Genomic DNA, 288,358 nt, shown 5'->3' on the forward strand with positions numbered 1-288,358 from the left:
TGCATCGTGGCTATTTGCTGTTTTTGGTCCTTCCATCCCTTCCAATGGATGCTAAGTATATACAGGCTTTACTTCCTTTCTGTCTAACACATCTCGCAAGCTACTGGCTTCTATATTCCATTTCATTTATCTCCATGTGTTTCCCTTATTTTCTAAAGAAGAATGAGTATTCTTAAATAATATGGCAAACCATATTGTGCCAAGTTTGAAGGCTACCCCCACAGCAAAAAGTATTGCTCCCTGAGCATTTAGGGTGGCCCCAGGTGGTGGGAACTGCCCTTCCTTGCCTTCAAGCACAAGCCTCTCACTTCTTTACTCACTTACTCATTTCTTTACTCCAGCATAACATGCAACGTATTTTCTGTGTTTCATAACTATGTGTTTCATGATAAGGTGTGGGATTGCAAAGTCACAGAGCATATATACAACTTCAGCTTTACTAAATAATGCCAAACTGAGATCTCAAATCTTTTCTCCCCAATTCACATTCTCAATAAAATGTAAGAAACTTCCCAGGAGTTTCCTAGTGGCCTAGTGGTTAAGGACCTGGCATTGTCACTACTTTGGCATGGGCTCCATCCCTGGCCCGGGACTTCCACAGGCCACGGGCCTAGTAAAAAAAGAAAGAAAAAAAGAAACTGCCTATTGCTCCACACCCTCGTCAATATTTACATTTGATAATTTCAGACAAAACCATAGTGTTTAATAACATAAAGAGTTCCTATTTTAAAGAACAGAAGATTCAGGTCTAAATAGAATTTTAAATAAGTTTACCTATTCCTTGCCTCTTTTAAACAAATATTCATATGCTCTTATTTTATTTTAGGCATTATGCTAAAGTGTTGAGGATAAAAAATGAATCAAACCAATCTCTGCCCTCAAGGAACTTAAACTCTCTGTGGGAGATGTGTGTGTGTGAACAGAGAATTCAGGTGATGGGTGATAGGGAAGAAAATGCAAATTGTAGCAGCAACGGTGAAAGAGAGAGAGAAAATGTGACCCATGTGGGGGCAAGGGATCATAGATGATGTGTGGGTTGGGGTTTTTCATAAGCTAAGTTTGTCTTCAAATTTGTGTTTCACCTTTCAACCGCTCTCCTTGTGGTCCTGTGATGCTAACTTGAGGAGGCCAGATCTTGAAGAGGTTTATCCCCCATGATAGATAACATGGAACCACTGAAGAGTTTCAAGCCATGCAATGACATGATTGAAATTATGTTGCGAAAAGAGACCTCTCATAGCAACGTGGAGGATGACCTGGGATTGAGGCGGGCATAAATGGTACCAAGGAGACAATTTAGAAGTCTCTTGCAGTTGAGAGTCAAGATGATAGGCTTGAAGGAAGGCAGTGGTAATGAAGATGGCAAGACATTACATATGAGTGCTATTCAGGAAGTAGCACTGATAGAAGTAGGTGATTGATTAGAAGTGGAAAATAATGCAGAAGTCTAGTTTGTCTTGATACTCAAGTTTCTGCCTAATGGGGACTATTCATTCATTCAGTCAACTAATACATACCGATCACATACAATGTGCCAGGGCTTATGCGCGCCATGCAGGCTACCTAGGACTCCCATGTTACAATACTCCAGGGAGGAGTTCCTGTTATGGCTCAACGGTAACCAGTCAGACTCGTATCTGTGAGGACACAGGTTCAACCCCTGGCCTCGCTCAGTGGGTTAAGGATCTGGCGTTGTGGTGAGCTGTGGTGTAGGTCATAGATGCAACTCAGATCCCACCTTGCTGTGTCTGTGGCGTAGGGAACCCCTGGCCTGGGAACTTCCATATGCTGCAGATGTGGCCCTAAAAAGCAAAAAGAAAACAAAACAAGGCAGGAGATCCCGTCGTGGCACAGTGGTTAATGAATCTGACTAGGAACCATGAGGTTTCGAGTTCAATCCCTGGCCTTGCTCAGTGGGTTAAGGAGCCGGCGGTGCTGTGAGCTGTGATGTAGGTTGAAGACATGGCTCAGATCCCACGTTGCTGTGGCTCTGGAGTAGGCTGGCGGCTACAGCTCCGATTGGACCCCTAGCCTGGGAACCTCCATATGCAGCGGGAGCGGCCCTAGAAGAGGCTAAAAGACAAAAACAAAAACAAAAACAAAAAACAAAACAAGGCAATACTCCAGGGAATATATTCGCACGTGAATATAGTAGGAACGCTGTTCCCTAGACTTCTTCAGTGGTGTGGTTCCAGATTATTTGTGAGTCAAATATGGTCCTTATCACTATGGAATTCACAGTCCTGTGTACGTGGTACTGTGAATAAAGATGGGGAAAAAATAAGAACTGTGTACAGTGGGCCTTGGCAGCATACACGTTGTCTTATATTTCCCTTTCTGCTTGATACAATGATCTTGGTAAATTGGTAAATTGGACATACTGACCTTGACTGGTTTACGGAATGAATTTTCCGATGGAAATTTTGGTGAGGCCATAGGACAAATTGGTCTGGAGCCCTTGTTCAACGTTTTATAGGGAATTAGTTAAAAAGCTGTGCCAGTACACATGCCATTCTGCACCTCTACCCTGTTTTCTAAAATGTGCCGAGAAGAAATGTAGTTCGTATGTGGTCCTGTTGCTTTGCTCCTGCAAGAGAGTTCACAGGATACAGACCAAGTCTCCACTCCAATATAAACTTTCTGAAAGCTTTTTTTTCTTTCATTGGCTCCTATGCTCTCCAACCAAGAAGAAAAGAAAACTGAGCAATAGAGGAGTTGCTCAGGAGTGGCTCAGCAGTAATGAATCCGACTAGTATCCATGAGGACACAGGTTTGAATCCTGGCCCTGCTCAGTGGGTTAAGGATCTGGTATTGCTGTGAGCTGTGGGGTAGGTCACAGACGTGGCTCGGATCCCATGTTGCTGTGGCTGTGGTGCAGGCTGGCAGCTACAGCTCTAATTCAGCCCCTAGCCTGGACACTTCTATATGCGGTAGGTGCAGCCCTAAAAAGACAAACACACACACACACAAGAAAGAAAGAAAGAAAATTGGGCAATTGGTATTAAAACTATCAAGGCCACATAGGTTTTTCATGTAATACAGTGACTTCAAGGGTGAAGTGAATGAATTAAAACTAATTTATTCTTCTTTTCATATATGTGTGATAAAAATTACTGACAGATTGTTTAGACTTTATTTAGATATAAGCCACACCCTTTTTTTAGTGACAAATAAGTGCAAGCGCTTTTCAACTCTTTTTACTCCAGTTTTTGAAACTTTTAACATTGACAAGAACTATTCCATAGAAAATTTGGCTTTGAATGGAAATGTTTTTGCCAAATTGCTGCTGAGAGGGAAATTTTATGGTTGAGTTTATAAAAGTTTGCAAAACAAAGCAGAACATTGAAAAACTTTCAAATTTCAAGGCTGACTCTAAGATGAGTTATGATTCTTATGTATTATAATTCTAGTAAATCTCTATCAATACATTCTCAGAGTTCCTGTAGTGGCTCAGCAGAAACAAATCTGACTAGTATCCATGAGGTCAAGTGTTCAATCCCTGGCCTCGCTCAGTGGGTTAAGGATCCACCTTTGCTGAGAGCTGTGGTGTAGGTTGCAGACGCGGCTCGGATCCCCAGTTGCTGTGGCTGTGGTGTAGTCTGACAGCTACAGCTCTGATTCGAGCCCTAGCCTGGAAATCTCCAAATGCCGTGGTGTGGCCCTAAAGAGACAAATATGTATATATATTCTATACTTCAAGTTTTATCACAGATACCTTTGCGAAAAGGTATTTATTTTTGTATGAACTAATACTAACAGCATCAGAATAGCCATGATTAATTTTGAATGACAATACATTAAAAATTGGGACACCTCAACTAGTTTCCATGTTGACCAGTTATGTGACACCAAAATAACACCCTTCAGTAAGTATACACAGCAGTAAAGCAAGTTAAAAACAGAAAAAAGACTACTTCAATGAAACTACAAGATGCAGCCCATATTTTCAACAATCTTAAAGAAGAATAAGCTTTAAGAAAATCAGATGATGATCTGGAACATTTTATCAGTTTCTTTTTTACTTGACAATAATGACAAAAATGTCTCCTAGTAGGGTTTTAGATTTGTTGATTAGTCATGCACATTTAAATCTGACCTAAAGGTTGAAGTCAAAAATCCTGATTAAGACTTGTGTTGCCAGAGTTCCCGTCATGGCGCAGTGGTTAATGAATCCGACTAGGAACCATGAGGTTGTGGGTTCAATCCCTGGCCTTGCTCAGTGGGTTAAGGATCCGGTGTTGCTGTGAGCTGTGGTGTAGGTCACAGACATGGCTCGGATCCTGCGTTGCTGTAGCTCTGGTGCAGGCCGGTGGCTACAGCTCCGATTCGACCCGTAATCCTGGGAACCTCCATATGTCTTGGGAGTGGCCCTAGAAGAGGCAAAAAGACAAAAAAAAAAAAAAAAGATTTTTGTTGCCACAGGTTTGATCCCGGGCCTGGGAACTTCCACAGGCATGCCACCCCCCGCCCCCCTGCAAGACAAACAAAAAAAAATGACTTGCTGGGAAGAGTCAAGTAAAAAGTTTAATTTTAAGTCATGTAAGAAATCTCTGTTTCAGAATGCCTAAGAATCAACACGTGGTTAAGCTCAAACCCAGCCATCAAACCCGGCCATCAAAAACTATAGAAAGCTAGAGATTTTACTTGGGAAATAGAAATAAATATATTCTATGGGCAAAGATGTGAAGTAACAGAAAAGATTTGTATTGACAGAGGAAAGAATACTGGCCAAGTAAGCTTTCTTTTTTAACTGTCTTCCTTTTTTTTTCCACTCTGATGAAGGTTTCTTTCTACCACAGAGGCACCAGTAGGAATTGTCTTACAAAACTCTTGTAAAGACTTGATAATGGAATCCATTTAATTTACTAAAAGAATCTAATGAATGTAACGCCAGTGATGTCCTTAACAGAAATGAAAAATAACTGGCTCAAAGTGAACTGTGTTCGCAACATAGTTAAATAAATTTGAGGATAATTCTTCTGAAACAGAATTTTTAAATGACAAAGAAGGCACATTTTTACCCTTTTAAAATTGCATAATAAAAAGCAGATGATGTTTTATTTTTATTTTTGCCAAAGAGTGATATCCAGGTGAACCCACACAAAGAGTTACCCTTACATATTATTACTATTATTACAGTTATTACTACTGAAGGTCAAACTCCTGTTACATCTGCTATTGAAACCTCAGTTAGGTCTTAAAAGTGGAGTTCCTGTTGTGGCGCAGTGGTTAATGAATCCGACTGGGAACCATGAGGTTGCGGGTTCAATCCCTGCCCTTGCTCAGTGGGTTAAGAATCCGGCATTGCCATGAGCTGTGGTGTAGGTCGCAGACGTGGCTCGGCTTGGATCACACCTTGCTGTCGCTCTGGGGTAGGCCGGCGGCTACAGCTCTGATTAGACTCCTAGCCTGGGAGAGGCCCAAGAAACGACAAAAAAAAAAAAGATGTGTTCTTTTTTAGGAGAATATGGAATCGTTGAGATCTGTATTTACACTTATTTATTTATTTTTGCACATGGAGGTTCCCAGGCTAGGGGTCAAACTGGAGCTACCGCTGCCAGCTTATGTCACAGCCACAGCAACACTAGATCCGAGGCATGTCTGCAACCTACACCTCAACTCACGGCAATGCCAGATCCTTAACCCACTGAGGGAGTCCAGAGACTGAACCCTTGACCTCATGGTTCCTAGTTGGGTTCATTTCCACTGAGCCATGACAGGACCTCCTGTATTTACATTTAGTAATGTATTAATAAAAGGAAAGATGGTGACAAAACAGGGAGGTCAGGAATCACTCTCTACGTTCTGGATTCCCCACAGAACTCGGCCAGGATGAGGATGAAATGAACTGAGCCCCTGACCTTGAATGCACAATCTAAGGTCATTGCAAGAAATCCATTATTCAAGATAATATTTCATGCAATATTCTTAAAAATCAAATTTAATACCAAAAAAATGCATGATAAGCAAAGCATGAACATGTAAATAAAGATAAGGTTGGACCCTGCCCTTGCAGGCTTTTTGCCTCTCCCTACTACTGTTCTTGCTCTGAGAAGCTTCCATTGAACTTTCCTGCTCAGAACAAGAGGGGGTGAGTGGGATGGAATAGTGGACAAGGACAAGAAGCATGGCTTCCAGAAGCAGCTGGAACATGTTCTCTCCTGTAAATGTGTATAGAGGTAGGACTCGTGGTACCAAGGCCCTCTGGGATGCAGCAACAAGCAGCCTAGACAACTGTATTTCCCCACAACATTACAATATTCCCTTCTAGACAAGATAGTCCCTTTAATGTTCCATCCCATTTTTTTCCACTTTGATTTAGCTCTGTAGTTTCTAAAAATACTTCAAAGACCTTTAAATCTGCTCAGAAGCAACAATTAAGCAAATTTGGGAAACGGTGTGTTCTCGCTTCTTCTCATGGAAGCTCAAGATGCATACAGTGCATTAAAAGCTGGGAGAAAATTGGCAATACTAGGTCTCTTATTTTGTTTAGTCCAATGTTTTTCTGGATTGTTGTACTGTAAAAAGATAGCAGAACCTAGTCTCTGACTTCAAGTACAGTAAGGCAGCAGCATCTAATCCAGCTCCCTGCCTTTCCCAGGTGGTAGGTAGCATTTTGCTGTTCTGATCCCACGAGGTATCTATTCATCTTCCCTGATCCTGATTTTATTATTATTATTAATTTTTTTTATCAGATCTAGGCTTGGAGTAGCTCTGGAATTTTTGTGCATGATGTTATTTACCTGCATTTTAATTGGATTTCGTGGGAGATGTCAAGAGGACTCTGGGGGAAAATACTATCCCATTTTACCTCTCCTCTCTTTCCATACCTTCTTTTCTTAAGAATATATGTCTTCCGGAAGTTCCCATTGTGGCTCAGCAGTAATGAACCCTACTAGTACCCAGAAGGATGCAGGTTCGATCCCTGGCCTCGCTCAGTGGGTTGAGGATCTGGTGTTACCGTGAGTTGTGGTGTAGGTTGCTGATGCAGCTCAGATCCTGTGTTGCTGTGGCTGTGGTATAGGCTGGGAGCTGCAGCTTCAATTCAACCCCTAGACTGGGAACTTCCATATGCTGAAGGTGCAGCCCTAAAAAGCAAAAATAAAAAAAAAATAATGATATGTCCTCTAAGTATGTATTTATCATATCTATCAGGTAGAGATAAAACAAACAGACATGATGTAACATTGGAAATGCTCATCTTATAATGACCCAAAGGGTGTGACCCCAAATGGAAACCACTGTAAACAAATACATCATAGGAGCCAGGAAATTTTAAGCTCTCCTATAGCCATCTGGGAACAATGAAGAAAGAGAAACCACACAGGAACTGAAGTTTAATACAAAGAATTGTTGACTATAAAAATGGATTGGAGTAACAAAGGATTGGCTAGGAAGAGGTAAAAAGAATTGAAAAACTGTAGGAATAAGAGCATTCACTACCCTCAGGACCGAAATAGAGCAGAAGAAAGAGTCCTCCCCCATCCTCCCCCTGAGCTGAGATACAGACCTTCCTGGGGGAGCAGCACAGCCTTGACTCTGGATGGCAAAGAAGTTGCACTGGTGGAACCTGCTGGAAATCTGCCCTAGAGGGTGCTAGGGAAAGCTCTTCACAGGTAGGGGTCTTTGGAGTTCCCTTGGGGTGCATCGGGTTAAGGATCCAGTGTTGTCACTGCATAGGTTGCTGCTGGGGAGCGGGTTCGATCCCTGGCCTGGGAACTTCCACATGCCTCTGGCCATGGCCAAAAACAAAGAAGAAAGAAACCAAACAAATAAGTAGGTGTCTTGGCAGTGGTACACTGCTGCAAAACTGTGAAAAGAAACCAAACAAATAAGTAGGTGTCTTGGCAGTGGTACACTGCTACAGAACTGTGCTGGGAGAAGAAGCTGGGTGCTGCTGGTAGCTGGCTGTGCACAGCAGGAGCCCAGCACTGGAGAAAGCAACTTTGCTGCAGCAGCTAGGCCCTGGGGAAGCTGTGCGAATGTGCTTTGCAGGAGCCAGGAGCTGGAGAAGCTGCTGCTGGGTTGTAGCAACCTGCTGTGTTCAGCACCAGGGAAACAGGAAGTGAAACCCTTTCCCTCTGCAAAGTTTCTCCAATGCGACCTACTGACCAAACCAATGCCAGCTAGTAAGGAGAAATATTTAAAGGGCCCAGATGTATTTTCGCAGAGCAGATAAAAAGATGAATTTGGGGAGTTCCCGTCGTGGCGCAGTGGTTAACGAATCCGACTGGGAACCATGAGGTTGCGGGTTCGGTCCCTGCCCTTGCTCAGTGGGTTAAGGATCCGGCGTTGCTGTGAGCTGTGGTGTAGGTTGCAGACGCGGCTCGGATCCTGCGTTGCTGTGGCTCTGGCGTAGGCTGGCGGCTACAGCTCTGATTCGACCCCTAGCCTGGGAACCTCCATATGCCGCAGGAGTGGCCCAAAGAAATAGCAAAGAGACAAAAAAAAAAAGATGAATTTGGATCTGGGAGGCAATAAGGTGATAATTGGCACCCCTGGGGAAGAAACATAATCTGGAGAAAGAAAGAGTGGGGTAAAGGAACGTGATTAAAAGATCCCATCCAACAAAAAGATAAATCAGGGGAATTATTTGATGTTAATGAAGATAAAAAGAATCCTTGCTAAAAGAAGTTGATTATGGGTAGGTGAGAAAATGAAAAAGCTTTCTCTGAGAAAAGCTCAGGAAATTGTGGGGGGAAAACACTGCAGGAAGAGTTTCTGAATGTGAAATATAGGGGAACAAAACTCTTAGGATGGTGCCCTAGAACTGGCATCCCCTAGGACTGACGCTAATAGAACCAAGTTGGATTATTGCAACTCTCCTTTTTTTTCCTCTTCTATTTTTCCAACCTCTCAAAATTGGTAATTCAAATTTCTCACGCTGCACAAATGTTGATTTTGTACTTTATTATATGGACCCAAGACTATCACGCTTTACATTTCTCACCTTAGGAGTTCTTGTCGTGCCACAGTGGTTAACGAATCCGCCTAGGAACCATGAGGTTGCGGGTTCAATCCCTGCCCTTGCTCAGTGGGTTAAGGATCTGGCGTTGCTGTGAGCTGTGGTGTAGGTTGCAGATGCGGCTCGGATCCTGCGTTGCTGTGGCTCTGGCGTAGGCCGGTGGCTACAGCTCCGATTCGGCCCCTAGCCTGGGAACCTCCATATGCCGAGGGAGCGGCCTAAGAAATGGCAAAAAGAAAAATAAATAAATAAATAAATAAATAAATAAACCAAAAAATACATTTCTCACCTATTGGTGAGGCATTGGTGTAGGGAGAGGACAGAGTTCAGGCCACTACTGCAAAGTGTAGAGGGAAACTTTAGAACTCTGGACAGTGGGAGGAGAATGGGATAGCAACCTTCTGGTGCCTTGAAGCTAAATTGCAAGCACATCAATAAAGAATGGATAAATTACTACTAAGGGAAACACTTCCTTTTAGGCCATTCTTAGATGTTTCATTACAGACCTTTGCTAACTTTTACATATAATATTCCACCCCGTCTCAAAATCACTGCCACAGACATAAGGACAATGGCCAACACCAAAATACCAAAGGGCTGATTTGGGAAAATGTATTTTATTTCTCTGACTCCTGGGTAATAAATTAGATTCTTTCTAGAAATTACATTGGGTGCCTCAGGTAAAGGAGGGTGTCACTTAGTAAGTTATTTTAGTCAAACACAACTTATGCCACTCTAAGTCACCACCATTCCTGAAGTACAATTAGACAGGTGCGCCTTAAATGTGGTTTATCATATGGGGAGTGTCAGCCTCTTTTAGGACAATGCTCTTCTCTCTTATAAGTACCTGAAAATGGCCCATGGGGATGCTAACTGCAACAACAAGGAAAGGTTTATGATGCTAAGCCCTCCACTACAAACATCTCCGCTCTTGTTACAGCCTTGCAAATGATTATAGGCCCATTGACAAAGAGGAAAATCTAGCGAGCTTAAAACAAATCATACAGTATCTAACTGTATAAAAAATGCAAATGGAAAGAATATGTCAGAAAGCTTTGGGATCCCTTGAGTTATTAAGCAAACTGTCTTAAAAGTTTATAGAGGACATGTGAAAATTTTGTATACCAGAAAATTCTTGGTAAGCTCATGTATGTTTCTGGGGTGATCATCTGTAAAACAGATGGAATAAACCTATTTAAGCTTTACCTTTTTTGTTGTTGTTGTTCAGACTCCATGAAAGTGTCTTTACTCTGCTCTCATCTCTGCAGTTACTGTGCTTCCACTATTAAGAACAATGCAAGATGCCAACATACACGGAGATGTGTCAGATTTAAAGAGCTCATGAAAACCAGGGTTAAAATCATGCTTAAAGAGCTCATGAAAAAGCACCAACTCCTCATTCTTTGCTCAGGCACATCCAAAACAATTAAATGGAAAATATTAGTCTAACCGATTAACAGTTTATACAGAAAAGACTAAGTTAAATGAGGCGTTTTTCACTACTAAAGAACTAATTTGGACCTTATACACATGCCATCCTTCTATCTTCTGAAATAATTTACTTTCTGCTGTCCCATTCCAACAGGATCCTGCCCTCTTTCCTCTTTAGGATGGGGATCGGTAAACTTTTTCAGTTAAAAAAACAGATATTAAATATTTTAGGTTTTGCAGCCCATGCAATCTTTTTCACACCTACACAATTCTGCTGTTGTAAGGGAAGGTTACAGACAATACATAATCAAATGAATATAGCTGTGTTCCAATAAAACTTTGTGGACACTGAAATTTGAATCTCTATCTGATTCACGTGTCATGAATATTTCTCTTCTTAATTTTTTCCAACTATTTGAAAGTACAAAAACCGTTCTTCACTTGAGGGTTATTGCAAAAACAGGCCTCAGGCCAGATTTGGCCTATGGGCTGTAGTATGACTACTCCTGGTCTAGTAACACTGCTGCTTCTACAAGGGCTGGGCCTTTCACTCAACCACAGTCCAAAGGCAAACTCTCTAAAGATAGTCCTGCCTAAAAAGTTTTCTCATAAAATCATTCAAAACTTTAGGGAGCATCAATATGTTTAAAAAAATATTCCCATACCACCATTCAAAACCCATACCACCATTCAAAACTTTAGGGATCATCAGCATTCCCATTATGGCTCGTCGATAACGAACCCAACTAATTAGTATCTGTGAGGATGCCAGTTTGATCCCTGGCTTCACTCACTGGGTTAAGGATCTGGCATTGCCCTGAGCTGTAGTGTAGATGAGTGCAGATGAGGCTCTGATCCTGCACGGCTGTGGCTGTGGCTGTGGTGTAGGCTGGCTTCTGCAGCTCTGATTTGACCCCTGGCCTAGGAACCTCCATATGCCACAGGTGCGGCCCTAAAACGCAAAACCAAAACAAACAATCAAACAAACAAAAAAACACCACACAGAAAATCTTTAGGGATCATCAATATGCCAGTGATTTTTCACTGCAGGTCTGAAAGGTCGTCGCATGTTACTAGCTGGTTCATTGAAAACTATTTCACAACATTACAGTGGTCTTTTCCATTTTCATCAAGAAAAAACATATATAAAATAATTTAGTGGTTAGAAGATGAAATCTGAATGAAAGAAGCATGGCTTCTGGTCCCAGTTTGGGGAGTTCAGTTCTTCGACGACATAAATAACTTGACTGTTTCACATCTCATTTTCTTTGTCGGGAAAGTCAGAATCTCCAGGTGTTGTTACTCAACAGTTATATTAAACGTTAAAGGAAATGGAGGGGGAAATTTATGCCTGTATTTTCAGAAAATTGTATCTTCTTTTTTATGCCATTACATACAACAGAACAGAGGCATATGTCTGAAGAGGAATCTAGTGGGTGATTTGTTCTGAGCATTTTGGGGTAGGGAAAAAAAAAAAAAAAAATCTAAGCCCAGGAGTGAGATCATGCAAACTATAGTACAAAATCCACATATGTCAAATTTCACAGTTTTCCTCTGTGCCTACTATTACCAGGAGAGGTTCGGTTTAGGGGTCTGTAAAAATGTTTTCTTGCTTTAAGTATAATACTCTGAGCCAAGACATCATCATTTCCAGGCTCAGTCAGTTCCAGTTGAAAGTGTGAATGTTCAGCAAGAGGATATTTTTGAAAGGAGACTGAAAATCCGCTGTGCCAGATACCTGAAACGTTGTGAGGGTATTCAGTGGAAAATTTCATTTCCACGTTATAAATAACTGTAGGATATTTTAAGGGATCCAAGACTGGTAACTTCCAAGAGCTGCTTATATTAGCGGCACTGAAATGTGAAAATGGAGGGAGAATGTCCAAGGAAGGCTATAAAGCTGAATTACCGGATATGATTAATTAAAATAAATAATCCACCATTGATTAAGTCGCCCTTAAATCCCCAGTCAAAATACCCAAACCTTGAGGCTGGGGTATTTTGCTCTCCACCAAGTCAAACAAAGAACGGACAAAACAGCAATGGAGAAAAAGGAAATGCCCCCAAGACGATTACTTAAATTTAACTGCCCTAGGGTTTCTTAATTTTAAAAGGCCGTCTGGTCGCCCATATTTGAAATACTGACTGTTAGCGTCTCCACATTTCTGGGAGTTCCAGATTCTGTGGATTTCCAGGGAGAAGGACTACCCCAGAGAAGGCAGCTTGCTTGACACCTACTATGGTAGTTCCTGAATTTGTATCTCCTTTTGACCACAGAAATAACCGGCTTCCGGTAACTTCTCTCCTCCTTTGCAGCCCCTACACATTCAAAAACGCAACAAATCAGATCTTTGATAGATGGAAGTACAACGTGCCTGAAATAAAACTGTCTAGCTAAAAGGAAAAAACAAACAAAAAGACTTGTGCGTGTTGTGCATGTGTATTTATGAACGTCAGTGTGGAGATGTAGCAGAGTGTGTCTCCCAGTGCGTGTGAGTAAGTACGGTGTGGTGGCGTAAGGTAGGAAATTCACGCATGCAGTCTGGTCTCTCTTTTTTTGAACAGTAAGCCTGGCTTCCCTTCGTTAGCCTTAGCCGGCCGCATGTGGCTGGGGAAGACCCGACCCTGGTGCGCGCGGGCAGCCCGGCGGTGCCCGGGGTTAGAGCTCTCCCCTGTGACCGAAAAGATAATTAAAAATTGCACGCGCCGGAGACAGTTCATTCCTCGCTGCGCATCAAGTCCATCGGGATAAGTGGGTTCTCAGGACTCCCGGGCTCGGAGGCCAGGAGACCGGGGAGGCGGGGGAGTAGTTTGGGGAAGGGGTGTCCTAGCGGGTGATGCAGAATGCGTCACCCAGGATGGCAAGTGGCTGTGGGAAGGCCGAGGAGGCGGGAGGGGCGCGGCGAGGGGGCTCGCGTCTGCAGGGGGATTAGGGGGAGAGGCGGGAACGTGGAGAAAAAAGTGGGGAAGGGAGGTGTGGAGTTGTGAATGGGAAAAGGGAAGGTAAAAATTAAGCCCCAAAGAGGAAGGACAGAACAGTGTCCCCCGAACCCCACCCTTACCCCGCGAGGGCGCTCGCATAGATAACTCCCCCTCCGCTCCCACTATTGGAAGTCATTAGAGGGCAATCTTGGTCCCCAAGCCACGCGCCTACAGCCCTGCAAGTTCATCGTGTGCTTGAAATTGGCTCCAGAGTCCAGTACAGGCACCAGGCCCCCTTTTCCGCCCCCCCCCCCGCAAGCTCTCGAAGCTCTTTAGCCCCCCTTTAAAGGCGCAGACCCCCAAGCGCCGGCTGGGCAAGTGAAAGCAATTCTTTAAAAACCGGGAGGTAGGGTCGCGGCAGGTTCCTACCAGGGTTCGAGAGGCGTTTGCGCTGAGCAGCAAAAATTAATGGGTATGTGAATTGATTTAAATAAGATGAAGGGGCGGGGGGAGATGAGTGATGACTCAACTATCTTTCTTCCTGAATACTCTGTAGAGGAGGCATTGTAACTTTTCATTTCTTTTATAAAACCATTTATTACTGTGTGGTGTCAGCTACCGTATTAGGAATCTCTGGCAACTGAGGATTCTTCTTGCGAACACGTTTTCAAGCTTTGCGAGGTTTAAAGGAGATTGACAGCAAGTATTCTAGGAGGAGGGGAAACGGCCCTGTGCCCCCTTCTTAGGGGTGCGATACCCTCAAGCGGATTTCCCGGCTTCTGCGGGCGCCGCACATTGTTTTATTTGTTTTGAAGGCTCAGAGTTTGAGGCTGGTCGGAGACACCCACGTGCTTCTGACTCTCATCAGCGTAATGATCGCCTTAGCCAGAGTCGTGTCTATATAAACCACAAAAACCTAATCATTAGAAATCCCAGCCTCCAAAAACCACATTTTAGGTAAAACTGCCGCCTTTTTTCTGCGCTCCTTCATCCTCTCGACCACAACTTTTGGGGGGATCCAAAGTCGCTTTTTAAACCCACACTGGGAAATAAACACATAAATAAATAGCCATCGAAGCATTTTGAATATTTTATTTCGTATTTTTATTTTTTTCCTTGGGAGTGGTGGTGGTGGTGGTAGGGAAGTTAAGACATTAGACCAAGTTTTAGATGCAGAATAGGCTTATTAATAGATTGAGATTCATGGAAAACTGCTGGGGTTCCCCCCCTCCCGCAAGGGTTTTAGCAACTTATTTTAATCATCAAGCTGACAGTTTTCCAGTCCTTAAAGAAACTCATCCTTGTTCTCTAGGAACAAGTTTGAATATAGAAGAAAAAAGTGTCCGGCTACTCACAGTTTGAGTTTCTAAAAACGATTTTGACAAATGTCCCCTCCATCCCAATTTTTTTGAGTCGCTTAAGACAAAAAACACCCAAACTCTGCAAAATCTTTTTTTTTTAACCCCCCTTGGGAGCCGCTCCGGCAGAGGTGGGGGGGGGGATGGGGTGGGGGAAGGGTGAAGAGTGCTGAGAAGTCAGCACAGACGCTCAAGAATTTTCCTTCTTCCTCTCCTGAAGTTACAACGAAAAATAACGACAGGCAGATCAGCCGGCAGGCTCTCTGGCGTCTCAGCATCAACCTCCTCCGACCAAGAGGGGGTTCCTGGTTCTAGGGGGGAGGGGGGGTGAGAAGAGAGGACGCGACCAGGCGAGATCCCCCTAGACCCGGGCCGCCTCTCTCGGCTTCGGAAGCTGCACGCCGCGTCCCGGGGGCTACTTCTCGCGGCCGGCGGGCGGCGGCAGCGGCTGAGATTCGCAGGCTCGAGATCCGTTGCCTCGAGATCCGCTGCCCGCGACTTACCTCCTGGCGCCTCGAAGCGCGAGGGTCAGGGGAGCTTTGCAAAGAGCTGGAGGGAGTGGATGCGAGGAGGGAGCGGTGAGAGGGCGAGAAGAGGAGAAGGGAAAGGAAGGAGCCGAGCCGGGGAGCCGGGCTGGCAGCCGCCGCGGGAGGAATCTGAGTGTGCAGCCGGCGCGGGGGGAGCGGCAGCCGCAGCAGAGCGGCGGCGGCAGCAGCGGCGCGGGCGGGCGGGCGGCGCGGCGCGGACGCCTGCAGCTGCGTAGCTGCTCGTGGCGCGGCGCGGCGGTGGCGGGCAGCGCGCGGCGATGCTGGCTTCTGGGTTGGACTGCTGAACCCACTGGGCTCAACCGCCGGACTCGAACTGGGAGGGGGCGCCAGCGCACCCAGGACGCGGTGCCCCAAGGGACCCCACTCCAAGCTGCTGCGAAGTGAAGTCTCCCGCCTGCCCGAGCCAAACACATCCCGGTGCCCGTTCGCAGCTGCCACCCCGGGTGTTTCAAGGGCTCCAGCAAGATCTGCGCCTCCCGGGTCTTGTCACCCGCCAACCCGATTGCTCCGCACCGCCACCGCTGGCCCCCGTCAGACTCCGCCCGGCAGTCTGCTTCATCGAACTTGATTTCTCACCTCCTCAGCCCCATCACCTCCATCCCCTTTCCCCCGTCTCGCCTCCACCCCCCCAATTTCCTCCTCCTCGCCCCTCATTCCACCCTCCTCCCCCTCCCCCGGCCACTTCGCTAACTTGTGGCTGTTGTGATGCGTATTCCCGTAGATCCGAGCACCAGCCGGCGCTTCAGCCCCCCCTCCAGCAGCCTGCAGCCCGGCAAGATGAGCGACGTGAGCCCGGTGGTGGCTGCGCAACAGCAGCAGCAGCAACAACAGCAGCAGCAGCAGCAGCAGCAACAGCAGCAACAGCAGCAGCAGGAGGCAGCGGCAGCGGCGGCGGCGGCGGCGGCGGCGGCGGCAGCGGCAGCCGCCGTGCCCCGGTTGCGGCCGCCGCACGACAACCGCACCATGGTGGAGATCATCGCTGACCACCCGGCCGAACTCGTCCGCACCGACAGCCCCAACTTCCTGTGCTCTGTGCTGCCCTCGCACTGGCGTTGCAACAAGACCCTGCCCGTGGCCTTCAAGGTAAGAAGCTGCGGCCGCCCCCCCACCCCCCGCCCCCTGCCCGGCGCCGCGGGACCTGCCTGCTAGCGTTTCCGTGCCCGCGGGGGCCCGAGCCTGGACCCGAACTGCCTCCAAGGTTCCTATCTTGGTGGCTCTCACCCGAAGGAACGCCGTCTGGCCCTCTTCCTCCGCATCTGCCAGTGGGCTCCGGGCGTAGTGACCCCGTGCAGATAGATCCTTCCCTCTCCCACCTGTGCCCGCAGCCATCACCTCAACCCTGGTTCTCTTTATCCGTTCATCACCCGTGGAGCCTGCCGGCCAACATTGTGACCCACTCCTCCGAGCCGTCTTACCTCCCCCAGGAGCCCCCAGGTGCCCACTCTCCGAGCTGCCGCCCGAACTTGCTCCACCCCGCCCCCACTCCAGGGTATCGCCAGCGTTCTCCCCACGGACTCCCGCGTCCCTCTCCCCAGCATCCCTGCCCGCCCTGCGCCTCAGGCTGCCGCGCCACCCCTCCCCCGGATCCCGCGCGCTCCCACCCTTTCCCCTCCCAACCGAGCGCCCTCCGCCCGTGTCGGCGCCCCCTTCTCCCACCCGTTTGAGCCTCTGCGGTCCGGCCCCTCTCGGGCTCGGGGGCCTGTGTTCGTGGGGTGCCGGCGCCGGAGTTCGAGCCTGGGGAGGGGCTCCGAGTGCCGGCTGCCGCGGCGGCGCGTGGACCGCCGGACTGAAGTCAGAGAGGGTCCCGGGCAAACTTAGGTACCCGGGGAGCGAGTGAGGGGAGACAAGTCGGGGGCATTTTCTCCTCCTGCAGCCCCACGCTTGTTCCGGCTGCTGGGAGGAAGGCGAGGCAGGCGGGGTCGCCGCGCGCCCAGAGGCCGGGGAGTACGCGAGTCCTGGGCGCCAGACCCTCAAGTGCAAGGCGGCGCGGGCCAGGGAAGGGGGCGGGGGCTGGACGGCCTCTTCCACGGGGACCCGCTCCCCGCCTCGCCGCGCCTGGGAGGGAGAAGGGAAACCTGTGAAATGCCTTCAGCTTGCCCGCCTTGAAAACGGAGGTGACTGTGCGATTCGAGTCATCTTATTCTCACTTTTGAGGACTTGGACCCCAGAGGTCCCTCCTGCTTCTGAAAGGTCTTGTGGCGCTCGGGCCCGTGACTTGGGCGCGGAGGGAGTGACCCCTGGGTTGGAAAGCGCCCTCCGCGCGCCCCGCGGCCTCCTCCGCCCGCCCCGTTAGTTTGAGCGCGAGTGTTAGCAATTGGAGTCTCGGGCTGCGGCTCTTCCGGCAGGTTGAGGGTGTCGGGGAGTGCGTTTGGGGTCCCCCGGGGAGACCTCGCCTCCTCGCACGGCCCCCAGAGCTGCGAGCATCCCGGGTTGCTGGGGAACTGGGGTCCCGGGCCGTCCTCCCTCGCGGGACTTGGCGCCTGGGATGGAGTGGGCGGTGAGCCAGTGGGGAGAAGAGCGCTTCCAGAAAGATGCTTCAGGCCCGGTCTAGCCTCAGAACCCGCGAAGGTGGGCCTGGGTCCGCCGGGTTCTGAGATCTGTGGAGAGCAGGTTAAGCCAGGCCTTGGGGGAGGAGGGAAAAAAGGGAGCACGCGTGCCAGTTCCTCCCTTGTGGATCCAGGGGCTAAACTCCCACGGGCCACTGGCAGTTCCCAGATGTTGCTCACCACCCCCGCCCCACGCACCAATTCAGATTCCGTGTGTGGGTGGGGTGGAAAGGAAGAGGAGTCCAGGTCAATTAGAGCTGGTTATCTTGCTACGTTTGCTATCAGAACAGAAATCAGAATGAATTGTTATGGAAAGGGGATGTTGCATTCTGGGGCAAGTTTCATTTTGCAGTTGGCTCAAGAAATGTGTGTGTGTGTGTTTTAACCGTCCCATTTCTTCTTTTATGAACCACACATTTTGTAAGTTAAGGTTTTCTTCCTTGAAATATGGAGAGCTCAGAATATGTGTGAATCGTAGAAATTTGGATTTTCATATGAGATCTTGTACACCAAAGGCTCAGAATTTTGTAATTAGCCCTAGGTGAGAGTGGAAATTTGTTTCCACCTCCCTCCAAAAGAAAACCCTCTCCAAACACACACACACACACACACACACCCACACACACATGCACGCACACACACACACACACATACACACACACACACACACCTTGGATGAAAACAGCAAATAATACAAATAAATAGATAAAATGTCACAAGTCAGGATACGTAAAAATATAAGGATAGGTGCCTTCGTTTTAAAAGATACCATTTAGATGTTTGATGTTCTACAGTCTGTTTGTTCTGCTAAACATGTTTAAAGTCTAACTGTCCTGAAGTATTCTCTTATGTTTATGGTGCTGAATTGATTTTGGGCATTAGTATTTTGGGTAGAAAGTACATTTTTGGCGTAAAGATAGAGTGCAAATTAGTTTGAGCTATTTTCAGATAGTTTGAGTATCTTTAGGTTTTCTCACTACCACCCTTTTGAAATTATTTTGGAAATAAATTGCTTTCTCTGTGCTTCATCAGACTTATTGTTAATAAGAGAGTAATTTTACTTTTCACAGTAAACAAAACCATAGATAACCCATGACCATATTAAATTGAATATTTTAATTCATGTTAATTGAACGATCAGTTGAGTTAACCTAAAACCTTTCATGTTTTCCTATTCCCATACCTGGGTTTAAAAAATTCAAAGAGCGGGTGATAGCTGAGATCCACTGCTGAAAAATACGTGTAGCTATTTGGAACATCCAGATTCTGACATCAGTGTTTTGTTTTGTTTTGTTTTGTTTTCATCTGTATGTTGGGTTGTTAAAAAAAAAACCTCTTTTTACCTTACTTTGGAGATAAAAAGCCTGTGAGCCGTAGACCCTCTACATTCATGCAACATAATCAAATACATCTGCAAAGAAGTCATATGAAAAAGTCTCTGTTTTAAAAGTGGTGACAGCAATTTGGCTATCATAGTTAGAGCTATGTACCAAGCAAATTGTAGTGTTTGGGGTAGATAGCAGATAGGTAAATATATTTAAAAACACCCATACAGAACTTAATTGTTGAGAAATCTGGTATTCAAATCCATATAATATTTACTGACCCCATGTTTTATGTCTGTGACACTGAGCTCGGCAATGGAGAGAATCAGAAATGACTTTGGTAGACTGTGTTTTGATACATTAATTAAGTTAAAGAGTGCTTCAGGGTGGCATTGGCAATGTATTGTATTAAGACAGGTCATGTATTAGTGTTGTTCTGCTGATCTTGTTAAGGGATTATGCAGGAGTACTTAATTCATTTACACTCTGACGTGTAAAAGTGCAAAACCACCTAGGATACTTAAAAATACGTAAAGTTGTTTAGTAGCATTATATTTTTGACAAAGTCCTGCAGTTGTGACATGTTCAGTCCTCCCAGGTGTCAAGGAAATGGAAATAAATATTTTTAACATTTCTCTCAGGTGTATCTCACCGAAAGCTTAAAATAGTTGAGGCATACTATTAGGGGATCCCAGGCCCTTTCTGTCCTAGGTAATTGTAGTGATGAAAAAGCAATATGCAAATTCAGCTCATTAGTTAATAGTCAGGTAGAAATAGTGGAGGGAACATGTCAGCCCTGCAGCCAGTAGCACCCTTGGTAGTTAGAGGTCTGTCAGCATTTCCACCCTGAAGCCTGGTGTTCAGGGTTCATAACTCAGTTGCTTTAAATAGCTTCAAGCTGAAACACTCTGCAGAAATTTTAAGTCCAGATGTATAGTTTAAAGCTAAAAGTAGTGCAAGACTATTGCACTGTTTTAAGTTAGAGAACACTGGACTATATATTTACTAGTCTCATATGTTTTTCTGGCAACGTGAAAGGAAGAAAACACATTTTTTTAGATATAGGAGCTATTGCTCATAGTTCATTCTGTATATTTAATGATACCTCTCAGTATTTGTCATAAGTAGGGTTTCAAAATGATGGAGCAATTTCTATTTGAAAATAATTTTTTTGACATCATTGGCCATTTTTCTCTTCATAAACAAGTGTGCAGCTAATAAATACTTGACTTCATGAGGTGTATTGTTCTTGCATGTTTAATGGTCAGATTTTATGTTTGTGTCTTTTTGAACATAGTTATATAAACCTAAACAAAGAAAAACCAGTTATGAAACCTGTTAAAACTTTGCTAAACCTACTATGAATTGCTGTGCAAAATGATGTAAATCACAATAGATTTTTAAGTTGTGTGAAGACACATTTTTTTATGCCTTTAAAGTGCAATAACAATTATTTAAAGTTAAAAATGTTAGGATTGAATATATAAAAGACTTACTGGTAGGGTAATGGAAACAAATAATTTTAGATGGAAAATAAATACTCAAAAAATTTTAGAAAACTTATATTTGAAACAGGCATGGTAAGATATCGTTCATTATTTTATCCCCGTGGGCATTGCTATTTGTATTGTTTCAGAATGCCAGAATACCCACTGTTAGATGATCTAAACCAGCTTGATACATGGCTTATACATTTCTGGTTTAAACTGAAGTAAGTTCCACCAAATTTTTCTTTGACGTATATTTTAAAATTATGAACTAACATATCATATTTACCCTTTTCTCTACAATGCAATCAGGTTTTTCTAAATTCTGGGTTAGGGTAAAAAAAGTAACTAATATTTATGAAACTTTAAATAAAAGTACCGTGAGAATAAAACTTCCTTTTTGCAATTACTCCCTTATCTCTCTTTTTAGTCCAAAGAAAAAATTGATCAGGTTCTATCTTGAAAAATAATTATATTTCAGTTTTGCTGCAAGTACAATGTGCTAAGTGATACTGGTCTGTAAGAGTAATTGATTAGTTCAGACTAGACTTCTGTTCATGGAATTGTCATAGGCAATTTAAGTTTCCAGATAATAACCACAAACACAATTTTGAGGGTCTGAGTTAATTCTCCAGTGCTCCTCTTAAAGAGTAACTCAGAGATTTAGTCAAAGGGAATCTCATTAAAAAATGTCAATAGCGTTTCTAGAGTTAAATATCCTTTTAGTTTATTTTGCACAAGCTCCGTATCATGTGATTTAAATGCTAGTTAGAGTGAGGTGCGCTAAATAAAGGAACTTCTTTCTCTATTCTAAAATGTCAGGAACACAAAATTACTTCCCTCTTCCCCATGAAGTTTCTTGAATTTGTAGATTTTATATTTTGGGAGCACCTAGAAAAGTAATTGTTAAGGTTCCATCACAGAGTATTTTTTGCCATAACTGAACTTTTTGTATTAGGTAGGATGGAAACCAATTTTAATGCGTGCTACCTCCTAACTAGTTAAAGGGTGATTTTTTTTTTTTTTAAGTACTCTCTACTCCTTAAAATGCTTGGGTTTGGTACAGATGAAATGTGTAAAAATTTCTTGATTCTTTTGGTTTTCTTTTAGATAAACATAGTTGAGAATCTCTAAGGGAAATTTTTTAGCTTCAGAGTCCTACTTTAAAAAAAAAACAAAACCTCAAATGTATAATCATTTCTGATTGATACAAAGTCAAATACCATACTCCTTATCCCCCCGCCCCAGAAAAACACTAGACAGTCTGATTTGGAAGAGTGAATAGGAGAAAAAAAAAAAGCAATATATTTAGCTATTAAAATAAAAAGTCAGCCATGACAAGAAAAGTTGTCACTCTATCTTGTTAGCATTTTTTTTTCTAGGCCAAGTTGTAAGCTTAAAGAAGACTCACACAATTGTGATTGCCTATTTGTTTTGTTATTAAATGTAACATGTAGAACATACCAATATTTAATATGGCCATTATTATACTGCTTTAGCAAAGAAAAATGGATTTATGTATTTCACTCTTAGGGATTGTTTCTTTCATATTTTCTCATATTGAATCAATTTTCCCTTTCTTCTAACTAAAAAAAAAAAAATCCATTATGTTAAAAAATGCAGTAAAATAATAGTGTCCCAGACCTCTTAAAAAATCTTTATATTAGGGCAGATTTCTTCATTTTCCCCCCTGAAATTTGGCCAGCCTGGAGTGCACCCCATCTGCAGTCCTCCTATGTCTCTCAGCAACACCAAAAAACATCTCAGGACATGAAATAAAGACTATTCAGTTGAACCCTTTAAGGATGCTTAAGAGTAAAACCTATGTTTAGCACACAGCCGACTTGGAACAGAAGTTAGCCCGCTCATCTTACAAAAAGTACAGCATTATAATTATACTCTCTACTTATGTAGTATCTCCTACATTTTACAGACTTTCAAAAAATGATTTCCAATTTACATTGGAAACTATAGTTTCAGGAGATGAAGTTATTTGAGATCATAGCGGATGTGTAACAGAGGGAGGGGAAAAGGGGGGCCTCTTGATTTGGGGTGCATTAATTCTCTTCGAAACAGTACAACTTTTCTGCCTTCACTAATACACGTACTGGTTCCATATTTACTTTGACATAGAAAGCCACACAGCAGGTGTTAAAACCCAATTCACTGAGTGTAAAAAATGTCAAACATTCAGATGAATACTGGCCAACACAGTCAGTTATTTCAGTATATTTCAGTATTTTCAAATGTGCACATTTTTGGCATGGGGAATTCAAAAGTTTGAAAAGTATATCGCCTCCATCAGGAGTACGGTATTACCTATGTTCAGGAGCCACTTGAGGCGCTAGGTCAAGTTTGCAGGAAGGAAGTCATGTTCTCAAGGGATTTACCCTTGACCTGGGAGACTTCTCAGATTGAGTAGAGAAACTGTATATTCCGGGTAAAGGATAGTCAGCATGATTCTTTCTCCTCGAGGACGGAAAAAGTTGTCAGAAAACTAGTTTGGAGCAAGGGCGTATTGCGGCTGGCTGGGGATGCTGACTCAACCTTTAGCTGGTTCTCTCACAGACTCTTGGTGGTGGGACGTGATCTTCTTTATGGAGCTCCTTCATTTTTTTGTTTCAAAAGTCTTTATCAGTGCCCGGCACTGTTTTGCAAGTAGATAGGTCATGCCTTTGTGTACATTGACATGAGCATGTTTTGAGTCCTGTGGGATGCTGTGGAAGCGGTTTCTGTAATTTAAGGAAAGCTTTCAGATTTTAAACGCAATAGCAAAGTGTGAAAGAGGGAACGGAGCTGAGGAACAGCCTAAGAGAAAAGGAAGGGTGAAAAGAATATTGATGTTTTGTTTGGTGGTTACCTTGGCTCCAACAGAGGGTATCCGGGGGAAGGTTGGGGCAGGGTTCCTAGGTGGGGGAAATGCAGTCCTAAAATATAGTGATAGTGTCTGTTTCCTCACATGATAAGAAGTCTGCTTTAATGAGAGTTATGTACAAATTGTGTTGGAAGCATGGAATTAAATGCTTAGGTTGGCCTCGAGGACGTCTTGACAAAGTGTGAGGAGTAGCAGAAGCATGAGGGTAATATTTGCCAGACGGGCTAGCACACATGGGTGGTGGTGGTGGTGAATAGTGGGGCTACTGTAACTGGAGCCATGGCTTAGTCACCACAAGGGCATCTGGAAGCCGAATGATCGAGAGATGAAAATCATCTGAATGTGATAGGAGCCCGGAAGGTAGTGGAGAGAAAGGATATTGTTATCAAGGGGGCAGGGCCTTGGTAATGGATTAAGAGTAATTTTTTCTGGAGTTACCATCATGGCTCAGCAGAAACGAATCTTGACTGGCATCCATGAGGATGCAGGTTCAATCCCTGGCCTCGCTCATTGGGTTACGGATCTGGCATTGTGGTGAGCTGTGGTGTAGGTTGCAGACGAAGCTCAGATCCCACGTTGCTGTGGCTGTGGTGTAGGCCAGTGGCTACAGATCCAATTCAACTCCTAGCCTGGGAACCGCCATGTGCCTCAGGGGTGGCCCTAAAAAGACCAAAAAAAAAAAAAAAAGAATAATGTTTTTATTTTTAAATCAAAAAAAAAATTTTTTTTAATGCCTGCACTCGTATAAAAGCTCCCGGGATTGAATCTGAGCTGCAGCTTCAGTGACCCTGGATCCTTTGACCCACTGCATCAGGCTGGGGGTTGAACTTGCACCTCTGCAGCAACCCGAGCCACTGTAGTCAGATCCTTAACCCACTGCACTACGCGGGAACTCCTAAGAAGAGGGTGTTTTACATAGGACAGCAAAGGCTCTGCACCAACATCCCCGCACCAGGCTCCATGTTAATCAGAGGCACCCATTTGCAAGGGAGCCCACCCTGGTTAAAAGTGGGACACCTTGTCTTGGAGCAGTGAAAATGATGGTTAGCCTCAAAGACTGATTATTTTGGATCCTGACTTTCCCGAGTTAATCCGCTGCAGGTTAACTGTTGAAGGTTAAGGAGGTAAGGGTGTCATTCCATGATGGCAAATGAGAGCAGACCGAAGTTTGGCTAAGGGTCTATTTTCTGTCTATACTGCTTGTTTATCAGCAATCGTTTTCAGCCTGTTAGATATCTTTATTTTGTACCTGACTGTAAGCTTCTCGACGGCTTAGTGTACTCCACTGGATCTGGCTGCAGTGTGGGCATTCAGTAATTATTTGCAGCGTGATTAAAAGCTGAAGATCTTGCTCAACATAGGGAGATGAAATGTAGTTCTGGATGCCACACTGTACTTAGGCTTCCACAGAGTCAGGAACTCTAATTAGGTTTCCTCTAAATGTCTTCTCCCATAGTGCTGACCTTTTTTTGGGGCGGGGGTGGACTGTGATCTGGATCAAGACGCTCCAGGCTGCAGACAGGCAGGGCCTTAATATGTACGATGCAATCTGTAGATGAGGCATCAGCTTTCCTTCTGTGGCATAATTCCTCTGGACAGCTTAAACATGGGGATTTAATAAAAAATGTACATGTATTCTGTGAAGAATCCAGCAACAAATGAAGGAGGCTTCTGCCTGCCTTTGAAATGGGTGGACCCTAAAACGTTGGTCTGTTTGAAGTGCCATCCTACCCCATGTGCAGACGCTTCGTTCCTGTCTGCCAGTGCTGGACTCGGGCACGAAATCCAGATAAGATGCATCATGTACAGTGAAAATGTATTCTCCGTGTTTAAGCTTTTCTGATGGACCATTATTGCTGCTGTGTTTTCTGTTTTCTGTAGGTGGTAGCCCTCGGAGAGGTACCAGATGGGACTGTGGTTACTGTCATGGCGGGTAACGATGAAAATTATTCTGCCGAGCTCCGAAATGCCTCTGCTGTTATGAAAAACCAAGTAGCAAGGTTCAACGATCTGAGATTTGTGGGCCGGAGTGGACGAGGTAGGTCTCTGATTTTCTTTTTTTAATAGTATTGATAATGGAATAAACACATTAGGCTTCTCTGATGACATGTAGGCTGCTCTGTATACAAATCAGCACCTTCTACCGAATAGAATCACTGAAGGTTTTATTTAAATAGGTCCAGATGAAGTTGAGTGTGGTAGCGAGTACTCAGGCCTTTTTCATTTGTTTTATGATATTGAAAATTCAAACAGTGTTTTCAGGAAAACCAGTTCCTGATTTCACTGGATGCGAGCCTATAAGGTGGAGGGAAGAACAGTCGGAGGTTCAAGTCCTGAGTTATGAGGAGCCAAATAACTGAGTAAATTTGGTGGCAGAGGCCAAAGAAAAGGGAATGCATTGGGTCAATTTCCTGGTAATATCAATTTTGCTTTACGTTGCAGCAAAGGACAGCAAGCATAATGCCGTTCATTTATCAGATATGTTACCTCTATATGGTTTAATTACCCTGACAAGAACCTATTTAAAATTCTTAATTTTTGTTTTGTTTTGTTTTGTTTCTTTTTGACCACCTCGTGGCATGCGGAGTTCCCGAGCCAGGGATCAGATCTGAGCTGCAGTTGCGACCTATGCTGCGGCTTTGGCAACACTGGATCCTTAACCCACTGTGCCAGGCCTGGGATCGAGCTGGGTGTTGTCCCAGCTCTTCAGAGACACTGCTGATCCTGTTGCACCACAGCGGGCTCATAGTTTTTTACAAAAGGCTTTTCATTTGAATAAGTGAATAAAGTATTTCTTATATTAGAATGACTATGTAGAGTTGCCTAGGCAGATGGAAGATCAGAACTCTAAATATTTCCACATTATTTAAGAGTTTTCACCATCTGAATCCCCATTCATGTTAGGAATCCCAAAAAAGTTCATAAAACAAACAAACAAAAAATCCCTTTTAAAAGGGTTCTCCATAGCTGTCTCATAAGCGATGTTAATAATTTTTTAAAAAATTTCTCTAGGGAAACCTATATTTTGGCTTTTATTTGCTTATTCTATAGAGAGGTGTTTTTTGTTTTGGGGGGTTTTTTTGGACCCTGCCTGTGCCATGTTGTAGTTCCCGGACCAAGTATCAAACCTGTGCCACAGCAGTAACCCCAATTGCAGCAGTAACACAGCTGGATCCTTAACTTGCTGTGCCACAAGGGAACTCTGAGAGATTTTTAATGAATGACTGTTCATTAGACATTATGTTCATTTATTGATTGATGGAATTTAATATTTCTGTTTTAAGTATTTTGATAAAAGAGAGAAAACAGACCACTTTAGGGCTGGGGCAAAATAAATTATGGAGACCTATGGAATTACTTCAGCCCAGGTTTGAATTAGGAAATGAGAAGCATCAATTTTTAAACCAAGTCCAGTAATTGCTCTTTAGATTGGATTGGATGTCACATTATTACCAGTGTAAAAACTTGATAAGGGAAATTCATGCAAGGCTGTTTCCGATGAGTAGGTTTAGTTTACTTTCTAGGAACAGGGCCAAGAAGTTATACTTCTTAACTTAAAAAAAAAAAAAAACCATGGTGCATGCTAATGAGGTACTGTCACCAGAAGGTTTGATATAAAATGAGGCTTAGAGCCTCTGGTGGAATCAAAACTTAAGGGGTTATCTCTGTGCCGGGTTTAGTTCATTTTCATTAAAAGAAAAAAAAAAAAAAGGACACATCCTATCTCACTATTGACTGATTAGGTGTGAAGTGTGTGTATGTGTGTATATCCATTCTTTTTTTTTCTCAGTGATGGGGCAGGCCCACAGTACAAGTAAAATTTATCTTTTTTTTTTTCCAAATAAGAAATCAAGAAACGTTTGAACATGATGATTTACCTGTATACTCTGAATTGCCTCTTTTTCGTATAATATTACTTTGCTTTTAACTAGAGCAGTGCATGTTGGTGTTTAAAAGGCCAGGCACTATACTTCATTCTACTTTACAGATACATGCTAGTGTTTTCATTTATCTTGCTTTTGTGTTCTATAGATGCTGCCTAACGTTGCTCTGATCAATTTGAGTAGAAACTATGGCAAAGTGATAGTGTACTTTGTAAACCCTCAACATATTTATTTAAGAAACTTCAAAGGGAAACAAAGGGTGTGCACTGTTTTACTATATTGGCTTTCTGAGTTTTGGCTGGTTTCCCAAATAGCAATTTTTATATTTAAAAAAAAAAAAAAGACAGACTTAACTGCTTGCAGACTTTTCACGCATGGAAGATGAAGAAAGCTTCTTTTGATGAAGTGTAATTATGTCCAAACAGAGCTGACCCCCTCCCCCTATATTGCTTATGATCTTAACTGAAGAAAGTAGGATTTTTCCTTTGAAGCAGCCGGGACTTGGTGGAGGATCTGAAATGCTACAGTCTGCTGCCAGAGGCAGGATGGAGGAATTGGTCCAGACTTGTCTTAGAGACTTAGATGGGGGTGGCGAGGGGTGGGGGGTGGGGTTGCGGGTGGAGAGAGAAAGAAAAATTGATTTATCACTAATAACAGATTTTTGTATCATGACATCAACATTCTATGAGAGGAGACAGTAAGAAATGAAGAGGAACAATGGACAGAGAACGCTGATTAGAGATATCACTCTTTGGGGAAAAAAAAAAAAAATGGGTCGGTTCTTCAGTGGCAGGAAACCCTTTAACCTGCCTGCGTACCTGACCTGCTTTCTAACAGACTCTTTCCAGCTTCCTCTTTGATTCGCACACGTCTACATTTCTCTCAGTTTTTCAGTCTGGGTCAACACTCTGTATTTTTTTTCCCCCAGCTATTTAAATTTTCTATTTTCAGTAGCATTAAAAAATAAAAAAAAAACAAAACACCAAGTTCCTCAAATGTTGCATTTTTTTTTCACAAGCAGAAATATTAAGCTCTCAGAAACTGAAGAATACTTGTAGATTTATGAAGGAGTCACATCACCTCTTACTGTGACATTATGTGTTATCTGATGACCACAACTTTTGGAAGGGCTTGGGAATAAAAGTAGAGCTACAGTGAAACTTGGGTTAAGAGTGGTTTATTTTATTATTATTTTTTTTAATGGTCTTTTCCCTTTTTCTCCTTTATATTTTAAGCAGAAGTCTCTTTCTTCTTTTTTTTTTTTTTTTGGTCTTTTTAGGGCTGCCCCCACGGCATATGGAGGTTCCCAGGCTAGAGGTCGAATCGGAGCTGCAGCTGCTGGCCTACACCACAGCCACAATAATGCAGGGTCCCAGCTGCCTCTGCGATCTACACCACAGCTCACAGCAACGCTGGATCCTTAACCCACTGAGCGAGGCCAGGGATCGAACCTGTGTCCTCATGGATGCTAGTTCGATTTGTTTCCAATGAGCCATGGTGGGAACTCCCTTAAGCAGAAGTCTTTAAAGTGACTTTGATCCTTAAGTTTTGTTGGTGTGCTTCTTCTTTTTTGACATCAAACATGTTGCTTTTAATTTACAAGTGTTTTAAGCACCTGCTGAGTGCAGAGCTTGGTACTCTGTCCATTGAGGATACAGTCCCTGCTTATAATCTTAACTCTCCTGGCTATTTCTGACAGCCCCTCAGGTGAGGTTGGAATTGTCCTCCAATGACAGTTCCCATGTTGCTCTGAAAAGATATGACTGGAGGACATATTGCAGAACTAGTTCCTAGATGAAGCCAAAGATGCTACAATTAGTTGTCTAATGAGTGCTAGCTCCCTAAATAAGAGACTGCATTTTTATCACTTATGGAAAGTAATAAACAATGGGATTTGGAAAAGTTTTTTTATTTAATGTAAGGAAGTCATGAATACTCATATAAACATTTGACTTGGGAAATACTGATAATACTGTTTATCAGGTGAGGAACAAATTACCTAGTTGAGTGGTAGTTTCTGGAAGTTCCTTGGACATTATGTTCATGTTCCTTCTGATGGGGCAGTAAGAAGTGGAAGGAGCCTCCTTGGTTTTTGTTTGCCTTGTTAAAAGTACATCTTGATCCTTAGGGTTTGGTTTTAGAAGACTGTGGTCAGACTTAAATACTTGTTTCCTTTCCCCCAGACCCACCTCTTTTTAAAAGAAGGCTTTCGAGAAAACTGGTTCTGCTTTGAACATGTCGCTTTTGTTCATACACGAGATGTTTCTCTGAGTTTGGGAGAAGCACGATGCCTTTTAATACCCTCAGTACATTGTAAAAGTTGCAAATAGAAATATTCTCAGAACCAGTGGAGAAACATTCTTGGGCAGTATCTCCGGCAGTTTACTCAGTTATTGGGACCATTGAGATGTATACATGCTTGATTTATGAAGAGTCGTGTTGTGGGTGTCTACTGCCTTCCAAGCATCGCCCTTGAAGCCACTGTTAGAAATGCAATCCCAGCTCCAGACCATTGATTCAATCTCAAATGGCATCTTTTTATGCAGTAATGCAAATTAACTTTCTTTTCTTTTTTTTCTTTTTTTTGTCTTTTTTTGCTATTTCTTTGGGCCGCTCCAGCAGCATATGGAGGTTCCCAGGCTAGGGGTCGAATCCGAGCCATAGCCACTGGCCTACGCCAGAGCCACAGCAACGCAGGATCCGAGCCGCGTCTGCAACCTACACCACAGCTCACGGCAACGCCAGATCGTTAACCCACTGAGCAGGGGCAGGGACCGAACCCGCAACCTCATGGTTCCTAGTCGGATTCATTAACCACTGCGCCACGACGGGAACTCCTCTTTTCTTTTTTGGGCCGCATGTGTGGCCTATGGAAGCTCCCAGGCTAGGGGTCAAGTCAGAGCTACACCACAGCTCACGGCCACACTGGGTCCGTCACCCACTGAGCGGGGCCGGAAATTGAACCTTTGTCCTCATGCATACTGGTCTGGTTCATTACCTCGGAGCTGCAGCGGGAACTCCCAAATTAACTTCCAATCGAGGGATTCAGCCCTTCATCCTACCCAATCCTCCCATTGTCTTAAGGCCTTAATCTGGATCTAGTGGCTTTCTATTCAGCGTTCTAATCTCCATGTCTGTAGACTTTCAGTTTTCTGTAACTGGTTTAGAGTCCTGGCGGCTTCTGGTGAGTCTTAATGTTTCTAATAAATCCTCTATTCCCTAACCAGACAATTAAATCACTGAAATCCATGTAACATTTAATATGTAGTGGATGAAATATGATATATCAGTGATACTTTAAGAATAGATGATTTCATCATTCTGGCTGACAGACGACATTAGTAGATTTACATGTGTTTCATGGTCTGATAGAGCTGTTTGGGACACATGTGGCAATACATTACCTATTAATTTTTTAGAATGTTCTCTGACACAGTTAAAAAGAAGGGCATTAATTTTAGGGTCTGGAAGACCTGGGTTCAGGTCCTGAGTTTTAATACTTATTAGTTATGTGGTTAAATTAGTCGTGTGGTTAAATTACTAAGACACTCTGGGCTTGGGTTTCCTCATTTGTGAAATGAGGTGATAAACCCGACTGGGTAGGAGGAGTAAATGAGACAATGTGTGTGAAGTGACTGTCACTTAATGAGTTTCTCATCAATATTCACCCCCCCCATTTCTCTCTTTTCTTTCTTTTTCCTCTTGGCCAAAGTATTGTCAAAGAGTCTTAAAAACTATACATACTGAATAACAAATGATATGTGTCTTCAACATATTTTAGGCACTTATATGGTCTGGGTTGAAAAGAAAACCCATTCACTAGACCTGACAGCCAAAGACCTGTTCTGTATTAAGCCTTGTATATAACCTGTTCCACATTAAGCTATGAAAAGATGGCATTAAACTTTGCATTGCTACATATCGTTGAAGATTTGTGTTTGGATTTTATACCCTCTGTTTTCAGTAAAGGGAAAAACAATCTCTGACCAAAAAGACAAAGCCAAACACAATGAGCTTTTTAAAGCTCTGTTGCAGGAGCCGCCTGACTGAATGCTCTGGCCTGAGATTGCCGAATGTTTTATTGAGTCACTGCTTCACGCCCACCTTTTCCTGTCTTGTAACAGTTTGCAGTTTTGACTATCTGAAGTGACTAACCGTTGCAAATCTAACTGATTACAACTGTCAGTGAGTCTGGGGAGCAGCGTCTGGTATCTTCTGGAGAAAGCAAACATTCAAATCTGCTCCCAAACTCTCCCTTGTCTCCTCCCCCCGCTCCCCCGACCCCGCTCTATTCATCACCTTTAGCTCATTAATATCAAACATCAGATGTAATATTTCAATGAAGCACCCCCTCTGCTAAAAGCAAGCCTTCATATTTACATTGGGAGATGTCATGTACAGTTAGCAAAAAATAAGTCACTGTCAGGCAATTATTTCAAGATCGCTGCTAGGCAAGGATGTGTGTTGGGGGTGGGGGCAGGGAGGAGAAAAACTTTGTTCCAGAAATGATGAAATCATCACACCACAGGCACATTAAGGCCAGGACAGGAGACACTGGCTCCTGTTAAAATGATTCCCATAAGAAGCGTCCTCTTTCATCTTCTTATTGTAGTGCAGTTAAGCAAATGAAATGCTCAAGCCCTGGGAAGTAAATAGCATCATCAACAGTGATTTACTATTGTTCTCTCACGGGGTCGTGACCTCATCCTAAATAAAGACTTCTAAAATTGTCTGCTTGGATGTGTTCCTGAGGTTGGAGAAAACTGAAAGGAACGAGAACCCTCTTCAAGCATCCAGAGCTTTTGTTTTCATTACAGCTCCTGCTACTGAGCAACTCTTTTTTTGTTGGTTTTTTTTGTTTGTTTGTTTGTTTTTTTTGAATTGGAGCTTCCCCCCCTGGCCAGTTTGGCCAAGAAGATGCTGTTCTTAGTACTCAATGAGCTTGGTAACTTCCCCAAGTGGCTATCAGAGGGTTTCTCCTTAGACTAAGGAGTCCTGACTCCTGTCTTTTGCTACTGTTACCTCTTCAGAGATGCTTTTCTTTTCTTTCCTTTTTTTTTTTGTCTTTTTGCCTTTTCTAGGGCCTCTCCCGCAGCATGTGGAGGTTCCCAGGCTAGGGATCCAGTGGGAGCTGTAGCCACCGGCCTACGCCAGAGCCACAGCAACGCAGGATCCGAGCCGCCTCTGCAGCCTACACCACAGCTCACGGCCACGCCGGATCCTGAACCCACTGAGCAAGGCCAGGGATCGAACCTGCAACCTCATGGTTCCTAGGCGGATTCGTTAACCACTGCGCCATGACGGGAACTTCGAAGCTTTCTTTTTTTAGTTAAAAAAATTTTTTTTCTATTATGGTTGATTTATATTGTTCTGTCAATTTCCTCTGTACAGCAAAGTGACCCCGTCACATAGACATATATACACTGCTTTTGTCACATCATCCTCAATCAGGTTCCCTCACAAGTGACTAGATATAGTTCCCTGTGCTGTACAGCAGGATCTCTTCAGAGATGCTTAAATGCAACGTGGATAACTGGACTGTTCTTTTATCACCGATACTGTCTTTTTATATTCACTGTGGATTTTCCCTTTCTATCTGCAGGCAAGAGTTTCACCTTGACGATAACTGTCTTCACAAATCCTCCCCAAGTAGCCACCTACCACAGAGCTATTAAAGTTACCGTGGATGGACCCCGAGAGCCCAGAAGTAAGTGTTTGCCTTTCTACTGGAAATGGGGAGAGAGTTTGTGGAAGTCCCGTGAGGGATGGATTCCCCCCATAAATTCATGCGACTTTCCTGTAAATAGTTTCTTTGCCAAATTTGCTATCTGCCTATAATTTTTATGAGGGAGGATTAGGAGAACGTCACAGTGCGTAGAAAATCAGATCACACTGGTAACCTTGGCCACGAAATTGGGGAGACCCACATAACTGTGACGTTCAGCCACTGTCAAACTCTTGGCAAAAAGTTCTGCTCATCCACTGGACACAATAGACAAGGCAGAACGGGACCGTGAGAGCTGAGGCAGAAAACAATAAACTGAAAAATCCTGAGCTTAGTCAAAAAGCATTTGTGTTTGTTTCCCATGGTGGAAGAATGTGTTTTAAGTTTTTCACTCGCCCACTCAGTTCCCTTTATAAAGAGCACACTGCTTAATTACAAAGAATTTATTTGCAAATGATAACCTGCTTGATTGCCAAAGACTCTGTTGTTTGCTCGTGTTTGAGTAATCGTCACAGGTAGTTTCTTTGAGCAGACAGCATCCAACGAGGTTTAAATCCACCTTAGTTTGTCTGCCTGGACGCCCAGAAAGTTTAACCAGCATCATGGCACATGATCCATTTGGGCTAAAATGCAGTTTCCTCCTGTATTCAAATAGGCTTGCTCCCTGCCCACCCCCATTAAAAAACTGATCTGAACATACTCACCATAGAAGTATTTAAGTATATTTAGAGATGAAACATTATTTGATATCGACAACATGAAAAATTCTGAGCCAGGGGAAGCATCATACAGAACTCTGCCTTTGAGGAGTGAATACATTGGAGGCCCAGCCATTGTATTTTGAGAGTTTAATTTGGTTTGTGGTGGAGGTACAGCTGGCAGAAATATTTGTTATATAACCATACACCTGCCTAGACAGGGAGAGTAGTGTCTCTCTTCTCCTAAAAGCAAGAGCAAAAGCAAAGGGCTGGTCAAGTGGTGCCTCTACCCCAGCAGCCTGGCCTTGAGCCGTGGGAACACGCGTTGCCTTCCACTCCTCTTGCTGCTGTTTCTTCTCACGCAGGCTGACTGCTCGCCTGAACAAGGGAGGTTTCCTGCCTCAAGAGCCGGCCTTCGAGGTTTTTCTTTTCTCCCCCTGTCACGTGGATGGCGTTCTTCTAGGTTTCCCAGCGTCGGCAGTGCTGGCCCTGTCTGCTCGGTTGGAGACTGTCCTGTTAGGTGGTGGCCCTACCCATGTCTCTGGTCACCCCAAGTCGCCAGTCCTCAGGCCAGTGGTCATGCAGTCAGTGCAGGTGAATAGATGAGCACAGGGCTGTCTTGCCTGGTTTGGGGCTTTGCCTGACTTGGCTTTGCCTGCCTCTGGACTGCCATCCACCCAGGGCGGGGGGTGATGCTTCAGGATGGAACACTTTGTCTAACATTGTAGCTCTTTAGCCCCCCATGTCCCTGAAAAGGCAGGGACATCCCTTTTAGTTCTGCCTAGAGCAGGATGATTGTCTTTTACCATTTAACATGACTGAGACTTATCTTGCAAAGATGTTTCCTGCTGATCTCAGCTACTTTTCTCAGTTCTTGGAAAAACCATTAGCGTGTGCGTGTGTGTGTGTGTGTGTGTGTGTGTGTGTGTGTCCAGACGCTCATGAGGTGATCCTCCCAGTTGACGGTGGGAGAGGAAGCGGGGAAAGGTGGGTGCTGCCTCATTCTGAAAGTTATGACAAAAGTGAGGAGGTAGAGTAGCATTGGGAAAGTCACGTCTCTTTCAAGGGAGGATGGTATGACCTCCATGCCTGGAGAGTGTGGGCAGAATTCACTATTTGATGGGCTCATTGCCCTGAGAGGGAGAGAGGTTGGATGGTGCACCTGTGACCAGAGTTCAGGTTCTGGGTGCTGCGGAGGGTGGCGGGGCGGGGCGGGGCGGGGCCCGGGGGTGGGGGGGACGGACGGACACAGACACAGATATAGATCTCTCGTGGCCGGCCACGACCCTCAGCAGCCTGAGTAACATCTCTCAGGAACCCCAAACATCAGTGATGAGGTGATGTCATGTCTCACGAGGTGACCGGCCAAACTCGGGGGGTCTGGATATAAGGATGGGTCTGGTGTCCATGACCTTCTCACCCTACAGCCTGGACTCTCTGTCCTGGACTATTTTCTTCTGCCCTGCTCCTAGCCATCCTGGGCATTGAATGTTTGCTAAGTGCAGCTCCCTTCTCAGTACTCTTCTTTAATGTGGAGACTCCCAGGTGTGGAAAACGCTCAGGATTTTCAAGTTCCTGCCACGCTGAGTATCACTTGGGCTGGTTGGTGTGCATAAAACGTTAAGTGGAGGATCCTCTTGCACATGGGTTGGCACACTTTTTCCACAAAGTGCGAGAGAGTAAGTGATTTCAACGTCGTGGGCTGTAGGATCTCGGTTGCAAGGACACAGCTCTGCTGCTGTAACTCACAAGCAGCCTCACCAATTTGTGAACAAGTAGTGGGGCTGCAGGGTTTTTTTTTTTTTTTAATTTTATTACAGTTGATTTACCATGCTCTGTCAATTTCTGCTGTACAGCAAAGTGACCCAGCTATACATATCTATACATTCTTTTTCGTATTCATGTTCCATCACACATGATTAGATAGAGTTCCCTGTGCTATACAGATATAGATCTCTGTATCTCATTTCATATCCACTAATAGTTTACATCTATGAACCCCAAACTCCCAGTCCATCCCACTCCCTCCCCTCCTCCTGGGCAACCACAAGTCTGTTCTCCATGTCCATGAGTTTGTTTCTTTTCTGTACTTAGGCTCATCTGTGCCATATATTAGATTCCAGATATAAGTGATTTCACATGGTATTTGTCCTTCTCTTTCTGACTTACTTCACTTAGTTCCACCCATGCGGCTGCACATGGCATTATTTTGTTCTTCTTATGGCCGAGTAGTATTCCATTGTGTATGTGGTGGCTGCGTTTTCATAAAACTTTATTTACAAAACGGGAGCTTTGGCCCACGAGTTGTGGTTTACCAACCATTGGTCTAGATTTCCAAGTGGCTTGTTTTATGGACCATGAACAGAGGCAGGCTTTAGAAAAAGGCTTTCCTTAGAGGAGGAAAAAAAAAAAAAGACAAGGAATGCAATTGTTTTAGCATCTTCTCCCACGACGTGTCGATTCTGTAAGTAGCGACGTCACCAAAATAGTGTACATCAGTTTGTTAGTGTCATGGTTTGAAGGAGTGAACTAATTTGTACTCTTGATTCCTGTTCATGGAATTTCACTCCTTCCTCTCAAGATGGTGGTATCTACTGAAAAGGCCAGGTCTGGTGGATGAGCTCTTTAAACAAAGACAAGTCCTGGGTTAACGGGTTGGGTCTTTACTCAGCAAGAGCATGGTGAGGAAGGGTGTGGGCTTTGGGGTCAGGCTGTCTGGACTGAAAGCCCAGCTGCACTGTTCACCAGCTGTGAGGCAGTAGGCGAGGTCCCTGCCTTCTCTTTGCCTCCATCTCCTCGTCTGTTAAAGTGAGAAGAGCGACAGTAGTGTCTTCCTCATCCGTTGCTGCAGATGTTAAATGATGCATGTAAAATGCACAGCACAGTGACTGTTGTGTAGTAAACATGCATCAAGCGGGGGCTCATTACGTCGATTTCCTTGGTGTCAGAAGTTTGCTGTCGTTTTGCTTACCGTGTGCTTCCAGGAAACAGATACCATCTAGGCTCTGTTCTCTAGGGTAATATTTTTTTTTTTTTCTCGTGGATGGCTTTATTTCTGCTCAGTAGTCGATGACACTAATAAGTGTTATAAAGTGCGTTGGAGCAGGTATTCCTCCTGCCTGGGGACAGCTGTGCAGAATGGACAATCAACACGATTTGTTTGCAGCCACGTCCACAAGAGGATGCCACGGCACGAGGGTCCCCCCCCCTCGGAGGCCCCCGCTTATCAACACATCTGCCAAGACTTGCTTTTCACTCACAAGTCAGAAAGGTTTCGTCCTTCTGTGTCTTCTGTCTCTGGCAGCTGAAACTGTGCTGTCACATCACAAACAACTCCTTTTCTTCATATACACATCTGGCGTTGGCCGTTGGACTAACTTCATAAGAGCACATGATCATCACTCATTACAAGATTAAAAAGTACCCCATGGCATCATTGATGTTTTCTAACTTTGATCTTTTGCAGTTATGATTCATCTCAGTTATACAACTTCCCTTTAAAGGAACATAGCCGATGACTTATTAGCACCTTCATCTTAAGTAGCGTAAACATGAGAATAGTGCACATCTTTACAAAATGCCATTTATTCTCTTTGCCAGCTTATCAAGTGACATCATACTTAAGATCCCAAATTTGTAAGTCTTGTGTGGAGGCGAGGCGTTTTGACCTTCTGTTGGCAGGATAGCTCTGAAGAGTGTCTGTTCGCCAGCAGAAGTCAGGGGAGCAGCAGCAGCAATAGTAGTGATGCGTTTGGATACCTAACTCTTTTATTTATTTATTTTTGTCCTTTTAGGGCCGCACTCATGGCATATGGAGGTTCCCAGGCTAGGGGTCGATTTGGACAAATTGGAGCTACAGCTGCCGGCCTATACCACAGCCAGATCCGCGCCGCGTCTGCAACCTACGCACAACTCAAGGCGACACTAGATCTTTAACCCACTGAGCGAGGCCATGGTTCCTAGTCGGATTCGTTTCTGCTGCGCCACAAGGGGAAGTCCGATACTTAGCTCTTTTAAACATTAGTTTCTATTAGGCTCCTTGGTTCCATTTATGCCCTTGGTTCCAACTGCAGTCTGATTTAAAGAATTTCTCCAGGGAGGTGAAATCTGGCTTAGCAATGTTGGTTTACAATTTACAGTTTATAATTTCTTTCATTTTTTTTTGTTTGTTTTTTAGGGCTGCGCCTGTGGCATATGGAAGTTCCCAGGCTAGGATCCACTTAGAGCTACAGCTGCGAGCCTACCCCACAGCCACAGTAATGTGGGATTCGAGCCTTGTCTGTGATCTACACCACAGTTGGTGGCATCGCTGGGTCCTTAATCCACTGAGCGGGGCCAGGGATCGAACCTGTGTCCTCAGGGATACTAGTTGGGTTCTTAACCTGCTGAGCCACAATGGGAACTCCAGTTTATAATTTCTATTATAGTGGTTCTGAGTGAGGGAAGAGGATGGATGGAAAGTGTGTATTATTGGCTGTGTGGACCATGGCAACATAAGGCACCTTACACAGTCAGAAACCTTTTCATTCTCTTGCTGCTTTTTCAGTTAGCTTCTGCCATGTAACAAACCGTCCCCAAATGGAATGGCTTAAAACAACCACCACTTTATTATTTCTCATGATTCTGTGGGAGTGACTGGAGTTCCTCTAGATGGGTTTTCAGCAGTCTTTCTTGGGGTCTTTCTTGTGGCTGCTGTAAAAGGGTGGCTGGTGCTGGAACATGCCTGATGGCTTCATTCTGACGTCTGATGCCTTGGTGGGGTGGCTGGAAGGTTGGGCTCAGCTGAGATAATGGAACAGCTGGCCTTCTCTCTCTTTTATAGTCCCAGAGCCTCTCCCTTTCCATGTGGCCTCCCTGACAGAGTCTGACTTCATTTTGGGGCTCCCTCAGGTGCAAAAGTGGGAGCTTTCTGGCTTTTCTAAGGCTTCTCGAAGCTCAGAACCAGCATGGAGTTACTTCCTCTATATTCTGTTGGTTAAAGCAAGATACAGGTGCAGCCTCGATTCAAGGGGATGAAACCCCATAAAGATATGAATGATGGGGGCGGTGGTTCACTGGACCACCAACTTCCATGGGTACTTAGATGGTAAGTGTCCTACTAGGAGAAATAATTTTTTTTTTGTCTTTTTAGGTCTGCACCTGTGAAATATGGAAGTTTGCAGGCTAAGGGTTGAATTGGTACTGCAGCTGCTGGCCTGTACCGCAGCCACAGCATCGTGGGATCCAAGCCCCATCTATGACCTGTACCACAGCTCATGGCAATGCTGGATCCTTAACCCACTGAGCAAGGCCAGGGATCAAATTCAAATCCTCATGGTTCCTAGTTGGGTTCTTTACTGCTGAACCACAGCTGGAACTCCTGACATAAATGTGTGAGGTACCATCTCCCGAAACATCTCCTGACTTTTTGAATCTGGGAGACATTGCAAGTTCTACAAGGTGACTCCAAGCTTCAGTGATAGTAGCTTCACTCTGAATTGGACTGATTCGGTACATATCAGATGAATTAAGAGTGGTGTTTTATATCAGCAAGTCAGTATTTAGCCAAGCCAGATCAATGCTGAGAAAAACGTTAGATGTTTGAACATAAAGAGGTTGTTTCCCTTGCTCGGCCACATGCCAGGTCTGTAGCCGAAGAATCTTATAAATCCTCAAACGATCAAGCCTGGAGGTTTTATACTTTCTGTCACCCAGCTTACAAAATTCTTTCTTGCCAGCACGCCCGCAAACCTGATACCTAACATACATGGGTTTTGTATGCACTCTAAGTCATAGTTACTTTTGAGGAGTGACCAAAGCTGTCATCTATCTTCCTTTTTTGCTTTTTTAGGGCTGCACTCTCAGCATATGGAAGTTCCCAGGCTAGGGGTCGAATCAGAGCTATACCCATAGCCACAGCAATGTGGGATCTGAACCACATCTGCGACCTACACCATAGCTCACGGCAATGCTGGATCCCCAACCTACCGAGTAAGGCCAGGGATTGAACCTGCATCCTCATGGATACTAGTCGGATTCATTTCCCATCCGCCACAACGGGAGCTCCCTGTCGTCTGTGCTGGGATGCTACCAGTCACTGCTGACCAGCTCCCTGTCCTGACCTGGTGGGAAGGCCTGACTTTTCTTTCCCACCAGCCAGCTCTTTTCCTGCAGGCTTTGACTGCAAGGTTGCAGCTCTGCTCTGCTCGGCTTCTTTTGTGATTCCAGTAGGGCTGGCACTTAGGTGAGTGAGAGCTTATCTGGATGCACAGGGTATTGTGTGTGTGCGTGCTTATGCGTGTGCATGTTTCTGGGACTGTCACAGCACCCTGCTTCGCCCAGCTTGTCAGGCTTCCATCCTGCAGCCAAACTCTTTTCTTTCCCTGCTTGCTCTTCCTCACCTATGCCCAGTGCATGAGCACATTTGGAATTCTTCAGAGAACATTTTATTCTTCTGTATTCTTGGTGGCGCTTCTGGTGGCAGACGTTTCTCCCTTATCAATGGAAGGTAACAGACTTAATCAGAACAGAGACGCCTCCCCATGGAACCAGCTCATTTTTTTCCCCTGCTGTTCCACCCAGTTGTGAGACCGGTCTGCAGCCTGGTAAAAGCTGGTGAGAGTGACAGGCTTGGCATTTTCTCTTCCTCATTCTAGCTGGTGTCTGCAGCAGCTGGCTTTTATTCTCCACTCCTCTTCACCCTCCTTGGGTGAAGGAATAGGCTTTTGATGGTGGCTGGCCTTTGACCCTTGCTTATTTGTCAGTGGTGGATGCTTTTATAGAGCTTGGTCCCATGAGCAGGAAGATGGGGGCCACGTAAAGTGTGTTGGATGGAGGGATGGCAGAAGGATTGTTTGCAGGCTCTTTGATCCAGGCTGGACCCAGTTCTTGTGTTCGAGTTCTTGCCGTTTGTGAAGATGATTTGCAAAACCCTCGGTAAGCTTCATGCTGTACTCTTGATGCCGCAGGCATGAGTTTCAGTCTTTGGTGGGAGGCATGAGTAGAAAAGCCATGAACTTTTTTTTTTTTTAAGTGGGAAATCAATTTTTTTTATTGCACGAAAGAGTCTTTAAAATCTGTAGTGCTATACAGTTTTCAAAAGTTTCATGCATGTGATTTCACCTAATCCCATATTAACCCTTTTCTTTTTCCCTTACCCCTATATTGCCCCTCGCCCCACTAGTAACCACTCGTTTGTTCTCTCTGTGAGTCTGCTTCCTTTTTGTTTTATTCACTAGTTTGCTGAATTGTTTCAGATTCCATGTATAAGTGATATCATACGGTATTTGCCTTTCTGTCTGACTGCTTCACTTAGCAGAATGCTCTCCAAGTCCATCCGTGTTGCTGCCAAAGAGCCCTTAACTTTTTTTTTTTTTTTTGGTCTTTTTAGGGCTGCATCCGAGACCTATGGAGGTTCCCAAGCTAGGAGTCTAATCGGAGCTATAGCTGCTGGCCTACGCCACAGCCACAGCAATGCTGCAACGCTAATCCTTAACCCACTGAGCAAGGCCAGGGATCGAACCCGCAACCTCACGGTTCCTAGTCGGATTCATCAACCACTGAGCCATAACGGGAACTCAGGAGCCCTTAACTTCTTGACTTGCGGTTTCCCCCTGGTTCTTCCTTTCCTCCGAAGAGCCCAAGGCATGGATGTGATGGGTAAATGCTACGTGTGGATACTTATGCGTCAGCAAACACACGCAGCAGTTGGATGGTCATAAACATGAATCATTTGGGCCCTAGCCTACAGAACATCGTGGAAAATCTTTGGCTTAAGAGAATAAGAACAGTTCAAACAACGGTTCCTTTTTCCCCCTTTCCTGAAGGAGGATGGTGAGGGGGAGCCAGAAGCGCTGGTGGAGGTGAGTCTGCTGGCTGGTAGCATGTACTCTTGAGAAGAGCAGTTTTAAATCTCTTTTAGTCCCCCCCTTTTTTTTTTTTCTGTTGACTGACTGTCAGGAGCTGGGAAGATGGCCAAGAAGGAAATGACACATCGAGAGGCATTTTTGTGTTGTGCAACATTCTGTGGAACTGATGCAAGGCTATATGGCCTGTTTACACATTCCTCCGCTCGCAGACGGCAGGGCAGTAATTGAAGTCAGCAGCACATGGCATGCTGCAGCAAGGAGCCCGGCCTTCACATCCTTTCATGGCAAATTATCGCAGCCGTTAAAACATGCTCGCGTCCCTCCTTTGCACTCCCCGCCTGCCTCCCCAGCCCCGCATGTGCTCTCTCACTGTGTTGGACGTGGGTTTGCAAGGACTGCGGCTTGCCCAGTGAGAGCACCTTGTCCACAGACAGGGGTTGCCGTGGCTATATTGACTTGTTCCTAAATCGAGCATGGTAGGTTTTCAAGCGATGTGGGCTCTGCAGACACACAGCCTGGATCCCAGTGTGTCATCCGTTTCTGTCGAGTTGGAAGTCAGAAATCATTCATTCTTAAAAGAGGGACTTGAGAGGAAAACATACTGGGGAGGGGCTTTATTTATTTTATAAGAAAGAAGTTTTTCTTCCCAGGAGAATTCCTGGAAGATTACTGAACTACTTCTCTTTTGTTTGTACTGTAGCATTTTCTTCAGGAAGGGCTGGACCAGAGGAGACTGGGAAATACTTTAAAATAACAGAGAGAAAAAGATTCCTAATGTTGGTTTTCGGAGTCATACTTGTCCCTACCTGGCGTGTGTCAACTAAAGCTGATCTTTGGTCTTCCCATAAAATCTCAGAAGCTTGTATGTAGGCGAGTGTGGAAAATAATTGCTTGGAGTTCCTGTTGTGGCTCAGTGGAAATGAATCTGAGTAGTATCTATGAGGATGTGGGTTTGATCCCTGGCCTTGATCAGTGGGTCAGGGATCTGGCATTGCCGTGGGCTGTGGTGTAGGTAGCAGACACGGCTGGGATCCTGGGTTGCTGTGGCTGTGGCATAGGCCGGCAGTTGTAGCTCTGACTCAACCCCTAGCCCGGGAACTTCTGTATGCTGGGGGTGTGGCCCTAAAAAGCCAAAAAGAAAATAAGAGAAAAGAAAAGGATTGCTCATGTTTTTTGTGTTTTTTTGTTTGTTTGTTTGTTTGTTTTTTTTGGTCTTTTTGCTATTTCCTGGGCCGCTCCCGCAGCATATGGAGATTCCCAGGCTAGGGGTCCAATCGGAGCTGCAGCCACCGGCCTACACCAGAGCCACAGCAACGTGGGATCCGAGCCGCGTCTGCAGCCTACACCCCAGCTCACGGCAACGCCGGATCGTTATCCCACTGAGCAAGGGCAGGGACCGAACCCGCAACCTCATGGTTCCCAGTCGGATTCGTTAACCACTGCGCCACGACGGGAACTCCTGCTTATGTTTTTTGATAAGTCTTGGAAATTGAGAGAGTGCATAAAAAAGCACATCCGTTGAAAATATCAATTCAAGGTTATATGTGACAGTTAAGAGTCTGAAGGAAGTAAGCAAGTGGGAGACTGAATTTGGGCTGCAGTGCTTAGGAGCAGAGGAAGGACTGCCTGTGTCTCTCCCAGATTTCTCTGTTGCTGTGCTCTGGTGGCAAGATTCTTTGCTTATAGACAAAAGTTCATCATTAAAATCCAGGAGTACAGCTTACATCCAGACACCTCTGGAAAAGATAACTCAGACTTAAATTCATATTAAGGTAAAGAATAAGTCGGAGTTCCCTGGTGGCCTAGTGGTTAAGGGCTTAGTGCTTTCATTGCTATGGCTTGGGCTCAATCTCTGGCATGCTGGAAAAAAAAAATGTCTAGAATCCTTTATTAGGAGGAGACTTGGGGAGATAAAGGGAGACAGATCAGCCATGTCCTGGGTACAGAAGTAAATAGAGAGTCAGGCAGGCAGGCAGGGCCTTTGCCGGCCTTCAAGGCAGCCATTGCCAACTTTAAGTGCTACAGTTTTGCTGCAGGTCAGCCATAGCAGTGTGGATTCCTGATGCTGTTCAGGTCTAATGTATTCCTAAGAGGGCGGGATTCTATAATTTCAGGGTGTGAGGTTTCAGTTTTTATATTTCTGGATTTTCTCCTTTTGCAAATATTTCCCTTTTATAGAGTATTTCTTATCTAGTTTTGTTCTGGATGTTTACATCTAGTTTTGTTCTAGATGCACATATTTCCATTTTAGGAAGTAATTCTCATCTAGTTTTGTTCCAGCTTTTTTTCTCTCCTGGTTTTCAAATTATCATTCAGTTTCTTTTCTTTTATTATTGTAACTATTTTAATGTGTATATTTGCCTTAAAAAATTCATCGTAATTTCTGTTTACCTCTTGGGATGATAGAAACTTAGCATACTTTAAACTGTAGTCACTCCCTCCCCTTTTTTTTTTTGACCACAATCAAGGCATGCAGGAATTCCCAGGCCATGGCTCAAAACAACTCCACAGCAGTAGCCAGAGTCAGAGCAGCAACAATGCCTAATCCTTAACCCACTGAGCTACCAGGGAACTCCAACTTTTTTTTTTTTTTTTGAGTTAGAGAAATAAATTTATTTTATTCTATTTTTCCCCTATTTTTTATTTTTTAATTATTATTTTATTTATTTTTGCTTTTTAGGGTCACACCTCAGGCATATGGAGGTTCTCAGGCTAGGGGTCTAATTGGAGCTACAGCTGCCAACCTACAACACAGCCACAGCAACACCAGATCCGAGCTGTATCTGTGATCTACACCACAGCTCAACCCCCTGAGTGAGGCCAGGGATCGAACCTGCAACCTCACGGTTCCTAGTTGGATTCGTTTGCACTGTGCCACCATGGGAACTCCTCAGTGTTCTTGATGTGGACCCTTGGGTGGTTCCTTCAGTGAGAACCTGTTCATGGTCAACTCCGTTTTTTGTTCCTGAAAAGGCCAGCGAGCTGTGGAGTGAGAGGCGCCCCACAGAGTCTGTGTGCCCTTAGCGCCTCAGCGCTGTGCTCCTAGCCGCTCTCTGCCACTCTCCTTCACTCTCTGCCACTCTCCGGGCTGAGGCTTTCGGTGCCGTTGTCATCAGGTTAGAGGAGTCGTTAAGGAACGGAATCCAGGACAGATACACTTTTGTGGAAGGTGGATGAGGGGTATAGGGGCTCTGAAAAGTCCAGGGCCGGCAGGTGGAGAGGTAGTGGGAGGGAATTTTCCTGCAGACAGTGGGGGAGAAGGCGAAGGAAGGGGCTTAGAGGGAGAGAAAATTAAACTTCCAAAGTCACCGTTTCACCTTGGCCAGGCCCTCCGATGCTCTGGAACTTTCTATCCAAATTTATGGTAAAGAACTCCAAAATGGCACTTGACCTTCTGAGGTCATCTGGATGCTGTTCATTGAGCAGCCAGAGCAGCATTTTCTTTTTTTTCGTCTTTTTGCCTTTTCTAGGGCTGCTCCTGTGGCATATGGAGGTTCCCAGGCTAGGGGTCGAATTGGAGCTGTAGCCATTGGCCTACGCCAGAGCCACAGCAACACAGGATCTGAGCCGCATCTGCAACCTACACCAGATCCTCAACCCACTGAGCAAGGCCAGGGATCGAACCCACAACCTCATGGTTCCCAGTCGGATTCATTAACCACTGTGCCACGACGGGAACTCCAGAGCAGCATTTTTTTTAGATACTGTGTCCACACGTTTTCTCTCATATTAGGATTCAGGACCCAAAGATGCTTCCTTTACCAAAACCAAAAGATGATAAATGAATCATTGAATGAAGCAGGGAACGAAAATAGCTGTGTGGACTAGAGGAGCACGGTTTAAGAGAACCAGGAAACCGTGATCTGGGGCAGAACCATCTGTAGGCAAGGTGGCTGGTGTGACTGGGCACCTCTCATTGGAGTTCCATAGGCAGTGGCTGGTGGGGAAGAGGTCAGCTGACACTCAAGCATGCTGGTACTTTCTGCTGTTCCATGAACCCTTGGGCTGCCTATACACCCTCTGTGACCTTCTTGACACTAATTTTCATGAGCTACGACTTGGGTGAAAATGTTAGCATGCATTTTGGCTTGGCAAAACTCAGGCTGATGTAACCTGGGCTCTATGCCTCCTTGGAGGTGGCCCTGGAAATTATTAGTAGAAAAATAGGGGCCCTTCAGAGAGATGATGAAGGTATCGAAACACTGTTATCCCGGAAGCGAGGAGAAATATAGATGTGTTAAAAAAAAAAGGCTAATTGCAAAGGCTGGGTTACTAATTCTAGAGCTTTGGTTTCTGTTTCACCTCCTCACCATTCACTCTCTTCTACAAAAACAAGTTGAAATTTTTTTTTTTTTTGTATCATGAGGGCTATTTTAGAGTAGGTTAACAGCATTCATCTGTTTGGGGAGTTTGTACTTAAGATGTGGGTTCAGTGATGGTTGAGGGAATTGGAGGGTTTGGAAAGTCCTGTTTTGAGACCTCAGTGCCATCTTTGCGGCCCTAAGCAAATGGCTCAGCTTCTCTCCAGTTCAGTTTTTTCATCCTTTAAGTGGAAATAGACACGAAGACACCTTGAGAGTAGCTGGGAGTAACTCCTCAGGAATGACCATAAAGTACTTGGCACCCATGAAGGGCAACTTAATACCAAATAGTAATTATGTAGCGCCTTTTTGCCAAGGACTTCCAAAAGCTTAGACATGACCTCACTGATTCTCTTCACATTCCTCTGAGGGTGCATTCGGCATTTTACAGGTGGGTAAACTGAGGCAGGGCACTTGAAAACTCATTTGCTGCTTGTCACTCTGCAAGTCAGCAGGTGATTTATGGAGGTGGGCAAGGAGCCCAGGTCTCTTCCCGTTCGGTTTTTCACTACTCAGACTCCCCGATGCTTTGTCATTAAAGTTGTGGGCGCTCCTGGTACTGTGCCCAGGGTGCTCTTGGTTGATGTTATGAGGTCATATTACCTGAGAGGCAAGCCTGGTGATGTGGAGGCACTGCTACAGAGTAAGTCAGTCCCCAGGTATAAGGAGCGTGTGTGTGTGTGTGTGTGTGTGTGTGTGTGTGTGTGCGCGCGTGCATATATATATGCTTGTTGAATGTCTTGAATTCGTTAAAGATGAAAGTTTAGCAGAGCTGAAAACAGTTAATTTTGTGGGATGAAAACAAGTTTTGTAAGTTAACCCTAAGTAGAACTTCACTTTGAATACCTGTGAAATAAAGTTTGTATTTAAACAAAAGTTAACTTTAACATCCTCACCTAAGAGTTCCCGTTGTGGCTCAGTGGGTTAAGAACCCGAGATAGTCTCCGTGAGGTTGTGGTTCAGTCCCTGGCCTTGCTCAGTAGATTAAGATTCCAGCATTGCCATGAGCTGTGGTATAGGTTGCAGATGTGGCTTGGATCTGGCATTGCTATGGCTGTTGTGTAGGCCGGCAGCTGCAGCTCTGATTTGACCCCTAGTCTAGGAACCTCTGTGTGTTGCAGGTGCAGCTATAAAAAGGACAAAAAAGAAAAAAACCTTAAAGTAGGAAATGCAGACAAATGCATGATTGAAAAATTAGAGAATAAAAATTTTCAAAAGAAGAAAATAAAAAATGCCCATAATCACTTCTCCAGAGATTTCCACGGCCAATGTGTTGATACATCCTGGCTATTTTCCTGTGATAATTCATGCTAGCATTTTAGTGAAGGGATCAGCCATAAGGACCCACCATCAGGAAAATGATGGAATGCTCAAAAGGAAGTGAGGTTAATTGCTTTAAGGAGCAGGAGCAAGACAATAGGACTGACCCCCCTGGTTCATATCTTGGAAGAGGCAGCTGCTGTCTCTGTGATGGGGGCAGGGGAGGGCTGGCCTTGCCTGAATGATTAAGACTAGACAGATTTGGGGAGTTCCTGTTGTGGCGAAGCAGAAACGAACCCAACTAGTATCCATGAGGATGTGGGTTCGATCCCCAGCCTCCCCCAGTGGGTTAAGGATCCAGTGTTGCCGTGAGCTGTGGTGTAGGTTGCAGCTTGGATCCGGCGTTGTAGCTCTGATTCAACCCCTAGTCTGGGAGCCTCCGTATGCCACAGGTGTAGCCCTAAAAAGCAAAAAAAGCGAAAACAAAACAAGAAAAAAAGACTAGACAGATCTGAAAAGGACCCCTTCCTCCTCCCTCCAGGTCCTGCTGCTAAAAACACCACCACCATTTGTAATAGGTGACAGGGCCTTTTTAAAATGAGAATTAGAGATGTTTTTTGTTCCAGTTTTGTTGGGATAGAATGGACATACAGCACTATGTGTGCTGAAGGTGTGCAGCATAATGATTTGACTTCACCTACATCATGAAAAGACCATGCAATATGTTTCGTCAACATGCATCATCTCCTGTAGATACAAAATTAAAGAAATACAAAACAAGGCGTTCCCGTTGTGGCCCAGCTGTAACGAACCCGACTAGTAACCATGAGGATGGGGGTTCAATCCCTGGCCTTGCTCAGTGGGATTAGGATCCACCGTTGCTGCGGCTGTAGTGTAGGTTTGCAGCTACAGCCCTGATTTGACCCCTAGTCTGGGAACCTCCATATGCCACAGGCGTGGCCCTGGAAAAAAAAAAAGAAAAGAAATACAAAACAATTTTTTTCCTTTGTGATGAGAATGCCTAGGATTTCCTCGCTTTACTACTTTCGTATATAACATGTAGCAGGGTCAGTTATATTACTCACGCTGTATACTGCATCCCTAGTACTTACATACCTTATAACTGGATGTCTGTACCTTCTGCCTGCCTTTATCCCGTTCCTCCTCTGCTCAAGATATGTTTTCAAATGTAAACATTTCCATCCAGGGAGACATTTATTTACTCAAAATTATTATTATTTTGCTTACACCCACAGCATGTGGAAGTTCCCAGGCCAGAGACTGACCTCCAGCCACAGCAGCAACCTGAGCTGCTGCAGTGACAATGTTGGATCCTTTAGCTGCTGGGCCACAAGGGAACTCCTCAAAAATTATTTTTGAGTATGTACCGTTAACCAGGTACCAGGCCTACAAAGCAGAGCAGACATGACCCCACCTTTGAGGAGCCTACATTCTGTGGGCAGGACAGACAAGAAATGGGTAAATGAACCTTTCTCTACAATTGCATCTGAATTGCCCATTGGGCCAATTGCTGTCAAGGGGGCTGGTGTAGTAATAAAGACGGATGGGGCCTTGGGGACAGATAGGAACCGGTTCTGGAGTGTGCATGGGACACCTCTTGGAGGAAATACCATCAGAGCAGAGACCTGGAGGGTAGGAAGAAGTCAGCCCTTGGAGGAGTGGGGAAGAGGCTTCAAGGCAAAGGGCACAGTCCGTGTCGGAAGCTGACATCTCATTTGATAGAAGAGAGGCCGTTAGGAATGCCTTGATGGTTGGGGAAGTTGCAGAAAGAATTGACTAGAATCACATACCCCAGGGTTGCCTATTAAATAATTTTTTTTTTTTTTTTGGCTTTTGAGGGCCAAACCTGCGGCCTATGGAAGTTCCCAGGCTAGGGGTTGTATCAGAGCTACAGCTGCCAGCCTTGGGACTTGAGCCATATCTGCGACCTACACCACAGCTCACGGCAACGCCAGATCCTTAACCCACTGAGCAAGGCCAGGGATCGAACTGGTGTCCTCATGGATACTAGTCTGGTTCATAACCTGCTGAGCCACAGTGGGATCTCGCTGTTCTATAATTCTACCCATGGCGGGTGTAGTGGGATTTGAGGCGCACAGAAGGAGTCTCCTGGCCCATCTCTACTGGCCCAGCCTCTCTAGCCTGATTCTCCCCGAGCTGCCTGAGATCCTTTTTTATTTTATTTTATTATTTTTTTTTTATTACTCTGAGATCCTTTTTTGAGTTAAGGCTTTAAGGACGGGACCTTCATTCATGTGACCTGCAAAGCCTGGCATATTTTAAGATGTGTTTTGGTTAACATCTTGGTTTAAATAAGTGGATCCCATCAGATCAGATCGGCTAGGTACTCAGTGTATAACAGGATCGTTTGGGGAAAGTGGGTTGAGAAAGGCCTTGAGGAACTTTGCTGAGGAACACGGAGTGGGAGTGAGAACACGGGTTCCCAAAGAAAATGTTTTTCTTAGAGAAGGAGCGGAAGGATCAGGTTTGTACCCAAAAGAACTCAAACAAAGCCGCCGGTTACCTATTCAAGTAGATTCCATGGGTTGTGTGTATTACATGAAAGTCTTGAGGTCTCATAGGCAACGAGAAGCAATTCCAAAGGTGAGCTGGGTTTCAAAACCTAAGTGCAACATGGAAAACTTAAGAATGTTTAGCAAAGAGCATTGATGATGATTAAAGGATTGTAAAATTGAACCTATAAGTTGAAAGACTTGGGATTATTTAGCTTCAAGAAGAGGAGACTGAAAAATGACTTAATAATAGAGTTCCAAATTATGAGGAGTTATTAAGCTGTGTATGGTGACCAGCTGTTTTGTTTCTGGCACAGCCAGAGACAAAATAGGTTTTCACAGAAACATGATAGATTTAGGTGAGATTTAAAGAAGAACTTTTTTTTTAAATAAGGATTTTAATTTTTTCCATTATAGCTGGTTTACAGGATTCTATCAATGTTCTATTCTACAGCAAGGTGACCCAGTCACACATACACATATTCATTTAACGAAGAACTTTTTGACTCTTAACGATTGTTAAATAGACCGGGTGGCTGAAGGCCGAGGGTTTGACTGGAGGGCTTTTCCTTCAAATCCTTTCCGTTCTAGCGAGGCTCTGTGCATTTATGAAGTGCAACAAAGTGCCACCTTTCGGCTTTTAAAATCAAAGGCCTGATTTCTGTTTCCCATTATAATTCTGAAGCTCAGAGTCACAGAGGTTTGTAGACATAAATGATGAGGGTAATTTGTCTTGCTTCAATGGCCATTAGAATCTTTAATTGAGAAAAATATGACGAAAAAGAGGAACAGATCCGCCACATGGTCAGAAAAAAAATGTTATCGATAATCAGATGCATTATTAAGAATTTGGGGCGGCGTGAGGGAGCGACTTTTATCGTTAGAAAAACACAGGTTTATTTGACTGGTAGAGGCCAGATTCAAAAGCTAAAGTTTTATGAAGTCGATTCATTTTTCCCCGTTCCCCTCCCTACTGGGAGAAATTAAAAACATTTCCAGGTGACACCAAAGTTCATATAACCTGGAGCTGGAGAGAGGCGATCCAGAAATTCACCCTCAAGGAATTTATCGGCCCAGAGAAGGAAGGAGAGAGGAAATAGGCAGGATTTATTTCTGAAAACAGAAACCTTCATGCATTTAAAAGCTGGCAGAGCCGCGAAGAAGTTGAGCAGAGCGAATCTGCGAAAGGCTAAGGGTACATGCTGCTCCTTTCCACCGTGGAGCTCCAGCCACAGCGCAGCCCAGACCCGGCTTCCTGGGCTACCCTTTCTCAGTGAAGCCAGGCGTCGGGGTTTTTATTTTATTTTTATTTTTTAATTTTTTTGGTCTTTTTGTCTTTTTAGGGCCGCACCTGCAGCATATGGAGGTTCCCAGGCTAGGGGTCCAATGGGAGCTGTAACCGCCAGCCCACACCACAGCCACAGCAGAGCAGGATCTGAGCCGTGTCTGCGACCTACACCACAGCTCACGGCCACGCCAGATCCCCAACCCACTGAGCAAGGCCAGGGATTGAACCCGCAACCTCATGGTTCTTGGTCGGATTTGTTTCCACTGTGCCATGACCGGAACTCCGGTTGTTTTTTTTAAAACAAATTTTATTTATTTATTTATTTTTCCGCTGTACAGCCTGGGGGCCAAGGTACACACACATGTAGATATACTTTTTCCTCCCATTGTTGTGTTGCGATGTGAGTATCCAGACGTAGTTCTCAATGCTACACAGCAGGGTCTCGTTGTAAATCCATTCCAAGAGCAATAGTTTGCATCCGATAACCCCACGCTCCCGATCCCTCCCGCTCCCTCCCTCTCCCCCCAGGGCAGCCACAAGTCTATTCTCCAAGTCTATGATTTTCTTTTCTCTAGAAACGTTCATTTGTGCTGTATATTAGATTCTAGTTATAAGTGATATCATATGGTATTTATCTTTCTCTTTCTGACATTTCACTCAGTATGAGAGTCTCAAGTTCCATCCATGTTGCTGCAAATGGCATTATTTTGTTCTTTTTTATGGCTGAGTAGTATTCCATTGTGTATATACACCACATCTACCTAATCCAATTGTCTGTTGATGGACATTTGGGTTGTTTCCATGTCTTGGCTATTGTGAATAGTGCTGCAGTGAACATGCGGGTTCACGTGTCTTTTTTAAGGAAAGTTTTGTCTGGATATATGCCCAAGAGTGAGACTGCTGGGTCATATGGTAGTTCTTTTTTTTTTTTTTGTCTTTTTGCCATTTCTTGGGCCACTCCCACAGCATATGGAGGTTCCCAAGCTAGGGGTCGAATTGGAGCTGTAGCTGCCGGCCTATACCAGAGCCACAGCAACGCAGGATCCGAGCCGCGTCTGCAACCTATACCACAGCTCAGGGCAGTGCCAGATCCTTAACCCACTGAGCAAGGCCAGGGATCAAACCTGCAACCTCATGGTTCCTAGATGGATTTGTTAACCACTGAGCCACGACAGGAACTCTGGTAGTTCTATGTATAGGTTTCTAAGGTACCTCCATACAATTCTTCGTAGTGGCTGTATCAGCTTACATTCCCACCAACAGTGCAGGAGGGTTCCCTTTTCTCCACACCCCCTCCAGCGCTTGTTGTTTGTGGACTTATTAATGATGGCCATTCTGACTGGTGTGAGGTGATATCTCATGGTAGTTTTGATTTGCATTTTTCCAGTAATCAGGGATGTTGAGCATTTTTTCATGTGCTTGTTGGCCATCTGTATATCTTCCTTGGAGAATGAAAAATTCAGGTCTTTTGCCCATTTTTCTTGGATGGTTGGCTTTTTTGGTGTTGAGTTGTATAAGTTGCTTGTATATTCTAGAGATTAAGCCCTTGTCTGTTGCATCGTTTGAAACTGTTATCTCCCATCTTGTAAGTTGTCTTTTTGTTTTCTTTTTGGTTTCCTTTGCTGTGCAAAAGCTTGTCAGTTTGATTAGGTCTGGATTTTGATTTTAAAATTTATTCCTTAATCCACTCTCTGACTGGTTCGATACCTGTCTGAGCAACTTTTGTAATAATAAATGAGCACTCTGTGGGTTGTTTGCTTGAGCCTTCATGGCTCCCTGAAGCAACTGTGAAAAGCAGAGTGCACACGTGTAGTGTTCTCAGATGGGTTTGTTGTTTTGAACTAATTTTCTCTAAAGGGGAAAAAAAATAATCAAAGAGACCAAAGAGACAGACTTTGAAACAGGTGACACTACTGGGAAGAAGGCTGGGAGGGTGTGGTGCTAAGCTGGGGGAAAGGAAAAATACTCAGAAAAACACTCAGAAATATTTTTCTTTCCTCCCAAAGTAACTTGGGCTCCTGGGTTCAGGAAGCACGTGCAGACCCTGGAGCCACGGCCCTTGACCCTTCCAAGGCGTCAGTGACTATGGGAGAGCCACCCCTGGCCCACGGTTGGGTCAGAAGCCACCAGCCTCCTTTCTTTTTTGTGATTTTTTTTTAGTGGCCTTGGCACTTTGGGACTTTATATTGAGTTATTTCTGTGGTTTCTACATTTGGGTCTTCCGTACCCCTCACCCCCAGATAGTGTATTTTCAAAATTCCTTCTAAGGATTCTTAAAAGCTACAGTTGTCTCTAACCATAGGAAGATGTGACCTAAAGGGGGTCAGTGGCCCTTTTCTGTTCCTGAGGCCAAGAGATTGATTGTGGGGAGGAAAACAACTGGCAAGAGGTGTAGTTTACTCCTTTTATAAAAAGCAGTCCTCAGGAGTTCCCGTTGTGGCTCAGTGGGTTAAGAACCTGAGATAGAGTCCATGAGGATGTGGGTTCTATCCCTGGCCTTGCTCAGTGGGTTAAGGATCCGGCATTGCCACAAGCTGCAGGTGTAGTTTGCAGATGTAGCTCGGATCCCACATTGCTGTGGCTGTGGTGTAGGCAGGCAGCTGCAGCTCTGATTTGACCCCTAGCCTGGGAATTTCAATATGCCACAGGTACGCCCGTAAAAAGAAAAAGAAAAAAAAAATTGAGCCCTCTTCTGAATCCTTTGTGATAGGAAAAGTTGCTTCATGATGCATATATGGACATTTGTTCCTTGTTATTTGTGATACCTTTGAAATACTGGAACAGAAGCTGGCTCTGTTTCCCCAAGGAATGAGCTGTGAAACTGATCACATATTGGTTTATCTGAAGCAACGGGAGTCCCTTTGGTGTGTCCACAGAAACTGTTTGGTTGTCTCTTCTTCCCTGAGGACTTCACTGAAGACTCCTGAACCAACCTCTCTTTTCCTTTAGGGAAACTGTGATAGAGACAGAGTGAGAGTGTTCAGTGGTCATGGCTTCATAGAGGGTTGGCCGCATGGCCATGATCATGTCTAAAGCATTGTCAAAAGGACAGAGGTTTTTGTAAAGGTCTTTTGTAGAGGGAGCAGAAGTAGACAGTTTGGACAGCCTGTTGGTGGAAGCTTCTGTGCTTTGGTCACTTCTCAGAGTTGGGGGGGGGGGTCTGCTTCCCATGCGGGGGTCTCCTTGGGTTTTAGTAGGAACTCTCCCTTGCTGGGCCGGATCAGACATTATCAGGAAATGTGTGGGGGCCAGGGATGCAGGAGGGTGTGGATTCTATAATTAGGAAAGCATCGGTGGACCAAAATGTAGCATAGGTATGCATTTGATTATGTACAGAGTGTATTTTGTTGTTCTCCCCCTTTTCTGGCTGTGCCTGCGACATGCGGAAGTTCCAGGGATCAAACCTGTGCCACAGCCCTACCTGAGCCACAGAAGTGACGACGCTGGATCCTTAACTGCTAGGCCACCAGGGAAGTCCTATTTTGGTCCCTTTTAAATTTCTTCTGTATCGTTTCTCTATATCGTGAGCCACTGTTCCTTGGTGGAGCCAAGTAGTTGGTCTCACCCTAGTGGGACAGGTGCCCTTTCCCCCTTTGCTTTCATCCGGGTTATCCAGGAGCTGGCTGAGGATTCCGTTTGATGGTAGTGAGCCTGTCACATACTGGGCCTGGGGTGATGGATGAATAGACGTTCGTAATAGAAAAGGAAGATACAGCAGCCTCAGGCATCTGCTTTTGCTGTGGGTCCACCTTCCACCCCAAATGGCAGCTCAGGAGAAGCCCATCTGTGGTATGGAGTCCCCATTTCTTTGTTCTCTTTGGTTCAACTATAAGTCAACAAAAATTTGCAACTGAATTGGGGGAAAAAAAAAATCTGACCCTGAAGGCTGAGAGGTCGCTTTTGCAGCATGAGTTTTGCAGTGCACACTGGCCAGAGGAAGGCAGTCTGACCATCTAGATAGATGCCTCTGGTGGTTGCCACTTTGTGATGTGCCTCTAGGCCAGGCTCTTAATAGGATGAGTCAAATAGAGCTGTAAATAGAACCCTTTGTGGGGAAGGAGGGGATGCTTATGTTTGAAGGAATGGGTGGCATTTCTGGCTCATTTATATAGGCCCCCTTTCATTCTTTTCCAAATGGGAATAAATTGCACCAAAAAGTCTCTTGGACTACCCCCCCCCCCCCGGTTCCGGAGAGCTCCTGAAGGCAAACTTTAGCTGAGTTCTACTTCCCGTTCTAACCCTGGTTAGAGGAACCAATAGAACTGGTTCTATCTGGCCACTTCTTGGAATGGATTTAGATAGTTTTTAACCTCAGGAAAATCACACTAGTCTCTTGCACATTTAGTCAGGCTGTTGGATGATGCATGGTTTGTGCATGATTAAAAAGAACTGCTTTTAAAAATATTATTATTTGTATGTTAAGATCTGAGGTCTCCAGACCTCTGTGCACTTAAGGAAGCACCTGTATCAATGCAGTGAAATTCTCATGATACTTGCTTAGATCTTTTGATTCACAGTGACTTTGGTAATTAAAATAAGTGAATTTTAGGGAGAAAAGTTTATATAGCTATACACACATATATATGTCTGTCTGTCTATCTATCTGTCTTTTTTTTTTTTTTTTTGGCCATAATGTGCAGCAGCTTGATGTGGGATCTAAGTTCCCAGACCAGAAATTGAACTTGGGTGGCAACAGTGAAAGTGCTGAATCCTAACCACTAGACCACCAGGGAACTCCCTATATCTTTTATTTCTGCATTAAATGGGCACACATTCTTAGCAAGGCTGCTCTGTGTCAGAGCCTCTCAATGCTAGGTGCTGATGGAATAACTTGGAGATCTAACTTGAAAGAGCCACAGTGAAATCAGGAGTAGGGGTAGTACACAGTACTGTTTTGAACAGTTCAGGAGATAAAGTGCTTCATTCATGGGGAACTTTTTTTTGGAATTTTTTTTGGAACTTGTACGTTAATGACTAGTAAATCATACTTTATTTTCAGCTGGCCACTTCTGCATCTCCTGTGCCCTCAATGAGAACTCAGCCCTGCCATCTCCTGCTTTATTCAGTTTGTCTTGTCACTCTATTCTCTTTGCTTCCTTGTCCATCACCAGACCTGCTTCCTTCCCAGCACCTCGGAGTCTCCTTGCTCTGCACCACTCCCTTGGGCCAGACTGGGGGAGCCCATCTCTGCATCACAAAATGGGCTTCCAAATACATTTTGATTCAAAGGAAGGGGCCCAATGCTGAATGGAGTGTAGCAAAACTCATCCAATTTAAAGTGTGTGTGTGGGGAGTTCCTGTCGTGGTGCAGTGGAAATGAACCTCGCTAGTATCCATGAAGATGTGGGTTCAATCCCGGGTCTCGTGCAGTGGGTCAAGGATCCAGTGTTGCTGTTAAGTTGTGTGTGGGTCATGGACTTGGCTTGGATTCTGTGTTGCTGTGGCTGTGGTGTAGGCTGGCAGCTGTAGCTCCAATTTAACCCCTAGCCTGGGAACTTCCATGTGCTGCAGGTATGACCCTAAAAAGCAAAAAAAAAAAGACCAAAAAAAGTGTGTATGTTGGGGGGTGGTTCCTGGTGGCCTGGTGGGTTAAGGATGTAGCATTGTCACTGTTGTGGCTTGGGTTTAATCCCTGGTCCAGGAACTTCTATGTGCCTCGGGCAGGGCTAATAATAATAATAATAATAATAATAATAATAATAATAATAATAATAAAATAAAGTGTATGTGTTGGGGAGTGGGCTGAGAAGGACAAAAACTAATCTTCATTAGTTTAGAAGCTCTGTGCTGGATGCCTTATGTCCATTAACTTGGATTTTTTTGTTTGTTTTTTTGGGGGCCACTCTCGTGGCATATGGAGGCTCCCAGGCTAGGGGTCCAGTTGGAGCTACAGCTGCCAGCCTACACCACAGCCACAGCAATGCCAGATCCAAGCCGCGTCTGTGAACTATACCATAGCTCAGGGCAATGCCAGATCCTTAACCCACTGAGCAAGACCAGGGATCGAACCCACAACCTTATGGTTCCTAGTCGGATTCGTTAACCACTGTGCCATGACGGGAACTCCTAGCTTGGCTTTAACAAATGATGATGCTGAAGCCCATGGACTTGCGTTAACTGACCTACTTCCTTCGCGATAGGAAAATCGGCTGTTTTCTGACTTCTGGTCCATAGGTTTTCTGCTGCTTGATACCAAAGGTTTTGAATTTTTGTGAGTCGTGTGGGGAGGAAGCTTTATAGAAATTTCTATCAGACGTTAAGACAAACCTGATTTAGTCTCGCATCTTATTTGTGGTCATTTGCTTTGCCGCTGGTACAGGGCAAAGTGTTAAGGTCTAGGGTGCAAGGTGAGGGACCAGGATAAAGACATCTCCTGTGACAACCAGCGAGAAAACGTTGGACGCCCCCCGCCCTGGGCCCCCTGTCTTTCTTAACTTTGCTCAGCCATCTTTGCTTCTTTAGAGAAATTGGAATTACTATTAGTCAGGAGAAATGAATATTCTTACCTACTATGTGGGATTTGTTTATTTTTCCTCTTAGTCTTTAATGCCATTGTGGATAGATGTCCTGCCAAGGTAGAGGAGGCATACTTTTATTTTCGGTCGTTTCGATTATGTGGAAAATATGCTGCTTTGGTGAAAATAGAACATTTGCGGGAATAGTAACAAAAGCCTATATGATGTTCCCGGCCATCCACTGTTTCTTCTTGACATTTTAAATAACCTTTATTTTTAAGATTTAATTTTTACCTATTTTTTGGGGGGGGTGTCTTTTTTTTTTAGGGCCACACTCAGCAGCATAGGGAGGTTCCTAGGGTAGGGGTCCAATCAGAGCTGTAGCTGCTGGCCTACACCACAGCCACAGCAATGCCAGATCCAGGCTGCATCTGCAAGAGACCTACACTGCAGCTCACGGCAACGCTGGATCCTTAAGCCACTGAGCGAGGCCAGGGAGAGAACCTTCATCCTCATGGATACTAGTCAGGTTTGTTAACCGTTGAGCTACAATGGGAACTCCTAAAATTTAATTTTAAGACCTAGTTTAGTAAAAGTGAGAAGGAGGTAGAGAGATTTCCTGCAAACCTCCTGCCTCCATGTGCACAGCCTCCCCACCCGCCATCAGCATCCCCCTGAGTGGAGCACCTGTTACAGTTGATGCACCTACAGTGATTTAACAGGTCGTTATCCCCCCAAGTCCTGATTTTACATTATAGTTTACTCTTTTTTTTTGTCTTTTTGCCTTTTCTAGGGCCGCTCTTGTGGCATATGGAGGTTCCTAGGCTAGGGGTCTAATCAGAGCTGCAGCCGCAGGCCTACACCAGAGCCACAGCAACCCAGGATCCGAGCTGCATCTGCGATCTACACCATAGCTCACGGCAACGCTGGATCCTTAACCCACTGAGCAAGGCCAGGGATCAAACCCGAAACCTCATGGTTCCCAGTTGGATTCGTTAACCCCACGACGGGAACTCCTATTACAGTTTACTCTTGATGTTGTCCATTCTGTAGGTTTTCACAAATATATAATGGCATGTGTCCATCATTGTGGTTTTATAATGAGTTCACTGCTCTAAAAATCCTCTCTGCTCTGCTTACTCAACTCTGCCCACCCATCCTCAAACCTTGGAAATCCCTGATCGGTTCCCTGTCTCCATGGTTTTGCCTTTTTCATAATGTCATATAGTTGGAGTCACACAGCATGTAACCTTTTCACACTGGCTTCTTTGACTTAGTGATATGCATTTAAGATTCCTCCATATCTTTTATGGCTTGCCAGCTCATTTCTTTAACACTGGGTTTCATTGTCTGGATGTACCATGGCTTATTTATCCACTCACAATAACATTTCATTTAGCTTCTGCATAAGACAAACGTGTTGTAAACATTTCAGAAAATTCAGACAATGTCAAGAAAGTAAAAGTCACTTGAAATTCACCACTAAAGGTAACCCCAGTTACTGTTTCAATATATTTATTTTTCATGTTTTTCCTAAGTGAATGCATATATGTTTACACACTTTATTTTATAAAAGTTTGCTCATATCTTCCAAGCTGATTTTATTTTTTACTTAGTAGAAGGAATTGGGCTGTACGCTGATATTTAATCTCAAAATGGTAAATCTGTCTGGTAAAGATAACCTTTGCGAAAATCGGCTTATAAAAATTGGCATAAATGTTCCTATTCTAGTTTCTTTAAATACATAATAGGTCATGGGATTATTAGTTCCTGATAGAGTTGCCTGTCTTAGAATGTAACTTTCATTGATTTGACTTTCTCTTCCTTGCTTTTCTTCTTGTCTCTTTTCCTTTCACCTTTATTCTGCTTTTATAGGTGCTCGTGTGATGTCTGGTATGCTAAATGACCAAGAAGAGGCTATGCCTGGTGCCATAATCGTGCTTTGAGGGTATCTTGGGTCTCTTTTCAAGCCTCTTGGTGGCTTCTTCTCCATATGCTCTCCTTTGGAGTGGTCCTGTGGTCTTAGCTTAGGATGTCATGCGCCATGACATAAAAACATAAACTTTCCAAAGTTTATGTTAACTCTTTTGATTTCACAATAACTCTGCGAAGTAGGCAGATAGGTGTGGCTTTGCCGGGGGGGAAGATGCTTGGAGACTTTCAGAGACTGACTCGAGGTCACCCATCTTGATTAATATTTAAAACCAATTTAGAGCGACTCAAACCAAATGCAAGAAACGTTTCCTGCTGAGAATTGAAAGAAAAGTGCAGAAAACATGACCAGAGTCAACACAGAGGTTACTCTAACTAGAAACATTAACCAATTTTTATATGCTTTTTTTTTTTTTTTTGGCAAAAGTAAGTAGGAATCAAGGACAAGTGAAAAAAAGAAAACAACTTAAATCAGTTGATGGAGGAACATATACGTGGGAAAAGAGATTGTCTTTTCAGTTTAGCAGCTCGCGCATTGTCAGGAGTGGAAGGAAAGGTAGTGGTTCCTCTTTCCCAACAGAAAAAGGCTGCAGGGGTGGCTCAGTCAGTGGGTGGACTAGTTGTTCTCACCTGGCCCCTGTCCTTGGGAGCCTGAGTGTCTGGTGAAGGGCAAGGGGAAGGAAGATCCAATGTCAGACAGTGGCTTTTCCTATTTTTGGAGTTCTAGAAACGCCAAAGATGGGAGAAAGTAGATTCAAGCATCTTAGAAACTCCTGAACCCTAGGGAATTCCTGTTATGGCTCAGTGGGTTAAGAATCCGACTAGTATCCCTGAGGATTCAGGTTTGATCCCTAGCCTTGCTCAGTGGGTTAAAGGATATGGCGTTGCCACAAGCTGTGGTGTAGGTTGCAGGTGAGGCTCGGATCTGGTGTTGCTGTGGCTGTGGTGTAGGCCAGCAGCTGCAGCTTTGATTCAACCCTTAGCCTGAGAACTTTTGTATGCCCTAAGAAGATGAAAAAAAAAAAAAGAAAGAAAAGAAAACCCTGAAATCTAAAATATCCTCAGTTGACAAGGATATCTGGAAAAAAAAAGAGGATGCTAGTTAACATATACCTTGTGTTAAGCTGCTTAATCTACCTGGAAATGTCATTTGAATTATTATTTTTTATTCAAAGCTTGCCAAAATGAAACCCGTCTTTCTAGTGTCTGACTTCTTATGTTGGCAGGCTCTGTGCAGTAGTGATAAAGACACAGCCACCATAAGTTGGAGAGTCTGTCCCGCAGAGCCAGGTGGAAGAAATAAGCCAGCTCACTGGTTACTTGGCTCAGGGGTGCCTGTGACCGAGAGGAAGAAATAAGAGACTCAGTCAGTCACTGTGATCCAAAGCTTTGGGGTGGTTCTAAAGTTGCAGACGTTGTCCTAAAGGGCATTTTTCCCTGTTTATAAGACAAGGAAGCTCGCAGGGCTAGACTAGGACAAATACAAATAAAGACGCTCTGATTATGTGACAGATGCAATGAGGTGTTCTGGGGTAGGAAATGAAAACCAATCCAGTGCTCATCAGAGGCAATGCAGAATATTTCTTAAGTATCTTAAATTCTCCACGAAATACCTAGAGTTCATATTTCACTTTTATTTTTTTAATTTTTATTTTTTTGTCTTTTGTCTTTTTAGGGCCACACCCATGGCATATGGAGATTGCCAGGCTAGGGGTCTAATCGGAGCTACAGCTGCCGGCCTACACCACAGCAACACCGGATCCAAGCCCATCCAAGCCGCGTCTTCAACCTATACCACAGGTCATGGCAACACTGGATCCTTAACCCACTGAGCGAGGCCAGGGATCGAACCTGCAACCTCATGGTTCCTAGTCGGATTTGTTTCCGCTGCACCATGATGGGAACTCCCATTTTTATTTTTTTGTTATTATTTTTTTGGCTGCCCCCATGGCATACAAAATTCCTGGGCCAGGTATCACATCTATGCCACAGCAGTGACCGGAGCCATGACAGTGACAGTGCTGGATCCTTAACCCACTGTACCACCTGGGAGCTCTCTCATATTTCACTTCTGTAACTTTGAAACCTCATGAAGAAATACTGGGTTACTAAGGAACCAGCTGTGATAACCTCCACAAATTGTACCTTTATCTAGGGCCCAAAATGTGTTAAATGGCAAATGCAAAATGACCTTCTTCAGTTTCTCATCCTTTTTGTCGTGCACATTAAGTCAACAAAAAAATCATTTCCTTGATTATTTTTCCTCTCTGGTATAAGAAACTCCACTGAAAATACATGAATAGCAGACTGCTAATGGAATCATCTAGTAGTTAGCGCCGTGAACCTGTCACGTTTCACCTACTCGTTTTGTAAACACAACTTAACTGGGAATGAGCTGGGGCAGGACAGAGAATGGTTTTAAAGGTGATCTGGAGGGAGTTCCCGTGGTGGCTCAGCAGGTTAAGGACCCAGCGACCTCCCTGTGAGGATGCAAGTTTGTCCCTGGCCTCACTCAGTGGTTAAGGATCTGGCATTAAGCTGCAGCGTAGGTGGCAGATGCAGCTTGGATCTCGCATTGCCGTGGCTGTGGTGCAGGTGGCAGCTGTAGTTCTGATTCAGACCCTAGCCTGGGAACCTCCATGTGCCTCAGGGATGGCTGTAAAAAGAAAAAAAAAAAGTGATTTGGAAATAGTGTAGAACCTTCCAACACCCTGAACTTCCAGAGCTATTGCCCTTTTGCTAATGATTCTGATTCTCAAGTCAGTGGTGCCACTGATGCCAAACCTCAAGGTCCACGTCCATCCTGTCCACACAAACTTGCTGGCAGGGATGTGTTGCTATGGTCTTGGTTCTAAAACCTGACAGGGACCTGTGGCGTTGAACCACTGCCTCTTCCTTCCTCTCCGAATGACTCCCCTTCCCCTTTTGTATGGAACATTCTTCGGTTCTTCCTTCCTTCCTTCTTCCTTCCTTTCCTTTCCTTTCCTTTCCTTTCCTTTCCTTTCCTTTCCTTCCTTTCCTTTCCTTTCTTTTCTTTTCTTTTCTTTTCTTTTCTTTTCTTTTCTTTTTTTTTGCCTTTTTGCCTTTTCTAGGGCCGCTCCTGCGGCATGTGGAGGTTCCCAGGCTAGGGGTCTATGGGAGCTATAGCTGCCGGCCTACAACCACAGCCATAGCAACTTGGGATCTGAGCCGCGTCTGCAACCTACACCACAGCTCATGGCAACACCGGCTCCTTAACCCACTGACCAAGGCCAGGGATCAAACCCACAACCTCATGTTCCTAGTCGGATTCATTAACCACTGAGCCACAACGGGAACTCCATTCGGGTTCTTATTTCTATCCAGATTTCTTGAGTTAAAATCTCATACTCCCCTCTTTAGCCTCAAACTCTATTCTTCCTTCTTTTAGTTGAATTTATTTTAGCTTGGGTTCTTGACGTAAGGGTCTGACATATTTTTAATTATTTATATACTTTTTATTCCACATTTATTATGACCGGGAGTCTGGAGCTCAGGCTATAGAGTGAGGGGAGGGGTATTTAGAGCCACGGGATTGAAAGAAACACATTTGAAAATTGGAATTGGGAGAAGGGGCTAGTGAGGGAGACTGAGCGGGTGCGGTCAGTGAGCAGGCGGGGCCCGGACGCCTGTGGTGTCCTGGAAGCAAGGGACTCAGTTCCAGAGTAACGTCACCAGCGGTGTCAGATTCCGCTGATTGGGTTTGGCAACATGGAAACCATCGGTGATCTTGGCCAAAAGAAATGTCCAGGGAAGGACAGGTTCACAAGATGATCTGGGGAAGTTTAATAGGAGACGGGGAAAAGGACGTATTATTTTTTCTTCAAGATTATTGTATCAGCTTTATTGAGGTATAACATACATGCCGTAAAATCCACCCATTGTAAGTGTTCAATTCAGTGATATTTTAGCAAATTTTTTAAGTTGTGTAACCATCATTGCAAACCAAGATTGTTCTTTTCCCCCCTCCCTCTTTTTTTCTTTCTTTCCCTTCCTTCCTTCCTTCTTTCTTTCCCTCTCTCTCCCTCTCTCTTTCTTAATTCAACTTTTTTTACTGCACACACTTTTTTGGCCATGCTTTTGCCATGTGGAAATTCCCAAACCAGGGATTGAACCCATGCCACAGCAGCCACAACACTAGATTCTTAACCCACTGCACCACAAGGGAACTCTGTAGCTTGTTATTTTCTTCTTTCTTTTTTTGGGGGGGTGGTGGTGGAAGGACTTTAGAACGTTGACAGCCTTTGAGAGGTGATCCTTGAGGGAATTACAGGAGTGGGCAGGACCAAGGAGGAGGTGGCACAGCAGAAGGGACATTTGCACTTCGTTTGTACACACCTGGAGCCCCACTACAGACCTGTCAAGAGGGAGTGTCCTTGACAAACCCCTCTGTCCCTCAGAGCCTTGATATCATCAATGGAAAAATAAAAATCAGACCTACCTCTCATGGTGTTTGGAGCAACATGTATCATATGTGTTCTTCTTTGGCAACTGCCACATACAAGTAAAAGTCTTAACATCTTCGGTGTGTGGTAGAAATTCTAAAGAAAAGCCTGATCATTTGGAGGAAGCTGAGTCCCCAAGAAAGTGGGTGTGAATTACTGAGTGAAATGAAGACCTTCGTTAAAGGAACGGGGGAGGGGCGTTCTCTGCTGATGCAGCAGGTTAAGGATCTGGCGTGGTCACGGCAGCAACTTGGGTCGCTTTGGCGGAGCTGGTTTGATCCCCGGCCCAGGAACTTTCACATTCCGTGTGTGTGTGTGTGTGTGTGTGTGGCCAAAAAAAAAAAAAAAAAAAAGGCACCAGGAAGTGGGGTGGGGTGACCATATGTTGTGAAGAAGGAGTCAAGAGAAAGGCCGGAGGGGAGCGGAGCATGCGTGGTGATGAGCGGGGTTCCAGCTGCGGGGTGGCAGGAGGGTGGCTTTGTGGGTTTGCCGGCTGGAGGGTTGGAAGTGGAAGGTTTTGGATTTCTCCGTGATGTGGACTTTCAGGGATTGTAGCAAATTCTGCCTCTGTCTGCGGAAGAGCCGCTGTGCGGAGATGCACCTGGAGTGTTTTAGTTTGGAGGGGGAAGCAGGAGGAGCCAAAGGCAAGGAAAGGAGCAGGAGGCAGGGAACAGACGGAGGCACCAAGGCTCGAGGTCCTTCCACAGCCTGAGCACGATGAGGATCAGGGTTGGAACCTTCTTGTAGGGAGTTTACGTGCCATTAGATTCAGTCTCAACACCTCGGGGAAGGAAAGTGCAGAAGGCAGGAGTCTGCATACAGTCAGCAGGCATTTATTGAGCACCTGCTATGTGCCATTGCTGTTCTTGGCCCTCCCCTGGGCCCTGTTCCCCTCTCTGTTCTGAGCGCAGACTGCCTACCCTTGATGGCAGGAAATGTGTGGGAGGAAGCCACACTGACAAAAACTGGCTTAAGTTTCCTTTTCATTTCTTTGTTTTTTGGTTCTGTGAGGGATTATATCTTCCTGGGATTCTCTCTGTTCTTCTGCGCCTGTTAAATAGTTTGCTCCATGAATCTGTGATGTCTGTTAGGTGAATTAACCCTATTAATCTCTGGTTGCAATTTTTCAAAAAACGTGACTCGTCAGAAGGCATTAATTACTAGCCTGTAAAATGTTTCCAGGGCAGGGAGTTCCCTTCATGGCTCAGCAGTTAACAAACCCGACTAGGATCCATGTGGTTGTGGGTTCGACCCCTGGCCTCGCTCAGTGGATTAAGGATCCAGCATTGCTGTGAGCTGTGGTGTAGGTCACAGACTCGGCTTGGATCCCGTGTTGCTGTGACGGTGGCGTGGGCCGGCAGCTGCAGCTCCGATACGACCTCTAGCCTGGGAATCTCCATATGCTGCAGGTGCAGATCTAAAAATATAAATAAATAAAATAAAGGGAAGAAGAGGTTCCATTTCTGTCAGTCTGTTTTAAGGAAATTGGTTTTCATACATGAAAAGTTACTCCATGTAAGGCACCGCAGAGCTATTTATATCAGTGAAGCAACCTGTTTTCTATTTCTTTTTTTTTTGTCTTTTTGCTATTTCTTTGGGCCGCTCTCGCGGCATATGGAGGTTCCCAGGCTAGGGGTCGAATCGGAGCTGTAGCCACCGGCCTACGCCAGAGCCACAGCAACTCGGGATCCGAGCCGTGTCTGCAACCTACATCACAGCTCATGGCCAGGCCGGATCGTTAACCCACTGAGCAGGGGCAGGGACCGAACCCGCAACCTCATGGTTCCTAGTCGGATTCATTAACCACTGCGCCACGACGGGAACTTCTGTTTTCTATTTCTTATCCTGAGGGAAGTGCTGATGTGATCTTTCCCAAGGGAATATTCAGAAGAGGGTGAGGCCAGTCCATTGTCACCCATTCAGCATTAAGCTGTGGCGGGGGGTGGGTGTGTGTGTGTGTGGCTAATTCTGCCTTTGTTCTTCTTTGATATTGATGTTTTTACGAGTCTATGCATAGATGTAGGAGACCACATAGTGATGCAGTTGTGGATTTAGGTGGGAATGGACAAGATGAATAAGGGAACTTTTGAATCAGCTAAAACCTAACTTCAAGCCTGCAATAATGAGTGCTCACTAATTTGTGAACTATTGTTTTGAGTAATTCAATCAGGACCAGGGCTCTGGCTTTCATGGTTTGTGTGGTGACGCTATGCAACCATTCACAATCGAATTTTATAACCAGTATATCTGTAATTGATGTCATTAAGATGATGGACGTGGGTTTGGGTTTTAAAGCAGATGTTCAGTGGTTAAGATTAATTTCTCGCCATGGTTTTGGAGGTTGAAAGCAAAATGCGAACAGGAGTAAACCTCTCCCTTTCAGAGCAACTAACTTGAACTTGGAATGAAACGTGAGCAAGTAGGCACCAACTGCGAGTTAATTTTGGCACTGATGTCTGGAAAGCATCACCACTTAGCATGCTTTCTATGAGCCATAAGGTGATAGCGTCTCTCTGCGCTCATGGAAGGAGAGAAACAGGTTACTTGCTTAAGCCCAGACTCTGATGGACCGAGGCGGAAATCATCCCCATCTGGACCCGTGTGAAGGATGCAGTGGAACCAGCAGCTTCCCAGAGCTGCAGCCACTGTGTATCTGACCTGAAACAAGAGCGAGCGTGTCACGGCCAGATTTCCCCTCCACCAAATATTGGTTGGTGACTTTTCAACAGGAGGAATCTTTGACCGGATGGTTCTGTTCCTGGGTCACTTCTTTGTTTTTCTTTCTGGTTTTAGGAGCACAGGTAACAAAAGCCATGTTGATACCCTCTCATGTAATAAAATGCATGCCATTGCTCTCCAGTAGAAATAAAACCTTTCCATACAGAAGCAGCAGGAAAAGCCTATACAAAGAAGCCTTTCTGTCATCCTCAGGCATGTTAAAAAGTGAGTGAGTTGATTAAATAGTAAACACTAAAGGTTGGGCTCTATGCTAAACAAGCTGACATTAGGACTTTTTAAGTTCCCTTTTTATTCCAAAAGGACAGAGAGGTTTCCTTTCTAGCTGGGGAGGAAAAAAATCTTCCCTGCATTAGTCTGTATTTCATTTGGTGTAGGTTGGTCTTTTTCCTTCTGTCTTTCCAGCAGAGTTAAAGCTGATGGATTCCCGCAGCGTAAGTGTCGTAGTCGGAAACCAAAACCATCTATACAGTGATGCTCACATTTATTTAACTGCTTTTGCTCAGCACATTCATTTGTGTCTCCTCTTTTTTTTTTTTTTTTACATTTTTAAAGTATAGTTGATTTACAATGTTGTGCTAATTTCTTCTGTACGGCAGAGTGACCCAGCTGTGCATACATACGCATTCCCTTTCTCATATTATCTTCCATCACGGTCTATCCCAAGAGACTGGATCTAGTTCCCTGCACTGTATGGTAGGATTCTCATCTGACTCCTTTTCCTTTTTTCTTTCAGTTTAGTTTTCCCCCAGCAAGAAGAGGGTAGCTCAGTTTATTTGTTCTTCTCTGGCTGGATCATATTGCTTTGAGACAATACAGAGAAATACTTGGATCCAGGTCTTTACTTATTTATTTATTTGTCTTTTTAGGGCTGCAGCCACTGCATATGGAGGTTCCCAGGTTAGGGGTTGAATCGGAGCTACAGCTGCCGGCCTATGTCACAGCCACAGCAATGCGGGACCAGAGCCACATCTGCGACCTACACCCCAGCTCACAGCAGCGCCGGATCCTTAACCCACTGAGCGAGGCCAGGGATCAAATCTGTGTCCTCGTGGATCCTAGGCAGATTGGTTTCCACTGAGCCACGACGGGAATGCCCAGGTCTTTATTTTAATAAATAAATTAGTGGGAGTGTTTTGATCTTGACTCATTGGCAAAATTAGACTAACTTGACAAAGAGTTGGACTCACTATGGATCGTGTTGAAAGTTAGAAAAACGTTCTCAACCTCGGAGATAATTGGGCTCCTTGATGAACATGTATAGATTCTATCAAGGACTGTGTGTTTTATCCCCATGTACAGGTTGCCCGCTCAGTACCTGTCAGGTAGTCCTTAACGTGAACGTGCAGAGTAAATAAACAGAGTAAAGTGATTGCTAAACCCCCAAAAACCACCCTAAATGTAAACATATTTTTTTCCCCTCTTTCGTGGACTAGGATGATGTCATGAGACTAAAGTAAAATGAAATGCAAACCCTTGATGTCATTTTGAGAAGCCCTCTGAAGCTCTATCTACAGTGGCCCTTGTTTGGCAGGAGCTGCCTCCAACCAGATGATTCTGAATTTTACTTTGCTTTTAGCAGAGCTGGAAAAACCGGCCAGGACCCGTGTCTCAGCATTACCAATACTCACTTTCTTACAGGGAATGGAGGGCTTTCCTCCTTTAGAATCAGTGTGGGATTGAACAGACACATAGCCTGTTCATTCAATTGACTTTGCTCATTTTACCTTAACGAATATCCTTGTATCGTTAATGACAGCAGAGGTGGTCATTTTGATCACCGTTGGCACCTGTGTCTTAGGTGGATTTACAGGTTTTTTTTTTTTTTTTCATTTTTCTAAAGTTTTATGGGGAGTTCCCGTCTTGGCGCAGTGGTTAAGGAATCTGACTAGGAACCATGAGGTTGTGGGTTCAATCCCTGACCTCGTTCAGTGGGTTAAGGATCCGGCGTTGCCATGAACTGTGGTGTAGGTCGAAGATGTGGCTTGGATCCCTCATTGCCATGGCTCTGGCATAGGCTGGTGGCTACAGCTCCAGCTGGACCCCTAGCCTGGGAACCTCCATATGCTGCGGGAGCGGCCCCAGAAAAGACAAAAATAAAACAACAACAAAAAATAAAGTTTTATTGAAGTATAGTTGATTTATAAAGTTGTGATAATTTCTGCTTTACAACAAAGTGATTCACTTATATCTATACACACATCTATTGTCTTTTGGATTCTTTTCCCACATAGATGATCACAGAACATTGGGTAGAGTTTCCTGTGCTATATGGCAGGTAACCGTTGGCCAGTCATTCCATATACCGCAGTGTGCATATGCTGCTTCCAAACCCCTACTCCATCCCTGCCACCCTCCACTTGTCCCCTTTGATAACATAAGTTTTTCAAAGTCTGTGAGTCTGTTTCTATTCTGCGAATAAGTTTGTTTGTGTCATTTTTTTTTTTTTTGGTCTTTTTAGGGCCTCTCCCGTGGCACATGGAGGTTCCCAGGGTAGGGGTCGAATCAGAGCTGAGGCTGCCGGCCCACACCACAGCCGCAGCAACGCCAGATCCGAGCCGCATCTGCGACATACCCACAGCTCACCGCAACGCTGGATCTTTAACCCACTGAGGGAGGCCAGGAATCAAACCCATGTCCTTATGGATGATAGGTTCGCTAATCGCTGAGCAACAACGGGAACTCCCATTTGTATCCTTTTTTAAGCTTCCACATAGAAATGATCTCATATGATGTTTGGCTTTCCCTTTCCTACTTACTTCACTTATTATGATAATTTCTAGGTCCATCCATGTTGCTTCGGATGGTTTTACAGCTTTTTAAATTGTCTGGACAAGGCACCTGGGTGTGAAGCACAATCTTGTTGCACAGTGAGCTCATGACAGCCTCTCACAAACCTGGGACATTTGTCTATAAAGTGGCTGCATCACTGCTTTTGGCCACAAGAGAACTCTAAGGAGAGCCTTGCTTATAATGAGTATGTAAGATCTTTTGTGCATATAAGATGTTTATAAACCGAGGGAGATGTTTTAGAGTTTATGTGTGACACTCTTTTGTCCCTACTTTCTTTCTTTTTTTTTTCTTTTTTAATTTTTAAATTATAGCTGATTTACAATGTTCTGTCAATTTCTGCTGTATAGCAAAAAGACCCAGTCATATATATATACACACATTCTTTTTCTCATATTATCTTCCATCGTGTTCCATCACAAGTGATTGGACATAGCTTCCTGTTTTGTGCAGCAGGACCTCATTGCTTATCCATTCTAAATGTAATAGTTTGCATCTACTTCATAAACTTCATTTAGTATGAGAATCTCTAGTTCCATCCAGGTTGCTGCAAGTGGAATTATTTTGTTCTTTTTTATGGCTGAGTAGTATTCCATTGTGTAGATATACCACATTTTCTTAATCCAATCATCCATTGATCTTTCTCTTGTCCCTACTTTTGTTTCTTGTAACTCAGCCGTTGGCTCTGGGGCCTGATTCTGAAATAAGGTCACCTCTGTTGCGACACATTTACAAGCCTTGGCCAGGCCACTCCTTGTGGGCATTCTATAGCTACTCTGAGAACTCCAAGTTCCTATAGGGATCCCTGGGGATCTTAGTTCAGGGGAAAACACCTTAGCCAAAAACACCGTAGCAGCCTGGTGGGTCCCTCCCGACACCAGATTCCAGAGACCCTTCTCTCCCTGCAACCAGTGTGGGCCTGATGGGTAGGACGGTTGGGTTTCTGAGATTAGAGGAGGTCAGTGGAGGGAGTTTCTGTTGTGGCTTAGTGGGTTAAGAACCTGACGCTGTGTCCATGAGGATGCAGGTTCAATCCCTGGCCTCAACCGTTGGGTTAAGGATCTGGTGTTGCCCCAAGCTGTGACGTAGGTCACAGATGCAGATAAGATCCTGTGGCTGTGGTGTAGGCTGGCAGCTGCAGCTCTGATTCGACCCCTAGCCTGGGAATTTCCATATGCCGTGGGTGTGGCCCTAAAAAAAAGAGAGATAGAAAAAAAGAGGACAGTGAAATGGAAACAACACCTTTTTTTTTTTTTTAAATGTACAGATTTTTTTTTTTTTAACATGCTTGAACAAAAGTTTATTTTCCGTTAGAAGTGTAGAACAGAATTTTTTGGGAAAATTTGCAGAAATCCTCATTTTCCACAGAACAACTTTTAATCTATTCTTCTGAAATATTAATCTCTCATGGTTAATTATATGGTGTTTAGGGGGTTTTGCATGATGCATTTAGCAACTGATGGATATCAGTGGTCACAAGAATCTTATTCTTTAAACACTCATTTTGGTACCACACTTGGCTTAGGAATGACTAGCAAGACTGTTGATCTGAGCTGGTACAACAAACTATTCAGCTAATTAAGAAGGAGCCTGGTCTAGTTGATATGCTCACTCTCTTGCTAGCTTAGACATTTGCCTTCTGGTGTTTTTTTATTTTTTTGTTGTTTTCTTTTTAGGGCCACACCTGAGGCATATGGAGGTTCCCAGGCTAGGGGTCAAATCGGAGCTGTAGCTGCCAGCCTACGTACGCCATGGCCACAGCAATGCAGGATCGAGCTGCATCTATGATCCACGCCATGGCTCATGGCAATGCTGGATCCTTAACCCACAGAGCGGGGCCAGGGATTGAACCCGCATCCTCATGGATACTAGTTCGTTAACCACTGAGCCATGACAGGAACTCCCCTTCTGTTTTGCATCTGTAGCAGCTTTGGAAAAGCCTCTTCATCTTTCCACACCGCACTTCTGTACCTGTTAAATTGCAGCAGTAACTCTAATCTTGAGATGTTAAGAATCCCAACAACATATATAGTGTTCATGACACCCCCGTGGCTCGCTCTTGGTATGATTTCAATTTAAAGGGGAACGAGAAGGAAAGAACTTGGAATCCTCAAACCCAGTGGGTTGCTAAGCCAGGATTGGAATCCAGCACCGCCATCTGGGCCCGAGCTCCTGCCAGGCTGGGACAGGTCTTGCACAATGGTCGTGTCGTGGGTTTTCTGCTCCCCAAGCAGGATGGCCAGTCTGGCTTTTGACGCCTCTTCACTGGTGGGTGTGGTGAACCCTTCAAGTTCAGGTTAATATGACCGTGCTTTGCCGTTTGTGGACGGCACCTTGTAGGAGTGGGATGTTTATTTTTCTCCCTTGAAATCTCATGGAAAGATAAATCCTCTTTCCACGAAACAGACTTTGGTCACAATGCTTCATTTCCTGACCAGTATGGTTCGTACATGTTTGCCGCTCATCAGAGAATGTGAGCTTGTAGCAGAGGCCCCTGGTGTTCAGGTCATTTATGTGACAGCTAAGGAAATGGAAAACCAGTCCCTGCAACATTTTGTTGTGTGTCTGGTCAGATTCGCCATCCGAAAATGTCCCTTTCGTTCCTCCTCTTTTGAGCTAATATCTTATTTCTCTTCTTTGTAACCCCCAAGCTTCTTGAGAGAGTCGCTGAGTCTTGTGGCCGCCACTTCCTCACGCCCACTCGCCCTGGCCTCCTGCGGGCCGGCTTCCGCTCCCCCGGCTGGACCGACAGAGTGTCTTTTGATGGTTGCTTGCAAGGGCCCGAGCCTCCCTCTGGGCAGCCTCCCTCTCAGGCCCTGGCCTCGACCTGCCTGCGGCATGCAACCCTGTCCACTATAATGACGTCCTCCGCCCATGCTTGGCTTCTGCTGGATCCTCCTCCTTTTCCTCCTGCCCGTCTGCTCTGTTTTCTCTTTTACTTTTTTCTTTTTTTCTTTTTAACGTCCGTCCCTACGGCATATGGAAGGTCCCGGGCTGGGGGTCGAATTGGAGCCGCCTACACCACAGCTGCAGCCACACTGGAGCCGAGCCTACACCGCAGCTCAAGGCAATGCGGGATCCTTAACCCACTGAGTGAGGCCAGGGATCAAACCCACATCCTCATGTACACTGTGTTGGGCTCTGGTTTAACCCACTGAGCCACAGTGGGAACTCCCTCTTTTGCTTTATCTTTTGAACTCCTACCTCCTCCTACGAGGGGACATCACCCAGAGTGCTGACTTTGGCTTTCCTCTCTGTTCCTTCGTCTGCTCATCTAAGATGCTATCCCACGAGCCATCACTTTGGTGTGTGAGCCACCCCCAAATCTTTATCTTTCATCCTGAGCATCTTCAGTTTCCCCATCTTCCTTATCCCTAAAACTTGTGCCACAAAAGCCTTTTGACCTCTGATCTTTAAATAAAATGCCCCTCTAACAAGTATCCGCTTCCCTACCTTAACAAAGGGAACTGTAGTGACAAGCCAGGGTTACTAACTGTTCTTGTAGCCACCCATCTCTTTCTTCTTGAAGTTCTCTTTGCCCAGAGCTGCAGCTCAGTCCTCCCTAAGGCTCAGCTTTGATCATGTCACCATGAGGGCTTTCCGTTGTGTCATCTTCACGGGGCCCTGGTTGTTACCCAGTCACTTACAGCCTTCACAAAGCCACTGTCACTTGGCTGAGTCTTATCTTTATATCTTCTGTCACTTTCCTATACGCATGCACTCTGGTCCAGTAGTTCTCAGATGTATCAGAGCTAGCACTCTCTTTTGATAACAAAAACTCAATACTCCTCTAACTATTCCGAAAAGACCTCACAGGTTTTCTACGTCCATCCACATAATGATTTTTCAAAAGATCAATACAAAGCCATGTTTGCAGTGTAAAGAAGAAAATCAAGGAACTCAGTTTAAAACAGAACTGCAGTTCCTCTTGTGGCTCAGCAGGTTAAGGATCTGGCATTGTTACTGCCACATTTCGGGTTACTGCGAGGTCGATCCCTGGCCCGGGAACTTCCGCATGCCATGGATGTGGCACCCCCCCCCACCAAGTTACATTTATATAGTTTTGTATCTAAATACTTGGAGAAGAAAAGGCTGCAAAACCATCTCACATATGATGGCTACATATTGAGATTGATGCAGGTGTGTTAGTGGCTTAGCCACCAAGACATTCCTGTTGGAGATGTTCTGGAATGTTGCACGCCCTTTCCTTGACTTCTAGGTAGTTTTATTCCTAGAAAATCCAGTGTGTGAAAACTTTAGAGAAAAAAAACCCTCTTATGTTTATATTTAAGTTAGGTGGTAGGCTCAGGTAATTCTAACCAGATTTTTTTCACCTACTCGATTGCCTGATGGGTTTTCCAAAAGTCCTGAGGGGATGTGGGAAAACGACAGTTTGTAGGACCATCCCAGGCGCTGCAGGACAATCAGCATCCTTGGCCTCTGCCCACCCAAGTCCAGGTGTGCTTTTACAATCACGTGACAGTCACAGCCACCTCCTTGAATTTCTGAGGCTCCCGCAGAGGCTGGCACTCTCTGTATGGAGAACGGCTGGAGCCAGACTGTTCTCACTGTTCCCTGAACGTGCCTTGCCCTTGTCCAGTCACATATTTCTTTTCATGCTGTGCCTTTTGCTTCGAATATGCTTTTTCCAGTTCCGTCTTTTGAAACCTTACCCACCTCTCTAGCTCAAATGGTGCACACTCCATGAAGCTTTCCTTTAAGAAGGATGTCTGAGTCTAAAATCTTGCTGTACTGAGACTGCAGCACTTTACAATTCTTAAAATGTATTGCTTTGCATTAGTTATTTATGTGCAGGTATTGTCTTAGCTACCACTCTTGTAAGATCCTTGAAGATATGGACCATACGTCATGGGAGGTTATATTCTTTAGCATTTGTAGCAAAGTGCCCTATGCATAATACATACCCAATGCATATTTATTGGGTACATGAATGAATAGTTTTTCAAGAATATGTGTAGAGAAAAACAGAAGGGAAAATGGGTTTTGATTTTTAGCATTTAAAACTTACTTTTTTGTTGTTGTTGTTCTTTTCTAAGGCGGCTCCCGCAGCATTTGAAGGTTCCCAGGCTAAGGGTCTAATTGGAGCTGTAGCCACTGGCCTATGCTTGGATCTCACAGCAATGTGGGGTCCGAGCCACATCTGTGACCCACACCACAGCTCACGGCAACACCAGATCCTTAACCCACTGAACAAGGGCAGGGATTAAACCTCCAACCTCATAGTTCCTAGTCAGATTCGTTAACACTGCACCACGACAGGAACTCTCAAAACTTACTTTTTAATGATATTTACATTTTACCTTCATGTCGTAAATTCTTATCGTACAGATCAATGTCAGGAGAGCACAGAAAGGCCTGAATCTATAGGTTTGGTCTGTAAACATATTTATGGTGTGCGCTGTTGGAATTATTATTGAAGAGAAGACCATTCTGTAGCCAGAGCAAGCGTGTGGAGCCTTCTTAAAAATTAAAATTAAACCAGCCCTCGAACATGGTAGAGAAAATGTGGATAAAATGCCTCTTTTTCATTCAGTTCTGAAATGCACAGATAAAATCAACTTCTGAAGTCAATCAGGATGCTCGTGCCATTTCCCTTGTTTTCCCTCTTTGCTCAGAAACCTCAAAACCACGATGGGTAATTCCCTCGAGATCCACTTCTAACACATACGGCCTAAAGCGTCAGCCAGATTTCCAAGAACTGAATGCTTTTAACTTGTACTTGTTCTCCTCCCGCTTTGAGCATCTCTCTCCAAGGACCCGAGCTAGGAAAAGCCTGGGACTCGCTCCACACCCACCTTTCATCTCTAACTAGAAGACGCATGAAGCATTCGCGCCGTCTCTCCTGTCGTGGCTTCATTTTCTGTCATCTTAACTCCATCACCAGCCCTCCACCTCCTAACAATATCCGTATGAAAGAAATCAGACCCCTTCAACAATGAAAAACACATTTACGCTACTACACACCACCACTGCCACTGGAAAAGTAGATATTATTTTTCCTGTCAATCCAGCTGCAGCACTCTGGCAAGTTGGGGGTTTTGATGGTTGCGTTTTCATGGGTTAAATGAGTCAGGCCATAGGTGCTTATCCACAAAAGCGGGGTTACAACACTGCTCAACTCAGCACGACCAAAGCAATGCTGAGGATAATGAGCAACCTCACAGCTCCTTTGTGTGTGTGTGTGTGTGTGTGTGTGTGTGTGTGTGTATTTGAAGTAGGATGTCATTGTTTTGGAGTGGAGAGACCATGTAAAGTGATCCAGGAAAATGATACAGCCCAATGCCATGATCAATTTTCATTACTTTCTTTCCATCTCTCACCTCAGATGCATTTGAACTCGGTTCAGACCCCATCTCCATAGAAGCCTAGACTTGGGTCAAATCGGTCGGTCAGAAACCCGCTCTTCTTGTAGTTTGGGAGATGCGGTGGAGAATAAAGATGTGTCCTGCCTTTGGGCAATCTCACGTAGAGCTGGGAGGCTTAGAAACATTCGCTAGGGGAGATGAACTGCAAAGGAAAGAAGTATGTGATACATGTCAGATGAGTGAGACAGACAAGAGTCCTGCAGATTTCTGGGACCTCAATACTCAGGAAAAACATCATGGACTCTTTGAGTCCATGATTGTGCCTTGATCAGATTGTCTTTCTTCAGTGCCTGGAATACGTCTCTTGGCCACTGTAAGTATCGCTGGGGCTCGGACACTGTGTCTTCTGTAGCAGTTGGGGTCAGGCATTAAAATGTCTCACATCCAGACCTATTCCTTTTTTTTTAATTGAAAAAAAATTTAAAATTTTACTTATTTATTTATTTTAGTGGCTGCCCTCAAGGTATATGGAAGTTCCTGGGCCAGGGATCAAACCTGCACCTCTATGGCAACCCAAGCCACTGCAGTCAGACCCTTTTTTTTTTTTTTTGTCTTTTTGCCTTTTCTTGAGCCGCTCCCACGGCATATGGAGGTTCCCAGGCTAGGGGTTGAATCGGAGCTGTAGCCGCCGGCCTATGCCACAGCCACAGCAACACGGGATCCGAGCCGCGCCTGCGACCTACACCACAGCTCACGGCAATACTGGATCCTTAACCCACTGATCGAGGCCAGGGATTGAACCCACAACCTCATGGTTCCTAGTCGGATTCGTTAACCACTGAGCCATGACAGGAACTCCTGCAGTCAGACTCTTAACCTGCTGCACCACAGCAGGAACTCCTCCTGTTCCTTTTTATAATACACACATTTGAAGATGTGCCCCAAACTCTGTAGTTTTTACATCTGTTAACTCAAGACTCTGGCAGGGACGGTGGCTTCAGGAAAGGTAAAAAGCTTCCATAGAAATGAAATGGAATCCTTCGGGCTTCCTCCCTCTACCACCCAGGGACATTTTTGTAGCTTTTGTGGAGTCTCCCAATTTGAGATTTAACGAAAACTTACATAATAACAGTACAGTGATAAATAAAATGATAGAGCTTTTAGGTTTTGCCCATTGGAACCAAGGAAAATAGAAAACCATCCCAAAGCCATCGTAAGAAGGGGCTGGTCTGGCATGCTGGGTCTGGGCATGGGATTACTATACATCTTCCCATCTTTTTAGCAAAACATTCTCAACTATTAAATTGGGTAGAGTGATTCCCTCTCATTGGCTTTACCAGATTTGTTATGTCAAAAAGCGGGTCCAGGGGGTTCCCATGGTGGCTCAGTGGTAACAAACCCGACTAGGATCCATGAGGATGTGGATTCGATCCCTGGCCTCACTCAGTGGGTTAAGGATTGGCGTGGCCATGAGCTGTGGTGTAGGTTGCAGATATGGCTTGGATCTTGAATTGCTGTGGCCGTGGCCAGCAGCTGCAGCTCCAATTAGACCTCTAGCCCAGGAACTTCCATATGCTATGTGTGCAGCCCTAAAAAGCAAAAACAAACAAAAAAACCAAAAAAAGCAAGTCCATAGATAGATGTTCTGGGCTGAATTGGGTTTTCCCAAAATTCATAAGTTAAAGTCCTAGCCCCCAGAACCTCAGAGCAGGACTGTGTTTAGAGATAGGATCTTTAAAGAGATCAGACCTTTAATTCAGGTCAAGGAACTTCATATGAATGGGTCCTAATCTAGTATAACTAGTATCTTTATAAGAAAAGACAAAGAAATGACCACATGAGGTTACAGTCAGAAGGTGGCCACCTGCAAGCCAAGGAGAGAGGCATCCGAAGAAACCAAACCTGCCGTCACCTTAATCGTGATAGGCTTGTAGCTTCCCGAGCTGTGAGAAAATGAAATTTTGTTGTTTAAGCCAAAAAAAAAAAAAAGAAAAAAAGAGAGAGAGAGCCCCCAAGCTCCAAAAACCAGGTCCAGTCCAGAGGAATTCCTGACCATAGAGTAGGTATGACTTTTGAACAAAATGCTCCTGATTGGGTGATGCGTATGGATATAAATCAGAGAGTTGTTCTATTTTTAAATTCCTAAAAAGCAGGGTCTGTGTTCTGTGCAGGTATTTTTTTTTTCTCTGTAGATCTCAAGCAGTACCTATAGCCCCCCACCCAGGCATCTTCCAAGCTATTTAAATCTTTTTATTTTTATTTATTTATTTATTTATTTTTGTCTTTTTAGGGCCATACCCTAGGCATATGGAAGTTCCCAGGCTAGGGGTCGAATCAGAGCTGTAGCTGCTGGCCTACACCACAGACACAGCAATACGGGATCCAAGCTGCATCTGCGACCTACACCCCAGCTCACGGCAACGCCGGATCCTTAACCCACTGAGCAAGGCCAGGGATGGAACCGGTGTCCTCATGGATACTAGTCAGATTCGTTCCCGCTGCGCCACAATGGGAACTCCCAGAGCTATTTAAATCGAATGAAATAGGCAAGGAGGTGGTGTCCTATTCTTCCATTGAGATTGGAAGCTGGCTCCTACTGTCTGCGAACGGTTAATTTTCGAGGTTTGCCTTCCTCTTCTGTCTTGAGCTCTGACTTTTCAGTTTGAAGGACACATAACAGAGGCTGGCTTCCTTTCCTTAACAGGGCTCCATTCCTGTTTTACTGTTTTCGCCAGTGTACCGTCAAAATCAAACTTGGGTACTGCTAGTGTTTAAGAAAATAAATCTGAACAAGGAAGGTTAAATCACAGATTTTTTTTTTTAATTGAAGAAAATCCACCCCAAACCTGTTTGGCAACATAGTTCTCATGCGTGGCTAGGCCATTTCCAGTGGTTTCTATTTTTAAGACATTTCAAGATTTCCAGTGTGTTTTTTATTTAAACATTCCCCTGGATTGTTTGAGACAAAAATGCCTTCGTGTTGGCTGGTGCAAGCTCGAGATATAAAAGTCTTACTGGAAATGAAAGTGAGCAGGAGATTTCTCTGCCCGATCAGCCAGTAGATACCAGACACAGGAGTCAAAGGAGAGAAACAAAATTTAAGTCTGGGGTGTCGGCAAGGTTTCGATCTGCGGTGTAAGATGTTGGAATTTCATTTCTTCTCCCCTGAAAGAGCATCTTTAGTTTTTTTCCCGTGGTGCAGGCCACACACACAGGAGCAGGGCTGTCATCATAGAACCCAGATGCCCAGCTGTGGAAGATATTCTTTCAGCAGCATCCGTCTGTTTCTTGGCAGGACTTGTAGGCCGTGTAAAGAAAACAGTCCTGGAGCAGGCAGGCTTTGGGCCTGCCTCCTGGTCGCCACCCTGCCGATTTATCTGGTTCCTGCCCTCTGGGCTTGGACACTGATTGTCGGACAGACTGATCACCTCCCCCCCCCCCGCCCCCGCTCCCTCCCCCCCAAGAATATTTGTGATTTTGGTTTGATTGTGTCACGTTCCTGCGGACATCGACAGAAATTTTACTTTTTTTTTTTTTTTTTTGGTTCTTGCTCTGCTGATTCAAAGAGAGGTGAGTCGGTATTGGAAGGCAAAGCTCTAAGACGAGGGCAAAGAGGTGCCCCAAGTGAAAATAGAGTTTTCGGCGAAATAAAAATATAGATTTCCTGGGTTCATTTTCAAATGCCGAGGATCTTGGATCATCAGAAAGGGAGACTCTAGTGCATTTTCTGGCCAACCACTCTAATAAAATTCAGATTCAGGGGTTGCCTGGCGAGCCTCAGAGTATTCTGCTCTTAAGGGAATATTCTCAGGCTTAAAGGGTGGTCTTCTTTGAAAGCGCTATTTAATGGTTGTGTGCTTTGGTTTAAATCTTTATTTTTACAGCATTTGTGTTGTTCAGCTTTAGCACTGGAGGGAATTTTATTTTCCTATTCTTTTGATTACTTTAAGGTTAGCAGCTGAACGTTGCTAAACTTTACATCGGGGAGCGGTTTCCCATCCCTCTGCCCCCCCAGCAATCCCCTCCCCTAGTGCTCCCCTCCCCCAGTCCTCCTACCTACCAGTTGTATCTGCAGTAATTTTGCTGCAGTGCTGTTGACTTTGGGAGATGCAGTGTTTCTGGTTCTCAGGGGTGTGTGTGTGTGTGTGTGTGTGTGTGTGTGTGTATGTGTGTGTGAGTGTTTGCCCTAATATATCTGACTGATGATAATTAGTTGTTATTCGACTGGCAAGTTCATCCCCCTCATCTTTCTGGACTGACTCAGAGAATTAACTCTGTGATGGTCAGAGTAGGGGAGCCTTATGCGCAGTGACAGGTGCTAATCTTCAGGGAAATTTCCCTCGAGTTCTACCCATTAAGGGGTACAGTCCATAAAAATGGCTTAATGTCGCTTTGAAGGTGTCAGCACGCCTGCGTGGACCACACAGAATGGGTTTCCCTGAAAGCAATAGAGTGAAATTGTCTGCATAATTATTTTCCTTGGATTGAGACTCAGCAGCCCTCTTTGGGTTCAGGAAATAAACCTCTGTTAAAACCATATGGCACTATTCTCAGAAGAGATGTTATTAAAGGGCCACTTCCCTCTGAAAGTTTGAGTCAGGAGTTCTCGAAAGGAGTCACACATGTCTGAGAGCCAAGGTCAATTTTTCGTCCTGCCGCATTTGTGGTGCAAGTCAGAGGTTCCCTTGCCCTTTTTCACGGGCGCCCCTACCATCAGCAGGTACGAGGTTTGGGGACGGGGCCGGTGGAGGGACAGCTGTACAGCCGTCTCAGGTAGATATGCTTTGAACTGTTATCCGGGCCAAGGGATTTTGTTCTGCAAAGAAAAGAAAAAATGGCCCTTAATCCAGTGAAACGTTCGATTTGTCAACCCCGAAAACACACCCTAAGGTCAGGATAATTACACTCTCTCTGCCTGGATCCTTACTGCACGTTCGGCTGCCTTTGCTCTTCTTTCCCCTTGTCCAGCCTCCGACGCTTTCAGATTTTCCTCGGAACCACTTGTCACAGTGTTAGTGTGTCTTACTTTATTTTATTTATTTATTTATTTTTCCGCTGTACAGCCTGGGGACCAAGGTACACACACATGTGTACATACTTTTTCCTCCCATTGTTGTGTTGCAATGTGAGTATCCAGACATAGTTCTCAATGCTACACAGCAGGATCTCATTGTAAATCCATTCCAAGAGCAATAGTTTGCATCCGTTCACCCCAAGCTCCCGATCCCTCCCTCCAACCCCCCACCCCGGGGCAGCCACAAGTCTATTCTCCAAGTCTGTGATTTTCTTTTCGTGTTAGTGTGTCTTAGAGACAGCTCTCTTAGAGTGAAAGGTAAGGTGACTACGAGTAGGGAATATTGGGGGGAACCAGGCTGGTAAATACATTAAATAATACTCCCAGTATTTTGTATTATATGTATTTAAGTGTTTAAGGACACCATGCAGCATGTGTCCTTTACCTTGTTATGCATCATTGTGCTTGTCATCTGTCTTTTGAGGGCAGTCTTCCTGTAGTTGTTGCTGGGTAAGGAGTGTAAGTTGACATTTGTTCACGTCCGTTAGCAAGCCTGGAATATGATCAGAATCTGAAGGGCTTCATCTGATCGTTGGAGGTTAGAATGTATCCTTAAGTGTCACTCCCAGGGATCACTTCAGCGGTATTCAGTCCAACTTTTTGGTTTCTTTTTCTTTTTAGGGCCATTCCCGAGGCACATGGACGTTTCCGGGCCAGGGGTCGAACCGGAGCTGCAGCTGCAGGCCTATGCCGCAGCCACAGCAACGCTGTATCTGAGCTACATTTGCAGCTTGTGGCAAGGCTGGCTCCTTAACCCAGTGAGGGAGGCCAGGGATTGAACCTGAATCCCCATGGACACTATGTCGGGTTCTTAATCCACTGAGCCGCAATGGGAACTCTGAACTTTTTAGGTGTTTTTGTGATGATACCTGTTTTTTTGTGGTTTTATTTTTAACCAGAGAGAATGGTTATTAGCAAATAGATTTTGCCAGTCACTGGCCCATTTATTCATTCAACGAACACTCCCTGGATACCTGTGGGTACTTGAAGTAGGGCTGTGGGGATTCCGAGATGACTTAGTCATAGACATGGCCCAGAGGGCAGCTCAGTCTGATAAGGGGGATTCGTGACTGTGCCTGTGTAACAGAAAGTGACAGGAAACCAGAAAAGGCATCAGAAAGTGGCAGCTGAAGTGGCAGGGAAGTTTAGGAGTAGCTATGCTTCCTGTTTAGGGGGTGGAGGGAAGGTTTTATGGATATGAAAGCCTGTGGGCCAGATCTTGAATACCCGCAGTTAAACTTCCTGGCAGGCATTCTTGAATGTTAAATTCTAAGTGGAGGAGCTGGCGCAGCAGAAACGAATCTGACTGGCATCCATGAGGACGCAGGTTTCATCCCTGGCCTCTCTCAGTGGGTTAAGCATCCGGCGTTGCCGTGAGCTGTGGTGTAGGTCGAGGATGTGGCTAGGATTCTGTGTTGTTGTGGCTGTGGCGTAGGCCAGTAGCTACAGTTCCAATTTGACTCCTAGCCTGGGAACCTCATACGTTGCAAATGCAGCCCTAAAAAGACAAAAAAAAAAAATTCTAAGTGGATAGATGGTGACTTGCAGGAGAGTAGCACTAAATCTCTTTTATCTGTATGATCAGTGCCTCTCTTCCCCTCCACAAAAAGCACAACAACAGTAAATCCAAACCCAAACCCAAAACCCTCTTCATCTCAACCCCTTGCAGACCTGTTGGTGGAAGTTATGAGTTGGTGCCTTGGCTGAGGTGATTTTTTCGGTCTCCATGATCTTCTGTGCTTCTGCGTATTGATTCTGGGGCCTCTTCAACATTCAGGGCTAAGTTCAAAATGCTGCCTTCTTGAGCACTTCAGCAATTCTATCATTTTTCAATTCGGTCATTTTTTCTCATGTCCTCAACTAGAAAAAGAACGCCTCACTGTTCCAGTGTGATAGCGTTTTTGCCCCTTGTCCATACTCCACCGAAAGTCATTCAGGGAAACAAAGTAGACCAGGTAATGGAATTCACTTTTAACATTCACATTGGATGGGGTTTTTGGGTTTCTTTTTTTTTTGGGTTAATATTAAGGAATAAAAATTTATGTGGTGAACTGGTGCATAAAATGATGGACCAACCTAGGGCCTTATTTTGAATGAACAGGAAACAAAGCCTGTTGTGGAATCAGTAGAGGCGGTCATCATGTTTGTTTGTTTCTTTCTTTCTTTCTTTCTGTTTTTGCTTTTTAGGGCCACACCTGTGGCATATGGAAGTTCCCAGGTTAGGGGTTGAGTTGGAATTGCAACCGCCAGCCTAACGCCACAGCCACAGCAATGCAAGATCCCAGCGGAGTCTGCGACCTACACCACAGCTCACGGCAACGCCAGATCCTTGACCCACTGAGCGAGGCCAGGGATTGAACCCGCATCCTCATGGATATTAGTCGGATTGGTTTCCGCTGCACCACAGCGGAAATGCCCCATCATGTTTTTTTCAAGGCACATTCTATCCAGTTGTGATTTCCTCCATCCTATTTATTCTTGCTTCTTTTTTATTTAGGGAAGTCCTTTCAGTATTTCTTTGAGAATGGGTTTAATATTGCTGTAGTCTTTTAGCTTTTGTTTGTTGGAGAAAGTCTTTATTTCTCCTTCTATTTTAAATGATATTCTTGCTGGTAGCATAGCCTAGGGTGCACCTTTTTCCCTTTTAGAACTTTGGATATATCTTGCCACTCTCTTCTGGCCTGTAGTGTCAAAGCAGATTCTAAATTGCTCTAGAATTTATTAACCTCTGAAGTTCAGCATTCATGTAGGGAAAAGGAGAAGGTCTAGAAATCCTTAGGCCAACTTGGTGGCTCAGACTCTCTTTTTAGTGTCCTTTGATATACAGTTTTTTTTTTTTTTTTTTTAGTCTTTTTGCCATTTTCTTGGGCCACTCCCGAGGCATATGGAGGTTCCCAGGCTAGGGGTCCAATCGGAGCTGTAGCCACCGGCCTCCACTAGAGCCACAGCAACGCAGGATCCGAGCCACGTCTGTGACCTACACCACAATTCACCGCAACGCCGGATCGTTAACCCACTGAGCAAGGCCAGGGATTGAACTCGCAACCTCATAGTTCCTAGTCGGATTCGTTAACCACTGCGCCACGACGGGAACTCCTGATATATGTTTATTAGTGAAGTTTGCAGTTGTAAGTGCTGTCACTCCTACTCTTTACATTGGACCCCTGCCATAGCTCCATCCATAACAGACGGGTTCTTTTCTTTCCATCCCCGTATACATTCTTCAGGGCTTGTTACCTTCTGATTGACACTGGGGGAGAGACTGCAGAAGGGGGGTCGGGGGCAGAAGAGGGATTGCGTTTATTTTATTTTGTTTCTGTATTTCTCTTAAGCTTATTGGAGTGCAAATGGTAAGCTAAGAAGTGGTCAAATATATTGCTCTGTGGGATTCAGGAAGGATTTTTCTCAAAAGGTATGCTGGGAAAGGTGGTGAGTTTTAGAAATTTTTTTGCTGTAGCTTCATGTTTTCTTTTGCCCTTCCCCTCCCTTCTTTGACTCTGGTTTTGAAGATCCGTGTGTAATATTTAGACCAGAACACATTTTGGTTATCCTCAGACCTATGCCAATGATAGGTTCAGACTCACAGTCTGACTTGTGACTTGGCCCAGAGAGGGCTGATTGCCATGTAGTTGGGGGACTTTGAAAGTATTCCTTTTGGAGTTCCCGGGTGGCTCAGTGGGTTAAGGATCTGGCATTGTCACTGCTGTGGTGTGGGTTTGATCCCTGGCCGGGGAACTTCCACATTCCCTGGCTGTGGCCAAAAATAAAAAAATTCCTTTAAAATAACACGACTGCGTTTGAGCTCAGAAGACACCGTGCACAGTTATAAACACCGGTAAAAATATTCTTATTAAAAAGATGCCCAGGGAGGTCCCCCAGGGGTGCCGTGGGTTAAGAATCTGACTGCAGCAGCCTGGGCTTCTACAGAGGTGTGGGTTCGATTCCTGAGACGCTGCGGCTCAGATTCAAGCCCTGGCCTGGGAACTTCCATATACCATTAAAAAACAGATGCCCAGGAGGCAACTGGAAGTATGAGTCTGAAGTTTAGGAGAGGCTGGAGATGCATTTGAAGCCATAGGTGTGGATGAGGTTGCTTGAAGAATGGGTCCAGAAGGAGTGGAGGAGTTTTACCACTGCGGCTGAATGAACGTGGTGCCCTTGGCCTGGGAATAGAAAGGGAGGCTGCCCTTCTGCAGGGCTTCCTTGGGTCCCTGGAGCAGGGGTAGGGCAGCAGCTTCTGGTTTGTATCTTTCCAGGAGGAGGGCTGCCTGTTCCTTGGTCCATGGCTGCACGAGCCTCTCCCCCTCCTCTTCCTCTATCTCTTTACTGGCTCCTCTTGCTTGTTGGCACCTTAAGTGTTTGTGCTTCTTGGATTCATTTTCAGATACTCTGCTCTATTCAATTCATTACATTCATTCCCCAAGTGACCCTATCACTGTCAGCCATGGCTTCAGGTTCCCGAGACCCCTGAAAATGCATCTCCATCCTCTTCTGAATCTCAGACCATATTTCTGGTTTGCTTCCTGGGCAGCTCCACCTGAATATGTCCCACGGGTCCTTCAAACTAGTGTCCCCCACAGTATTCAGGATCCCATCCCACCTCCACTATTTTATTTTTTTTTTTGGCTGTGCCTACAGCTTGGGGAAGTTGTTGGCCTAGGGATTGAACTCATGCCTCAGCAGTGACCCAGGCTGCTGCAGTGACAATGCCGGATCCTTAACCCAATGCTCCACAGGAGAACTTCCGCCACACTCCACTTTGACCAAACTTCTCTACCCAGATAGGAACCCCTCTAGTTTTACCAGTTTGGGATGTCCCTCAATTCACCTTTTTGACCAAACCAACAACCTGAGACTCGTCTTCTCTGCCTTATTTCTTATACCTTCTTGTTCTACTGTATTGTCTGCATCTCTGTTCTGTGTCTGAAATGCTTTCCTGCATACCCATGAGCCTGGCAGTAGCTGAGTTTACACTCTCAGTGTCTGTCTCTTGGTTGATAATATTAAAATAATTCCCTAACTGCTTGCATGCCTTGAACCGCACTCCTATTTATTCATTCATTATTTTTGTGTGTATGTCTGCATCCAAGACATATGGAAGTTCCCAAGGCAGGGATTGAATCTGAACCACAGCTGTGGCAATGCTGGACCCTTTAATCCACTGCACCAGGCTGGGGCTGAACCCGCACCTCCAAAGTGACTGGAGCTGATGCGGTCAGATTCTTCTTTTTTCTTTTTAGGGACACACCCATGGCATATGGAAGTTCCCAGGCTAGGGGTCGAATCGGAGCACAGCTGGTGGCCTATACCACAGCCACAGCCATGGGGATCCGAACAGCATCTGTGACCTGTACCACAGCTCACGGCAACGTGGGATCCTTAACCCACTGAGCAAGGCCAGGGATTGAACCTGCGTCCTCATGGATGCTATTTGGGTTCTCTAATCGCTGAGCCACGAAGGGAACTCCCTGCAGTCAGATTCTTAACCCTCTGTGCCATAGTGGGAACTCCCTGCACTCCTTTTTAGATCTGTTTTTCCCTGTAAGTAAAGTGGTCCTCAGAAATTAAATCGGTCTATGGCACAGCCTCACCTAAAATACCTCAGTGGTCCCCTGTTACTTACAAGAGGAAGCCTTGATGCTGTTGCAGTGCACACAAGGCCTTTCAGCATCTGACCTGCCTGACCTCCTCCCTACCACACCCCTAGGGCTGAGCCCCAGCGACGCCAAATAGATTCACTCTCTGTTTTTTTAACCTCTGTGCCTTTGCACCCGCTGTTCCTTCTGCCTGGAATGTCTTTTTCCTTCTGCATTTGCTTGATTGGATTCTACTCATCCTTTTTTTTTAAGAGCCACACCCGAAGCATATGGAGGTTCCCAGGCTAGGCATTGAATTGGAGCTGTAACCGCTGGCCTACACCACAGCCATAGCAACGCCAGATCCGAGCCGCATCTGTGATCTACACCACAGCTCACGGCAATGCCGGATCCTTAACCCCTGAGTGAGGCCAGGGATTGAACCCACAACCTCATGATTCCTAGTTGAATTCGTTTCCACTGCGCCACGACGGGAACTCCTCCTCATCCTTTAAGGTTGCTCTTCTGCCAGCCTTTTCTGTCCGCTCTTGGCAGTTAAGCATTTGTCCGTTGGTTCCTCTTTGCCTGTTCAGACTTCACTTGTGCTGTTTGTCACATTGCTGTCATTATTTGTTTATATGGTGCCTCCCCAAGCATACCCTGAGCCCCCCAGTTTCGCATAGTTTATAGTTTCCTGATAAGTGCTTAGGAAATTTTATTTTATTTTATTTTTTTAGGAAATTTTAACTGTAATGAATATTGTATTTGCGTCATGGTTTCCCCCGTGTGGGACATTTCCTCGTCTCTTTCACTTCATCCCAATGACATCCCTGTGATGCACGTCCTTTGATCCTCATTTGACAGATGAGGAAGTTGAGTCAGAAAGAAATTGAGTCACAGAGATGACAGATTATTTGCCTACCACTCCACAACCAAGTTACTGGGAAAGCCAAGAACAGACTCCAGATTTTCGGCTCCTTATTAAGTCAGGCCCAGATTTAGATACGGGATTCTGCTTTTGAGTCAGACAGTAGCTTAGTCTTTTAATTGTGCCATTAACTGGGTGTGTGTGAAACCCGTGAGGACCGGCGAGGCCTCTGTAGCATCACTGCTTTTTAGAATTGGAAGTTAGATTGTCTGTTATCTTGCAGATGAGAAATTTCTCTACCTGAGAAGTTCACCAGCTCCGGTGAGTGGCAGAACCCGAATCTCCTGCCATTTAGTCATGTGTTATCTTTCTTACAACACGTTGGCGTCCTCAGTTCTACTGGGTAGAGTTTAACGAGTCAATCTCATGGGTTGTTAATAAGACTCATTGAGCCATTAGGCCAGTTAACTCTTGGGAAGAGCCTACTCTTGGTGCAGAAAGTAAGGGATTTCTGGGACCGTTCTCAGGGGAAGATCCCTGAAAGGGTTAGCACCCGGAAGAGAAAGAATCAAGTGGTGATGTTCTTTCAGTGGTCACCCCACTTTCCAGACTGTCTTCCTTCTCTTCCAGGGAGCTTCCTGGATTCTTGAGCATGCGCCGTTTTGAGATGAGACAAAGGCTGATGGCGTGTTCGGTGGTCAGAGGGTTTTGGGGTCGTGGGGTGAGCAGAGTACCCAGGGTGTTGGGCCTCCAGAGGACAGCATCCCCGTTGCCTGGAAAGAGACATGGCACTCACATTGGTCCTGTCCGTTCCTTCTACTGGGCTCTCCTTCTTGTCCATATAAGTGATTGCATATAATAGAGATAATGCAAATTTATAACCTTATTCAAGTTACGTGGAAAAACCAATACTTAAAAATTATTTTTATTATTTTTTGTCTTTTGTCTTTTTAGGGCCATACCCACAGCATAGGGAGGTTCTCAGGTTAGGGGTCAAATAGGAGCTGTAGCTGCTGGCCTACACCACAGCCATAGCAATGCCAGATCAGAGCCACATCTGCAACCTACACCTCAGCTCCCGGCAATGCTGGATCCTTAACCCACTGAGCAAGGCCAGGGATCAAACCCGAGTTCTCAAGGATACTAGTCGGGTTTGTTCACCACCGAGCTATGACGGGAACTCTCTTAAAGTTTTTTTTAATTGAAGTCTATAGTTTATTTACAATGTTGTGTTAGTTTCAGGTGTATAGCAAAGTGATTCAGTTATACATATATATTTTTTTCCAGTTTCTTTTCCCTTATAGGTTATTCCAAAATACTGAGTGTAGTTTCTGAAAAGCCATTACAAAGAATGTATGAAAGAAAAATCTTCAACTGTTATTACTGACTAGATAATTCAGCTTGAAGCCAGCAGAAAATCCTTAAAACTTTGCATTTGCTTTGGGGGTGTAAAAGTTTAATTTTAATCACCTGAAGGGTTTTTTCTTTTTCTTTTTTTGCTGTCTTGAGGCCTATGGAGCTCCCGACCAGGGATCAGATCCATATGCCACACCCAAGGCATATGGAAGTTCCCAGGATAGGGGTCTAATTGGAGCTGTAGCTGCCAGCCTACACCACAGCTCACGGCAACGCCGGATCCTTAACCCACTGAGTGAGGCCAGGGATTGAACCTGCAACTTCATGGTTCCTAGTTAGATTCGTTAAACACTGAGCCATGATGGGAACTCCCAGAGCCACAGTTTTGACCTAAGCTACAGGTGCAGCAATGCCGGATCCTTAACCCACTGAGCTGGGTTAGGGATCAAACCTATCTCCCGGTGTTCCCAAGATGCCTCTGATCCTGTTGCATCACAGCGGGAACTCTGGATTTTTCTTTTAATGTTTAAAAAATATGGAGCTGGTGTCTCAGTGGTGTTCTTTAATTGAGGTAGGGCTGACAATAAACCCTGAAAAAAGGCCACAGACCCACTTCCCTGGGTTTGAAAAGAATGCACTTTTCCAGTCTGGGCTGCTTTGAAAAAAAAAAAAAAGGTAAAACTTGCTATCTTCTGACTCCATGTAACACTGCTGTAGATTCCCTTTTATATAACAATAACTTGATCCTACTCAAAATACTTGGCACCTTTCGTGACAGAGTGGAATGTAAGAACACTTTAGCAGATCTGAAAGTGAGCAAACGCTGGTCATGTTGGAATGAAGAGGCAGCAGGCTTTGCAGTTGTTGATTCAGAGGACGCGGAAGATAAGAATGCCAGGATTAACACAATAGACCCCCTTCATTACCTATGGCTGAACAACGAGATTATTAAGACGGCAGCACATTGTGCAGCAGCCTTAAGGAAGGGTGGCTGGATGGTCGATCAATGCTATTCTAGGCTGCTGATCCGTGAGAGAACTGTTTTTGAGTTTAACTTGTAAACTGTTTTATTTTGGCATTTATATCGTGTTACCCTTGCCATGGAGAGAGAGATGAGGTTGTGTTTTATTTTTTTACGTTGTTCTCGGCATTTTTTCAGTTCCATACCCATCTGCATTTTATTAGGGGCGGGGGGGACTCGTTCAAAGACATCTCCTGTTTAATCATGTTTAAACAATCTGTTTAAGACCTGTTGTGTCGATATAAACACAATGGTCCTTTAATGTAGTAAAAACAGACTTCTGACAGACACAGCGCATAACAGACATCCATCCATTATTGCTTAAGCTGCTGTTCCTTCCATGCCTGACCTGAGAGGGTAACCACAGAGCTCAGCTGACAGCGCTGGCTGCTCAGAAGACCCTGACATCCCCCTTATTCATGTCTAAGGAGCAGAGAATTGCAGAGCTGCCGACAATTGGAGCGGCCTTAGACCAGATTAAAACTAAGTACCTTAAATCTGTCTTAATGGCCGTGTTTACATCTCCTTCTTCTTCATTCCTTTAAAAAAGTAATCAGGTTTCGCAAGCGTTAAGAAAACCACCTCTTCTTGCCAGCTGGACGAGGTCCAGTTTAAGCAAGAAATTCTCTGTGGTGCCCCCCCACACACACAACCCCCAGCCTGCCCCCCCACCCCCACCCTTTTTGTTCCTGTCTTTTTCTTTTTTCTTCTTCTGTGATCTTCACTGCCATTCAGCACAGGCTGCAGGAGCTGGCTGACTTTTTCCTAGGGTTATTCCTTTTGAGCGTTTTCTTCCTGTTACGGCGACGGGAAAATTGAAAATGATGTTGCACGGCTGTTAGCAGCATATGTCAAGAGAGGAGCCTTTGCACTTTTTAATTGCTGCGATGGAGTGCTTCTTTTTCTCTGCCTCAGACACACACCCAGTGACACAGCACATGCACAAAGCCATCAGAAGGAAAGAGAAACAGAAAAGATCGCATATGCTCAGGAAACAGCCAGGATCCAGGAGTTGCGTGACAGTCTGAGGGCTCGTTGTCACTAGACTCTTTGAAGAATAATGCCATCCATGTTGAGCTGGATTATTGGCAAATAAACACGGATGCTTTTTTGTTCAACTATGGACACGACCATTTCCATTGCTTAAGACGTTACCATTAAGAAAAAAATTTACCTCGCTCAGTGGGGTCTCTCTAAAGGCTTGTAGCACAAAACTGCGGGGTGTGTGCATGAGTCTCGTATCGTCAGAGATGGCAAAGGAAATGTTTTCAGAACTAACACACTCAAGTTTGATGACGTTTGGGGAGTAACGTGTCCACCTAGAGAAAGAGATCTTTTGTTCATTTCCCAGAAACTAAAGGGAGAGAGACAGATCCTCACAGCCCAGGGTGGTTGTGGATGTTGGGTTGTAATTAGTAGAACAAGATGTGTCGTGAGAAAAACAGAGTCAGAATGAATGGGCGTCATGTGATAAAAATCTCTGAATTCGGCTTCTCTGCTTTTTTTCTTATTTTTGTTCTTTCTGGGTCTCTTTTCCTCAGCAGCCCCCCCACCCCCACCCTGCCTTCTTTCCTCGTAGGACAGCCTGGTATGTAAAAAAAACGGGACGGAGGCAGGTCAGGCGCTGGCTTCCTGTGTCACAGCCGACTTTCGTGACTTCAGACAAGTCACTGGGGTTTTCTGGGGCATCAGTTCCTTTTCTCAAATAAAAACATGGTCTGGCGAGATCCCCATTCTCTCCCAGCTCTGAAAAATTGGAATTTATGTAATTTTTACTTTGAATGGGCGTAAAGATGGACAAAAGCAGCCGTTGGAAACAACGGGCAGACAAAGTCGAAGGTTATTAACAGGATTGGAAACTAGACAGCATCAGGGAACCTGGAGGTAAAGAGGCAGCGTAGATGAGAGACGTTTTAGGACAGAGGCCAGGGGCTGTGCTCGTCAGCCAGGTTCCCTGGTGGTTCTTTCTCCCCTGCCTGCAAAAATATCACATCTCCGCTTGTAGATTGCCATTTATGCTTTCATCTGGTCTTTCTTTACCCTCTTTTTTTTTTTTCCCCTCCTTGCCTCCCATGCATTTCTTTTTCCTTAAATGTTTCAAGGTTTTGGACTCCATTATTTCAAGAAAAGGGATTGTTCTCGAAGCAGATTTTTTTAGAGGTTATTCCGTGATGGGTGACTGATGCTGGCATAGCTCCATCACCCTGTCCTTTCCTCCAGATACTTCATTCTGTGCTGGTCGTAATTGGCCACAGCCTCAAATCTAAAAGTCCTAAAGGAACTCGCTTTTATAGCCATACGAATGGCTCCCTCACAATTCTTTCGTTTGTGTATTTATTCAAAGATCTTGAATTCTTTAACCTCTAGAAGCCTCCAGGTTGGAAGAGGCAGTCCTTCAGTGATTTCTCCTGTGGCGAACGGTATTTAAAAAATGACTACATTTTTGTATGAAAATTACATTTTTGTTTTCAAATGTTTAAAAATGTCTACCGTTTGGGAGGGTGAACTTTTTACTCACTGATCGAAACTGGCGCCTCTTATTATTAAAAGAAAGCAAATTCAGCTTGTAACATTTTTGTTCCCCCTATGAACTAGAGTTCCTAGAATATTTCTATGGAGTCTATGGCTTAACTCTGTAATTATGTCTCTTGAGTAGATTATGTTTTTCTTCCCATAATTATGTTTTTACCCAAGAGACTGGAAGGTTTCAGACCTTTCATGGGTGAAATTATTCTTCCTCTCTTCTTTCCTGATAAACTGAATTCTCCATGCCTGGCTCTGTTCAAGGGCTGAAGGGAGCTCTTGACGATAGGTGGTAGTGATTAGGACTTTTTTTTTCCCCCTTTAGAAATTGGTTTATATATGAAGAAGGGCCCTTGGAGGGACGCTCTTTTTTTTTTTTTTTTGCCATTTCTTGGGCTGCTCCCGAGGCATATGGAGGTTCTCAGGCTAGGGGTCTAATTGGAGCTGTAGCCTCTGGCCTACACCACAGCCACAGCAACGCGGAATCCAAGCTGTGTCTGCAACCTACACCACAGCTTACAGCGACGCTGGATCCTTAACCCACTGAGCAAGGCCAGGGATCGAACCTACAACTTCATGGTTCCTAGTCGGATTTGTTAACCACGATGGGAACTCCCTCTGTTAGTTCATTTTTGAAGTGCCATCAGAGAAGAATCTCCCGGAAGGGGATTTTTTTTATGACCTGTGGTCCTCTCTCTGAAGCCACACCCTAGCATTGATCTAGGGCTGTCTCAGGCCTGTGCGCACATCATATACTGAGCTCCAGTGATACGAGGGCGGGGTTGAGGCCTTGAACATGAAGACAGTTTCTTAGTCTATTTCATTCTTTAGGTCCTGAAATCATGTTTTTTTTTTTCTTTTCTTTTTTTGACACTTGTTGAAAAATGTATTTATTTCAGCTGTAATGTTATCAGCTTAAGTTCAGTGTAGACATCACCTTCATCTTCTCTTTCGGTCTGCACATACCCTGACCCAGATCTCTTTATGCAGTCCATGGTTAGCGATCTGCCTGCTCATACCTCTGAAAGAGTTTTTGACCTGAACCAGACAGCATACGCTTAGGCAAAAAAAGATGACTCAGCAGCCTTTCCCAGCAAAGATGATAGACTCATCAGTTTCACTGTGGGAAATGTTTCCCAATAACTAGTGTTTTTTTTCCCCCTCTTCTCTGACTTTTACTGGACAAAAGGAGAGAGAATTAATTCTAAATGTATCAGTGTTCTTATTTATTCAGCAGGCCTGGGTGGTGCTCCTTCTCTGTACTTAGGCTCCAAATGATGTGCTAGATGTCAGACAGGACACCCCTCCTCAGGGGCCGGGGGTGGGTTTCACAGTCACGTCCAGGAGCATCGCGGATACTTTTATATAAATATTTTATATCGATTCATAGTAAATGAATGCTTACTGAATGCCAGCGACACTTAAGTGTAACCACATGGAGCAGACAAAAACCAGTTGGAGCTGCGCTCAGCTTTCTGTGATAGAAACCAGAGGGCTCACCGAGGCCCTAGAGACAGAAAATGCCAGAACAATGGGATGACCAGCCTGAGACTGGGAAGGGATTTGGCCAGATGGAGATGATGGGGAGAGACCGTGCTGGTTGGAGGAGAAAGTGCTGAGCTTGGGCAAAGGCGCAGGGACTCTTTGAAGAACCGGGGTGGGGGGTGGGGGGGTGGGGGGGTGGGGGGGGGTCTGGGGGTGGGTCTGGTGTGAGTGGAGCGTAGACCGGGAGCCGTGTGGGAGGAGCCACGGGAAGTGAGCGTGAAAAAGGACATTGAAACCGTATTTTCCAGGCCCCTGTTTGCTGGGCTCCGGGGCCTTTGTTGAATTTGGTTGACAGCGTGGGACAACTGAAAGGGTTTGAGCAGCTAAGTCACATGAATGTTAGGATTCGGGGACTGAAAGGAAGAAATGAAAAGGCGTGACCTACTCCTGTTGGGTAGGCCTAAAGAGTTCCACCAGAGCCTTCCTGTGGCCCTACAGCTGGTCAGTGCCCTTTCGAAGATGCCACCCTGCTGCCCTGGTGTTGTTAGCTACAGGTGAGAGGTTAGGAGAGGGTCTAGTGGACATGGGAACCAGGGGCTTATCCTGGTACAGGGGCTTGATCTGTAGAAACTCTAGGGATGGGGTCTAGGAAAGAGAGGGGGCAGGACCTACGCTGGATTTTAAGCCTGAGAGACTAGAAAATGGTAAATCGTGGAAACGTGGAAATGGGAGGAGAAGCTCCTTGGGACTGTGGGTAGCGGTGTGGGGGGCGCTGGAGAGGTGTGTCTGGGAGAAGCTGGGAGCTGATCTCAACACTGCAAGCATGATAAGAGTACAGGTCTTTGAGTTTTAGACTTTCACAAACCACCAGTGAAATGTCATCATAGGCAAGTCAGCAGAGAGGGAGTTTCACTTTTCTCAGTAGTGTTTTCATTTTCACAGGTTGGTAGGAATGCAGAAGATCAGGGTTTTAAATCTAGAGCCTCAATTGTGATAAAAAGTCTTTGGACCCGAGCTTTACGTGGCTTTCCTCCCAACTCCCTTGAGTGTGTGTCATCTTCCTTGCGTCGCTTTTGCTGGAAACCACCTAAACTGGACTCTCTCGGATAGAGGGAGGCTCATCCTTAAAGATGAAATTCCAAGTAATTTCACTTGGAGTTGAATTATGACTTTAAAATTAGTCAACCTGTTCCCTAAGCCCTCCCTGAAAACACTCCTTCGATGCACCACTCTCAGGGTGGAGAGATTAGAATTGAAAGCTGTCATTTTTGTCATCCCCAGCCCCCACAACTGCTGTGGAATAGCATCTCCGTTGCTGTATAAACAGTTTACTCTAAAAAAATGCTAATTCTGGGACAAGCCCTCTCTCCTCTTCCTTTTTATTCCAAGTCACTGTCACAGCATTCTTTTTCTTTACTTTTTTCTTTTCTTTTTCTTTTCTTTTCTTTTTATGGCTGTACCTGCAGCATATGGAAGTTCCTAGGCTAGGGGTTGAATTGGAACTGCAGCTGCAGGCCTATGCCACTGCCATGGCGACACTGGATCTGAGCCACATCTATGACCTACATCGCTGCTTGCAGCAACGCTGGATCCTTAACCCACTGAGCGAGGTCAGGGATCAAACCCGTGTCCTCACGGACGCTATGTCGGGTTTAACCCCTTGAGTCCTGCTGAGCTGCAACAGGAACTCCTTAGATGGTTCTGTCCTGTGACTTGAGCCCGAGAGCACTGGACCAGATCTCATTCTGACAGCAAACTAGCTCGTGTCTCCCCAGACCCCCTTTTCCTCTAGGAAGCCTGAGTGCCTGGCAGAGGAGGCTCATGGGCTACCAGAGTGTCCTTCAATTGGTCAAGGGATAAAAAAGATCTGTCTTAAAGGGAGAGCTTTCCATGTAGATTTCACAGGGTACAAGAATTAATGTGTAGTTGTCAAAAGAGAGGTTTGACAGTTAAGTGACGTGAAGCATGGTTTGCCTCTGTTTAGAGTAATAGCACATATATGTTCAGCATCATCTTGTCTCGTAGGACACTTAGGATCATGTTTCTGTCACTCGTCCTCCAGCCAGCTTTTCTCCTTCCTTCTCTGCTTAGCACAATCCTCCTCAACCTTTCAAGGACAGAGTGGTCTCATCAGGGCGAGTTTCCTTTTTTATTTTTTTTTGTCTTTTTTTGTCTTTTTTTTGTTGTTGTTGTTGTTGTTGTTGCTATTTCTTGGGCCGCTCCCGAAGCATATGGAGGTTCCCAGGCTAGGGGATGAATCGGAGCTGTAGCCACCGGCCTTCGCAAGAGCCACAGCAACTCGGGATCCGAGCCGCGTCCGCAACCTACACCACAGCTCACGGCAACGCCGGATTGTTAACCCACTGAGCAAGGGCAGGGACCGAACCCGCAACCTCATGGTTCCTAGTCGGATTCGTTAACCACTGCGCCACGACGGGAACTCCCCGAGTTTCCTTTTTTAAATCAACACCCATTGCTCCCCTGTTCTTCCAATTGCATTCTACTATTTTTTTTTCAAGTTTTCTTTTTCTGAAAAATTCCAAACAGAACGTGGAAAGACATAATATGTCATCAAACCCCATATTCTCATCCCCTTATTGTATACTTAATATCGTTTTTCCGTATTCGCTTCATTTGTTTTTATACGTAGCCTTTTGCGGTGCTTGCTTCATCTTCTAGGTTTTAGAGCAGACATCAGGACATTTAACTCCTCAATATATCAGTTGCCCCTTCTATAAAGCAAGAGCATGTTCTTACATCATCACACAAAGCACCGCTTCCTCGGTATTTTGAAATAGCCCATGTGTATATTTCTTCAATCGATCCCCAGCCCATCACGTTTTCAGTACTCGCCCTCACACAGCCTTTTGCAGTTACACTTAATTGTGTGCCTTTCTCTCCTCCATGACTGTCCGCCGCTTTGTCTTATACGCTTTCTCTCCTCTCCTCCTTCCAATGCCTAGGGAGACTCACGAGGCAGATGCCCAGTACATATTAGCGGGACGGACTCTTGTGTGGATATGGTGCTGTTTCCTGACTGATGCTTTGTCACAGATCTGCCTTTTAACTTTATTTCATTTCAAAATGGTATCTTCCTGGGAGTTCCCCTTGTGGCTCAGCGGTAATGAGCCTGAGTGGTATCCATGAGGACTCGCTTTGCTCAGTGGGTTAAGGATCCAGTGTTGCTGTGTCTGTGGCATAGGGCGGCAGCTGCAGGATTCCATCCCTAACCTGGGACCTTCCATATGCTGTGAGTTCCACCCTAAAAAAAAAAATTGTATCTTCCTGATACCCAGGATACAAGTAGATAGATACCTAATAAAGGAAGTGTTTGAAATGGATTTAAAATACTACGCTAAGAAGAGGAGCTGTCAGACATCCTGCCCTTGTGGCCCGCAGAATGACCCCACTGTGCCTCGTGAGAGTGTGGACAGGCCATGTGTGACACCGTTGTGAAAGGCTTGCACTTGGGCAGCCCTGAAGAGGGCGCTCTAACCGGGGCAAGGCTTAATGCTGTGAACACCATGGTCAGAGCCTGAGGTTCTGGCTTGGCGCCCAGCTGCCCCTCTGGGCTTGTTCAGCAGCGCTCAGGTGACTTTGATGACAGTGGGCACAAGGGGTCACATCAGAGTGGCACGTTTATTTTTGTAGTTCAGGTACCACGGTTTTGGAGTCTTTGCGGACCAGTTTCAGAGGCATGATTTTTTAAGCAAACGTTCTTGTGTGGCAGCATGACCAGCTTTCACTGTGGGGGGCGAGTTGCCCTTGGACGGAAAGAGCTGGGTGGGGAAGAACGGGACCGTTAGCCGGACTCTCGCTTGGTGACCTAACCGTGGCTCACGCGTCTTTGCTCTAGGCATGTGTGAATGCTCTGACCTTTCCATCACGCGTTCTTCTTGTGCCTCTAAATGTGTTGCAACAAAAGTCATATTCAGCCAAACAACACTAAACTTTTTGAAAGCAATGTGTTCTGAGAGCTCCCTTTTTTTTTTTACCCCCTTTTGAAATTCACTTTTGACCGTGACTTCCCCTGAATGACTGATGATGTGCTTGTTTTAATCTAAAATAAGCTGGTTAGCAATGGGAGGGAAAAGAGCCTGGACTAGCAGTCAGAAAACCTGAGTTCTCATCCTGCCACCAGCTATGTGACTTCAGGCAAGGCACTTCCCTCTCAGGGACTCACATGAGTCCTTACCTATTGAAGAAGTGTCTTGCTCTAAAATTTAGCATCTAGGAATTCCTCTTGTGGCTCAGTAGGTTAAGAACATCCATGAGGATGCAGGTCTGATCCCTAGCCTCACTCAGTGGAATAACAATCTGGCATTGCTGTAAATTGCAGCACTGGTTGCAGATGAGGCTTGGATCGGCTGTGGCTGTGGCTGTGGCTGCCAGCTGCAACTCTCCTTTGACCCCTAGCGCAGGAACTTCCATATGCTGCAGGTGCAGCCCTTAAAAAAAAAAAAAAAAAAAAAAGCAAGAAAAGAAAATGTAACATCTAAGTAATTGCTTTTGTCATTTTTCAGCTCTATGGTTCAAAATGACTTGCAGAATGCTTAAGAATTATAGTGAGTGGAGTTCCCTGATGCCTCAGTGGATGAAGGATCTTTCTATGGCTATGGTTGCTGCTGTGGTGTGGTCAGTCCCTGGCTTGGGAACTGCCATATGCTGTGGCATGGCCAAAAAAAAAAAAAAAGAGTTGTAGTGAGAGCCAATGAGGCTTTTTCAGAAAGCAAGCAAGCAAGTTTTCACTTAAATGAATCCTTCAGGGAAATTTCTTAGGAAGCACCAATAAAGGCTCGTTTCCCCCCCAAAAGAGGGGGGTGCTTTGCCCACTGGATTCATGAGAATATCCAATAAGAAGGAAGAGGTTTTTTTGGGGAAAGATTGGGTTGTAATATGATATCCTGTGCTAGAAAACTTTCTCTCAACTGAGATATTCATCTAAAAGAGGAAGAGTTCCCATTGTGGCTCAATGGTAACGAACCCAACTGGTATCCCTGAGGACTCGAGTTCAATCCCTGGCCTTGCTCAGTGGATTAAGAATCCAGCATTGCTGTGGCTGTGGTGTAGAGGGGCAGCTGCAGCTCCTATTCGACCCCTAGCCTGGGAATTTCCATATGCAGCACGTGCAGCCCTAAAAAGCAAAATACATAAGTAAATCAATAAATTAAATAATTTCTTGTATAAACATTTATGGAGCACCTCCTGTATGGCAGACACTGAACTGGGTTGGAGGGTGCAACTGAAAACAAGCCAGAGCACTCTTTTTCATGGGAGTCATCGTCTTGCAGGGGAGACAAATCCATACCTGAGATGATTACACACTGTGCTCACAGCCCTCAAGGAAATCAACAGAGAGTCTAGTAGGCAGGCCCCTCTTGTAGGGAGCGTCGTTCACCCCGAGGTCTCAGGGAGGAGGAGGAGTGGGCTGTACAGAGCATCCGGGGGAACGCATTTCAGGAAAATGGAGAGGTCCTGGGATGGGGACATAGAAGGAGACAATGGCAGATGTCAAGACAGACATGGCAGGGTCCTGGGCCAGAGTTGTGCTGGTGGAAATGAGAGCGCTGAGTAGATATGAGATAGACTTTCAAGTTGGAAATGACAAGACTTGGTGATGCGTTGAAGATGAGGAGGGAGGGATAAGGGGAAATCAAGGAAAGCATGCAAGGTTTTTGGCTTAAAGCACTGAGTGGCTGGCGCCACCAGATGAGGGACTCTTAGGGAGAAACAGGGTTTCTGGGAGAGAAGAGTCAAGAATTGTGTCTTAGGGAGTTCCCTTCGGGGTGCATTGGAAATGAATCTGACTAGAATCCATGAGGGTGCGGGTTTGATCCCTGGACTTTTTTTTTTTTTTTTGTCTTTTTGTGGCCGTACTTGCAGCATATGGAAGTTCCCAGGCTAGGGGTCGAATTGGAGCTGTAGCTGCCAGCCTATGTCAGAGCCACAGCAACATGGGATCTGAGCTGCATCTGTGACCTACACCACAGCTCACAGCAACGCCGGATCCTTAACCCACTGAGCAAAGCCAGGGATCGAATCTACATCCTCGTGGATGCTAGTTGGGTTTGTTAACCACTGAGCCACAATGGGAACTCCCAATCCCTGGCCTTGCTAAGTAGGTCGGGGATCCTGCGTTGTTGTGAGCTATGGTGTAGGTCCCAGATGCAGCTTGGATCCCGTGTTGCTGTGGCTGTGGTGTAGGCTGGAGGCTACAGCTCCCATTCGACCGCTGGCTGGGAACCTTCATACGCCATGGGTGCGACCCTAAAAAGACAAAAAAAAAGAGTAACTCTCCCCAGGACCCTCTTCCAGAGCTCTTGACTTCCCTGAGCTGATGGACATCCATATTTGTCAAAGCTTCCATCTAAGATATTTTTATCCAGCTTGGGTGGGAGAGCCACGGCTGAAGGCAGGAAATGCAGCTAGGAAAGACCCAGGACCGAGATTTGGCTTTAATCTCGGATATCGCAATGCAGTTCCCCGTTTTTCAGAGCCTCCTCCTGCTTGGACGATGCGCTCTTGGGCCCGTGGATGAGCGCTGGCTCTCCCTGTGCGGTGGCTGGGTACCCTGCCCTTGTTTTAGGTCAGCTCGCCCTTTGTCTTCTGAGTCCTCGGTTTCTGAGGAGTATGGCTGGGGTGCTGGGAGCGGGCGCCTCTTCTTTCAGCCCATCATTCGTCCCAGGGTTACCCTGATGTGGTTTAGCGGTAGCAGGTATCTGTCGTGGTTCAAAAGATGAACAACCCGTTTGAGTCTTGCTCTTCATTCTCCTGCAAGAATTATGTTGTGGTCATGGCGGTGGCTGTGAAGGGCTCTAGAGGGACAAATGCCGATGTTTGTGGTCTGCATGCAGCTGCCGAGAGATGTTCCCTGAATCGCTCGAGAATGTCTGTAGATACGTGGCTGCGCTTTGAAGGTCATTTCCAAAAGGTCGCTGAGGCTTTTCAGATTTCACCTGTGCTTGACTTTGTCACACGCATCCATGCTCCTCCAAGCACTTTATTCTCGCCGACCACCTCCTATCACTGCCCCGAGGTGCCAGACTCAGAAAATAAACGTGTCCTCACACATCTCTGTGCCGAGTTCACGTCTCAGACGGCCTCCATGAAAACCTAATGAAAGGGCTGTAGAAAGCAGAGGCAAAGTTTATTAAATTTCCTTGTGACCTACGGCCCACATCAAGTCCCAGTGTATAAAGGAACCATGCAAGGACGTGGAGCCCTCCTCTCAGCCCTCAGGGAATCTGCCCTTCCAAAAATATGGCCTATTAAAAACAATAACTTCCGGGGACAACTCCATAAGCTGTCTTGTTAATGTTTGCTACTGTATCCACACCCCACTGATACTTTTTTTCCCTTCCCTGTTTTTGGTATGTGTGGGAGGAACAGAATCCAAGGATCTAAGTGTGACAAGTACCCTATAATTCACTCATCGTGAAACCTGTAAGACCCAGCAAGGTGTACTGATGGAAGCTGGTTTGGGGTAGTGGGTGAGCTGTTTATTAGCTTTGCAACTAAATCTTTGCTGCTGCTTCTGCTTGCCTTGAAAACCAGCTGACACCTCCCAGGGCTCAGCGCTCAGGTGCCTCACTCTGCAGATCTGGATTTTCATGTTTCTCTTTCTATTTTGGCTTCCCGGCACCATATGGAGTTCCCAGGCCAGGGACCAGATCCGAGCTGCAGTTGTGACCGACACTGCAGCTGTGGCAACCCTGGATCCTTTAACCCACTGCACCGGGCCGGGGATAGAACCTGTGTCCTGGTGCTGCAGAGATGCTGCCCATCCCGTTGTGCCACAGTGGGAACTCTGGATCTGGATTTTCCGTACCGTCTGAGATGTCACACAATGAGCGAAAAGCTTAGACCACTTGGACTGGGACTCCATCCTGGTCCAGGCTGAGAAGTCAATAGCTGGGGCCCACAGGCCAGTTGTTTTTATCTCTGCAGTCCTTGGTCACTTCAGCTCTGGACACCTTGCTTGCTGGGGTCTGAAAGCTATTTTAGATCATCTCTGAAGGTCCCTTAGATTTCTGAAATCTATGTGTCATCTGGATAAAAAGTCTTCAAGGCTGGAGAGAACAACCATCAACAGACAATGAGTCTCCTTTGTTTTTACCAGATCATTTTTCTCCTCGTCTTAGCCCCTGGGTTGAGGCACATGCCCCAGACTCACACGGGCAGGAAATAGGGTGGTGGGTGCATTTCAGTTAATGGGCCTGGTTGGAACACGTTTGGCCGTGGAGACAGCTCCACTCATATTACCAAGCCTTGGCTTCCTGTCTGTTTTCTTTGGGCTGGGTAGGCAATGAAAAAGGAGACAGGAAAATACATTTGGGGGCAAATAAAATAAGGAATTTGTCTTAGGGAGACAGCTTATAGTTGGGAAATTCGAATGTTCAACTTAACCCTGTCCTGATAGATTCCTCTTGTCCTGCCCTAAGTGGTGGATGAGGTGTTTCTGCTTCTGGTAAGAAGCTACCTTCCAGTTCTCGAGGGATCCTTCAAGGTTTTACTCTGATAGGGATAGTCCTCCTAATGCCTTTACTTTTTTTTTTTTTTTTTTTTTTTTTGCTTTTTAGGGCTGCACCTGCAGCATATGGAGGTTCGCAGGCCAGGGGTCCAATCGGAGCTGCAGCTGCCGGCCAACACCACATCCATAGCAGTGCGGGATCTGAGGCTCATCTGAGACCTACACCACAGCTCACGGCCATGCCAGATCCCTAACCCACTGAGCGAGGCCAGGGATCGAACCCCCGTCCTCACGGATGCTAGTGGGGTTTGTTAACTGCTGAGCCATGATGGGAACTCCCCTTTACGTTTTTTTGTTCAAAGACTAAATTCCTCTTCTTTTCCTCACCCAAAACAGCTCTTCACTGAATCAGCTTTGGTTACTTAACATTTTACTAAAATGTTGGGGCAGCGTACCAGGGCTTCAGGGGTACAGAGGATGGCATATATTTCTTCTTAGGCAGTGGGTGTTATTGTGCTTATTTACCGCAGAACCCCTCCAGGGATTTACCCTTAACTAATGCTGCACCAAGATTCTGATGTTTTCCCTGTTATCCTTGCACCAAGGCAAACAGCACTCTTTGCCTAAGCATGATTTAAGGATTTTTCACAAAGTCTTAGTACTCCTGGTTATGTTTCAGTTTGCATACATCTTTGCGATGTAGAATTTCTTAGAATTTTATACTTGAATACACTAGAAGAGAGACAAAGCATTTTTGGGGGGTTTTATTCATTTATTTAAATAATAGACTCTCACATCACATGGGCACCCAAAGGTTATTTTTCAGTTTCTCTTACGGAACCACAGAACTAGATTTAAAATAAAAAACACTCTCTCTGATTTAACATAGTTTATTATGCACGTTCTTTGACAGATCACAGAATATCCACAGTCCTCTAGAGAATTTGAGTTTCCTTGCCTGTGTTTCTGTTGGTTTCCTCTTCAAGGGGTTCTTGGTTTGAGTTTTCATTTTTCAGGAGTCTCAGTCAGGTAGAGTTGTAACATAAAAAAGACAAAGTCGCTTAGGGCCAACACGGAACTGTCCCTTTGACACATGTGTTTCTGTTTCTGCCCCAAGTACAGCCCAAATATGTCCTGGGCATAGACTTGGAACTTCCAGGGGAAGTTTCCTCCTTCATGAAATGAGCAAACACAGCCCAGGACGTGTTCCCCTTTCCCACCCTCACTGAGGGGCCAGAGGGGGCACCCAGAGAGTTCCCTCTTGGGCTCAGGTGTCCTGGCCTGACCACCCATGCTTGGCTCCGAGTCACCCTCTGGCCCCTCTGTCAATGGAACAGAACCAGGGGTACTTGCCACCAGATGATGCTTAAAAAGCCCTTTGAAGTGGAGGGCGTTATCCAGGCACCTCGTTATAAATATCAGTATTGAACATTCCTTGGCTAATCCCTCCCCCCCTCCCCGTATGTATGTTCACGTATCTATTTAGCATGGTCAATTGTTCAGCTAATTAATATGCTTTTATTTTATGATTTGCTGTTTCCAGGGCACAGACAGAAGCTTGATGACTCTAAACCTAGTTTGTTCTCTGACCGCCTCAGTGATTTAGGGCGCATTCCTCATCCCAGTATGAGAGTAGGTGTCCCGCCTCAGAACCCACGGCCCTCCCTGAACTCTGCACCAAGTCCTTTTAATCCACAAGGACAGAGTCAGATTACAGGTAAGACAGACTCCTAGGTTTCACTTGCACAGACTCTGGCAGGCTGGGGGTGAGGGGCTACCAGAGGAGACGGGGTCACTTCCAAACTCCTGGGGCTGGGAAATGGCTTGTGATGAAAGAAATCGACACATGGAGATAACGGACCTTCTCTGGCTTTTTAATAAAAACCAAATACCAATATTCGGTAACATGGGGATACAGTGAGGGCAGGTTTCTACCGATGCTCTGCTCTGTAGCGCTGTCAGTCCGCACACCGGGGGAATGGGAGTACCATGCTCTCTGGGAGAATGTTTGTTGGAGTTTCTGTATTGCGTCCAGGTGGGGCAGGGGCTAGCATCACACCCTCCTTATTAGAAGATGAGCGTTAACGTCTCCGATGGGGGCTTACATTTCCTCCACGTATAACTGTTTCATTACATGTGCTTAAAAATTGCCCGGGGCTGTCCCAGGAAGCCCTGATTGGCGGTTATAAGGCAAGGCCAACGAACAGCTCACGGCACGGACAGACTTCCCTTCTGAGGCACACGTAGCTCCCGTTCCTCACGCGACATTTCTCTCTCTGTTTTCTCGTGTGCTGCTGGCTTTATCTTGCTTCTTCAAAATGAACATCAGCATTGCATTGCAGACTAATCATTCACCTCTGGTGCATTAAGACGCCCAACTCTTTTTTTTTTTTTTCTGCTCCACTTGGGCAAAAGCAGACCTTATTGTAGGACTAGTCTGATCGCTTTTATGTCACAGTGGCAGGAGAGTGTGCTGATCCTCCTAGATCTTTAGTTTGCAGATCACAGTATTGAGAGCTGCAAGGAGCTCGCATGGCATCTGGTTGCTATTGTTGGCAGAAGGACGAGACCCCAGGGAGAGTACCTCAAAACAACACGTGCAGGAGTTCCCGTCATGGCTCAGTGGTTAATGAACCCAACTAGTATCCATGAGGACGTGGGTTCGATCCCTGGCCTTGCTCAGTGGGTTAAGGATCTGGTGTTGCCGTGAGCTGTGGTGTAGGTCGCAGACATGGCTCGGAACCTGCATTGCTGTGGCTGTGGCGTAGGCCAGCAGCTGTAGCTCCGATTCGACCCCTAGCCTGGGAACCTCCATGTGTGCGGCCCTAAAAAAAAAAACAAAACAAAAAAGTGCAATACACTCTCAACCTGGACCTTTTCTAATGGGTAGGTTTTTGTCTATAGCAGTTAGGTTTTGAGTGTCCTTTATGGTTCATAAGCATAGCTGTTTATAAGTGAAATGACCTGCCTTTCCTTTTCTCCTGCCCATACTAGGTATAGAGCTTCTTGGATATCTACTTGGGTTTCTGTGGGTCTGTGTCTATGAGTCTGAATCTATGGATATGCCTGAGTTTCTCTGTTAAAAAGAATATAGAATTATAAAAATAAAAAAATCTAAACCCCAAAGAGAACCAGATACCTGCCTTAGGGAAGAAAGTGAGAAATCTGAGAAGGCTAACCATGTGTTAGATTTGCATAAATCTCCAAATGTTGAAATATAGGAATTAGGTCAGTGTGTTCACCAGACTTGTATCCTTGCTAAAAATGCCAGCATGACATTCACGCTAACTTGTGAATTTGAAGCTTGTAGCTGTAGGTGCTCCTGCATTTAAAGTAGTGGACTTAATTTTTTTATGTTTGGTTTTTGGGTTGAGATAGTGTTGATTTACAACATTATATTAGTTTCAGGTGTACAATGCAATGATTCAGAATTTTTATAGAATATAGTCCGTTTATAGTTATTATAAAATATTGGCTATGTTCCCTGTGCTATATAATATATCCTTGTAGCTTATTTTTTTATACATAGTAGTTTGTTAAAGTGGTAGACTTTAGATCATTAATTCAGCTTTATAATAGCTGTCTTTTTCTTTTTTCTTTTTTTTTTTCTGTCTTTTTAGGGCCACATTGCTGGCATATGGAAGTTCCTGGGCTGGGGTCAAACTGGAGCTGCAGCTGCCTGCCTACACCACAGCTCACAGCAACGCCAGATCCTTAACCCACTGAGTGAGGATAGGGATTAAACCCACATCCTCATAGATCCTAGTCAGGTTCTTAACCCACTGAGCTACAATGGGAACTCCCCTTTTGTTTTTATAGTAATCTTTATATTCTTGTGTGTGTGTGTGTGTGTGTGTGTGTGTAGAAGCATATGTATACATATATAAAAGTATTTATATGTGATTTATAAAGGATGTATGATGGCAAGATATATATATATATACACATATGTAAGAAAAGTATATATTCTGTGATTTGGCAAATGTTTGAGTTCTGTATTTTAATCCTTAACTTTTATTAATTATATTTTGCTACTAACTAAAGCCTTTAAAATGGCCTTTGGAACCCATATTTTGCTAGATTCACTTAAGAAGAGGCTTTTCTCAAGGCTTTGCCCTCACGCCTAAAGATAACATCATAAAGTAGATCCAGAGGGTGTTTTAGAACCTGAAGGCTCCTTAGCCATCATTAACCAAAAGGCTGGTGAAAGTTGTGAAGAGGACCTACATTTTAGCAGCACCTCCACCCAGAGAGGGAGGCTCCGAGAAGGCGTGGGGCTCTTTGCTGCCAGTAGAGCATCCGCTGGGCTGAGCAGGAGCCTGGCTGCCTCCACAGACCCCACCCCGTGCTCTCCTGCGGGCCTCAGCCGCCTCCTTGTCAGGAAGCTCAGGAAGGTTGAGCTCCTGGGCTGCGGGTTATAGCAAGTGAGTGACAGAGCAGAACGAGGTCTCTTGACTCCTAATGCAGTATGTTTTTTCTTACACAATCCCATGCAGCAATTCTAAAGTGACTGTTAAGAACAATATTTAAAGGCGTTCCCACTGTAGTGCAGCAGGTTAGGAATCCAGCTGCAGCAGGTGGAGATGTGGGTTTGATCCCCAGCCCTGTGCCCTGGGTTAAAGGATCTGGTGTAGGTTGCCGCTGCAGCTCGCATTCCATCCGTAGCCCGGGAACTTCCAGTCTCAGGGTGCCTTGTCCCCTTATGATGAGCAATAATGGAAGAAATCACATTTTGTAGAATATTTAAACCATTTAGTATCATTCTAGTTTAGGAGCTACGTTTTTGGGTGATTAGATTTATTTATTTATTTATTTATTTATTTATTTATTTATTTATTTATTTATGTCTCTCTCTCTCTCTTTTTTTTTAAGGGCTGCACCCACGGCATATGGAAGTTCCCAGGCTAGGGGTTGAATCGGAGCTGCAGCTACAACCTACACCAAAGCTCACAGCAGCGCCAGATCCCCCATCCACCGAGGGAGGCCAGGGATTGAACCCGAATCCTCATGGATACTAGTCAGATTTGTTTCCACTGTGCCACAATGGGAACTCCTCGTGGGATTAATTCTAAATTCTCCTCATGAGCCTTAACCTGTGATGGGTTTTGCACCTTCTTTGCAGATGTTGCACCTGCCTTTTAGTTCATGTCATCCTTTGGATAAAGGTATTGTTAACAGAAAGAGCCCAGTCACCTCCCATTGGCTTGGCTTTCTTACTATCTCAAGCTTTTATCCCAAAGTTGTAGATAATGGTCATGGTTGTGTAGTCACTATGAGTTCTTCCACTGGCCAGCATAAAAGGCAGGTTGAACTCCAGAAAAGCAAAATGCAATTAGCAGTCCTCAGTTGAGGAAGTCATAAGCATTGAGTGTTTCATATTAGTGTCTCTTGCAATACTTAGGGCTCAAGGTCTTAGCCATGTGGTGGGCTGGCTTCTTGGCCATGCTGGTCTGATGTGTCACTCTGTTGAAGTCTTTTTTTTTTTTCTTTTTTGGCTGCACCTGCCCACGGCATGTGGAAGTTCCTGGGGCCAGGGATCGAATCCAAGCTGCAGCTCCCACCTATGCCATAACTGTGGCAACACCAGATCCCTAACCTGCTCCACCACAGCGGAAACTTCTGTTGAAATCTTTAATGGCTGACATTCTGCCCGTGGGCCCAAGGCCTCCCCACAGCTTCCTGAGGAAGTTGCTTTCTCTGGACCTCTTTTTTATTTCTCAGAGATCTGTTGCCTGTCCCTGGGTGCTAGCGAAAACCTAGTATGTTGCAGATGTCTGCTGTTTTTGATTCAAAATGCGGTGATGGCAGTGGACTTAGGGAAGCTGTGTTAGGAAGTATTGCTCAGGATAATCACTGTTTTGAACTCAGTACTCTCTGGCTGGGTGAGCTGCAAGAAAACAACAAAAACAAAACCCTGACTCCCACCCTTGGCGAATTGGAAAATTCATCTAACCTAACCTTTGGGGTAGGCATTTTGCTATTTTGTTATTCATTCCCTCAAAAGGCAGTTATCGAGTGCTTACTATTCGCCAGGCATTAATGTACATGAACAAGATAGTATAGTTTCTGGAGTTCCTGTCGTGGCTCAGCAGTTAACAAATTTGACTAGGAACCATGAGGTTGCGGGTTCGATCCCTGGCCTTGCTCAGTGGGAGAAGGATCCGGTGTTGCCGTGAACTGTGGTGTAGGTTGCAGACTCGGCTCGGATCCCACGTTGCTGTGGCTCTGGCGTAGGCCGACGGCTATGGCTCCAATCCAACCCCTAGCCTGGGAGCCTCCATATGCCACGGATGCGGCCCTAGCAAAGACCAAAAGACCAAAAAAAAAAAAAAGATAGTATAGTTTCTGTTCACGAGAGGCTCACATCTTAGTGACATATACTCGGTGATGGGGCCAAATGAGCATACTTGCAGGATAATTTCAAGTAGTAAAAAGCTTTGGGGGGAAAATGGAAGAGGGTCATTGGAGAGAGAGAGCAGTATACAGAGGGACGAAGTCATTGTTGATTGGGAAGTTGAGGAAGGTTCTTGAAGGGTTTTGAAGATCTGTGAGGAGCAGGCTCTCAGGGAGCAGTGGGTGTGGTGTGTTCAGGGGACAGGAAGTCAGGGCAGGTGGAGTGGGGGGAGGGGACCAGGGAAAGAGGCAGAGGCCCTCTTAGGGAGGGTCTTCAAGGCCCTGATAAGGAGCGGGGGTTTGGTTCCCGTCACAGAGAAGGATGTGCAGCAGGAGGATGACATTATCTACCGTACGTGCTTTACAGACTCACTTTGGCCACTGGTGGGGAATGGATAGTAAGCGGGCCGTTGTAGGTGCAAGGATGTAGGTTCTGGAAGCAGGTGCAGTAAGGCCGAGGAGGGAGTTAAGGATGGTTGTATTCTCTTCCTTCTTCAGAACTCAGATCAAAAGCTGGCACCTCTCTCAGGTCCCTTCCAACCTGCCGGGGCGGAGTCCAAGGCTCCCGCAGCACCCTTGCACATGGGGACAATTAACTGTGTGGGTGTCTGTCTCCTCCCTCAGGCTGGGAACTTTCAAAGTCTAGGGCCGTGTCTGATTGGTCTCTGTGTCCCCATTGTCTTGTGTGGTGCCCACGACGTGGTGACTTTGGGTTTGGTGAAGAATGAACAAACGAATAGCTCTTTGGCTTCTTCAGGAAGTATGACCCATTCTTATCGCAGCCCTACTATTTTCTAGTACTTATTTGATTGGATTACGATTAGCTGCCACTTATCGACCGTGTGTATGTGTAGCAGGCATTGTTTTGATGAGGTCATTGTTCGCATTTCTCACAACAGCTCTATGAGGTGAACATTGAGGGTCTGAGAAGCTAAATAACTTGCTCAAGATCTCACGTACACACTAGTCATCAGTCCAGGAAGTAGGGCCAGAGCTGCATGGCTGGAGGGTGCTATTCTCTTAGCCACCACATGCCCTTGGGAGGCTGAAGCGATGCTATTCTGGCCCCATTTCCTCCCACTTCAACATCCAAGGGCTTCCTTCCTTCCTTCCTTCTTTTTATGAAAGCATAGTGGATTTACAATGTTGTGCCAATTTCTGCTATACGGCATGGTGACCCAGTCATATATATATATATATAATATACACACATTCTTTTTCTCATACAATCTTCTATCACGGTCTATCCCAAGAGATTGGATAGAGTTGCCTGTGCTCTACAGTAGGACCTCATTGTTGCTCCATTCTAAATGTAGTAGTTTGCATCTAACTAATGACTTTCATTTGTGTAGCTTTTTACCATTTACCAACTAGTTTTCCATAAAGCTTCCTGCAAAGCTTTAGAAGAGTTCAGAAAAGTACCTAGTTTACGGGTGGAGGAGATGGCCTCTCCGAGAATGACCTGCAGAAGGCTTCTTGAACTAGCGTGGTTGACTGTCAGGTCCAGGCTCTTTGTGGGCAGCCAGCCCCCCGGCTGTGGACTCAGGCATGTTGCTGACAATCTAAGTGACACATGTCCTGAGGGGAGTCATGTCTTTTTCTTTCTCCATCAGATATGATTTAGAATCCTCAGAGATGCTATTTTCATGAAAGAGGTGTATTAGGAGCATGTGTTATGCTTTAAAATGCAATAGAACCGTTTCTGGTGATTAAATGATAATTCTGTGAGCCTGTCTTCTAGGTAACCTTTTTAGGGATACCTGGCAAAACAACTTGCCGGGCATCAGGTAGAATGATAGTGATCTTATCAGCAGTGACCTTGACTGAAGACGTTTCCACCCAACTTCGGTCTGATCCTGTGTCCTCTGGGCAGACCTGATCCTTTACGCCATATGAGGCTCTCAGCCAGCTGTGCTTGTGTATTTGGTTGTCTTAGCTCTCAGTCCACTGTGCTCGCCCTCAAACCTTTATTAGCAAAGCCTTTCAGAACTAGGAAAGCATAGCTGAGTGGCATGTGTCTCAAATGACTGTCCCATTCAAGTGCCGAGGGACCTCATGAGTCTTTAGTAGCATGAAACACACACGTCGGGAGGTCAAGTGGGCGCAAGGTCGGTGGCATGAGCATGAGGAGAATGAGCCCACGACGGGTGCAGTGACCATGACCCAGCAGGAAGCTTGGCCATGACCAGACTTCACGCAAGAATTGCAGGATGTGGGGAGCGAGAGCCACAGATCCTGTGTGTGAGCCAGTTTCACATCTTTGACTTGGGCAGGCCCCGCGGAGGGAAGAGTCCAGGTCCAGGCTGTGCCGGCTTTGAAGGATAAAGCTCAGGCCAACCTTGTGAGGGGCAGGCTGTCAGCGTGCCCTGGTGTGGCCGCAGCTGTTAGCAGCATCCATACACGAGCTCCTTAAGGTCTCTGGATGTCTGGCTGTTGGAATCCCCTTATGAACCGAACGAAGATGCTCTGGCTTTATTCGGTTTTTGGAAAAACCGGAGAGGGGTAATGTTCCAAGAAAAATCAATTTCTTGAGTTCTGAAATCTCGTGTCTGTCATTTCCTCCTGTCTGGAATAGAAGGTACACAGTTAATATCTCATTGTGATAAGGAGACTCCGTCTCCTATAAAACACCTCACTTTGTCCTTGTCCATGACGGGTCCCTTTCTAGCCTGATGTCGGGACTCTGCCCAAAGGAAGTCTGGGTAATCTCTCATTCTTGTCCAGAGCATCATCTTTCTCTTTTGAGTTGTACATTTCATTGAAGCTTACATGTATGTGTATTACATGTGTGTATGTATACATACATGTATGCATGTCTTCCCCTTTCCTAGTGGCCTAGGGACCTTTCTCACCCGTTTTTACCTTTTATACCAGCCTCTGGGCAGAATGAATGGAATAGGAGCTTAACTTTGAATGAAATATTCAACCCCCAGGGCTAACCCAGGAGAGGGGCGAGTCTGGCCGGCAGTGGGATATTATAGTGGATGCTCTGATGGTGTGTTTTGATGTTGAATTGTTGACGGGCACCCAGGGCTTCAAACAGAGTTGGTGTATATTGTACCATGTAGTATTAATAGCAACAAAAATGTGTTACAGATGTTACCAGTTTAAAAAGTGTTTTCATTCCATGTTTTTTCATTTTCATATATGCAGAAGTATTCCAGGAATAAAATTCTGTGGCACTGTTCCCGGTGAAGGCCATCAGATTCTTTCTAGGGCTTTGTTTATTTTGATAAGGACTTACTTTTCAACTGTTAGAAGACGGTCGTAACGGTCTTTACAGGACAGATTTTATACAAGAATCAGTATCGTGACTCCTGTTTAGTGAATAAGAAAACTTGGGCACCAGGAGCTTCTGGAACTCTTGGGGCCGAAAGCAGAGATCAGTGTCCCCGGAAGGTGAACTGTGACAAGGTGATTTGAGTGGGGATGGGGGAGGATATAGAGAAGGGTTGAGGAGAATAGTAGACATTTGGTGAGTTCCTGCCATGGTACAGCAGAACAAATCTGACCAGGATCCATGAGGATGCAGGTTCGATCCCCGGCCTCGCTCAGTGAGTTAAGGATCTGGCATTGCCGTGAGCTGTGGTGTAGGTCACAGACGTGGCTCAGATCCTGCATGGCTGTGGTCGTGGCTGGTGGCTACAGCTGCAATTCAACCCCTAGCCCGGGAACTTCCATATGCCCTGGGTGTGGGCCTAAAAAGACAAACAACAACAACAGCAAAAACCCGAAAAACAAAACTCAAAAAATAAGTAGACCTTGGGGTTGTCACCAGGGTGAGCGAGGAGCAAGGAGAATGACTTTGGTGGAGCATCACGAGGACCCAGGCGAGGGCAGAGATCCTGGGAAGGGCCAGTCGGCACAGTTCTGTGATTCTCTCTGGCAGTGGCTGCGGTGTGTGACCAGAACGGGGCTCTGGTGTGGAGGGTGGTCAGAGTGGGAGTGAGGTTTCTGCTAGGACTCAACAGGACTCAGTGAAACGAGGAAGATGTTGAGCTGCTTACTCAGTGATGTGGGGGGATGTTGTGGAGGCTGGTAGGTTAGGGTAAAGGGGGAGGAACTTCTCAGGAGGCATCGTTGGCTCAGCTTGTGGCCTTGGAAAATGAGCAGCAGCCAAATGAAAAGGTCGGGAGGAAGGAGCTGGGGGGATCCAAGCTTCAGTGCAGGTGGGAAGTGAGGCTCCGCCCCGGAAAGGTTGAGCGAGGGTCGCTGGGAGCCCTTGGCCATTCCTTAACCATTCCTCGAATGACAGATGGAGGGCCCACACCTTACTCTTCCTCTCCAGGGCTCTGGGCTGACCCGGCCTCAAGAAGACACAGGCCCCTAGCTCTGTCCGACCAGGGTGGGATGGGTCCACTCATGCATGCATCCCACGATTGTGTTAACGCTTGTCATCCCAGCGAGGGATGACAGTCCAGGAAGAACTTGCAGTCCAGGAAGAACTCTGCCCTTCGGCCAGGCTTCCCTCGCCCTGTCTTGGAGTCAACCAAATGCAGCCCAGCCCTTTTGTTCTTGGTGGGTTTCACTGGGTCCCTTTCACTGCCTTTTTCCATCTTGGAGGGTGATTTTATAGTTCTTGGTTCTCACCTACTAGGTTGGCTCTTCCTCACAATTTTGTCTCATCTAGAAGCTCGGAAAGGTTGCTTTTCATTCTTCAAGACTTTGCTGGACATAGCTAGGACTTGCCTGCCCTTGAATATACTGCTCTCAAAGCTGACCGTGACCTGTAGCAACAGCCACCTTCTGGGGCCTTTTAACTAGTGGTCCATCCCATTACCCATTTTCCCATTAGGTAGGGTGTGTGTCTTGCTGAGGTCAAGATACACAACAGGCAGATGAGCTTTCTTCTACTCCATGTCTCTCAGCATCTCAGCAAACAAGTTTTTAGCAAACCCATCCTGCTTTCTGATAGCCCTTGTGGGGATCAAGTGTGAAGCATTGATGGAATACAGGCTACTGGAAGGGATGCAAATGTTTTTCGTGGATGGCAAGCAACGGCTCCCCCAAATGGGTTCCAGTGTAGATTTTTACCCATAGCAATGCCATTCGCAGAAAAGATAAACGGGCCAAGAGAAGGGAAAAGCACTGTCTGTTGGGTAGTAAACTTGAAAGGCATCATCTTCAGATAATTTGATAACTGTCTAATGGATGAGGAATCCTAGGCAGTGAAGCTAAGATGAGGAGTGAGCAGGAGTTCCAGGTAGATTTATTTTCCTGGCTTGAAGGAAGAACTCTGCAGACCCTGCTCTGTCAAATAGAAGCCCTTTGTCTGCCAGTCTCTGCACATTCTTGCAATATTGTGGGGCGTCATTCATCTTGGAGCAGAAACTTGAATTCATTTAAAGCAGTAGGTTGCCCTCTCTTATCTTCTTACCTCTCTTGGACCTTAATTTCCTCCTAAGCATGTTTGTTCTGCTCACTCTATTTGAAGATCGTTCTTCTTGATAGGGGAGATTAAATCAAAGTCGCATTGGGTAATTTTCCTTTCTAACTGTCATCAGTACAAAATTATGCCCATTGTTCTCAAACTCTGGCGTCTATCAGCATCACCTGGGGAGCTTGTTAAATGGACTGATGCTCAGGCTTTGCCCCCTAAACCAGAATGTATGAGGTGCGCCGAGAGCACAGCTGCAGGCCCCAGGCCCTTGACCGCAGGCTCACCTTGCTCACGGGGAGCCAATCTGATCCAGTGGAGGCATCTCGGGGGCCTCGTCCACCTGGTTGGATGATGTGTGGAGGTGGCTCAGTGCCCCGGGCTGCTTCCTGATTCCCCAGGCGTAGCTCCTGGGTTCCACCCTTGTGTTCATTTCAGCCGCTGTTTTCCCCACACATCCTTCCCTGTGTGCCTTGTCCTGGGCTGGACTTCTGCCCTGTTTCTATTATGATGTCAGAGGGAGATTTTTTTTTTAAAAATGCATATCAGATGATGTCACCCCATACTTAAAAACACCCCAGTGACCTTTCATTGCACTTAGGAGAAAGATCAAGGCCTCCAGCGTGGCCCAGCAGGTTCTGCACGGCCTGGATCCTCCCTGCCTGTTTTGAACCTTTTGTCCATCATCCAACCACACTTGCTTTCTCAACCCTTCAAAAAAAAACACCTATCCTGCTCGGCCCCAGGAAGTTGATAAAAGCTAGCTGCTTTGCCTAAAGCCCTCTTAACCCCACTTGTGTATCTATTGCACCTCTGCCTGCCCTGGAGATCTTGCCTGAATTACTGCATATTCAGAAAGCCTTCCCTGAGCCCTCCCCTAGGCATGGCTGGAGTCCCCCACTGTACATTCTTTTTTTTTTTTTTTGTCTGTATCCTATGGCATGTGGAAGTTCCCGGGCCAGGGATTGAACCTGCGCCACAGCAGTCGCCTGAGCCAGATCACTATCCCAGTCACCAGACAATGCCAGATCCTTATCACAGGTACTTGATTCATTGATTAATGTCAGTCTCTGCCGCCAAGCCATAAGCTTTATGAGGGCAGGCAAACCCTTTATTCACCGTTGACATCCCTAGTCCAGAGCATGGTACCAGAAGAGACACTCAATAGATGTTTTCTGAATGAATGAATGAATGAAAGGATGGATAGGAGACACTTCTTACAACCATGGATGATACCAGCATCCCTCTGACAACCAGAATCCCCAAGCCTTCTCTAGCACATCGACTGCTGTCATCTGACCCCCTGCATGTCAATGGCCTGATTGGAACTTCAGTTTCCTGCCCTCACTTGAATACTGGGACTTGAACTAAAGTCACTTCTCCTGGCCAGCTCCGCATCCCAGTTACATCTCAAATTCTGGTCCTACCTATTTGTAGCTAGTTCCCTTTTCTCTGCTGCTTTTCCATTGAGGTCCCAGATATGCTGAGGCCACGTTAGGAGTGACGTATGGTACAGCGTCTTGTGTCTATAAGATTTTTCTTTTCAATAAGAAAATTTCCTCAACAATTCTGAATCCCATCTGGCCCCACATTGGTGGTACTGAAAAGGCACTTATTACCTTGTCTCAACAACTCAACTTCCTTCTGGTTCTCCTTTTAACCCCTTGTTAGGGGCCGTGGTGTCTTAGACCATGCGTGTCATTTTTCATTCTATTCCCTGTGCTCATCTCCTGAGATTTCCTAAGTCCCTCTCCTCCTGTTGTTTGTATGGACACATAACTTGTCATGGCCAGTGTACCCTGCGCAGCATCCAGTTTTAGCCAAACAGGTTGCTGCCTTTTTCTCAAATTTCAGTCTCCAGCTCTGTGAGCCTGTTGGGTGGGTCTTCCGCCAAGGGATTCTGATGGCTGCTGTAATCAGTTGGAGAAAGCCCCTGGTGGGGATAGGAAAGGAGTCAGAATCCTGTTTTGGGTGTCGTCTCTGCTGACATGAGCCAGACTGCTCTGGGATGGGAGGCCTTATGGGTGTCAGCCCCCGTCCATTCCCTGTCAACTGCCCCCCTTCCCCCTGGACCAGCTCAGTGTAGCTTCAGTAATTCCTCTTGCAGCTCCCGTCCCCGGAAAGGACTGAGGGGGAGGGAGCCCACTTTTCTGAGGACTTAGAATCATGGCATCCCATCGCCAGGAACCATCTTAGAGATAATGCACCTGGGTTCACCTGACACCCGAAAGCGACACTCGGGGAAGATGGGTTTTGGGTACATGACTGCATGGCTGGCTCCGAGCCTCCATCCAGGGTCCTCCCTGCCCTTGGAGGAGTCTGATGGTTTTAAGACCATGCTTCCGCTTAGTCAAGAGAACCACCAGTGAATGGGGAGCTCATTTCAAATATCCAGTCTAGGCAGCAGGGACAAGACAGAGAATGTAGCATGTAGCTTTTAGTGTAAACGCTTGGAGGTGGGAATGAATGGATGTAAGAAGGTGAGTGTATTTGTACTTCGAATGACAATACTATGGCAGAAATCATCTCGGATAGGAAATTGTAAATCTGCCTCCCTCTCCAGTGCAGTTATCCTGGTCACGATTGAGAGACGAAATCTTCCACTAGCAGAACTCTCTAGGCAGTTCATTTTCTCTACCCCAGGGAGCTCAAGAAACATTTGAGGTTTGCAGAGAGTCGAGGGCTGATGAGGGGGGAAGAGGCGGGAGGGTCGGGGGGGGGGGGGGATGGGAGGCTCTCTGAAGCTGCTGGGCTCCCCAGAGCCAGCAGGTGCTCTGTGGCGACACATGGCTTGAGCAGAAATCAAGAGCCGAAGTCACATTACACAGCAGCCTGCTGGCAGCTCAAACAGGAAAGAGCCGTTTCTGTGGTGGATCAGGCTTGGCCCCTGTTGCCTCGTTTCCTCCCTTCTCTGCGTGACGGTCAGCTTCATGTCCAAGGTGCCCTGTTGTGTGGTTCTTAGGGAAGCAGGCCCTTACTTCACACCCACACGTGTCTAACCGGAGTGTTTACCGAAGGGGGCCTGTTAATAGCAGCCGGTACATTTCTGCGTGTACCTTTCCCTGGGCTTTTATAAAGCTCCCTGCCCACTCTGCTCTCCCTTTTCGAATTTAGTCATTAAGGAAAGACTTCTAGAGTCTCCTAGAGTCACTGTTGTTCCCCTTTCAGTGCCTTTTTTTCTAACCGTCTGCCTCCTCTTTCTCTCTTACTAAGGATCTCAAGGGTTCAGAGTTCAGGTGAACAAATGTGAAATTTAGCTTCGCAGTCCAGTCACTTGAAAGGATACTCTTAGAATCCAGGACTCTTTACAGATCATTTTTGGAAATGCATGGCCCTGCTTCCTTTTCCCCATACCCATCACTGAACTTTGGAAGCTATGGCCCAACTCAAAGAAGGGAACTTGCTTCCCTCCTGGCCCATGGGTGTAAATAAATAAATGGTTGTTTCCATTCTTTGCCTGATGCAAGGACCACTGGAGATGTGTGAACTGCCTCTCCAATTAGCATCAATTTTTCAGCATCCCCTGGGTATTGTAGCCTTCTGTATTTTTATGTCTGGGGGTCTACAGAATGGAAAACAGATACACTCAATCTCCAAGTAGCCTAAGCTGAAGGAACACCATCCTTGAAGGAGATTTTAATAAAATCTGCGCTGTCACTGGTGGAGCATGGTTCCTGCCTATCTTTAGAGTTTTTTTTTTTTTTTTAAAAACCACAGGCACAGGAGTTGCCGGTGGCCTGGCAGTTAAGGATCGGGCATTGTCACTGCTGTGGCGTGAATTCGATCCCTGGCCTGGGAAATTCTGTATGCCGCAGGCACAGCCCAAACACAAAAACAAACAGCAACAGGAAAAAAAAAACAAAACCAAAACCAAAACAACCACAGGTACCTGCTTTGAACATTTTTGAATTACTTGTTGGCATTCTATCTTTTAGTCTTACTATCCCAACTGACTGCGTAAGCTTTTGCATGGCAAGAAATGTCTCCTGTTTCTTATGGTACCCCTTAGACCATCCTACTGCCACGCAGACCTACAGAAGCTTTCTCTCACCATTAAAATGGAAATTTGCTGACCCCCAGAATGGCATGTGAAAATACTGTTCCCCCTGTTCAAAAGCCCTCTTATGGTGGCAGTAATGACCATCGGGGCTTGGTTGGTGAGAAGGGGACTGCTAAACAAGAGCCTTGCCCGCAGCTTCGTGAGTTGGGAGAGAAAATGCAAAGCGTATGCAGGCCCCTGGACTTCTGGTGTCTTTTATCTTATTGTTTTCATTAAAGTTTTTTTTAATTCAGTTTTTACAGATTGCTTTCCACGTACGGTTATTACAGGATATTGGCTATATTCCCCCTGTCATATGAGCCTATCTTATACCCAATAGTTTGTGCCTCCCTGGTGTCTTTAAAAAATATACGCCGTATGGAGTGACACCATGCAGTTTGGGAATAGCCATGACTGTGACAGTTGTTGTCTCCATTGAGACACATGCCGAGGGGATTCCTAAGGTCAAAGGACAATTTCCTTTTTATTTAACCTGAACTCTTAGTAGCCAGACTTGATCTGCTGTGACAGAGGAGATGGCGATTCCTTCTGGCAGCGTGCAGATGTGGATCTGAGGTGTCCTGTCACCAGCCTGACTTCGGAAGCCTGGGGATGGTTCCTAGCACGCGTTCCCAGTTAGAGTGGGGACTTTTTTCTCCTTGGTGTCACCTCCAGCAAATCCAGGAGGTCCTAGGTCCTCTGCTCCTTCCATTGAGCCGTTCTGATGATCTGCATCCTGCCATGAGCACAGCCGCCCGTTGTAAAGGGGAAGCCTTATTGACTTGCAAGTTTCTGTTACAGGTCAAACTTGATTTTGACTTGCCTTCAAGCCCCTCTCCACCCCCCCACCCCCTTTTTAGGGGATAGGAAACAAGTTTGGGGAGAAATAGGGGCGGAGTCCTATTTAAATGCTCTTATGCTATTTGGTATGTCAGATTTCCCAAGCACAAAAGAGCATGTGCTCATAAAAAATGCAACGCCCAAGGTTTTGTTTTTAAGTTGTCATAGCTCTATAAAAACGTAAGTCAATGCTTTGAATTTCTAGACTGTAGTTAACAAGAATAACAGCAATGCTGTTTCTGAAGGTTGCCGTAGAAAAATAATGAATTGTCGTTAGGAAGGCACCCTAAACATAGTTCAAGTGCAGCAGCAGTTTTCAGTCTTTTGCAACGTTCTGGGAAGTAGAGGTCAGATGTAAAAACTGGTGGATGCTTCTAAGTAATTTCAGGTCACCCAGGATGTGCTGTCAGGACAATCATCGGCACCCATCTCCTCTGAGACCTCAAATCCAGGATATTCTTCTTTATGTTGGAGTCGAAGGACGCAGTATTTTCCTCTGTGTTTCTGCAGACTTGGAAAGACAAAAACGTCCCATAGAACAGTTCTGGCTGGTGTAGCGTGAAGGCCTGTGTTTTACTAGCTCTGTGGGGCCCGAGGTTGAGATGAAGACTATTGGTAACCAAGTTTCTTATTGGTTAATGGTTAATTAGTAGGTTTGTCTCAGAGCTAAGCCCTACACTCACTCTTCCCTATTAGTAACCTTACGATCAACTGGCGAGGTCTAAAAACTTCTGTCACCTGCTCTGACTCATCCAAGTTCAGAGTGAATCTCAGAAGTCTCGGGTTTCTTCAGGAAGTTGAGGGCAGACATCGCTTGTGAGATCAGGTTAAGGTGACTTTTCCTTCTCGTAAGCGTTAATAATTGTCCCCAACAAAGCAAATAGGCTGGAATCATCTCTCTGTGATAGGGTTACATTTTCTTAGTGATGGGGCATTTAGGAAACCAATGGTATTTTATAACCATTTTCTTTTCCCACTGAAAGTTTGAAAAAAGGTGAAGCACACTGTATTAGAAAATACACGGATCGCTTCCCGGCCTTTGGGCTAAGATCACGTGTAGAAAATACATAAGATATATTAGGATTTCTCCGTCTGGGAGAAGCCGAGACGAAGAAGGAACATGATTAAGGTTAAGTGATTGGACAAGATATTGAAGCAACCAGGGCCGATAGGGTCTTGAATAGTGGGCTTCAAAGCTACAGGGAGCTTTCATCTTTTTTCTTTTTCTTTTTTCTTTTTTTGTCTTTTTGCATTTTCTAGGGCCGCACCCACGGCATATGGAGGTTCCCAGGCTAGGGGTCTCATTGAAGCTGTAGCCACCGGTCTACACCACAGCCACAGCAACGTGGGATCCGAGCCATGTCCGCAACCTACACCACAGCTCACGGCAACGCCAGATCCTGAACCCGCTGAGCAAGGCCAGGGATGGAACCCACAACCTCATGGTTCCTAGTCGGATTCACTAACCACTGAGCCACGACGGGAACTCCACTATAGGGAGCTTTCTAAAAAATGTCCCTCTGCTAGAACCAGAGCTTACAGGCTGGGCACATAAATACAGAATGAAGGCTCAGTGGATCCTGTAACAGCAGTGACTATTTATTGGATTCTTTCCACGCGCTAAGCTCTTTCTTGCGTTACCTCCTTTAATCTTTATAACACCTTTAGGAGGGAGGTCTTCTTATTTATCCTCATCATACATGCTCGGAACCTTGCTGTGAGACCCTGTAGTGTGTCCCAGGTCACACAGGCCACACAGGGGCAGGGGTTGGGGGGAGGCTGGGATTGGTGATGAGGCCTGGGGAGTTTAGAAACCATTACTTTTTCTTTTCTTTCTTTCTTTCTTTCTTTCTTTCTTTCTTTCTTTCTTTCTTTCTTTCTTTCTTTCTTTCTTTCTTTCTTTCTCTCTCTCTTTCTTTCTTTCTTTTTTAAGATTGCTGTTGCCTTTTTAAATACTTAGACTAGATCTCTCGAGCCCCACATGGCAGTTCTTGTGTGTTTTATTTTTCCTTAGTAACTCTCCTTAAGTAGGTCATTATCCTAGCATCTTAGGACGGTGACCTTGAAAGAGAGATCAGCGGGTCTGCAGCCTGTCCTCCCGGCGTAGGGATGCTGAGGAGTTATTTTTGCGAATCTTGGATATCTTTAGGAAGGACCTCCACTAAAAAAGCTACCCTTTGATAAGACTGTTCTGGTATATATTCCGTTGGTCAGGAAGTTTATGTAAAAGCTAATATGTCACAGAAAACAAGTTCTTTTATAGCCTCGGGGGAAGTTAGAGAATGACTAATTACTACTTTGTTATAAAATTCCATCACTCACTCCAGCCACCCTGGGAGGGTCCTTCCATGGTTGTTGACTGAGCACCTACTTTGTGCCAGGCCTGATGCTGAATAGTGCTGAGTCTGAGCCTGGAAATCTTTAAGAATAGCACTAGACAACCCAGCTACCTCGGATCATTTAGCATCCGATTTTTAATTTTTTTCATTAGTAATGATGATTTGCCTGTCATTGTATATTATTTAATCTATATGACAGTCTCTGAGATAGTGTTATTGTACCCATTTTACAGATGAGCAACGGAAAGCCCAGCAGCATTCAGAAACTTACCCCATGTCACACAGCAGGGCTTTGGTCATGTGATGTGAGCTCCTATAGAGAATAACAATCACTTTCATAGAGTACTTTACAGTTATCAGAATGATTATACTTATATTATCTAATTCTGTAAGCAAAAAATGATAGTAGTTGCAATTACACTCATTTAACAGATCTCAACCTTTTCTATTTATTATATACCTACTGTGTACCAAGAATGCTCGATAGCTTACCATCTAAGGCCCAGGTTGTGTAATGCTCACAACAGCCCTAGTAAGTATCCTGAGTCTGATTTTACAGATGAGCCGTCGAGGCCCCCAAAGTTTAGGTGACTTGCTCAGCATAGCAGGGGGGCCGTCATTCAAGCCTCAGCGGGTCTGTCTAGCCAGCACATGTGAGCAGTTTGCTGCATCCGCTTTACCTTGTTCTGCTGCCTTGTTTTCCGGACGAGGAAGCAGAGGTTCAGAGAGTTTAGCTAACACAGCTGGGGTCAGATGGCTTTTTTTCTTGCTCCACCACAGACCCTCTCTTTAGAAAGCTCGTTGGCTTCTGCCTGCTCTGGGCTGCTTCTCAGCAAAAGGAGAGATGAATGAAAGGTTCTATCTTATCTCCAAGCTGTGTTCCTGGATTCCTTTGTGATATGTCTGTGATTTAAGTCCTCCTTTATATTTCTTTGTATTACCCACCCCCCTGCCTGCAGTTTTAGGCAGAGAACCCCTCTATGGCTGGTAGCATAGCATGTGACTGTAGAGAGATGGGGGTTCAGCTTAAACCACCTGCTCAGGAAGTCAGCTGGTGAAGTTAGAGACGTCAGATTAGAAGCAAATCCAAATCTGAGTCTTGTGTGCCCTGCTCATTTAGCTATGGGTTCTTGTCCTTTTTGTCTACTGAAAATGTTGCCTGAGGAGTTCCCTGGTGGCTCAGCAGGTTAAGGACCTTGTGTTGTCACTGCTGGGGCTCAGGTTTGATCCCTGGTCTGGGAATTTCTGTATGCTTGTGGGTGTGGCCAAATGTGCTTAAGAAAAGACCTTGGCTTTCTGGTGATGTAAAGACTGCATCTTTTTTTCATCTGAAGATCCTTTGCCTTTTATCTGAATGGTGAATTACGTTAATGGTTAAAGCAAGGAAGAATATCCAATATATAACAAGGACCACTCACTCAGATTTGAAAGGTTGCCAATCTGTGCAGTCTCAGCCTGGGACACTGTAAAGCATACAAGTTCATTACTGTAACAATCACGTATCCTTTAATTTTCTGAAGGAAAATTGCTATACATGCACTCAAATCATGAACTCAAGCAAATGTTTCTTGAAATTGAAGTGGATGAAAATTTTCTATACATCTGTTGATATGGTCAATGTTAGATAAATATCCAGATGTATTTCTGAATTGAACAAATAAACAAGAATTAGGGAGTTCCTGTTGTGGTGCAGCGGAAACAAATCCGACAAATATCCATGAGGATGCGGGTTTGATCCCTGGCCTCGCTCAGTGGGTTAAGACTCCGGCATTGGCATGAGCTGAGGTGTAGGTCGCAGATGCAGCTCGGATCCTGTGTTGCTGTAGCTGAGGTGTAGGCTGGAAGCTGTAGCTCCGATTAGACTCCTAGCCTGGGAACCTCCATATGCCACAGGTGTGGCCCTAAAAATCAAAACAACAACAACAACAAAATAAACAAGAAATAGCTGAAACTAAATGGCTTTGTACAGAAAAGTTGAGAGGCCTTAAGGAGGAATAATCTCAGAAAAACCCATGTTTTGTTCTTCCCACTTTTTATTTTGGAGAAAAACCTGAATTGACTCAATATGTTTATAGCTTTTGAAAAAAACTGAACTTTTCATTTTCAGAGGCTGATAGATGACGTGGCAATAATTTAAAAATTAAACTTATTCCAAGTGTATGAACTCTAGTTCAGATGTGTTTTAGCCAGGGAGCTCTCCCCGGGTCACTGAGAGCTTTTTCTTTAAAGACAAGAAGTAATACTTACCGTTCAGGTGCCTCCTCTGCTACTTTCTACAGAGCTTCTCATGCAGGTGCCACATTCCATAATTCATTTATTGCTCTCTCACCCCCTTTTACAGATGAAGAAACTGAGGTTCAGAATCACTGAGTAAATAACCTAAGATCCCGGGGCTGGAAAATAAAAGTCTCAGAACCTAATTCTGCACATTCCAGAGTCCATGGCTCTTCTACTATACAAAACTCTCCTGTGAATAGCCTGATATTAGAATTTTTAAAGTTAACAAAATTTAAAGTTAGCAAAAAATGTATTAAGAGAAATTTATGATTCTGTTTGATTAACCCTTATGTAAGCCTGGAATCAGACAGCAAATTTACCTTTTTTTCTTGCATAGATTGAAGCTCTTTTTTTTTTTTTTTTTTAATTAATGTTTATGGATGCACCTGCAGCATTTGGAAATTCCCAGGCTAGGGGCTAAATCTGAGCTGCAGCTATAGCAACTCTGGATCCTTTAACTCACTGCACTGGGCCAGGGATGGACCCCAGCTGCCGCAGCCAGATTCTTAATCCACTGCGCCACAGTGGGAACTCCAGATTGAAGCTCTTTCAGGTTGTGTCTCTAAGAAACACCATAGGGATATTGCTGATTCCCCACAATTCACCCTAACCCGTTGGTTTCCCATTATTTTTTATTATTATGGTGACTCTAGGTATCACTAGGCCACATTCCAAACATGTGACATCTTTAAACAGGTGCCAATAGGATTAAAGACATTTTCTCTGTTCTGTTTTGGGTCATTTTCTTACTGTCAGAAACTCACGAGTTTAACACTGAAACTGGATGATGCTGAAGCTTCTCAGTTCTTAGTTGGCTTTGAAATTAACTTTCATCTTAAAGGTTATTTTCAGGAGTGGCTTAAGCATGAGAATAGCAACTGGCTGCCCTCTTTCCCATTCTGTTTCCATGCTGCCCCTCTGTGCCCATCTCTACCCCAGCCTTCTAACCCACAGGCTAGAAAGTGCCACCCATTGACCTGCTTGGAAAGAAAGTGAACTGTGTTATAATCACAGAATCATGACTTCGAAAAACCAAAAAGCACCTCCAAATAGGCAACAGTACAGGAGTTCCCATTGTGGCTCAGCAGGTTAAGGACCCGATGTAGTGAGTCTTTGTGAAGATGCAGGCTCCATCCCTGGCCTCGCTCAGTGGGCTAAGCATCCAGTGTTGTCACAAGCTGCGCTGTAGGTTGCAATGCGGCTCGGATCCCGCATTGCTGCGGCTGTGGCGTAGGCTCAGCTGCAGCTCCGATTGGACCCCAGCCCAGGAATTTCCATGTGCTGCAGGTGCAGCTGTAAAAAGAAGAAGAAGAGAAGAAAAAAAAGCAATTGTATAAGGCACAGTCTGTCTGCTCTTTGCCCAAGTAAAGTGTTCAAAAAATGTCTTACTTTTTAAAGGAGTCAATAATACATGTTCATTGGAATAATCTTACAACATTCAGAAAGTAAATAAAATAGAATTCAATTCCGTAAAGATAACCAAAGCAGATTGTTTTCTAAATGACTGTGAAGCTTTCCGAAGAGAAATATTTATGTGAGAGAGGGACAAAGTGTCCTATGGATGATGCATTTTGTTCCTTTCATCCAGACTCGAAGTCTAGAAAGCCTGGTGCTTTCAGGGGCCTGCCAGGGTGGGGTCATGGGAGATAAATGGGCCTTGGGAGATAAATAGGCCTTGGATATTCTTTTTCTAAGTTTGGGGTTGCGTGTTCTAAAGCCACAGCAGCTGATATGCTCAAGACTCTTCTTCTTTCCCCCAGACCCCAGGCAGGCGCAGTCTTCCCCGCCGTGGTCCTATGACCAGTCGTATCCCTCCTACTTGAGCCAGATGACGTCCCCATCCATCCACTCCACCACCCCGCTGTCCTCCACACGGGGCACCGGGCTTCCTGCCATCACCGACGTGCCCAGGCGCATTTCAGGTAAAGACCACCCTTGAACGCAGGCGCGGGGTCGGGGCTGCAGGCTGGGCCCAGCCGTCTCAGCTCCGCTCCCAGTAACTCTCCGTGAGAGGCATGTGGACCAGGGTGTGGCAGCTGCAAAGCGGGTCTTCGGAATGATGGGGCTCTCAGATGCTCGAGCTTTAAATTTAAGTCAGGAGACGGAAACTCCCCCAGAGATGGCATTCTTTCCTAAGATGGCACTTACTACCCCTTCTCCTCTCCCCACCCCGCCCCCACCCCCGTTTTACTCCTGCTGAAGTGTGTCTCCCTTGGTTGGTGCTATCTCCTGACTGAGGCTCCTCCCGAGGCCCTTAGGCCAGGCCTTCCTCTGCTTGCCTTCCTTTCTGCCCCTAACGTCTGCCTGAAGCCAAACGACGGGCCGAGCGCACTGCCCTCCGTTTCTAGAGGCTCTTCAGTCCCAGGAGTCCCAGGTAGCCAGTTCTAAGAGAGAGCACCTGCACATTTAAGGTCCTTGTCAGACACCTGTCACTCGTGGTGCAGTGAGGCTGCAAGAGTCTTGCAAGGCTGCATGTGGCCTCAGAGCGGCCAACTCAAGTCCGAGCAACCTGAGTCACACAGGTCACTGCTGTGGCTCTCAGCGTGGCAGCCTCACATGTGCCCTCTTTCAAAGGCACCACAAAATTCTATAGCTTGTGGTGGCAGCACATGTGGCAAGGATCCTGGCCACCCTCCTCTCTCTCATGGAGAGTTCATCTCGGGGAGCCAGAGAGGGTCCGCGCAGATGTCAGCCTGACACGTGGAGGAAAGTTCTAGGCTCTCGGCCAACCATACAAGTCCTGTGAATCAGAGGAAAGTCTCTGAGACACTCCAGTGTCCAGACTGCAGCCCGGCGCCCCTGTCAGAGGCACACGCAGGGGGAATCCTCCGTCTGTCCGACCCTCTGCTCAGCGATCGGGCTCCGTGCACCTGTGTGACTCCTGGCCAGGTTAATGCCTTTCTCTTTCTCTCTTTCTCTTTGTGTTTCTGTCTCTGTGTTCCCTCCCTCTCTTGTTTTCTGCAAAGCTCGAAGCCGTTGCTCTCTGCGCTGAGTTGCACCACTGGCCAGCTGACGGTCCACCAGCAGGCTTGCAGGTTGTGATTAGCTCAGACTCCTTTCTTTCTTTCAACCTGGGAGGAGGGAAGTCTTTTTTTCTCCAGCAAATAGCAGGAAAGGGGCTCTCTGGTCCTAGTTCCTTCAGCTTTTCTGCCGCAGACGGACTCCCTAGGGGTGAGTAGGGAAAGAAGGGGTGGGGGAGGGAGGACCTCAAGATTTCTTTGGAAAAAACCACGGGACCACTTTTCCTTCTGACTGCTGTTATAATTTTCATGAATCACATGGTCTTGATCGGGGAATGGTGCAGCGTAGAGAATTTTAGGGATCATTTCCCTTGACTGCAACAACTCCCTCCTGTAGGCAGACATTAGTTAACGACACGGGAAAGGATGAGTGAGCACAGAGGGACAAGCCAGGGCTCCTGTGGGATCCGAGGTATAGTGTTGAGTGGTGTTGAGTTATTTCTGGTCCTCCTGCATTTTAGACTGAGTCCGTTTTGTCTCACGGAGTGCCAAGGTGATCCTTTGCCAGGACAGATTTGTGCAAACTTGCTTCTGTTTAGGGTCCTCTGGGCTTCTGTCTGTCCAACCCTTTGTGGCTGAAGCAGATTTTACTCTTCGTCCTCTGGCAGTACCTAGAGGAAAGAAAAAAGCACCTCAGGGAGTGATTGGAGCTTTCTTTTCTTTTCTTTTCTGTTTACAGCTGCACCTGTGGCATATAGAAGTTCCCAGGCTAGGGGTTGAATCAGAGCTGTAGCTGCCAGCCTGCACCACAGCTCATGGCAGTGCTGGATCCTTAACCCTCTGAGGGAGGCCAGGAATCGAACCTACTTCCTCATGAACACTATGTCAGGTTCTTAACCCATTGAGCTACCACAGGAACTCCTGATTGGAGCTTTAGAGACTCTTACCTACAGCATTTTCCTCCTGAGCTGTGTTCTTAGCCAAATTCAATGGGAAAACCATTGAAAGTAACACAGAAAAAAATGCCGCATTACGTGTGTAATACAGATGAGCCAGAATCTTTGGAGTCAATTTACTGATAATTACCTAAAACAAATATGAATTTGCTCATCTCACGGAGGAGGCAGGAACTGATTCATGATCCAGCCATACATTGACCTGAGGCTAAAGGTAGGAGCGGCGCTCTGCTTTCAACTAGTTTAAAACTGAGTTTAGTCCAGTGTTTTTCTTCCACCCTGAACATTTCTTTGAATCGTTCCTGGCAAAGTAACATGGTGCCAAGGTGTTCTGCATAAACAGTAAAGCAAAGAGAACAGAAAATCCCTCTTGTCAGCGTGTGGGAATCAGGAAGCAAGAACTAGATGCAGACAGTCTGGGAACTGGAGGAACCCTGCTTTTTCTGACCTTGCTCTTGGGTGTGGGATTATGTCCGTCCCCCCGAGTACTGCCCAGTGGACTTGGGGACCGAGTCATCTGGAGTGAGTACTGTTTTCATTTCAGGGGGACCAGACCTAGACAGCTTCTCGGAGGGGAGCCTGCCTCATGGGTTTGGAGGTACCAAGTTGCATACCTTCTGTTTTCATATTGTTCCCCTCAATATCTAAAGGGAAGCTATGTGTCTATACCACAGACAGCTAAAATAGGAACCCCTGTCCCCATCTCCAAGCAGCCCTATGTTTACCATTTGAGATGCCTTCCAGAACAGTCCCTGCTTTTGTGTAGAGACGCCCACTCTCATCTCCCTGTATGAAGGGATACACAAAACATTCTCACAGGACCTTGGGTGAGAAAGCAGAAAATGCCTCATTTATACATTAGGGTTGGAAGGTTCAGACCCAGGTTTGAATTTTAACCCATCCACATAGCAGGAAAGCTTCTTAACCTCTTGGAGACTTAGTTTTATTATATGTGAAACAGGGATAGAATATTTATCTCTTGGGGTTCCTGTGAGGATTCAGTGAGGTGCTTCATGTACAGTGCTTGGGGCAGGCTGACGCACCGTATGTGCTCAGCAGATGGCAGCTGATGTTATGAAGTTTAACATTGTTTTGTACAAATCGTATGTCTGTATATAATTTGCAGGCAAGCCCTGGCTTAAGTGAATCGGTGGGTGAAAATGTACACTTTTAAAGAGGTTTATTTGCTTTATAACATGGATGGCCACGGCGTGCATTTAAAATTTTTTAAAAACCCTTGAAATATTTAAATATGTAAAATGAGTTAATACTCATATGGCATTCATAAAGCGCTTAACACAGTGCCTGACGCATAGAAGTACTCAATAAATGTCATTATTATTCTTCCATAGACTTCTTATGAATTTTTATAGCGCGACAGCAATTGGAAGTCATTCACAAAAGGTCAATAAAAGTCAAAGCACTAAGAGAAAATAACTGTTCAGTTATAATGTCAGAAAAGAGAAAATGTTAAGTTACACTTGCATGTAACTAGGCACGCTGATATTCTTCTCTAGGGGGTCATAAGAATAAAAGCGAGCAGAAACTTCTTTCAGAAAGACATATTCCTAACGAAATTGCATTTCGTCCTGGAAGACAATTGCCAAGAAAGACCATGATTTAATCTATTTAAAGACCTTCAGAGAGTCCAATTTTATCATTCCTTTTTTTGGTAGCCTTTCTCCTGAGTAATTTTTCAAGTGTGGCTACAAATGCTCAAACTTAACGAACTTTGATAGTGACAGTGATATTATACCATATAATATCATAAAGAATTTGAAGCAAAAAGTAAATAAAATAAGATGATAAAGATATATATATATATATATATGTATATTACTCACAATCCCTACTTTACTGCAAAGAAATATACAAGCCAGTTATCTTGAAGTTCACAGGTGCAAAACAAAGATTCAGGAAATATTTCCTTAACCTTTAGTAGCCTCCCATACTATAACAAGAACAATAGCAGTAGTTATATGTTTATGGCTGAACAATAAATTATTGTTATGTATTTATTGAACAATAAGTAATTCTGTGGTGTAAGTGACTAATAGAGTCTACCTTATTGTATCAAGTGTAGGTCATATCCAGCTGGATTATAAAAATCAAGGTGGTTCCTTTGTGGCTTAGTGGTTAAAAGATTCAGCATTGTCATTGCTGTGGCTCGGGTTTGATTGCTGGCCTAGGAACTTCTGTATGCTGCCAGAGTGGGGAAAAAAATATCTAGCAGAAACCAGTCTAGAGACGTCCAGTGCAGAAGAAGCCCTGTAGGGGTGGGTTCCCCACTCCACTGCATTTACTGTGCTAAGTATGACCTTATCACATAAATAATCTGTATTTAAGTAGCATCCTCAGCCCCCAGAGATTTTATACATTACCTTATTTCATCTTATATGATCCTAGAAGGATGTTCACTATACAGAGCTACCAATTCTCACCGATGCTATTAAAGAGCCATGTGTGGGTCAAGGCTAGGAGCATTGACAACAAACCAAACCATTGCGTGTCTTCATCCCTATAATGTCACCGTCACCCACAGCATTTTTGACGTTCAAAGCACTTGTGAGGCTTGACACAAGGATTATAATTACTTTGCTGGAGCTCATGCAACATGGTTATGTAAGTAAGTACTTACTGACTTTCCAAATGTATCTTATGGAATTACATACTGTTAGAAAAAGAGGCACAGCTGTTTGCTGAGTCTTATTCTTTGACTTGTGGGTCAAAGTATGAGCTACTGTTAGCCTCTTAATGGAGATTATATATAGGTTTGTTCATGGCAAACAGTCCTCCACCCATCCGAGTGAAGCATCTCAGATTAACCTGCATGTGGGTTGCTCTTTGACGTTCATGAGACGGAAGGGATTTATACAGGCATTTTTCTGTGGTCTTGGCCATTGTACCCAAGGACCTCTCCATGCTTTCTGGGGTGTAGCATATGAATTAAAGATGCAAAGGGAGGGTCCTCCCAACTGAGGTTGTCTGCCTCAGTTACCCTGGGAGAGGCCAAAACAGGTGGTATGGATGATTTTTCTCCCAAATTTTAGGATTATTTTACATGAGACAGAGTTAAGAACTTTCGTCTTTTGGAAGGTTATTCGTTTTCTCTGTAAGTAAATAGTCTTGAATTTCTTCTTTCAAAATACTTAAATATCAACAAATTCCACTTAACTGTACAGGACTCTTAAAGATGTCTTCATGTTTATGGCTGTTAGTTGTTAAACTATAATATTTCCAAAGGTCAGCAGAATAGGGATTATTCTAAACAAATACAATTATTAAAAATTATTTGATTACTCCCACAAAAGCTAGAAACTGTAGTGGAAAAACCCTATTTGATCCATCAAGGACTATCGGGAGGATTGTTTGCTGTAGTTTCAAAGTCGGAGGTGTTTGATGTAGTTCATTTTTCAATGTCCCCTGTAGCCGAATTTCTGTCACTTCCTGAGCCCAGGTTTGAAATCAGCAGCTTTAGCAATGTGCCAAGTATATGTGGACATTTATTTTAGCAGGTCCATTCTTAAGTCACAGGAGGGAGTGACGGCTTAAGAGAGGTTAAAAGGAAAACTCCAGCAATTAATACTAGGAAACCAGAACGTTAAAGCAGCTATAATAAAACACTAGAAGATCGACTTCTTTTTTTTTTTTTAACTACAGAACCATTCCTTTATTAAGACCCACCTGTTTGGTAGACACACCTCTGCCACAGCAGCCATGGGCAAGTAATTAAGTTTAATAGGAGTCACTCTTATGTTGAAGAAGTTCTCTGTTTAAAGCCACAGAGGGGGAAGTTATTAAATTTAATGGACCCTAAACAAAGGCAATCCCTGTGTTACCAATTGAATATTCAGTCTTCTTCCCTATAATATTGACTGTGATCGATTGGGTTATTTTTGCATTCTGTAAGTTGAAATTCATCTTGCTTTCTTTAAAAACTGGCTATTGTCTGACACAAGCAGGGGATATTTTTATCTTATTGCTGTAGGCTTGGTTTCAAGGGCATACCTGGACCTCGGTTGAGCATAACTTTTGAGTTCGTGGGGCTGAGGACATAAGAAGTGGTTTCCATTCCTACTAGATCTGTTGAGGGTAGTTGGCCCAGCTCGCCAAGTTGGATAAACTTGGTTGTATGACGAGTTACTATTATCTGTAGCAAGACTGACAGAATGAAACCTGGAGGCATGGGTTGACTCTGATTTTCTACACGATTAGTATCAGTTGTTTTGGTGAGGATTTATTTTTGATACCTGTGCAATACCCCACACTTGGAGAAAAGAGTCAGTAATGAAAGCAATCATGCTTATGCGGGGATGGCAGGATTATAAACGTTATTGACAGATTTGCTGTAATCCCTTTCCTTTCATAGAAGAAAGCTTGGGACCTTGAACCTAACTTCACCGAAAGTATTAAAGTTGATTTTCTAATGACACAGTGGCTTCTGTGGTTCCCTGGGATCTGAGAAGAGGGTGGAGGCAATTGAACGGAGGAAACCTGAGTTTTAGTTTCATGGTCACGTAAGAGTCTTTGTACTATTCTCAGAGATGTCAGTTAATATATTGTGTGTCACTGGTCCCGTGTAACTGAATCACTCAGAATTGTCCATCTGTGAGTCTCAGAGGTTCTGCAGGGAGTGAGGTCAGTGTCGGTCCAGGGATTGTTGTTCTTAGGGCTTCTGGTAAAGCAGTCTTGCCTTAGCAGATAGATGCTAGTGGAAAAACTAAGTTGTGTCATGAGCTTCAAAAGAACTTCAAAAGAGCTATCATATATATTTGTATTTAAATGAATGCTTTATTTTTTAGAGCAGTTTTAGATGTACTGAAAAATTGAGCATAAAGTACAGAGTTCCTGTATGCTCCCCCACCATCCCCACCAGCCACTTTTTCTTCCCATTAACTAACATCTTGCAGTGGGAGTTCCCATCATGGCGCAGTGGAAACGAATCCGACTGGGAACCATGAGGTGGCGGGTTCTATCCCTGGCCTCGCTCAGTGGGTTAAGGATCCGGCATTGCCGTGAGCTGTGGTATAGGTTGCCAACACGGCTTGGGTCCCCTGTTGCTGTGGCTGTGGTGTAGGCCAGCGGCTACAGCTCCGATTAGACCCCAAGCCTGGGAACCCCCGTATGCTGCAGATGTGGCCCTGAAAAGACAAAAAGCCAATTAAAAAAAAATATTGCATTAGTATGATACATTTGTTACAATTGATGAAGCACTGTTGACACATTATTATTACCTAAAATCCACAGTTTATGTTAGGGTTCATTCTCAGGTTTATACTCTTCTATAGGTTTTGCCAAGTGCACAGGGCCAAGTAACCACGGTTACAAAGTCACACAGAATAGTTTCAGGGCCCTAAAAATCCCCTATACATGATCTTTTTATCCCCCAGCCCCTGGCAACAACTGATCTTTTCTGTCTGTATAGTGTTGCCTTTTCCAGAATACCAAGTAACAGGAATTGCAGTAGGTAACCTTTTCAGACAGGATTCTTTCACTTAAGGATCTGCATTTAAGTTCCTCTCTTATCTTTTCACAGCTTGATAGCTCGTTTGTTTTTACCTTTGACTAACAGTCCATTGTAAGCATATTATTAAATGTTTAAAAACACCCAGACCAATGACTACTCACCCTGCCCCTGTGAATATTACCATCCCTTAAAAAAGCATTGCATGCATATTCCTGCCCGGGGAAACATCCTCTGTCACAGCAACTGTCACCAAGTAGTCTAGACTATGGTTTTCCTTCTCTTTGGCCCACATCTGATTTAAAATTTTTTTCTTTGCCTTTGCCCATAGACACATTATGAAACATTAACCTTTTGGTGGTCCTATGTATTGATTCAAGTGCAAACCAGACCCAACTAAAAACAGCAGTCCGTTTATGTGGCTACTTAGCTGCCTCCCCAAAGATGCACCTCTCTGAGGTAAAGGACGCTCCTTTTCTCCTAAGAGCACCTAGCCATCCTCACCTGTACCGTGCTGTTCCACACTTCCTGGCCAGTCCACTTATTGGCATTGGCCAGGCAGGGCCCTGTGGATCCTTCGCAAGCATCCCTTTCCTCAAGGTGAATCGCTCTCTTGTCGATGTCCCCTCTCTGGGCTTTGGCCACATCTCTGATGTATCTATATCTTCCTTCAGTGATACTTTAATTAGATGCCTTCCCCCTTTGAGAGGAGGTAGGCTCACAGAGCCCTGAATCCTTATAACCTAGCACAGTTATTGGCACATGGTAAGTGCTCCGTACATATTTAATGGAACAAATATTAGTGGAAAAGATGATAGAAAAAAAAAAAAAAAGCAAATCGGCATGTAGGAGAAAAAAATGGAAGAAAAAAGGGAAAAAAGATGATTTTGTTCACCTGGAACAGCAAATCAAGGGCAGCACATGAGAAACTTTTTTATGGCTGATAAGGACAGGACTAGCATGGTAAGCGTGTGCATGAGTAGTGTGTATTTTTATCTCCAAGTCTTTTTGCAATGTGTTTCACATTTAGAACACATATCAAGACTGCATCTGTTTCCAGAACTTGCTGCTAACAGTTGGTAATCATGCCAAAACATACTTTAGGGCCAGCTTGAAACCAAATGATCACATAGAGTTTTTGATTTCTCATTTAGAGTCTGACATTAATTATAGCTGTCATGTAATAAAGTGTCAAAGTCTTTTCTGAGAAAACGATAGAAATTGTATTAACTAAGCCATAAACTGAAGCAAAACCAGTCCTCAGAAACAAAGCAAAAGATCTGGTTTGGACAATGATCGTTTCTTACAGTCTTAGCCTCTGAATCTTTCCTGGTCTCCCCCATTCTCCTCCTCCCCAACCCCCTTTAAAAAAAAGCTTATGGACGTACGGTTGATTTACAATGTCATGTTAATTTCTGCTGTATAGCCAAGTGATTCAGTCATATATATATATATATATATATATATATACATACATACATATATATATGATACATATACACACACATTCTTTTTCATGCCTCCTCTTTATATTTATTTTTTGTGAGATTTAAATTTTTTCTATTACAGATTTTAATTTTTTCTATTATAGTTGAGTTACAATGGTCTGTCAACTCCTGCTACATAGCAAAGTGACCCAGTCATACATAGATATATATATACACACACACAGATTCTTCTTCTCCCATTATCCTCCATCGTGTTCCATCACAAGTGACTAGATAGAGTTCCCTGTGCTGTTTAAACTCTTTGCTGTGTGATGGGGCTTTGTGACACATCACCTCACTGTTGGGTCAGTGGTCTCTGGGAAGACCACACTTTCTCAGTGGCCTTCTTCATGCCTGACATCCAGAACCAAACTCTTTCCTTCTCAGCCCCTATTGGTGCCGGCAGAAGTGGCCTTGGTTCTTTGGTGATGATGTGACGGTTGTTTCCTCATATTTGCTGCTTTCTGTCAAGCTGCATTTCTCCCATTTCTTACTTCAGCTTTTTTTCTTTTCTTTTTTTAAATATAAGTATGAAAATTTATAGTTATTCCTGTTAGGTTTTATCTTATTTAATTCAGGTAATAGTTTCTGCCAGTCAAGAAATTGAGATTTTCAGGATGTCCCGCTGTGGCACAGGTAAGGATCCAGTGTTGCCACAACTGTGGTGCTGGTTCGATCCGTGGCCCGGGACCGTCTACCTGCCGTGGGCATGGCCAAAAAAAATTTTTGGATTTTTACAAATGTCACCCGATACATTAGTGGCCACTTGCATTCTTTCTTATCTGAAGTTATCTTTTCTCAATTCATTTCAGCCTTTTCAAGTCGGCTCAGTGGTTATGTGTATACAACTTAAAGTGTGCTTAGGCAGGCAGTGAATAAAAACGAAATAGAAGACATGGTTTCTGCCTTCAGGAAGGTTTCAGTCTCATGTAGAAGACATCATGGGACTATGACATGGTCACATTATGATACCAGCCCATATGGGTGCCTGAATATGCAAAGAAAGTTGAGGATTTTGGTGAAAAGAGATCTCTTTTGCCCCTTGCATAAACTTGTCTCCTTTAGGAAATTTAAAGAAAAAAGAATCAGTTCCATTTTGCTCAGATTGGATTTTTACTCTGACAATTACATTTTCATCTGAAAAAAAATTGCACTTGTTGACATGTGTGGTTTCATAATGTTTCTTAAGCTATGACAAGAACAGAGGAGATCTTGTCTTTCCCCAGCTAGATTGAAAGCTCCCCTAGGCCAAGGGCCTGGCTTTCTAATCCTTTACTATCTCTCCAAGACTTCAACGAGATTGAAGGCTCCCCTTAGGCCGAGGACCTGGCTTTCTAATCCTTTGCTTTCTCTCTCTGTAGCTCTCTCTGCTCTATGTGTAGATAGATGCTCAGGGGAAGTCCTTGCCTGCAGAAGGAAGATCCCCAGTCGTCCTGGCTGCATGCTTCAGAGTTAGGCTCTGTCATTAGCCATCAGCGAATAGATCTAGAAGGGGGGCTGTATAGGAAACTAAGGATAATAATGTCATTTTATCCTAATTTCATATTCCATATACACAAATATGGTCCTCGCATGTGATTATATTATAGAATGTTCTCCTATCTCTTTTCAAGTGAAGGAACACTCTTAGCTCTGTGTCGTGACCTGTGTAAGCACACAGGCATGTATGTAGTCACCTAGTCACCATATTTAGAACGAATGTACATGGAAATATTCTTGACAGGTCTGTTGTTTGGGATATTAATAAATACCAGCCAAGCTCCTCCTTACTTTTTCTCAGGGAAAGTAAGACCATTGAAACCCCCATGTCTTAGCATTATTTTGTCCCTTTGTTGAGCATTGATTTCTCAGGAGATATTAATTGGTCCCCAGTGGGGGGGAGGAAGGAAAAGAGAAACTGCATGATTATATTAGGTTATTAGTTTTTAGGTTTGTTAATATGTAGAAATATTTAAAAGGGGGGACTCAGAGAGAGATCCTTGGGAGAAGTCACTGAACAAGTAAAAAGCTTTTTTTTTTTAATATTTTAAATTCTATAGGATAAAATGCAGGTGACAGCACTTTAATTTGAATTGTTCAAAGTGATTTGGGGACACTTTTATTTTGAACAGTTCATCATCCTTTCAGAGAACAATTAGGAAGGTATCCATTATTAAATTGGGTCAGAATTTAAGTGCCTTGGTCAAATCTAGGGTCTAGGATCCCATTTGACTCAACTGCCTAGATTATTATTATTATTTTTTTTTTTTGATGTGACTCTTAGGAAATTCTTGCATGTCAAGTCTCTGAAAGTCATATAAATTCAGATATGGCTCAGGCAACATTGTCCCTGAATATCCCAAAGGATTTCTTAAGCAGGAAAGTGTCATAACTTTTCCAGAGAGACTTTGACCTTCAGTGTCCGACTTAGAAACATAGCCAAGCATGGTGGCCTGGGGTAGGACCAGTGTTTCTGTATCCAAACATTGGCCACTGTTCTCTCCAACCCAGTGGGTCACCATTGCAGTTCCCCGTTGTAATGAGTAATCATGTTGTTGTTAATGGAATAATAATAGCAAATAGAAGGATGGTTATAAACACTCTACCCTGTGCCAAGGAGAGCAGTGATTCATGGTAAATCAATAACAAACCCATTGGTGTGGTCACAAGAAATCCATACGGAATTAAGAAGAACCCTTTCTCAGAAAAAGCCACAAAGGAAATAAAAACAGGCTAGGAAAAGAGGGAGAAGTCTGGAGTTCCCGTCGTGGCGCAGTGGTTAACGAATCCGACTAGGAACCATGAGGTTGCGGGTTCGGTCCCTGCCCTTGCTCAGTGGGTTAACGATCCAGCGTTGCTGTGAGCTGTGGTGTAGGTTGCGGACGCGGCTCGGATCCCGCATTGCTGTGGCTCTGGCGTAGGCCGGTGGCTACAGCTCCGATTCATCCCCTAGCCTGGGAACCTCCATATGCTGTGGGAGCGGCCCAAGAAATAGCAACAACAACAACAAAAAGACAAAAGACAAAAAAAAAAAGAGGGAGAAGTCTGATAATACTGTTGGGGTCCTCATCATTAAAAGTAGCAAACCTGGAGTTCCTGTTGTGGCTCAGTGGTTAACGAATCTGAATCATGAGGATGCAGGTTCCATCCCTGGCCTTGGCTCAGGGTGTTAAGAATCTGGGTGCGGCCCTAAAAAGACCAAAATGATAATAATAATAACAATAATAAAATAAAATAAAAATCTCCCAAACTACTCCTGGGGAAAACAGTGATTCTCAGTGTGGCTTCAAGGTGGGGTGGAGAGTTGATCTAAAAAGATTCCAGAAAGGAAGGTTTGACCTGCGGTGCAGTTAACAGAACAAATTCCATTTTTCTGACTTTAGAAATTGGTAGCTATCCGGGGTATCTTTGAAGCATTAGCTAAGTCTTGGTTTTGGACCCCCTCTGACAAATCTGTCTTTTCAATTTGTGCATTTAGACCATTGACATTTAAAGCGATTATTGATAGAGGTGGATTAACATCTAATATATTTGTTAAGATTTTCTTTCTATTGCCCTGTTCTTTATCCTGTGGTTGCCTTTTCACTTGTTTTCGGCCTTAACTGTTTCCTATGGTCCCTTTTTCTCTGCTTTCTTAGCCTATCGGTTCTTCTTCTTTTTTAACCTTTTTTTCTAGTGTTTGCGCTAGAGTTTGCAGTATACACTTGTGACTACTCCAAGCCTCCTTTTAATAACACTCTACCCCTTCATGGGGAGTGTGCGTACCTTACAATCTAGAAACGTCTGTGTATAGGTTTTGTGTGGACACAAGTTTTCAGCTCCTTTTGATAAATGCCAAGGAGTTCAGTTGCTGGATCGCATGGTAAAAGCATGCTTAGTTTTGTAAGAAACCACCAAACTGTCTCCCAAAGTGGCTGTGTGTTTTGTATCCCCACCAGCAACAAAGGAGATTTCCCGTTGCTCCACACCATCTCTCTGTGTCTTCATATTTAGCTTTAAGTTTCTTGTAGCTGGCATACGGTTGGGTCCTGATAACATACAATTGGGACCGGCTCTGACCATCCCTGTCCTAATGGGTGCAGGTAGACTATTGACATTCAATGTAATTCCTGATATAGTTGGGTTAATATCTCTTTGAAGGGTTAGTAAAGCCTCATTAACTCTTTAGTCCAGGAATGACAGAGGCATGTGGGTGACATGCACCCCAAGAGAGAATTGAACCTCATACTGATAAAAGAGCAGTTTTCCGGTAAAATCGTGCTGAATTGACTTGGTTTATCAGAAAAAGATTTCTTCTAAGGCCCAGGCATATGGCATGGTGATTCAACTCTCTTGGCATCCTTGGAAGTGTGTTGGAAACAGCACTGGGTTGGGAATTGAGGAACCTGTCATCTGATTTTGGGTGTGCCTCTGAACTCTTGAGCACCTCACAATTTTTACGGGTCTTAGTTTCCCTAGGTGTGAAATGAGTTATTGGAGTAGGTATTCTCCAAGGTACTTCATACACCTTTGGATGTCTGTGATTCCAAAATAAGACCTGGAAGGCTTGATAATCAACACATCAGAAAACTGGATATTGGAGTTCCCGTCGTGGCGCAGTGGTTAATGAATCCAACTAGGAACCGTGAGGTTTCGGGTTCAATCCCTGCCCTTGCTCAGTGGGTTAATGATCCGGCGTTGCCGTGAGCTGTGGTGTAGGTTGCAGACGTGGCTCGATCCCTGCGTTGCTGTGGCTCTGGCATAGCCCGGTGGCTACAGCTCCAATTCGACCCCTAGCCTGGGAACCTCCATATGCCGTGGGAGCGGCCTAAGAAATAGCAAAAAGACAAAAAAAAAAAAAAAAAGAAAGAAAGAAAGAAAGAAAGAAAGAAAGAAAGAAAGAAAGAAAGAAAGAAAGAAAGAAAGAAAGAAAGAAAGAAAACTGGATATGGCCAGCTATAATAAGAACACAGGTGGGAGCTCCCTGGTGACCTAACAGGTTAAGGATCTGGCATTGTCACTGCTGTGGCTCAAGTCGCTGCTGTGGTGCAGGTTTTATCCCTGGCCCAGGAACTTTCACGTGCCATGGGCGTGGTCAAAAAAAAAAAAAGGAATAAAGGCTAGTATAGTACTTGATCTATGAACTACATTAATAGGAATAACTACCACAGATATCACGGAAAGCTTTGTTTTATGCTTTGGTTGATTCTGATGAGAAGCAATCTAAGATCAGGTTCATTAATGCCAAAGAACTGGACATTCAGACCTTGACACTTGACCCCAGCGAGCTTCTGTATATGGTGAAGTCACAAGTGTGCATGTGTGTCAGAGGCTGCTGACAGGTTTCAAAACCCCAACTTTATTTTAAAATGAAGGAACTTTTAAAATGGGCATTGTACATACCCTTGCTTGGTTTTCTACAACTTATCAGTGTTATACTCTCTTTACCTAAGGATAGTTATCATGATTGTACTTTACCCTATGGGGGAAATAAGAATCTTAGAAGCTAAAGGTTACTAACACAAAAAAGCAGGTAAATTCTGTTGACAGACTAAATGGGATCAGAGGACCAGAGTTTCTTTAAAGAAATTAGATGTTCTTTAAATATTAAATGTTTCTCTAAATATTAGAGAAAATATGATCAGAATTAAAATTCCTTTTAGTGAACCATTGCTATCATGGTGTTTTATGACCACATGATAAAAAAATCTTTATTAATACAGTGATGAATAAGGGGAAAGCTCAGGCAGCTTTTGCTACTGCCGAATGATGTGGTGGTTAAACAGTCTTTGGAGCCAGAATCTCTAGGCTTAAATCCAGGCCTCTTCACTCACTGGCTTTGTGATCACGGGGTTTTTAAGACTTAGCTTGTCTGTACCACAATTTCTTCATCTGCAAAATGGGCTAATAGTAATAATAGTAATAAAACAACAAAAGGTTGTTTTGAGGATGAAAGGGTAATTAATATGTGTAAAGCACTGAAGCATGTTATTATTACAGGGGGGAGAGTAGGCAGTGGAAAATAAGAACATTTTATCTTGGGGTAGGTGCTGTGAAAAAAGTAAAGGAGGCTGATGCGATGAAGAAGAAACACTGAAGCCGAGATCCAGACGGCAAGGAGGGGTCAGCCCTGTGGTGCTCACCCCAGGCGGTGGGGAGAGCTAGTGCAGGGGCCCGAAGCTGAGAAGGATGCTTGGTGGCCGCAGTGAATACAAGAGGAAATGACGTTAGAGGAGGCTCTCCAGGTCATGCAGGACCAGATTGGTCAAATTAGAAGGTTGTATATGCATATACCCGCAGTGCTTAGCCACCGGCAGATTTTAAGGCAGGGTCTCGATATAAATGGATTTCTGTTTTGCAAAGGTCGTGCTGGCTATTTGTAGGAGGATGAGGGGGAAGCAAGGGCATGGCTGGGAGGCTGTGGCAGTGGCCCTGATGAGAGCATGGTGGCTTGTAACCCTCCGCACCCCCCCCCCGCACCCCCTCGCCCCCCTCCAGACGGGCTGGAGATGGAGATGCCATGGACTGGAGCTGGGATCTGCCTGTACCGTCAACGTCAATATATTTTAGTAATGCTCTGTCCCCAGTCATTCGTTTCTGTTCAAGGGCATCGTATTGCATCTTCTAAAAATCTTAGTTAATTTTTAGACACTGTTCATACACCCCACCGCGAAGTGGTGATTCAGGAATTGCTTCATTTATTAGGTGAATTCAGAACCACTCACCTGGAAAATTCAGGCCAGCAATCCATTTTGAGAGCCGACAGTGTTTGGTTTAGTTGTTTTCACTGACCCGTTAATCTGATTATTTCCAGTAGCTCCCCTTCCTTGGCACCGTGCAAACCCCGATTGCAGTGCAGTGAGGTACAAGATGAGGTGGATGTAGGGGGCTGATTAGCACTGTATCGTTTCTTAAAATGTAGGTGGTGTGTGTTTCTGTCTTTCATGGCCTTTACATACTGCTGCCTTCTGCCATTAAGATGGAATGAAAGTCTAGACAGGTCTATTAGATGATCACACCGGGAAGTGTGTGGCAACAGCCCTGAAATGAAGAGACCCCTGGGCGAGGCGCTTGAGGGTTGGTTACCTTAGGCTTGCAAGCCGAGTTCCTGCATTTGAGACAAGGAAGCCTGGTACCAGCATTTTCTTCGCCGTGAATGGAGTCAACACCCTGGCAGCTGCTTCCCGGAGGACTGAGACGTTGGGGTACGCCTTAAATTGGGAGACCTTGAACTATGCAGAATCTCATAAGCACAAACTAAGGTGAAAGGAGGAAGCTTCCAGTAGCAGAGACTCAGTATAACCATTGTAGTCTGTGATCAGAATCTTTCAGGGCCTTAAATAGAAATTCTTCCCTCCCTCTCCGGCCCCTAAACTTTCCATCCGTGGTTCGAGAAATTTGCTTCAAGATCTTGCAATGATAGGGGCACTTCTTACATTTCCTGTTGGCAGAATAAGAAAAGTCCAACCCTCTGTGGACACACGTGTCCCCTTCTTCCTGTCATGCCAAGCTGCAGAGGGACGGGTCCTGAAATCGTTAGCAACCCTCTGTGGACACACGTGTCCCCTTCTTCCTGTCATGCCAAGCTGCAGAGGGACGGGTCCTGAAATCGTTAGCACCATTTGTAAGCTCATTTTAAAGGAAAGAAGAAGAAGGGAGTTCCCGTTGTGGCTCAGTGGGTTAAGAACCCAAAGTATCCATGAGGATGCGGGTTCAATCCCTGGCCTTACTTAGCTGGTTGGGGATCCGGCACTACCGTGAGCTGTGATGTAGGTGGCAGACGAGGCTTGGATCCTGCGTTGCTGTGGCTGTGGTGTAAGCTGACAGCTGCAGCTCTGATTTGACCCCTACCCTGGGAACTTCCATATATGCCAAGAGTGTGGCCCTAAAAAGCAAAAAAAAAAAAAAAAGAAAGAAAAAAGAAAGAAAGAAAAAAAGAAATAAGGAGGAGTTCCCTGCAAGCCTAATAGTTAAGGATTTGGCATTGGCACAGCTGTGGCGCAGGTTTAATCCCTGGCCCAGGAACTTCTGCATGCTATGGGCCCGGGCAAAAAGAAAAAAAGGTGAGTAGTAAAAATCAGAGTCTGGGGACGAATTTCTCAGTGACCTAATCTACTTAAAATTTATTTGATGGATTTATATTGCGTTTTGGAAGCTCTAGGGACTCAAAATAAGACACACTTCAAAGGGCATCAACATCTCATAGGATAGCACATCTAGACTAATTCCAGGGGCTCTGAAAACTTGATCGATTGGAATTCCGGATAATAAGTTGGCTGATTCTTTAGCTGTGGAAGTTAGTTTTTAACCTTTCTCTCTGGCTTCATTACTTAGAGTAGAACAGTAGTAGGAGTGGCTCAGCGGGTTAAGAACCAGACATAGTGCCCGTGAGGATGTGGATTCGATCTCTGGCCTCACTCAGTGGGTTAAGGAGTCATCGTTGCCGTGAGCTACAGCATAGGCTGCAGATGCGGCTCGGATCCCGTGTTACATGGCTGCCACATAGACTGGGAGCTTGCAGCTCCAATTCGATTCCTAGCCCAGGAACTTCCATAGGCCATGGGAGCAGCCCTAAAAAGAAAATATATATATATATATCGTGTAGAACAGTAAAGGAATTGAATCTGAGCTGCAGCTGTGACCTTACAAGTGCCGGATCTTATAACCCACTGTGCCAGGCCGGGGTCGGGGCGGGGGGTGGGGGAGGATTGAACCCACATCTCCACAGTGACCTGAGCCACTGCAGTTGGATCCTTAACCCACTGTGCCACAGCAGGAGCTCTCAAAACACAGATAATAATGATAATAATATTTAGATAGTGGTTCAAATATATAGAAAAGACTTTTACAGACATTCTCATTTAATCTGACCATAGCTCATTGGAGTACAGATGTTATTTCAGTCCCTGTTCTGCCAGTAAGACATTCAGAGATTTGACCTCTACGTCTCTTGGTGAAAGAGGCAGGGAGAATAAAGACTGAACCCCAAGTCTTTGAGCTCCACGTGTGCTTTCCCCACTATGTGTTGTCATGGGGGGGGGGGGTCCTCCGTGTCAGAACCAAAAAGCCTGTTAGTGTCATCCCAAGAGGGATTTTTATCACATTGGTTTTTCCAGGCTCTACTAAGGAGACCTAAAACTGGGACTCTTTACTAAGCAGCCAATGTTTATGCTTGATGCAGGTCAGAGAACCCCAAATAAATAGTAAAATTCACCAGATACTTACCAGAAGCAACAGTGGAAATAATCCACCTCGTGATTTTGTAAATCTGTAAGTTTTATTCTCAAGATTTAACAATGTCCATCTCAATGAAATCTCAAAACCTGGAAGTCTGTATTTTTATATGTGGGGTGAGGAAACTTAAGCTACTGAAATTATGCATTGACAATATAGCCTCTCCTGCAAGAGTTGGAAAGGTGGATATAAATATTATTTATTTGGACTTTCGGTAGTTCAGATCAAAACAATTTGCTGGAAGAATCCAGAACCAAGAAGAAAGAGAAATAGCTCACATCATATCTCTCCCTGAATGTGTGAGCCTACTGTGAATTTTATCCTCCCTTGCTGCTAGATTTAGTGGCGAAAACCTTTCCTCAAAAGCTCATAGTGTTTCCATTTTCTTTTTACCTCTCTGCAAACTGTTGTTAACAGTTATACATCTTTTATTTTGTGGACGTATATTCTAAATTTTCAAATTGGCATTATGTATAGAGAGGAAAACCTGATCTTTTTTTGCATGGGGAATATGCCTCATTTTAAAAACCAGTAATACTGTTTCTGAAGAAATGGGTATCTTCTTTGAGAGGAAGAGTATTTCTGGTAGAATTTCAAAGGTAATATTTTGGAATTCTCACGGTCGTCTAATATGGAGGTAGTCGAAGCAGGATTTTAGAGCTGGAAATCCCTGGAGATGATTTGAGTCAAGTTCGATCCTTTTACCAATGAGGAATGTGTGTGGGGTCAGGGAGGGGCTGTGCTGTGCTCACCTTACTGTCAGGGGCAGTGCTGGGGCCAGAACCCACACCCCTGGCTGCTAATCCAATCTCTAGAGTCATATTCTCCTGCTAGACTTTCCAATAGGCTGCAGATTTTTTTTTTTTTTTTTTTTGGCTATTGCTGTCTGTGTCCATTATGATCTGGAGGAGAAAAATAAGCCATCTCTGAACTATTCCTCTGCCCGTCCTCTTTTTACCCTCGAATTAATTCCTTAGGAAGAGACTGCATAGCCTTTTTGTCCTGCACCTGCGACCACACCGCCTCTCTTGACCAGGCGTTTGGGGGCCACATGTAGCACAGGTTCAGTGGACAGGATTCTCAGGCTGGCAAAAACAGGGCTCTGATTTGGGGCAGACAGAGAACCTCCACTGTTGGAGGAGCGACTCCTGGACTATTTATTGTGTTTCTCTCAAGGATACTGAGCTATCCAGGCCCTCTTATTTATTTATTTATTTTTGGTGATCAAGTAGCTCCTCTCAGACACCTTAATACATAATTAGGTGTGTCTGTTTACACTTGGGAGAGCGTCCCAGAGAAATACAAGGAGTCTGGGAGTAGCCACAAACAGATGTTGAAATTGTCCATTTGCGGCGAGTTTATGACTACACAGCACCAGGAATAAACACTGGGGGTGAAACCCCTCTGCCCGGATGGTGGGTGAGTTGAGAAGGGCATGTGATCGAGTAGAGTAGAAAGTGAAAGGAAGTCCTATTTTTCTTTTGCTTTCTCTCTCTCTCTCCCTTTTTTTCAATTTGCTCTAGCATTTGTTTATCTCTTCCAACCAGAAAAGTTTCACTCTTTGGCTTTGGCCTTTTGAAGGCTTTTGCCAAAAGCTTCACCATCTGTAGGGTTTGATTTCTGTCAAAAAAAAATCCCACTTTGAGAACAAGGTCCTATGTAACTAAAATGTGTTTGTTTTTGTTTCAATCACTCAGAAGAGAAATCATCTCTTCTCCATTGTTAAAAGAGAGGTTTCAATCAAAGGAAAATTCTACATATTCTAAAATATACAAACAGCTCTTTGAAACTGATGCCAAATCAAACTCCAAAAGGGACTTTTTTTTTGCAGAAGTTTTGAGTTAATTCCGTGTGCAGGGCTTGAGTGGAAAAACTCTGAGACTGTCAGAGGAACGAGTTACCACAACGCTGTGTTTGTGTCGGAAGTTATGTAAGGAGCATTATCCCAGGATGCTGTGAAGATTCTCATCAGTGATTTAAGGCTCAATCCTAGAAACAAAGAAAAAGTTCTTTTCAAAGGGAGTCAGTCGTTCAGTTAAATAAAAGGTAGGTAGGTGGGCTTCTGACGTTATCGGAGCTCTACCTCCCAAATGAGAAGGCATGCTTTTTTAAAGTCATCACTGGAGTTCTTCTTGCGGCTCAGCGAAAACGAATCTGACTAGCATCCATGAGGACGCAAGTTCCAGCCCTGGCTTCACTCAGTGGGTTAAAGGATCCGGCGTTGCTGTGAGCTGTGGTGTAGGTGGCAGACACAGCTTGGATCTGGCGTTGCTGTGGCTGTGGTGTAGGCCAGCGGCCACAGCTCAGATTCCACCCCTAGCCTGGGAACCTCCATATGCCATGAGTGCAGTCCTAAAAAGCCAAAAAAAAAAAAAAAAGAGAGAGAGAGAGAGAGAAAGAAAAGAAAAAAAGTCATCACTTTAAGAAAAGATTCAATCGAAAATGATCCCTATTGTTAAAGAAATATCTTTCAGAAGTCAGGACTTCTCTTAGGATGAAAAGTAGGAGATGCTAAGGAGAGAAATCGAGTTGGGGGGGAATGAGTTAGGAAACCCCGAAAACTTCATTCTGGCTTGCTGCTTCATCCCTGAGACAGTGCATTCTTTCTTTGACTAAACTTCGTTATCGGTTGGTACCTGTCAGTGTGGCTTTTTGTGAAGGTAAAATCAGATGTATGGAAACAGTGACAACCTAAAAAGCAAAAGTATACATTTGAGATCTGATTTTTTTTTTTTTTCCTTTTTGGGCCACACCAGCGTATGGAGCTCCCGGGCCAGGGATCAGATCAGAGCCTCAGTTTCGAGACCTATGTCACAACTGCAACAAAGCTGGATCCTTTTTAACCCACTGTGCCAGGATCTCACCTGCTTCCTGGCGCTGCAGAAATGCCACAGGGGAAACTCCAAGCCCTGGTTTTTTAACAGAATTATTTTTTGAGAGTCAGTTTTGACATGGGACAGGAGACTTTGCTTGAGACTAAAGCAAGCCAGAACAAGTTTTTGCTCTTAGGATAAGGAAGCAAACCTGGGGAACAGGTTAGAATGGAAGGTGTGCCTCAGAACTGGTGGATCTGGAACTACTCGAGCCCTTTGGGTCCAGGTCAACAACAGGTGTAGTGGGTCAGGAAAAGCAGATGGCTGAAGATGGACAGGCAGACGTCAGAAGGCACACGCACATTGCAGGTGGAGATGAGGATTTAAGTAACCCTGGCATCATATCCCTTATTCCTCACGCATATAAAATCTTTCTGAACGTCTGGGGTTCCCATCATGGTACAGTGGTTAACAAATCTGACTAGGAACCATGAGGTTTCGGGTTCGATCCCTGGCCTCACTCAGTGGGTAAAGGATCCAGCATTGCTGTGAGCTGTGGTGTAGGTTGCAGATGTGGTTTGGATCCTGTGTTGCTGTGGCTCTGGCGTAGGCTGGCAGCTGCAGCTCCAGTTAGACCTCTACCCTGGGAACTTTCAGATGCCATGGGTGTGGCCCTAAAAAGCAAAAGCAAAAAAAAAAAAAAAAAGGTTGCTTAGGATATCAAGGGACAGATAGGGTGGGGGTGGGGATACTGAGGGCAGAGGGAATAGTGTAAACCAATGCCTGAAGGGGTGGGAAGGTGGCGGATGGTACTGACAACACACACCTGAATGGATCTGAGGCTACCTTCGGTCACAACCAGGAAGCCTCTGAGCTGGTCTTCCTGGGCCAGGAACCGATGCCAGGCCTGATCAGCAGCGAGCACGTATGAGGGTGCATCTGACTGGAGAGGGTGAGGGGACAAAGATAAGGATAGGTCCTGGCAGGACACAGTTTGAGGCTGAAGCCTGTGGCTTTGATTTCTAGATCTACATGGGTTGGGTTAGGCCTGGGATGGCTATAGCTCGAGGAGCCGACTTCAAGACTGAACAGCCCCTGGGTCGTCTGGTGCTGGGTCTTGGAGCATCAGGTGGTTTGAGTCACAAGCGCTAAGGTCTAAACTGGCCTCCAGGCTGTGGCACCACACCGGGGCACTAAGCCTTTTGAGGGAAATTTGTCGTGTGTTGAGCGATGCCTCAGAGGCATGACACTTCCTCCCCGCACCCAATGGCCTTCCTGAGTCAGCACTAGACTCCGTCATAGGCAGAATCTGAGACTGGATTGAGCTGGATTTAGAGGTGCAAGTCTGTTCCTACTTTAAGGGGAGAATTGAGCTGCATCTGAGCACACAGTCTGGTTATTTAGGGGGCGGTGGAACGAGGTCTCTATGGTGATTATTTGCTCTTCTAGCCCCTTTCCCCACGGCAACAGGCTCGAGGTTTTTTGTCGGTATTGTTGTTTGTTTTTTTGCAGAAGAGCTTGGTGGGGTCTAGAGCTGGGTATGTGGAATTACTTGGGCGTTTTCAGAGTTCTGAGTCTCAATGCATGTCTTCCCTAGCTTGGACCCAGATTTTTTGATTTTCCTTCTTCTTTGGCTCTACTAACTCAGATGAGACCGTTAAGAAGGAACATCGTTTTGAGATGGAGATGTTTGCTATTTGCTGTGGACTTTCGCCAGTTCTGATTTACTCAGTGAGAGTACCTGAGAAATGTTAAGATTTTATTTGCTTGTGATCACACCGAGTATCAGCACTAAAGACAATTTGAGAATTCCAGGGCCGAGTCGCCCACGGAAAATAGGGGGCAGGAAACAGCCTCCCCATTCCACATACCCCCTCCACCTCCATCCCAGGGCAGTCCCTGCTAATCGATCAGAACCTTTACTTCCGTGCTCTCCAGGTAGGCATGGCTGCCAGTGTGTTAAAATTTGCCTTCATTGACACTGAATCCCTGTACTTCAGAGGGGGATCATGGAAGGTGAACGCCCCCCTCCTCTGCCCCAGGTCTAGGGCCAGGTCCTGGGCCACCATGTATTTACTGGTCTGTAACTTAAGGAAATCACTTTGCTTCTCTGAGCTTCAGTCTGTCCTCCATCATGTGGGGTCAGTGACACTGTCTCCTTCCCAGGGCTGGGGGGAGGAGTTACTGCCCTGCGGCCAGTGGACATCATCCAGGGAGTAATGCTGCACTGCAGGTGGGAGCCTTTGACTGTGGGGTGTGGCTCCCCATTCTTTCCTCTTAGTAGAAGCTGTGACACCACGGGATCCTGTGACTACAAAATAAAATCCCTTGGAGGATGCCTATGGTTGGAGCAAAGACTGATCTTGACGTGTCCCCAGCCCAGGCGTTCCTAAACAAGGGGGTTAGGCTGCTACCAAGCTTGAAAGAAGAGCCCCTCAGACTTTTCCATCAAAGCACCCAAAGGGCAGAGGGAGCTCCGGGTCTCCTCGGCTCTGTGGTCCCCTTTCTGCTGACGTACGTAACCCAAACCAACCCCAACTCCTCCCTAGAAAGCATGCTCACGTCTCCTGTTACACCTTAAAATTTATGTGAATTTTACTCCGTAATATGCCCTTTTGGGTTTGAATATAAACATAATGTTTTACCTTACTAAGATCAGTTGAATGTCCCTCTTTAAACTGCCCCCCGCCTCCTCCGCGGCCCCGCACGCCATTTGTTCCCTTCTTGTATTTCATGCTCTCCTATCAGCTAGGCTTGGGTGTCTAATATATAATATCTCAACCAGTTCATAAATTTCTGCTTTTAATATAGTCTTGAGTTACCACTTGCACGGGCCACAGGAAAATGCCAGGCTGTTCCTTTTGCATGCAGGCTTTTTGGAAAGATTTACTTAGGAACAATTTATCATTGACTTGCAATTTTTAAAATAATCTTAATTGGCCACATATGTTATCAAATAAAAGCGGGTCTCCGGGCCGCTGCCTCCTTCCGCACGGCCCCGCCCCACACGTGCGCATGCGCACTGCATGTGGCCAGGATGCCGGAGAGTTAATTGTGCCACTCTAGGCAGGTACCACCACAGGAAAGCCTTCCCCTGATTTAAGATAAGATTACTGATACCGAAGCTGTTATTTTTAGGAGGGAAAGGCTATTGCTTTTAAGCCTTTTTCCCTTTTTCTCCTAGTTCCTCCTCTCTTAATTGTGGCTCCGTGTTTTGGTAGCCAGAAGTCATTAGTGGTTTTTAATTTCTCTGAAACTGAAATAAGGTCTGAAAGGGTGGATTTGTCCCTTTTTTCCTCCTTTTTTTCTCCCCCCCCCCTTTTTTTTTCTGGCTAATCGGAGGAACGCAACCACATCTGAAGCCACTTGGCTCATTATGAATTTCATGGAAACTGATTCTCTGAAAGTGTTTCCATATGTGTGTTCCCAATATATCCCATCCTCTCTAAATGGGAGCACAGACGTGTGCATGGGCTGGAAATGGCTTCAGGATGTGACAGAGCAGTCACATGACCGCCACGGCACCGTGGGTGGCCCCTTCTGAAAGACACGGTGTCCTGGGTGCTGGCCTCCTTCCTGCGGCGGATCTGCTTTCAAAGACCATCCACCCTTCCGAGCCTTTAAAAAGTTCTTAATCAAGGCCTAGCAAGACGATCTTTCTCATTTTTCCTCCCTTTCTCTGCCCCACTCACCCTTTAGTTTCTTCCTTCTCTCTTATCCTCCGTTCCTGTGTGTATGCGCGCGGGCACACACGCACGCGCGGACACACACACACACACACACACACACACACACACACACATCCCTTCCACCCCCTCCCCCCTTCCCCTCACCAAGAGGAAATGTAATATTCCGGCAATATCCTCAAAATTTGGGTGGGTTTAAGGGTTGATGGACATTTCTGAAAATTGCCAGGTTAAGTGTGTTTTTTGCTTTTTTTTTTTTTTTTTTTTTTTTTGCTTTTGCTTTCCTTCAGCTTAGCATACTTTCTTAGCCTTGGGATCAGCTGGTCTTTCAGATTTTGTGAGAGTGCAGTGGAAAAGTACAATTCATTACAACATGGAAAATAAATATTTATACTGGATAGTTGAGACACTTTTCCTCGCTTTTGCAAAACTATGGCGTTTGCTAGTCTGACCTTTCATTATCTTCAAAAAATTGATTTCAGATTCTCATTTTGCTGGTTTCTTCTCCGTCAGCATGATCCACATGACATTTCTCCCACAAAGGGTGTACTTTTCCAACTATCATCTAATGAAATTAAAGGCAAAACTAATTTAGTGGTGGATACTTGATCATTTTGGTGTGAGGGGACAAATTTAGGGAAATTAAGGAAACTGATGTAAAATCTCTTGAAACTTCAATATGGAGAATGCAAAGTAATAATTCTGCATCTGGTCCAAAATTGCTTTTTTAGGTAATATTTACATGGCGTTTCTGCTTCTGTCGTGTTGCCTGCTTGGGACTATGCTAGTCATTCCTCCATTTAGCACATTTTTGGGGGAAATGCCTGTCCTTTCTCAGTATCATACCGTGTGCCAGGTTGATCTAAAAGACGGACACATGGTTCTTATTCTTAATTTGTTTTCCCTTTAGTTGGAAAGGAAACTGAAACATAGGAAAATGGAAAATGAAAACACTTACCGCAAACCAAAGATGGGGCTTTAAAATGCATGGAGTGGAGTTCCCCTGTGGCTCAGTGGGTTAAGGATCTGGTGTTGTCATTGCTGTGGCTCTGGTTGCTGCTGTGGCTCAGGTTTGATCCCAGGCCTCTGAACTGTCTGTCACATGCCATGGGTGTGGCCAAAATGATGAAAAATAAAGAAAATGTGTGGGGTGGTAACATTACATATGTAAACGGTCAGGATGTGAACAGTGAGGAAGAGATGCTAAGAATTTGTGTACCCGGGACGTCCCCGTGTAGCGATGAGCTTTGCAGACATTGCTTACCTGCCTGGGTCTGACAGAGAGCAGAGAGATGGCGGAGAGCCTGGGGGTGAGCACAGCTCCAGGGACCACGCTGAGTATGTTTCCTGCCACCAAAGAGTAATGGGCCATGACCTTGGAAGAGTGGATGAGAGGATGCTGACTATGCCAGTAGCATTCTTTTTCACACAGGCTTTGCAGAGCTGCTCAGTCAGACCCAGGGAAGGGGGGCTGTGATCTGTGTGCTGGGCTGGGGGGACACCTCTGGTTTCTGGCCTGGAAAGGTGGACGATGTTCCCCTTCTGCGTGTGTCCCCCTAACATGCAGCCGTAAGGAAGCCCGAGGCGGATGCTGTCCCTGTTCCCTCGGGCACGCTCTGTCAGGGCAGCAGAGTAGACGGGAGACCCTCGTTTTCGTCTCTGGGTGTCCTGCAGATCATGTGCCTCCAGGCTGCCATTCTGTAAAGATCTTTAGGATCTGTTGGGGTCATCCACAGTCCTGGGTGATGCTGATCTAATGGCTCTGTAGATGGTTTGGAAATTCAGGCAGGATGCCAATTGTACTCGGTTAACTTTTATTACCCACTCCAAATAAACAACATGATCCAGTGGCAGCAGTTACCCTGGGATCCAGAGGAAGAGGAGTACACCGGCTCACCTTCCCAGAGCATTTCTGGCCTGGCTCTCTTCCTCCTTCCTCTCTGCTCCCCAGGGCTCCCCAGTGTAGCCTTTCACACCCCCTACTAGCACTAAGGACACAAGGGACAACACTGGTGGTAAAACAGAGGCTTCACTAGTGGTGACTGCCATTGGTGGTCCCCTGTCTGAAACGTGATTTCCAGTGACGGAATGATGCTTGGGAAGAACTCTGAGCACCGTTTAAAGAGGATTTTCCGAGGTTTTATAGGTGCGGAATGGTATTTGAGTTACACTTTAGGTTTGATGTCAGCATTGCTTAATGCTTCTTGTAATAGCTATGTTCTTCATGTATCGAAAATGTGCCAATTAGGAGTCCCTGCCCCGGTGCAGTGGATTAAGATCTGACGGCGGTGACTCAGATTGCTGTGGAGGTGCAGGTTCGATCCCTGGCCTGGCACCGTGAATTAAAGGACCCGGTGTTATTGCAGCTGTGGAGTAGGTTGCAACTGTGGCTTGGATCTGATCCCTGGCCTGGGAACTCCACAGGTCACAAGCGCAGCCATTAGGGAAAAAAAAAAAAAAAGTACCATTGATACTGTGCAGAGTTTTTGACTTCTAGACTAATTTGCTTATTCGTTCATTTATCCACCCATTCATACAAGTTCATTTTTTTTTTTAACAATGCAGTCTCTTCCTGGAGTTCCTGTCATGGCTCAGTGGTTAATGAATCCGACTAGGAACCACGAGGTTGCGGGTTCAATCCCTGGCCTTGCTCAAGGGGTTAAGGATCCGACGTGGCCAGTGGCTACAGCTCTGATTAGACCCCTAGCCTGGGAATCTCCATATGCTGCAGGAGCAGCCCTAGAAAAGGCAAAAAGACAAAAAATAAAATAAAATAAAAATAAAAAATGTAGGCTCTTCTAATGTAGAAGGTTCTGAGGATATGAGAGGAAAATAATCATGATCTTTACCATCCAACACTTACTTTATAGTTGGAGCAAACAGACTGAAAAGTAGCTAATAAGTCAGTAAAGTAGGAGCAGAGGGCCCAAAAGAGTGATCTGGAACATAAATGCTGTTAGAACAGGAGTGAAATAGGAAATTATATATCGAGTGGTTGGGACAGGGGACAGTCACACTTTTGTGGAAAGGCAAGAAGGTTCTTAAGGCGAGTGGTTCTGCGATCTCGTGTTTTATGTGTTCCAATTGAAAGGATGCTGTGTGGGGGTAGAGAAAAATTGCTTGGGCCTTCTTTGAGATTTGTCGAAGCAATAACTCCTGCCATTTAAAAGGCCTCAGTGACGCTTTGAAGTGAAAGCCTCATCGCAGAGACGTATGATGGCTTTTCATTCTGTATGTTTTTGCCTTTGCGTTAGAAAAGAACAGAAGGCTCTGCATTTGCCAACCTAGGTTCCCCCTGGATCCTTTTCCTCCACCCCTACCTGCCCTCGTTGGCCGGGATGTGTGAATTCCATTGCTGAGAGTAGGTGGTACATGGGTACCATGTTTCTTGGCTGACATCCCTGAGTGGCAAGTAACTAGTCTGATATTCTTTTCCAAATGTCTATTTCTATTCTTTCTAGAGCCCCACTTGCCCATGTTCAACTACCCATTCTTTCCAGAGGGTCTACTAAATAAGAAAACACTTGGCCCAGTGGTAACGAACCCAACTAGTATCTGTGAGGTTGTGGGTTTGATCCCTGGCATCGCTCAGTGGGTTAAGGATCCAGGGTTGCCCTGAGCTGTGGTATAGGTCACAGATGCAGCTCAGATCTGGCGTTGCTGTGGCTGCAGTCTAGGCCGGCAGCTGTAGCTCTGATTCGACCCCTAGCCTGGAAACTTCCATATGCCTTGGGTATGCCCCCCCCCCCGAAAAAAAAGAAAAAGGAAATGCATGGGATAGTACTAGGTAAAAGCCTAGAAACGTCAAGTATCATTGCTCCTGAGCACCAAAGGGGAAGACAAATGAGGATTAGACAGATCACAGCCCACAGCAGCTCACTGTAGTCAGGAGTCAGGAACGACCCAAGATGACTTGTATTCAACAGCAGAGTGTGAGAGATGCTGAGTGGAGGATTGCAGGCTTGAGGATCGCCAATCAGAGCTTCTCTTTGATTCTGCCTTATCTCGGTTTTGCTTCTTTCCACCACACTTTCCACTTGCTCTAAGGACCCAAGATAGCTGGTGGGGGTCCAGGGAGGCTATTTCCTTCGTCCCCATAGACCTTGCAAGGAGGGGGCCAGACATTTTTACTTCTCATACCAATTTTATTTTTATGTGAGCTCATGGGCATTTTTATGAATATATTCTTCCCCAGGTATGTTAGGTTGTGGAGAACTGCTGCTGCTTTTTCAATGAGCAAGAAACTTAAGCGACTTTAGGACAGTTGTATAGGTCAGCAAGTTGTCTGACTGTTGGCTGGGGGTGCAGAGGGTGGCTGTGGAATGAAGTGTGCCTGTAGGGAGCCAGCCGGTCCTAAGAGAATCAAGCCCTTGACTTTGGTCTCATTCACATTATGCCGTGAGCAACTGAACTAAGCGCTCACCATTCAGCAGATTAGAGCAAGAAGACCTGCCCAGAGTTTAAAAATAGTATCTCAAGGACCATATCTCTCACTGGGGCAGCACATGGGCACGAGAGGAGCCTACTGAAATATTTTTAGGCAACTGTATTTCAGCCAGTAGACTTTTAAGACAGCAAATACATGGATATATATGTAAATATGGAAAAAATACATTTACAAGAGTTCTCATTGTGGCTCAGCGGTAACGAACCTGGCTAGTATCCATGAGGACGTGGGTTCGATCCCTGGCCTCACTCAGTGGGTTAAGGATCTGGCATTGCCGTGAGCTGTGGTGTAGGTCGCAGATGAGGCTTAGATCCTGTGTTGCTGTGGCTGTGGTGGAGGCTGGCAGCTGCGGCTCCAATTCAACCCATAGCCTGGGAACTTCCATATGCTTCAGGTGTAGCCCTAAAAAGACACACCCCCCCCAAAAAAAGTATATATATATTTACAAATACATAAATAAAATACATAAGCAAATACATATATTACATAGACATGATATACATATATTTATATACAAATATATATGTTTATAAATATATATTTATATATTTGAATATATAAATTGTATATTTCCAAAAAAATTTATATGTATGTGATTGTGTCAACCAAATTCCTTAAGGATAACTAAGCTTGCAGAAAAGTCAGGGGTCCAAGAGGCCTTTTCCAGCTGTGGCTCTGCCTCTCTGGAGCGCCTTGATTTTATAGAGTAAATGGCTCTTCTTCTCTGCTTAGCTTTCCGATTTGTCAGCGGGTTAGAGTAGGCTTCCCTAAACCGTAAATGAGGGGTTTGGATTTTTTCCATCAGAGGACCCCCAAGCAGCAGAGGAGGATAAGTTGGTAGCTTAGGTCATCTGAGGGCATAAGCTAAGGCATCACAAGTACAAAATTTTGTTGAAGTCATGTTTTACTTGTTTATCCAGACCTTCACCCCAAGTGTCCTAAAGCTTCATGAATGCAGAATTGTGTTGCCTTCATTTTTCATTTGTCTGAAAATTCACCCCAGGGTGGCATTCTCCTCCACATCACACCCACGTTTACTGTAGAGCGTACCCTAGCCTCCACGTTGAGTAAAACCAGCCTCTCGGGAAGGTGCGCCCTGTTTATCTTGGGTTTCACATACCTCCTGGCAGTACTGGCTGTGTGTATCTGAAGGTGGTAGTCAGGTTTAAAGTGGCTCTGGGGAGCGAGAAGCTGTTATTCTGACGTTAGTCACTGCTAACTCTCCAGGCTTTCATCTGGATCCTTTTAATAAGTAGATACTATAGTTTCTTTACTTAAGTTGATAGAATATGTAGGTCTGATTTTTCAGGTTTGGATGGAATGTGATTGGTGACACAGGTAGGAATAGTTTAGGACAAAAGCTCAAACTAACCCAAGAAGGCGGTCTAAAGGAAAACCTGGAGTTCCCTGGTGGCTCAGTGGGTTAGGGATCCAGCATTGTCTCGGCGGAGACTTGGGTCACTGCTGTGGTGTTCGATCCCTGGCCTGGGAACTTCCACGTGCCTTGGGTGTGGCAAAAAAAAAAAAAAAAAAAAAGGAAAGAAATGAAAAAATCCCTGAAATCATGTACAAAACAGAGATTAGAAGTACAGGTACAGCTCAATTCAATTAAAGAGTTTAATTACATATCTTGAGTTTCTATAATAATTATTATCAATAATTGAAGGTTAGGAAGGGGCTTAAGGTCTTTCTTTTTAAGCTCAGGACCTTCCATCTCCCCATCATGGGTTATTATATGAGATCTCGTGGTACTGCAGCAAGTTGTTCAAATTTCTTCCTACAGAACACAATGCAGTATGTTCCAGAAACATTTCTTGGTAAAACAAAATGACTAAGCAAATTCCAAAACATTTTATTTTTTGTAAATTATGAAAATTACGATATAGTCCTTTTAAAGTCCACCTCCAGCTCTCTTGGTCCAGAAGGAGTTAATCCTCAAGACATGACAGTCTCAAATGGTTAAAATCCTGTAAAGCTCGAAAAAAATGAGTTGCATCGTTTTCTGTAAACCACAGCCAGAGCTCATTAATTGAAAAATGAATGTCAATTTACGTTAGCCAGCATCTATAAAGCAAAAAGGTGCAGTGATCCTGGCATGTGATGGATGATAAAAATATCAGCCAAGTGTATCAGATAAAATAGAGAAGTTGGGGGTGGGAGGGTTGGTGGAGAGAGAAATTCCAAACCATTTTGGAGTTTACTGGCAGGATCCCACATAAGGGTTTTAACGAGGTTTTCTGTATCAAAATAAAGGAAACCACATGGCATTTTAATATATTTCAAGTGTAAATTACTCAGAGAGGCATTTTTTACATTGACAAGCCTATCTATGTGAGCTCTGGGCTTCTGGGGTTGCGGGGGGGCAACTCTGATGTTTTAAGTGTGACTTCTTTCTGTTTGAAATTGCTTATGTTATTCTGGTTTCTCTCACATGAGCTGAGCCTTGAACTTAATGCATACAGAAGGGGCCTGCCTATACCTATTAACTCTGCGGACCCAAGTTCACCTAGATACTCTGCAATGAGAATCGGGCTGGCTGAGAACATCTGTGTGGTCTCTGTACAAACTGCCTGTCCTGTATCCTGTCTCCTGTATCCAGGGCGCTCCAGAAGCACAGGGCAGGGGGAGACGGCGCATCTCTGCCGGCTCCCAATGTTGAGATTCTATCACAATCACTACTTCTACCTCTTTTCGACTTGAGCTTGTCAGAGTTTGGGAGGGGTTGGGTAGAGGCCAGTGGAAGAGAGAAGAATTTATAAAAAGCAGAGCGTAACTGCCCAGACTGTGCTAGTTTTGGTTTGTCATCTTGAAAGTGTTTGCTTCTGGTGTTAGAAGCCGCTCGCCAGCTTCTTACCCTCTGCTTTTGGGCCTGCGGATTCCGGGAAGGTGCTGAGGAGGGTGGGAACTTCTCTGCCTTCCCGTCCCCTCCTGTGTCCCCTCTCCTTTTTTCTCCTCTCTCCCTTTCTTCCCCTCCCCCTTCTCTCCCCCTCCCCCAAGGCTGTTGCTTCTCCCGTCTTGGAATTCAGGGCGCTAGAACTAGAGCTGGAAGGGAACTTAGAGCTCATCCCCCCTCATTTTGCAGATGATGACACTGCCACCTCTGACTTCTGCCTCTGGCCTTCCACTCTCAGTAAGAAAAGCCAGGCAGGTGAGACTTTTCACAATTGCTGGGCTGGGCTGGGTGGGGCTGTCTGCTGGGGACTGTCCGATTTGTGAGAAAAGCTTGTTCCCTGGATATACTGCTTTTACGTAGTCACTTTTTATTATGAATGCACATCACGGCACTTACTGGGAGCATTTTAGGAAGATTGCAGTCAGTGCTCATTTTAACAAAACTTAACACCTCTTGGGCAGCACCTTGAAAGAAAAATGACTCGGATGTCCTTTAATAAATATTGTAGTATGCAAAAAACGAGGGTGGAATAAAAACGAAGCTGTAGAAGTGCTAAGTGCTCTTTCCCCTGATAGATGAAAGCTATTAAGAGCCAATCTGTGAGATCCAAAGAATGGGAAGATTTTTAGGTGTGAGCAGAATCTTAAGAACACAGTATCATCAAAGGGCTTGTCACAATTCTGTCCGTCTTAGAAAATCATAACCCAGTCTTTTAAAGATCACAATGCCTAAGTTTTTGGCATTTCAGAAGACGAATTTCCACATGAAGTGGTTTATAATTGTGGTTTCATAAGTTAAGCACCAGAAATACCTATCAAGCTTTAGAACTTAAAGGACTCTACGTTTTAGAGGAAAACTGTCTTTGCTTCCAGGTTCCCCGTTCAGATTGGCCTTGAAGCTCATGCTATAGAAGGTGGCCGGCCTTTCTCTTTTATCTCTTCTCCCAGTGAGCCTTTCCCCAAAGCTACTGTGGGTGCCTGGCCTTATCAGGTCCTACATCTCCCATCCAGACTGGAAATGCAGTGATTCTTAGGTACTAAGCACTGCCCCCACCCCTTTCAAAACCTGCTATTTACTTTGTGACCCTGGAGAGAATTTCTAAGGGCCAGACTCTTCCTCCACATCCCCAAATAGGTAAGATAGTTTCAGAACACACTGTACTCGGGTTTGCTTTGATGGAAACTGTTACTAAGATGAAGAATAAAACAGGGTTTTACATTATTTTAAGAGTTGAAGCCATAGGCCCCTGTGAGGATCTCTTTTTGAGGTTCCTTCATTGAGGGAAGGGCCCCTGTTAAGACTTCCAATACCATTTTGGAACTTCTTGAAATTGGGGTGAGAACACGAAATGTGTCCGACTTAGCGAAAATCGCTTTCCACTCTCTGAGGTGCATGTAACAAAAAGAAAAAAAAAAATCAGTGGAGATTCAGTCTCAAAGTCTGGTGAGTGAATCCATCGGATCGGAGTGTTGGGTTGGTCTCCACATGAGATCTAGCACACACTTGGGTTTTTAAAACCCTTTGGGATCTCGGGGGGTGGAGGAAGCCCTTGAGGATAACCGCTGCTAAGTCTGTAAGGTGAAAAGAAAAAAAAAAAAAGACTGCACCATGACCAGTGCATTTGAAAATGGGTGTGGCTTGCTGTTCCTTTGGGGGAAGCTAAAGTTTTCTCTCTTTTTTTTTTTTAATTCTTTCATTATTTTAATTGATATTTACAGATGTTTCCCCCCCCCATCTTCTGTTGTAATTTTTTAGGTGCTTCAGAACTGGGCCCTTTTTCAGACCCCAGGCAGTTCCCAAGCATTTCATCCCTCACTGAGAGCCGCTTCTCCAACCCACGAATGCACTACCCAGCCACCTTTACTTACACCCCGCCAGTCACCTCAGGCATGTCCCTCGGTATGTCCGCCACCACCCACTACCACACCTACCTGCCACCACCCTACCCGGGCTCTTCCCAAAGCCAGAGCGGACCCTTCCAGACCAGCAGCACTCCATACCTCTACTATGGCACCTCGTCAGGACCCTATCAGTTCCCCATGGTGCCGGGGGGAGACCGGTCTCCTTCCAGAATGCTACCGCCCTGCACCACCACCTCGAACGGCAGCACGCTATTAAATCCAAATTTGCCTAACCAGAATGATGGCGTTGACGCTGATGGAAGCCACAGCAGTTCCCCAACCGTTTTGAATTCTAGTGGCAGAATGGATGAATCCGTTTGGCGACCCTATTGAAATGTCCTCAGCCATGGCTCAGCGGTGTCTGGGGAGGTGGGGCGGGGTGGGGGGGGGGCACATCCCAAATGGATCAACTTATACGTATAGAGAGAGAGTGCATATATATATATAATGCATATATATATATATGTTATCAACTTGCTCTCTGCCAAGTGCCTATTTTTTAGATTTTTTTTTTTGCATTCACTCTGTCATAATCTTGCAACCGGAAGAGGGTAGCTCTTGAGAAGCCAGAAGCCCTAGAGAGACAGAGACGATCCTGATCAGGTTTCAGATCGTCTCCTAGTTAACATGTACTTGTACCAACAAACACAGGAGAAAAGGTATCTGTTGCTGTTGGTGTTTGGTCCGTTATCCTAAATAACCTGTTCACGTGCCGGTTCGGAGAGGTGGACTTTAAGGTCAGGAGGAAGAAGAGCACAGCTGCTTCCTCCCTGTGCTTTGAAACCACGCCCGCCCCCCCATCCTGCCCCCCAGTCGGTGGCAGCTTCGAGGTGGCCCCCAGTGCCTCCGGCAGACCCGCTTACAAAGGCCAGGTGCACGCAGAGGAAAAAGGAGGCGGAGCCGATGCTGCCATCCATTCAGAGTAACCTTTGCTTTCCCGCTCTCTGCAAGCATTCATTCATCCCAACTGTTCGGTTCAGTTTTCAGCTGTTTCCCCCCCACCCCCACCCCCTTTCAGAAAGCGGCTTCAAAAATACTGATCGGGGTAGATTTTTATTTTACTTTTTTATACCCTTTTTTTTTAACCCCTTTTCCCATTTAACCCAAAAGAAATCCCCTCCCGAACACCTCCCCCCTCCTCCTCCTTGTAAGCAAAACTGAAAATGGCAATACCTTATTATAGCCATAATGGTATATAGATAGTGTTTGCGTTTGGCTGTGTGTTATTTGTCTTCTTTTTTTTTTAAATTATGAATATGTGTAAAATCTGAGGTAACTTGCTAACGTGAATGGTCATATAACTTTAAAGATATATTTATAATTATTTAATGACATTTGGACCCTTGAAACATTTCTTAGTGTATTGATGTGTTGACTTCGGTCTCTAAAAGTGCTCTTTATTAAATAACAAATTTCTTCCGTGGGCTAGAGCCATATCTGAAATATTGCTAAGCAATTTCAGTTCATCCAGGCACAATGTGATTTTTAAAAAATACTTCCACCTCCAAATATTTTAGATGTAGCTTGTTTTTGCGATGTATGAAGGAAATGTTATGTTTAGGTCTTTCAGCTCTTTGATTGCCTCTAACCCAGCTTTGCCTTTTCAAAAGCAATCATTAGAGATTAAAAACAAAAACAAAAACAAAACCCAACTCTTAGTCCTTTATCACTTATGTGGCCCTTTATCAGCATGAAATGCTGGGGTGATGTGGTTTCCTAATTTCTTTGAAATAATGATGACTCTTGTCATATTAAAAAGACAAGCACAAGTGAATCATTGAACTGCAGACTGATGCTCTGTGGTTTCATAGTTCAAGCAAACCTCTAAAGCGCCAGGCTTCATAGTGAAAATGTAGTCGGCTAAAGGATCAATCATGATACACCTAGTACAGGAACGTAAAACTGCACTGGGGGAGTCTTGCCCAACCCGCCTTACCAAACTGCAAGTCAGGGGAACCCAAGTCTGCCTGGGGCCCCTGGCAGCTCTCCACAGAATTTGCATTTAAAGGAGCAGAATTGAGTCATTGTCTCACGGAAGCAGGGTCACCTTAAGGAGCAGGCAGGTCCCAGCAGGCAGCTGATCTGAGCACCTAAGGGCTGCGGGGACCCATAGATACCCTTGGATGTCCATATTTCTCACAGTGGCGGGTGGCAGGAAGGCAAGGCCAGGTGGAGTTTGATGTCTACTACTGCATGTGAACTTGAGCCGAAGCCCTCCTGTCGGATGCACTTTGACCCCTCCTGGCGGCCACACAGCAAATTCTCCAGTGTGAATCCTTAATCCAAGCCAGGACCACTTCGTGACACCACTGGGCAGACCCTCCCCCACAGGTCAAGGCCCCTTCATTAGAATTCTGTGCCCCCTACTCCGAGCAGAACCTTACAGAGATCTGCCTCCAGCTCCCAGAGGCCCCTTCCTTGCTCACTAGTCCTCCTTCAGCTCACTTCATAGGCCACCAGGCACCTCCAGGCAGCCTTGTGGGGGCACTGGACCTGTGCTATTCGCCTGGGAATTCACCCTGACGCCTCCTAATAAAAATCAAGGGGGGAAAAAACCAAAGCAAACCAAAACACTTTGCCTTCTAAAGGTTGTATACCAAGTATGCTTAGATAAAATAAGCCACTTTTCTATTATAAGATGGAAATAGTCATTGATACTATTTATTGTTGTGTGTGGTAGCTTGAAGCACGCCACTGTCCATTTATTTGTAAGTGTAAAAATATGTGTTTGTTTAAGCCGCACTTAAAAAAGCCAGTGTCTGGTTTACACATTTCAATCCTAGGTCATTGACATAAAAACGTTATCACCAGTGCCAGCTGTATGTGCCCTATTTGATAAAAGAGGTACTATAGCTGTACATTCTTTTTTTTTTTTTAATGTTGAAAGGGCTTTTTTAAGTTTACAGGACACATACTAAGTGACTTGAGGGATTTTTTTGTGTGTGTGTTGAAATGTTACTATAGTGGCTGCAGGCAGCAACCCAGAAACACTTTAAAAGTTTTATTTTCTTGGGAAAAATTCAAGCACTCCTTCCTTCTCCCCTCACTCCAACCACTCCAGTGGGATAATTTACCTTTCTTAGAGCAAATTCTGCCCCTTTTTACCCTGAGGGTTACGTTTTTCTTCTATCTTTTTTTTTTTTAAACCGAATCCTTACTGTGCACTGGGTCGTGTGTATGATTTGTGATTTCAAGACCAAAGCAAAGGCTTTCTGCTACTGTAGAACTCTGAACTAGCCAACATGCCACTTCCTGCAGGTGAAAATGGCTTGGTTTCCAGTGTGACCAATCCAGCCACTTTTGAAACCTGCTGGAACCGATGTCAGAGTCCCAGAACAGGTACCAAAACTGTAGTGTTTGTGTGTGTGTGTGTGTGTGTGTGTGTGTGTGTGTGTGATGGCACCCAGCTTGCCAGCTTGGAACTGAAAGACTCCACAAGTCAGCTGTAGTTCGCTCTTTTTGTCTTACCACCCCACCTCCCCAGGGCCTTTTAAAAAAGTGAGCAGAGAATTCCACACCCTTAGGGACCATCCAAGGCAAGTGCCGAGGGAGGAGCTGTGTGTCCTGGTGTAGCACTGAGTCCGTTCCCAGGAAAGGGACTGACTCAGAGTCTAGGTTAATACGTGGAAACACAAGCATTAGCAAAAACAATCATTATACCTATGACATTCGGAAGAACCACAATAAATAAAAGATGACTCCTCCAGACCTTGAATTTGTTGTTCTTAAAAAGATAATGCATTTCAAAAATATTTTCTATGTGAGAACTTTTTAGATGTTTGTTTACTTCATGTTTACAAATAACTGTTTGCTTTTTCACGCAGTACTTTGAAATATATCAGCCAGAACCATAACTTACAGTAATTTCTTAGGTATTCTGAATAAAATTCCATTTTTTTTTTCTGGATATGCTTTACCATTCTTAGATTTCTGTGGAACAAAAATATTTGTAGCATTTTGTGTAAATACGAGCTTTTCATTTTTATTTTTACCCCCCCCCCCATTGCTGTTGCCCAAGATTTGCTTTCCGTGCACATATTGTACAAATTCTGCTTTGTGCCACAGGTCATGACTGTGGATGAGTTTACTCTTAACTTCAAAGGGACTATTTGTATTGTATGTCGCAACTGTAAATTGAATTATTTGGCATTTTTTTCTCATGACTGTAATATTAATTTGAAGTTTGAATTTAATTGTCAATAAAATGGCTTTTTTGGTTTTGTTATGTGTGTACACTGGGTCTTTTCTCCTTCGCGGTTTCTCCTCTAGTCTGACGCCCACTCCTGCCTACACCTGGGCTCTTACTTGGTCAGGGCTGGGTGAGAGCAGAGCTCCTGTGTTACCACCTCGGGAAGCCCTGGGTGCTTGGTTAGTCCTGGCCCTGGAGAGGGGTGGGCTGAGAGTCTAGCAGTGCCCTCACTTCCGTAGCAGCCTGCTGTCTGAAGGAAGGAGGGCTCACCCCATTCTCAGGTAGAAACCCCTTATGTCATCCGGGGGGAGGGGCGGGGGGTGCCCATCAGGGCAGAAAGACTGCAGCCTCCAAAGCCCCTTGATTCTCATCTCGGCGTGTGAAAGGGCAGCAGGTGACACCTGGGCTGGAGTCATAAGAACCAAGGCGGTGTTCTGTTTGTCCTTCCCACCTGGCTTTTAGGTTCTTCAAAAGAAAGTCAACCCAAGACAAGGATGAGTAAAAAATGCACCTTCGTCAGGAGAGCGCCAGCCTCAGAAAAATGCTATGAATAGTGAACTTATCTTTGGAAACTTTTTTTTTTTTTGGCCATGCTCTCGGAATACAGACATTCTCAGGCCAGGGATGGAACCCAAGCCACAGCGGTGACAACACTGGGTCCTTTAACTGTTAGGCCACCAGGGAACTCCTAGTTTGGAGACTTTTTTTTTTTTTTTTTTTTTTGCTGGGCCACTGTTTATTTTTGGTAAGTCCCTCCCCTGCAAGAAGGTTGAGGGCCTGGGGTAGAGTGGTTGCTTTCTTCCTGTCCTGTGCTGTCTGTTCACCTTGGCTTTACCGCAGTTCTAGAGAGGGACCGGGAAATGGCGGTGCCAACGAGTGTGGTCACTATCCAGGGGCCCACATCACACTAGGACTTAGATCTGCTCATTCTTACCCCTTTGGCAGAGAGAGCCTGGAAACAGCTAATTTCTAAGAGTGGGAGACATCCCAAAAGCTCTGGGGTGAACTTAGGCCAGGGATCTTATTTGCAACTCTCTGAGGACGTGCATTTATTTATCCCTTTAAAATAAACACCTGTGTGACTTAAAAAGCCATGGCACGGGAGGCGGGTACACTGGCTTTTCTGGCCGCTCCAGCTTTGTCCAGAAGCAGCAGCAGCAGCAGCAGCAGGTTTAGGGCAAATCACACCTTCTTCCTCTGGGTCTCAGTCTCTCGGTTTATGGAAAGTCACTGGGCTAGACCTTGGCGCTCTTGACATTTCAGGATGGAGAGTTCTTTGGCGTGTGTTTGGGGGGCTGTCCTGCACACTGTCGAGTGTTTAGCAGCACACCTGGAGTCTACGCTACATGCCAGCAGCACCTGCCCAGTCTCGATAATGGAAAACATCTCCAGACATGGCTGCTTGTCCCCTGGGGTGGGGGGGCGGGGGCAGAATCGCCCTGACTGAGAACCACTGGGCTAAAGGATCTGATTTCTTAAGCTGTCTAGACAGAGCCGGTGAGAGAACACATTCTCATTCAGAAAGGATTCCGAGGGATGGATGCCCATCCACTTCTTCCGAGCTTTCACCCAATGGCACCCCAAGGTCTGCACGCAGTGGGAGGGAGGCTCTTGGCTCTCCAGTCTCCACTTCCTTCTTCCTCCCCCCAGCCCCCGGCAGCCCAGCTGTGTATGGGGCTCGGTCAGACCCCGGCCAGCTTGGCCCCATTTATCATGATGGCTTCTGTTTCTCACTGGAAACGACAGGCGGAAGAAGAAAGCAATCTCTCCAGTGTTTCTGATCCTTTGGGCCCCTTGCCCCCCAAATATTTAATCATCAGACATTTCTCGGAGAGTGGGTGTTTCCTGTGAACTCCATCCCGGCTGGGACCGGCCCAATAAACACCTCAGCTCTCCGTCGCAGGGTTTATTTGGCTGGGAAATGGGTATTGCCGTGTAAACAGGAAGTCCCCTGAAGTTATTATCTACAGATGCGGCTGAAGAGCCACATGTTTGTATTTATGGGATGGGAGAGCTGTCTGAAAAGTCAAGGGAGGGGCTAGAGGGAGCCCCGTGCACTGTCAGGGAGGGCAGGGCCCTCAGACCCTCGCGACCTGCTTTTTCATTCCCCCTGGAAGCTGGTGGTTAACGCGCTGACACAGCCAAGAGCCACAAAAGGAGCGGAGGGTGGTGTCAGCAAACAAGCCTACCTAGATTAGCAGGTTAACAGTAGGCGATCCAGTTTAAATCTCCGTCCCAGTTCTTTTTGTTTGTTTCGTTTTGGCCTTGCCCAGGCCAGGGATCGAACCCACGCTGCTGCAGTGATCAGAGCCACAGCAGTGACAGTGCTGGATCCTTAACCCACTGAGCCACCAGAGAACTCCTCCATCCCAATTCTTTGAAGCCATTTTTAGAGACCCGACCTAGGAAACAAAGGGCTGTTTTTTGGAGGCGGGGAGTTGATGGCAAGGTTGCCATCTTGTGTCTCTAAGTTCTTCCAGGGACAAACTCAACTCATTTCAGCGGGCAGGAGCCAGCTACCCTGTGAGACCCTTAGGCAAACTCATGCATTTCTCAAGAGCCCTGGAGGGGTGCCTTCGTGGGAGCATCTACAATGCCCAAGCCGACCAGGTGTTGGTGCAGAAAGTGTGTGGCTGGTGGGGCAGCTGGCGGCACCGCATCGCTGGGTGGACTGGGTTACTCTAGTCACTTCTCCGCCACCTCTGCTCTTCCTTCCCTGGCTCGTCCCCACGAGCCTGGAGAAGATGCTTAAGTCAGGCCAGATAGTCACCAATACATGGATAGTTCTCCCAACGATGAGCTCTGACCAAAGGCAAGTCCCTTTCCCTCCTCCTCGCCACCACTCCCAGGTACCCAGGTACCTGGACAAGCCTCTTTGGGGCTCCCTGGGGTGGGGTTGCAGGCAGTAGTGATTCAATCAGGAGGCCTTGGAAAAGAAGTTTTTTTTTTAAAAAAAACCAATTCATCAAAATTTAGCAAAGCTCCACTGCAAGTGTAAAGGGTAGTATACTAATTGGGGTGTGTGTGTGTGTGTGTGTGTGTGTGTGTGTGTGTGTGTGTGTGATGGGTGCATACAGGCCTGAAGGGAGGGATGTGGGGGGAAGTGGGGGATGGGAAGAGGTACCAGAGTGGCCAATCAGGAAAGAACTCACCACATACACAGGTGCCCCTTGACGCAATATGTCCTTGTCTCAGATGTTTTTATTCCTGCAAGTTCTGTGTACACACACCAAAAGCACACGATCATCTCCCAAGTTACGAAGAAGCAATTACTCTTCTTCTGACAGGTTATTTAGAAGGGACAGGAGACACTGGATGCTCCCTGAGAGCTCAGGGCCACGGCGAGGCTGACGTGTAAGAGGGGATTATTATTAATTTTCGTAAAGCTTTTCTTCAGAAGGGCTCTGTGATTCAGCCCGCTCTGCTGTCCGGACCTGCACAGCCAGTTGGAAAGCAGAAGGATCGAGTTTCTGGAAACCCACTGAACTTGTACCAAAAACCTATTTCCATTTTGTTTTCTTCTTATCTTGTTGCAGTGGTATCTGATCACTCAGTGGGGTTTTCTGAAAAAAACTGCTTTATGTTTTAGCTTTGCAAAGGTAGCTCACATTGTGATGGCTATCTTTTTGTCCCAGATCCTTCTGTGTCACTCACAGCACTAAGGAAGGAAGAAGTCCCCCCTCCCCCTCCCTGCAGCCCCGCCCCAACCTGTCATCCTTATAGAGAAACTAAGACCCTCCAGCAAAATGCCAAAAGGCTGGGCGGGGCCGCAAGGGAAAGACAAGCAAAATTTCTTCCACACAAGCCCCTCGATAATGTTGTCTTCACAACATTAAAGGAGGCCAGAACACAAAATTGCCACCAGGTCTCATGTGGCCTTGGACTCCTTCTGCCCTGGGACAGTTCTCCCAGAGAACCCTTAGTACCAGAGTTAGCCCGGAGGTGGGCATGGAAGTCAGACAGACTCAATATAGTCAGGAGATCCAGGATATAGCAGCAGACCTAAATGGGGTGGAGGGTGGGTGTTTGAGAGCAGAGGGTACCAGGAATTCCTAAAATGCAACTGGATGAGGGACTGATGTAAATGTGCAAATGTATTATTTAAAAACAGCCAAAGGCAAACACACAAAACCATGTGACATGCATAATGGCGGGAGCCCTTAATACAGCGGTTTTATGATTTAAATCTCCTTGGACATCCTTTCCTTCCTACATTAGGTCATTCACTTTTTTTTTTTTTTTAAATAACTGCATCCATCTCTGACAGTGCAATGACTCTGGCCAGTTTCACTTTCTGTTTCTCTGTGAGTTTCTCTCCATTCTTCTGCCCCGAAAGGAGAGGAGTCTTTCGTGGGAATCATGACACCTTCTAACCATGCCTTAGCCCGGTTCTGTTTTTCTCTAACAGTCACTGAATATTGTAATCTTGAAAATCGTAGTAACCTTTCTCCCTTTTAGCAGTGTGCTCAGAGGGCCTTTCTGGGTGTGGATGTGGAGGCATAGAAAATCTGACTTGAGATCTGATTAGTGGTTTCCCAGATGAGAAATGCAGAGATTATGATGAAATATAATTCTCCACGACAACTTCTCGGGCACACTGTGAACTCAGATTGTGCTGGGAGGGGCTGATGGACCAGCTTTCATTCCTCATGGGCATCAGAGGGAAAGAGAAGCATCCAAGGGGAAAAAGCCAAGGGTGGAACTTTAGCAAGGAGTTAAGTGGTTAATAGGAATTCAGTTTTTTTTTTCTTTATTGGCTAATAAAACCTCTCTGGGTTTTTTTCATATTACATGGTTCCTCGCCCAATGCTTAAAAAAAGCAAAAGACGAAAACAACAACAACAAAAAGCTGGAGCCTGAAGACCCAGGCAGCCCCAGTCTTGTTTACTTTTTCATTTCCGCAGTTGTAAAAAAAAAAAAAAAATTTCCTCTGGTAGTTCAACTTTATCACACTGCGTGAGCGGGTCAGTATTTGAACCACGCCAGTGATTCCTGCCTCCCAGGGAAAGGAAAAAGTACGCTCTGTCTCTCTGTTTCAGACAGAGGAGACCACGATGCAAATGACAGATGCATTGGGGCAAATTTTAAAATGAAAGCCTGGGGAGTGGGGGGTGTGGGATGAGAGGTGGGGGTGGGTTGGAGGGTCTCTGGAATCCTGGATGCAAATATCTCTGTGTCCTTTTTATGGCCAGTGGTGCTGTTCTCCCGACAGAGCAGGATGTTCTTGTTTTTAATAATAGCCAGACCAGATGCTGAATTCTCCTCGGCAACATGCTGGATAAGTGAGAAGGCGAACAGCTGACTCCTGTTAAGATGAACACCAGGAGAATAAGCCAGAAAGTATGAGAAGTCTCTGGAGATTTTTGCTTTGTAAACCCCCGTTTGGCAGAAAGATCACAGAATCCGAGCTGAAAACACAGTGTGTCCTGCTGCACCCGTGCCTCCTCTGAGCCGCTTGCTGGAGGCTTTTGAGCCTCCTGCCTTCTGGCCATCCAGTCCTTTTCTGAGTTACCCAGAGGACAGGCTCCAAGGTCCCCCAAGAGGGAAAGTCAGAAGCCCGGAGCCCTTTGGCTTTCATTGACTATTAAAAAAAATACTCATCAATAGAAGGAATTTTTTTTACTTGCTCCTTGCCATAGAAAATAGTGAAATCCTGAACCCGAGCCAGTAATTTTAAAATGGCATCTTTGTTCCATTTTTTTTTTTTTCGCTCCCTTTTTCCCTCTGTCAGAGTCCATCAAATCTCTGAGTTATTTGTTTTAGAATACTCCACGCATGGAAGATGCTGCTTTCTTCTTGCCCAGAGCCAAAGCAGGGCTCTGTGGGGCAGGCTGACCAGAGCAGACAGGGACAGGGCTGCACATCGCTGCAGGCTCATGCCACCCAGAAGTGGCTTCCCAGAGAGCAGGGGGGCGCAGTGCTCCCTGACAGTCTCTCCCTGGGGCTCTGCTACCACGCCTGCGGGAGTGAGAGAAGGAAGGATCTTAGGGGTAGGTAGAGAGGGTCGTTGGGTTATTCCAGAAGTCTTCTCTGGAACCTTTCCTCTTCCCATTCTCCTCCTAAAACCTTGAACTTCCTTTCCCGATTGCTGCTCCCTCCCCTGCAAGGCACCAAGGATACACTAGCCACTCTTCTCACTAATTTCTTCCGGAGTAGCTGTCCTTGAAGTTTTCTTGGCCCTGATCTCCCGGGAATGACGTTTACTTGGCCCTGATCTCGCGAGAGTGAGCATCTGGCAGGGGGTGGGGGGAAGGAAATGGAGACCAAGGATGCTTTACCTCCTTCCCTTTGTAGGATGGCATTGAAGGCCATTGTTTTAATTTCCTCTTGGGACAAGGTCGTATTTGGTACTGGTAACACAATCAAATAATAGTAATAGTACTTAACGACATTTAATTTGTATTTCCCACCTGACTATGCAACTGGCACTTGGCTGAAAACTTCATGACTTATCTCAATCTTCCCAGCACCCTATGAAGAAGGTGGTACTGTTGTTATCCCCATTTTACTGATGAAGAAACTGAGGTTTAGACTTGCTCAAGTTACACAGCCATTAAGACTCAAGCCTAGATCTGCCTGATTCCAGAGACTATGTTCCTTAGTGAAAAACTTAGACAAAATCTCCTTTATCATCCATGTAATGGAGAAAGTAAACGAGTTAATAAGATAGGAGACTACAGAGCAGACTGTCCACACCATAATAAATATAAAATGGATGGGACCTATTATCATGACTCATAATAACCGAGTTGATTCCTTTAAAAGGTGTCAATAAAATTTAAAGTAGTTTGAACCATAGTAGAGCTGGAGCTCCAAGTGGAATGCTTTTCCAAAAATAAGAGTTACCTTGTAGTCCAGCAGAATAAGGATCTGGCATTGTCACTGCTATGGCTCGGCTTACTGCTGTGACACAGGTTCCATTCCTAGCCTTGGAATTTCCACATGCCGTGGGCATGGCCAAAAATTCACTCTTTTAACATTAAAAAAATGTTGCTCTTAGAAAGTAATATTTTCTATACATTTTATAAACTAATTTTCTACTGGACATCATGGCTATGTTTGGCAATGGGCTTACCACAGGCTTTTCCCTTAGGAAACTCAGAAACATCACATCATATAAACTATAAATTTAAAATATACAGGCACATTTAGGGCAGAAATATTGACTCCACCTCAACCTCAATCCTCAATTTGTAATCTCTTTCAACTTTTTCCATTTAGGTGTGTTGAGTTTTGTGCTAATGTTGTAAATGAAAAGGCTATGTTATAAATGAAAAGGCTATTAATGAACCTAATGTGGCAGCATTGGCCTCATTGAACAAGAGAAAAGCCCAAGCCAAGACATTCCTGCCCTCTTCAACTCTTATCTCTCTCCAGGAGAGATCTCCTGGAGGATCTCTGTGCTCCTTCTTATCACCTGACAAAGGGGTAGCACCTAGGTCCCCCATTTCTGAACTGGCCTAAGAAGCAGTGGTGTGTAGTGGAGAGAGCCGATCCTAAAGGCCCCAGGTCTAAGGAAACCTGGATGCAGCCTGAGGTGGACACCTGGTGTTTGCAAGGCTTTATGTACTTGTACAGGGCCTGGAGGGGCCTGGGAATGGGGCATCAGTGTTCTCTGCCCTAAATCATTTAAATCTATTTAACTGAATAAGTAGACTTCTCACCATCTGTCTTAAAGTATTATACAGATTATTTCCTTATTATCTACTTTATGTGGAATTAGTATCCCATTTTCCTGAAATCCCAGAGAGCAGAGATGACCTCTCTCCTTCTCACTCTCTCTGCCTTCTTTTCTTTCTTCTATCTGAAAATATTTATTGAGCACCTACTATAGGTAGATTACTGTGCTAGAAGATTCACCACCATCAAAAAGCATGTTGGAAAGCATCTCTGTTCAACTTATTCCATCCCAATGAGATGTGTGTCATGTTATCCTTTACTGAAGCAAATTCATGAATGTTTCAGCTGCCCAAAACGGAGATTAAAAAGCTAGCAAATAGTTTCTAGAGAGAATTTAGATAGTTTTGATTTCTGCTTATAGCCAATTTCATTTCCCATTTTTCATTCCTAAAATAGCCAAGTATCTGTAAGATATATGGCTTCCATATTTAGTCATACAAGCCTTTCATTTCCACCACAATATAGGGGAGGCTTGGGGTTTAAAAAGTGGGTGATTTTCATATAATCAAAGAGGAAGAGCTGCTTTTCCATTTTCTCTTTCATGTTGTCACAGTCATGCAGCCAACTCTGCAGTGAGGGGTTGAGTGGTGTCTTAAAAGGGGGAAGCAGTAAGTGGCAAAAAGATCTGGGTTCCAGCTCCCTACTAACCAAACAAGCCATTTAACCTCTCTTGACCTTTTCCTTAAATGTGGAGAGTAATAGATTACCTTCCAGATGGTAAGCTCAGTTCCATGCTGCAACTCTTATCTATAGATTTGGAATGATAGGAATGGAAAAATTACAAGGAGTTTTAAGAGGCAGCTGGGGTCTTCCTAGTGTTAAGAGAGAGAATGAGGTCCGTTGTTTCTCACAAAATTGGCAGAAATGGCCACTTTGTAGAGGATTAGGAAATGAAATCCCAGAGAGGTCAAATCACTTATGCAGGATCACCCTGTAGACAGATGAGGGGACGTCAAGGGTTAGAATCTATTTCCAAGCCCCTCTCATGCTCATTCACTGGAAAAACTATTTCCTTCCTTTATAAGAGTAGCATCTTTTATGTTACCTCTTCACTAACCACTTATTTACTTTTCTACTTTTTATGAACCTATTTCCATTTACTATGATAAATTCAGACAACTGCTTCTGTTAAAAATTTCTTATACTCACATGAATTAATTTCCAGCACACTGATTCCATACCATACTCCTGTTAACCTTGTTGAAAAAGATCTGTTATACATGACTTCCTATAAAATCATAGATAAAGGGACCAAGCCAGGCATAGTAAATGAGAGATTCAGTCTAAAAGCATTGGTGTCATTCCTTCTTGAACCAAGATGATCTATCAATTGGCAACATGCTTCAAGTTGATTATCCCTTAATGAACCAGAAGCTCCCTTGTCCTCAAGGCTAAGGGTAGATGTCATGACCTTGCTGTGGTTCATGGTCTTTCTTTTCCTGGTTTCATGCTCTGGCTGTAGAGATGAGGCCATAATCTAGACTTCATTAACATGATATCCTAGCCATCTGAACAAATGGTACCTGACATCTCATCTTGGAGAAAGATTTTCCACCTCAATGGTACCTTTTATCTGCTTACTATCTGAGTTGCCAATCTTCCACTTCAGTGATGCAGGAGGAAAAACCATGCTCGTGGGGCAAGGATGGAAGACACAGGTACTAGGTGTGGTGTTATTAGACAAAACTTAGAGTGTAATTAATCATCTGATACCTGTTTAATGATAGACACAATCTTACTGTGCCCTGTGATGACAGGATACCTGCGCAAAGCCACTTACAGGGCAGAGAGAAATAGAGGGTTAAGAAGAGGAAGAGTTTGTAGCTTGATTGAAAAAATAGTTGTCATTACTTTGCTTCCTAATCCTCGACTTTCATCCGACCTTGAGGGAGGGGGAGCTGCATTTTTATTCATTCAATGAATACTGACTGAACTCTTGCTAAAAATGATGGACATGAAAGTGAATGAGACACACCTCAACAAATTCACCATCTGCTCAGAGAGACAGAACAATAAACCTGGAAGTGACAACACAGCACAGCACAGAGGTGAACCAAGGGTGGCAGGGGGTGCTGGGCATGGGGACAGCAGTTCCTGGACGAGGTGGGAAGATGACATTCGAGCTGGATCTGGACGGATGAGTAATTCCTTGATGTTTTGGCTCTGCTGCCCAGCTCATGTCAGCCCCACATCCACCCTGCAAGGCAGTGCCGGGGAACAGATAGGCCCCCCACCACGGAGATCCCACATACAGCCCTACAGAAGGAAAAAAGACAGTGAGTCAGTGACGCCAGGCTCCCTGGCATTCTGTAGCATTCCAAGTCACACCTCCCCTGATGGGGATGGGCTGGAGGGATTTTCAGAGTTGGGGGGTTGGGTGAGCAGTGTCAGAATCTCAGTGGGATACGAGTCTTAATTCAGAAAACATATTTGAGGCTCAGTGGAAGTGAACTTGACTAGTATCCACGAGGACTCGGGATTGATCCCTGGCCTCACCCAGTGGGTTAGGGATCTGACATTGCCATGAGCTGCAGCTCCAATTCTACCCCTAGCCTGGGAACCTCCATATGCCTCGGTTTGGCTCTAAAAAGCAAAAAAAAAAAAAAAAAGAAAGAAAGAAAGAAAAAAGAAATTGTATTCAATACCAGAATAATGAAAAATCAAATGAAATCCCTGAAGGAAAAAAGTGAGATCTCAATGTTTAACAAAAGAAAGCACCACTCTAAAAATTGTCAAGGGATGACAGCACAAAATATCAGATTGTCAGGACAAGGTGTAGCTGTTTTTTTGGTTTTGTGTTTGTCTTTTCTAGGGCTGCACCCGAGGCATGTGGAGGTTCCCAAGCTAGGGGTCTAATTGGAGCCGTAGCCACCGGCCTACACCACAGCCACAGCAATGCCAGCTCTCTAACCCACTAAGCGAGGCCAGAGATCGAACCCGCATCCTCATGGTTTCTAGCCGGGTTTATTAACCCCTGAGCCACCATGGGAACTCATAGATGTTGTTTATCTGGTTGCTTGTTCAGCCTCTGCTACCCAGGGGCCTGGAGCCTTGATGAGAAAGTGAGGGATGACTTGGCAGACAGGACCCTTGGGCATTCAGCAGTGTGCCTGGCATGAAGGGTTGAGATGAGTTTCTCCTCTAGATGGGACTTGGTCAAAGAATTTAATGAGCCTAAGGCTTATGACTGACTTTACATAAAATTTGATTTTATGTTTGCTTTTTTGTGGTGGTGTTGTTTTGCGCTACACTGAGGCATATGGAGGTTCCCAGGCTAGGGGTTGAACCGGAGCTGCAGCTGCCAGCCTACACCACAGGCACAGCTGAGCCGGATCTGAGCCGCATCTGTGATCTACACCACAGCTCACGGCAATGCCGGATCCTTAACCCACCGCCAGGGATCCGAGTCCTCATGGATACTAGTCGGATTCATTTCTGCTGCGCCACAACGGGAATTCCTGTACATATAATTTTAAAGCAGGACTTTGGGGTCTTCTGCCCGCACCCCACCAGACCCCTTCTTTGGAGCCTGCCATGCCCCTGAAGGACCGCCACGGACACTGCCTCTCTCTCGAAACCCACACCAGCTACCCCTGCACTGTGGACACCCCCCCCCCTTTTAGTTAAATGAAAAGGTCTTTTTTTTTTTTTTTGTCTTTTTGCTATTTCTTGGGCCTCTCCCGCGGCATATGGAGGTTCCCAGGCTAGGGGTTGAATCGGAGCTGCAGCCACCAGCCTACGCCAGAGCCACAGCAACTCGGGATCCGAGCCGAGTCTGCAACCTACACCACAGCTCACGGCAACGCCGGATTGTTAACCCACTGAGCAAGGGCAGGGACTGAACCCGCAACCTCATGGTTCCTAGTCGGATTCGTTAACCACTGCGCCACGAAGGGAACTCCTGAAAAGGTCTTGACCCTTAACTTTGAGGAGTCAGTATATTTGCATTTCAAGGGAGGTTTTTTTGGAACCCCTGGAACGTCACTTCCAAAGCCACATACTCTGCTCAAAGGGCAGGAAAGTTCCTTGGGATGGTTTTTTGGGTTTTTTCTTTTTTCTTTTTTTTGACATCTCATTCTTCTTGCAGGCTAGTCTTTTCCTTGCCCTGTTGAAAGCCAATCCTCATACTTCTTCCCCCCCTCCCCCTCCACCCCCCCAACCCTGCTCAGATCGCTTAAGGTGATAAGGACCCCTGTTCTTGGCTGCTGTGGGTTAGAGTGAAAATGAGGGGGGAGCGTTCTTGTTCAACCTGAAGTTCAAGTCAAGGGCCTTGCATTTTATTACTGTCTCTGCAAGAGACAGTTTATTGATGAATGGAACTTTATTAGAGCCATTAGAACAAATAAAACACACACACATGCACACGCACATAAATCCATCTCTACCCCTTCCAAACGCCTGGCTGGGGAAGCGAATTCTATTTCCAGCCCTGACAGCCTGCCCGCCTGTCAGTCCCCGTCCTGGCCACATCACGTTCCATCGGGTTTGAGTTTACTGGCTACGCGGTGAAGTTTATGTTGTCATAGAAATTAGCCTTGATGGACAGGGATACGGCCAGGGGATCAGGAGAGCCGGGCAGCCTCGTGGTGTTGGCATGACTGGGACGTTAGGGTGCCTGGAGCCCTCTCCAAGAAAAATCAAAGCTGGCTCTTTGCAGCAGCAGCAAACCAGAGCAATGAGACACTCCTGCGGGACAGGCGCTTGGACGTGATCGTGAGCCGCCCCGTTCCCACTCTCCATGCCCCCCCCCCAGCCCTCCCAGTGCCCCTCTAGTGCCAAAAATCCTTCCCCTCGCAGTGGAGGCTGGGCGGGGAGGCCTGAGGGTAAGCGGCTCTTTTGCGGTTCCTGGTTAGCGCTCGTAGGCTCTTGGCTGTTTGACAAAGTGGGATAATAATTCAATATTTCTTACTGAAATACTTGACCTTATTGTTAGTTTTTGTGACAAGGGGAATTTAAAGGAGCTGCAAAAAAAAAAAAGGCAAGCAAGTGTGGCTGAGAAAGCCCAGGGTGCGTGCCACGGACGAGCCCGCTGTTTCTTTTTCTGACATCCCTAAAACGTAGGTGAAAACAGGTCAACAGTGATATTGGCAAATGGGAAAGCCAGTTCTGTTGTTAGCCAACGAGCTTCAGATGTAAATGCCAGTCTGGTTCAATCAAAACCACATTCACTTTTATTTATTTTTTTAATTTTTATTTTTGCCTTTTCTAGGGCCGCATCCTCGGCATATGGAAGGTCCCAGGCTAGGGGACTAATTGAAGCTGCAGCCACCGGCCCATGTCACAGGCACAGCAACGCGGGATCCGAGCCGCATCTGTGACCTACACCACAGCTCACTGCAATGTGGGATGCTTAACCCACTGAGCAAGGCCAGGAACCGAACCCACATCCTCATGGATCCTCGTCTGGTTTGTTAACTGCTGAGCCACGAAGGGAACTCCCCACGTTTGGTTTTAGCCACTAGAGATGTGCTTTCTATTAAAACAAACCTAAAAAAAAAAAAAAACCCAAAAAACCCCCAAAAAAGCTTATTTATAGAGAGACACAAAGTAAAAATATTCTTTGGTCCAAAGGATTCTTTTCAAAGTACCCCATCAATTTGTGAGAGTCCAAGACCGCTTTCATTTTCAAAATTTGTAGGGTGCATGGTCCCAGCATCCTCTTTTCTCTTTAGGTTGAATTGGCAAGGGCTGTTAAAGATTAAAATCATATATTAAGAAAAATCCTGCATTGCCTGACTTGGGGACTTCCTGGAGACGGCTGGCTGGTGGCTGAGAAAGAATGTTAAGTTATAGGAGTCAAATATACAGGCCCCCAGATTTGGCCGGACTCTGCAGTCGCTATTATAGGCTCCTCTCGGGAGTCTCAGAAGACATGGCTGAGCTTACAGAGGAGGAATGAAAAGGAAGTTGAGTCACTGGCCAACTCCAGATCATGGAGGGTCCGTTAACTTTAGCCTGCTGGGCAGCTTGCTGATCTTGTTTTTCTCTCTGTCCTGGGATCATCTGAAGTCATTGTCCTGCTAAGAAAAGGAACAAGGAGTTCCCTGGTGGCTCAGTGGGTTAAGGAGACCAGGCTTTGTCTCTACTGTGGGTCACTGCTGTGGTGTAGGTTTGATCCCTGGCCTGGGAATTTCCAATTGTCCTGAGTATGGCCAAAAAAAAAAAAAAAAAAAATTGGAAAATCCTGTAATATCAGCCCTGCTTCTTCACTACAATCTCCTTATCAGTAGGTCAGGAGACTGAGATTCAGGGTTGAATGTGGCCTGGTTGATAGGATTCTGGAAAGGGTTACTCTTTCTTGGAAGAGCCTTTTTAATGTGTTTGTGTGTAGTGAAATTCACACAGCATAAAATTAGCCCCTTTAATTTTATTTATTCATTTATTTTTTTCTTTTTTGGCCACACCCATGGCATAAGGAATTTCCTGGGCCAGGCATCGAATCTGAGCCACAGCTGCAATCTGCACTGCAGCTGTGGCAATGCCAGATCCTTAAACCACTGTGCCACAGGGGGAACTCCAAAATTAGCCCTTTTTAAAGTGAACTGTTCAGTGGCACTTAGTACACTCTCCATGTTGAAGGACCACTACCTTCTCATCACCCCACACAGACACCTTGCACCCATTACGCCCCAGCTCCCTACTTTCACCTCTAGATGTGGCACATGGAAGTTCCTGGGGTCAGGTATGGAACGCGTGCCATAGCAGTGACAATGCCGAATCCTTAACTGCTAGGTCACCAGGGAGCCCCCTGGCTTCCTTTTTGAATACAAATTGATTAGCTGTCTTCCCACAGTGTGTCATTTTAGGGCTTCACAATTTTACCTAAGGACAGAGAGGTGAGAATATTTTTTTGTGGGGAGGGGTGTAGACCCTGGCTTTGATGGGGTGCGGGTGGCGGTTGGGGGCGCAGGAGAGACACTGTCTGGAATCACAGGGTTACCCAGAACCAAAGACTTTCTAACCTGGAGGCGACCATCTGTTGGGGTAGCTGCTCTTTCTGAGGCTGATTTGTGGTCCCCTGCTGAGGTGATGATCCCTTTAAAATTCTCAGCATTCTCACTCTCCCAAGTCCCTGTCCCCGCGTCTTGTCTGGGAGGCAGTTTATTCTTTTGCTTTGTGTTGGAAGGCATCCAAGTCTGGCACCGGGCAGTCCCCACCCCCCTCGAGAGGCCGGGAGGTGGTGTGGGCTCACTCAGGTCTAGAAAGGGAGCCCCTCCCCATTCCCCCCACCACGATGCGAACTGCAGGTTGTCTCCTTCAATACACATCATCCTGCCAGATAATCATTTTCAAATGGCAAACAATAATAAAAGCTTTCCTCTATTTTGCTTCCAAGTGTCAACCTATCTGCACAGGCTATAGATGTGTGTGAGCGTGTGTGTGAATTGTCTAAGTTTGGGGAGCGTTCGCGTGTGCTAGGGAGGCTGTGTGGCTTTTCAGCTCCTATGGGAGGCTGACCTGGAGCGTGGGTCAGGGCTAGCACTCGAGTGGCAGGTGACTTTAGTTTTTAATCTGCATCTGCAGTGGGTCAGCAGGGTCTTTCTACTGCAGGGGAAGCAGAAAGCTGGGAATGAGACAAGAAGGGGGAAGCCAGAAGCTACATTTAGCTGCCGAAGATGCGTGACTAGATCCTGAAAGGAAACTCCCAAGCCTTGGACTGCAGAAGGAGGGTGTGGCTGACACCCCTGGGGAGTGCATGTGCTTTGTGGGGCTACACAGATTCTCTGGTCCCATTGTGACCCCTTTTCCTGGAATGTCAACTTTCCTTGAACTGGTTAGGGTGGAGCCAAGTTAAATAATTTAACTGGTAAGTAATTTCAAACTTTTTTTTATACTAAAATATGGATGAAGAAATTATGGCAGGCAGGAGTTCCCTGGTGGCTCAGTGGATTAAGGATCTGGCTTTGTTACTTCTGTGTCTCAGGTCACTGCTGTGGCGGGGATTTGATCCCTGACTGAGTTCTGTGGCCAACCCTCTCCCCCCCCCAAAAAAAACGTATGGAAGACAATACAAAATTCACGGGAACTGGAGAGATAAAACACACCTTCTGGAGAAATCTTGTGATGGATTTCTTGGGGCCAAACTCAGGCTGAGGTCCCAGAGTCAACTGTTTGCTCTCTGCGGTCAGGCAGCTGCCATAGAAACAATTTGAGGCATCCCATGGATGTTCAGAACGTTTTCCTAGAGGCCTGTGGAGTAGTTCACTCTTGTAGAATTTCTTCTCCTCACATCCTGCGCCTGAATGCATCCACGTCCATCCCCTCCTGCAAGCCTTCAGGTCCCCTTCCTGCATGGACGTCCTGGCCATGCGGACCCACTTGCTCAGTGATGCTATGTGTCCTCTGTACCATGAGTCTGATGCACTTATTCTCCCACACTGCCTACCTTTCTGCTTAACAACCCACACGCCAGTGCAGTGGTTGAGAACAGGGGCTGTTTGATGGCTCTGTGGGTCAGGAATGTTGGCAGGGCTCAGCTGGGGCAGTTCTGCAAGGCCAGCTTGGGCTTCCTTCCAGCATGGGGGTCCCAGGGTAGTCAGAATTCTTTCACATCTCAGGCTTCCAAGAGGCACCAAAGGGGAAGCTGCACATCGTGTAAGGTCCACTTCGGAAGAGGAGATGGGCAGGGTCCCTTCCACTGTCTTCTGTCAGTCAAAGGCAGTCACAGGGGCCAGCCCACAGTCAAGGGGGTTGGGGAGCGCGTAGAGCCACCCAGTGTCTTAATAGGAGGAGGTGGCAAAGGATGTAGAGGTGTCTTTAAAGGACCACGTGTGGTTGAACCCCAACCCATCTGGCTTTGAAGCCTGTGATCCGAGCCACTGGGCAGTTCTACCCTCTTGATACCACAGCCCTCAGGGATCCCTCTCAGCGTCCACAGCAGTGCAACTTTGTCACCATTTGGTGATGACGTCCAGGTTCAGACATAGGTGTCACAGGAGTGTGAGAAGAGGTGTTGGGCCTGAGGCATCCTGCCCAGGCAGACCCCTCCTCCTCAAAATCCAAGGATACATCGCATCCCGGTGATGGAGAAGGCGTGGCTTTGGCGGGGAAAGATGAGTCCCTAGTATTTTGTAAAGAGGGTCATCCGTTCGCTTTCTTTCTCTCTCCTCGTCCTCCCTCCTCTCCTCCCCATTCCTCTCCTTCTCCTCTGTCTTCTTCCTCTTCTTCTCCTTCTCCTCCTTATTCCTCTCCTTCTTTTTCTTCTTCTCCTCCTTCTCCTTATTTTTCTCCTTCTTCCTCTTCTTCTCCTCCCCTCCTCCCCCCTCCTCCTTCTTATCCTTTTTCTCCTTCCTCTTCTTCCTCCTCTCCTCCTCCTCCTTCCTCTTCTTCTGTGACTGTCCCCATGACATACGTATGTTCCCAGGCCAGGGACTGAACCTGAGCCACATCAGAGACGACACCGAGTTCTTAACCACGGGGCCACCAGGGAGCTCCGGTGCTTTCTTGAGTCCTGGGATGGACTGAATATATGCCACATAACCTAGGGTTGGGGGGCTCTTGTTAAGCTCACGCCACTTTACAGCTATGCAGGGAAGAGCTGGGTGGCAGGATTCCTCCAGACGTGCCCCGGGGCACCTGGGGGCAGTCAGGCTGGAACGGCTGCCCGGGTTGTCACTCAGAGCCTCAGCAGGATCCAAGAGCCACTCTTTCAGGAAAAGAGAGAAAGAGGCTATTGTTTCTTGCCACTTTAAGTAGCTGATGACAGTACAAAGGAATGTAGTTAGAACCTTCCCTCGTCACTCTGGAGGATTAGAACTGACTGAAGAAGCAGACTCTCGGGCCTCTGGGCACAAGGTGTGGGAACCACTGTGGGGGCCGAGAGGGGAGGGTGTGCCCCCCCTCCAGGGGTAGCCAGGCTGATTTCAAGATTCTATCCTGCCACCTTCCAGCGACTAAAACCTCCATCCCACTGAGCCCTGGTTTCCTCAGAGGCAAATTGGGGATGCTAGCTCTTAGGATTTTTTTTTTTTTGGTCTTTTTGTCTTTTTCAGGGCTGCACCTGCAGCATATGGAGGTTCCCAGGCTAGGGGTCCAATAGGAGCTGTGGCTGCCAGCCTATGCCACAGCCACAGCAATGCAGGATCCAAGCCGCATCTTCGACCTACACCACAGCTCACGGCAACACCAGATCCTTGACCCACTGAGTGAGGCCAGGGATCAAATCTTTGCTAGTCGGGTACGTTAACCGCGATGGGAACTCGTTTGTTTGTTTGTTTGTTTGTTTGAGGGGTACATAAAAGAATCTAAATTGAGGGCCAAGCATGGTGCTTGCCACAGGGTAAGTAAGCACTGAACCAATATTAATGTCTTTCTCTCCAAGATGTTAGAAAGGTACCTGAGAAATCATGGAAGCCAATTTGTGAGGGACCAGACTCAGGCTTGGGCTTGTTAACAGGCTTTGCCCAAGTTTAGGCCACGTGTTGGTGAATCCTAACTTCCTCCTTTTGGCCCAGACCCTTCTGTTCTGTAGACTTTTGAGTCCTGCTAAAGACACAAAGGATTTTTCACCACAGCCACACTGCAACTCAGAAAGGCCACTTTGGACCTTTATTCTTGAGTGAAGTACTCCCTGTGACCCCAGAGAACATGGGAGGAACAGAAGAGAAAATGCTAACAAAACATCAAAACAAAATTAGACGAAACAAAGCAAACAAACAAACCAACCAACCCATCTCCAACACCGGCAAATTTCAACATGGAAATCTTCAAATAAAGCCATCTGCTCAAATCACGCTAGCAAGTCTTTGTTCCTTTCTCGATTTCCTTTTTATTAAAAAAATTATTTGAGGGTGTTCCTGTTGTGGCTCAGCAGGTTAAGAACCTGACTAGTATCCACAAGGAGGCAGGTTCGATCCCTGGCCTTGCTCAGTGGGTTAAGGATCTGGCGTTGCCATGAGTTGTGGTGTAAGTCACAGATGAGGCTTGGATCCTGCGTTGCTGTGGTTGTGGTGTAGGCTGGCAGCTGTAGCCCTGATTCAGCCCCAAGCCTGGGAACTTCCATATGCCACAAGTGCAGCACCCCCAAAAAAGAAAGAAAGAAAGAAAGAAAGAAAGAAAGAAAGAAAGAAAGAAAGAAAGAAAGAAAGAAAGAAAGAAAGAAAGAGAAAAAATTGTTTGAGAGATTGGAGTCCAGGATTATAATAAAGTAGAAAATAAAACGTCTCCTTCTCCCTGTCTCCCCTCGCCCACCAGTTCCACTCCAGACAATTGTGTGGGTCTGACTTCACCATTTCTTTGATCAAAAAGTCACAGGGGTTTCCGCTTAGGCCCAGCCCACCCCTACGGTCAAGGCACTGAGTCTGTGGAATTCAGTTTTCTAGACTCCCAGGATTTATGAGACATGGCCCTTGGGCCATGGAGGACAGAACAGTAAACCACCCGAAAAGGTAGTGGTGCAGGAGAACACGATTTAATTCTGCTCGGAGATTTGGTGGGTCAGGAATTTGAACAGGCTCTGCTCCCCTGTAAACAGGTGGCCTCAGCTGGGAGGACTGGAAAAGCTGAGGGCATCTTCCTTCAGGGTCTGAGTGCCTGAATCTGGCTGGATGAAGGGTGGTCTGAGTCAGAAATGCCTCCTGGCGGGGAGGTCCTATGCGGTTCCTTCTGTCTGGGGGCCTCGGGGTCCCTGGATGTTTTCGGTATGTGCTTAAACTCTGAGAACGAGTGTCCCAGCAAATGGGGGTGGGAGGGGGCAGCTGCGTGGCCTTTAATGCCAGAGCCTCGGGATCACACAGTGTCCCGTCCACCATGGCTGTTGGTCCAAGCAATGGCAAGCCTGCCGCGATTCCAACAGTAGAGAGACGTGTCAAAGCCCTGACATCCATGGAGTTAAACCATCCTGTACATACGGGGATCGTGCTTTCTTTTCCTTCTTTCTTTTTTTTTTTTTTTGTAGCCTCACCCACGGCATAGGGAAGATCCCAGCCTAGGGGTCAAATTGGAGCTATAGCTGCTTGCAATGCACAGCCACAGCAATGCAGGACCCGAGCCACATCTGCGACCTATACCACAGCTCACGGCCATGCTGGATCCTTAACCCACGATCGAGGCCAGGGATTGAACCCATATCCTCATGGATCCTAGTTGGTTTTGTTACCATTGAGCCACAACGGGAACTCCTGAGCATGCTTTCTGAACTTCGAGAACCTACCACCTTACACCGGATTTTGTTGCCGCTCCCTGGGGAGAGAAGCCATCTAGGATTTTATTTCCACGGATTGCAGAGACAGAAGAATGAAAAGTGGGACTATCTTGGGCAATCCTGGGGGAAAGTATGGTTTTGAAGCAGTTTGCTGGAAATTTCCATCTGCCACCCCTGAGAAATGGGGCCACACCCCCACCTGCTTTTTAAAGCCAGAGTGGGCCTGTCCCAGCAGATTCCCCAGGCCTTCACCTGAGAGCCTGGGCAGGGATAAACTGGACTTGGTGTTTGCCCCACCGACAGGGGAAAGGGCAGAGTGGGGAAGTCTCCTTAAGGGCTGAGTAGAGGGAGCTGTGGATTCCTTTTAAGGGGTGGTTGGCCCCACTCTCTCACCATCCCCCTACCTGTGTACACACCCAGAAGGAACACCGTTTGTACTGAATCCAAAGAGGAGTCTTTGAAGAGGTCAGGGCACTCAGGAAGCCTTGAATGCAGGGAGGGAGGGGGCTGGGAGTGTGCCAGCCCCGCTGCTTTGAGGCTGAATACAGCTAGACGGATGCCCTGCTCACTGGTAGGCGGCCCAGCAGCCGTGCGATCCAGGCTAAAAAGCACGTGCCGCCCGCATCTCCTCATGGTCCCCGAGCAAAGGGGTAAATTAGAGGGTTCACAGCCCATTGTGTACCAGTCACTGTGTTAGGCGCTTTGTATCATTAACCCCCTTCCTTTAATACTGCAAGTCCTGGTTATGCCTATGAAGTAGGCATTTTGATTCCTATTTTTTATAATGAAAAGATGGAAGCTCAGAGAAGTTAAATATCTTTTCTAAGGTCACACTGCAAATATGAAGGGATGCTGGAATCCCAAAGGGATTCTGTCTGCCTTTTCAAAATCAGCACGGCCACAGGGCCAGGGAGCCATCGGCTCCTCTCCTTCTCCTCCCGTCTTCACTCCATTGCACACTTTTTTCTTTACTCCAAACCATAGCATTTCCATCACCAGGCTTCCTGATGCTTGCAAAATCTAATCCCTTCTTGGTAGGGCCAAGAAGGAGTTTTCTGCAAAGAATATTTGAAGAAATGCTTTAGAGCCATGCCGTCTGATACGGTCGTCTCTGGGCACATGACTGCAAATTTAAATAACACTAAATAAAATTAATGCAATTAATTTAAAATTTAAATTGCAGGGAGCTTCCGCCCTGGCTCAGTGGGTTACGAGCCTAACTAGTACCCATGAGGATGCAGGTTCGATCCCTGGCCTCGCTCGGTGGGTTAAGGTTTCAGCGCTGCTGCAAGCTGTGGCATAGGTTCCTAAAGAGGGCATGCTTCAATAGACCCCTGAAGGAAGTGAGCATGTGAACTGTAACCTGAGGGGAACCTGTTCCAAACAACAGGAGCTGTAAGTGCAAAGGCCCTGAGGCAGGTATATGCTTTGTTTTCCCCTCTCGTGCACACACCAATTGATCTTGTCTTTTTTTATCAGATTATAGAGTTATTGTCTGTTTCCCTGGTTATAAAGCCCACATGTGGCTCTAGGAACAATGGGAAGGCCCATGAGCTGGAAAGATAGTAAGAGAGCTTCCTGCCTCTGCAAAGTCCTTCCTTAGTTTTCCCAGTTGTTCCCGTAGCTCCCTCCCACCACCAGGAATCTAGAGTAAGAAAGCTTCAGACTTAGATGCTGTCCTCCTCAGCATAATCCCGTGGTCCTCCTGGGTCCTTGCCAGCCATGCCTGTGCTTTCAAGTGGCAGTTTTCTCCTGGGAGAAAGGGATGCTGGCTACTGCATTTGAGGGCAGGAGGAAAAGTCTGGTCTATGAGTGGGGTCCCAGATGGGCAAGAACTTCAGGGAGAGCCCTTGCCTCTGTGGTTGGTCCTGAGAAGGGATTCAGGCTGGGAGTGTAGCCTTGTCTGTGGAGGGACAACACGGCAAATGGGTCCTGAGCAGGTGGGGGTTTGTGGGAGCCTCTCAAAGCCCTCCAGGTAAACTGGCTACTCTGCTGTTTCTCAATATGTTTCTTGTCCTTCCAAATGTTGCCAAATATTTCCTCACTGGCTTATCAGAACCGAAACAAAAAGAAAAGCTCTTATGTGTAGATTGCCAATTTCTGTGGTGTAAATACTCCCGTCACGGCCAAGTTCAAACTACCAATATGCCATCGCTACAATCAGGAATGAGAATTAATGGGCACAGCTGACTCTCACGAGCTGTTGTGAGCTGGATCAGCACATCTTTTCTTTCTGCCTCTGCAAAATGCCTGCAAACTTTTGCTTGAAATCTCTGGAGGTCCTGGTGCCTCATGTTTGAGCACAGGTCAAAACCATAGATCCGTCTTCTAGGCTGCACTTGGGAATGGCTTGTGCTTTGGGGCTATGTTGCTCAAGTTAGAGGGCTTTCTGTTTGGGGTTTGGTGAGTCCCCCCCAAGCTGTTATATATTTATTGGGATGTGTGTGCGGGTCACCGTTACAAATGATTACCAGGTCTGTGTTCCTGAAGGAAGAGCCCTGATTGGAAGCTTCAGTGATATGATGAGAATCAGCTCAATACAAAGGTGAAGGAGAAAACTTGGCTGATGGTCCAAGTTCTCCTTCTGGGTTCAGGGCCACTGGCACAAATCATTTCCCTGAGAAAACCCAGAGGGAAGTTTGGAGAGGGCACAGGCTCTGAAATTAGGCAGCTCTGGGAATTCCCTGGTGGCCAAGTGGTTAAGGATTCAGCATTATCACTGCTGTGGCTTGGGTCACTACTGTGGTATGGGTTCGATCCCTAGCCTGGGAACTTCCACATGCCGTGGGTATGGCCCTTAAAAAAAAAGATCATAGGAGTTCCCATTGTGGCATAGTGGAAAGGAATCAGACTAGGAACCATGAGGTTGCAGGTTCGATCCCTGGCCTCGCTCAGTGGGTAATGGATCCGGTGTTGCCATGCGCTATGGTGTAGGTCACAGATGAAGCTCAGATATGGCATTTCTGTGGCTCTGGCATAGGCCAGCAGCTACAGCTCTGATTAGACCCCTAGCCTGGGAACCTCCATCGGCCTCAGGTGTGGCCCTAAAAGGACAAAAGACAGGAAAAAAAAAAAAGTCGTGGTGCAGCTGTGAGCTGTGGTGTAGGTCGCAGACGTGGCTCGGATCCTGTGTTGTTGTGGCTGTGGCGTAGACCGGCAGGTACAGCTCTGATTAGACCCCTAGCCTGGGAACCTCCATAGGCAGTGGGTGCAGCCCTTTAAAAAAATAATAATAATCCTGGTGCAGATTACCTGAGATAATGTACATCATGTGTACACTGTGCCCAGCACTGTCTGGCCCCAAAGAGGTGCTTAATTCTTGGTACCCCCAATGTAAAGAGCAATGGCTATGGTATATGAGGAGACACTCAGTGAGTTGTCCTCAGCCAGAAACCTAAGAGGAACCAGACTGGAAAAGATGGCTTGAGGGAGGCCTGGCTTGAGATGCTGGGAGGACAGGAGATGAGATGGCACTGGGCGGTAAGGCCATAATAGCCGTAACCTCAGTGCCTTGGTAGTCACCACTCCTCCGGCTGGTGGCCTTGGTTTCTTCCTTAACTCAGTGGCGGTGGTCGTAGCACCAGGTGGTTGAATTCTGAGGGGAAGTTGAGGAGGAAAAGTCCCCACGAGTTGCTTTGTGTGCCAAGCAACATATAAAAGAAGACCCTTGCATATGGCACAGGTGATGAGTGGGGGATGCTCGGCATGGAATTTTTTACAATCCTAGAGTCTCTAGAAGCTAATCGTGGTCTTGACCCCCTCTTCGATAGTCTGTGACTGAAACTAATAGGAGCAGCCTGTTGCCTTAGAATGAAATACAGCATTTCATGAGCCAAGCCAAACAGAAAGAACAGACCAAGAACTAGAAAAAGGGGAGGCAGGAAAACATCCCTTGAAACCCGAGCCAGGGAGGGTTCGTTCGGCAAGGACAGGAGATTTGAGCCCCAGAGAATCCAGGTGTTACGTCATGAGCCGATGTGTAACACAGGCAATGGCCCTGCGGACTTGGCGAGGGACCCCCATGAATAATGGAAGCATGTGTTGGAAACCAAAGCACCTTTCCTCCAGCACATTCCTGGGGGATCTGCGTCTGGGACCAGCTCTCAGGACATATCCCCCGGTGGGGGGGCACCCCTCCAGGCATGGCAGTGGGACCCTAACCACGCACCCCATTGAGTTCGAACATCTTGTTGGTTGTACCCCACCTCCAAGTGCTTCTTGTACAACCTGCTGATCAGGAGCTCTGCTGCCTCGTAATGAAAGACACGGACCTGGCGGGGGTGGGGGGCAGCACGGGGAAACCAAATATGTAGAAAAATACCCTCTTCTCAACTCAGGTAGACTGGGAGTCCCTGAGCACCAGCTGCAGAGGAGTAATCAGAGAGAGCCCAGGAGTGAAGAAGGAAGAGGAAAAGCCAGGCAGGGTGAATTAGAAGCCCCACCCCTGGTTCCTTGTGGGAGGCTCAGTGAACAGAGATACATTCTCCATCAGGGGCTTTGCATGGCTCTGCCCGGCTAGACTCGCTCACGAGTCCCTTCACAGCCTTGAGGCTGTAGCTTCCATGTTAATAAAATGGTGCCCGTGGTAGCCCCAGACGGGTTCTGGGTTCCAGGTTCCTGTCTAGTGCCCTAAGTATCCCTTATTTTACCAAGGCCAGTGCTAAGGCTGGCTTCTGAGGAGTGCAGGGGGGGGTTGGGGTGCAAATCAGCCAGTTGGCCAATGTGGTTGACCTCCATCACCCGATGCTTGTCATTTGCTTGTTAGGTCCAATGGAGAGTAGCTCTAGTCTGGAACAGTTGGTACATGGCTTCACATTCTGTTGGCCACACCCGATGGCCATGGCATGTGTTGCTGAACAATCCTTGGTTTCCCACTGCATCTGGGTTGGGTGTCAGAATGCCTAATGGCATCTCAAGGCAGCATGAAGATGAGCACTCTGCCTTCATCTTCTGTTCTGACCCGGCAGAGGGGACCTTGAGAAGAGTTTAGCTTGAGAAGGACCTCTGATCTTCAGAGATGCCCAAAGATGACTTTCCACACCTGCTGGAACATATCTCTGTGTCCTTTGCATGGGACGCTGACCCAGTCATCAACCAACTCCTGGCTCATGGGGCCAGTTAATCCTGTTACGATGTTGCTGAACTTGTAACATGGAAATAGTAACATCTGCCCTGCCTTCATTTTGGGATTCCAGGGAAGTGCTTGGAAAAACACCAAGCCCCATGCAACTCTAGGGTTATTAATATTTTTGCTTTTATATGTTTTGATGGATGAGATTTTGATAAAGGGAAAGACTGCCCTCCTTCCCCCATCCCCGGCCACAAGACCTGTTCCCCAACGTACATTTCAGTCCACACTCCAAAGACATTTCTTGGAACCACATCTTAGTGCGGTTCACCCAATAAAAAGCTCCTCTGGCTCCAAGTGGGCATGAAAGTTCATCGCAACATTTGCCATCAATAAAAAACCAATTCTTTCCATATGAACAGCATTACTGCTGTCGAATGGTTATTGAGTGATGATACCTGAATGATGGGAATACAGGAACAGGGAAATGTACAAAGGGAAACTTCACAGGGACGCCAAATTGTAAAGATAGAAATGCTGATATCAGAGGGAATTAGTTAAGCAGAGTGGAGGACGTTTGCCTTCACCAGGCAGGAAAGATGAGGGGAGCAGGAGAGATGGAAGGTGGAAACAGGCATACAGAAGGGAAGCGATGTTGGCCAATGAGTCACAGGTGAGGGTGACACACAGAGGGTCACTGTGACAGTCTTCTGGAAGATTCTGGAAATTCCATTTATCTTCTGGAAAATTCTGTCGCAGCAGCCATTGCCTTTGTAATTAGAGCTCTCTGGGCCACACGGGAGTCCTGGAGTTCATTGGGGCAGGATGCGGGACCAGAACACCAGAGCAGCCATCCCTGAGGCCCCTGAAGGAGGTTAGTCCTTCCGAAGCCTAGTCTGCCACCATCTACCAACCTTCCTGCCCAGGACATCCTGCTGGCTCCATAATGTTGCTCTTCTCTCTGCTACTTTCGGTTCCCACCCCTCCTCTGGTCCTGCCCCATGTGGTCACCTGTTGCCCCTCACCCTTGTGGCCGTTCCTGGCTGACCAAAAGGAATGTGGATCAGGGTGGTGGATGAAGAATCCCGCTCTGAAGAAGAGCTGTGGTTCAGCATGATTTTATACACTGCCTGGTAGATCTGGGGCAAGTGGCTTAGTCTTGTAGCCTCAGTTGCTTCATCTGTTAAATGGGAACAATCCCACCCTCATGGTGAGGAGCAGATTAGATCAAACAGTGAATGTCCCATGTAAAGAACTATACATATGTGGGGTGGTAGGACCACACTCCTGAGACTCTACGACTGTTTATGACTGTCGTCCCGATGAAATCTGTCATGCAGCCTCATTCCATTCTCAAGAGTGTCCTGGTTTGGGTGATAAATCATAACACCCTGGGCATTGCAGTTACAATGGAAATCTGGAGAGACAGACAGATGGAAATCTAGAGGGACTCAATGAGGCTGGGAACCCTCCCCAAGGACCCCCATACCCCCAGAATCTTTGTCCCTTCCTCCTCTGTGGCAGAGCTGAACTTCACGGCTGTCCACCCCGATCCATTTTCAAAATACAAATTCTTCAGTTGGTCCATTAAAAGAAATAACAGCCCTGATTTAATTTCAGCAACGGCCTTGGAATGAAAAGACTACTAATTATTCCAATTAACCGAGCACATTAAGGGCACATGTTCAAACGAATATTAAAATACCATTAGTCTTGGTCCTCAAGTCCCCGAGATACTGGAATGTGTAAACATTTAGTGGAAGAAATTGTGACTTCAGAGAAAACACAAACAAAGCAGCCTGTTTGTTTGCGAGACTGCCTGCTTGTGGAGAAACAAACGAGAGATGCGGAAAGACACCAGGGTGTCTCTCCCAGTTTATGTTCAGTTTATGTTTCCAATTATTGCTCAGAGGAGACAGAACAAAGACGCTCCTATTTATAGCCAAAGTCTAAGGAGGTGGGGGTGGGGGGAGATGCTTAATCATGAGAAAAACACAGTTCACTATTGGCATTAATAAAATAAAATCAAACTGTAGTTTATCAAAAGAACCTACTGTCTTCAGGGAAAAGAAAAAACTCGTTCCACGTCCTGACTCCCTGCACAAGGTTCTTGGAAACCACTTACGTACCAGTGATGAGAACCAGGGTGGGCGCTGGCTGATGCCTCTGGGGGAGGCTGGCTCCGTGGTGGGAGCTGGGTCTGGACCCCTGCGGACACCAAAGCCTCAGGCTAGCATGTTCCTCTCTACCAGGGACCGGCGAGGCCAATGACAGCCATGCTTCTTTGAGTGCACGCTTGGGTCATTTCTTAGTGCTCAGACCCCAGGAGATGCTCTGAGGGAGCAGGGGACAAAGCTCAGGGATGGTAACAGCTTCTCAGGATTCTGATTAATAATTACAAATGGCTTCAGAGTTCCCGCTGTGGCACAGTGGGTTAAGATTCTGACTGCAACGGCTCAGGTTGCTGTGGAGGCACGGGTTTGATCCCTAACCCAGTGCAGTGGGTTAAAGGGTCTCTAGTGTTGCTGCACCTGTGGCTCAGATTCAATCCCTGGCCCAGGAACGTCCATACGCCATGGGTGTGGCCATAAATTTTTTTTTTTTTTAAATGAAGAAACAGGAGTTCCAGTCTTGGCTCAGTGGTAACGAACCCGACTAATATCCATGAGGATGTGGGTTCAGTCTCTGGCCTCGCTCAGTTTCTTAAGGATCTAACGTTGCTGTGACCTGCAACATAGGTCACAGATGTGGCTCGGATCCTGCATCACTGTGACTGTGGCTGTGGCTGTGGCTGTGGTCGGCAGCTGCACCTTGGAGTCAACTCCTACCCTGGGAACTTCCATATACCACCGGGGGCAGCCCTAAAAAGACAAACAACAACAATAAAACATAAATAAATAAAATAAAATTTAAAAATAACCCCCCCTCCCAAATGGCCTCAAGTCCAGAATCCCAACTTATTTTTGAATAGGTGCCACGTGGGCACCCTCCTTGGTATGTGAGAGCTGCCACCCCAGTCCCAGGACGAGGCACTTGCCTTGGGTTCTGGTTTGTCCTCCCTCCTCGCCTCCCTTTGTCCCCGCCCCCCCCCCCATTCATTCACTCTTTCCCTTATTGGTAACTTACTCAAGAGACACACAGAGTTTTTGAGAATCAAAATAATGTTCCACCTGAGCTCAAGGCTGTGGCGAAGACACAGTTTCTTGCCTCAAAGATCTCACGAGCTTGTTGCTCAGGCAAGACCTCTCCCTCCTGACATCCTTATTCTGATAACATACTTTCTTTTTTTCTTTTTTGCTTTTTTGGGCCACCCTCCCAGCATATGGAGGTTCCCAGGCTAGGAGTTGAATCAGAGCTACAGCTGCCAGCCTACGCCACAGCCACAGCAATATCAGATCCGAGCCGCATCTGCGACCTGCACCACAGCTCACAGCAATGCTGGATCCTTAACCCACTGAGCGAGGCCAGGGATCAAACTGGCAACCTCATGGTTCCTGGTCAGATTCGTTTCTGCTGCGCCACGACGGGAACTCCACCGATAACATACTTTCCATAGTAGTCCAGGCATATATTTTCTGAACTCAGGAAGATTCCATCTCTTTCATTCCCACTATTCCATCCCATTGACTCTACCCTTCCTCTCCTTTTCTGGCGTCTTCTTCCCTTTACAGCAACCAGAAATACAAGGGCTTTATCTTCTCTCTCTTTTTTTTTTGTCTTTTTGTCTTTGTTGTTGTTGTTGTTGCTATTTCTTCGGCCGCTCCCGCAGCATATGGAGGTTCCCAGGCTAGGGGTTGAATCGGAGCTGTAGCCACCGGCCTACGCCAGAGCCACAGCAACTCGGGATCCGAGCCGCGTCTGCAACCTACACCACAGCTCACGGCAACGCCGGATCGTTAACCCACTGAGCAAGGGCAGGAACCGAACCCGCAACCTCATGGTTCCTAGTCAGATTCGTTAACCACTGCGCCACGACGGGAACTCCTATCTTCTCTTTTTAAAACATTAATTTTTTTTTTTTTTTTAGAGTGTTAAGTCAGGACATTGGCCAAGCCCTCTGCCAAGTAATTTCTGAATCATCACCCATTTAACTCTCAAAACAAACCTCTAGATGTCTATCTGCCATCCCCATTTACAGATGAGCAAACTAGGGCTCAGAGAGATGAAGTGACTTGCTCAGATCGTGCAAGTCAAGTTTAAAAATCCTGGGAGGGAGTTCCCCTCATGGCTCAGTGGAATTGAATCTGACTAGCATCCTTGAGGACACAGGTTCGATCCCTGGCCTCTCTCAGTGGGTTAAGGATCTGGTGTTGCCATGAGCTGGGGTGTAGGTTGCAGATGTGGCTTGGATCTGGTGTTGCTGTGGCTGTGTTGTAGGCCAGCAGCTACAGCTCAGATTTGACCCCTAGCCTGGGAACTTCCTTATGCTGCAGGTGCAGCCTTAAAAAAGACAAATAAATAAATAAATAAAGGAAGAAAAAAAAAAAAAAAAGCCTGGGAAATGGCCCGTTTGCATACCATTCTGGAGACACCCAAAAGGAGGCTAAAGGTGCTTCCATTTTCAGGTAATTGGTTCCTTGCCCTTTGGAACTTAGAATCTCATCTTCAACCACCAGGTGATGTGCTTCCAGGAAGAACCTGGTCTAGGGCATTAAGAGTGAAATTGCCAGTCCCACTCGAGGACCCGTATCGTGGTTGAGCCATTTACCTGAAATTCCAAGGTCCTTCCAGATCCTCCAGTCTTGTGGACTGGGGTTAGGGAAGTTCCTAGGAGAAAAACAAATGAGGATTTTTTTTTTCCCCATTCTCACTTGTGCTTCTGGGGCTCTGAAGGCTACCGTGTGGTGTTTGGTCCTCTGCTAGGCTTTCTTATTTTGAATTCTAAATTGTTGCTTATTTGATGCTAGTTGGTTGACATTAATGCATCTAACTTTCCCTGCCATTCTCGAGAATGCAGCTGTCGTCTTGTCATTCTTTTCCAGATAATCTGATGCTTCTCTCTGATTTCTTTAAGATCTTTGGTTGGTTTTGGTTCTTGTGTAGGTTCACTGTGATATGTCTAAGAACGGATTTCATTTTCTCTTTTTCTGGCCGCTCCCGTGTCATTCAGAAGTTCCCAGGCAGGGGATCAAACCCGAGCTACAGAGTGATCTGACCATAGCAGTGACGAGGCCATATCCTTAACCCCTAGGCCACCAGGGAACTCCAGAATGGATTTCTTTTTATTTATCCTGCTTGGGATTCCCTGGGCTTAGTTTTTTTTTTTTTTTTTTGTCTTTTGTCTTTTGTCTTTATGCACCTGTGGCATATGGAGGTTCCAAGGCTAGGGGTTGATGTAACTCCCGGTCTACAACACAGCCACAGCAAAGCCAGATCCGAGCCACATCTGCGATCTACACCACAGCTCATGGCAATGCCGGATCCTTAACCCACTAAGCAAGGCCAGGGATCGAACTCACAACCTCATGGTTCCTAGTCGGATTCGTTTCTGCTGTGCCACGATGGGAACTCATCCCTGGGCTTTCTTAATCCATGCACTGCCATCTTTTCATTAATTCTGGAGAATTCTCAGTTATTATTTTTTTTAATATCACTTTTCCCCATTCCCTTTACTGTGTCCTACAGAATATCACACACTATTCTTTAGGTTTCATAAACATTTTCATATTTCCTATGGCTTTTTTCCCTCTGCTCCTTGAGTCGATGTGATCTCTTCAGTGTTCCAGTGTATATAGTTTCTCTTTTAACCCAGGCATTGAAATTCTAATTTCATTTATCATATTTTTCATTTCTAGAATTTCTATCTGCTCCTTTATTGAAACAGGCCAGTCATGACAGAATCTTTCTTCCTTTCCTGTACTTTTAATCTTTCATGTTTTTGAACATGTGAATCATACTAACTTTATGGTTTATGTTTGATTAGTTCCAGTGTCTGTGGTCTCTGGAGATCTGATTCTAGAGTTTTTTGTTGCAGGTGACTCTCACTCAGTGTGGCTTATTTCCTTGCGTGTTTAGTGACTTTAAAAAAAAAATCCCTTTTCCTTGTAACTTCATATGTGTGAATTCACTGAGGCCCCATGTAAGATTATATTCTTCCAGGAGGAAGTTCTCGTCATGGCTCAGCAGACATGAATCCAACTAGGATCCATGAGGATGCGGGTTTGATCCCTGGCCTCACTCAGTGGGTTGGGGATCTGTTGTTGCCATGAGCTGTGGTATAGGTCACGACGTGGCTCAGATCCTGCGTTGCATAGCTGTGGTGTAGGCTGGCAGCTGCAGCTCTGATCTGACCCCCTAGCCTGGGAACTTTTATATGCTGTGGGTGCGGCCCTAAAAAAAGGAAAGAGAGAGAAAAAACAAGAGCATATTATTCCAGAGATAATTGGAATTGGCTTCTCTCAGGCATCTGACTATGGTATCACCAAGTTGGAACCAGTTTCAACAGACATTTCAAGTTTCTTCCAGCCACCATAGTTGTGCATATTCAGGCCCCAAACTCATGAATGTCCAGGTCTGTAGTTAGAAATAAGAGGGAGGGGGGTTCTTTTACTAAGCCACTCAGAGCTGAAGCCCAGCGGTCCTGGGCCTTGAGATTGTGAGTTTCTCTGGTTCACTAGGGTTTCCTTCAATATTCTTGGTCTTTGCTCTGACCCTTCCCCTCAGCTCAGGCTTCAGGATCTGCCCCTTACGTGTGGCACATGCTGACCCCAGTGCTCAATGACTCCTTCGGGTTTGGGCTTTCTGGTAGTTTCTGGGACACAAGGAATTATTTCACTGTTGAGCCAGATCTGTCATGCATTAAAAAAAAAAAAAGATTTCCTGTTGTAGCTCAGCAGAAACAAACCTGTCTAGTATCCATGAGGACGTGGGTTTGATCCCTGGCCTCGCTCAGTGGGTTAAGGATCCAGCATTGCCATGAGCTGGGGTGTAGGTTGCAGACATGGCTCAGATCCTGAGTCACTGTGGCTGTGGTGTAGGTCGGTAGCTGTAGCTCTGATTTGACCCCTAGCCTGGGAACTTCCATATGCTGCAGGTATGGCCCTAAAACACACACACACACACACACACACACAGTTACATTTTGCCTTAGTGCTCTTAGAAATTCCTGAAAATCTAGTCCACCCTATTGTCAAAAACAGAAGACTTTGCTTGTTTGTATTGGTCAAGTTACTTCTCTGAACTTCTTTCATCCCTAAGGGCATAATACCTATATCATTAAGATTTTTGTGAATAATAATTAAGATCCTGGCTACAAATGCCTCCAGTGTTAAAGTTTAATAGTGGTAATCACTATGACATTTAATAAATGATGGCAATTGCTACTATTTGACTCCTAGGACAACAACAACAACCCCTGAAAACACAAAAGGGCCTGTTATTCCACGGAGAATCAAAGACTTAGATAGAAGAAAAATAGTTTGTTTTAAAAAGAGTTACATGTTTAGCTTTCTAAACATATTTCTCATGTATATTATGTGTGAGAGCTTTTTTTTTTTAACACCACCCTGAAGTTGCTAATCACAGATCCCCCTGCAGGACTTGAGCCCTGTCCCCTGAGTTGTACCTTTGATAGGGGTATGTGTGTGGGCTTGAGGTGAGGCTCAGTCAATAACCAGTGTCAGAGTCCACAGTGGAAACACGTTCGCTCCGGGCAGCATGGGTGGGCAGGCTGAAAGAACACCATTTATTGGAAGAAAGGTGCTATACATATACAACGAGGTGTTATATTTATTATTATTTCTATTTTAAATTATCCATTGAAGAAAGAAGACATGGCAAGAATTTTTAATGAGGCCCAGGGTCAAATTGGGTTCAGAAGCCCAAAGAGAAATATGGCAGCATTCTGACGGAGCTGCATGTGACCTTGGGCAGGTCAAGGAACCTCCCAGCCTCATTCTGCTGATATGTGAAGGAGAATAGCAGGGCTGTAGTTTCAGGGAACATTGACCTCTCAGATACTATGATTTTCCTCTCTCCCAACCCATATCCCCAGGACTCGGTCATTCCCTAACTTTGAAGCCCTGCCATCACAGCTGTGCCAATCAACACTCTTCATGCAGCAGTGTCTGCCCAGAGCCCCATCCTCCCCCAAAGTCAGAGCCACAAGAGACACAGAATCCTTCCTGTGGCTTTGGTCTCTCCCAGTTCCTGAGATGCTTGTCTGTCTCAGATGTGTAGTTGGGACATGAGGACCTCCAGCTGTTACCATCTAAGGAAGGAAGATGATGTTGAGACTGACAACCTGTGAGGGAGGTTCACCCATGTGCAAAAGCAGGTCCTGCTGAGAGGGAAAAAAATTTTTTTTGACAGTAGGTGTGTTTCTAAGAAAACTTGCAAAACAGTGTGATCTTTCCAAGGGGACGGGCCATAGCCTGGGAGACAACCCCAAGGAATGAAATCCCAGCCGTAGTGCACGACCTCTTAGAAGACAGGGCTGGCTGAAGGGCAGGGGTCTCTTTGGAGTCTGAAAAAAGGATGGCGGGAGGACCGAGACCTATTTCTGCTGTTTGCACTTATCGGGCAAGGGCAGAGGGCTTAGAGGAGGCAGAACCAGCTTCTGCTCAGCTCTGCTGCTCTTAGACTTTGTGGGTTTCACTTCTCCCTGGAGACTGGAAGCCATGACCCTGGGGTTGTCCTGTCCTTGTCTCCCAAACTTCACCCCTTCAAATGCCACTGTTTGTCCTATCCACTTGGTACCTGTCCTTTTATTTCCTCAGCATTTGTGCTTAAGCTGATTTCTTTTTTTAAGTTGAAATATATTTATCTTATTTTTTATTTTTCCTTTTAAGGCTGCACCTGAGGGATATGGAAGTTCCCAGGCTAGGGGTCGAATTGGAGCTGCAACTGAGGCTGATGCCACAGCCACAGACAGATTCATAACCCGGCTGAGTGAGATCAGGGATTGAATCTGCATCCTCACAGAGACAATGTGGAGTCCTTAACCTGCTTTCCACAATGGGAACTCTGAAATATGTTTATTTTAAAGGAAGATTTATGTTATTAGTAGAAATGAAAAACCAGTATTACTCAGCACAATTAGAAGTTAATCTCAGGGAGTTCCGGTCATGGTTCAGAGGAAACAAATCTGAGCTAGTATCCATGAGAACGCAGGTTCAATCCCTGGCCTTGCTCAGTGGGTTAAGGATCCAGTGTTGCTGTGAGCTATGCTGTAGGTCACAGTCACAGCTCAGATCCCGAATTGCTGTGGCTGTGGTGTAGGCTGGCGGCTACAGCTCAGATTCAAGCCCTTGCCTGGGAACCTCCATATCCGGAGAGTGCGTCCCCCCACCCCACCCCCAAAAAGAAGAGATTAATTCCTGCTGTGGTGCTTCAGGTTAAGGATCCAGTATTGCCATAGCTGTGGTGTAGGTTGGAGTCTGAGGCCCACCCCCAAAAGAATTTAAAGTTAATTTCTCTCTCTTTCTCTCTCTCTCTCACATACACACACACACCCCACAAAGAAAAAAGAAGAGCAAATTTACCGAGTTCTCGTCATGGCGCAGTGGAAACGAATCTGACTAGGAACCATGAGGACGCAGGTTTGATCCCTGGCCTCACTCAGTGGGTTAAAGATCTGGCATGCCGTGAGCTGTGGTGTAGGTCGAAGACGAGGCTCGGATCCCACGTTGCTGTGGCTGTGGTGTAGATCAGAGGCTACATCTCTGATTGGACCCCTAGTCTGGGAACCTCCATATGCCGTGGGTACCACCCTAAAAAAGACAAAAGACAAAAAAAAAAGCAAGTTTGGGTTCTAGCTGGCTAGGAACTGTTGTCTACGGGACTCTCTGGGCCTGGGGCTGGCCTGCTTTCAGGTTAGCGTTAGACTTAATCAGCACAGCCAACCGAGACTGACTCCTTGGTGGAGTAAAGACAACTGACCAACCGACAGAGGACAGCAGTAATGGGTCGAGCTTGCCGAATCCCTCTTTATGCAGAGGCCCCCATCATAGGAGACAGCTGCTCCTCCTCTTTCCCTTCCCTTCCCAGCTGAGGGCACCCAGGCGGAGCGAGAGTAAATCACGCGTCTGAGCACATAGCTAGTTAGCGGCACAGACGCCACGGGAATCCAAGTGATGTGTCTCCAGGGCTGGGCTTGGTCCCCACAGGGCTCGTTCTTCTCTTGTATGACACGTCCATGTTATTTAATGCTCTGACTTCATGACGCCCAGAGCATCTCAGGTGCCGCCTGAAAACATTTCCTGTATCCCAAGTAATAGGCATCACAGGCACTCAGGGACATTGCTCTGCATCAAAGCAAGGAGCCTTGTGCCTGATGCCTAGCAAGTGCTTGGGGGTGAGTTGAGGGGACACTGACTTTGCACAGGTGGGGTCCCTGCCTACAGCGTGCTCAGCGTGGTGTGGTTGTTGCTCTGACTTTGGCCTCGGACAGGCCTGGTCCCAGTGGTCCTCTGCCAAGCACTGGCCATGTGGTGAGAGGCAATTCGCCTCTTTCCCTGCGCCCGGACATCCTCCTCTAGGAACAGACTGTAACATAAGAGGCACTGAGCCCCAAGCCCTTGGTACCAGCTAGCATTCCATCGAAGGTCTTTATTACCATGGAGAGGAAGCCAAGAGGACCTGGGTGGGGGGAAGAGGCGTCATTGAGCCGGAAGACGGAACCGGAAGCAGGGAATTTTGGCGAGAGTGTCAGGGGAGGCCTCGGAGGACCGATTTCCTCTTTTCTTGGAAACGCCCGCTGGTGAGCAAACGGTTCCACCCCAGGGACCCTCTGAATGAGTCCTGGCACCTCTAGTTGGTGGAGACACAGGAGACACAGCCTCTGGAGCCACGTGGCCCATCTTGCTACTGACTCCCCTTCTCAATGGGCCCGCGATGGGGAGTGGGGGAGGGGTCCCAGGTGGATGGGGACAGAGGAACCCAAGGGCAGCCTGGATCTGCAGAGGAGACGAGAAAGGAACTCCTAGCCGAGGCGCGGCCCTCTCCAGCCTGGGCACTGGTGACGCTGTCCCTCCCTCTAACCCCCGAAGATCACATCCATCGTGCAATGTGGATTCTGACCCGGAGGAAGACTCTGTGGATACCTGGCCTCTTCCTCCTGTATCCTCCCCGCCTCGCCACTCCCCTTTCCTTCCAATCACAGCATCAGCCCTCATTCGCCTGTTTACTTGGTTTTGTGGTTTCAACTTAGATGTGGTGAGAGAGGGGTGGGGTCGGAGGCCAGGCTCTCCACCCTATTCCCCCACCTCTCCAGACGACAGAAATGTCCTGCTTAGGCCCACAGTCCAAACAGGATACCGTTGGCACAGCAGATGGGAAAATTGTGACTCAGCGTCTCTGGGGTGGGGCCTAGGTATTGGTGTTTGTTAAATGCGTCCAGGTGATTGAGGGCCATTGGGCTAGGTAATGAAAGAACTGGGATGATTAACTGTACTTAGAGGGTGAATCACTGGGGAAAAATTGGGCGCAGGCCTAGTAAGAGGGAGCATTGCCTATTCCTGCATAGAGTCTCTAAGGATGGTTTGATTATCTAGAGCCTTTTGACAAGACTTTCAAAAGCTTCTTTCTAACATCTCATGGATGTGGACCAAGGGTACCTGTTTATCCAGCTCACTGATGCCTGCCCAAATGGCGCTCTCAGCAAACCCCTGGGAGAGCCATGCCATAACAACACCCACGACACGATTTAGCCCAGGGGTGGTATGGTGCTAAGAGGCACCAGCTGAGACCTGACCCCTCAGATGCTCAGATCATTCTAGAATTCTTCAGATGTTGTTGAACTGGCAGGAGTGCCCCAGAATAATGAGCTCCACCCAGTAGGATCCGCTGGATACTAGATAGTCCAGTAGGCTATTGGGGGCCATGACCCCTACCAGGATAACTGGGAAGGCAGAAAGAGAAAGAGGATGTTGGCAGATTTATAGCAGAGATGATGGGCTCAGAGCCTTGGGAGACTCTGCAGCAGAGTTTTAAGGAAAGGATGTGTTGCTTGGTGGGCACGAATGTGCAGTGAGGTTGGATAGTCAGGGCGGCTGTAGTGTGGTGTCAGGCAATGCCAGGTGCATGCAGTAGGCCTGCAGGGGTCTCGGTTATGAAGAGCATGAGACACACCGATCATGGCCAAAGATAGAGATGGCTCCACCCCAGGCTCTTAGACCTCAGGTGCAGACTCAACACCATAGTTTGTGGCACGGTGACCTAGAACAGGCTTCTCTGCGCTTTATCGACCCCCCCTCCCCCGGCCCCCACCGGCAAGGTTGCCATATTCAAGATGCTTTACCTACCAGAAATAACCAACCAGAAAAGATGATAGAAAATGAAATTCCCTTTCACAAGAGCAGCTAAACCCATAACAGATCTGGGAATTAACCTAATGGAAGATTAGGCCCTACATCTTTTTGGGAAATTTCCATAACTCCTTTAGAGAATTGTAAAAATTAAAGAATGATATTATGCTAGATTATTTTTAATGTAAATGAAAACACATACACTCATTGTTGTTGTTTTTTTTTTAATATCTAGGTATATTCAAAGACTTTCAGTAAATAAGTGAGTGCCCCAGTGGGGGAAGGAATAAAATAGGGGATGATAGACATGGACACTTATGTATATGTTGTCCCATAACATTTAAACCCACTTTCGCAGCAGATAATAGTTGCTCTCTTGAATACTCAAACAAAATAGGCAAAGTCACCATACCATCACCTCTTTTATTCTTTAATTACCAGATTTTATTTTATTTTTTTATGTATTTATTTTTGTCTTTTCTAGGGCTGCACCTGTGGCATATAGAGGTTGTCCCAGCCTAGGGGTCCAATCAGAGCGGTTGCCGCTGGCCTACACCACAGCCACAGCAACGCCAGACCCGAGCCGCATCTGCGACCTACACCACAGCTCATGGCAATGCCGGATCCTCAACCCACTAAGCGAGACCAGGGATCAAACCCGCAACCTCATGGTTCCTAGTCAGAGTTGTTAACCATTGAGCCACAACGGAAACTCTTCCAATTACCAGATTTTAGATTCCTTGGGGCACAGATTACTTCCATGGTACTTAACTCAGTGCCTTGCATATAAAAGTGCTCAAGACATATTTTTGTAAAAGTCCCATTCAAAGTAACATTTCTACACTATAGAATGTACGTTCTCTATAATGTGCATTATAGAATGCACATTAGAGAAAACATCTAGAAGATGTGTATTATGAAAATTTAGAAAACGCACAGAGTCAAAAGTGTATTAAACTCATTTGTGATATTACCATTTCTGGATAACCAGTGTGAACACATGGGGTATGTGATCCCAGTTTTCAAGTAGGGCATTTTTTAAATGATTGCTAGATGCCTTTTTCTTTTTTTAAAAAAATGTTTTCATCTAGTAGTTTGGTCATTTTGTAGTTTGAATGAAAAAGCATTTAGGAATGAATTCAACATCCAACATACTCACTGTGCATGGCTAAGTTCAGTGTGTACGAGGCAGGAACAACCAGCCCGAGGGCTAATCTGCAGGCATATCTGGAGGAAGAGGAAGCGCTGGTCAGACTCCGCGTGGGTGTGCGGGGTTGATCAAGGGAAGTGGTGCAGAGGGCAGCAAGCTTGTTCTGTAAAGAGCCGGATGTAAATATTTGCGGGTTACACGAGCTCTATTACAACGACTCGACTGTACTGTTCTCCTGTAGAGACAGCGTGTGAGCAGAGCAGCACGGCTGGGTCCCAATAAAACTTGATGGAGGGACCTGGAAGTTTGAATTTCACATACTTTTCACAGTTTTCAGAGGACAAAGACCAGAGGCAAGGCAAAGGAACAGAACTAACAGAAGGTGGTCAGAGACCGCTCGTGGGAACGGGAGGGATGTGGCTGCAGAGGCTTCGTCCCCAGGGAGGTTGGCTCCAGGTACCACTAAAGGCTTTAAGAGGCATGGAGCCAGATCGGCCAGAAGGAACCTTAGAAGTGGGTTCATTCTGGGAAGGCACTGATCGAGGTTCAAACCATGGCTCAAAGTGCTTTAGTTCAGAAAGTCTGCCTGCAGAGTCTTCTGCATGCTTGCTAGCAGACACGGCAGTCAAGAAAACAATCCACACCTTGGGAACCCCCAAGATTGTATGCAGCGAACAACTTGGGGGTGGATGGGAGCGTGTACCCTGATCACTAAAGCAAGCAGGACGGACGGTCTGTGGGATTCCTGCAGTCAGCCGGGGTACCTCTTCCCCCGCCTGCTCCTCTCGTTATGACACCCTGCCACACACCTGCCATTTCCTCCCCCCTCCCCCCGCCCCTGGGCCCACGGCTGCTGCTGTGTTCCCATCAGCCCCACCCACCTCATCCCCAGGTCCCTGATTCAAAAGTCAGATCGTCTTGTCTACACCGCCTGATCTGTCTCACCCTGACTCCAACGCCATGTTGAAACCTTCAGAAAAAGAGGTTTGCTCTTTCCCTCATTCTTTAGTTAGCTCTTCCCCGCCACCCCAGGCTGCGGGTCTGGGCAACCACCTGGATGAGGCCAAGGACATATTACGTTGCTCTTCGTTGCATCCTATCTGAAGTTCAGTGTGTAAGTCAGTGACACATTGGAGCATCTGAGCAGGCCGTTCTACCCTGAGCACCTGATCTCAGCCCAGTTCCTTGCACCTTGCCCCAGACATCCTGGATGTGGTGTTGGGCTGCAAATACGGGACGATGCAACGTTGATCACTCATTTCCCATTTGGAGGGTGAGAGTGGCTTCTTCCACTGGGGAGAGGTGAAGGAAGAGTCTCGTGGGCAGGGTCTGGACCTTGCCAACTCACTTGGAATTTTAAGCCCCGGGCCTTTCCAAGTGGACTGGGTTTGCAGACTCACATTATGAAGCAATTCATATACAGCACATAAAACTGTCCAGTCTGTCTGTTCTCGCTTTCATTTTGTCGGCAAGGATGGTAGGAACCGACGAAGGCTACAGCCTGAATATCCGTGTACACAGAGCAAGAGGGAGGAAGAAGTTTCGAGAGAGGGAGCGAGCAAGCCTGACACATAGAACTCACTTTTCTCCAAGAGTGTGACTCTTTCATTTCCCAGTGCTTTTCTTATGAATGTTTCAGGTCTTCTAGAAAAAAAGAAAAAAGAAAAAAAAAAGGAAAAAAAATCTCTATGAAATGTAAGCCCCGTTTCTCGTTTCATTGAAAAACCTTTAAGAAAAGCCATTTTTCATACTTAAGACTTTTTCAAATCTCTCCTAACCAGTTACACTCCGAATTGTATCTTTTCGTGGCTGGCAGCCGTCCAGCGACAATCCTTAAAAATCCCTTTACAGTTTTAAAGGAAAATACAAGCTCTCATTTACCACTGGATGGAGGCAGAAAATAAAAGCTTAATGCCTTGACAGGCCTGGATATTTTTTTTGAGGCCTAAGTCTGATTTATGGCGGTAGCCGGCAAACCAGGCTTGGTGAAATATTTGCTGCTGCTCTCGGGGATATGGAAAAATGAAGTGTGAAGTTCTGGGGAGAGCAGGCCACAGCCTTCCAGTCACTAAACACTGCCACCAAGTTGGCAGTGGAACAGAGCCCTGGACTCAAGATGAACCTCCAAGGAGTGGGGGGTGACGGGGTGGGGGTGCAAAGCGACCATACACCCGGGTCAGAATAACTACCAGGGCTCATGGCTCGCCAGGCATTTTGCAACCTGGGGTGGGATGTTTATGAGGGGGCTTTAGGGAGGAAGAAGAGAAACATTTTCTTCCTCCTTTCTCTCTTTTCTTTTCTTTCCAGCTCCCCTGTAGGGGTTTCAGTCCAAGGAGGAGAAATTAAGAGCCACCACGGGAATGGGGGAAGCCACTTAAGTCCCCTGCCATAAAACCATTCAGATGGTGTGTGTGTGTGGGGGGGGAAATAAGATCTGGTTAGAGAGGAAGCCCTCCTTGCCCTAAAGTTCTTCAGTTGCAGGACAGGAAGACAGACCCGCCTCCCCAGGTCCCCAGATCTGAGCGTGTGGGCGCTGGCATCTTCATTCCCATGAAAAGGGAATTTCCTAGAGGTATAGGTGAAGTGGGTTTTTATTTTGCCCCCCCTCTACCCCCCGGGCAGAATTTTCTCAAAGTGAGTCATGACAAACACCCATGCCAGGTAAAACACTTTAACATAGCAATAATCGAAATGGACAACCGCTGGCTAGATGTGCTTTTAACTTCTGGTTTCTGAAGTAGCGTCTTAGACACCCAGGCTTGTCGCAAAAGGCTTCCTCCGCACTTGGTGTCACTCTTCGGGGAGATGGGTGGAGGCCACTGGAGAAATGGGGGTTGATTTTTGTTGTTTTCTGAAGTGATAAAAGCTCCCTTCTAGGTGATATTTTTGATAAACAAAGGCAAGGAAGAGGAAACATGCAACTCCCTTTCTTCCCACACCAGCTTATCTTTGGAAGATCAGGGTTGAAATCTGATTATGTGAGAGCCACAATGTGCCTCTTTCTTATTAATTTTTTTTTTTTTTAGCATTTTAATAACAGCATCTCCATATGCCAGCAGCTGGAGATTTATGTTACTGTGAATTCAGTCTTTGGGTCAGTTAAAGCAGGCTTGGTAATTGCAGAAATGGTGATAGCCACGTGCAGCCACCCCTCCCCCAGCCCTCTCTCAATCACAAATAAACACACCTAACACACCTCAGACTCTCCCAGACTCACTGTACACCCCCATGAAAACAGCCGCTCGCATTCATTCCCTCATCATAAAGTTGAACTTAGAGATATTTCAAGACAATGGAAGTGTGTGGATGCCCGCTTTGTGTAACATCCTGATGGGCAATGGTGGTGGTGGCAGGGGGGCTTGGGGTGGAATACAAAAGCAAGATTCTGGTCCTAGACCTCAAGGCATTTGCAGTTTAATGGAGGGGAAAACAGCTCTTTGATCTGTTCACCTTACAGGAAAATGTTACTGTAGTAAAACCATAAAATGCCACCTCCCTTCCCATTGGCAGCAGAAGAGAAATGGATTCAGAGAGAAACAAAGTGACTCGCCCAAGGGCCCCGACAGTAATGGCAACGAGGACTAAGCTTAGGGTATGTGCTGGGCACCGGGCTTATCACCCCTCCAGCCTTATCTCCTTGAATCCTTGACAGCCCACTGGAGGCTCCTCTTGCTACAGATAAGGAAACAGGGGCGGAGGGGGGTTCAGTAACTTAACCGAGGTCCCACAGCAAGAAATGTGCAGATTCCATTCACAGCCTCTTTCCAGAACCTCCTTGGCCCCTCTGCAGAGCTGACACCAAACCTTCAGATTCCTCCCTCCCGGGCCACTGCCTGTCCTACCTGCTTTTAGTCCCCAGACCTGAGATGATGAGGTGGAATTTAGAAGAAAAAGCAAGCAAACAAACAAAAAACCACAACGTTTTACCTTTTTGTTTCTTTTGAATGGGTTTGGGGTGCGTGCTCTGCAACCTATTTTTATGTGAGAGCCTCTAGATTTCAGCCTTAAGGAGGATTGGAAATACTTGAAGAAATTCTGCGTAGAGTCATTTCTCAGCCAGACTTCTTGAAAAACAAAACAAAACAAACCCCGGTTTGGGGAAACTGAGAAATCCGGGGCATGTTCAAGGTGAAGGGGACCTCCAGGGTGGCTGCAACATGCTGAAAGAGATCAGGGAGCCCTGAATTTCCTCCACGGCGACTGCCACACACATGCAGGCCTTAAAACACACACCCACAGTTCAAATATTTTAGCAAATGTCCTGGCTTTCCTCCACCACTAAAATGAAAGTGAAGGTGAAATCGTTTTGGGGGCCACTGGAGTCAACTTCCCACCCTTGATAGTTGCCCATAGATTTAGACGTCTCGCAGGAGACCCAATTAAACCTTACTGAGATCCCAATGCACCAAAGGATCATATTTTCTGGCCATTTTCATCACTCACACTTCCCAGCAATTTAACAATGAGTTTAGGCTACGGCTTCTTCCCTCGGGCAACCCCTCCCACCTCTCTCCTTTGCTTGTATTTGGGATCTGGAATTCTAGATGGCTCAAGTGTCTGGGAAGACCGAAGGCAGGTTTTTCTACCCAAGTAACGAACCAGGAGCTCTCTGCACGCCCCCTGGTTTTGTTCTGATACGAAGTTATCACCGATGAGGACTAATCAGAGCCTCCCTCTGTCTTTTGCTGGCAATGATCAGTCTAGAGGAACCCTGAGATACAATGCCAAAGACGCCTCCAGGGCACTGAGGCTCACACAAAGATGTTTGTCAGAGATCCCATTGCGGTGCAGCGGAAAGGCATCTGACTGGCATCCATGAGGATGTGGGTTCGATCCCTGGCCTCGCTCAGTGGGTTAAGGATCCGGTGTTGCTGTGAGCTGTGGTGTGGGTCACAGACATGGTTCAGATCTCGCGTTGCTATATAGCTGTAGTGTAGGCTGGCAGCTGTAGCTCTGATTCACTCCCTAGCCTGGGGACTTCTCCAATAAATAAATAAATAAATAAAATAAGAAAATAAAAATTTGCTCAGTGAATTAATGAGGGAGTGGAGAAGAGACACCTTTTTCCTTGCGATGGCTGGAGTAATAGAGGCCGATGGTGGTACAGCAGGTGCTTCTGGTGGCTTGATCAAGGACAGCATCTTCAGGCTGTAGGATGCATCCTTCTAGGCATTCCTGGAGATTCTCCAGGAGTTGTACCAATGCATGCGACTTTAAAGGCACTTGCTTTCAGATTCTTAACTGTGCTCTTTTCTAGAACTCACCAGCCTGACATCACCTTCCCTTTTACAATTACCCTCCTCACAATTTTACAGTAAAATGTATCTTCTCACCCACCCTAGTCTCACTATAGAACATTGCCCCAGCGGCTAAATATCCCTCTGAGTCTCTAAATGAAGGGATAATTTGAGAAGCCCCTTCATCCAAGGGAGAGTCCCAGGGGAACAAAGCAAAGAGAGCTTTGGGGGGAAATGCTGAAAGGGGACAGAGCTTTATTTTACCCCATGACAGGTATGGCAAGTCTCCATGTCTGTGTGTCTGTATCTGCCATCACTCTCTGCTTACCTACTCATTTGTCCATTAGAATGACAATTCAGAAACAAATTAGTTGCCATGTAAACACACTTGAACTGAAAAATAAAGTCAGGGAGCTCCTGTTGTGGCTCAGCAGGTTAAGAACCTGAGGTATCCATAAGGATGCGGGTTCAATCCCTGGCCTCGCTCAGTGGGTCAAGGATCTGGCGTTACCGCAAGCTTCGGTGGCATAGGTCTTGGATTCGGCTTGGATGGGTGTTGTGGTGACGGTGGCATAGGTCTGCGGCTGCCACTCAAATTTGACCCCTAGCTCAGGAACTTCCATTTGCTGCGGGTGTAGCCCTAAAAAGAAAAAAGGAAAAAAAAAGAAAGATGAAGTTAGGATTTCTCAGTGGGAAAGTATGATTTGGCTACTTGGATTGGCAAAGAGAATTGCTCAGTCTTTCAGGTCATACGGCAGGCATTTCCCATCAATGGAATAACCTTGTTTGCAACAAGGTTTCTGTGAAATACAGCTAAAGTACAAGAAGAGCACACCACCTGCCAGATGGTACATCCTTTTTAACTATCTACATGCATGATGATGAAATGGAGATGGTATCTTCAAAACGTTGTTTTAAAATTTTCTTTTGGGCGCACATGCACAGAAGATCCCTGAAAGACTTCTGGTTGAGAGGAAGTTTGGAGACATAGGCAAGGAGGAAGCTCATTCAAAGACAGAAAGGAGGAGTTCCTGTCGTGGCGCAGCGGAAACGAATCCGACTAGGAACCATGAGGTTGTGGGTTCGATCCCTGGCCTCGCTCAGTGGGTTAAGGATCCAGGGTTGCTGTGGGCTGTGGTGTAGGTTGCAGATGTGGCTCGGATCTGGCATTGCTGTGGCTGTGGTGTAGGCCAGAGCTGTAGCTCTGATTCAGTCCCTAACCTGGGAACCTCCATGTGCCATGGGTGTGGCGCCAAAAAGACAAAAGACAAAAAAAAAAAAAAAAAACGAAAGAAAGGAGCCCAGGATTAGAAAAATGCTCTTAGAATTGCAGAAATCTAAACAGAGATGGGAAGAAAGTTGAAAAAGATTAGGAGATCCTGGGGGAGAGGATACTGCTGTCTGTACTTAGGCATGAATTTGACATTCTTATGAGATCTTGGCGAGGTGTCCTGTCTAGAATGTGTATTCCTGTACCTCTCAGGCTTATTTGTTTGATCCCCCAGAACATTCTGGAATGTAACTTCCTTCTGACCAAGTGTGACTTGAATCAGGTAATCGGAATCGGATCATATGTACAAAAATCATGACCCCGTTAGGATTTTTTTTTTTTTTTAGCTTGTTAGGGAGAGTATTTCTAAGCCCTACGAAGAAGTCGTTGTTGTCACATAAACATGTGACTTCATCTAATCCTAGGCCATGATGATATATTACATACATTAATTAGACGATTCTGAAGTAATTCAGGTGACAGAGTGGGGAATGCCAGGGGGACAAAGACCCCACAAAAGTACTTATGCTGCGGTGCCTTGAAAAGAAAACACCCCCTAACACAGATAACACCTTTAAGAAGATTTGCACACAACGTGCAATTGGGTGCTGCTGTTTTGCCAGCGTGTGCTGTGTTTAGCTGCCTAATTTACTGCTCTCTGGCCTCTGCTACACCCCCATTAATCTGTCAGCCCAATGAGTTCTAATTATGCATCTTGTAACCTGGTGTGCTGTAGCACACGGCGTAAGAGGGGGGATAGAGCTTCAAGATTTACTGCACGGACGCCGATAAAAATCCCTGGGTCTCCAGGCTGGGGAGGATGGAGGCGCGGTGGTGAAATCTGCCCCCTCCACCCTCCACCGCTGAGAAGGCAGATACAGGCAAAGAGAAGCAGCCGGGGCCCACCAGGAGTAGCTGGAAGCTCAGCTGGTGATTCAGTGTCCTCTTAGCAAACTGGACAAAATGCAAAACGTATTGGAGTCTGTGCTTTAATGTTTATGGGCGGAGGTGGAATCCAGAACTTAGAGTATCTGTTATCTATTGGTTCGAGGGGTTGTTAGAGGCTTCACTCCCCCAGGCCAATCTGGCTGTCTTACATGATCTGCCCCCTTCGGTGGCTGGCCCATTTCTGGGTGCATCTGGCAGTGAGGAGGGGGAAAAAAGAAGGGTTTAGGAGGGAAGTGCCTTTTCTTATGGACCAGTTTGAGGTCATCTCCCTGAATTTTCATCAACATCCTGCAAGGTTGTACCCTGTAATTTTGAGTCCCAGGGAGGCCCGGATTGTGTGTGTGTGTGTGTGTGTGTGTGTGTGAGTGTGTGTTGGGGGGACTTGCAATCCTGTAGCCCCCATCTCCCTGGGAAAGCTGGCTGCCTCTGATTTCTTTTTCCACCAGCTTGCTTTCCTCTTGGGCAAGCCACTGCTGCTTCTTAAAATGGCTTTGTGGATTTCTGATCTGAGTTCCAATCCATACTGCTGGCTTTCTCTCTTCTCCCTCCATCTGCCAGAAGACTGGGGACAATAAGTCGGATAAGGCCCATAAAAGGTTTTAACCCCTAAGGAGAAAGTCATCCATGCACAGACACTGTGTCCTGTAAAAATTCCATGTGTGTTGTAACCCCATCCATCCTCAAGAAGCCAGAGGAATCCTGGCTGCTTCTGAGATGGACTAATTGTACTGAATAGACTTTGCACCTCCACAGCCCCCAAAATGTCTTTGCGGGGGGGGGGGGGGGGGCCCGAGAAAAAAAATTCTTTGTTTCACAAACACATTGACTAACTCCTTTTTTTGCTTGCTGTTTAATCCCTAACTAACCGGAGTCATAGCAGGAACTTTAGATGGTGTGAGTTTGACCTTTAATAAAGGCCATGGTGCAGGCTTATTTTCAGTTTTAGTATTAAATCTCCTTTGTTTGCAGTCTCATTTCTTTAAGGCTCCTCTTGGCTTTGCTGGGATAGAAGGCAAAAGATTTCACTTCATTTGCAATTCCATGGACTAAATAAAAAATATTAAGACCCCGGAGTCTGCTTGAGACCCCAGGACAGGCCCTCAGACACTGGTGGAAAGGAATCTTTAAAAGACCCCAAACATATAGGAGGTTGGGTTTCACGGGCTACCCTCGAATGCTCTGCCAGCAGCCTCTGAGCTCCTTTTTGACCACATCGGAAATCAAGTTCTCTAAACAGAAAATGTAACCACAGTAAGATGTGTCACTTTGTGATATATCTCTCAGAATATTATGAACTGGGTAGCTGAATTTTTCATTGCCTTAGAGATGTCCACAGCCAGAGATCTGAGGATAGAAAGTTCATGTCTCTCTCCATTAAGAAATTTAATTCACATTTTCCTCAGTCCCAGCCTTTGATTAATACTCTGGATACATCATGCCGCAGTCCTTAGGATTATGAAAAGTGATTTGTCTAATCTGTGTGTCAGTCTCCTTTGGGGTCTGCATAGGGAAAAAAAAAAAAAAACCAAGAAACCAACACTCTGTAGCTATTGATTTCATAGCATTTGCTCAGCATTTGCCTTTACATTCCGGCCAAGTCAAGTGGATACAGAGCAACTTGATCCATGGAGTGTGGCGAGAGTGTTGTCACCATCTACAGAACCAATTCATCTGGAGGATTTCATGTTGCACATATCAACACTGGAAGTGGGTTTTAATGAAATCGCTAGCAAAATGAAGTTCATATAAAAGTGAATGTAAAAACATATGCTTATGATTCCAGCTGGCTGGTAGAGGTGCAATCTAAGTCACCCAGCATTCAGGTCCCTGCTTCAGACTCTTGGCTCCAAGGAATAGATTTTGCATGATCTGAGTCCAGGCTGGGCTGCAGGACAACTGTGAAGGAAAGTATCACACTGCTGGTCTACAGTGGTGTTTTCTGAATGTGAATTAGCCCTCCTCTCTCATCAGTTTTTCCTTTCTTGGTCCCCATTGACTCACGTCTCCACCAAGGCAGAATCTCAGCCTCTGGATCTACCTTTTTGTCCACCGATTGAATTTCTCTGGACGTAGGCTGGTATTATCTCAGAATCACCTTTTCTTCCGAAGAGATGGTTAGCCGGGTGGAGGTACCCGTCTACTTCAACAGAAGTGCCCAAGGTGATGCGTATGCCTTAGCTCAAAGCATCGAATCAAATGGGAGATTTTCATGACAGGAGATCAGGGAGATTAGCTGGAGAAAGTGGGGCCTCTGTATTTGACCTCATACGGTACAGGCCTATTTCTTCAGGTGAGGTTTGCCCTGCCCAGAGGGGTGTGTCACCCAAGTGTCTTGCTTTAATTAGTTATGTGAACCAGACAAAAATGTAGGGGCACCAGAGATGAGCAACATGTGGAGCTCAGACACAGGAGGGCTTGGATGGGGGTGCCTGTCATTCCAACTCCAGAAAGCCAGACTTTTTTTTAAAAAAGGAAAAAAAAAAATCAGAAACCCCTGAGCAGACGCATCAGTGGCTACATATTACAGAATTAGTCTAAGGAAGTCATTAAGCTAGCAAGCAAACAAAGCAGCAGCAACAACCCTGAGGAGAGGAAACCAGAATCCAGAATTGCTACAATATATTAAATGAAATGTTTAGTTTTCAACCAAAAAATTACAAGACATGCATAGGAATAGGAACATATGACCCAGACAGACAGACAGACAGACAGATAGACACACACACACACACACACACACACACACACGCACACACATGCACACACACATTAAACCAGCCATTATTTGCTGTCTTTGAGGAAACCCAGATTTTGGACTTGTCAGACAAAGACTTCAAAGCAAATATTATAAACATGTTCAAATAACTGAAAGAAACCATGTTTAGACAACTAAAGGAAAATATGATAACGTATTAAATAGAGAATATCAGTAAAGAGATACATTACGTAAAAGAACCAAATTGGAATTATGGAGCTGAGAAGTATAATAAATGGAAAAATTCACTAGAATTTTCCCTCGAAAGCAGATTTGAGACAGAATCTGCAAACTTGAAGGTAGATAAACAGAAACAATCCAATCTGAAGATTCGAAAGAAAACAGCATAAAAAAAAAATGAACAGAGCTTCACAGATAAGTAAGCACACCAACATATGTGTAATGTGGGTCTCAGAAAAAAAAAAAAAGAAGAAGTAGCAAAAATACTAAGAAAAAATAGCTATGAAGTCCAAAGGTTTGATTAAAAAGATTAACTAAACAATTGAGAAGCTCAAGAACTCAAGCAGTATAAAAAAAAGAGAATGACATCTAGGCACATCATAGTACAACCACTGAAGGACAAAGAGAAAACTTGAAGGCAGTAAGAGAAAACCACACATTATATTCTCAGGAACAACCATATGACTGATGTTGAATTTCCATCAGAAACACTGAAAGTCAGAAAGCAATGGATGACACATCAAAGCACTGAAAGAAGGAGTTCCCATCGTGGCGCAGTGGTTAACGAATCCGACTAGGAACCATGAGGTTGTGGGCTCAATCCCTGGCCTTGCTCAGTGGGTTAAGGATCTGGCGTTGCCGTGAGCTGTGGTGTAGGTTGCAGACGCGGCTCGGATCCCACATTGCTGTGGCCCTGGCGTAGGCCGGTGGCTACGTCTCCAATTAGACCCCTAGCCTGGGATCCTCCATATGCCGTGGGAGTGGCCCCAGAAAGAGGCAAAAAGACCAAAAAAAAAAAGCACTGAAAGAAAAAAAGTCAACCAAGAACACTATGTCCAATAAAACTGTCCTTCAAAAGTGATTGTGATGAAATGTTTTTCCAGCCAATTACTGACAATGTTCATTGCTAGCAGAACTACCTTACAAGAAATATTAATGGAAGCCCTTTGGGCCGAAAGGAAATTATATCAAAGAGTAATTTTAAACCATATGAAGAAATAAAGAACATTGGAAAACGTAATTACATAGGTAAATATAAAACACTGTATTACATGTTTTTCTCTTCTCCTCTCATACCAAAGCATTGCATAAAACAATATTTGTAAAACTGTATTTGGGGTCTAATATAAAGATGCCATGTATATGACAAACATAGCAAAAAGAAGGTGCGTGTTTGTAATGGAGTTGTATTGAAGTAAATTCAATATTGTACTGGAATTAAGTTAGTACTATAATCCCTGGACTAACCACAAAGAAAATAATTTAAAGATCCAACAAAGGAATTAAAATGGCGCACTAGAAAATGTCTATTTGGTAAAAAAGAAGATGGTAAAGGAGATAGAGGTAAATTAAAAAGAGTATGAGAAGAGTTCTCTTGTGGGGTAGTGGGTTAAGGACTGGTCCTTGCTGTGGCGCACGTTCCTGCTGTGGCACGGGTTTGATCCCTGGCCTAGGAACGTCCATATGCCACAGGTGCAGGGAAAAACCAATCAACCAACCAACAAACAACAACAACAAAATCATGAGACATAGAGAAAACAAAAAGATCATGCCAGACCTAAATCCAAGCATATCAGTAGCTGCATTAAAAGTGGATTAAACACTCCAATTAAAAGGCAGTTTGTCAGATTCAATACAAAAGAAGATTGAACTATGTACTATCTACAAACAGATGCACTTTAGGTTTGAAGACACAAATAAGTTGAAAATGAAAGGATGGAAAAATAAACAGCAGACATAAGAGAGCTACACTGTCAGAAAAAATAGACTCTAAGTAAAAAAATCTAATTAGAGACATGGAGGGACATTTCATAATGATAACTGGGCCAATTTACTAGGAAGACACAAAAGTTATAAACTTAGTCACATCTAAAAACAGAGTCCTGAATATATGAAGCAAAAGCTGACAAAATAGGAGGGAGAAATAGATCATTCAAGAAAAATATTTTGAGGCTTTAATACTCCACTCTCAATAATTGATAGCTAACTAGACAAAAAATGGGCAATGATCTAAGGAGTCTTGAACAACACTACCAGCCAACTTGACCAAATCTATAGAACATTCCACTCAACCTCAGCAGAATACGTTCTTTTCAAGCATACATGGAACATTCTCCAGGACATATATGCCAGGTCATAAACTGTCAATATATTCAAAAGCATTTAAATGATACAAAGTGTTTTCTTCAACACAGTGGAGTTACATTAGAAATTAGCAACAGAAATGAATATTGGTAACCTCCAAATATTTGGAAAAATAAATAACGCGTATCTATATTAAATAACACATGGGCCAAATGAAAAATCACAATGGAAATTAGAAAATACTTTTAATTGAATGAAAACAAAAATACATCCTCAAAGTTTATATGATGCGGCTAATATGCTTAGGAGGAAATCTGTTTAAATAACAGTTTTATTGAGATATACTTCACACACCATAAAAGTTGCCCTGTTTAAGGTGTACAGTTCAGTGGTTTTTAGTATAATCACAGAGTTTTTGAAACCCTCATCGCTAATTTCAGAACATTTCATCATTCCGGAGAAAAGCTCTGTACCCATTACCTGTCACTGGTATTATTCCCTCACCCCATTGCCCTGCAAACACTAGTGTAACTTCCATCTTTATGGACGAGGTTGGATGTTTCGTATGAACAGAATCATATATCATGTGGCCTTGTGTTTGCCTTTTTCTACTTTGCATGTTTTTAAGACTTATACAAGTTGTAGCTTTTATCAGTATTTTATTCTTTTTATGAATGAATAATGCATTGTATGGATATACCACATTTTGTTTATCCATTCATTGTTTGATGGACATTGGAATGTTTCCACTTTTGGGCTGTTATGAATAATGCTGCTATGAACATTCATGTACAGGTTTTTGCGTGGACATGTGTTTTCCATTACTTTGGGTATATACCTAAGAGGGGAATGTTGGATTATAGAGTAGCTCTGTGTTTACATTTTTTAGGAACTGTCAAGCAGTATTCCAAAGCCACTTAACCATTTTACATTCCCACCGCTGATAAAGGGCATCTATGAAAAACCCAGAGCTAAAATAAATCTCATTGGTGAAAGACTGAAAGCTTTACCCCTGAAGTCAGGAACAAGACACGGATGTCTGTTCTCACCACTTCTATTAAACGTTAAACTGGAAGTTCTAGCCAGGACAATCAGGCTAGTAAAAGAAATAAAAGGTAACCAGCTGGAAAGGAAGAAACAAAACAATCTATCTGCAGAGGACATGCTCTTTTGTACAGAAAAGTCCTAAAGAACCTACAGAAAACCTTTTAGAATTAGTAAACTGGTCCAACGAAGTTGCAGGAAAAAAAATACCAATATGCAAAAATCAATTTATTTCTGAACAGTAGCTATGAAAATCCAAAATGAATGCAAGAAGATAATTCCTTTTACAGTAGAATCACAAAGAAGAATGTATTTAGGAATAGGTTTAATCAAGGAAATGCAAGATTTACACACTGAAAACTGTAAAATATTATTGAAGGAAATTAAAGCAGACTCAAATAAACGGAAAGATATCCTGTATTTGCAGATTGGAAAACTTAATGTTGTTAAGATGGTAATATTTTCCCAACGTGATCTGCAAATTCAGGGCAACCTCTTTCAAAATTCCAGCTGCCTTTCTTACCAAAATGGAAAAGCTGATCTTAAAAGCCATAATGCTCTTCGGATTGTTATGAATTCTGAAAAAAAGTTGATGCTAACACTTTTACCAGTGTTTTTGTTGCTTTTACGGAGGAGTTAATTTTCAGAGGTTCTTATTCCACCATTCCACAAATGGAATTTATAACTTTAAATGTCTATATTTGAAAAGAAAAAAAGACCCCAAGCTAATAATTTTAGCTTATACCCTAGGATACTAGAAAATTATGAGTAAACTCAGTGTAAAACAAGCAGAGGGAGGAAAATATAATAAATAATAGAGTGGAAGTAAAGGAAATATAAAAAAGAAAAACAATAGAGAAATATAATGAAACAAAAAGTTGGTTCTTTGAAGACATCAATAAAACTGACAAACATGTAGCCAAGGAATGAAGGGAGAGAAGACACAAATTACCAAAATTAGTAACAACCCTACAGAAAGTAAAGGGTTAAGGAGGATGCTGGGGACAATTTTATGCCAACAAATTAGACAAGTCTGGTAGAATGGACAAATTCTTAGAAATGATACCAAAACAAATTCGAGAAGAAATAGAAAATCTGGGAGTTCCCATTGTGGCTCAGTGGTTAATGAACCCGATTGGTGTTTAATCTCTGGCCCTGCTCAGTGGGTTAAGGATCTGGCATTGCCGTGAGCTGTGGTGTAGGTCGCAGATGTGGCTTGGATCCCACGTGGCTGTGGCTGTGGTGTAGGCTGGTAGCTACATCTCCAATTTGACCCCCTAGCCTGGGATGTTCCACATGCCACGGGTGTAGCCCTAAGAAAACAAAAGACAAACAAAACAAAACAAAACAAACAAACAAAAAAAAAGAAAGAAAAGAAAAGAAAAAAAAGAAGCGGAAAATCTGAATTGATTTATAACAATGAAAGAAATCAAATGGATAACTAAAAATCTTCCCTCAACAATATATATAATGGAAAACGCCTGTGAAACTATTTGGCATAGAGTTGGCCCCAAAACAATATGAGTCCATTCTTTCTGATTCCAGACACATGGTATCAAAACCCCAGAAAAGTTTCTCCTCCTATTAAATCCTACGGAGACCGGCTATATCCATGGACATCATTTGAAGAACTGAGAGTCACTTACTTGTCAATGAGAAACTCACCTTTGGGCTCCTTTTGGGTGTTAAATGCTGAAATCATTGATCGGGCAGATGAAGACACCTTGACCTCAGTCGGACTCCACCATGAGCAAGGACAGTCTTTCAGTGATGATCACCAACAATAGCACACACACGCACACACTCCCAACTTAAACACGAGCAATTCTTTTAATGTTTGGGATGGCCCAAAGAAGTGTCATACTTCCAACAGATAGGAAACTAGAGAGTCAAAGATCATCTAATGCTATGGAGGCAGAGTTAATGCTTATACGCTTATCACTTGCTTTTCTAAAGGAGACAGCATGGAAAAGAGACAGAGGGCCTCGGGTTGATGTCCGACTTGTCACTTATTTGCCATTGACCTTTGTCAAGCCATTTCTCTCTCTGGCTTCAATGCCCTCTTTTAAGAAATGAGAGATCAGGAGTTCCCGTTGGGGCTCGGTGCATGAGAATCTGACTAGTAACCATGAGGCTGGGGGTTCGACCCCTAGCCTCGCTCACTGGGTTAAGGATCCAGCATAGCTGTGAGCTGTGGTGTAGGTTGCAGACCCGGCTGGGATCTGGTGTTGCTGTGGCTGTGGTGTAGGCCGGCAGATATAGCTCCGATTGGACCCCTAGCCTGGGAGCCTCCATATGCTGTGGGTGCGGCCCTAAAAAGCAAAAAAAAAAAAAAAAAAAAGAGAGAGAGAGAGAGAGAGAGAGTCCAGCTCTTGGATTACCATGAGGAACCCCCCTATAGAGACATGTCTGACCCTGGTCTGACAGCCAGCTGTTCCATATTTCTTGTCTCATGTTCTCATTAGTGAAGTTGATCCCCTAAAATCAGGGACAAGACATGGGAGTAAGGGAGGCTTACTGTGGTCACGTGATCACCTGGGTGAGAGTGGGCATTACAACTGGAAAACAAAAAAAGTCCTTATATTAATGAGCAAAGTGTCCAACTCAGGAAGTTAAGAGAAATGCAAGAGTCAGGAAGAGGCGAGAAGGAAGGCGGAGTACTAGCGTGAGCAGGGATTAAAGGGACAGAAGCAAAGATTCAAGAGGGGATTGACAAAGGCAGAAGCTGGTCCTCTGAAAAGACAAATCTGTGGCAAAATGAAGCAAGAAAGGACAGAAGGCATGAGCAAATGATGGAAAAAGGAACAGAAGCACAGGGCAATCTTGAATCATTTTATGCCATACATTTGAAAATTTAAATGGATAATTTCCTAGTGAAGTAATTTACCAGAGTTGACTCAGAATAAATACCAGAATATTCAACAGACCTATAACCACTGAAAAAAATTAAAAAAACAATGAGTGGCTTGCCTGGGCTTATTCTAAGGAGGTGTCTTCCAGCCCTGGTGACGTGTGAAACTCTGCTTCTCTCTGTCCCTCTCTCTGCCTCTCTCTTTGCATGCATGTTTGGAATATGCAGAATCAATGCCAGAAGGATTTCTACTTGGGGTGACAGCTTCTGGGGGGCAATTAGAAGATGGGTATCCAATGGGAGGTTGGTTATCAGATGCCCTCTAAAGGGCAGGCATGGGGGAGCATCATTTCTATTTTATTTTTTTGATGTTAATAGTGAAATCTATTTTATAGTTAATACTGTATTTATACAACAGATGGTAAATTACACATTAAGAAATGAACTTTCTTATGAACATTGATGTCAGGTATTTAGAACCTAGATGTTGAGTCTGCCATTGGTAGTAGAGTCCATAGAGGATAAGAATGCTGATGTACTTGTCGTAATTGCTAAGTTTTTATAACTGCATAGGATTTGTTTTTAAAATTCTATTGTAGTTGATGTACAATGTTCTCTGTCAATTTCTGTTGGAAGCAGATCATTTTTATTTTAACGTTGATGCTCTACAAGGGTATGGGTGTCAGGGTCATGGGCACCCCTGGGTTTGCACATGAATGGATAGAGCTCTGGTTAGTTCCCAACTCCTGAAATGTGACGGAGAGAGGAGGAGCGGGAGGGGCCGTGGGGACAGAGTTCTCTGTGCATCTCCCCATGGTGAGCTGGCAGAAGGTCCCTGAGCCCCACTGAGGACACCAAGGGGGTGTGGAGTGCCTGAAACCTACCCTCCTGTACCCCCAGGCTGCAGGCTCAGCAAAGATAATACATTCAGCACCCAGCCGTTTGCCCTGTGGTCTTCTGACTCTTCCCAGGTTGTACTGTAGAAAGGCATCCATGGGGGAGTTTTGCTTTGGATAAGATGGTGGAATGGGACCAAGGGGCCATTGCCTAGGGCTAGCCTTTTGTAGGCTTTCCATTCTGTGCAGGATGGAAGTGGGAAGTGGGAGGTGGGAGGGAATCCCTTGAAGTGATGAATCACAGATGGTTCCTTGGGGGCGTCAGAGTGGATGGTATACACCACCCCTTTGCCTCACCCCATTGCCAAACGTTAACACGTGCTGGAAATGTTGCAATTAACATGTCTGACGTTTTATTCCCTGCCAAAAAAAAAAAAAAAAGAGAGAGAGAGAGAGAGAGCTATTTCTCTGAGAACATATTTTATAGGAAAGGAGAAAGTTTAGTTAACCAGGTGTTGGGCTCCTTGAATGAGGATGAGACCAGTTTGGGGAGGATAGTGACGGAAAGGAACCTGGGTACAAGTGGCTGAGAACACTTCCTCACTGGGGCCAGCGGGCTGGCTGGGGGTGGGGGTGGGGGGTGGCCCAAAGAAGGTATTCTTCTCGTTGAAATGCTCCCAGAAATGGTGGTGGAAAAGGGACCATAGACAGTAGTTCTAATCCAAGTGCTGTTTTTCAGGTTGGGCAAGATAGATTTCATTTGATTGCTTTTGCATTTTCTTTTTATCTTAGATAAAGGGTGTGCCTGGTTTCTCTACACTGAACAATGGCCTGATTGTTAGAAACCTTGCTTACATGTATATATGCGTGTGTGTTCTGCCATGACTCCTGTGTTTTGGAAGTCTTTGGGGACAGATGATATTTATGAATGATGTCCCAAGGGTATAATCAGTATGACTCATTCCTGGAACCAGTTTTATCCGTTAAGGGGTGCCAGCTGCACCCAGTTGGGATAGCTTCTCGCACTAACCTGCTTCTGGGTTTGGGGTCAGAAGGGCATATTTTCCAGGCCTTTCTACTTTTCCAGAGGTTTAATTGCCCATGATGGAGTCCTGGGGACTTTCTGTTAAGTGTTCTGACAAGGTGAAGATGGTTACACGGATGAGAAAAAAGCTGTGTTGTGGGATTTCAGAAAACACACCCCCGCAGGCAGTTTTTTGCATTTCATGGTAATGGCAGTAACAAAGTTTCCTATTTATTCTCTGACATTCTCGAAGGAATTTGGAAGACTTGCCTGATGTTATCATCTCTGTATTTATAGGACACCATCAGTTCGGCAGGCAGGGTGGGGGTTATTAACGACCTCTCTTATTTGGCCTTCTACCTTCCCAAATGTTACCACCAAGAGGGGGAAACAGAGCTATTCCCTGCTTACGTAAAGTTCAAGAGCCCCTGCAGGGTCAGAACTGGAGATCACAAGCTTGGGGTCTAGGTTAATAGGCTGTCACTGTAAGTTTCACCCCACCCAGTGAAACTAAAACTCCTAAGGGCATCTGAGGCTTGATTCCAGGTACTGAGGTGTGTCTCACATCTCAAACGAACCCATCATGACCTTTGCACAGGGCTGGCCTTGAGTCTGATTGGAGTCACCTCATTTCCAAGGCATTTTCAGCCCTTGAGGGTTAACTCACTGCTGTGTTTTCCTGCCTTTTCCCATGGACGATGGTCCTGGAGCCATTTGGATCAACCCAAGTGAGTTTTTGCTGTCTCCCCTGCCCTGTTTTCTGGGATCTTCATGACCACGGATGAATTTATCCTGGGGAATCTCGCTTTTTCCACTCACTTTGCCAAATCCAGCATGGCTTCTAGCATATGGATTAGATGGGCATCCACCTTTTTTTTTTTTTTTTTTTGACTCATCCTTGAAATAGCTGTCAGATCCCATCTCTTGGAGAGAAGACAGGTAGAGCGTCGACACACACTTCAACCTGCACATCTGGCAGGCGGGCAGGCTGACGAGAGTGGAATTCCTGGACCGGTTCCTTGGTCTGTGTTCTCTGGGGATTGCTTGTTGAATAACTCCACATCACATCACTCCACAGATAAGGAAGATGTCATCCCCATGGCATCTCTGATTTCGGCACAAGCTTCAGAAAATCCCAAGCAGCTAATCTAGAACATGATGGCTTAAGCCGCTATAATCACCAGCCAACTTTGAACATGTGCCATGCACATGGGGACTATCCTATGCACTCTTTCCCAATTCCTATAGGAGGCGCTAGAGCTGGACACCTGGGAGGCAGCCTTGGCAATGCCTGCAGGGTGGAGTCTTCCAAAGGCACTGGGCTGTGACAGTAGGGCTTCCTGGAAAAGGCCCTTGAGTCATTCTTCCCCATCAGCAAGTCCCCTCTCTAGGGAGGAAGTCTCCTTCTCTGTCAAATGGAAACCTGTCTGGCTGGGAAGGATCTTGACTATTGGGGGAAATGGAGCCAGGAGCCAATGGAGGCAGGCTGGACCTATGGGTCAAACCAACGAACAAGAGAAAGTTTAATGGGAAGAGATTTAAAATCCTAGACACAGGCTTAGGAAACAACTGTGCCAGGCAGGAATGGAGAAGTGCTGAGGTGGCAGAAGGACATGGGCAGAGATGTAGGACATTTCAGTTAGTTGCAGCGGAGGAATGAGGATTCTGAAAAAGCAGGTGTAAACAGAGGCTGTCTTAGTAGAACTAGAGTCCTCAAAACAAGAGAGTTAATAGTTATGTTGGTCAGACCAGTGTTAGAGACTGGTTTGGGGCCTCATGCTTAAGAGCACAGTGGTATTCTGGAATGTTCTTGGGAAGGATCTTTTCAAACTCTGCCCCCCAAGACCCAACCCCCAGTTGGTCACATTGCTTCCTCATAGCAACCTGAGAAAATTTTATTTAGCACTATATAATACACTCACATGGTTAAAAAAGGAAAACAGCCAACTAACTAACCAACTAATCCACCAGCCAACCAAACTAACAAAAGTAGAAAAGCAAATACAAATGCAGGGAAAAGGCTCCCTCTCCCCCTTGTACTTTGAAAGGGAGTGTTTGGCAGGGTCCTTAGAACATGGTCTCTGAAGTCATGCTGCTTCGGTTTGTATGGCATTCCTGCTGCTCACTGGCTGTGTGACCTTAGGCAATTTACTTAACCTCTCTGAGCCCCAGCATCCTCATCTGAAAAATAGGAAGAATGAGGCAGGATTGCTGTGAAGATAAAATGGGTTCCTGCATGTAAAGAACACAGAGTAGCTCCTGGCAGGCAGTAAATTCCATGTACGTGTTAGCTTTCTTTACTCCCATAATCCTCTGCTTCATTGTTCCTGAATCCCCTTAAGTAACCTTTACTTTTTTAAGTGTCTTGTATATTCTTTCAGCGTTCCTTGATGCACATAAAAGCAGCTATGAACATAGTTCTTATTTTTTCTCATTTTAAAACATCCTAAAGATACTATATGGCGCAACATTATTCAATACCATTTTTTTTGTCCCTTTCCTTTCATTTGATAGTATATCTTGGAGGTTTCTCCACATCAGGACAATGAGAACTTCCTCATTCTTTTTTGCAGCTGCACATATAAGGAAGGACTGTCTAACAATTAGAGCTTGTTTTAAAATAGAACTCTGTCACTGGGAGCATTCAGGCGAAGACTAGACAGAAATGATGGAGCCAGGATTTATGTGTCAGCGAAGGGGTCGGGCTAGAATACTTCTACTGTTCTTCCAACGGAGATTTCCTGATCCTACCTTAAGTTTTCCTAAGAAGTAAAGAGCAGTTTTAAAAACTCCAGAAACAACATTGTTCTTTTGTGTCTCTGACTGGGTTCTGACTTGGCGCTCAGCCAGCTCTGGGTCATTCAGACTACAGAGGGCGGACCTGTGCCCTCTCAGAATACAGGGGGCTCTGACTCAAGGTCCTGGCTCATCCTCCAGCCCCGTCTTGAGCGGACCTGACCTGTTATTATGAACTAGAGGGAAGATGGATTTGCTCTGGAAGGTTCCAAACCCTTCTTGGGCAGGCATCGTCTCACTGAGGGGTGTCCTTTATAGGACATTGGACTTGTCTTCCATTTCTCAGCCTGAACTTAATCACCTTTTTTTTTTTTTTTTAAGGGCCCTTCCTGCGGCATGTGGAAGTCCTCCAGGCTAGGGGTCGAATTGGAGCCACAGCTGGTAGCTTACACCACAGCCATAGCACCACAGCAATGTGGGATCCGAGCCAATGCGGGGTCCGAGTCCCATGTGCGACCTACACCACAGCTTGTGGCACTGCTGGATCCTTATCCCACTGAGTGAGGCCAGGGATGGAACCCATGTCCTCATGGATGCTAGTTGGGTTCTTAACCCGCTGAGCCACAACAGGAACTCCTGAAATTCATCATCTTAGATGGAACTTTGGGGGTGGCCAGCATGATTCCCACAAGGCAGCAAAAGCTCCAGGGCTTTCCTACCTCCTGCTCTTCCCTGAATATCCAGTTGGAAGGGAGGTCAGAGATTAGCTCAGCTTCCCTCCACCGGAAATTCCCATAACTGGGGAGTAAAAGCCTTCTGACTTGTGATTGCAGAAAGTGAGAAGAGAGCGCAGGCAGTTGCCCACATGTTGGAAAGCACCCCCCCTCCCCGATCCCAATAGACTCTGCAATGTCCCCTCTAGACATGAATCCTTTAGAGGCTTTTTACTCCACAGACCTGTAAAAATCTATAAAAATCAGGAAGTTTCCATTGTGGCTCAGCCATAACAAGCACAACTGTATCCATGAGGACGAGGGTTTGATCCCTGGCTTCGCTCAGTGAGTTAAGGATCCTGTGTTGCTGTGGCTGTGGTGTAGGCCCCAAACTGTAGCTCCAATTCAACCCCTAGCCAGGGAACTTTCATATGCTGCAGTGTGGCCCTAAAAAAAGCCAAAAAAAAAAACAAAAACAAAAACAAAAAACACCAAAAACAAACAAACAAAACTATAAAAATCAGAGTTCCCAGTTAGCTCAGCAATTTCAGGATCTGGCATTGTCACTACCATGACTCTGGTCACTGCTGTGGTGTGGGTGCAATTCCTGGCCTGGGAACTTCCACATGCTCTGGACGTAGCAAAAAAAAAAAAAAAAAAAAAATCCATGAAAATATCCCTTTGAGAGAAACAACCTAAACATCTTCCAGGCACTGATTCCTTGGTGGGAGTAGCGGAGAACCGAGCTCCCCACAGGGCATGCAGGCCAGGAAGCAGGAGGGAGTGAGGGTGGAAGAAGGTGCCTGAGGAGGTGGGGCTGCTGGGGGCTGGCCCTGGGCTTGGGCCACATAGGTCCAGATCTGGGAAGGAATAAATCTTATGTATTTGTTAGGATTCTTAGCAGAGAATTTACTGCAGCAAACAAAACCTGCTGGGGAGGCAAATGGGCATTCGCCTCTCTCCCTCCCATCATCTCCATAAGCACTTGCTAGTTTTTATTTTTCACTTTTTCATTTTTATGTATTTTCTTTTTTTGGCTGCCCCATGGCGGCATGTGGAGTTCCCGGACCAGGGATCAGATCTGAGTGGCAGTTGTGACCTAAACCGCAGCTGCAGCAACGCTGCATCCTTAACCCCCTGTGCCGGGCTGGGAATTGAACCTGCGTCCCAGTGCTCCAGAGATGCCGCTGATCCCATTGTGTCCAGCAGGAACTCTGAGCCCCCATCGGTTGTTAACACTTTGCTAACACATCCCTGGGAAGGCTCTAGAAGATGTCAATTCTATGAGATGCAGGATATTGGGCACATTATATGTGTTCAATCAGTGGTGGCTCTGATGATGATGATTGGAAGTCTGAACAATTCCCAAGTGGGAGAGGATGTTTGGTTTGAAACAGCCTGTATCATTTCTGTCGGTGTTTTCCACACACCCCTACTCTTGGCTTTTTCACGTGTGTAAAAGTGAGGTTGACTCAGACGTGACAGCTGACTCTTGGTGGAGCCTTGGTCATGAAATTATCCTCTAACTAGAGCACGAAGATGGAGAAAGAGGCTGGAAGTCCTAAGTACTAGATATTGCTAGCAAATCTCTCCAGGATTGTCTTTATTTATTTATTTTATCTTCTTTTATCTTTTTAGGGCCACACCCGTGGCATATGCAGGGTCTCAGGCTAGGGGTCAGATTGGTAGCTGTAGCCACCAGCTTACACCACAGCCACAGCCACAGCACGTGGGATCCAAGCCACGTCTGTGACTGACACCACAGCTCATGGCAACACCGGATCCTTAACCCATGGAGCAAGGCCAGGGATCGAACCCACATCCTCATGGTTGCTAGTCCAGTCTGTTACCGCTGAGTCACAATGGGACCTTGGAGTTTCTCTTCGGTTTACCTGCCTTTTTTCATTTTCCTACCATGACCCTCCCTGTTTTAAGTAAGCTAACTTTAAGAACGATGCGTAATGTTTGAACGTCTTGGGAGGTCTCGCTAGGTGCTGAGGGTGGGGAGATAGATGTGAGACATGGAAGGGTCTCCGCTGGACTAGATGCTCCCTTGGCTGCTCAGCATTTGGGGATGAATCAATTAAAAGGAGGTGAAACAGGATGGCTGCCGACAGGGCTCTCTAAGCCCTGGAGTGTTTCTGTTGAGGTTTCCCTTCCCCCGACACCACAGCCCCCATTTGTCCTCCCAGATGACATAGGGGATGTCAATAAAGAATATAGATTTGATGTGACTTCATCTCTCTGCCAAACTAACGCACAGAACTAATTCCACTTTAGACTATGTTAAATGAGGTTTTAAAAAGTGTATTAGAGGGTCCCTTTTGAAGTTGCTCAGCTAGATCAAGGGGTGCATTTGAGGAGGAAACTTTGGGGACAGCTCTTTTCCCATGCCCACGGTTGCAGTCATAGTTTGAGATCTTTGATTTATAAGGGTGAGAGACTTTGGGGATCTGTCTTGAGAGGGTTTTGACTTTTAAGGGATTCAACTAGTTGAAACCTTATGTGCATTTGGAAATCAAGCTCTTTTACACCATAAAAGCTTGAAGGTGGGATGGGACCCCTGGGGTCAATACGCTAAACCTAAATTGGGTGCCTGAGGCTCCACTTTATGTCTCTGCCCAGTTTCCATCTTTGTCTGACATAGCGCCCACGACCTCTCAGTCCATTTCGGGGGGTTGTCCGTAGAAAGCTGGGCTCCCGTTGATCCTGCCATGGACACTCATGGTCTAGAAGGTGGGGACGGGGTGCACGTGAATGAAAGCTAGTGAGATTTGTATAAGAAAGAAAGACCAGGAGTTTCTGTTGTGGCTCAGTGGGGTAAGAACCTGGCCAGTATCCATGAGGATGCAGGTTCAGCCCTGGCCCTGCTCAGTGGGTTAAGGATCCGGCATTGCCACGCAAGCTGCGGCATAGGTCGCAGATGTGGCTTGGATCCTGGTGTTGCTGTGGCCGTGGTGTGGGCCAGCAGCTGTAGCACCGATTTGTCCCCTAGCCTGGGAATTTCCGTATGCCGCAGCTGATGCCCTAAAGAGTCAAAAGAAGACAAAAAAAAAAAAGACAAAAAAAGACCATTTCTATAGTAACAATTTAATACACCGAGCACTCACTAAACCAGGCTTTATGTGCACAGCCCTGATCTAGGCACTCTGGGAAATAGAAAAATACGTAAAATAGAGGCTCTGTCCTCAAGGAGCTCACAAGCCACCATCTAAAGTGTGCGGACAGCCAGCTCAAACCTGAGGCACAGGATGAGCTGATGCAGGGAGGGGAACCGATATTTGTTGAGTCCCTCTGATGTGCTATCCTTGTCACGGTCTCATGTGATCCTGTGGCTTCAACTCCCTGAACCTCATTTTCCTTATTTGTGAAATCTGATGTTGGACCACGTGCCCTCCAAAGTCGCTTCCAGCCCTCCTATCCTGTGACTCATTCTTCCTTTCCCAGTGGCCCCAGGCTTCCCTCTCCTGGGTTGGGCTGGCTAGGGAAATGGATGGGCGAGAGACATTTTGCTGTTCTTTTTTTTAATGCCCCCACCCCTGTGGGATGTACTGTTGACTTAAAACCAGTTTGAACAAAGCACTCAGGAATAAACCACAGAGAACCATCTAGAATTGGCAGAGGATAACCCTGTGACCCCAGAGGCCTTTTCCAGCTCTAATTTTTATGATTCACTAATTTGCTGCACCACATTCTGTCCGGGAATTCAGAGTTCAAAAAAGATGCAATGTAAATTGCTGGAGGTAATGAGAAGGCTGCCGGCACAGTGGGGCCAGAAGCGTGGTTTTCAGTGAAATTAAATACAGGGAGATATTTAAAGAAGCCGGAGCCTTTTTTTTTTTTTTTTTTCCTGAGAGACTCCCATTTTAAGGCGGGGAGGGTAAATTTCAGGTTTTCTTTTCTCAGTGGTATGACTAGGTTTTTGCTACGTTAGGACTTCACGAGAGCTGCTTATCTGTTTTATATCCTCCCCAAAGCTATTGAAGGCAGCCATGGTTATTGAGCAATAAGTTCTGCTGTAGTTTTTTTTTTTTTTTAAATCACTTTTGAAGTGGAAGATGCTGTAGGAAGACCAGTGTTCTATATTGCTGAGGGCAAGGAGCAGTCACTTGGTATCTGATGCACCTCGTGACTTTCTAGTGCTTTCTACAATTCCCCATTTGGGGACTCTTCATGCCTCTTTGCAACTTTGCATTGAACTTATTATAATGGAGATAAGAGACAAGCAGGGTAATTGTTCCAGAACTACAGTATGGCCAGAAGACTAGTAAGCCGATAGCTTTGGGTGCCTATGGGAGTTTCATGAGGGCAGATTTAGTAGGAGGGGGTTGGAAGGAGAGGGCTAGCTAACCAAGTGCATACCTGTGTAGGAGGATAATGAGCAGTCAGTACAGGGGTGTACTTACCTGGGTCCAGGCTCCAAAGTTAGCTATAAGGCGTACACCATGCATGCTTAATATTATTGGTGCAAATCCTACAGAAAGGTACTGCCTTGGAGAGTGGCAGGCATCCTGGAGATTTTCCCTTTATGTTGGATCATCCTGCTGTTTGGGGGTCACGCACCAGATGAAAAGTGCACCTGTGTTTAGGGACTGTGTTCTATAACGAAATAGGTCTTTAGATGGTGGGTCTGTACTCAGAACACGCTCTCAGCAGAAGCACCTGAGGCCGGATGCCCCCAAAGGAAGACTAGATTCACGTCCTTCATCTCACCTGCTCCCTGTGGCAAATGACCATAGAGAAGAAAACGTCAGGCTTATTTCTGAGCACAGTTTAAATCGTTACTTTCTGATCTTACTGTCTTTCTCTCCGCCCCTCCCCCCCAAATATAGAAAGTTGAAATTGCAAGATAAATGGGTGTATGGTGGAAACAAACTGCATAAAGATGGATGGGTATTCTCTCCTTTGCTTTTCCCAAGAATCCTACATAGTAAGTGGTGTTATTCCTACTTGCAGATGTGAGAACTGAGCAAGATTACACGGCTGCCTTAAGCGCAGCTAATGAGCAGTGACGGAATTTGAGCTAAGATTCCAAAGCCTGTGCTCCTTTTTCTATACCCTCCAGACTGTATATGTTTTAAGAGGGGAGGATAAGACCAGAGAAAGCAGGAGTTCCCACTGTGGTTCAGTGGGTTAAGAACCTGACATAGTGTCCATGAGGAGGCAGGTTTGAGCTCTGGCCTTGTTCAGTGGGTTAAGGGTCTGGCGTGGCTGTGGCTGTGGTGTAGGCCTGCAGCTGCAGCTCCGATTTCAACCTCTAGCCCGGGAACTTCCATAGGCTGCAGATGTGGCCCTAAAAGGAAAAAAAAAAAAAAAGGAAAAAAACAGAAAGAACAGAGAAAGCACTTGAAGGAAGGGATGGAGAAAGACTTGCAAGTAAGAAACAAATATTTATGTAGGGTCTGTTATGGACCCTTTATGGCACTGTGGCATCTCTTTGTGTTCCAGACCATGTTAGTTTCCTGTGGCTGCTGTGAAGAAGTATCACAGACCTAGTGGCTTACACAGCAGAAGTGTATTCTGTCCCAATTCTGGAGGCAGGCATCTGTGATCAGCATGGCTGGGCTGAAATCATGGTGTGAGCAGGGCTGCCTTCTCTCCGAGAGGAGGACCTGTTTCTTGCCTCTTGAGCTGCTGATGGTGGCCAACATTTCTTGGCTTTCACCACATCTCTCCAATCTCTGCTTGGTATGTGTCAAATGTCTCTTGTCGTCTCTCTTTATAAGGACACTTGTGATTCTATTTAGGACCTACTTGCGTAAACCCCAAGGTTAACCCAGGATAACCTCTTTAGCTCAAAAATCTTTAACATCTGCAAGGTCATGTTTGACATTCAAGGTAACATTCCCAGGTTCTGGGAGCTAGAAGGACTTTATTCGGTTGACCACACAGCCTGATCAGAAATGCTAGGAAATGGTGTTCCTGAAGGGAATCCAGCTAGTATCCATGAGGAGGCAGGTTCAATCTCTGGCCTCGCTCAGTGGGTTAAGGATCTGACATTGCCATGAGCTGTGGTGTAGGTGGCAGACGAGTTTTGGATCCCACATTGCTGTGGCTGTGGTGTAGGCCAGCAGCTGCAGCTCTGATTGGACCCCTAGCCTGGGAACTTCCCTAAAAAGCCAAAAAAAAAAAAAAAAAAAAAAAAAAGAAGAAAGAAAAGAAAAAGAAAAAAAGGTAGGAATGGCCTAGGTGAACAGCCATTTATGTTTTGTGGGGTTTTTGTTTTTCTGGCTTCAGATCTCCTTAATCCTTAGCTCTAGGCCTCACCTCTGAGGTCCACCTGGGTGGAGTAGGGAGAAGAGTCATCCATTAATTTAGTTTGCTTCACACCAGATATTGGAGCTTTGTTTGCTTCATACCCATGCTGGTGCAAGAAATTTTTTTTTTTTTTTTTGTCTGCGCCCACAGCATGCGGAAGTTCCTGGGCCAGAGCTTGAACCCGAGCCACGGCAGTGACAACACCGATCCTTTACCTGCTAGGCCACCTGAGAACTCCAGATTTTTAAGACTGTGTTGTTATATGTTGTTGACCTCTTGTCGGTCTATGAGCCTTCATGTTTGCTTTCAGGGTGAGGCTGCCTTTAAGTTTAGATTGCCCTCCGTCAATGTTTTTTCAGAAGGCTACAGCTTTGTCTGCTGCCCACATCTTCTGAAAGGAACAGGCTCACATCTACCAAAAGGAACAGCAAGAGAGGGTGGGACGAGCTATGCAGAAGGGCTGGTGATAGGGGCGAGTGAGAGCTTCAGTGACTGCTTCTCAACTCACTGGGGGATAGAGTTAGAGGAGGTTCGAGAAGCCCTCAGAGACTGAAGCTGCAGAACAGGAAATGACTCTAGTGTGTTCCGTGACCTCTGAGTGGAGGGACTGCAATTTACAGGGGGTAAGGAGGTGTGCACAGAGGCTCCTCAGAATTCAAAGGTGTCAAGAGGATGTTGGGGCCATGATGAAACCAAGGCCCTGCTCACAAGGGCCGGCCAGCCCTGCCAGGGTACAGGAAGTGCTCCTTTGCAGGGAGAGCGTGGGGGCTGGCTCTGAGCCAAAGATGAGCCAACCCAAAGCCCAGGGGTCTCTACTAGCAGCTTCAAGTTCTCTTGTCTTTCTGTCTTTTTAGGGCCACATATGCAGCCTAGGGAGGTTCCCAGGCTGGGGGTCCAAACAGAGTTGTAGCCACTGGCCTACATCACAGCCACAGCAACATCAGATCCGAGCTGCATCTGTGACCTATACCATAGCTCACGGCAACACTGGAGTTTAACTCACTGAGTAAGGCCAGGGAGCAAACCCTTGTCCTCACGGATGCTAGTCGGGTTCGTTAACCCCTGAGCCATGACGGCAACTTCCTTCAAGTTCTCTTTTGACTTGAAAAGCAGACACCTGGAGTTCCCATCGTGGCTGAGTGGTTAACGAATCCGACTAGGAACCATGAGGTTGCGGGTTCAATCCCTGGCCTTGCTCAGTGGGTTAAGGATCCGGCGCTGCTGTGAGCTATGGTGTAGGTCACAGACGTGGCTTGGATCCCCGCGTCGCTGTGGCTGTGGTGTAGGCTGGCAGCTACAGCTCCAATTCGACCCCTAGCCTGGGAACCTCCATGTGCCGCAGGAGCAGCCCAAGAAATTGCAAAAAAAAAAAAAAAAGAAAGAAAGAAAGAAAGAAAAAGGAAGGAAGGAAGAAAGAAAAGCAGACACTTGGGTGTCCTTCCGTCCCTTCAGATTCCGGTTTTTCCCACTCTCCTCCTGGACCCACCCTCTCTGCAGATGTGTCCATTTCGGACGTCTGTACAAGCATCCTGTCAGCCACTCAGGACTGATGCCTTAGTGTCGATACTGACTCCAAATTTCCTTTATCTTTTCGCTTCCCTCAGTTCCCTTAGAGATGAGGCAGATAGCCTCATTGTAGGACCAGAGGATCTGGAATAGACAGAGAACGCAAACTGAGTTAGAACTGGGCTCTTCCACTTAATTGCTGGGTGACTGAAGTTCCACTGTTCAGTCTCTGAAAAATCAGGATATTGCAATAAACCCTACCTGGCAGGGTTATTGTGAGGATTATGTAAGATAATAATAACAGTTACCGTTTTTGTTATTTCTCCCGTAGCTGCCCCAGACAACTTATTTGCTTATTTCACGGGGTTCAACTCAAGAGGTCTTGCCACCCTCACTGCCTTTGATCTCCTTGTTGTGATCTGTGCACGAGGGTCAGAAGAGAATTTCTGGGCTCATAGTGGTGGGTGAAAAGAAAGAAGATTTTATTGAGATAGGAGATGCTGCTAGGGCAGGGGACGACTTCCTGATGATCTGGGAGAGCCGACACCAGGTACATGGTCATGTCTGCTTTTATAGCCCAGGGACTGGAAAAATCTTATGATACACCTAATGACCTGCTGCTTGGTTGGGGAGAGAGGGGTTTTGGGTTACACTTGCTGGTTGGTTGGGGGCATATTAGGCCCCCATAGGGGTGGGGTGAGAAGTAGGCCACATACCCGTCCTAGCAGAGGGCAGGAAGGAGTAGAGAGTGCCCCCTACAGGTAGTCCTTGGACCCGTGTAACTTTATTGAATCACTAAATTGCCCTTATTCCCAAGACCATCATGGATGGCCTGCACGTAAGGAACCAGAGAGGTTAAAGGGAGTGCCTAGGACCTCACAACCCACTAATGCAGGGGCAGGACTGGTTCTTCTCCCCGTGACAGCATGCTGCCTCTCCGATTTGCCTTTTTATATCCATTGTGGTCAACCTCCAAGGGGTCTGGAATCAAGTTCTTGGGATGAAGGAGGCAAACACCTGTGCTTTCAAATTCCCATCATACAGAAGTGTCCTGCCCTAGTCTTTTTCAAGAGCTACCCTGGAAACTACATTAGCAGGGATTAAGGATCCTGCCCTATGATCAGCGCAGGGACGGGAACAGGCAAGTTTTGATGGGTCAAGAAAATAAGAGGTAAATGTTTGGGAGTCCCTATTGTGGCTCAGTGGTAACAAACCTGACTGGTATCAATGAGGATGTGGGTTCGATCCCTGGCCTCGCTCAGTGGGTTAAAGATCTAGCTTGGCCAAGAGCTATGGTGTAGGTCGCAGACACGGCTCAGATCCTGCATTGCTGTGACTGGTGTAGGCCGGCAGCTGCAGCTCTGATTTTACCCATGGTGTGGGAACTTCCATCTGCTGCAGGTGTGGCCCTAAACAATTTGGAAAGGGCAACATATTTCTCTAGCAGCAATGCCATTGCCCTGAGAATTCCTGGGCCTGTTGGACACAGAGAGTGCCCAGAGAACCCAGTGGAAGAGGAAGGTCTTAGAACGCACAGTCAAGGAAGGCCCACACCCTGATGAGGTCTAACTGGCCCTTTCATTAATTGGGTCATCCTGAGAATCTTCCAGTAGCTAGTTCATCTTCAAGATCGTGGGTCCGAATGCCACAGGGCTGAGCCAACCGACCCCTCAGATTCACATCCTATCCGACCTGCCCCGCCCCCAGCTACCCAAATGCTTTTCATTCTGCAGACCAAATTCCCTTTGCTTCTGGGCTGAAGCACACTGGGCACATTCTTGAACGGAGTTCAATCTAAGGATTTCCCTAAAACAAGCAACTCCCTGGATGCCCTGGGAAGCACTGTGACTACTGAGGGGATTAACATAGCCAGAGCAATGTGGCTCGAGTCCAGAAAGAAAATGTATGTGCTTAAAAAAAAAAAAAAAGCTGGCTCAGAGTCTTGGGAACCCCATAATCAGAAGCATACTCATTCTGACTGTTTCAAAAGACCCAACACCCACCTCAATGTGACCTGGCCAAGGTTCAGAGAAATCCACCCCCTCTTTTGTCTTCTGGATGGAATGCAAGAGCCTTATAAGACTTCCTGCCTACAAGGCAGAGAGAGAGGAGGCCTTTGCCACCCCATCTCAGCAAGGTGGGGGACGGTGGGAGGTGGCTGGTTTGGGGGCGCTGTGACCTCATCTTCAGGCAAGAGGCATTCCACGTTGATTCTGCATGGCGCCCAAGCCACAGCAGATCTGCCATCTAATCTTCATCTGAGGTCCTTATTGGTTTATATCTTGTTTTGTTTTTCTCCTGAGGGAGAAGTTTGGGGTGTGGGCGGCTCCTGCTGGGACTGGACATGCCGAAATCAATGGGGAATCAAAATGAGGGGTCTACAGGCCAAGAATGATGAGCTTGAGGACCTCAGAGATCAAGATGCCTGAGGCCCAGCCCCTGGCTGAGTCCTGGCAGGACAGGTCTTGAAGGCCAAGGCCAGCAGGGCCAAGAACCCAGATGGTCAGGTACCTCGAAACAATAGCACTGGCTGGAAGAAAAGTCATCATGGGTCTAAAGTAGATGCTGAGTCATCTCTAGCTTCCTGATTACTTCTAGTAGGCTGGGCACAAGTCTGGGCCGCAGGGGAGTCTATCTTTAACCAAGCTAGAGACCAAGGTTTGAAGTCTGGGAAAAGGGAGAGTCTTTCAGCTACTGACAGACACCTCTCTGTGGTCTCTCACTTGTCCTCTGTCTGCAGAGAGAGGGCTTTGTCTGGGTGTGGGTTTGCAGGCCACTTTGGCAAAGAAAAGCAAGGAAGCTGTCTGCCTCTCGTCTGTTGTGATCCATATTTTCTGCAACTGGAAATGCCAGTGGAAGATTTTCAAATATTGGATCCACACCGAGCCAACTTCGTGGGGGGCAGGGGCGGGGGACTCTGGGAAATGAAGGCTTCAGACATTTCCTTAGAAATCTTGATTTTCTAGAATTGGCTGCATCTAAGGACTAGTTTTGCAGGTCTGGTCACGGCAGCCAGCCTGCCCCTGCACACCCTGGTCCTGGTCTGTGCTCAGGGATGGGGTTTCAGCCGCACTTCTTGTGAGTCTTATTCCTGGCATTCAGCTCTAATGATGATCAAGGGTGGATGTGTGAACATATAAGTTTTGCAGGTCTGGTCACAGGAGCCAGGCTGCCTCTGTGCACCCTGGTCTTGGTCTGTGCCCAGGGATGGGGTTTCAGCCGCATTTCTTGTGAGTCTTATTCTTAGCATTCAGCTCTAATGATGATCAAGGGTGGATGTGTTACCATATTTGAAGCCAGATTTTTAAACTAGGGCTTTGCAGTGCCCAGTGAATACACCAGGGGGTGGTTCCCACTCCAAACCCAATCATCCATGCATCCATGCAACTGTTCATTCAACAAGCAAACACTCATTACAGGTCCTCAATGGATCAGAACCTACCAGGTACTGAGGAGAGACAGCTGATTGAGCAGGAAGAGGCAGAGGCGTGATCGGAAGGGACTTGAAGAGTGGCAGGGACAGTGTCTGGCTTAGGGAAGGAAGAAGGGGAATATAAGCTCTTTTGAACATGTAAGGCAAGGCTACCCTTGAAAGTTCAGGAAATTCGACCAGATAGGTGATTAGAGAACCCAGGGTGGTGAAATGAGGGACTGGAATATCCAATCCTTCCAGGTTTTAGAACCTTTGAAAGGGAGACTATGGTTTCCTCACTGGGGGTGCCTGTCACTGACCTTCCTATCTGAATGACCTTAGGGATGGCATTGCGGTGACAATGAACTTGAAGACCCTTGCCTTATGTTTAGGAGCACCTCTACCCAAGTGACTTCAAAGGTTGTAGTCTTCGATGAATTTATCTGGCTGGCTTGATTGGAGCAGGTCATTCTAAGCCAGGACCATGGACTCAGTCCAGTGGGGCCAGTTGACTTCCTTTTGTTTTAATGGTAAGGGCGAGTCCTAGAATGAGCATGCACTTGACCACAAACCTGGTAGTTCCTTGAGGTCAGTAGCATTTTTGTCCATCACATTTTTCCAGGGCCTAGCAAGTTTCATGCAGATGATTGTATGAAAGATGTGAAATTTGGGTAAGACAGTGTGGAAACCTATTGCTATGAGGAGAAACCCATGGCTTGAGTTTCTAGTACATGGCTGTTCTTGTTGGGTTAGTGGGAGACTTAAATCAACTCTGCACACCCCCACCTGTAAAGGCTGGGTATATGGTTATCATTCAATTTTCCTCTTCTGCAACTCTTTGTGTGTGGCTGTCTACAAGTAATTTTTAAAAAGGATGCTAGCCCAGGGAGCTTAGAAATCCTGGAAGGGAGTCAGTTTTGGCAAATTCTGATCCCCAGGGTTGAAAGCATCTGTATCAGGCAGGGTCTCTCAAGAAAAAAAAAAAATCCGGGTGGAATAATTTAATAGAAGAAACTTCATATGAGAGATTAGGTATAAAGTTTTTAAAATCATTGCAAGAGCAACCATGGAAGGCAAGGCAGCCCCAGATTAGCAATAACAGTTTACTATTCCTTTCTGGGGTTGGAGGAATAGAGGAATTGTCTGAGTTCAAGAGCTTGGGCTACCTGTTGGAATCTGGTTCAAGGGGAATTGCAACTGTTGTGCTGAATGGGGAAGACTCAGCCCCATGTACAGGGTTGGGTGTTGGTGAACGAACACCTGGCTTCTCTTTCCTGTCCATCCTCTAATCTGTTGCCTGTGCTTCTCTTGGGCCGAACCAAGCAGGTAGCAGGAGGCAAGGAGCTTTGGTAGTTTCCTGGGGTCACCCCCTTTGCATACAGAGAGCAGGGAAATGCTCGGGACTGGATCCCAGGGCAAACAGGCCAACGACCAGTGCAGTACACAAGCACCCACAGATGCCACAACATTCCCTTCTAATGTGGATTTGAGGGAATGTGGCTGCACTCACTTTGAAAAATGGTGGCCCCTTGGGAGGGTTGTACTGAACCCTTTCTCGCTTTCTTCCATTTTTGGCCTTTCTTAGAAAATACGTAGGGGAGTTCCTGTTGTGATGCAGCAGAAACAAATCCAACTAGTATCCATGAGGATGCAGGTTTGTTATCGCTGGCCTTGCTCAGTGGGTCAGCATCTGGCATTGCCGTGAGCTGTGGTATAGGTCACAGACACAGCTTGGATCCTGCATTGCTGTGGCTGTGGTGTAGTCTGGCCACTGCAGCTCTGATTCAACCCCTAGTCTGGGAACTTCTATGTGCCTCTGATGAGGCCCTAAAAAGCGAAAAAAGAAGGAAGAAAACATGTAGACTGCTTAGTGAAGCCACTGCACCCCAAAATTAGCTCACCCTTAAAACTGAAATGTACATGAAAGGAGCCCCTTTTAGGCAGTTCCTCATTAAATAAACACTTGACTTGTAAGAGCACAGTCTGGGGTCACTGGGTTGCCTGCCCAGTGGAATGGGAGTGAGAAGGAGGGGGAAGAGAGGAGTAGAAATGTGCTTCTGGGTTAGAATTCAGCCTCACTGGTTTTCTGTGTTCTGGTTCACAAGGAAGGAGGCCAGGCATAACTACAAGAGAGAAATGGGGGATACTGGGGGGTCCTTTCAAGTTGTGGACACCATTGTGCACATGCCTTGTAGGCTTCTAGGGGATGAGGTGCTTGGTTTGGTGCCCTCGTTTTTTGGAGGTTCTGCAATCCCATAAGTAGTCAAATTCTCTGTGTCAGGTAGGGTTTGATCAAGGAAGCCAAACTGCTATGAGTGATATGGTCAATAAGAGATTTTTCCACGAGGATGATACCTTCCACCTCTGTGGCAGCTGGTGAAGAAATCAATGGAAAGCTGTTGCCTCTGTGTCTGGTGGTGGCCTGAAGTCACTTCAGGTCAGTGTGAGCAATTGGGAAGAAAAGCCTGGATGTAAAGTGGAAGAAAGCCAAGACCAACTGGAACACTCCTTCAAGAAGGCCCTGAAGTCCTCCTGGAACTTGTGTGCATCACTCATCCCCTCTAAGCTTAACCACAGCAGAAGCACGGATGCCCAGCAGAAGCAGGCACCCTTTTCCATGGAACCGCTGCAGGCCTGGCTCAAGGCTCAGAAGAGCTGAAGGGGGCAATCCTGTAGGCTTTCCTCCAAGAAGATGGGCTAGTGGACCAGCAGCAACAGGTGGAGGCCACAGAGATGCTTGGCCCTCTATACCGCCCTCCAGGGTGATGGAGGCTTCCTCCCTTCCAGCCCCCAGGTCCCACGCTGAGGTCTTTTGTGGCCAACCTTCATCTGGAGCCATAGAGGGAAGGGAATTCTGAGAATCCCAGTGACAGCTTAGCTGAATTGACAATAGATAAAGCCAACATCTGTTGCAAGAAGACTCTGAAAACTAACAGTGGGAGGAGATATCCACTTTTGAATGCAGAAATGGGCTTTCCTCGCCCCTGAGAGACAGGCACTGTGTCTGTCCTTGGAGACTGGTGGCTGTAAGCTAGTCCCCGCCTCTCTGAGTGGCTCCCACAAGAGAGGAAGTCTGGGAATCTGAAGTCCTTAGAGCACGAGAGAGCCCTAGCCAACCAGAATCTGCCAAGGACCTGGGGACCTGGGGACCTGGGGAAAGTGGAACCCCTTCAGGCCACCCCAACCCCTCTCTTCAAGACGGAGGCACTCACACCTCCCCCTCTCAGGGTGGGTGTGAGGATCCATTAGTTAAGGCTGGGGAAAGGGCTTTGAAGGTGAAGGGTGGGCTGTAAATGTTGTCATAATTACACCCAGATGCTTGAATCCAGACTTGCAGGCACTTTGCTGACTAATGGTAGAATTTGTCGGAACGGGTGGTGACCTTTTCTCCCCATTCTCTTTCTAAATATTTTGGTTGTCAATTGCAAACAAGCCCATTCTGAAACAAAACAAAACCAAACAACCACCACCAAAAAAATCAGACTTTTTGATTTGAAAATGGTCCTTGTGCCACCAAGCATTTCCAGTTCCCCCCTCCTTTCTCCCTCGTTTTCTGTGGGGGATGGCGGATGAGGTTAGCATCCCTTCGGCTTCCACCCGCAAGCGCCAGCCTGGTAAGGAGATGTGCACACATCATTGCAAGCCGGCTACCTTCATGCCAGGGAGACAGGATGTCAAAGCTTTTAGTCAAGTTTGTCAGATGGTAAACATATCAGTCAAACATCTGAATTTTTTTTTTTAATGATGAGAAATAATTGGTGTTTTCTATGAAACTTTTGACATCCTGTAGGCAGCACTGCTATGGTGTCTGCATTTCTGTCCTTTCTTTCTTGCCCCAATTGCTTCTACATGATCATCTTGAAGTCTGTGACAAGGATAGCAGATGATAATACTACCCACATACTCTCTCCTCATTGCTTCTCTTGAAGGAAGGCTTTTCATTTCCTGGGATCTCTGATATTGGACAGAATAAGATGAGCTATGTCTAAGATGGCCAGGGTGGCCCAGTTGATAGGCAGAATAAGGAACAGAGCAAAAACAAGCAACCACCCCCACAAGATCCCCCCAAAACAAACAAACAAAAAGAAAATATAACCCAAGAAAACCTAGGAAGATGTACAAATATTTTGAAGTTCTCTGGTGGCTCAGTGGGTTAAGGACCCAGCATCGTCACTGCTGTGGTGCAGGTTTGATCCCTGGCCTGGGAACTTGTGCATACTGTGGGTACAGCTGAAAAAGAGAGAGGGGAGGCTGAGCCACAGAGGGGAGCAGGAAAGAAGAAATGAAAGTAGGTGTGATGTGAGGATTTGAGAGGAGTTGGTGGATTTTTGGTGTGGTAAGCACTGATGGGTATAAGAGGGAATAAGCATGAAAAATATCTAGAGGCTTTGCATTAGTTTGCTACCGTTGCCATAACAAAATGCCACAGACTGGGTGGCTTAAAAGACCAAAGTTTGCATAGTTCTGGAGGCTAGAAGTCCAAGATCAAGGTGCTGGCAGGGTTGGTTTCTTCTGAGGCCTCTTCCTTGGCTGGCAGACGGTTGTCTTCCTGCTCTGTCCTCATGTGGTCCTACCTCTCTATGCATGTACATCCCTGGTGTGTGTGTGTGTGGGGGTGTGTGTGTGTGTGTGTCTGTGTGTCTTCTTATAAGGACACCAGCCATGTTGGATTAGGGCCCACTCTTACGACCACATTTAACCTTAATGACCTCTTTAGAGGCCCCATCCCCAAATACAGTCACATTGGGGTTAGGGCTTCAGCATATGCTTTTTTAGGGGAAACACATTTTGGTCCATACAAGGGTTTTAAGGTTGTTGTATTATATTAAACTTGTGTCTCTCTCCCCCGCCATTTGTTGTTTTCTAAAAAGATCAACAACAACAAAAGATCTAAATTGCCTTCAAGTATGTTTGTTTTCTATTGAAGGCTTTTAATATAGTTCATGACTAAGCCTGGGTCTCAGGGATCCTGAGTTTATAGGGGTTATATGTAGCTTCAGGCAACTCCCTGCTACCCAGTTTTCAAAGAATTAGACTAGAATAAAATAAACCTGATAAGAGAATCAGAAGGAACATAATGGAATCTCTCCTTTGTAATTTGAAGGACCTCAATAGATATGAAAATTGCATCTGTGAAAAATATCTGGATATACTTAGGTTGTTGAAAAAACTGATGCTGAGAAAACAAATGTCGAAACAAGTCATGCCATCTAACACCTTTGGGTTTTGTAGGTATAAATAAGTATGGATAAGCCCATGAGGTCTATCTGGTTATAAGGCAGGTTTTCTTTTGCTCTTAAGACAAGGAATTACAGCCCCAGCTCTGTGAGTTTCATTTTTGATAATCATCTAAATGAAACCTGTCATTTAGCGACTTGCCATTTGGAAGTATCAATAACTGTTTGAAAATAAGCAAACCACAATCTGGCTGGGGAAAAAAAAAAAAAGCCCGTCCTCCCATACCGTGTTCTGCTTCTCTGATTACTGCTGGAAGCTGCTGCAGAATCACATAAGGGCCCCTTTTCCAGGGCTTGGTGCGGTGGCGGTGAAATCTGGAGCAAATTTTGCCGAGGCTGCAGACACATGTTGTATGTCAAACACACAGTGCTTGTCAAGGTGCCCTTCTCAGCGGTCGGTGGCCTCACGTCTTCAGTGAGACGTGGGTCGGGAGCACAGAGAATCCCACGCGTCATTTTCCGTGGGGCGTGAGAGCGTGTCTGTCGTCCCTGGACACAGCTGAGCGACTGCATCACCTCCAGGCAGTTAATGACAGGGTCTAACCTTGGATCTTCTTGCTGAGGAATGCCTCAAAACAAATGTTACTGGGATGGGGCGGGGGAGGGGGGGAGGCTGGGGGAGGAGGGAGGGTGGGGTCAGGATGAAAGATGGAGAGAGATGGAGAGAGTGGAGAGGAAGAAACGGAGTTCTGTGCTCCGGAGAAGATGTGGATCTCTGATTTACCCAGGGGCTATTTCTAGGCCAATCAAATCAACATTCTAATAAGGCTAATCTGCTGTCTCCTTAATGCAGAAGGACGGTAGTGAGACGTGGGTTCAATTTTATGAATACCATAAACGTTTGCCTGCATTTCTCTGGTCTAGGGCTAGTTCTATTTTTTTAAGTCATTATTATTTATAATCCATTTATACGTGGAAGATGACGGTTCTTTATGGTTCAAATGATTTAAATCTGGGCCTTTAAAGCCATGCCTGATTTATTTGCACAAGGAAATCATGTTTTCTTTGGAGCTTTTCAATGGAGGCATAATTACAGTGTTGCAAATGCAGCGCTCTATTTAAGGGTCTGTCAGCATTTCCATAATAAACCTCTATTTTCAGGAGTCCAGAATATTGCCAGACACACACACACACACACACACACACATACACACACACACACACACACACACGGAGGGACAGAGAGAGAAAGAAATCCTTCTAAAATATCAGCTGGGTGGGGTCCATCTGGGGAACTTTATTTTTCATCCAAATCTGTATATGTATCTGCAACCGCACATTCTTCTTTATTTGTGTGGTGGTGCCAGCAAAGTGCCAGGAATCTCTGGACCCTGCCCAGTAGGGCTTCGGCTTTAAAGCAGGATCTTCTGGGGAAGAAGCGGCGTGCTGGGTGGCTGGCCGGCTCCCTTCCCAGACCCCAGCCGACTGCCAAGTTGCATCTCGGCTTTAAGAAAAGAAAAACATTTTTTTGTGTGTGTGCCCTCACTTCTGGTTGGTTTGCGTGTCTATTTGGTTTGGTTAACTCAGGTATATGCCCCTAGATCTTAGTAATATTCATTGCTGTGTCATCATCATGATATGAATAATAAATAGTGATGACTATATTATATTATTGAATATCAATATTATTACTAATGTTGAATATTAATAGCATTAACATTATCAATATTATAAATAATATATCAATGCTATTAATATTCAATATTAACAATAATATTAATATTTGATAATATAATATAGTCATCACTATTATTAAAATTATATATTTTATGTATCAATAATATCAAAATTACTATTATTCAGGAGTAACAAGATTCCAGAATTATTAGGAATGTTAATAACATATCCTGAATTATCCCGAATAATTCAGAATAACATATCCTGAGTTATTAGCCAAGAAGGATAGCAATACTGTTATTTATAACAGCAATATTAAGGACAGCTGAAGTGTCCATTATGGTCCCGGCACTTTGCAGGTATTATTTAATTTTCCTACCTTATAACAATCCTGTAAAGGAGAAGTTATGATCCCCGATGTTCAGAGGATGCATACAAGCCGAGGGGAGATCATTTGCTTGGTAGAGAACCAGAGAGCAAAGGTCAAGGTGACTTAAGGTTGTCGCCAAGATTGCCAGGTGCTGGGCTCCACCAATGCGGTAGGAGGCATCTCTCAAACCAAACCGGGTAGACGGTTTTGAGAGTGAGGCTAGGAGAGGTGAGTGGACTCGGGGGCAACATGAGCAGATGCAGAGAGGGCTGGAGACCTGGCCCCTCGGGAGGAAAGGCCATGTCACAGCTCCCAAAGCAGGGTTGATAGGTAAGGGTGGTTCTGGTTGAGCGTGGATCAAAATATCTCAAGTTTTTTCCAATCTTACTTGGTGGCCAGCTTGCGCTTTTACATGGGTTATCTCATTTATTTCCCAAGTTTAGCAAGGCAGAGAGGGAGTTTTATGGAGATTGGATAAAATGCCAGCATTATATAACCAGGAAGTGGCAGAGTTCCCAGGTCTGGAATCTTGGTTCTTGACTGTTATGCTTTATGGTCCCACGGGAATCAGTCTCTCTCTCTCTCTCTCTCTTCTCTCTCTCTCTCTTCCCCCCCCCCTCCTCTTTCTCTTCCTCCCCCCCTTTTCTCTCTCTCTCCCTCCCTCCCTCTCTCCCTCTGTGCTCCCCCCCCACCCCCGCCCCATTTGGAAGGTATGTTGTGAATGGAGACAGGAAGCTGAAACGCAGGATCCTCCTGCTGCATGTGGGAGATCCTATCTTCCCGTTGCCGATGGACCCTCTCCAGGAATTTGTGTGTTGGCATTTACCAGAGGGAAAGGTGATATACACGCCTCGCGCACACGGAGGACGTGGGACCAGCGTGGCGGCGGCGGGAGAGACCACCCTCCCGCTCTACTCGCAGCCAACCACAGGGATGTTGTTTTGTAAACTCCTGATTCCTTGTGGGTGGTGTGATTTAATTCTTTTTCCTTCTCTTTTCTGGGGCTGCTTTTTCCTTCTCTTTTCAGCGGCTAGTTCCAGCTGAGACCAGACGTGGTAATACAGCCCAAGGAGAGGCAAGAAAAGGAAGGTTTTTCACTAAGAAAACGTTCTTCCCTCTTCTTGAAGCAAAATCCAGAAACTGTTTGGGGGGTGGGGTGGAGTGGGAAGTATTACTTATTGAGATATTTTCCGGCTCTCCAAGCTGGGGTTGAGATTCCAAGTTCTAAAGAAAGGATTCAAATTGCCTTTAGAAAGCAGAATGCATTGGGAGTTCCCGTCGTGGCGCAGTGGTTAACGACTCCGACTAGGAAACCATGAAGTTGTGGGTTCGAACCCTGGCCTTGCTCAGTGGGTTAAGGATCCGGCGTTGCCGTGAGCTGGGGTGTAGGTTGCAGATGCGGCTCAGATTCCTCATTGCTGTTGCTCTGGCATAGGCCAGCGTCTACATCTCCGATTTGACCCCTAGCCTGGGAACCTTCATATGCCACAGGTGCAGCCCCAGAAGAGACCAAAAAAAGACCAAAAAAAAAAAGGCAATATGCATTTATCTTAGAAACAATTCTGGGAGGCTGCAAATTCGGTTCAACAAGTATGTATTGAGGGTCCTCTGAGGGGTTAGTGTTGGGTGATATTCTCTACAAAGAGGGTGGTTTGACTGGAATGAAAATCTGATTCAAGTTGTAAGAAAAATGGTGGAGAGGCCTCCCCATGTTGCCAGAACTTAAACATTAATTGGAGCAAATACCTCATTAGCACCACAAGGATTAAGAAGCAAAGTGACCTGCGTCCATTTAGAACCAGAGCTATTCATTTAACCAGCAAATGTTTACTGAGCAACTATTACATGCTGGACACTGAGCTGGGAGCCTGGGGATTCCATGGTGAGCCAGACAGATGTGGTTCCTGCCTTTGCAGAACTTAGTCTAGATGGGAATGGAGATGTTGAACAGATAATTATACGGAGAATTCAATCATTTTATGAAGTGATTATAATTGTGATAAACTCTTCTGAGGACAATAAAAGTCCCTGTGAAAATGGGTCACAGAGGATGAGAAGACTAAATCTCTTTGGATGTATTCAGCTGTGAGCCACAGAAAACCAACCCACACTGACTTATATCACTGGGGCCTATTTCTTTTCACGTAACAAGAAGTCCAAGAGCAGACATTTGTGGGCATTGGCTCAGTAATGTCATCCAGGATCCAGGCCCGTTCTCTGCATCCTCCCTCCCGTCTTGAACACATGGACTTTGTACTCTTGGGCTTGCGGTCTCATGATGACAGAATGGCTGCTGCAGCTCCACTCTCCCAGTCAGGAAGCACAGGGAAGGAGCTACACCAGAGACCTCTTTTCTCTGACATAAGTGCATTTCAGCAGCAGCAAAATTTCTTTCCCAGAAAACTTTCAGCAGACCTTTTGTTAATTCATTAGCCAGAGCTGTCTTTTTTTTTTTTTTTTTTTTTTTTTTTTTTTTTTTTTTTTTGGGAAGACTGTAGAAAAGACAGAGTGGTCAGCCATGATGCAGGTATCACTGTGAATACCACATGTGGAATGTCTTACAGACCACATGCGTGTGGATTAAGTTGTTCTGAATCTCACATCGATCCTGTGAGAAACACAGAACAATTTCTCTGAGGAAGACCTGGAGGTTTATTTTGGGGGACTTGCCCACAATGACACAGTCAGCCCTCCTACGGCCAGGAGTCCTCAGCTCATTCATGGGTGCTGGCACCTTGCCCCTCCCGTGTCTACTGAGTTTTGGGAAGTGGGACAGTCCCGAGCCCTAAACACAGCCTGAAGGGACATGTGAGCAGGTGAGGATGTGCAGAAAGGTGAGGGTTTGCTTTCTGAGGTGTTTGCTTGCAGACTCAAAATTTATTTATTTATTTATTTTTCCTTGTGTACAATTTTTTTTTTTTAAAATTATGGTTGATTTACCATGTTGTGCCAATGTCTGCTGCACAGCACAGTGGTCCAGTCAGACATATACATACATTCTTTTTCTCATAGTATCTTCCATCGTGTTCTATCCCAAGAGACTGGATATAGTGCCCTGTGCTGTACAGCAGGACCCCGTGGCTTCTCCATGCTAGATGTCATAGTTTGCATGGACTACCCTCAAACTCCCAGTCCATCCCATGCAGACTCAAAATTTAGATGGGCTCGCTGACGCTTTTAATATGATCATTTTCGGGGTTGCAAGTCACCCCGTGGGAAGGCAATTTAACAGGGAAGAAGGATGTTTCCTTCTGATAGCAACATCAGGCTCTCACAGGGGAGCCTTGGGGCTTCTTCCTTGTCGGAACAGAAAAGCAAGGATAGCAGCCCGCCTCTGCTGATGAGACTGTGACCTCATTTCCGGACAACCTGGGATGTGAAAGGTGTTTAAATCTTTGATGTGAGAGATTTTTGAGTAGCAGCCCTCACCCCCAACTCAGGACAAAGGTGCTGTGTTTAACAACTGGAACAAATGACTGACTGGCAAAACCACAGGGGCTCACGGTATTTTAAAGGCACCCAAAACAGTCACCCTGCCAGTTACGTGCAGCACCCTAGCCATGCACGCCCATCACAGCAGGAGCGACTGTCCTGGGCTGATTCCACTCTCCCCGCCATCTCCCTTCGCCTCTTGGATCTGGGCTCTGAGGTTTTCTGGTGTCTCTTGCTGGGCTGGTAGAAGGAGAGACAGACCCATTGGCTTGGAACCATCCCATGAAACTCGGGATGGGCAGGGTGCCCGGAGACACAGCAGCATCCTTGAGTTCCGCCAGTGGAAACAGGAGCCATGGACCTTGTGCTGGAGAACGTGTCAAATTGACACCGTTTACCAGATGTTCCAGGGTTTTACGAGCTTTACAAGGTCTTCTGTTGAGTAACACTTATTTGAAAAAAAGGAAAGCTTGCCTGCTCTGAGTGGAAAGTTTTGGGTTTTAGGTTTTTTTTACAAATCTTTTGGATGAACTCGGCCGCACCTGTTTGCACATCAGAGCTCAGGCCTGCGAGGGGCCCTTCTGGTGAGTGACAGGCAGAAGAGAGGTATGTGGCAGGCAACCTGGTCCTGATTTAAAAGGCCAGAGACCAGGGGCCCAGGCTTGTGGATGTAGAAACACACATACTCAGAGGGACCCAGATGCACCCCTCTCCCCACTTCTCTTTAATGCAACAAATATGCTCCCGAAATGTTGGGTAAATCACGTATTTTTGTGGCCCCAATTAGGATATTCCTTTCCTATGCAATCAATTCCTTCTTAAACAAAGACTGCCATCAACTTCACCTTTAGTGTACCTCTGAGGTTTCAAAAGCTCGGTGATTAAAATGACACCATCCTGGAAGTTCCCATTGTGGCCCAGCGGAAACGAATCCAACCAGTATCCATGAGGACGTGGGTTCAATCCCTGGCCTCACTCCGTGGGTGAAGGATCTGGCATTGCCATGAGCTGTGGTGTAGGTCACAGACAGTGCTCAGATCCCACGTTGCCGTGGCTGTGGAGTAGGCCAGCAGTTGCAGATCCGATTGGACCCCTAGCCTGGGAACTTCCATATGCCATAGGTTCGGTCCTAAAAGGAAAAAAAAAAAAAAAGAAGACATCATCTTTATTGCATGCTGTGGAGAGCAGTGCATTAGGAAGTGGCCCTTGATTACGGCTGATATCTTGAGGATATCACACAAGACAGTGGACAAGTGGCACGAATAGACAGTGTGAATCCAGTGGGGATGGTGAATCCATCCCGTTGATAATGTAGTAAAACCAAGATCGGAAATAATTCGATGAGAGAGAGAAAGAAGCTTCTCAATGGGGGCAGAGTGGAATTCTGTCTGGTAGGGTTGAGGAGTTCTTTTCAATTGGGAGGAGGCTTGTGGTGGGAGGCGGTGGGGGCAGTTGAGCCACCAGGAAGGCTGGAAACACCCTGGTTTGGTACCATCCTGGCTACATTACGGCCACACACAGAGAAAGGACCAGAAGTATCCTTAAAGGGGCTACGGGATGTGTTGAAATCCACATAGAACCCCGTCACCTTACCCAACTTCATTTTGGGAGAAAGAGGATGAGAACATACAGGGCTGCTCTCTTTGTCCTATGCCCATCGTGTGTCTTGAGTAGAACTCAGTTATAGCTCAGCAACAATCTTTAACATTATAATACCACATCTGGCATCTATGGGTTGGAAGCCTTCTGGCTTCCCATCAGAGGTTCCTTAATTGCATGTGTGAATCTCTGTCTTTGTCTCTTTGGCCAGGGTCCATTGTCAAAATTGAGACCTTCCCCCCCCCCACCCCCAGAGCAGGGCTTTTCTCACGTCCCACTGCTGGGTGGGGAAAGCAGGATGGAGGGCATCGTGGAAGAGGGCCTTCTAGACAGACTCGGTCCCCACAGAGGGGAGGGTTGAAAGGGAGGAGGTGGGAGGAAGAAGAAAAGAAAAGATCTCACGAGAGACAAAGGTGTGCTCTGCATGAGAGCACCAGTGTCCATCATCTCCCACTTGGATGGCAAGAGTGTGTAGGCTCACGGGCAGAGATAGAAAGAAATGAGTTACCAAAACGTTAGTGGGGATTAATGGACTAGTGGATTTCAGGTTAGTTTTAGTTTCTCAGATTTTTCTAGAGCTTGAATTTTTCACACTATTTACTATTTTTATTTATTTAATTTTTTTTTTCATTTTTAAGTTTTTATTGAAGTCTAGTCTTTTTTTTTTTTTTGGTTTTAGAGCTGCTCCTGCGGCACATGGAAGCTCCCAGGCTAGGGGTAGAATCAGAGGTGCAGCTGCTGGCCTAGTCCACAGCCATAGCAACGTGGGATCCTTAACCCACTGAGCAAGGCCAGGGATCGAACCCACATCCTCATGGATACTAGTCGGGTTCATTACCTCTGAGCCATCATGGGAACTCTCGAAGTTGATTTACAATGCTATGATCATTTCTGCCGTACGATAAAGAGATTCAGTTGTACGTGTGCACACATCCATTCTCTTTCAGATTCTTTTCCCCTGTAGATGATCACAGAATATTGGGTAGAGTTCTCTGTGCTATACAGCAGGTCTCTGTTGGCAAACATTCCGTATACCTCATGTGCAAATGCCCATCCCAAATCCCCAGTTATACACTATTTTTAGATCTGAAAAAAACAAGACCTTTTTCAATGTAAAAATTACAAATAGAAAGAAAAAGACCAAGATAAAGTTTACATTTCAAAACTCAGGGTGTCCCTATGCTCTTTTGTCCTCGTGGAACCCTGGACGTGACCTAGATCTGTGGCCTCCAGGAGAGATGGGAAGAAGATGCAGAGCCATTTACCCCATGGTTGGGGACTGTGACCCCTCTCTGGAAAACCAGGGGGTGGATAACAAGGTGATATTTCAGCAGAGCATAAGTATCGTCCCTGTGGAAGCTGGGTTTGCAGAGGCCAGGGTCAGACGCGGCTACCTCACCCCAGTGGCTCTTTCTAACCGAAGCACCAAACACCAAGAATGCACGTGTCATCACATCAAGTCAAGTTCATTAACTTGCTGCAGCAAGGGGCGCATGCTCCAAAGAGCCACAGGCATTGCAGGAGGAAAGACTGGGGAGGCGCTGACGATGAGATTTGGGTTCAGACCCCATGATTGTAGGGAAGGACAAAGGAAACTGGGGGCTACTCAGATTGCACACATACACAAACTGGGGCTTTCTGGTAACTGGGGGTCTAGGCAAGGAGGGAAGAAGCGGAGCTGGTGACGTCATCAGCAAGGCAATTACTAAAAGCAGCGGGGGCTGGTTGTCACTTTGTAGCATGGTGTGGCCTGAGGAGAAATACTGAATTTTGTTGGCTTTGCCATGGAGCTGGTCTGAGTCTTTTCAGGAGGTGTAATGATGGAGCCTGCTGTGTTCACAGGCCTGGCTCGGCGTGCAAGGATGAAAGGCATGGTCCTTTTGCCACTGTCCAGGACCTCATCCTCTGGGGTACTAGCTGGGCGTTGGAAGTTTGTGGGCTGTGGAGGAAGCTGCACATCAAGTTCATGGCTTAGGTCCTGTCCTCTCTGACACACTGATGTTTTTGGAGACAAGTGTTTAGCAAGAAAGCTAAGGTTCCTCCAGGCTTCCTGAAAGAGCCCCTCCTCAGGGCCCCACCCATGAGGCGTCCTGCTGATTCTGTCCCTCTCTGTGCCTCTGTTTCCTCACCTGTGAAGAGGGGAACCTCACCAGCTTGCTAGGTCCAAATTGCATTGGATTTGCTAAGTCCAAATAGCATTGAGTGAAACCCTACTGTATTCTCCATGAACTTCTAACCTCACAGAGAAAGATGAGGCAGACATGTGTCAAGGTCTTAACAAACAGGGTGAAGTCTTATTTGGTGGCCGGAAGCAAACAGTGGCCTCCCTGGTGATGGCGCCCACCTGTCTGGTGTCCCTGGGCACCTTGAGGAAGGTGTGCCCTTCTTCCCTTCCCTCCCCTGGCTTGCCCTCCACATCCTCTCTCAGATGGACCCCTCTGAGCCTTGGCTTCGGCGCTGTCTCAGACAGCCCTGCTCTCCCTTCTGGCTCCCCAACCTGAACTTGGCCTTGGCCTCCTTCTCCAGGCAGAAGGGTGGAAGGGCTTGCGGTCAACGTGGCTGGTGGGGAAAGGTCTCTGAGTCAAGATGCTCTGACTCAGGCCACTTAGGCCGCCCTGTGTATAGAAAACAAGAACAGCCAAGTCAACAGCATAAGCAACCATGTCACACCCCGAGCGGAGACCTTCCCTTCATGCAAAGGGCCATGGGCCGCCTTGGCGAGGAGGACATATTTTCCTGTGCTGTTAGCATAAGATGAGCAGGGGCTGTTTGGGGCCCCGGCTCCAGCAAGTGCTTGGAGAGCACCTCAGAGCTGCCGATGAAGCCCTAGGTTGATTTTACAGGGGCCATTTCAGTGCTGCTGCATATTTTTATGTTTTTAATTTTTTGTCTTTTTTTTAGGGCCATACCCATGGCATATGGAGGTTCCCAGGCTAGGGGTCTAATTGGAGCTGTAGCCTCAGGCCTACACCACAGCCACAGCAACGCGGGATCCGAGCCGCATCTGCGACCTACACCACAGCTCACGGCAATTCTGGATCCTTAACCCACTGAGCAAGGCCAGGGACTGAACCTGCAACCTCATGGTTCCTAGTTGGATTCGTTTCCGCTGCGCCACGACAGGAACTCCCCTGCCACATACTTTTAGTATAAAGAAATCATCAAACATGCTGGTGGTCTGGGAGCTGGATGGGGGTACGCGCCTCAAGAATTTGAGTCGCCTTTGAGATCTGATGACAGGCCTGTTTGGATGCTCCCTCCCTCACCTAGACACCAGTTAGGATCTGCCGGAGAAATAAATTAAATGTAGATGGCCCTGCATCTCTTTCTCCTGCTGGTCCCTCTCCCCCTTATCTGGAGAGAGCAAGGAGTTTTTTTTTTTGTCTTTGGCCCCAGGCGTGATTTGTATTTAATTATCACCGGTCCGATTTTTCTCTACTGCCCTGGAAGGCTGGCCGAGCTTCCTCTTCGCCCCCTACCCTGGAATAACAGCGCTCCCTGTTAGTGATTATCTCCGCCATGTGGGAAGTCTGCAGCACGCCCAGTGTAAGGCTGATCAGTTTGCTTTAATTAAGCTTCAAAGGAGAGCTGGAGCCTCCGTCTTATCTCCAGTTTGCTCCTTTAATTCCTTTTCCACGGTCCCTGCTGTAGGTGGGAAGTGCAGCCTGGTCTTGGAGGGCGGGCGGGGCCCTCCTGGTCTGGGCCAGCCTGGCCTCCTGGTGAATAAATTTCTCTGAACTTCTTCCAAAGGGGCCTCTTTTCGACTCCCCCTGACTCCGCATCCACAGGGAACTAATTGCTAATGACCTTTAAAAAAAAAAAAAATCCCTTTTGGGCGTTTTTCACTGCTACACGTTCAGAAGGAAGACCAAAGAGGTGCTAGCAGGAAGAAAGGGGGTGCAGGGTGGCAGCTGACCCCACCACCCAAGAGCTTCTAGAAGGAGGTCTCTTTCCAGCAGCCCATGGAAAGCATATCACCCTTAACGATGGAAATTGGCCCCCCATCCTTTTGTAGAATTTTCCTTCCGAAACCCACATGGGGCCGTGGCGGCAGCTTTTTGTCCAGGTCATCACCGGATGGAATTAAAATTTTTTTTTTTTTTGCATCCAGCCACCAGCTTCTGTGCGCCTCAGAAAGAACATTTGTAACCCTGCATTCTTTATGTGGTCTTCCATTAATAAACAGGAACCCACCTTTCTAGGCCAGCGGGGAAACAACTTTTTTTCTCTGTTTGCTGCTCCTGCCTGGAGGGTCCATGAATAGGGGCTTTGAGAACCTGCCTTTCTGCGGCCAGATATCAAAGTGCTGCTCACACCTACGGCTGGACCTGCCCGAGGTGCAGCCGAGCCGCCGCCCATGTGGCCGCCCTGCGGTTCCATGCTGGCCGCCCCGTCGGGCCGCAGGACCAGGGCTGGGACGGCCCAGTGTTCCTCCCTGGGGTGAGCGCCGACCCACCAGGAAGAAGCGGGAGACCACCAGCGTCCATTCCCCACCGAGCCCTAAAATAGCCGTATTTATGTTTACTTGTGTGTGCTCCCTTTCCTGGCCTTCCTCCCCTGCTCACATCCCTCTGCTGGGGAAGGGAAAGTTCATTTTTTTTTTTAAATTACTCAATGAATTTTTTTACTTTTATAGTGGTACAATGATCATCACAACTCAGTTTTAGAGCATTTCCATCTCAAACCCCCAGCCCATCCCCCACCCCCCAAACTGTCTCCTTTGGAAACCTTAAGTTTTTCAAAGTCTGTGAGTCAGTATCTGTTCTGCAAAGAAGTTCATTATGTCCTTTTTTCAGATTCCACATGTCAGTGGTAGCATGTGATGTTGGTGTCTCACTGTCTGACTGACTTCACTTAGCATGATAATTTCTAGGTGCATCCGTGTTGCTACAAATGCCATTCATTTTTAAATGGTTTGTGGGGAGAGGTTCCTCTCTTTCTCTTTTCCTTTCCTTTCCTTTTAAACATTTTAGGGTGAGATGATTCTCCTTTTTTCTTTTTCTTTTGTTTCCTTTCCTTTCCTTTTAAAGATTTGGTGGTAAGATGTTCGTCCCTTTTTCTTTTTCTTTTCCTTCCCTTCCCCTCCTTCCCTTCTCTTCCCTTTCCCTCCTTCCCTTCCCTCCCCACTTCCCTTCCTTTCCCCCTTCTCTTCCATCTTTCCCCTCCCCTCCCCTCCTGCCCTTTCTCCTTTCCTTAGCTTTCCTGCCCTCCTTCTCTCTTGTCCTGGCTAGCATGTCCTCAACCCTCAGGATTTAACATGTGATGCTTTTCTGATTAGGTTCTTCATTTCTGTTGGAGGGGTGCCGGATGACTGTAGATAGCATAGTCCCTGCTCTTGACTTGTTGGGGAGGCAACACACACACACACACACACACACACATCACTAACTCTCCCTGAGAAGAGGGTGGGCTGCTGGGAGGTGAGAAGCTGGGGCAGACTGGAGTGGAAATAGAGCCCAGCAGAAGAGGAGAGAGTCAACTTTGGTAGAGGTGAGGAAGGGCAGGTGAAGGAGAGAAAGGCCAAAAGGGGTGACAAAGGGGGCCCAGGGGCAGGAGGAAAGTGCCTGGTTCTGCCCTGTCCCCAAGCTCAGGTGGTGTGGGTGGTGGCCTGTCCAGGGCCCGGCTCAGAGCCAGCCCGTGCAGGCCCAGCCTCATCTTCTCTAGAAACACCTCCTTCCTTGCAGCGAGGCTGGGGAGATGTCTCTTGTTTGAGGAGCTGCTTGTGTTTGCCCAGTGAGTCTCACGCTGAGGGCAGAGGGCAGAGGAAACGTGATTCTGGGTGCTTTTGGTCACCTGTGGACTGTCTGTGGCCTCAGGACTGGCAGGGGGAGGAAAGAGAGGCCACGTTTGTGTCCCTGATCAGGGATGTTTCTGTGCCCGGAGGAGGATGTGACACATGGAGGCATGCCTGGTGGCCAGGCAGCACCTGCTAAGGGACACAGCTGCGGCCAGGCCAAGGGGCATTCTTGGCCACTGTCTCACGGCTGCCCCAGCAGCTGTCTGGGTGTTTTCCCACATTCCACATGGGACACTGATGTAAGGAGGCCTTGAGTGGGGAAGAGCCTCCCTGGGGGCAGCAGGGCCCTGCTCTGTCACCGCCCAGTGGCCCACACCCCTGAGAAGGCACCAGACTTGGATTGAGTGAGAGCCGGTCCGAGAGACAGAGCAAATTTTACAGCCAAGGGGTCAGATTCGAAGGAGTGTGACGTTATTAAAACGTATGGCATGTTCAAAACAGGGGGTGCCATGGGGAGCACAGGCAAAGGAGAAATGGGGAGGCAGGAGCGATGGGGGTGGGGTGGGGGCAGGATCCGGACACAGCGACGTGGGAGGGAGCCCATCTCCAACCAGCTGGCTAATCCACATCAGCAGGGGAAAGGTTTTGGCTGCATGAAGAAGAAAAAAAGCAGGAATAGAAACAGAATTTATTAAAAGGTAAAGGAGAGCAGGCCAAGAAATGACTTAAAGGTTTTCTGAAGCTCTCATAGCTCATGGTCCTTGTTCCAAGTCTTGTAAGACACAAGGTGGGGGGGTGGGAGGGAGAAGGCGGGGGTGGGGGGGGAGCAAAGGAGCAGAGCGGGATACAGCCGGCTGGGATTCTACTCTGGGATCGGATTTTCTTCTCTCACATACCGTCTTTAATCCAAGGACCTTAAAACCCTTTACAAATTTGCAAGGATTCAACCTCATCGTCTGCCCATGGGAGGGAAGAGGGGTTTGCTCATTTCGGGTCTAGGGGCCCCACAGCATGGAGAGTTTGAAGGACAGTGTTTCCAGGGCCAGCCAGTAAGAGAAGCTTTCCCTGGGCTCAGAGAAATCCCGGCTCCCACAGAGCGCCCCCCCCCCCGCCCCCGCCCCCAACCCCCCTGGGCCCACTAGCAAGCACAGCACACAAAAGTTGGTAAATAGTCAGCTAGGAAAAGGAAAGTTTCTATTAGTTACGAAAATAGATATATATTTTAAAATAAAATTTTAAAATAAAAGTATAAACTATAACTATAATATACATTTCTTAAAAATTTAAAAATCAGAGTTCATTAAGATTCAGTTCCTTCGTACACAACAGCCTCATTTAATTCTCTTGCTTTGCCTTGACCGTGAAAAGGCAGCAATGCAGAAGAACGTTTTTTTTCCAGCAGGAGACAACTGAAGGGTTGTCTCTTTGGATGATGATGCGATGAGGAGAAGGGAAGGGCAGACGGAGTGGGGGAAGAAGAAAGGGAGACGGAGAAGAGGAAAATGACCTTCTTCACCTTGCTTGAAATATTTTGTCTCCCGTTTACCCCAGAGCAGAGGGGTAGGAGCTCTGAGAGCTTTTGCTTCTGGTTGGGATTTTCCTTCTCAAGTTTGACTTTCTACAACCCAGGACCCTCAGGTCCTTTCTGGGGGTCTAAGGAGCGGGGATGTGACTTCAAGGCACAAAGGGCCTCATTTTCCTCCATGACTCCCTGGGTATCTACCCTGAGTGTTCTGCATTTGAAAGAGAAGCCTGGAGACACTGGCCCCCAAACCTCACCAGGACCTTTAGAAATTCTCTGCTCTATTGATAAAAGGCGACATCTTTTTTGGTCCCACAGAAGGGGTGTTAATGCACCCCAAGGATGGTAATTCCTTGCCGTTCACCTGGCACACCAGAGTTTGCAAAAAGCTGCCACATGTGCGAAACGTGAGGCCAGGCTCCACAAACGCTTAGCAGTTTCAGCCCTCCCATTCATTAACGTGATTAAATTAATAAATTAATTAAAGCAATTAAATTAAGTAATGAAGTATAGGTGATTTGAAATATTATATTAGTTTCAGGTGTGCAGCAGAGTGATTCAGTATTTTGACAGATCATCATTAAAAGTTAGGACAAAATAATGGCAGTAATTCCCCGTGCTGTCCGCTTTGTCCTTATCGCTTATCTATTTTTTCCCACGGTAGTTTGCATCTCTTAATCCTCTGCCCCTAAGTTGTCCCTACCCCATCTTTCTTTTTCTCACTCGTAACCACTGGTTCGTTCTTTGTAACTGTGAGTCTGATTCTTTTGGGTATATTTACTGGCTTATGTTATTTGTAGATTCCACATACAAGTGCTATCATACAGTATTTGTCTTTCTCTGACATTTCACTTAGCATAATATCGCTATCGCTCCATCCATGTTGCTGCAGACAGCACAATTTCATTCTTTTTCATGGCTGGGTGTATGCTCTTCATTTTAATTGTAAAATCTGTTGAAAGATGTTATTGATCCAAGCCCTTCTCTCCCAACTCTGAGAGGAATTATAAACCATCAGTAGCAGAGACTAGTCGTCGTTGGTCTCTGCTAGCAAAGTCCCAGTCCTGGCAGTCAGATAATTCACATGTGAAATCATAATCACTTGGCTTTGCTTGGTTATTTCAGATTTATTGTCAACATCAGTAACATTGAACAGATGCATCCACCCGCCAACCTGACCCAGCTCACTTGGTCCTTTCACGGCACGGTCTAGGCCCCCAGATCTTCTCAGGACAGTGGAAATCTGAGCAGTGATCTTCTTTCTCCTCCCTGCCTCTTCTCATCGCCCCCTCCCCTGCCCCGTTCTTTAAACACCCCAAACATAAAGACCAACAGACATCATACAAGAGAGCTTAATTCTGCAAAAGAAGTGAAAGGCACTCTCTGCACTTCTAGAAAATATGAATATCCTGATTCAATATACATCCTCATCTCCTCTAAGTGTGGGGCAATAGGCAGGGTAAGTTGGGGGATGGGCGGGGGAGGCTTATGAATTTTCGTCCTCAGTTACTCAACCAAGAGATGCTTTTCAGGGTGTTCCAGAAGGGAGGGGGGGCCACTGCAAGTCATACCATGTGTCACAGTGCCTCCCGTTGACTCATGGCCAGATCTTGAGAAAAATTCGCAGAAGTCAGGAAATTCCCGGCGAATGCTCTCATCTCACCCTCTGCTGACCCTGCAGGGAGAGCGTAGGTAGGGTCAGGGAAGTGTTTAAAAAAGGAAAAATCAGAGCCTTTCTGCTGCTTCTGCATGCTGGGGGCAGGGCAGAGTCCTCACAGATGCAGTATCGTCCTTGAGCCCCAGTGCCCTAGGGCGGCCAGCGTGGTCTGTGGCTTCATTCTTGACTTTTATTTTTGCAAGAGCGTTTCCCTCTCTCCTTGGCTTTGTTTCCCCTTGGAGAACAATGTCTCCTTCTGGGCTAAGCAAGATGCCCGAGACGTCCCCTTCCAATGGCCAGGGCCAAGTTTAAAGTTGGGGCTGCTCCTTTGAGCTTTGTGTGTAATTGGACCTGGCACAAAGGCTTATCATTAGAAGGGATGGCATGACAGGAAGAAAAGGGAAAGCTCGGACTCAAATTAGAAAAGTTTTCCCCAGGAGAGACACAGCGGCACTGCTGGGAGGTCTGACATCCAAGGAATTTTTGAGAGAAAGGACGGGGCAGTAAGGGAACTCGGAGAGCCATCTCTTCGGAACGTTTGCTTCGAAGTTCGGGGGCAGGGGAGGGGGTGGGATTGTGTTATAGGTGGCAACAGATGGCAGATGTGCAGAATGAGGGTCCTTCTAGGGGGGTGCGGAATGCTGAGAACGACAGGGTCATCTGTCTCCTAGATGTTTACCAAACATGTCCAAAGCTGGCATTGCCACTTTGATCAGAGGTCAGTGGAGGGTCCGGAGGTATGCTGAGCCCTCTCGTCCACTGGGCTGCTGACTCAGGGAACACCCTGGTCAGACCCTTGCTGCTTCTGGCCTTGGGAAATAGGGCAATTGCCCCACCCTCCTTCCCAGATGGGGTGCCCCTCTGCTTCCTTGTTCCCCATGGGTCAACAGCTTGGCATTGTCACAAACGCAAGCCAGGGGGTTGGGGGTCTTCTTCCCTGAGATGCTGGTCCAGCTGAGCTGGTGAGGGGACACATGTGTGTCCACTTGCCCCACCCCAGGGGGTCTTGGAGCCTGGTCGTGTGAACAGGACCCAGGGCCCCCAGGTTCCAGGCACAGCTGTCCTGGCCTCTCGCTCCCCCTGTGGATTTGCATCTGGGAGCTGGCAGTGTGGGGGCTCCAGTGATCCCCGGCCCCTGGCCAGACTGTCCCTCCCTCTTCACATTCTTGGTGGCGTCCCAGCTCTGTGGGACCCTGGGTTCTAAAACCTTTGGGTTGGTTCAGACTACCCAGCTGGCTCCACTCTGAACTCCTGGCCTTGTTAAAGCCCCAATGCTGTCTTTTACAGCCTGGCTCATTCCATCAGGTTCATCAAGCAGCCAGTTTTTTTTTACAAGCGAGATGGCCCCTTGGGTGAGCTCTCTTGTTGAGGGGGTGAGGTGGGCAGGGAGCCTGGGCTTCAACAGGGTCTGGTCTGTGCCGGTTACTGTAACTTTTTAAAGATAGTTTTAAAAAATAAAGTTCAAAGGTGAGTGCCCTTCCAGGAGAAAGGATTAAAAGGGTGGATTTGGAAATTGTTCAACTCTGGACAATTGCTAGGGAACACAAGCTATTTTGAATTTTTCTTTGTGAGCCAAAATTGGTTATGGTGGGGGAATGGCTTTTTTATTCTGTCTTTCCCTTGTTGTACACTGCTAACGGATTCCTGCCAAAAGATATACATGTATAAACATTGTGTCAAAAAAACAAAAAAATCACATAAAGGGAGTTCCCGTTGTGGCTCAGTGGGTTAGGAATCTGACTAGGATGCAGGTTCGATCCCTGGCTTGATGAATGGGTTAAAGGATCTGGTGTTGCCTTGAGCTGCAGTTTAGGTTGCAGATGCACCTGGGATCCCGTGTTGCTGTGGCTGTGGTGTAGACCGCTGGCTGTGGCTCTGATTTGACCCCTAGCCTGGGTATTTCCATATGCTGCGGGTATGGCCCTAAAAAGAAAAAAACTCACATAAAGATATTATATATAGTCACAGATGTCTCCTTTCAAATGAGCGTGCTCCTAAAGACAAATAGAGACATCCCTCACACCCTATATGTAAAAAACAGCCAATTTAGAAACTGGCAGAGCAACCCTGCCTGAGGGAGTAGCAAAGCTTGGCTCGGGGCTTAACAAACAATCCCATAAAACCCACGCTTGCTTTTAGTCAATGGTGATGCATGAAAGACCCAGGGTGTCCAACTTGAAGCAGGGCAGGAGCCAGCCTTCACCGGATTGTCCATAAAGGGTGGCGGGAAAGTTTCTTTCCGCTGAAATTCAATCTATTCCTAGAAGAAAAAAATTGCTTCTAATATTGGTTGGCTGGATTTCACGCTGGTGCCTTTTTCTGCTGGAATATCATTTTAGCTCCTCGAATGGCCAAGATGTGACTTGTACATTCAGTCTTCCTGCCTCCAGCCTCACTCTCTCCATTTCAGCCTCTACAAGGACTGTTGGCTGCCAGAGAAATCTCTTAAAAATGCAAATCCAATCTATCACTTTCCTGCTTAAAACCCTTCAGTGGCTCCCCTTTGCCTCCTCAAGTTCAAATTCCTTAGCTTCCAAGCACCCACCTCCCTGTCCTTGATACCTTGTAAGTCATTTCTTGCAAATCTCCCAGTCCAGTGCACCTTACATTACATCTGGAGTTTTAAACTGTCTTTCAGGCCACCACCCCCAAGCCTTATATAACTCCCTCCACCTGGAATGAGCCCTAGCATATGAGTGGGACAATGACAGGGTAAAGGGGGCAGAAAGCTGATTGGGGAGCAGGGAACCGGGGTAGTCCTTTCCACTAGGGTGACTAGAAAAGCCCTCTTGAGAAGATGACTTTGAGCAAGGGCTGAAAGTGGTGACAGAGTGAGCCATGCAAATATCCGAGGGAAGGACATGCCAGGCAGAACAGCAAGTGCAAAGGCCCTGAGGTTGTTACATGTCTGACACCTTCAAGGTATAGTTGGGGCAGAGTGAACGAGGAAGGGGTAGGGCAGCTAGTGGCCTGGCTGAGGGCCCTGAGACTCTTAAACTGAAGCAACCCCCCCCTTTTTATGTGGCCAGTGGCACTAGTGAGAAAGAGGGGATCCTGAGGAGCCAGCAGCTTGCCTGTGACGCTTGGAGGGTTGACGTCACATTGCTGACAAAAGCAGTATGAGTCTAAAAGTGGGTCTTAAAGTGTCATACTCTAGACTTTACTTTTTTTCTAACCTATGTCCCCAGTCTCAACAAAGCTATTTTAGAATGTTTCACCCTGGAGATTGACAGTGGAATGGTCTTTGATGCAGCAGTAATTTCTAGGGCCAGGACTGGCCAAGGGGTCCTCCTTCTTAGGGGACTCTTTGGGGTGTCTGATTGACACTGTTCTCAACAGGAATTTATTTGATCAGTTTTTCTTTTTCCTATTTTACAAGGAGTCCCAGAAATGTCATACATTGACTTTCCTTTAAGCCATGTGGATAAAAGTGTAATTTCAGGTGTCACGCTTACCCCCATCTGTCTTTTTTATTGTGGTAAAATACACACAGCCTATATGGACCATCTTCACCGTGATAAAGTGTGCAGTTCTGTGGCATGAAGTGCCTTCCTCACCATCATCCGTCTCCAGGACACCGTCATCTCCCCCAACTGGAAGATGCATCCCAGACTTAAACACTGACTCTCCCCTCTGCCCCCGGCAGCCCCCATCCCCCTCTCTATCTCTATGACTTCAACTACCCCAGGAACCTCACGCAAGAGAAATCATCGACTATTTTGTGTGTTGCCTTTTGCGACTGGCTTATTTCACTCAGCGTTAAGGTCTTCAAGGTTTAACCATGGAGCTTGTGTCAAAATTTCCTTCCCTTTTAAGGCTGAGTAATGTTCCATTATATAGCTATCACAGTTTATTCGCCCATCCATCCATGGGCCTGTGGGCTGGTCCACCTTTTGCCTATTGTGAATAATGCTTCCATACAGATAAATACCTGCTGTTACTTCTTTTTTTCCCCTCTTTAAAGGTACCCTTTGGCTGCTCAGATCAGTCTCTGTGGCTATCTTTCTGCCTTCCCAGCTACATTTTTACTAATCTGATTGAGGGTGAACACCTGTTTCGTTAGCTCAACCCTTGGCCACTAGGAAATAGTAGCTGGATAATTCACACGGAAATGAAAGGGTGATGACTTTTCCCATGGCACCCTTGAGAAGTTACTAATGCTATTGGGAAACAGAGACCAAGGATTTCCCCAGGACTGGGTCTTCTGATCCCCAGAGGGTGGACCCTCAGAGGCTGGGGACTCCAATGGATGGGCAGTGCTCTCCTGGGAGAGTCCATGGGCACATTCTGGCCAAGGCTATTGAGCATCTCTTCAGAGGCCTGGTCCATTGGCTATAGCTGAGCCTGATGAAGCCAAGGCCGTGGCTTTCAGAGGCCCCTGGACCAGCCCGTTCTACTCAGTGGCTGCAGACTGCGCGATTCCTCTCCAGCAGCTGGCCTAAAAAGTACTTGCACCTGAACAAAAACCATGCAAGTTGCAGAAGTTTCAATTTAAAAATTGTAGGAGTTCCCATTGTGGTTCAGCTGTAATGAACCTGATTAGCATCCATAAGGATGCAGGTTCGATCCCTGGCTGCGCTCGGCAGGTTGAGGATCTGGCGTTGCTGTGAGCTGCAGTGTAGGCTGCAGATGCAGCTTGGACTTGGTGTTGCTGTGGCTGTGGTGTAGGCTGGCAGCTGTAGCTCCAATTTGCCCCCTAGTCTGGGAACTTCCATATGCCTAGGGTACGGTCTTTAAAAAAATAAAAACTAACTAACTAACTAACTAACTAACTAAGTTCACACACTTTCGGAATGGAAGAGGCCCGGATATAAGAGAAGATGGATGGAATCAGCACGAACGGCATGGGGGAGTCAGCCAGGTACCGACCTGGATGTGGGTCTTGGCAGCTATGGGCTTGGTCTGTGAGCCTCTGTTTCTCCATTTGCAAATGGAAAGGTCACGGCTGGGGTTACATAGGAAAACGTATGATAATTGCTTTTGTCCAATAACCCTAGCAGTGTATTAGTGTCGTATTATAAAAGGGGGTGTTTTTAACATAGGATGCCTGGGCTCCATCCCAAGAGATCCTGATTTAATTGGGGTATCAATAGTGTTTAGCCAGCTCCCCAGGTGATTTTAACACACAGTCAAGGAGTTCCCACTGTGGAACGGCAGAAACGAATCTGACTAGTGTCCATGAGGATGCAGGTTCGATCCCTGGCCTCACTCAGTGGGTTGGGGATCTGGTGTTGCCATGCGCTAAAATGTAGGTTGCAGGTATGGTTCAGATCTGGTGTTGCTGTGGCTGTGGTGTAAGCTGGCAGCTGCAGCTCTGATTCAACCCCTAGCTTGGGAACTTCCATATGCCACGGGTGCAGCCTTAAAGAGCAAAAACAAAACAAAACAAAACAAACAAACAAACAAACAAACAAACAAAAACAGCAGTCAAGGGACAGATCAGTGGCCTAAAGGGTAGCAGACCCTCCACAGGTGTCAGCCTTCATCTCAACTCTGCAAATCCCATGAAGCGCCGGCCTTCTTTCACACTCAATAGCCTTTGGGATCAGTTGCCTGGATTCACATCTGTGACCATGAGCAAGGTCCTTAACACAGCAGAGCCTCAGTTTCCTCCACAGTAAAATGGGATTAAGACCTGAATCCATCTCATGGCCATGGTCTTCCATGAAGATTAGAAGAGAGCCTTTAGCATGTGGCTTCGAGACAGCAATAGGTCAATGTTTGCTCTTATCGGGAGCATGGTCAGTGTCGAGTCCGGGGTTCTGTCTGCACTGCGGCTGGCCCTTCTCCCCACTCCAGAGACACCAGACTTCCCCACCCCCCACCCCCCAGACTGGGCTGTCCCTATTCCCCCTCCAGCTCTCCTGCTGAGCTGCCTTCCTGGGAGATGCCTGGTGAGAACTTATGATCACATCCAGTCAGAGGTATTTGTAGGCGTGACTCACCAGGTCTTAAAGCCAGAAGATTGCCCTGTGGGTCTCATGACGTTTCTGGAAAATAAAAGGAGTGAATATTATTGGGTTGAGTTCATCAGACACACGCCCTCCCTTTTGAGCGCCCGGGGGGTCTTGAAAAGAGCAGGCAGCAGCCCAGCCAAGTCTGAACCATCAAAGGCCAGGGCCCGGCTGCAGTGCTGAGAGATGCTGCTTCTCCCCCAGACAGGTTTCATCCTCTTCCCACAGACTTTTGCTTCTCTGGTTCCCTGCCCGCGGCTACTCCATTTGTCCTCCCTCCAGACTCCTGGGAAAATGTTCCCACGGGCTGCCTCTAGTGAGGTGTGTCAGAGCTGAACTGTGCTGGAGGGCTGGGTGTGGGCTGGAAGGGGCCACCCAGACTCCCAAGAACAAGAGAGGGAAAGTTCCCCTCTGGAGCCAGAATTTCTGGAAGCCTGCACTGAAGCAGCAGCCAGGAGGGTACCCATTTCTCTGATGCCTCCCTCCCCCACCCCCTGGCCGCCACCTCCTGCATCCCTGCCAACAGAAACATCTTTCTACTTCTTTGCATCTCTAACTGCCAGTCTAGCAAAAGCCACTGTCAGTCTGTAACTTCTCACCTGCAGTGGCAGCCTCCTAACTCATGTCTCTGCTCTTACTTAGTCTAATCCCCTCCCAGGACAGCCAGGGGAATTTTCGAAATACAAAACTGATCATATCACAATATGTACATGCTCGCTCGCTTGCGCGCGCGCGCGCGCGCGCGCACACACACACACACACACACACACACACACACACACATCTTCCCTTATGTTTAAAATTTTCCCGAAGCTTTCCATTGCACTTAGGGTGATGGCAAAACTCCTTAACAAGCTCAACAAGGCCATGTGTTTCAGGATTTCATTTGGCTGTGAGTGAGAGAAAAGCAAATTTCACAGGGGGTTGAATAGGTAAGATTTTATTGTACAAAAAGGCTGCAGTTGAACCAGCTAGGATTGGCACAGCACTTCCTCAAAATTATCAGAGACTCAGACTCTGCCCTATTATCCTTAGTATATGATTGTTACCTCCTGGTCCAAGAGGGCCGCTTGAGCACTGGCAATTGCAACCAAAACCTATTGCAGGAAGGGGGACCCCTTCCAGGGCCCCAGGATGGGCTCTTATCTAACACTTGGAAATGAACTGAGGAGACACATGTGCTGACAAAGCAAGAGACTTTATTGGGAACGGGCTCCTGGGGCAGAGAATAGCAGGGTAAGGGAACCCAGGAGAACTGCTCTGCCACGTGGCTCGCAGTCTCGGGTTTTATGGGAATGGGGTTAACTTCCAGGGTGTCTCTGGCCACTTGTCTTGCTCCGCCCATACTTGGTCTGGCCCAGGGTCCTTCTTGGTGGCACGTAAGCATCTCTCAGTCAAGATGGATTCCAGCGCCAAAGATCCTGGGAGGTCGGTTGCCTCCTCCCTCCTACGGGCCACTCCCAAATTCTCTTGGTTAGTCTTCAGGGCAGCGTTCCTGATCAGGGCTTCCTGTTGGGAGACAACTCATGCAATGAGCTATTATCATGCCTGGCCAAGGTGGGCAGTTTTAGCCAATGGTCCTCTAAGAAACCCAGGCACAGGAATGAAGAATTCTACATAGCACCTCTCCTGATGTTTTTCTGCCCAGAATTTTGTGACATGGCTGGAGTTTGTTGGAAGAGAGGCTAGGAAATGTAATCTTTATGCTAAGTAGTCATGGACCAGCTGAAGAGGAGGAAGAAGAGAATGGATATTGGGCAACACTGGCACTGTTTATCATACACTGCATCTCCTGAGCCCTACGCCCTTCTTCAGCTTCATCTCACCTCGTATTTCCATCCCCTGGCCCTCTCCACTGCAGGCAAACTGGCTTTCTCTGGGAGTTCCACATATTTGGAACACCCCCTCCTGCCTTGGGCTCCGGTTCTTGCATCAACATCAATCTCCTCTTCCTACTTAACGATTCATCCTTCAGAACTCTGCTCCAGCAGCATTTCCTCAGGGAATCTTCCTTGATTAGGTCAAACCCTTTTATTTTAGATGCTTTATAGCATGTAGATGGTATCATGGCTGCAATTATGCATTTGTTTCTGCAAGTATTGGATTATTTTCTGCCCCCACAATGAGGTCAGGGTTTAGGTCTGGCTTTATACACAGTGGGACATTCTGCAGGGCATACTGTAGGTGCTCAGTAAACAGTTGTTGAATGAATTAAGGAAGAAACCTAGCTGTTATCTAATATAAAAAAGAGGCTAGGACTTAGCAAAGAATTTTCCTGGGTAAATGGTGGAGGGTGGCCTGGAGGGCTGGGGAGACGCAATAGAACTGGGGGAGAGTTCTAGATGATTCATTCAAATCGAGTAAGCTTTTGGGTGTGGAGGAGGAAACACTGACCTAGAACTCAAGAGACCTCTCTTCTGCGCTCAGCTCAACCACCCATAGCTGGTCTGGGGCCAGGGAAATTGATCAGATTCTGGATATAGTTTAGAGGAAGAGTCTACAACCTCTGCAGCATGATTGGATTGGGGCGGGGGGGCTGCCGAGGGAAAGAGACGGGTCAAAGGTTAGTCCTGGGTGTCTGGCTAAACAGAGGGAAGGTCACTTACTGAGAAAGCAGTGGAGAGGAGCAGGTTTTAGCAGATGGTCTAAAGGGTTTATTCGCAAATGAATCTCAGGTTGCCATTGGTCACCTGCAGAGGTCACCTCTTTTGCAGGCCTCCTACAGAGAAAGCCTAAGCCAGCAGGCTGGTGGGTCTAAGTGGTGGTGATGGGGAATGCCAAGTGGGTATAAAACAAGGTAAAAAAGGTCAGCCTTTCAAGGTGCATAGTTGCCAGCCAAGAAATGACTCAGCCTGACTCGGCAGTAAGACTGAATGGAAAGTACTCCAAAAATCTTGACCTATAGCCTTGGTAGAAGCAGTCACTTTCTGCTAAAGGTCAGTGACGAGGCATGTCCATGCGTGGTCACTGCAGACATCTTTGGAAATTCAGAAAATGATACTCCCATCACAGCATAAAGTCTTCATGGTATTTTCTCCCAACCTTGATTTTACATATTTTTTTCTATAAGCAGTTGGACGCATCCACGTGACATGATTTGACTATTTCCTTTTCTCACTACTGAGTGTGGCACACGTTTCTGAATTGTTTTCTGGAAGGCTGTACTGCTCTACCCTACTACAAACAGTGTAAGCAGATGCCTCTCTCCCAGCTATCTTGCTAGGGATGCGTATTAGCATGAGAAGACTTTTTGAACATTTTACAAGCGAAAAATAGCAATTCATGGGAGTTCTCACTGTGCCTCAGCAGGTTACAAACTGACTGGTATCTATGAGGATGCGGGTTCCACCTCTCGCCTCACTCAGTGGGCTAAGGCTCTGGCATTGCCGCAGATTTGGTGTTGCCATGGCTGTGGCATAGGCTGGCAGCTGCAGCTCCGATTTAACCTCTAGCCTGGGAATGTCCATATCCCATAGGTGCGGCCCTAAAAAAAAAAAAAAAAAGCAATTCATGATTCATAATTCAATTCGTAATTCCTCATTATTTTAATTGGCAATTCTTTTCTCTCTAGAGAGAATGAACATTTCTGTTTTTTTTTTTTTCAAAACTGACTTTTGCAGAGATGTTTACAAGATGGTAATAGGCACCAGAATCACGGCATTTCCTTAAACCTCATCGTCCTCATCGCCCCTCAAGAAGTAGCATCTCCCCGAAGGGTTGTGTGTATGAGGGAGGTAGGGGTGGCAATGGGGAACGGAAGGAGGACCAGTGATGGGAAGTTTGGACTTCACTGATGGGTGACTCGGGTTCACATGCCAGCCTCCAGTATACCTTCAGCGGGTGAGGCTTCAAGCTTTATGAGCAAACCAGGGCCAGTTGAATAGCTGGTGGATGTCTGCTGTGCAGCTCTTTTGGACCTCTGCCCTGCTCTGATCCACCAGATGGGCTGTGGTACCCACTGAGGGGCTACTGGGAGGGCCGATGGCCCTGTCTGCTCCTTCAGCGGTAGGGATTCCATTTGGTACAGCCGTGTCTCCAGAGGCTACCACAGCACCAGGCATGCATATTTGTTCCATGACTACATAGAGGCCCAGAGGAGAAGCAACTGTTCTTTTTCTCTGTTCTCAGCTGTGGTAGACAAACAGCAAAGTCCCATCTCCATAACTTTTGAGGGTTTTGTTTTTTTTTTTTGGCTGGTACCTGGCAGATGGAAGTTCCTGGGCCAGGGATCAAATTGAAGCCGCATCTGCGACCCATGCCTCAGCCACGGCAACACTGGATCCTTAACCCCGTGTGCCGGGCTGGGGATTGAACCGGCATCTCTGCAGCCACCCCAACCACCTCAGAGACCACACCGGATCCTTAACTTGCTTTAGCACAGCGGGAACATCCCCCCACCCCCATCTTAAGCAGCAAATCCAGATGGTCCCAAAGATACCACCTAACTCTGAAATTCTGTGAAGATACCTAATCTTCTTGGCTTTAGTTTTCTCATCGATGAAACAGGAGGAAAATGTCAGCCTCCTACAAGGTTGCCAGATAAAATATGGGCCACCCAGGTCCTTTGGAAAGACTGATACACAGGAATAATTTTTTAAAATTTAAGTTATGTCCCCAGTATTGTGTGGACTCTAGAAATAATTGAGGCACTAAATGACTAAACAACACGCAGAGGGATCAGCCTACTGTGGCTGGAGTTGTGTTTCCAGACTGATGGTAATTGGGTGGCCTTCATTCAGCAAGTATTTCTGGAGCATCCACTTAATGCTAGACATGGTTCAAGCCCTGATGACACAGCCGAGAATGAAATAAGCAGTGTCCCTGTTACATCCTTGTGAACTGAAAACGACAGTATAAAAAATATCAGGTGGTCCTAATCCTCAGAGGATGAATAAAGGAGGATAAGGTTCAGAGACCACGTAAGGGGTGAAGGGTGGCATTAAGGAGCCTGATTAATGCCACCATCTGTGCCTGAAAGACCCTCACAGCCACAAAGAGCTGTGTGTGTAACAGCCAGACCCTGATACTACTTTATAGCAATCACGGAAGCTGCATAAAAATGAAGTCATCGAGTCCAAAGCTTATGCCCCAAATCAGGGATCAAATGATCAGTCGCTTGGCTGCAAGTACCTATACATCATTTAGCTCTGATTTCAGCTGTACTGACCCTGCAACTAAGTTTCCTGATGGCCAGGAGAAAGTTCTGGAAGGTGATGTCCATGTTAAAAAAAAAAAAAAAAGGTGCTTCTCTGTCTCAATTTTATTTGCCAGGCAGGGTGGATTGAGCCCTGACGACTGGATGTGTTTTGACGTTTTCCGTGAAATGACAGTCAAGGGCTTTCCTGTTTCAGAAAACTTCACCCCTCCCTAAGCCACTGCCCAGGGGTTCAAGGCTTTGCTGGAAACCATCAAACTAATAGCAGGAGAGGCCACCTCCCTTATTTCCCTGATAGCCGGGTGAGGTGTCAACATTGTTACTGATACTGAATTCATGGTCATCTGAGGCTTCCGGGGGGCTCCTCTACCCCTGCTTACTCTCGTTTCTATGAAATGAACCCTCAGCTGTATTGCCCACCTTATATATTTGCTCCCCACCTTTGCTGTGCAAGGTGTGATCCCCTCACCTGGGAGATGGCGAAAAATGCAGTCTCAGGCTCCACCTGCCGAACCACGATCTGCCCTTCAACAACGACTTGGGGAATGGCCTGCTCATGAAAATTCAGGAAACTTCTGTACTTAGAACATTTTCTGTGCTTGCCTCTATCTCATTTCATTCGTTGGTTAGATATAAAGGCCTCTTGTCTGCTCTGTGTGAAGCTCATTAACATGTTTCTCATCAGAGCCAAGAGTCTGTAGGGTTTCTCTTTGATCCTTTTCAACTCACGGGGGGTTTTGTGCTCAGAAGTGCCTGCGATTCTTGGTTTCAAAAAAGTCATCACAGGAGTTCCCCTTGTGGTGCAGCGGAAACAAATCCGACTAGTATCCATGAGGAGGCAGGTTTGATCCCTGGCGTTGCCACCCAGTGGGTTAAGGATCCAGTGTTGCCGCGAGCTGTGGTATACGTCGCAGAGGTGGCTCAGATCCCACATTGCTGTGACTGTGGTGTAGGCCGGCAGCTGCAGCTCTGATTCGACCCCTAGCCTGGGAACTTCCAGATGCCATGGGTGCGGCCCTAAAAAGAAAAAAAAAAAGAAAAAAGAAAAAAGGTCATCGTAGAAATGGGAGGAAGTCAAGTTTCGGTGGAGGAGAGGCGGTTCTGTGAAAGTCAACAGCAGAAGGTCTCATGAAATTTCTATCAGAGGAGTTTTCAGACCCATGGGTGGCTTTCCTCAACAGTGGTCCCCAAGGAGCAATGACTTCTCTGTGCCCATCAGACAAAATTTCCAACCACACAGACCAGACATGGACATCTGGGGCCTGTGAGCCTGTGAGAATGTGGCTGGGCGCTGAAGTCAGGAAGGACTGGGGAACGAGCTGTCACCGGATGCCTTGGGCCGCTGAGTCTTGGTCAGACACAGATGAAGGAACAGCTCAGCCCTGACGGGCAGCCAGAGCACACATGTTCACAAGCAAGGGGGAGCCTGTTTACTCATTGGTTCTCTCATCATGTCACCTTCCCCAAGATAACAGGCTGAGGTCATGGAGCAAGCTCTGCCTCTGAAAGGCCTGGAACCCCTCAAGGGCAGGGCCTAAAGGTAGGCGCCCAAACTGACAATGCGGAAAGCCAAGAACTGGGCAGAATTGGGAGTAAGGCCTTGGAGACTTGGCTCCAGTGAAAACTCAGAACTGCTTCCAGGGTGAGCACTGGCCATCTACCCAAAGGCGGGGCCAAAACAGTGGTGCTAAGGTCTTTGGCATTGAGGTGGATCCTTTGATCTGAGGTGGGTAAACTTTGTTACCAAAAGAGAGCGACAAAGAGCTGCCACCCACTTTCTACCTGGGGTCTCCTGGGATTAGGAGAAAATGAACAATAGGCTTGTAGAGTCTCGGAGTGGGGCCAGTGTGAACTTGGACAGATGCTTCAAACAGAAGTGTTTTGTGATTGTTTGTTTGCTTTTAGGGGCCATACCCACAGCATACGGAAGTTCCCAGGCTAGGGGTCCAATTGGAGCTGCAGCTGACGGCCTACACCACAGCCACAGCCACAGACACAGCCACAGCCACAGCAACGTGGGATCTGAACCGAATCTGCGAACTACACCACAGCTCATGGCAACGCTGGATCCTTAACTCACTGATCAAGGCCAGGGAGTGAACTTGAGTCCTCATGGATACTAGTTGGGTTCATTACCAGAGCCACAATGGGAACTCCAAAGCTGAAGATTTTTGAAGGCAGGTTGATCGGTCCTGGTGGGGCCACAGGGAGACACTGGGGCCCAGCTTCCTGTACAGACTGGGGAAAGAAACCAAGTCCCCAAAGCGGAATGGCTCTGGCCCAAGGTCCCATGGCATTTTCCGTCAGAGGTGCTGGCTCCTGCCCCAGCCAACCCCACCCCCCACCCCACCGCAGCCTTGGTTTGTCTGGGAGAGTGGAAGGGACCCTCCTTCTTCTTATCACACTTCTGCCTCTGAGGATAGCAGGAGGGGCCCTCTTTTCACAGCCTTGACCTATTATCTCTGGCAATATTACCTGTTAAGAGGAGTTCCCATTGTGGTTCAGTGGGTTAAGAACTTGAAACATGGTGTCTGTGAGGATGCAGTTTAATCCCTGGCCTCACTCAGTGGGTTAATAAGGATCTGGTGTTGCCTGAGCTGCAGGGGTAGGTCGCAGCCTTGGCTCGGATCCCATGTTGCTGTGGGCTGGGGTGTAGGCCAGCAGCTGCAGCTCCAACTGGACCCCCAGCCTGGGAGCTTCCATATGCCACAATGCAGCCCTAAAAAACACTGAGGTGGGGGGAAAAAGATCTGCCCTGCCTGTCACTCCCTCCCTGTCTTCCCAGCACACCGGCTCTCTAGACCTCAGTGGAGAGCCTTACCCACCCACCAAGGTGCTGGACTCCGGGGTCTCCCTGCCTCCAAATTTCCACCCTGGCTCGCGAACCCGCCCTTCCTTACCCGATTAAAAGTCCAGGGGTAGGAAATACGTTTCCACCTACTAACTCAGTCCCTTTACACCTAGCATGGAGCCAGGCATACTGTTGCCACTCCAGAAATGCCCGAATGACCTTTTTCGTTTCTTCCTTGACAGATTCAGAGCCCAGCACCTTGGACTCCCAGTCTTCCACCACCTTGTTCCTCTCCTCCGAGGAGCCAGGCCCCTCCACCGCCGCTCTGCCGTCTCCCTCATCGTCCTGCGAGCCGCAGGCCTTCTCCCCGGGGCCCGCGCTGCTGCCCTCGCTCCCCGCCGCCCCTGCGCCTCCCTCCTCCGGCTCAGGCGCATCCCGGCGCGCCGGCCTCTTCGCCGTGGTCGCCTCCTCTCCGGAGGCGGCCCCGCGCCTCGTCGACTGGCTGCCGGGCTGTCCCTCCGCCACCCCTCCCGGCGTCCGCGGCGAGGAGCGCGATCGGCCCGCACTCCGCGCCCCGCGCCCGGGCGCAGCGGGCCGGGAGGAGGGCGCCCAGGACCCCGGCGCCTCCCCTCCGCCCTGCGCCCGGCCCGCCGCCGCCGACGCCGCAAGCTTGGAAGCCAACGTCGGGGACATCCTGGTGGAATTGCGGACGATGAACGGCCATCTGGACGTCATAGCGAGGGCTCTCACGCAGCTGGCCTCGTCCTTGGGGACGCATCCGCAGCCTCCGCAGGATGCTCCTGATACCAACTGATGGAGCTGCCCGGAGCTGTGCATCTGAGTCGGGAGCACAGGGATCCTGTGCGCCTGGCAGCCTGAGCCAGGCCAACTCAGGCGAAGATGATTTTCTGCTCCACCTCCTTATCCGAAGGCATGCACCTCCTCTCCTATTTCAATCTGAAATGATGCTGCTTCTCAGTGTCTCCCCTGCCACGCTCTCTCGCAGCTCTCTCCTGCCTCACCCACGTCTTGCAGCTCTTCTGGCCTTCAAATGTCCTTCTCCTGTTTTTTTTGTTTGTTTGTTTGTTTTTGTTTGCTTTTTAGGGCCACACTTGCGGCAAATGAAGTTCCCAGGCTAAGGTTCAAATCAGAGCTACAACTGCCGGCCTATGCCACAGCCACGGCCACAGCAACTTGGGATCCCAGCAGTGTCTGCAACCTAGACCGCAGCTCACTGCAACACCAAACGTGAGCCTCGTCTGTGACCTCTGCCACAGCTCATGGCAACACCAGATCCTTAGCCCATTGAGCGAGGCCAGGGATGGAACCCACATCCTCATGGATTCTAGTTGGGTTCATTACCACTGAGCCATGGTGGGAACTCCCCTTCTCCTGTTTTGGAGAAGGCCTTGAGCTCCTGGTAGGACAAGTGCCCCTAAGATAGTGGTGGGACCCCGGGAAAGATGCTCAGAGACCCATCCCATCATGTCCCACATCAGTGACTTCTGAGCAAGGTGGCAGGAAGGCAGTGAAGCGTGGGACAAAAGCAGGTATTCAAGGGCAGCTCTGGCTTTCCTCTCTTGAGTTGTATCCAACCTCTGGTGACTTATATAAGTTTATTTTAAAAAAATATTTGGGGGAGAATAAATTTATCTTTTTCTCATTATAACCACATTGCAAGAGGTTTGGAAAACAGAGATGTGAGAAAAATCTGATGTATCTGGAGATGGAGGTATTTAAGTCTTTCTTATGAGTAAGAACAGATTTTGCATAATAAACATGGTTTTTATATGGACTTTCTGGGTGTTGGCCTTTCTATGCCTCATTTCTTCCTTCACCTGCTCTTTCTGTTCTGAGTGACCCTTTACTCCTTGAGCCTTATTTCATCTTTTCTTCTGCTTGTGAAGAATAAGCTTTCACAGGTTCTCATGGTTCTTTTTGGAAACTCCTAGATCTCCCTAACTTTGGGGAACCCACCCATTTTCTCTGGATGAGGGCAGAAACTGAGTCACAGAGTGACTGGCAAGGCAGGAGGAAGCCAACACCCTGCCTCTCCTTCCAGGGGCCACAACCCCTTCCCCAGTATGACAACCACATTTGTCTGCAGACTTTGCCAGTGTCTCCTGGTGGAGGCCTGGAGCGAGTTTCAGAAATCTGGAGTAACCTATGCCCTCCAGGATCTGACTTCCCATAAGGAGGAGGGCTCTTCTCTCCTTCTTGCTCTAAGAGTTTTCAAGAAGCGTGCTCATTTTGCTAAAAGCAAATCTACTGCTCTTTTTTTTTTTTTTTTTTAATAGAAACAAACCAAGGGTCAGAAACCACATTGCATAGAGTGAAATCTTGTCCTGAGCGTTTGTAGGGCTCACAGCTGGTAAGCTGCCTGGTCTCTGCAGTTTCTGGCACCCCCAGTGCCTCTGACTTTGGTCTGAGAGCTTAAGATTCGAGTTCTGCTCCAGTGGCTGTGGGTGGGGCATGAACTCTGCATTTCTTTCTAATCAGTGCCAAGAGATGCTGATGCTACTTACTGGCCCAAGACACACCTTGAGGAGTGGCGAGTAGCCAGGGGTTGTCTGTTCTGGGATTCCTGTTGGTTCCATCTCCTTGTTCCCCAGGAACTGCTGCTTGTCTTTGCCCTGAAGGGGCTGGAGTCCTCAACCTCTTCCGACACCTTTTCAAAGCAGCTCTTTGGGCAACTCTAAAAAATTTTTTAAATTTATTATTACTATTTTTTGTCTTTTTAGGGCCACATCTGAGGCATATGGAAATTCCCAGGCTAGAGGTCAAATCGGAGCTGTAGCTGCCAGCCTATGCCACAGCCACAACAACATGGGATCTGAGCCAAGGCTGCGACCTATGCCATAGCTCACGGCAACTCCAGATCCTTAGCCCACTGAGTGGGGCCGGGGCATCGAACCCAAGTCCTTATAGATACTAGTTGGAACCATTCAGCCTTAGTTCTTTACTGCTCAGCTACAGTGGGAACTCCTGGGGACTTTTTTTTTTTTTAAAGCCAGGTGCATTCAAGTCTAACCATCCACCCAGTTCTAAAGCAGCTGCAGTGGCTCTCAAACCAATTCAATGAGAATTTTGTGTCCCCTGGGGGACACAAGGACCATAGAAGGACCCTGCCTCCAGCCCAATGTCCCACACGAAGAGGGCTTATCAGTTCCAGTGTGGAAACAATTTGAAGTGCTGGGGAAGCAGCGGCAAACGGTGAGAATGGCAGTCCCTTGGGGCCAGGCTTCTTGAGGTTTGCCTTTGGGAGAGTTATTTAACCCTGCCAAGCCTCAGTCTCCCAATCTGTGACAAATGGGAATGACAACACCTGCTTCTGTGAACCAGAAGTGGATGTGATGGGGGCTTTGCATGCCCGAAAGTGCTGTCCAAATGCCCTTTAAATGATCCCTGGGCACCCTCCCTTCCTCTTTCCTGGGTCCTGTGTCAGGAGGCACCTGGTGGAGTGAGAATTGAACATTCCAGGTCTGAGCTGCCCTCTGTCTTTGAGGGACTAAGCCCCTCCCACTCCCCTTCAGTTCTTCAGGAAAAAAATCCATGGCCCAAGGGGATTGGTTTTTGTTCTGCCCTTTCGCCAAAGAAACAACTAAACTGGCACTCCACTGGGGCACCTGGGGGCATCAGCTTCTGGTTTTTACCCATTTGAACTGTCTTTTGTTCTCATTTTAGCTGACTTCATTTGCATTCGATTCAAAACAACAACACAAGACTAAATCTTTCAAGTGCAAAGAGAGTCTGACATAGAAATCCTATGTTTAGATGCAGTGACTGAATCATTTGGTCAGAATCCCAGTGTCTACATTTATATACTATGTTCATATATCTGAGCTTCAGATTGAGAATGGAGCTGACATAACACTCATTCCATCTGTGCAGATCAGAGAAAAATCTGAGCTCCCATCCTGGGGGAGTGAGGCCTCAGGAACTAGGCCTCGTCTAGGGTTTTTGGAGATGAGCCTGAAGGGGATTAGAAGGGCCTGATGGCCTTCACCTTGCAGAAGGTAGAGCTGGGGGAAATTTGGACAGTTTCTGGAGCAGAGGGATGGAGTGGGGGTTGGTAAAGCAAATTGAGCTAAAACAAAATGTCAGTTTGAAGGAAGCTGGGCAGAAAAAAGAAAACCTAGGTGTTTTTTCTTTTTCTTTTTACAGCCACATCTGGGGCATATAGAAGTTTCAGGCTAGGGGTCCAGTCTGAGCTGCAGCTGCCAGCCTGTACCACAGCTAGAGCAAGGCCGGATCCGAGATGCACCTGCAACGTATGCTGCAGCTTGCAGCAATGCTGGATCCTTAACCCACTGAGTGAGGCCAGGGATTGAACCCACATCCTCATGGATACTATGCTGGGTTCTTAACCCATTGAGCCACAGTGGGAACTCCCAAAAATCTACTTTTGTAGATTCTAGATGGAAATTTCCCTCTGCAGGACACCAACCTGTCCTGTATCTTTGGTCCCAAGGCTTAGAGTGTTGTTGGAGTGGGCACAGCCTAAGACAAACACACCATGGTTCAAAGTAGCAAGCTGAAAGTAGGCCTAAGACCTATGGCAGAGAATAGCAAGCTTACACCGAAGATGGATTTACCAGCAGTTTCCTGGCTCCTCTGTGTGAGGTAGTGAGGGGCCTGTTTCTGAAGCCATTCAAACAAAGGCCAGATGGGGAGCTGCTGGTTCTTCAGCAGAAGGGATGAAGGATTCTCTATTGGGTGGGGCAGTGATCTAAGGACTCTTTCACTGGAACTTTGAAGTTATCCTTGGCTTGTCCCTATCTCTCCTGCCTACATCGAATCTAAGAGCACATCCCATTGGTTCTACTTGGTTCTAAGTAGCACATCCCATGGTTCTAAGAGCACATCCTATTGGTTCCCTTCTAGAGAGCTCCATTCCCAGCCATCTCTCACCACCTCCATTGCACTGTCGGGTCCAAGCCATTATCCTCTCTCACCTGAGTTACTGCAATCACCTTCTACATGGCCTTCCTGCTTCCTCCTTATTCTCACTGAGCAGCCAGAGTGGTCTTTTAAAAATATTTCTGAAGGGTTATTTTTCAGTGGCATTCTTCACACTCAGATAGCCAAATTTTACATAATCTGGTCTCCGGTTATCTGCCTGACCTCACCTCTTTTGACTCTCCTCCACCCCGGCTACCCAAGCCTCCTGGCTGCTTCTCCTGTGCACAAGGTATGTTCTTACCCCAGGGCCTTTGCACCACCTATTTCTTCAGCCTGGACCACCCTTTCCCAGATAGATCACGGGGCTTGCTCCCTTGCCTCCTTCATTCTTTGATTAAATGTCACTACCCTTTAAAAATTTGTAACCCCCTCCCCAACCGTAAGCCTCGGCTGTCCAGCTGCCTTTCTTTTTCTCCTTTCTTGCTTTATTTGCTTCACACTAATATCCACCCTGCTCTCCACATGTCTTACTTTATTTTTTGTCCTTGGAATGTCAACTCCATGAAGGAAGAAATTTTTGTCAGATTCGTTCACTGCTGTTACCCCAGTACATTGCCTTTTAAAAAAACAAAAAGCGTTTTGTGAAAGGGTCCCAACGATTGTTGTAACAATTCAGACAACACGGAGGAGAACAAAGAAGAATATAAAACTCACCCTAAATTCCACCCCCGAGAGATAACGGCTGTCAGTATTTTGGCAACTACTATATAAAACATCTGTGTCTCAGTGGAAACACATACATGTGAGCCATCCTACTTAACTCTGATTATAGTATGTCTGCTGCTCTGTAGGCTATTTTGTTTGATAATAGATGATGAAAATCTTTTTTTTCAAAACTACATGTTGGAATGACTGGCCAAACAGCAACCTGCTGTATAGCACAGACAACTCTATCCAACAGTCTGTGATACTCTATGTAGGAAAGGAATCTGAAAAAGAATGGATGTGTGTATAACTGAGTCACTTTGTTGTGCAGAATTTTTTTTTTTTTTTCTTTTTAGGGCCGCAGCCACGGTATATGAAAGTCCCAGGCTAGGGGTCGAATTGGGGCTGCAGCTGCAGGCCTACGCCACAGCCATAGCAACACAGCATCCAACTTGTGTCTGCAACCTATGAAGCAGCTCACAGCAACGCTGGATCCTTAACCCACTGAGCAAGGGCAGGGATTGAACCCCAATCCTCATGGATACTAGTTGGGTTTGTTACTACTGAGCCACAGGGGGAACTCCTGTTGTAGCAGAAATTATCACAACATTATACATCAATTATACTTCAGTGAAACTTAAAAAAATGAAAAAAACTAGAGTTCTCAATGTGATGCGGCAGGTTAAGGATTCTGGTGTTGTCTCTGTGGTGGCTCAGGTTGCTATGGAGGCATGAGTTCGACCCCTGGCCCGGTGCAGTGAGTTAAGGATACAGGGTTGCTGCAGCTTTGGCGTAGGTCGAAGATGGCTCTGATTCCGTCCCTGGCCCTGGAACTTCCATATCCTACGGGTGCAGCAAAAAAAAAAAAAAAAAAAAAAAAAGGAAAGAAAAGAAAAGAAAACAAACAAAAACTGTATTATTTTTCAATTAAAAATCAAAAAAATTACTTGTAAAATAAATATTGTATAGGAGGCAAAATTTACTTAGCCCATTTTTTAAATTATTTGTTTGTTTGTTTATTTATTTGCTTTTTAGGGCCCAATCCGCAGCACATGGAGGTTCCCAGGCTAGGGGTCCAATAAGAGCTGTAGCTGCTGGCCATCACCAGAGCAACATCAGATTCAAGCTGTGTCTGCGACCTACACCACAGCTCATGTCAACGCCGGATCCTTAACCCACTGAGGGAGGCCAGGGATTGAACCCGCAACCTCATGGTTCCTCGTGTGATTCATTTCTGCTGCATCACGACAGGAACTCCTACTTAGCCCATCTGCTATTTGAGCTTCCAGATCTTCATGGTAATAAGCAGTCCTGTGATGACCGTGTGTCTAGGGATCCATATTTTGTCTCTTCTGTGACTCTGTTGTTAAGGTAAATTCCTAGAGGGCGATTGTGAGGTTAAAGGCACACATTCCTGCTTCTTGTTTTAGGTTTTGGCTGTGGTTTCATTGAGGTTCCAAAAGGGGAAGTGAACGGAGGCAGGAAGAATGGAGGCCTTGGGGTGGTTCCACTCAGGAGCCCGAAGAAAGGGGGAAATAGAAACAAGCCTGCCTTCTGCAGGTTGGACTTTTTTTTTTTTTTTTGTCTTTTTATGGCTGCACCATGGCATATGGAGATTCCCAGGCTAGGGGTCTAATTGGAGCCATAGACGCTGGCCACAGCTACAGCCACAGCCACGCCAGATCCAAGCCACATCTACAAACCACACCACAGTTCATGGCAATGCCGGATCCTTAACCCTCTGAGCAAGGCCAGGGATCGAACCCACAACCTCATGGTTCCTCATTGGATTCGTTTCTGCCATGCCACAATGGGAACTCCTGCAGGTTGGACTTTAAAGTCAGTGCACGTTGGGCCAGCCAGTGGTGTGCAGCCCCAGGTGGCGTGGATCTTGGACAGTCACTCGAAAAGTGTGTTAGTCCGGGTCTGGTCAGAAAACAGAAGCCATCTGGGTTGTGCACACAGAGGGGACTCATTCGGGGATCAGAAGCAAAGGTGCTGGATGGCTGGAGGGGTGTGGAGGGGAGGTAGGTCACCCAAAGAGGAGTGACTGCAGGAAAGTGTGATGCCAAGGGGACCCAGGACCAGTGTGAGCTGAGCTGCTTCAGCAGGAACCCAGGAGCCATCCTGCCAGACCACAGCCCCTGCCACCATCAGCCTGAGATGTCACTAGTACTGTTGACACTGCTTGAGACCCCCACCAGGGACCACAGGGTGGAGGGGAGAATGTTGCTTCTTCCTGCCTCCCTCCTTCCCTGCTAGTGCCTCCTCGTCCCAGAACCCAGCTGGGAGTCCACTGGAGGGAGTCTGGGAAATGCAGGTTTCGGGGTCTCTGCCCTGATGACACAGGACAGAGCAAAGAAGAGCAGGGACACAGCTGACAACAAATGAGCAAATGACAGGGTCAGTGAGACCTTGAGTCAAAGCTATGGTGTCCGTCCGAGAGTGGAAAGGGCCAGCCATGGAGCACCCAAGAGCAGGCACCCGGGAGACTGATGTGGCGGATCCCTGTGCTGGCAGACAAGTGCTTGCTTGGCCCTCTGGGCCTGATGATTGCACAGAGGCACCCTGGCTCTTTTATCAGAGGGCACACAAGTGTCCAGAGGGTGGCCACGAGACACTAGCCTTGCTGCCGGGTGCAGACAGGCTGGCTTTCTGAGCCTTCTTGGTGGGCTGTTAGGCTCTGCGTAATAAATAGTGTGTTAACCGAGGTGTGTTGCCACGCTGGGGCAGGTAGCCAGCCCAGGACTTGTCCTCCGTCATCTTCCTTTATCAAAAGGACATCCGCGCTAACACAGACTGGACCCCTATCCGCTGTCTGGCCCTGAGCTGTAAGCTGTGTACAGGGTCATATTTATTTTTCACAGCATCCCTGTAGGCATGGTGGGGAGCTAGGCCCTACCACACCCATTTCATTGATCAGGAAATTGAGGCCCAATGGGGTCATGAGACTTGCTCATGGTGGCACGGCTGGGAACCACCACCAGAGTCCAGATACGTCCGTTTCCAAGGCACTGGCTGTGCTGCCATGGGCTGCCTGGACTTCCTCTTTTCAAAAGTAGGTCAAGGACACTGGACGGTTGAACTGCCTTTGGCTCAGAGTTCTTCCCCAGGGTGGCAGCAGAATTAGTCTTTGGAATTAATAGTTCCCTAAAAAGCAGACAGTGCCAGCAAACTGGAAAAATAAACCTGAAAACAGGAGGTTCCCCCCCCCCCAGCAGTAATGACATTGAGTGTACTGGGTGTGGGGACGCAGAGGAGACACTGCAAGGGTAGACAAGGTACAGGAAGGAGGAGATGAGGAGAGAGGCCAGGAGGGCTGTGCCACCTCGGTGGTTCTTGAAATACTGATAAACTTTGGGGTCCTTTAAGGTCAATGTCATTAACCACATTAGACGTACAAGGTGAATTGGCCATCATTGTATTTTGTCTTCCTTACTCCCTCCCGCCTCGGAGCACCTGGCTTCCAACAACCAACTCTGCTTAGACCATCAGAAAAATGCAAGGATGTCTGCAGGTCTCTGTGGCTCCTGAGTTGGGCTCCTGAGTTGGAATCCTGAGTCCCAGGGGCCTTTACTCAAGCCTCCCTCCTATAAGGCAAGGGCCCCGGCAAGCAGCAAGCAGGTTCAGGCTGACTCTGCCCTTGGCTTTCAGGGAGGAAGCTGGCTGGGTCCCTGGAGGCTCAAAACATTTCCGTAAAACGAATGTGCAAAGCCTCTGATGAGGAGCAACCAGAGGCACGACCAAAGCTCTCCGCTCTAGCATCTTCCTCCAAAATGCGCCCAGTGTGTGTCCCTTGCCCAAATGTTCTCAGGGCGGGGGTGTGTGTGGGGGGCATGAAGTCTCCAGCCAGCCAGCTCTTCGGGGCAGGTGCTGTCCCCTGTTCACCCTGTCCCCCTGGTGCCCAGGAGTGCTCAGGCACGGAGCTGGTGCTCAGAAATATTGATGGAGGGAACAGTCCCCAGGCGTCCAGTCTGGCGGTGGTGGCGCCATCTCCGCATCCCAAGGGCTGCCCGGGGCCGCCTGGATGGAGATGAAGACCTGTTGGCCGGCCAATCTGGTGCTGGCCCTGGAGGGAAGGTCATGACGACCTGCCGCCGCTGCAGCTTCCAGGCCTCGCCTTTGCTTGTTTTCTGGGAGCCTTGGTGTCTGCCCACAATGGCATGGCTCGTTCAGCTGCCCAGATTCTTGGCGTGCTGTGTGGGCCGCATGGCTGGTTTCCGTGGTGAGCATGGCAGGAAGGCTGGCGATCTGGGGCTGAAGGTTTCTTCAGTGTCTCCCCCAGCAGGGCCTGTGCCCAGCTGCTCCAGTCCCAAAGCGGGGTGTTCTGATAGGGGTGGTCACCTCTAGTCACCCCCAAGTTGGCTGTGCTTTGTGTTGGAGTGAAGAGAACTAACAGCTTTTATCCATTCCTTTTCCTTGCATCCTATTTGGTTCCAAAAAGCATCTGGGATGGCCAAGTTCAATATCGCAGTTGAGAGGGAGTTTGGATGGCTCCTGGTTTGACCCCCATCCCTATGCAGATGGTATAGAAAAGTCACAAAAAAGTCAAGTGATTTTCTTGGGGGGCTGAGCAGAGCAGATGTCTCCTGAGTCCTGTGTTCTTTCAACTGTCACTCTTCCTGGCTCCCGCAGGTGAATCTTTCAATAGCTGGGTGAGCCATCAGTCCGCTTCTCCAACACAGAGTGGATGCACGTGCACTCAGTACATACGTGCACGTGAGGAGGATGCAATACAAATTTTAAGTGAACACAACATTTTTAGAGGTTTCTCTCTCTGTCTCTATTTTTTTTTTTTTTCGCTTTTTAGGGCTGCACCTGCAGCATATGGAAATTCCCAGGCTAGGGAACGAATCCGAGCTGTAGCCGTTGGCCTACACAACAGCCACAGCAATGCTGGATCCTGAACCCACTGAGCGAGGGCAAGGATCGAACCCGCATCTTCATGGATACTAGTCGGGCTTGTTACCACTAAGCCACAACAGGAACTTCCTTTTAAGTTTTCTAAATCACAGATCAGAAAACTCCAGCCGGTAAGCTCTTCTTGTTTAGCTTGGGAACTGAGAACGATATTTTACATTTTCAAATCCTGAAAAAAGAAGACGAGTACACGACAGAGACCGTAGGTGACCTGCAAAGCCAAAAATATTTACCTTTTGACTGTTGCCAGAAAAATTTTGCTGATCCCTGGTCTGGACAATCCATTGGATTATTCGTCCAGTGATGGTAAACAATTGTCCCAGGATGCTAAAAACTCCCTTTATAGGTAGATTCGTATAGGGCTTAGACTCTGAAATTTAGAATTTCCTTTCATCCCTCCTTCAGCTGCTTGTGACGTTTCTGAGCGGTGTCTTTCTGTTGCTAGATCTTTCTCTTCTAAGGGTAAACCATGCGGTGACCCCCAGTTAGGAAACTTGCAAGGGTGAGGAAGTGGATCAGGGCTGGCAATAGACCTTGAGTACTGGTACCCACGAGGGGGGTGGGGGGCTGTAACCCGGAAGCCTATTGAGAGTGACCAGGCCAGGGGTGCCCGGAAGTGGGGGCCGAGAACAGGAAACTGTCCAGCGAAGGACAAGGAAAATTTCTTTCCCGTCAAAGGATGACACAGAGTTGCTGGCTCTCTGAGCACCTCTGCTTCCTTTTCACCACAACAGACTCCTCCACCGTCCAGGCCGCTCATTTCTTTATAGTTACTGAACCAGAATAACCACAAGTCGAGCCGGAAGCCCGTGATCACCCGTTGAACTCTGCGTGGCCTTGGCCGGCGTCTCTGTGCTGCATTCAGACCCTGCCGGGGCCTCCGCAGCTGCGAGGCCTCCAGCCAGCACCCGACAGTGTCTGCAGCTCCAGCCTCGGGCTAGTAACTTCCACAGTCAGAAAAGGAACAAGGGGAGGGGGGAGAAAAGTCACAGGCAGACAGAACCAGGAACGCCACGATGGTCGGAGCCGTTCACGGTTGTTAAAGATTTATGGGCAGGCAGCTTGGAGTTTAAATACGAGATGACACCAGAAGCCTTTAATGTACAAGGGAGCTTTAAGCATCATCTGGGAGCAGAAAATGGTCTGTGAACTCCCCTCTCTGAGATCTTAGAAGTCCTGTTCTACTGACTCCAAGCAGGGCTGCAACCCCCGGTGCACTTCATGGGCTCATAAATATCACATTATTGGACCGAAAAACCAATCCTTCTCCAACTGATTAGGCCCAGATTGGTCAACCCATAAATCAATGCTGAATAAGAACTATAAAGTTGTGAATCAATGTGTCCCAGATCTCCAAACGGGAATGAAAAACCTGGAATAAAATAGCTGGAGTTCTTCCAAGATCCTTTTTTTTCATCCCCTCCTCCCATCAGCTCCATCTCCTAGCACGCTCATTTTAAAAGGCCTTTTTTGGGGGGGGGCTCCTTGGCCTGGCTGGGGACGGCATTTCAGGGCAGGAAATTCAGTCTAGATGCTGGAGGCTGGGGACCCAAAGGCTGTCCTGTGGTGTTTCCGGTCAAGATCAATCTGCAGGTCCACGGTGTCTCCCCGGCCGGGGTCTCCCCCCGTGGCTGAGAGGTGCTGGCCTGTGTCACCCGTGACACGGAGGCAGGAAGGGAACAAGATGTCCCACCTGCCACCGACACATAGTAGGTGGTTCAGGTCATGTTTGGCCAATGACTGGAGGTTTAGACCTAATTAATTCTAGGGCTCGGAGCCCCTGTGTTGAATGACTACATGTACTCATCCATTCTCCTCTTAGAACCATATCAGGTTCGAAAACACCAGCTGGCCATCCCTGTGGGATGCGGCCTTCCTTTTGGATCAGGGAGCTGAGGTTGTCTGCTATGAAGGCTGCCGACACACATGCAGAGGGAATTCGTCTGGGTTGCTTTGGGGTTCTAAAGCAACGTTTGTTTTCCGAAGCTACCTTCTCCAAAATATACTCTCATAATATGCTTACTCCCCCCCCCCGCCCTCCTGCCACCTTGGACGGCCCCAGTTTGTAGGCACCATGTGTACATGTCTGCTCTCTTAAGGGCTCACTCTTAGGGGTCTGCTCACTCCTCCCCAGGCACCCCCAACATCCAGCCTGCCTGCCATTCGGGAGGACACATGCATAGAACCACGTACCTCCCCCAAAGTGGTGCTTCCAGGGTTTCCCCAAACACAGACTCTGAGGCCTGGGAGGACCCCGTTCCACCTGCTCGTCTGGAGAAAATGAGGCCCAGTGAGGGGTTCTCACTTATCGAAAGGAGAACTCAGGCCTCTTGAGACCCAGTCCACTCCATCCCAGAGCAATGAACCTTACACTGACTACATTCTTGTCCTTCTCCCTGTAGGGAAAGCAGGTCCTTGTCATGTTCTCCTGAAAACAACAGCCTTTTTTTTTTTTTCTTCTTCTTTCTCTTTTTAGGGCCGCACCTGCAGCATATGGAAGTTCCCAGGCTTGAGGTCGAACTGGAGCTGCAGCTGCCAGCCTACGTTACAGCCACAGCAATACCAGATCCAAGCAGCATCTGCGACCTACACTGAAACTCGTGGCAATGCCAGATCCTCAAACCACTGAGCAAAGCCAGGGACCAAACCTACATCCTCACGGACACTATGTTGGGTTCTTAACCTGCGGAGCCACAGCGGGAACTCCTGAAAACAGCAATCTTAAAGCACCATTTCTGTACAGTTGGCTGTTGCCCTCTGGACACTTTCATTTCCGCCCATGTTTTCCTTTCTCTTTGCTGTGACTTACAAGACCACAAGCAGACATGCCCAAGGCCCCCGAGGAAAAATCCTCTCCTCTACTATGTGCCTTGAGGAGGAACGGGGCTGAATGACAGCCCTCTTTGACGAATGAGTTCCATCTTGGTGTTTTACCACCAGTGGCCACAGAAACCTTGCAGGATGTGTCCAGGGAAATGGATTTTGTAGGGTTATAGCTAAATCTGTGCCACCCACTGCACAATGGCAGCACTGTGCAGAAAGGCAGCTTTGAAACCGCTCTGGTTTGACATCAGTTCCAAGTTTCGGTGAAGAGCCATGTTCAGGTGAAGGGCTGTTTCGGCAGCTGAAGGAATTGCATTCCGCCTCCCTGGTCCTGATGCCGTTTGTGTCATCCTGGTTCCTCAACCTTTTAAAAATTCTGACATTATCTCTCTACTTTCTGGGAAAACATTCAACTCCAAAAATGAGCTGTAAGAAGTACGACGATGGCGCTGCTCGATGTAACTCTTCTCTCCGCGGACCTGTGAGTGATGTGACCAACACTCCTGCCTGGAGAACAGTTTTTAGTCACTTAGTGTCTTTTTTAGCCCCCAGGTCTGAGGGTTCGTGGAGGGGGATGGGAACAATTGCAAAGGATGCTAATTCTTCATCCCTCCTGGATCCATGAGTTTGCCATATAATTTTGTTTGTTTGTTTTTTGGCCTCCCCGAGGCATATGGAGTTCCTGGGCCAGGGATCAGCCAGAGCCGTACTTGTGACCTAAGCTATAGCTGCAGCAACACCAGATCCTCAACCGACTGTACTGAGCCAGGAATCGAACCTGCATCCCAGTGCTCTCAAGATGCCACCAATCCCGTTGCACCACAGTGGAAGGTCCATGCCATGTACCTTTGCATTGACCTCCAAGGGTAAAAAATAATTGCATGCGTAGTTGGGGCAAATTATGAGTGATAAGATACATAAGGCCAAAACCCAGCTGCCACTTCTGAAGTGCCAGGAGCACAAGCAAAGTACCAAGCATGATCCCTGCACACAGCATCACCAATGGGTGGGCAGACCACTTTTGTCGCATCTCCAGCCTACCCACTGATCCACCCCCACCCTCATTCCATTTAAGGGAACAGCTCTCCTTCCCTTTGGGAGACAAACAAGGGTACCTGATCCTTGTTTTCGCTCCCTTGTGCTGCAGCACGAGCTCCAACAAAGCCTTGCCTGAATTCCTCCTCTGGCCTCTTATGAAAAAAATTGAGAAAGATATTTTGCAGAAAATGTGACTGCTAATTGCTTTAGGGTTTTATCAATTATGCACATAAAACAATCACCTCCCTGCATTTATATTTCTTAAAATTTTCAGAGTTCATGATGTTCTTATTTGATCCCTGTTAATAAACTTGTGCTTTGTATCCCATGTACATTCTGGGCTGGAGGAAACTGAGGCTTGAGGAGGTAAAGGTGAGCTGTCCAAAGTAAAACCACCTGTAAGTCAAAGAGCTGGGGAAGGACCTGAAAACAGACTCCCCAGGCTTCCTGAGGAAGGATCCGAGGTGTATCTCAATGAAACCAAACTGGAGTGATTTAACATCTGCATCTTGGGCTGTGTCTGGCCTCCATTCAGGGAGACCAAAGGCACTGAATCCTTTTAACTCTGCATAGACCATCCAAGACTGAAAGTCACCACAGTCTAAGACAGGATTGTTTACAGGAAGGGAGAGGGAAAAGAAAGGACAGTTTGTTGCTTTTTTTTTTTCTTTTTACTGCCACACCTGCAGCACGTGGAAGTTCACAGGCTAGGGGTAGAATTAGAGCTGCAGCTGCCGGCCTACACCACAGCCACAGTAATGTGGGACCTACACCACAGCTCATGACAACTTTGGATGCTTAACCCACTGAGTGAGGCCGGATCAAACCCTCATTCTCATGGATACTAGTCGGGTTCTTAACCCTCAGAGCCACAACAGGAACTCTGACACTCCCATTTTAAAGCTGAGGAAACTGCGTATCTGAAAAATTAAGCAAACTAGCACATACAGCTAGTAAGCAACAAAGCTAAGATTTGGATCCAGCCTTGCCGATTCTAAGGTCTTTGTACCTTGTCCTGTGTTTTCCTAAACATGTGAATTTGTTTTCTTTACTGCAGGTGTATCAGAGACAGTGGTGTTCTCCAAATAGTTCTTGGGCTTCCCTAAATTTCTCACTCTCACTTCCAATTAGGTTGGGGCCACAGGATTGGATTCTGCCAATATAGGATGCGGGCAGAAATGATGTACAACCACCCCAAGCCTGACCTTTAATAACATCCTGTATGAGCCACCCCCTCTCTTCTTCCTTCACAACCCCAGAAGCCAGGTGTTGAGATATTGGCATTTCAAGATGGAGGCAGCCTGGATCCCTGAATCACTTAGTGGAGGAGCATTGCCTTCAAGAGCCACCCAATCCACATTTGACTTTATCTAAATAAGAAATGAATCTTTGTTGTATTCTTAGAGCATAGAGTAGCCTAACCTAACTAATATAGCAGAAAGGACAAGAAACTTTTCATACATTTATTTTACATACTTCTTCACACTGCACAAATTATTTTCTTGACCCTCCCAACTTTGTGAGATAAACAGAGGTCTGAACCCCATTTTGTAGGCCTGGAAACTGAGGCTTACAGAAGTGACATGATTTGCTCAAGAACACAGAGTTGGTAGGTGGTCAAACCAAGGTTAGGTTCATGGTATTTTTCCCACACTCCGTAATTTTATAACTTCCACACCTGATGTTATAAAAGCAAGCAATAACCTCAGAGGGAATGAGGGTCCCCCCGTATAGAGTTCTGCAGATTAAATTAAACACCTTAAAGGACTGAAAGTCTAGGTAGCCAGTACAGACAGGTGTAGAACATTCCAATGGCTCATATTGTTAAGTCAACAAGCTGCAGGCGTCCTGTGGCTGCTCAGACTTCTGGGTGGTCCTGGAGGAGAGAACAGCTTAGCTCTCAAGCAGCCTCACATGCAGATCCCCGATCTGAATCATAGGCCTCAATGAACGACAAAACACTGCCTGCTCTGGGTGAGAATCCTCACTATCTCCAGGCAGACTGGGGGCTTGATTTTCCTTCCTCATCCCCACACAACAGTCATCATTTTATTCTTTTTAGGGCTGCACTCCCGGCACACGGAAGTTCCCAGGTGAGGGGATGAATCAGAGCTACAGCTGCCAGCCCATACCACAAACACAGCAATGCCAAGTCTGAGCCACATCTGTGACCTTCACTACAGCTTATGGCAATGCTGAATCCCTAACCCACTGATCACGGCCAGGGATCGAACCCGCATCCTCATGGATATTAGTTGGGTTCATTACCCCTGAGCCACAGTGGGAACGCCCCATCATTTTATTCTTTAGAGAATTTTTCCCAGTGTTCAAAATTATCTCTCCATTATCTCATTTAATTCTTGCAAAATGTGGTCATGCTTTTCTGGGTGGGAATCTCTGAAAAGCTGATTTGTTATAAATTAATGACAGGGTTCTGCCTCTGAGAATAAACTCTGACATTTATGGAGCACCTACTATGTGTACAATCTTATTCAATCCTACAGCTGTCCTCTGAGGTTGGTATTATTGTCACTGTTCTAGAGAGAGGACTCCGAGGAGTGAAATGTTGAAACCTTAATCAAGGACAATCAGTACGGAAGGCTCCCAGTTGGGATTGGTAAAGCCCATGGAGGAGTCTTCAGCCAAGATAAGGAAGGAAGAGATGGAAGATAAAACCACTTGACTGTCCCAATCTGCACAAGGGAGTATGCCCCACATAGCCAATGACTTCTGCTCACTTTATTAGCCATCATCTTTGATCTTGCCTCCTCTTAACCATTCTATGTGGTCCCTTTTACAGAAAGTACAGTTTCCATTCAGTTGACCTCCAATAACCTCTTCATGAGAAAAGGAGGCTAGAAGCTCCTGGTGTCAGTGTCCTCCTCGTGACTTTGTGAACCTGGAGCTTGCCCATGTTCAGTCCCTTTTGCTGACTAAATTCTCCAAATCTTCTCCCCTCTCTCTCTAGGTCAAGCTCCTGAGGTTCTTCTCCCATAGACCTGATAAGCTGCCAATAGTTTGAATGTGACAAGGGTCGACATCACTTCCATTTATGGTTATTTGGCTTCTTACATTCCTTGCTGGAGTCCAGTTATCATTCAGCCCCTTCCCCTGTGAGCTCAGGCTATGGCCAAGGGCACCATCCTTGGGCCCAGAGTCTCCTGGAAGGACCTCCAGCTGCCCAATTCCCAGGCACTGTTCACTGGGCCCTCTGTGTAGATGTCCCCTTGGAACTGGACACTGAGGTAAGGCTATGGCCCTATTCTTGACTGATTCATTCATTCATTTGGAAAAAACTTCAAACACTGGCTATATCTCAGACACTCTATTGGTCTCTGAGGTTGGAGAGGTAAATAAGGCAGGTCTGTTCTGGTTGATAGTCATAGACCATCCACACTTGAGCCACTTTGGAAACCTGAGAGTCACTGTCAACTCCTCTTTCTCTTTGACCCTACATTGCAATTAAACACCAGGTCCTACTAATTTTACCTTCAAAATATTCATCATACTCATCTCTCCTTCTGCATCCCAGCAAGACTCCCCTAGTTTAAGTCCTTCATAGCTCTTCCATTGGTTATTGCAATTAATTCCCTCATGACCAATCAATCTGCTCTGGTATCATCCTCCATCATCACACTTCCGCACTGTTGCATAAGTGATTTGCCTAAAATATACATATAACCCACTCAGCCAAACTTTCAAGGGGCTCCCTTTGGTGCACTTAACCATGGAGTACAAAGTTCTGGGACCCTAGCTGGCATCTCCTCTGTCCCTTAGTAGCTGCTTTTGACCCACCAGACTGACTGGTCAACCCTTAGCATTGACCTCCAGTCCTCTTGGTGGGTAAGTGTTTTGGCTCTTTCTTCTGCACCCATCTCCCACCCACCACCTCTCTGCCTTTGCTCTCTGCCTCCTTTGCAACACCTATTATAAGCTAATGAATAGGATAACTCCTATTCACCATTTAAGGATTATTTTAGGGCCTCCTTCCTCCAGAAAGCCTTTGTTACTTCCATGCCTACCTCATGGCAGGCATCTTTCCTCAGAAAGCCCATGGTATCTCTTGTACATCTCCATCATTGCTCCTAACTTATGAGTGGATATGTTGTCTTCAGTGTCCTTTGGTTTCCCTAGACTCTGGACTCCATGTGGAGAAGGGCCACAGTCCTCAACACACAGGGGCCTCCCAATAAACTCATTGAATGAATCAACAAATAATTTCAATAAAATGGAAAACAAGGGAGGTAGAGGGAGTGACTAACTCTAGCTGGAGAATTCAGAAATGGCTTTAAAGAGGAGACACGGGGCTGCATGTCAGAGGAAGTGGAGAAGGGAAGTGGGGAGATGGCTACACGCCTAGTGACCCACTATGAAAGA

The 288,358-nt window shown here is 46.2% G+C and overlaps 1 protein-coding gene across 4 annotated transcripts; it reads left to right on the plus strand.

Moving 5' to 3' along the window:
• The first annotated feature begins 15,457 nt into the window (after positions 1 to 15,457).
• On the plus strand, positions 15,458 to 163,418 carry RUNX2 (RUNX family transcription factor 2). Of its 4 annotated transcripts, XM_047794874.1 has the most exons (7): positions 15,462 to 16,307; positions 25,339 to 25,495; positions 32,944 to 33,048; positions 103,673 to 103,846; positions 125,155 to 125,316; positions 157,482 to 157,547; positions 159,048 to 163,418. In XM_047794874.1, the coding sequence occupies exons 1-7, from the start codon at positions 15,930 to 15,932 to the stop codon at positions 159,524 to 159,526; spliced, it is 1,521 nt and encodes a 506-aa protein (XP_047650830.1). In that variant the 5' UTR covers positions 15,462 to 15,929; the 3' UTR covers positions 159,527 to 163,418. The 4 variants fall into 4 exon arrangements, with proteins under 4 accessions (XP_047650833.1, XP_047650832.1, XP_047650830.1 ...); XM_047794877.1 differs by lacking the exons at positions 157,482 to 157,547; positions 159,048 to 163,418 and adding an exon at positions 127,855 to 128,934 and having other exon boundaries at positions 15,458 to 16,307; XM_047794876.1 differs by lacking the exon at positions 103,673 to 103,846 and having other exon boundaries at positions 15,461 to 16,307.
• Positions 163,419 to 288,358: the final 124,940 nt, after the last annotated feature.

The sequence above is a fragment of the Phacochoerus africanus genome, chromosome 9, assembly GCF_016906955.1.
Source record: "Phacochoerus africanus isolate WHEZ1 chromosome 9, ROS_Pafr_v1, whole genome shotgun sequence".
Taxonomy (NCBI): Eukaryota; Metazoa; Chordata; class Mammalia; order Artiodactyla; family Suidae; genus Phacochoerus; species Phacochoerus africanus.

Excerpts from the sequence above, each read along its gene's own strand:
- RUNX2 (XM_047794874.1), top strand. The coding sequence starts at position 15,930 with ATGCGTATTCCCGTAGATCCGAGCACCAGCCGGCGCTTCAGCCCCCCC. Across the intron at positions 33,049-103,672 it reads TGGACCCCGAGAGCCCAGAA|GGCACAGACAGAAGCTTGAT; the intron begins GTAAGTGTTTGC and ends TGCTGTTTCCAG. Across the intron at positions 125,317-157,481 it reads CGTGCCCAGGCGCATTTCAG|ATGATGACACTGCCACCTCT; the intron begins GTAAAGACCACC and ends CTCATTTTGCAG.